The sequence below is a fragment of the Bos grunniens genome, chromosome 24 (assembly GCF_055505025.1).
Source record: "Bos grunniens cultivar Pamir isolate PY7600 chromosome 24, Bosgru_T2T1.0, whole genome shotgun sequence".
NCBI classification, from domain to species: Eukaryota; Metazoa; Chordata; class Mammalia; order Artiodactyla; family Bovidae; genus Bos; species Bos grunniens.
In genome coordinates, this window is record NC_141188.1 from 61815093 (window position 1) to 62103450 (window position 288358).

At 46.9% G+C, this 288358-nt stretch overlaps 1 protein-coding gene and 3 long non-coding RNA genes across 17 annotated transcripts; 1 reads left to right on the forward strand and 3 right to left on the reverse strand.

The window, feature by feature from the left end:
* Positions 1-33814: 33814 nt before the first annotated feature.
* Positions 33815-42454, reverse strand: LOC147346401 (uncharacterized). 5 transcript variants are annotated; one of them, XR_015154156.1, is made up of 5 exons: positions 42320-42454; positions 41340-41452; positions 40204-40251; positions 36800-36853; positions 33815-34001 (listed from the first exon to the last, which is right to left on the reverse strand). It is a non-coding gene; the product is annotated as an uncharacterized LOC147346401 (long non-coding RNA). The 5 variants fall into 5 exon arrangements; XR_015154157.1 differs by having other exon boundaries at positions 42252-42390; XR_015154154.1 differs by lacking the exon at positions 42320-42454 and adding an exon at positions 39614-39727 and having other exon boundaries at positions 41340-41652.
* Positions 42455-42885: 431 nt separating this feature from the next.
* On the reverse strand, positions 42886-46325 carry LOC147346402 (uncharacterized). The gene is made up of 3 exons (XR_015154163.1): positions 46187-46325; positions 44046-44127; positions 42886-43081 (listed from the first exon to the last, which is right to left on the reverse strand). It is a non-coding gene; the product is annotated as an uncharacterized LOC147346402 (long non-coding RNA).
* Positions 46326-64135: 17810 nt separating this feature from the next.
* On the forward strand, positions 64136-69216 carry LOC147346403 (uncharacterized). Its single transcript, XR_015154164.1, has 2 exons — positions 64136-64622; positions 69012-69216. It is a non-coding gene; the product is annotated as an uncharacterized LOC147346403 (long non-coding RNA).
* A 48902-nt stretch (positions 69217-118118) lies between these two features.
* On the reverse strand, positions 118119-240687 carry RNF152 (ring finger protein 152). Of its 10 annotated transcripts, none has more exons than XM_086373685.1 (3): positions 196964-197094; positions 195714-195837; positions 118119-126431 (listed from the first exon to the last, which is right to left on the reverse strand). In XM_086373685.1, exon 3 carries the CDS (start codon positions 126284-126286, stop codon positions 125672-125674), a length of 615 nt encoding a protein of 204 aa, XP_086229811.1. In that variant the 5' UTR covers positions 126287-126431; positions 195714-195837; positions 196964-197094; the 3' UTR covers positions 118119-125671. The 10 variants fall into 10 exon arrangements, 7 of the variants coding, with proteins under 7 accessions (XP_086229811.1, XP_086229813.1, XP_086229809.1 ...); XR_015154167.1 differs by lacking the exons at positions 118119-126431; positions 195714-195837; positions 196964-197094 and adding exons at positions 219632-219935; positions 220500-220564; positions 240187-240687; XR_015154166.1 differs by lacking the exons at positions 118119-126431; positions 195714-195837; positions 196964-197094 and adding exons at positions 219632-220134; positions 220500-220564; positions 240187-240687.
* Positions 240688-288358: the final 47671 nt, after the last annotated feature.

The following is a 288358-nucleotide window of genomic DNA, read 5'->3' on the forward strand; positions in this document are numbered from 1 at the left end:
AAGATTGGGGAACAGGAAAAGAAGGGGACGACAGAGGATGAGCTGGTTGGATGGCATCACCGACTCAGTGGACAAGAGTTTGAGCTAGCTCTGGGAGATGGTGATGGACGGGGAGGCCCGGCGTGCTGCGGTCCATGGGGTTGCAGAGGTAGACACGACCTGCTGCGATTCATGGGACTGCAGAGGTGGACACAACCGAGTGGCTGAACAACAACCACAGAGAGTGTGGACCGTGGCGGCACAGGCTTTCCAGGGATTTTAAAAGGGTTCAGTGAAATAGCCCAAGTAAATCACTGATTGCAATGCTCGGCACAGAAAACCACACTAAAAATATATCATTCTCTTAAAACTTTATTGAGTGCTTAATATTACCTTCTAGACTTTTGCTACGGAGTTTTAACTTCAGAATTGCAGCTTTGCAATGGACCATCACAAGCTTTCTTAAATAGAAAAAAATTATCTCCTCATTTTTATATAAAACTTACAATTTAGTATCTAGCTATTAGCTGTTATTTTAGAATAAATGATCTAGTGAGTTGAATAGTGTTGCTCCAAAATTCAAGTCCACCCAAAACCTCAGATAGCAACCTCATTCAGAAACAGAGTTTTTGTTCATAGAGAACAGACTTATGGACACAGCAGGCGTAGGAGAGGGTGATGAGAACTGAGAGTGTATACTGAAATATATATAATACCATATGTAAAATATTCTAGACAGCTAATGGGAGGTTGCTGGGTAACACAGGGAGCTCAGCCTGGTGCCCCGTGACAGCCTAGAGGGGCGGGAGGGGGAGGGAGGCGGGAAGGAGGGAACATGCCTGCAGCTGTGGTGACTCGTGTTTGATGCGTGGCAGTGGCCAACACAACAGTGTGAAGCGATGGTCCTGCAATTAGAAAGAAATACATTTCTAAGAAAAGAAGCAGGGGCTTTGCAGATGTATTCAAGGTAGGGATTGACTTAAAGTCATCCTGGATTTGAGTGGGCCCTACGTTCAATGATGGCATTGTTATAAGAGACAGAAGAGTCCCCACAGAGACAGCGAGGAAGCAGAGCCTGGAGTGATGCAGCCACAACCCAGCGGATCCAAGGGTCGTGGGCAACCACCAGAACCTGGGCAGAGGCAGGGAAGATTCTCCCCTAGAACTTCCACAGGCTTTGATTTCAGACTTCTGGCTTCCTGAACGGTGAGACTAGATCTCCTGCCATTTTAGGCCACCAGCTTTGTGGTAACTTGCTAGGGCAGCCCTAGGAATCTCACAACCGTGGTAATTCGGGGACCCCTCCAGTCACCCCCCGGGGGGAGGAGCCCCTTCATCTACTGCTCCAGGCTCTCTCCCTCTCCCCAAAAGGAAGAAATAGTTCACGCAAGAGAAGGGTTCTTCTCTGGCTCCACTTTGCAGCTTGTGGACTGCGGCAGGAAAGCCAAGTTGAGTCAACAAGGGTTACTCTTGGTATAGAGCGCGCCACTGGGCATAAGAGCGGAGGCGGGGACTTCCCTGGTGGCCCAGTGGTTGAGAATCCGCCTTCCAGTGCAGGAGACGAGAATTCGGTCTCTGGTCAGGGAACTGAGACCAAACGCACCTCGGACCAACTAAGCCCGCGTGCCCCAGCCGCTGAGCCCGTGTGCTACAACCAAAGATGCCGTGTGACATAGCACGGATCCCTCGGGCTGCAGCTAGCCCCCGGTGCAGCCAAATATTAACAAAATAAAGAAGCAAAAAAAAATTGTAAAGAATGGCAGGAGTATTTCTGTGCTGCTAGTTAACGGCATGATCTTGAGGGGCAGATGGGGCCCTCTGAGACATCCATCTCCTCCAAGTGAACTGGGGGCACAAAATACCCTCAAGGCCTCAGGCGTAGAATTCTCTAGCAAATGCTGGTCTTTAGATCAAAGGAAGAGAAAAGAGGGGAATGTGAAGAACCCTTGGCACTTGGGTACCTCGTCGCCAAGACCAAATGGCTCACATAAATGCCTAGACCCATGTGTTACCTAGGGCTTCAGTCATACTGTGATTTTGCCCCTACAGTGCCCTACTATGAAATACATGGGTTGACAACAGATTGTCCTTTTAACTGTAGATGTACCTGGGGCTTCCCAGATGGTGCCAGCGGTAAAGACCCTGCCTGCCAACGCTGGAGGTGTAAGAGACGCGGCTTTGATCTGGGGTTGGAAAGATCCCCTGGAGGAGGAAACAGCAACCCACTCCAGTATTCTTGTCAGGAGATTCCCATGGACAGAAGAGCCTGGTGGGCTACAGCCCACAGGGCTGCAAAGAGTTGGACAAGACTGAAGCAACTAAACACACACGAATGCTCCTGTTCACCTAGTAGATTGAAATTGCTCTTAGGGCTACTTAATCAACATCGACATCTCGGGGAAAAAAATGCTCTTGATGTGTTTCACTCTCTGCCTCTGCTAACCTATATATTTATTTATTTATAGCTTCTTATTTTGTATTGAGGTATAGCTGATTTCTATGTGATCGTTTCAGATAATCAGCAGAGAGACTCAGCCACCCACATACATGGATCCATTCTCGCCCACGCTCCCCTCCCCCACAGGCGCTGCTCATTTACACAAACAAGTAGCCGCTGTTTCAGTAACTCCTGGTGCTAACCATGACCACAGAGGTCTTCCCTCGGCAGGACGTGGCCTCTCCCAGTCTCTCTGGGAAGCTACCTCACCCAGCAGGTTGGATCTTGCCTACTCACCTTGCAAGCTCGCGATACAAGGTTAGAGGAAATTTAATTAGAGAGAAAAGATCATCTTTCAGTCTTTAGATTGCATATCGAGGACCAAAGTCTCCAAAACCTCTCACTGGCCTCTGGCACTTTTGCCTAAACTCACTGATAACAGGGGGGAAACCAAGGTTAGGAAGAGTTAATTTAGGTTCTAGGCCACATTAAAGTTTCTCTCCTGCCTCGTCCATGACCTTCAGCCCCTGTTTACTTCCTGTATTGCCACAACATTACCCTCCCCTTTACCCTAAATCCTTCCATCCACAGCAACCATGAGCCGTGAATTTTTTGTGTTCTTTTAGGGCTTAACTATTTCATGTCCATTCACATGTCCTACTTAAAGTATCAAAGTCACCAGCATATTACTTTCTTGTAGATTTTTTAAAGTTTTCCACCATAATTTTCTTTTTAAGGAAAATAACCAATAATGTGCCTGCTTACATGGAAGAAAAAGTGAGGGTATTGATACTGATAAATCGCTCCAGGTGAACTTGTATGAAAACCTGAAGACTCCGGAAAATCAGAAAGAGGAAGCCTTTGGAAAAGGGTACTGTGTGCTGTGCTTAGTCACTTAGTCATATCCGACTCTTTTCGACTCCATGGACTGTAGCCCGCCAGGCCCTCTATCCATGGGATTCTCCAGGCAAGAATACTGGAGTGGGTTGCCATTCCTTTGTCCAGGGGATCTTCCCAACCCAGGGATCGAACCCAGGTCTCTCACATTGCAGGCGGATTCTTTACCATCTGAGCCACCAGGGAAGCCTTAGAAAAGGGATTCAATTGTTATTACTAATTCCTTGAATCTTTAAAATTTTAGTCATTTATTTTTGGTTGCGCTGGGGCTTTGTTGCTGCGGGCAGGCTTTCTCAGTTCTGTGAGCGGGGGGCTCCTCCTGGCTGCAGAGCGCGGGCTTCTCACTGAGGCGGCTTCTCTTGCTGCAGCGCACAGGCTCTCGGGGCATGAGCTTCAGCAGTGGCCTCTGGCAGGCTCAGCAGCTGTGGCTTGGGGCTCAGCTGCTCCACAGCACGTGGGGTCTTCCCGGACCGGGAATCGAACACATGTGCCCTGCATCCGCAGGCAGATCCACTGCACTGTGAGGGAAGCCCGAATTCCTGGAAGATTTGAACCCACAAGGTAGCACTGAAAACAGTTTCATGTAAAAGAAAAATAGAAAAATAAATGGTCTAACAAAACCACTTCAGAAGAAAAGTATAGATGGGACAACTCCTTCTAAGGGATGATGGGGATGGGGAGGTGGGAAGCTTGGGGTCGAAGCTGTCAACTCTAGAAAGGGCGGAGGATGTCTTTGAAGTCAGGATTGCTTGCCCGTCCCCCTTCAAGTGTGAGTGACTAAACAGGGGTAACTGTGCAAAAGAGCATCTCTGGGAAAAGCAAGAGCTTCACTGATGGCGAGGTCCCACCCAGCTCTCTCTTGCCTCTCGAGATGTCCCTCTCAGCAAGATTTCAGAACCAGCGTGTTCTCCGTGCAGCCCAGGACCCACTGAAGCTCAGAAGGAAGCCCAGGTCACACTAAGACCTCCGTGGTTCTCAGGTCTAGGTGCCAAAGCAGATCATCCAGAAGCCAGCCGTGCCCAGGGACTCGTCTATCAGCACTCAGAGGATTATTCTTGAAGGTATAAATGAATGTCACTCTTTGAGCCTCAGGAACACAGCTCCCCAAATATGAATCATTGTGCTAATCCAGCTCGGTACCCTGTATGGTATGGGCTGTATTGTTTGCTCCGGGCCCGAGGGAGAAAGCCATGATGTATTTAAGGCAGGGTGTTTTCAGAGAGAGCATTATTAGCACAGTGAATAACAGGGAGAATGCAAATGCAGGAGCAGTGAAAGTGACCTTGAGTTTTGCAGTTCAAACTAGTTCCCTGTTAGCTAATAGCCAAGCTGATTGAGAACCTCCGGAGCAGAGGTTACAGATGTTCTGTTTATTAAACAGAAAACATTAACAACTTGGTTGTACCTTGAAACACACCAAGACATGAAAATAAGCAGAGGGCAAAGGGGAAAAGTTCAGTGAATTTTTCCTGACCGTTTCTTTTCTTTTTTTTAGTGCCATCTCAGCCCTGGCATTTTTTTTTCCAAATATAAGTCAGGAAGGAAATAATAAAATAAATTTTTAAAAAATATATATGTTTTGTCAAAGCTGTTTTTGGTTCTACAAAGTTGCCAATTTCAGCTCAGTCCACTCAAGAAACCGCCTGTTGAAATACAGAGCTGTAGGTCACATATGAAGTAAGATTGTAGTGCATTTCCTTTGGGGCTTCCCAGATGGTCCTATTGGTAAGGAACCCACCTGCCAATGCAGGAGACATAAGAGATGCAGGTTCAATCCCTGGGTCAGGAAGATCCCCTGGAGAAGAGCGTGACTACCTGCTCCAGTGTTCTTGCCTGGAGAGTCCCCTGGACAGAGGAGCCCGGAGGACTATTGTCCATGGGCTCGCAAAGAGTCGGACAGGACAGAAGGGGCTTAGCATGCACACACGTCCTCTGGGGGTGGCAGTGCTGCAGTGGAGAGTATTAGCTCTCCAAGGGATGTTTCCATCTTACAGGACAGGAAGTGGAGAACCGAGAAATACAAACGACTTTCTGAGACAGTGGGGGAGATGAATCTTGAACTTAGACTCCTGTCCGCACACAGGTCACATGCCTTAAAGCCACACGCCGTCACTCATCACCCTTATAAGTCTGGGGCTAGAGGCAGAGCCAGCGGAGGAACACCCCTGCAGAGTCACCTCTGAGGGCCTGAAAGTACGTGCCGCTAACAAAATCCTGACAGACGTGGTCTGCAAAATCCGCACTTCCTGCCGGACTGACAAAGCTCCCCGTACCCCCTGAGACGCCCATCGCTGCAGGCTGAACTTGCTCCTCCTGCTCCTTCACCCCAACCATACAGTCCATCTATGAAGTTTGCTTCAGAAGGGCTCAGTGAGGTGCCCTCAGTGAGGTGCCCTCAGTGAGGAGCCAGGTCCACGCTGGCTCCCCCGCTCCTTGTCCTCTGGAGTGAATCCTCTCCCTTCTCTCTGATGACTGAGTGCCCATGGGCAGCTCAAGCCGGGTGGGCAGCCCAAGCCAGGCAGACTCACAGGACTAAAGCACAATCGGCACAGGAGTTGACACTCAGCTCCTTCGCTTTTCAGTGACAGATACAAATCATGCCCCTGGCCAGCCTGGAGGTACCCGTCGCCGGCCGGAGAAGCAATGAGCTTTTGTCCTTGATGGTCACACGGCCACTGAAGGGACCGAAGAGACTGAGAGTATGGACCACACTGTGGAAGTCGCCGCTTGACTTAGAAGAGGACAGCAGAGCAATCCAAGTTTGAGGTCGCTTTTCCCTCTCTATAAAACCCTTGCTAGAGCTGAGTCAAGAACAAAATTTCAAAAAATAGCCAGCATCTCCCTGGAGAAGGCGAACCACAGAAATGGGTGCTAATATCTAGAAAAGGGGTTATCTTCAGAGCAACGAGCATTACCGGTCTTGAGGGTTCTCAGAGGGTTGTATGCCTTATACCTAAGCCCGCCGGCACTTTGAGGATGCAAACGTGTTGGACACGTGGGTGCCCTCAGATGGCTCCTCGGAAAGCTAGATAATTAAGTGCAGGCCGACAAGCTTGCTTCACATGAGATTCAAATCATTATGCCCTTTTGGTCACAGACAAAAGGGATTATATTCCTGGCGCCTTAGGGAAGGAAATTTTATAGCATCTCATATTGGTACCACTGGTTAATAACCCTCTGTAGCCAAAAGAGAGAGAGAGAAATTAGGAAGAGATACCCTAGCAGACCTAGACAACTTGCCAGGCCTCCAGTACGTAGAAACCAGGAACCAAGAGACTGGATTAGACTCCCAGTTTCACTTCCAAGCAGCAACACGAACTCAGACACGTCTTTGAGCCTCAGTTTCCTCATCTGTGAAACAGGACTATTACTTTCCCTACGTGGAGAAGGAAATGGCAACCCACTCCAGCAGTCTTGCCTGAGGAATCCCATGGACGGAGGAACCTGGTGGGCTGCAGTCCATGGGGCCGCAGGGGGTCGGACACGCCTGAAGTGATTTAGCGCACACGCACTTTCCCTATATATACCTCATGGGACTAGTGTGAAGCTCGTAAGACACCTTGATACATACGGATTTTGACACGTTCCCTGTAAACAAGAGAAAGACATTCTAATTAAGGAGAAACCATCTCCCCCTTCCTCTCACTGGTGCGTCTAGGGATCCAGCGGGGTCGTGTAGTCAGCATGGCTATTACTCATCTCTCCAGGACATAGCAGCTCCCAGAAGCCGAGGGATCCAGCAAATCAAGCAGCTGCTGAAGCAAGAAAAACTAGCCGCAGAAAAGGCATTTCTTTAGGACGTTAACACTCAGAAAGCCCTGGGTCGGAAGTCCTCTCTCTAGGCTGGTGATGAATTGAGGAGCAAGCATACATTTCCTTTGGTTAAAAAGGTAAAAATCTTAACACTGATCTGAAAATATTAATAGAGCTCAAAAGAGGACCCTGCTGTTTTCCTTGTGTAATTGCTGATTCAGACTCCAGGTTTACACATCGATCAGATGTGTCTGATTTTGGAAACAGAATGTGCTTCAGGCAAAAATTAGGTCAACAGTTAGCAATTATAGCTGTGCATTAAGGGGTTCACCAGGCCTGCATTCAGCTGTGTAATGAGAATGAGTAAGACCTGATTCCTACCTGGACTTAATCAGACCTGCTCTACCCTCTTGGGCTTCGCAGGTGGCAGTGGTAAAGAGCCCACCTGCTAGTGCAGGAGACGCAAGAGAAGAGAGCTTGATCCCTGGGTTGGGAAGTTCTCCTGGAGGAGGAAGTGGCACCCCCTCCAGTCTTCCTGCCTGGAGAATCCCACAGACAAAGGAGCCTGGCGGGCTACAGTCCACGGGGTCACACAGAGTCGGACGCAACTGAGCATGCGTGCACGCTACTCTCTTCCAAGAAGCTAGCTCCCAGCTCCGAGTACCTTTCTCCTGTTTATTTCTTCTCCTGTTGAGCTGTAGTGAGAACCTGAGCTGTAGACCGGGGAGTGAGTTCTGGAAAGCTCCTCTTCCCACAGAGCTTATTTGAACTGCTTGGCTGTTGAGAGACTACAAGAAGCTTGGAGAGGATGAGTTCCTTTGAACAGGACGTGGAATGCACATCTGGGTTGGTTACCGCTGCCTGGTGGAACACAGAAGACGGTCAGGTCTTCGAATCTTACCCACTGCAGTGCAAGTTCCTGAAGGGCACGTGTGGAAGGGACAGGCCAGCGGTCGGCACGCCACTTGCTGGCCGGGGTTTTGGCCTTACACCCGCTGCTGCCTCCCAATCTGATAGGCTGGTTGGGACCGCGAGTGAGCAGGAAGTCCGCTCCTGCTTAGGTCATGTGAAGACTTAAGCTCCACTCATCCTGTATGTTTCTTTCTCTTTAATACCTTGAAGACTTTTAGAGCATGGGTGTCCTCCCAAGTACAGAGAGTCCCAGGTCCAGCATAGAATTAAGAAAAAGAAGTGGTAGGAATAGAGATACAGCAGATTGTGTTGAGTTGTGTATGTGGAAGTGTGTGTGCATGCTCAGTCTTGTCCGACTCCTTGTGACTCCATGGACTATAGCCCACCAGGCCTCTCTGTCCATGGGATTCTCCAGGCATGAATACAGGAGTGGGTTGCCATTTCCTCCTCCAGGGGATCTTCCCAACCTGGGGATCAAACCCATGACCCCTGTGTCTCCTGCCTTGCAGGCCAATTCTTTACCACCGACCCATCGAGGAAACCAATATGTATAGAGAAGGGATATAGAATTAAGAAAAACAGCCAACATATATATGTATACATACACTCCAAAGATATATATATATATATTTATATAGATACTCCTAAGAGTCCAACATGCAAGAGATGACATGCTGCAACCAAGCCAGAGCCTGCATTTCTGCTCTCGTCTTCGCTGCCTCACACCTCCACGCCATGGTCTAACTGTGTCCTGAATCCACATCAGAGCTTCTCAGTAGAGAATTTCAGGGAGGAGGAGGGTGGTAGGGATCTCACTGTTTGAGAGACCCCAAGAATTTGGCCTGATTTCTAAGAACAGAGGAGCCCTGAGCAGGGGAAGGAAGATGAGCGTGTTGAGTACCCAGAGGAGGAAGACAAAAGCGCCGTCCCGGGCAGCTCCCATCGGAAGAGACCTGGTGAAAGAGGCAGATGGGAATGCCAACAGAGCAGGAACTAGAGTCCTCAAGGAGACCTAAGTTGGCGAGAAAAAGACTCATGAAAATGAAAGTATATAATATGAATTTTCATTTAAAAACTAAACGTTTTCTTTTAATTTTACACTCAGTCGCTTAATAACTTGTAGCAGTGAATGATCCCAGTCAAGAGTAACTTCAGGGGAGCTGCGTCGTGGCACAGATAAAACTCAGAAAGACAGAAATGACAGGGCAAAGTGCAGAAACTTGTAGGCAGGTCCAGAGGGCCCTGCACGTGGAGAAGAGGAGGTCTAGATGGAGAAGGAACGGAGAGAAGGGCGTCAATAATCAAGTAAGTAGTAGAGAAAGCAGCTCCTTGTCTGAGGAAGGACTTGAGTCGGCAGATTGCAAGGACGCACTGAGTTGCAGAGAGAGGAGAGGAGAGTGCTCCCGGCGAAACCCCTGCATCCCAGGGACAAAGCCGGGGGCGCTCAGTAACTCCCATCAAGGTCCATGCACTTGCTACCTCAGAACCAGGGAGCTTGTTAAAAATCGGATTCCAGAACTTCTGAATCGTGTCCTCTGGTAGGTTTGGGGAAACGCAAGCAGCTCACCGTGTGGAGCCCCAGCAGGAGGGCGGAGAGGTGGTGGAAGGGTGCTCTTGGGAAATTTACTGAGTATTGAACGATAGGTGACCCCGCCCACCGGAGTCTAAATGCTCCTCCTCGGTGAACTGTTGCAAATTCTCAGACACGTTAACACACACACACACACACACACACACAATTGCACTCCATAGTACTGTTCTATTTAGGGAAACTCGCGGGAACTGATATAAATAGCTTCATAGCTCTTTTCTCTTTATTTAAAAAATGTTCCAACCTTGGCCTGAGTTTTGAAAAGTGAAAGAAAAACAAAACTGAATTATCTAACAACCCTCTTCTCTTTCTTTAACGTTTCTTTCTGTGGGCGCACAGCACGCAGCATGTAGTACCGTAGTTCCCCACCAGGGGTCGAGCTCGTGCCCCCTGCTGTGGCAGCACAGTCTTAACCACCGGACCCCCCAGGGAAGACCCCCAGACCACCTTCCTCACTGTCACCGACGCAACGTCCTTACAGGGTACAAAGCCGAGGCAGCTGCCACACAACTACACTTTGACTCTCAAACTGCACTGACACCATTATGTTTCTCTGGAAAGAGTTGATCAAGGAAAACTTGAACCCACAGGTGGTCTCATAGCCATTTTCTCTACTTACAAAGATCATCTGGATTTAGGCAATAGCCATTTAAATCTCAAATGAGATATAATTTATGTGCAAGAAAATACACCTATTTAAAATGTACAATTTGATGAATGCATTCACCTGTGAAACCATCGCAGTCGTCCAACTCTTTGCAACCCTATGGACTATAGCCCACCAGGCTCCTCTGCCCATGGGATTCTCCAGGTAAGAACACTGGAGTGAGTTGCTGTGCCCTCCTCCAGGGCTGAAGTCATTACCACATGTATGCACGGAACAGCTTCATCATCCTAAAGGTTTCCTTGGCTCCTTTGCAGACCACCCCTCTCTCCATCCTTCAGTTCAGTTCAGTTCAGTCACTCAGTCGTGTCCGACTCTTTGTGACCCCATGAATTGCAGCACGCCAGGCCTCCCTGTCCATCACCAACTCCCAGAGTTCACTCAGACTCATGTCCATCGAGTCCGTGATGCCATCCAGCCATCTCATCGTCTGTCATCCCCTTCTCCTCCTGCCCCCAATTCCTCCAGCATCAGACTCTTTTCCAATGAGTCAACTCTTTGAATGAGGTGGCCAAAGTACTGGACTTTCAGCTTTAGCATCATTCCTTCCAAAGAAATCTTAGGGCTGACCTCCTTCAGAAGGGACTGGTTGTATCTCCTTGCAGTCCAAGGGACTCTCAAGAGTCTTCTCCAACACTACAGTTCAAAAGCATCAATTCTTTGGCGCTCAGCTTTCTTCACAGTCCAACTCTCACATCCATACATGACCACTGGAAAAACCATAGCCTTGACTAGACGAACCTTTGTTGGCAAAGTAATGTCTCTGCTTTTGAATATGCAGTCTAGGTTGGTCATAACTTTCCTTCCAAGCTTAGGCAAACGCTGATCTGCTTTCTGTTACTACAGATTAGTCTGCATATTCTTTACATAAATAGAATCATATGGCATATTGGTTTTCTAGATCTGCAGCAACAAATTCCCACAGACAGGATGGCTTGAAACAACAGAAATTCCATCTCTCACAGCTCTGGAGGCCAGAAGTCCTAGGTCAAGGTGTCCCTGGGGCCTGGATCCCTCTGGAGTTTCAAGGGCCAGTCTTTCCCTGCTTGCCCGCTGTCTGGGGCTCCCAGGGCTCCCTGGCTTGGCAGCATCACTCCATTCTCTGGCTCCATCTTCACACGGTCCTCCCTGCGCATCTGTGTCCCGGTGTCTTTACTGCTATGACACTCTAAATCCAGGATGACGTCATCTTGAGAGCCTTAATTACGTCTGCAAAGACACTGTATCCAGATAAGGTCACCAAAGAGAAAATCCCAGTTCTCCTCCTGTTTCTCCTTTCTGACACGACCCCACCCTTACTACACCTCTGACAGCAGGTGTGTGGAGGGTTTTCCTCTCTAAAAGCAGTTCTCCACAACACCAGCTGGGTGTTCTAGAGTTCAGTTCAGTTCAGTTCAGTTGCTCAGTCGTGTCTGAGTCTTTGCGACCCCATGAAATGCAGCACGCCAGGCCTCCCTGTCCATCACCAACTCCCGGAGTCCACCCACACTCACGTCCGTCGAGTCGGTGATGCCTTCCAGCATCTCATCCTCTGTCGCCAGGCCTCCCTGTCCATCACCAACTCCCGGAGTCCACCCACACTCACGTCCGTTGAGTTGGTGATGCCATCCAGCATCTCATCCTCTGTCGTCCCCAGTGTCATGCAATTCTGACACTCTCTGCCCGGATCCCACAGGTTAGGTCAGTCCTACAAGACCACCCGCTCCACATGCCAGTCACAGGTTCACACCACCACCTCTGCTCTGACCAACGGGCTAAGAGTCAACGGCTCCAGCGAGGGACTTCTCTGGTGGTTCAGTGCCGGTGCAGGGGACACAGGTTCACTCCCTGGTCCGGGGGGATTCTGCACGCCTCGGGCAACTAAGCTGGCGTGCCCCAACTACTGAGCCCGTGCTCCGCCACCAGAGAAACCACAGCTAGAGAGCAGGCCCTGCTCCCCGCAGCTAGAGAAAGCCCCAGTGAACGAATGAAGACTTGGACAGCCGTTGGAAAAAAAGGCTCCTATGACCTCTCCTTTGGTTTGATGAGCTGCTCGAGCAGCTCACAGAACTCAGTGATCCCATTTACTCACTCTCTACCAGGTTATTATAAAAGATGCAGCAAAGGATACTAATGAACAGCCAAGTGAAGAGACGCAGCGGGCAAAGTGTACGGAAAGCGGGTGGAGCGTCCACGTGCTCTCCAGGCGTCTCCAGCCCCAGCCCTCCAGGTGCTCAGCAGCCTGGGGCCCCTGAAGCCCGTGCCCTGGGGACTGCTATGGGGGCGTCATCACATAGGAACCGTTGATTATCCGCTCCACTGTGAGCTCCTCTCTCTGGAGACTGAGAGATGGGGCTGAAAATTCTAGGCTTCTGAGGACAGCTTGGGGTTTCTGTAACCAGCCCCTATCCAGAAGCCCACCCAGGTCACCTCATTAGAGCAAAAGACAGTTTGATCATCCAGGAAATTCCAAGGGATTTCGGAACTCTGTGTCAGGAACAGGGTCAGAGACCAAGCAGAACAAAAGATGCTCCGTTTTTAAATACATTATACATATATATATATATATATATATATATATACGAAAGATTTTCTACCACGCTTCATAAAGAACACAACAACAAAAAGAGACAGAGAAACTGGAAAACATAAACTAAATGAAATGAGACCGCTGATTATGAAATAGAGAAAGTAAATAAACTAGATAAAAGTGGGAGATCATCATGTAGTCTAGTTGTTCTTAAACACGGCTGTTCACTAGAAATGCAAGATGTTCCAGTTTTCTTTTCCTTGTTTGCGCATAGCAACATGACTCAGGTAATATATGTATATATTAACTGAATTATGATATACATATATTATTTTTCAGATTGTTTTACATTATTTGTTATTGCAAGATATTGAATATCGTTCCCTGTGTAATACAGTAGGTCCCTGTTATTTATTTTATACATAGTAGCATGTATCTGTTAATCCCAAACTCCTAATTTACCTCTCCCCGCAACCCAGGGCTCTTATCACTTAGGAAATTACAAAGCTTTTAGGAGCTTTGTGCCAGAAGCCAGAGCAGAGACCGATATACATGTCCTATTATCTCAGTCACATCTCCAGGCCCCAGGGGTGAGGCCTGGGGCATGGCCTTGCTGGATATGTCAGTCTCATTACCTCCTCCCCTGCAGATGGGCGCCTGGATTCTTTTCAGTTTCTGACTATTTCTAATAAAACAGCTATGATCACGTGTGTACAAGCCTTTACATACATATGTGTCCATTCCTTTTGGTTAAACATGCTTTGCCTAAGTGTGGATCTAACTTTAAACAAAACTGCCAAGAGCTTCCCAAACTGATTGCACTATTTTCCCTCCCATCAGCAGGGCATGAAATTCTACTTGCTTCACACCCTAACCCAAACTTGGTGCTTGTAATGTCAGTCTTTTTAAATTTAAACCATTTGAGTGGGTGTGTAGTGATGTTTTCATTGTGGCTTTTATTTACATGTCCCCGATGACTAAGGATGGTGAATATCTTTTCATGAGCTTATTAACTATTCATACATTTTATGAAAGCTCTGTCTAAACCCTTGGCCTATTTTTAATCAAAGTTTGTCTTCTTAGTATTGTAAACATTACTTTTTGAATTTTTTTTTTCCTAACAAGTATGAACAAAACTATTTTTTAAATTTGGGAGCTTAGAAAGCTCTGCCAAACGATTAATAGCTCAGCAGAGACACTATCTGAACCAGGAGAGAAATTCTGTCTTGAGCACCACTGGTGATACCGTGAACAGAAGAACTGCCCGTCTGTGATCAGAGAGCTGGAATACAGGGCCTGTGCTGTACTCCTGACTCCCTCAGCTCTAAACAGGTCACACACATCCTTGCACCTCCATCTCTTCATCTATAAAATAAGGAAAGGAAAGTCACTTAGTCGTGTCCGACTCTTTGTGACCCCATGGACTGTAGCCTACAGGCTCTTCCCTCCATGGGATTCTCCAGGCTGACTCCCTCAGCTCTAAACAGGTCACACACATCCTTGCACCTCCATCTCTTCATCTATGAAAAAGGAGCCTGCACTAAAGTAATCAAGCTTTCTTCAAGGCCCAGCATGCATTGCTGTTGTTCAGTTGCTCAGTCGTGTCCGACTCTTTGCAACCTCATGGACTGCAGCATGCCAGGCTTCCCTGTCCTTCACTATCTCCCGAAGCTTTCTCAAACTCATGTCCATCGAGTCGGGGATGCCATCCAACCATCTTGTCCTCGGTCATCCCCTTCTCCTCCTGCTTTCAATCTTTCCCAGCATCAGGGTCTTTTACAACCCAACATGTATTGGATTGGCCCAAAATTTCACTCAGGTTTTTCTGTAAGATGTTATAGAAAAACCCGAATGAAGCTTTGGGCCAACCCAAAACTTCAACAAGTGGTTCCTTCTGATAAATGTCTAAAATAGCCACAAAGGTCCTTCAAAATATGTTATATTTCAAAGCTAAAACATTTTTAAAAATTCATTGGGCCTCCCTGAAGTCTGGAAAAAAATCGAATTCAAGAAAGATGAAAGAGTGTGGAGTGGCAGATATCACCACATTTAGATGATCCTTATGAAGTTAGTCTCTGATGAGTAGGGTCCCTATCAGTGAAAACATCAAGCCAGCAGTTGGGGTGTCTCTTGCAGCCTTTAATTACAGCACTGAATGATAGATTGGAACACGTCACACACAGTATCCCAAACGGTAGCAGCAGCATCTTCAAGCATGAGAACAGACGAATACATACAAGGCACAAACACACTTAGCATTTCTAATCGTATAAAGTCTTTCCTCTGGAAATACTTCTGATGTCTTTCAAATATACTGTCTCAAGTGAACTTACAAAACAGAAAGAGACTCCCAGACTTGGAAAACAAGTTTATGGTTGCTGGGGGGATGGATCGGGAGAAGAGCTAGTTAGGGAGTTTGGGATGGACAGGTACACACTGCTGTATTTAAAATGGATAACCAAAAAGGGCCTTCTGTGTCCCCTACTGTACAGGGAATTCTGCTCAACGTTAGGTGGCAGCCTGGATGGGAGGGGAGACTAGGGGAAGGAGATGCATATATGGGTTTCCTTGGTGGCTCAGATGGTAAAGAATCTGCCTGGAACGCAGGAGGCCTGGTTTCAGTCCCTGGGTAGAGAAAATCCCCTGGAGAAGGGAATGGCTACCCGGGAATACCCCAGTATTCTTGCCTGGAGAATTCCGTGGACTGTACGTATACATGTATGGCTGTGCTCCTTCTCTGTTCACCCAAAACTGTCACAGCATTGTTTGTTAATCGGCTATACCCCAATACAAAATAAAAAGTTTAGAGAGGAAAAAAATACTGCCAACTTTTGCAACATTTTATTAAAATATTCTCCTTTAAAAAAGAATGTTTACCACTCAGATGAGCTCATATAAACCTGGGAGGTTAATGCTATTGAATATCTCCTATGGCCGTAAGTGAACTGCTTTTTCCTAAAGTGGTGATAAGCATGTTTTATGTAGACGTGCTCTCAGCTCTCCTTTGTCACAAAGGACACGGCTGCAAATGACAGCTCCAGGGTCAGGGCTGTATTTTTGGCCACTGGATAATGGTTCATATGAAGCAACTGATCTGGGTGATGACTGGACCCGTAATTCTGATATCAAGTCAGAATTATACCACTTAGGTTAAAGGCCGTTTGGCCGACACTCCCTGGATCTCATTAGCACCATGCTCTACTCATCAGAACTTGCCAAGTGAAACTACGAAGTTAGATATTATATGATGATAAAGTGGACAATTCAAAACACATCTCTGATCAGCCTATCAGGAATCTGACCTTCTGCTACGGCAATAAGAATCCACAGCATTTCCTCCTTGTTAAGCGCCCAGGCCATGGTTTGGGAACATTTAGTTTTGAGCTGAATCTTGTCTTAATTTTAGGTTTGAAGGGCAAGTGTCACAAAAAGGCAACCAAGTGTACCCATAGCCATAAGGATGTAGCAACAACTTCAGAGTCTTTAGGTGAAATCTTAAAGTCCACACAAAGATGTTTCTCCAAGAAAATTTGAGTGACAATGTCTTTCCTGGGCTTGTCTTGCTAATCAATTTACGTCTAGAAACATTATTTTCTTTATTTCTGTCTTTATCACCACAATCCTCATTTTTTCCAACATTGTACTATGAAGAATTTCAAACACACAGTAAAATTGAAGGAATTTTAGTAAATACTCATCACCTAGCTTGTACTATTAATGTTTTACTCTGCCTGCCTTATCACATATCTATCCACCTAACCATTCCTCTATGCATTCTTCAATTTTTTTATATATTTCAAAGTAAACTACAGACATGAGCCCATAACCTCTTTTTGGGGGGCCTGTAGAATCTTAGTTCCCTGTCCAGGGATCAAACCCACTCACCTGGCAGTGAAGCATGGATTCGTAACCCCGGGACAGCCAGGAAGTCCAATACCCTCATTTTTAGGTCTTCTTTTTCTCTTCCCTGTCAAGTTTTGGTCAGTTTTCATTGAAGGGTTTTTTTTTTTTTTTTTCCCCTCTCTAAGAATTTTTAAAATGGATTTACACAGAATTCTAGAAGTAGAAAGTTCTGTCTACACCAATCCTGGTGCCCCAATTCTGAGTTTGAGTTGCTTACTACACGTTTTCTCCTCTTTGCCTGTCATCCAAGTGAATAAGAAGCCGCCACCACTGACACTTGGTTACTTTTATCTTCCAAAAATGAGAAAACTGAACAACCTTCCAAAAGAAAACAGAAGTCCGTCATCTGCCCTTGCTATTAAAGATCTATTTATACATCTAAGAACATTCCTTGTCAAACAATAGCATTGTGTCTCTCCTTATTGTTTTCCCCAGTTTCGGATACTCTCCACACCACTTCATCGCCAGGAGCAATGTTGACATCAAGTGTTAGAAAGACTTCCAGACACTAGTTAAGAATTCTATTTAAATGTGGCAGACAGAAAAAAAATGTATCTCTGTCTCCTCCTGAAACACCATCAATATATAAGCAAAGGTATTAAAAGAAGAATGAAGTCAGAAGGACACGAAGAGCAGGAGAAAGGAGGAAAGCCGACGATAGATGCCACCAAGCTTGGGAGGATTAAAAACGAACCGAGGGAGGAAATCCATTTAGCCAAATGGAGGAAGCATAAATCCACCTGCCCTGAGAGAAGGCAGTGATGAGAAACGAGACCGTTTGCTTTGCAAACTCAGGAAAGATCTGGGCTTGGGTGCACAGGCGCCTCAGAAAGCTGTGTGAAGCTTAAGCTACTGGAGGTTTATTCCAGGTTTACACACGTGTTCATCACAAGTCAGCCAAGGGCTCACGTCTCCTCACTCAGGATGCAGGCTGGTGGAAGAGCCAGACCTTCACCTCTGCTAGATAGAAAGGAAGAGACTCCGATGTGTCTCACAGTAGCAGCCCATAAGACACTCTTCCCCAGGACCAGGAGAGGCTGAAGTCCCCCTCCATGGAACCACGTGGCTAGGGAAATCAAGTTTCTCCCTTAACATGTATGTGGGAGATACTTCAGAGCAATGTTTTAAAAATTGTGTGTGTAAACAATGGCAGTTGGAAGTGACGTTTTTTGTTTGTAACTAGTGAAATCAGACATTTATTTAACATTCACTGTTCTAAGGAACATACCCACCACCATAGAGGAAAAGGATAAATAAATACCACCAAGATGAGCACGTGTTGCTCTATAAAAGATCAACTGGAACTTTCAAAAACCCGCTGTAAGAGAACAAAGTGATTAAAAGATCAGGAGGTAGTTTTATACATTTGAATTCAAAAGCATGTTTTCCTGTTCCTGTCCCAGGGTGACGTTTTTGCCCAGTAACTCCCTGGAATCTAGTCCTAATTTACATCTGTGCCCAAAACCACCAAGCACAGCAAGCTTAATAAAGCTGGAAAAAGACAGCATGGCCTGTCTTAAATGGACTCAACTTTTGTATTGAGTCATGTCTCTGATGAACTTTTTAAAAGTAAAGCGCACAGCCCGCCTCGCGGAAGTCCACCTCAAGGGGCCCGCTGCTCCCCTCCTCTCCCTCCTAATGCACTGGGTGTGAGTCCACCTGGTGAAACTTACAGCAAAGGTGTGAAAACAGGAATGTTGATCTACTGGGAGAAACAAAGGCAAGAAATAAAAGTAACACTGAAGGGATATAGAAGAAAATGACTTTCTGCTTCAAATTAGAAAAAAAAAAGTGCGTTCAGACATGAAATAGTGTTTCCATTTCCAGCCCTGGTGGCTTAACTTGGGTAGATTAATGTACTGGGAGTGATATCTTTGGTTTATCATCCATGGAGAGGTAATTTTAAAAATCTTTGACCTTGTCGGTTTGGGGGTCGCTTCAAGTTGGAAGTGTTGCTTTTGCTATGTCACCTCCAATTTTCAGGAATCCTTCTTGCCCCGGGATGTTGCCCTTGCAGATTTTCAGTATTTATTGCAGGTCGTTTTCTTCCAACTATGATTCTGCATCCATGTGAATCTTTCATCCATTTTCCCACTTGTAAAATACATCCTCTTTTTCACTAAAGGGACTCTGCCTTTTAGATACCAGTGTAAAGCGAATGGGAAGAGAACCAACATCAATTACATTTAGCGTGCTCTCAACAATGCCCTAGGCGCTTCAGGCAGGAGCTCGCTTAACACTTATCACAGCGAACACGGAGTACAAAACCAGCGAGGTTAACAGAAGATACACAGGACATCACGCACTAATGCATATATACGGGAGCTAGAAAAGTGAAACTGACGCACCGACTTGTAGGGAAGGAATGGAGACGGAGATGGAGAGAACTGACTTGTGAGCATAGCAGGGAAGGGAGAGGGTGGGACGAATTGAGAAAGTAGCATCGCCGCATACGCACTCCCGAGTGTAAAACAGACAACCACGGGGGAGCTGCGGAACCGCCGCGGAGCCGCGCCCTGTGCTCCCTGACATTCTAGAGGGCCGCGGGGCTCAAGGCGGAGGGGTATGCATACATGTATGTAGCTATGGCTGACTTCCGTTGCTACATGCCAGAAACCAACACACCGTAAAGCAATTATCTTCCAATTAAAAAAAAAAAAATAGAGCAGTGACTTAAGCCCAGGTTCAATTTCAAAGACTTTCATTAGAAAAAACTTAAAAAAAAAACACCTATATACCACACTTGTCCTATGAATATTTCTAAATTTAACATCCTTGAGAAAATACACAGCTGTACTAAAAATATTTTGCATTCACAACACGGTGTTTTCCCTTCATAGATTATTCTTCCAGCAGTACTTGTTGAAAAGCTACCCTTCTCCCATTGATTCGCCTTTTCACCTTTGTCAAAAATCCGTTGATTGCACGTGTGTGTATTCCTGGGTTATCTATTTTGTTCCATTGATCTAAATGCTTATTCCTTTACCAATACCACACTTTTGATGTCTGTAGCTATATAATAAGTCTTGAAACTGGCAAAGTGATTCCTCCAAATTTATTCTTCTCTTTCAAAATTGTCTTAGATATTCTAGTTCATTTGCTTTTCCACACATATTTAAAAATAATCTTGTCTGCATATCTACAAAAAATCTTGCTGGATTTTTGACAAGAAAAGTATTAAAACTGTATGTCAATTTGGGAAGAACTGACACTTTTCTTATATTATACCTTCCAATCCATAAACACAAAAATATCTCTTTCTTTGGTGTTTTGTAGTTTTTAGCATACAAGTCCACAAGTCCTTTACATATTTTGTTAGATCTAAACCTAAATATTTCACTTATTCTTGCTTCTTTAATAATAAATTATTGTTAGTATAACTTTATCATCATTAATTTAGCTGTGATTTACTTAGTTACTCCTTAAGCAAAAATCATAAATTGGACTCCCTCTGGGAAAAATTCAGCCCATAGAAAATTTTAATGAGGAGAGATTTTCCATTTTAAAAGTCCACATTTCTATCTTCTCTTGAGAAATGTGGAAATTTGGTAACACTGGGCCTCATTTTCCTACTCAGCAGCAATTAGCTGGAGCTGTATCACGTCCCAAGTGGTGCTAGTGGTAAAGAAGCTGCCTGCCAATGCAGGAGGCGTTAAAGATGAGGGTTCGATCCCTGGGTCAGGAAGATCCCCTGGAGGAGGGCATGGCAACCCTCTCCAGTATTCTTGCCTGGAGCATCCCATGGACAGAAGAGCCTGTGGGGACAGAAGAGCCTGTAGTCCATGGGGTCACGAAGAGTCAGAGGCTACTGAAGTGACGTAGCAGGCATATCGGGTCCATCCCTTACGAGAGGCAAGCTTTCTAGTTAACCACAGTCTCCACCAAGGCCAGTGAATGTGCATGCACTTATGCTTGGCCTGATTTCCTTGTTTGTTACTGTACTGGCTCTGGTAGCCTACTGAGATTCCACTTCTGCATTAGATTGAGTGGTGATACATGTTGGCATCAACAATACCTTTGGTTTATTAGTTGGCTTTCATAGGGTACTTACAGGGCACAGAATGTGTTAATCGTCCATGCTCGTATGTATTTACTAAGCTACTGTGTTTATATTTATTCTCCTCACCCCCAAATCTCCTTATTTCATGACACTTCATCATCGCCAACTATTTCTCCCAACAGGGAAAGCAGAGTAAGTGTGGTCTCAGAACAGATGAAAGACTAGAGTGGAGGGACTTTTCTGGTGGCCCAGTGGTTGAGAATCTGCTTTGCAACACAAAGGATGCAGGTTCAACCCCTGGTCGGTGGATTAGAGCCCACATGTCAAGGGGCCCCTGAGCCTGAGAGCGGTGACTACTGAGCCTGCGCACTCCAGAACCCGAGTGTGTAGGGAAAGCCAGCACGAGGAAAAAGACGAGCGGAGACGGGGGAGCCCGCCCTAGGAGTCTTCCCTGTGGGAGCTCTTCTCCAGCGGCTGATGTTTTGTGAGAGAGACTTGCTGGGCAGAGGTGAGCCCCTGGTAAACTAAGGCCTTTTTTCTCAGAGTGCTTTTTCAGCTCTGAACTCATACTTGTGAATGTACTTGTGAATTTCCCAAGAATTTATCTTGAGATAATGGGGTTACCCTTCAAAGTTGCATTAACAAGATTCTCAATTGTTCTCCCAGAAGTGAGAAAAGTATGTTCCCTCCCCTTACCTAGACTGTTCATTCGAGCAAGTGACAGGGTTAGCCTAGTCCCCATTCAACCTCTCAGCACCATCCACGCACAGCCAGGGAGGAGAGTTCAGTTTTAATATCCCACTTTTCCTAATCCATTATCCATGATAATCCACTGCGTCCCCTGGGTACTTAATCATCAAAGCACCATAAACCTCTTTTTGAAGATCAAATGGTTCTTTAATCCATTTACTTACAGTACCCTCAGTTATAGAAAAGTAATCCAAAGGGTAAGTGGGCCACTATTCCAAGTTTCTTATGGTTCCTGTTAACAAGGTAACAAATCGGTAATGGCTTTTGTGCCAGGTGAGTCAGAATGAGGCGCAAATCACCTTGGTTGGTTGCTTTTCCCTGCACTCTGCAGTCAGACTTAGCTCTTACTGCCTCCTTGGCCTTGCCTGCCTTCCCAGAATCCCATCGATGAATTAACGAAACTCAGCCAGCCTGAGAGCTAATTGGACTTTCAACCTTCCAGTGAGGGTGCCATTAATTCTCATCTTCCCTTCTGCATCAGGTTAACGGAAACCGTTTAGAGACATCACCCTAGGTCTTTGAACTCTTAAAGAAGTAAGAAAGCAGTAATTTTCATTAAGCCAAAGCACCATGTTCCAGGCTAATTTTCCTCATGTCCTCTTCCCTCAGTACTGAGGAACTGTATCAGATGACCCCCAAGTGGCCACAGACACCCACTACTGGGAAGCCTCTTACCTTCAAGAATACTTCAAGGTCATTACTATAACTCCCTCTACATTCTTTTAGTCACTCAGTTTAAGAGAAAAAAATAATCATTTTTGAGCCACTCAATAGTAGAAATTGAGATTTCATATTAACTAGAAATTCAGTGTTCGTATTATCCTTTATAAGGCTTTTCCTTTGCCAGAGGAGCTGGTTTAACTTGAACATTAAAAAATAATAATAACACCTGACTCTGATCACGGGAAGAGGCCTTTTAATTATTCATTATGCAGTAACTAAGTGTTCTTTAGTTGTGAAAAGATGCCTTCTAAATAAAAACCTATTCACGGGATGGATAAAACCACTACATTTTCCCTGCCCTTTCCGAGTGTGTATTCAACACAAGGTTTCTTCATGTGAATTACACATATATAAGCACATTTATGGGCTCCTCTCTGGTACTAGTGGTAAAGAACCTGCCTGCCAATGCAGAGATGAAAAGACGTGGGCTCGATCCCTGGGTCAGGAAGATCCTCTGGAGAAGGAAATGGCAACCCACTCCAGTATTCTTGTCTGGAAAATCCCACGGACAGAGGAACTGGCAGGCTACAGTCCATGGGGTCGCAAAGAGTTGGACATGACTGAAGCAACTGAGCATACAAGCACATTTATACATCAGATCAGATCAGATCAGTCGCTCAGTCGTGTCCAACTCTTTGTGACCCCATGAATCGCAGCACGCCAGGCCTCCCTGTCCATCACCAACTCCCAGAGTTCACTCAGACTCACGTCCATCGAGTCAGTGATGCCATCCAGCCATCTCATCCTCTGTCGCCCCCTTCTCCTCCTGCCCCCAATCCCTCCCAGCATCAGACTCTTTTCCAATGAATCAACTCTTTGCATGAGGTGGCCAAAGTACTGGACTTTCAGCTTTAGCATCATTCCCTCCAAAGAAATCCCAGGGCTGATCTCCTTCAGAATGGACTGGTTGGATCTCCTTGCAGTCCAAGGGACTCTCAAGAGTCTTCTCCAACACCACAGTTCAAAAACATCAATTCTTTGGCGCTCAGCCTTCTTCACAGTCCAACTCTCACATCCATACATGACCACTGGAAAAACCATAGCCTTGACTAGACGGACCTTTGTTGGCAAAGTAATGTCTCTGCTTTTGAATATGCTATCTAGGTTGGTCATAACTTTCCTTCCAAGGAGTAAGCGTCTTTTAATTTCATGGCTGCACTGCAGTGATTTTGGAGCCCAGAAAAATAAAGTCTGACACTGTTTCCAGTTTCCCCATCTATTTCCCATGAAGTGATGGGACCGGATGCCATGATCTTTGTTTTCTGAATGTTGAGCTTGTATAAATTCATATTTTTATATATATATGTATAAGCACATTTATACTTACGTAATACATATGTATAAGTGCGTGTGTATAAATGAGAGAAAGACAAAGAATGATAAACTCAGGGACCTAAGAAGAAAGAATACGTGTGCGAGTAAAGCAGCCCGTGGGAAAAATGCTGTAGACCGAGGAATGAGTTTGGTGGGTGATGGGAGCGGGCAGGGGGCGGGGTGCTTATCAAGATGAACTGACTTCTGTGGACTGAAACCCAGGCAGTTAATCATTCAGCAATTGTGTTTCCTGCCAGAGATGGGCTCAGTCTAGCTCAAGATGCAAGCAGGACACAGAGAAAGGAGAAATGATGCTTTTTCAGCAAGAAAGACAGTTGTAAACTCTCCTCGGAGCTGAGGGGAGAATCAGGAGAAGCCAGATGCAAACACAAGGACATACGAACTGAACTGAATGTTTGTGTCCCTTGGACATCCACGTGTTGAAATCCTTTCCCCCAACGTGATAGTATTTGGAGACGGGGTCTTTGGAAGGCCACTGGGATTCGATGGGGTCACGAGGATGAAGGCTCCAAGATGGAATTAGTGCCCTTATAATAAGAGACATCAGAGAGCTTGCTCCTTCTCTGCCACGAGAGGAGAAAGTGAGAAATCCACCATCTTCAAGCCAGAAAGAGACCTCACCAGGAACTGAACCCTGCCAGAACCTTGATCGTGAACTCTCTGACCTCCAGAACTACAAGAAAATTAATTCCCGCTGTTTAGGTTCCTTGTCCATGGCATTTTGTTATGGCCACCAGAGGGGACAAAGACAGTGGCTTATTTCTGAGAAGGGGTCATGATATAGGAGGCACGTGTGGGCAGAGACAAGGAAGCCACCCGGGAAAGCAGGGCTGATGAAGGCACATTCTGGCTAAGATGCAAACCTCTGTCTAGGACTTGCTCTTCTCAAGTTTAAACTCCAGTCCAGGGAGCCAGACTCAGTGAGAACTTCCTCAAGGGAAATGTCAAAGAGATGATGGAGGAGGAGCACAAGCCTACGTATATTTCCTGGTGGGCCCACTGCCCTCTGTCTCTACATGACCTTTGTTTCTGTGCTGCTGATGCCAGTGTGAAATCAGCAGTCACATCTGTAGCCTTCACACAAGTCCCTCTTCACTCTTGCAGGGAGATTCTAACCACTTCTTGCCTTTTTTAATTTTTTTTGACAGAGTGTTTCTCTGTTACTCTGTGACTTACAAGGATCTGGTTCAGATCCTACTTTCCACAATTTACTAGCAGTATAATGTTGGATGATGCTTAATGACATCAGTTTAGGAAATGAGTCATAGCACCTTCCTCTTTTGATCTGTGCTTTCGAACTGCGGTGCTGGAGAAGGCTCCTGAGAATCCCTTGGACTGCAAGGAGATCCAACCAGTCCATCCTAAAGGAAATCAGTCCTGAATATTCATTAGAAGCACTGATGCTGAAGCTGAAATTCTAATACTTTGGCCACCTGATGTGAAGAACTGACTCACTGGAAAAGACCCTGATGCTGGGAAAGATTGAGGGCAGGAGGGGGAGGGGATGACAGAAGATGAGATGGTTTGATGGCATCACTGACTCAATGGACTTTGAGCAAGCTCCGGGAGTTGGTGATGGACAAGGAGGCCTGGCGTGCTGCAGTCCATGGGGTCACAAAGAATCAGGCATGACTTTGTGACTGAACAACAGCAACAATCTTCCACTTAGGCATGTAGTGAGAATTCAATGAAATGATGTGCAGAAAATATCTGGGCAAAATGCTCATGTGATGTCCCCCAAAAGGAAAGGGAATGGGAGTTCTAGGTGTGCCTGGGGGCTTCCGCCTTCCTAGGGTGGAGCAGAAGCTCTGGAGGTCAGTTTAGGAGAGCGGCATGGTACCTCGCTCTCTGATGAGTGAGATTCTGGCTCAGTCATCATGGCTGTTTCTCGTGGACTCCAGTAGCATCTCCAGCTGCTTAGAGCACGTCGGCTTCTACTCTTGATTAAACAGTCAAGAGAGGATATTCACAACAAGCATCTTCCGGTTTTTACCTAAAAGCAACAATTTTTTATTATTGCTTCTTCCCTTCCGATCGCTAGTGCTTTTAATGGAATTGCAACCGTGATGTTGTCCCCGGGTGATGAGCCACTATGACTGAATAATATTCTATTCCTTTTATTCAAAAACAAGTGGGACACAGACTCATCTCATGAATGTTAATGTGATCAAGATCGTTGCCCACTGGAAAACTGTGTTCTAATTGAGTCGTGTGGAAGCGTGCCTTGCTACATCAACCAAAAGGAAATCAATAGTCTTCAAAGGATTAGAGTTCTCGGAGGCTAAGGGGACAAGAGAAGTCATACAATTTCAAAAACAGTGTTTTTGAAAAAAGGTGTTTGTTTTTCTTTTTTTTTCCCCAAAAATCTCTCCTTCCATTTACAGGATGGATTCAGTTAAGCATTTTATTTTTCTTATCAGTGAAGGGTCAAAGCGATTCGACCAAACGTTGAGTAAACAGCTCGGTTTCAGTCTCATTACACACACTCTGCAAGCTTGCTTTTTTTCCTTTTTCAATATTTATTTATTTGGCTTCACCAGGGCTTAGTTGTGGCAAGTGGGATTTACCTTCCTGACCAGGAATAGGACCTGCGCCTCCCTCACTGGGGGCATGGAGTCTTAGTCACTGAAACACCGGGGAAGGTCTTCTGGAAGCTGCTTAATGGTCAAGCTAGGTATTTTGCTCAAAGACTTGGCATCTTCTCAGGTGGAGACTCAGGGCATTTCTTTCATCTTTGCAGGCCGAGCTCTCACCACCCGCCCTGTGCACGCCCTCTTTCTCCCTCCATCACCACCACTTTGGCATGCTTGGGTGCCCTTGCCCTGTGTCACGGGCCCTCCCAAAGGGAAAATCACATCCCTGCTTCTGTTCTCCGCCCTTCCACCTCAGCCTCAAGAGGAAATCCCTACAATCTACGTGGATTGTGCAAAATGAGAACAGCTCTGGTCAAAGCAAGTCAGCCAGCGCCCTCCATGTGTAGATAGACACTTCAGTGGCACACACAAGGCAAGTGCTTTACCAGGATCCGAAGTGAGGTATTCACACTGGATGTACCGACAACACAGTCCTTCCAGTGGAAGCCGAACAATAGCACCGCAGCCTGCAGGATCCTCCTGTCATATGCAAGTGATCGCTTTTTAGCCTTGGCCTGTGACCCGGGCGGTGGGGGGGCGGGGCAAGTCAGAGAGGAGAGGACTGTGCCCTCGCTCAGCAACGTGCTCACTGAGCACCGCCCTGTGCCAGCTGGTCGCTGCTGGTCGTTCCATTAATATTTGCGTTTCAGTATGAGAATAAAACCAAGTCAGGCTTCCATCCTACGAGGACAGGCTCTTGTGGGCAAGACAGTGTTTATGTTCATTCCTCTTGACCTCTAGGCAGTAAGGCAAGAATTACAAAAAGTTGCATCGTTCAATTGACTACACCTGGGTTTAGAGGTAGGACGTTTTCTGTGGCCGCTGAGATGGATGTGACCAGATACGAGGTCTTTTTTTTTATTTCACAAGTTTCCGTTGATTATTAGCATCAAATTACCCAGTTCCCTGATACTCTGTAAAAACACTTCCAACTGGCTTCCTGCACATAGACAAAGGAAATAGTTTAAAAATTCAGCCAGAGCTTTGCAAACAAGAGCGACAAGGGGCACACGGAATTCCAGAAATTACCAGGGCAGGCTCTGGGGATTGGAAATTCAAAAACCTTTCACAGCTCTTTGTCCATTGCTTCTACTCTAGAGGCTGGAAAGAGGAAATGTTTCTTTCTAGGCTTACGTGTGGCTAGGTAACAGAGTTCAAGCCAGTGAATAAAGAAAAGCTGTTGGACAGCTTTCAGGAAAGTTTCTGTTTGTTTGTGTTGTTCTGGGCTGCACCGCCTAGCTTGCAGGATCTTAGTTTCCTGGCCAGAGACTGGGCCCACGGCAGGGAAGCACTGAGGCCTGGCCGCGGCCCCAGCAGGGAGCTCCCTCGGGAGGGTTTCTGGAGAGGCCAAACTCTGCTAGGCCACTCCTCAGCTCCCTGTCCTTCAGCCTGGCTTCTTCCCTCCTTTCCCCCTAAAACAAGTGTGAGAGCCGAGGGTGTAGCAGCACTCTGGAGACTGTGAAAATGAGCACTACTTGCTGAGAAGGATGGAGAGGAGGAAGATAAACAGAATGGGTCCCTGATGACATCTGAACTGCTTTCCTTGTCCAGGGTCATCTACCCCCGGACCTTCTGTAGCATGTGACAAATGTGGTAAACAAACCCCTTGCTTGATTAAGTCTTGTCACTTTGACGTTCTGTTACCTGCAGCTCAATGCAGTCCTAATGGATTTGCTTAGAGCATTCAAGGTGTGCTAGCTCAGCTCTGTCCTTTGCCGTTCATCCTGGTGACGGGTGTTTGCCTCTGTCTTGGCTGACACCTCCTAAACCAGCACTACTACTGTCGTAATAGGAAAAAGAATCTGTGTTGTGCCAAACTTCTTGAAAATAGTGGATTGCAATGGTTATTCCAATTGATTTAAAGTCTTAGTTCAGTTCTCTAAATTCTGAAATCTCCATCTCTGTTATTCCTTAGTTTAGTGAGATTTGGGGGGGTGGTATTTGAAACCCCCTTTCTTCCTAATACTCCGCGTTACTTTTGGAAAACGAAGTTCTTACAGTTTCCACCTGAAGACCACCACAGGGGCCAATTCCATCTGCTCTTTCAATCACAAAGCTGAAATATCTTTAAAGACCATCTTCTGCACAGAACCTTTTCAAAGGCGGTAGTTTTCATCCAGAACTCTTACAATGGACTCCACAAGACAGCTGAAAGACAGCAGCCCCTGTTAAAGGCCCATAAATATTTGATGGCCCCATCTTCATGGTTTCCAAAGATGAACTACTTTATACAGTATCAAATTGTCCCTAAAGACTCTTTGGTCTGAATAGTTGGCTCCAGACACTTTACTTGTCATTTGTGGCATCGCACTTTCCCCTTGGGAACCCAACACAAATCAATAGGAAGCAATTTGTCAAATGTATAACATGCTGCTTATTTGTAATTATCTTACAACCGCATGTGTACGTGCTCTGTGTGTGGGAATGACTGAGAAGCACCGCTGTCGTCTCGGAGACAAGGATAAACCTCGTGCAGCCCAACCTCTAGAAAGAGCATCACCGAAGAGGAAGAGTAGAGAGCTAACGGTTCCATGGCCCCATTACAAGCCAGGCAGTTCTGAAGCCCTGGTCCACATACCATGTGAGAGTTCCTGAAGCAGAGGACCCAGCTAACCCAGGTCTGGTTAAATATGGTAACCCATTTGACTCTCACAACAAATCTGTAAGATAGGTACTATTATTATCCTGGCTATACAAATGTAGAAACTGAGGCACTGAGAAGCTCAGATGCCAAATGGTGGCTTCTTAGTCACTCATTCGTGTCTGACTCTCTGCAGCTTCATGGACTGTAGCCCGCCAGGCTCCTCTGTCCTTGGGATTTCCCAGGCAAGAATCCTGGAGAGGGTTGCCATTTCCTCCTCCAGGGGATCTTCCGGACCCAGGGATCGAACCCATATTCTCTTGCATATCCTGCATTGGCAGGCGGATTGTTTACCAGTAGGGCCACCTGGGAAGCCCACTAAGTGGTGGAGCATTTAGTAATTAGAAAGTTAGAAATCTGAAAGCAGGCAGGCAGCTCTAAAATTCTGTCCTGACCACTCTCTTTTACTGCCTGTGATGACAGATTCTGAGCTGGCCCCCATGATCCATGAATGCTCGCATATGCAGGTCCTTGTATAAGCCCGTCCTCTTGAACATCAGCTGGACCTAGGACTTGCTTCTTTAAGGACTGCTCGATTGATCTGGCTGTGCCTGGTTCTTCGTTGTGGCACAAGGGGTCTTTCAGTTGCAGCGTGCGAACTCTTTAATTGTGGCATGTGGGATCTAGTTCCCTGACCAGGGATCAAATAAGGGACCGAGGCGCTGGCAGCATGCAGTTTTAGCCACTGGCCCACCAGGGCAGCCCCTCACTTTAACCTACAGAATACGGCAAAGGTGAAAGGATGCTGCTTCCGTGACTGCGCCATGCAAGGAACCGAGGAGAGTCTCTGGCCAATGACCAGCAAGGAACTAAGGCCTTCAGTCCAAGAACCCTTTAGGAACTGAATCCTGCCAACATCATAGGAGCTTGGAGGTGGATCCTTCCCCAGGCAAGTTTCCAGAGGAGACTGAAGCCCTGGTCCACATACCATGTGAGAGTTCCTGAAGCAGAGGACCCAGCTAACCCAGGTCTGGACTCCTGACCCACATAAACTGTGACACAATAAATATGTGCTGTATGTTGCTAAAATAAGTTTGTGATAATTCATTACACAGAAATGCATGTGCATGCTTAGTCATGTCTGACTCTGTGTGACCCCATGGACTGTAGCCCTCCAGGCTCCTCTGTCCATGGGATTCTTCAGGTTGCCATGCCCTCCTCCAACGGCTCTTTCTGAGCCAGAGATTAAACTCATGTCTTTTGTATCTCCTGCACTACAGGCGGATTCTTTAGCACTGAACCATCTAGAAGCCCTACACAGCAATAGATAAGTCATAGACTACTCTCCTAATAGGTAACTCATAGTTTGGAAAATCGATCTGACCCATTAGGAGTTGTTGCTAAATGAGAAATGATTACCACTGTTCGGTTAAAAGCCTGGGGACAGGGCTTCCCTGGTGGTCCAGTGGTTCAGAATCTGCCTTTCAGTGCAGGGGACATAGGCTGGATCCCCGGTTGGGGGAGTAAGATGCCACACGCCATGTGGCAACCATGCCTGCCCCTCAGTCACTGAGCCTGTGCACTCTGGAGCCTACATGCCTCGGTGGAAAAGATCCCATGTGAGTGGGAAAAAAACAGACTCTGCGTGATTTCAATACCTTAAGACCATGAAATTTTTGCACACTGTTTTATGTCCCTGGATATGTTCCAGGGACTCCTAGTTTATAGTCTATGGAACTTGAATAGAATTTGTATCCTACTGCTGTGTGAAAATTGTATAAACCCTAATTGTGCTGAATTGGTTCATGGTGCTTTTCAGGTCTACTATATCCTTCTACTTTTCTGTATATTCATTCTATTAATTTTTGAGACTTTGATATTGACACTCCAACTAAAAATCTTAATTTACCCACTTACAAAAATAATTGTGACATCAGTTCAGTTCAGTTGCTCAGTTGTGTCTGACTCTGCGACCCCATGAATCACAGCACGCCAGGCCTCCCTGTCTATCACCAACTCCCGGAGTTCACACAAAATCATGTGCATCAAGTCAGTGATGCCATCCAGCCAGCCATCTCATCCTCTGCCGTCCCCTTCTCCTCCTAACCCCAGTCCCTCCCAGCATCAGGGTCTTTTCCAATGAGTCAACTCTTCTCATGAGGTGGCCAAAGTTTTGGAGTTTCAGCCTCAGCATCAGTCCTTCCAATGAACATCCAGGACTAATCTCCTTTAGAATGGACTGGTTGGATCTCCTTGAAGTCCAAGGGACTCGCAAGAGTCTTCTCCAACACCACAGTTCAAAAGCATCAATTCTTCAGTGTTCAGCTTTCTTCACAGTCCAACTCTCACATCCATACATGACCACTGGAAAAACCATAGCCTTGACTAGACGGACCTTTGTTGGCAAAGTAATACCTCTGCTTTTTAATATGCTATCTAGGTTGGTCATGACTTTCTTTCCAAGGAGTAAGCATCTTTTAATTTCATGGCTGCAACCACCATCTGCAGAGATTTTGGAGCCCCCCAAAATAAAGTCTGACATATAGTGGAACTGAAGCTGAAGTTGAATGGTTCTATGAAGACCTACAAGACCTTCTAGAACTAACACCAAAAAAAGATGTTCTTTTCATTATAGGGGACTATAATGAAATGCAAAAGTAGGAAGTCAAGAGATACCAGGAGTAACAGGCAAATTTTGCCTTGGAGTACAGAATTAAGCAGGGCAAAGGCTAACAGAGTTTTGCCAAGAGAACGCACTGGTCAGAGAAAACACCCTTTTCCAACAACTCAAGAGAAGACTCTACACATGGACATCACCAGATGGTCAATACTGAAATCAGATTGATTACATTCTTTTCAGCCAAAGATGGAGAAGCTCGATACAGTCAGCAAAAACAAGACTGGGAGCTGACTGTGGCTCAGATCATGAACTCCTTATTGCCAAATTCAGACTTAAATTGAAGAAAGTAGGGGAAACCACTAGACCATTCAGGTATTACCTAAATCAAATCCCTTAAAATTATACAATGGAAGTGAGAAATAGATTCAAGGGATTAGATATGAAAGACAGAGTGCCTGAAAAACTATGGACAGAGATTTGTGACATTGTACAGGAGGCAGTGATCAAGACCATCCCCAAGAAAAGGAATTGCAAGAAGGCAAAACGGTTGTCTGAAGAGGACTTACAAGTTGTTGAGAAAAGAAAAGATGCAAAAGGCAAAGGAGAAAAGGAAAGATATACCCATTTGAATGCAGAGTTCCAAAGAATAGCAAGGAGAGATAAGAAAGCCTTCCTCAGTGAGCAATGCAAAGAAATAGAGGAAAACAATAGAGTGGGAAAGACTAGACATCTCTTCAAGAAAATTAGAGATACCAAGGGAAAATTCCATGCAAAGATGGGCTCAATAAAGGACAGAAGTGGTATGGACCTAACAGAAGCAGAAGATATTAAGAAGAAGTGGCAAGAATACACAGAAAAATGATACAAAAAAGATCTTCACGACCACGATAATCATTATGGTGTGATCACTCACCTAGAGCCAGACATCCTGGAATGTGAAGTCGAGTGGGCCTTAGGAAGCATCACTACGAACAAAGCTAGTGGATGGAATTTCAGTTGCACTCTTTCAAATCCTAAAAGATGATGCTGTGAAAGTGTTGCACTCAATATGCCAGCAACTTTGAAAAACTCAGCAGTGGCCACAGGACTGGAAAAGGTTAGTTTTCATTCCAATCCCAAAGAAAGGCAATGCCAAAGAATGCTCAAACTACAACACAATTGCACTCATCTCACTAGCTAGCAAAGTAAGGCTCAAAATTCTCCAAGCCAGGCTTCAATAGTAGGTGAACCAAGAATTTCAAGATGTTCAAGCTGGATTTAGAAAAGGCAGAGGAATCAGAGATCACATTGCCAACATCCACTGGATCATTGAAAAAGCATTTGAGCTCCAGAAAAACATCTACTGCTTTATTGACTAAGCCAAAGCCTTTAACTGTGTGGATCACAACAGACTGTGGAAAATTCTTCAAAAGATGGGAACACCAGACCGCCTGACCTGCCTCCTGAGAAATCTGTATGCAGGTCAGGAAGCAACAGTTAGAACTGGACATGGAACAACAGACTGGTTACAAACTGGGAAAGGAGTACATCAAGACTGTATACTATTACCCTGCTTATTTAACTTCTATGCAGAGTGCATCGTGCAAAATGCTAGGCTGGACAAAGCACAAGCTGGAATCAAGATTGCTGGAGAAATATCAATAACCCCAGATATGCAGATGACACCACCCTTATGGCAGAAAGTGAAGGAGAACTAAAGAGCCTCTTGATGAAAATGAAAGAGGAGAGTGAAAAAGTTGGCTTAAAACTCAACATTCAGAAAACTAAGATCATGGCATCCAGTCCCATCGCTTCATGGCAAATAGATGGGGAAACAATGGAAACAGTGAGAGACTTTATTTTTTTGCTCTCCAAAATCACTGAAGCCATGAAATTAAAAGACACTTGGTCCTTGGAAGAAAAGCTATGACCAACCTAGACAGCATATTAAAAAGCAGAGATATTACTTTGCCAACAGATGTCTGTCTAGTCAAAGCTATGGTTTTTCCAGTAGTCATGTATGGATGTGAGAGTTAGACTGTGAAGAAGGCTGAGCACTGAAGAATTGATGCTTTTGAAATGTGGTATTGGAAGACTCTTAAGAGTCCCTTAGATCGCAAGGAGATCAAACCAGTCAATGCTAAAGAAAATCAGTCCCGAATATTCATTGGAAGGACTGATGCTAAGCTGAAACTCTAATGCTTTGGCCACCTGATTCAAAGAAATGAGTCATTAGAAAAGACCCTGATGCTGGGCAAGATGGAAGGCGGGAGGAGAAGGGGGTGACAGAGGATGAGATGGTTGAATGGCATCACCTACTCGATGGACATGAGTTTGAGCAGGCTCTGGGAGTTGGGGATGGACAGGGAGGCCTAGCGTGCTGCAGTCCGTGGTTCAGAAAGAGTCAGACACGACTGAGCAACTGAACTGAACCAAATAGCGGAACTATACGTAACTTAGTTCTGGACTTTCCAAGCCTTCCGTAAATGTGTTATCATACTCTCATAATTTAAAAAAAGAGAGAAAAAACAGATCCCGTGTGCCACAATTGAGACAATGCAGCCAAATTATTTAATTGACTGAGGGGAAAAAAAGCACAGGGGGAAAATGCAGCACAGAGGGAGCCGAGGAGGAGGTGTGGAACCAACGTAGTGCTGCGACGTTTGTGAGAAGAGAGTTGACTGCTCTGGACCGCAGCACGTGCCCTCCGACCTTGTTAATGCCTGACCTTGATTCTGCAGAGAAAACGCAGGAACAGAGCAGGCCAATGAAGAGCAGAGCCTTATATACTTCCCAGACAATCTGCAACATCTTAGTTTCTGAAGTCATTACTTTTAGGAATCCCACGATTTTTGTTGTTAGGCTATTATGTACAATGAGTGAGCATTTGGGATCTAAGAACTAAGGAAAGGCTGACAACCCAGGCTGAGGGAGAAACACAGGAGTAAGTCACCCAGACCCCGGGGCTGTCACGCGGGCAGAGGTGAGCGGCTGAAAGCAGCACCCCAGGGCAGAAACGGGGGTCCGGGCTGGCTCGGCGGGTCGGGAGGGAGCAAAGGCCGAATTAAGTCCTCGGTTCAGAGTCCAGGAGGAGTCTATGAGTGAGCACCGGAAGACAAAGGAAACAATAAAGCAATGCGCTAGTTGGAGCGCTGAATAGGAAGTCCAGAGCCCCCGCAAGGAAAGCCCTTAGTCTTGGAGACTGAACGAACTCCTTGTCCTCAGGCCTGGCCAGGGTATGCAGTTCAGGCCACATCTGGAAAGAGTGTTCTAGAAGGCTGGCTGAAAGGACTCCCTGGCGGTTCAGTGGTGAAGACGCTATGCTTCCATCCACTCAGGGGGCACAGGTTCGATCCCTGGTCGGAGAACTAAGATCCCTCAAGCCACAAGGCACGGACAAAAATAAGAAGAATAATAAAAGCTGGCTGAGAGTCCAAAGAGGAAGGAGCGATTCTAGCTGGGGAAGAGGCGAGGGGACCGTGATATTTTGCCCACTGGCAGTGCCCTGGCATTGATTCTCGTGGCCAGTGTTCTGGACAGTTCTTCTCCAGGTCACAGAGGAAAGGCATGGGAGGACCAGTCGTAACTCGCTGGGCTGGAACGGATCATCTCGGCCCGTCAGCCCGTTTGACAAACTAAGAGGAAACTGCCCCTGGAGAGCTTAGGAGCGGGTCTGCTCACGAAGCCGGCGAGCGGCGGCCAGTACAGGGCTCCAGCGGGTGCTTTCCCCGTCCTCCCTGCTCGTGCCGGGGATCTGAGCGCCCGCCGCTGACTCTGAAGCTGAGGCTCGGTGCGAGGCCAGGGGACTCGGAGCGTGCCGGGCACTCGGAAGGCGCCCTGCTCTCGGAGCCTCGCAGCCAGGCAGGGCGCATGTCAGACCGAGTGCGGAGTGAGACGTGATGACGCAGGGTCGGATTTAAAAACGCCTCAGAAGCCTCATAAGAGGCTTGATTTGACTTCCTAAAAACACCGAGCAGCAGGATTTGGAGGCATATGGATTACATACTGGAAGCCATGTTTAAGAACGAGAGTTTGGGACTTCCCGGGTGGTCCAGTGGTTAAGACTCCAAGTTCCCAATGCAAGGGGCCCAGGTTCAATTCCTGGTCAGGGAACTAGATCCCACATACCGTCCGAACTAAGACTCTGTGCAGCCAAATAATACATATAAATAAATATTTTTTTTAAAGAAAGGAATTTGATAATGGAAACCTAGAGGTAAGGCATCAGCTAGGAGCCAGTGACATAATTCTTGATGTGCCTTGGAAAGTACAGATTCTCGTGTCTTGTCCCCGTATCATTATTTGTAGTATCGCTTTTCACTTTCAGTGTCCTGTCTGGGTGATCGATGACCGGCTTACCTAGCTAGAAGGCTGAGGACGTGAGCTTGTTGCAGGTAGGGCCTATGGTCTCTTTGTCTTTGGACGTCAAACACCGAGTGCCTGACACATAGCATACATCTCACTGTGCCCAAAAAGTGAATGATTCTAACGCTGGGGTCAGAAAGAGCAGTTACACAAGTAGCGAGAGCCTGAAGCTAATGAAATATTTATGAAACCAGAACTTCAGGGAGGAGGCTGTGTCCAACGAAATCCAGCATTCCAGGGAAAGCTAGGAGATGACAAGGAAGGAAACGAACATGGGCTTCTTGTCCACGTGACTAATCCCAGGTAGCGAAAAGTGCAAGAGCAGCCTGAAGCACCTCAGGCCAGAAAGCAGGAGCGTGCTGAGAGACTAAGTGGGCCAGTGTCAAAGGACACGCACGGGCGCTGGCTTAGAGGGGCTCCCACTGGCCACATTTGTGTTGATTTGAGCGTCAACAAGAATAATGACAGCCAGGGGTTATGAAACAGAAGAAAAGGAAAGAAATCTTCAGTCTATACTGGTACTGAACAAAAAAGGAGCGGGGGAGGCTCCTTTACCTAAGAAACCGGCCGGGGACAGAAGGAGCCAGCAGAGGGCCGCTCTGCAGCCACCGGCGCAGTGTGCGTCGAGGCAAGGGTAGGCCCTGAACACGAAAACTGCTGATGAAAGGCTGCTGGGAACACGACAGTCACCCGGTCTCAGAATACTTGCTAATTACAAACGGGAAAAAGTACTATCACAATGGAGAAATTTTGGCAGACAACACGGTCACCAAACAAATAATGGGACAAAAAGACACGTACCTCCTGATATGATGCAACTGAAAGTACACAATGCCGTTTGGGGGGTATTCTTGCAAAACACAAAACAAAACAATGCTCAATCTGGATCTGAACATGAGGAAACAATCAGACAAGCCCAGAATGAGGCACAGTCTGCAAGACAATTGGCCTGAACTCTTCAAAAATGTCAACTATTGTCAAATTTCACAAAAGAGGGTGGGACTTTCTAAAATCTAGATTAAGGGAGTTTGAAGAAACAAAACAAAGAATGATGCAGGAAATGTATTTGGGTCCTAGATTTAAAGACATTAAAACTTCAAAAGACATTAACAATGTTAAATCCCTTGCAAATAATAGCGGATTATTAGAGAAGGAAATGGCAACTCACTCTGGTATTCTTGACTGGGAAATCCCATGACAAAGGAGCCTGGTGGTCTGCAGTCTATGGGGTCACAAAAGAATCAGACATGACTTAGCCTGGCAGCAACAACAATAGTGTATTGTAATGAGTGACTTAAAAAAAAAATTAGGCAGTATATGTTTAAGTATTCAGGCTGAAATATTTGGATGAAATGTCCTGATAAACACAACAGAAGAGCCAGCATGGCAAAATGTTAGCAATTTGGTGAAGCAAAATGAAGTATATGTGGGTATTCATAGTATTATTCTTTAAACTTCTCTATGGGTTGGAAATTTCAAAACAAAAAGGTAAATAGGAGAGTTAAAAAAAAAAAAAAAAGGGAAAAAGAAAGCCTGGAGGAAAAGTCGTGGGAGACTTTTCAATGAAGAGGGCATCTACCAAGCTCCACTGGGGCAGTGAGTTGGAGTGGGCGAGAGAAATCGATTGCCACTGGTCACGAAGGTAACAGAGAGCAAAGACCCAAAATAAAGACTGTCAGTAAGAATGAGGGTGGAGAGACCAGACAGTGGCAGAAGGAGAAAACAGGATCAAATGCAAGTCTTTTCAGTTTTTTTTTTTTTTCCCGGTTTTTGGCTATTTTCTTTTTAAACAGGAGAGTTAAGTAACAGCTTGAAAGTAGAGGCACCAAGTGGCAGTGAAGTGGCCGATGCCAGCGGCAGGGGCTGAGCCGCTGTGGGGAGACCTTACCTCGGCGCCTCCACCGGGACTGACGGCGGAGAGCTGTCCACCTCCCCAGCCCCTGCTCTTCAAAACCCACACTGGTGTTTCATCCATGGATGTGGAGAGGCCATTTCTTACTCCCCTGAAGCCACCCGACCCTCCATCTTCTGAAGACTTCTACAGGAATGGATTAGAGAGACCTCTATAGACTTTCACCTGATGTTCAGTTCAGTTCAGTTCAGTCACTCAGTCGTATCCAACTGTTTGAGACCCCATGGACCGCAGCACGCCAGGCCTCCCTGTCCATCACCAACGCCCAGAGTTTACTCAGACTCATGTCCATTGAGTCGGTGATGCCATCCAGCCATCTCATCCTCTGTCGTCCCCTTCTCCTCCTGCCCCCAGTCCCTCCCAGCATCAGGGTCTTTTCCAATGAGTCAGCTCTTCACATCAGGTGGCCAAAGTATTGGAGTTTCAGCTTCAACATCAGTCCTTCCAGTGAACACCCAGGATTGATCTCCTTTAGGATGGACTGGTTGGATCTCCTTGCAGTCCAAGGGACTCTCAAGAGTCTTCTCCAACACCACAGTTCAAAAGCATCAATTCTTCGGTGCTCAGCTTTCTTTATAGTCCAACTCTCACATCCATACATGACTACTGGAAAAACCATAGCCTTGACTAGATGGACCTTTGTTGGCAAAGTAATGTCTCTGCTTTTTAATATGCTATCTAGGTTGGTCATAACTTTCCTTCCAAGGAGTAAACACCATCAATCCTTGCTTTTAATTTCATGGCTGCAGTCACTATCTGCAGTGATTTTGGAGCCCCCAATATAAAGTCTGCCACTGTTTCCACTATTTCCCCATCTATTTGCCATGAAGTGATGGGGCTGGATGCCATGATCTTAGTTTTCTGAATGTTGAGCTTTAAGCCAACATTTTCACTCTCCTCTTTCACTTTCATCAAGAGGCTTACCTGATGTTCATTTAATAATAATTCCCTAAAGAGTCACTTACACCAGAGATTCACAGAGGGATCCTAGACACTGTTCCCCTGGACCCTATTTCTGCTCACATGTTCTTTATCTTTCCAAGGTAGCTGTCACCCTCAGCAGAGTGGCCCCAGCGCTAAACCCTAAAATCCATTCTTTTGGTTCTGCAGCCGTGAGGCATGATGGAAAGCCAGAAGCACTGTGCATGAGGGCAGGTTGCAAAGGAGGCAGCATATCTCTGAAAATGAGCGGCCCGTTGTCATCTCCAGCAAGACTGTCAGAGGCTTCTGATGCTTCTTCGTGACTGATCAAATGAGATTTAACTTGAGTAAAGGTTTAAGGTAGCAGTAGCAGCATATGTTTATGCTTTTCTTTAAATTTTTTATTCATGGATTATCTTTGGTTGCACCAGGTCCTCGTTCTTTGCATGGGCTTTCGCTAGCAGCAGGGGCTATGCCCGTGTGCAGAGCGCCAGCTCTAGGCGCAGGCTCAGTAGCTGTGGCCCAAGGGCTTAGCTGCTCCTCAGTATGGGGAATCTTCCCAGACCAGGGACTGAACCTGTGTCCCCCTCATGGGCAGGCAGATCCTTAACCACTCCTATTCAGGAGAAGGATATTTTTAAATTAAATGTTTACCCCTTACCCAACGTAATGTATGTAATGATACATGTACATTGCGAAGGTCACATTATCACCCACATTACTGGTCAGCACACCTTGAGTGACACCAGAAACCTGGGTAGATGGCAATATTAGACAGTAAACTTCAACAGTGTGGAATTACCAGCCATATTCTTGGCAACAATGGACGATGTTCAATGTTTCTGATTGCTATAGAAACAAAACCAGAATACCAGTAATCATTGATAATTTCTCACCCCGAAACTCAAACCCAGCTCTGATTTCCATAATAACCGAAAAATGTTTTCAACAAATACTCAGCATTCAAGGATTTTGTTACACCAAAAGCAAAGTCAAATCTGAATGCCTCTGGGTACCTGCCTGCCTGTGGTGCCTTGGCTTGGTCTTGGGACTCCCACCCAGGAGAGGAAAAAGCACTCATTGTGCTGCAAACAGTGCTGGGAAAAGAGGAAACGTTGCATCACATGTCAGAGCCGAGGGGCACCTTACCCTCCCAGGCAGACCTGGTGTTGAGCAAGGCTGGTTCTTAAATGAAGCAGGTGGAAAGCCATCTTTCAGAATAAGGGTCCTGTGTCGCTTAGCCCTGTGCTCCTTCACTTAAAGCTAAAGACAGAAGGAAAACATGCCCTCAAGACTCCGTTCCTCCAGATCCACCAGGTTTGCCTCTGGAGTTAAGCATCCCCCTGGATTCCTGTAACAGAGAATTCCGTATTGCTCTCTGTCAGACACTAACTGCACATCCAGGCTCGAAACATTGCCATGGTCAGCGCACGCCCTCTTTCTCTCACTGATTTGTTGAGGCTTCCATATGGCTCTCTGCCCTTTACGGTCATGCGTCCTTGGATTTTTGCCCCCAGTAGTGACAGCCCCCATGGCGTCCAGCCCCCCTCCTGTGGCCCCCACGGCGTCCTTTCTCAGTTCTCATCCTTTCACTCTCTTGTCTTCATGGTCAAGCATCTGGAAGCGGTGATCAGTGCTTCCCATCCACCTCCTCACCCCCACCCACTCCTAGACCACAGGATTGCCATTCCTCATCACCGCACTAAAATCCCTGTGATAACACTATCACAAAGACTCACCAGTCCCGGGACTCCGCAAGAGCTACTTCCGGTCCTGCGCGGAACTTCCTGGTGTTAAAAAAAAAAAAAAAAAAAAAAACACTATCACAACTTAGTCATCAGAAACAGGACAGCTGGTTTTCTCCAAGTCTTGCTGTTTTTCACCTTTGTATAATCGCCCGGATGCCTTGCTTTGAAAACGTTTTCCCGGTTAGCTTGCACACTACCGTGCTGCCTTCTGCCTCTGGCCCTCCATCCTGCTTTTCTGCTGACTCCTCTCTTCCACTTGTCCCCCACACGGTCTCGCCTCTTCTGGTTTGTATTGCCACAAGAATTTTAATTGCAAAGTGCACATTGATTTATGTCACTACAGGCTTTAAATCACTCAGGGACTCGCCTCTGCATTCAGTACAGAGTTCAAAGACAATCAAGTCCTTCATGACTTGACCCTTACTATAGATCTGATCTCGTATCTCAACCCAGTGCACACCTGCGTTCTAACCAAAGAGCTACTGTCCACATCTTCATGTTTTCCACTGTCTTCTGCCTAGAACACCCATGACCAGTTTGTCCTGGCTAATGACTACCATCTTTCAAGACAGCTTAAGTGTTACCTCCTCCTAGAAGCCTTTCCTTTGACCTACTCCCAGGATGAGGTAGTAGCCTTTTTTTCTTTTTTCTTTTCCAGCTTTATTGAGATATAATTGACATATAACATTATGTGCTTTTAAGATTTACAACATGTTGATTTGATTCACCTAGCCATTGCAAAATGATTACCACCATAAAGTTAGCTAACACCCAGTCACATCACCCAATTACCATTTCTTTTCTTTTCTTTTTTGTGGTGAGAGAACATTTAAGATCTACTCTCTTAGCAACTTTCAGGAATATACTATTGCATTATTAACTGCAGTCACCATGCCATGCACTAGATCCCCAGAGTCTACTCATAACTTGAAGTTGTACTCTTTGACCAACATCTCCCCATTTCCTCCACCTCCCAGGCCCCTGTTTCTAAGAACTTGACTTTCTTATATTTCACATATAACTGAGATCATATGGCAGTTGTCTTTCTGCGTCTGACTTGTTTTATCAGCAGCAGCCTTGGGAGCCTTCGGGCGTCCTATGGAACACTCACCCTGAGCTGCACTCACCGTTTGTCCTGACGTTCTTCTCCCACCAGATGGTGAGCAGCTTGAGCGCAGGTTTGTCCATCTGTCCACTACTGCCTAGCCCCGTACTCGACACAGAGAGGTGCTGAATGGATCTTTATTGAATACATGAGCAGAATAAAAAAGTAAATATGGAGGAGTGTCAAAAGGCCATGGTTCTAAAGACTATAAGAAAAACAAGAAGTTCCCACAGAAGGCTGTGTTTAGGCAGGAGTTTAAAGTTCAAGCTACTAGACCCAGTGATTACGTAAAGTTCATTACGTAAATAGACTTATAAGATTGCGGTAACTAGGTTCATTGGCTTTCATTCTGTACGTATTTAAAGCTTAGCATAAAAATTATGCAGTCACTGTGCTGACAGAGTAAACAAAAGAGAGAATCCTGCCCCTCCCCAACCCTCACACCTTGTACACGAAACTTACGGTTGATTATTTCAGTGCCGCCTCCCCATATTCCAGGGACTAGCCTTAGTGCTTTATAGGCATTTGCATTTAATCCCCATAAAAGCCTTGTAAAGCTGATGTTATTCCCATTGTACAGAGAAAACCAAGTCTCAAGGAGGTTAGGTAAATTGCTAAAGGTCACACAGGAACTGGTAGAGCAAAGATTTAATCCCAAGGATATCTGATTAATTTTCCTGCACGTAATCACACTGACAACACCACAAATTTAACTTGAAAACCATTCATCCTCTATTCAGATATTTGGTTATTGGAGTTTCCACATAATTCTTAAAGTAGTGTAGGAAGTTGATTTCGACGTTCTTAGTACAGATATACTGTTAGTGTGGGGAGAAAGATTTGTTATAGAAGTTGATCCAAGCAGATACAGTTTTGCGAGTGAGCTTTTATGTTCCAAAGCCATGAAACTATGCCTGTTAGTGTGATTTCCCACCCACTGCCAGTCTTCGGAGCCTGGAGACTGGGGCAGAGGAGGAGAGGATGACTGTAAGGTGTACGAACGTGGGATTTCCCTGGCAGTCCGGTGGTTACAACTTCACCTTCCAGGGCAGGGTTGCTGGTTTGATCCCTGGTTGAGGAGCTAAGATCCTACACGACTTGTGGCCAAAAAACCAAAACATAAAACAGAAGCAGACTCAACACAGATTTTAAAAACAGCCCACATCAAAAATATCTGAGACAACTCCACTCCCCAAATGCAACTATTCCTATGAATTAACAGAAAAAAAATACTTAAAAGCTGTTTCCCTTAACTCTCTATTTTCAAAATAGGTTGCGTACTTTTACACTTCTGGAAAGGCCGCACACTTCAAATAAAGATTTCAGCTTGCCCTCCAGACATGCACGCAGTGGCCCTGACTACACCGTACGCCACACACAGGCTGGTCTCACACACACCAACGAGGCCCGAGGGACGCACCCAACAGTGAACTGCCTGTGATTACGCATGCCTTTTGCTTCTTGTGTTCTTCGCTTTCCTATCATGCACATGTTAACTTTCAAGAAATGTATATTATTTTTAAAACCTTTAAAAAATCTTTAAAAAAATTAAAAGGTGGGAACTTGACCTTGATCACGTGCTGTGCATTGAGCGGGCTCTTCCCTCTTCATTCTCACAAAGGTGACACCATTCGGCAGCGGCAGCATGAAGACGATTATATGATTGGGACCCAGAGGCCGCCTGATCCTCAGGGCAGCAAAGTTATCCAAGGCATTCAGAAAAATAAATCTCTATTCCATTGAAGTGTTCTTTAGCAGTGAGTTCTGCAGGGGAAAAGGCATCTGACTGCAGCAGAGACAGAGCCTGAGAAATAGAAAGGCAGCAACAAAAATCCACAACCAAAAGGCAGCTACCTTTCCCTGTGGTTCCAGGAAGCCTTTCCAGAAACCCCGGGAAGGAAAAATGTGTGTTTCAACAGAAAACTAGATACTGTCTATAGCATACCCTTCCTCCGAGATCTGAAAGCTGAACCTATGGGAAATATTCGGCAGCTATGACATGTGTGGGTAACCAAAGCGGCTCTCACATACAGAGGAATCCTGCCTGGTGAGCGAGTGACCCTCCTCCTTGTGGAAAAGCCAATTGCCTCTCTTTGCACCTTTATTTCAACATTCCTTTACTTTGAAAATTTTTTCTTTATCTTATTCCTTACCACTTATAGCCAGTGAGCTGCCTGGTTTTCCTATTATAAGAAAAAGAAAATCTTTAATTTAGTTCAGGCTTATACCCTTTTGAGGATATATCCTTTACACATCCTTTGGAATTTATCTTTATGACCAAGAATTCACCAGGGAGGCCCTGCCTCCGGTGCCCTTTTCTCCTTGACCCAGGTCCGTGCTCACTTCCAAGGTGTGGAAGTTTCCGAGTGCCAAGCCTCAGCTTATGATTCTTGTGCTTGGGAGCAGACAGTGTCCACCCTCTGCCAGGTTGAGGGTCCCCAGAGGATGACAAGTGTCTCTCCTTTGATGTCCTATCCAAAAGTTGTCAAGTATCTTTGTTCAGAAAGCTACAACATTTTAATCAGCTTTATTAAAGCATAATTTATACACAATAAAATTCATCATTTAATTGTGCTGTTTGTTGAGTGTTCACACCTGATCACAGTCGCCCACCATTACCACAATCAGCACATGGAACATTTCCACCCCCCAGAGTCCCCTCGTGTCCCTGACAGTCAATCCCCTTTGCCTCCTGAAGCCCCTGGCATTCACCAATCTGTTCTCTTACCATCGGGTTTGTCTTTTCTAGAATCTCACATAAATAGGATCATGCAAGGTCTTCCCTGGTGGCTCAGCTGTACAGGATCTGCCTGCAGAGCAAGAAACATGGGTTGGATCCCTGGGTTGGGAAGATTCCCCGGAGAAGGAAATGGCAACCCACTCCAGTATTCTTGCCTGGCATATCCCATGGACAGAAGAGCCTGGCGGGCTACAGTCCATGGGATCACACAGAGTCGGACACAACAGAGCAACCGAACAATAACAACAACAACAGGATCTCACAACACTTGGACTTTTGTGTCTGGCTTCTGTCACTTGGCGTCACTCATGAGACGCACCCACGTTATCCTGTGTGTGAATCGATGCCTGTCACTGCTGAGTGATGGCCCAGTACATTTGCCACAAAGCAGTTAGCCATTCACCAGTTGATGGACGTTTGGCTTGTTTCCCATTTGGGGTTGTTACAAATAACAATAAAAAGTGGGCTTACTGGGTCATATAGTGAGTATATGTTTAACTTTAGAAGACACTTTCAAACTTTCCCAAAGCGGCCACCATTTTCCATTCCCACGGATGGCATGTGAGGGTTCCGCTAGCTCCACATCGACACATTGCCAACTTTTCCAGTTTTAGCTCTTCTAGTGGGCGTGCAGTGTTAGCCCAATGTAGTTTTAATTTGCATTTCCTTAATAATTAATGGTATTGAACATCTTTGTGTGTATCTATTTGCCACCTGTACTTCTTCTATGGTGAAGTTTTTATTTAGATGTTCTGCCCATTTTTTAATCAAGTTGTTTATCTTCTTATAAGGGAGTTTTTAAAATGCTTTATAATAATATTCTGAATACAAGTCCTCTGTGAGACATGCATTTTGCAGTTATTCTCTCTCAGTCTGTGTCATGAGAAAGCCATTACATTTTGACAAATAAGGATTTTCTCATTCAGAATCCCTGGAAATGCAAACCAGCACACCATGTCTATTGATGTCTGCAGGGTAGTGGCCTGCCTGTGGCCGGGAGGGGGAAAAAGCATATAGCTCCAGAATTCGCCCTTAAAAGGAGCTGCTCTCTGCTTTGAGCCCCATCTCTTGATTTTCTTACATTTTACTGATTTCAATTATTTTGTCTCCTATGTTACTTGCTTTCTGTAGCTGCTGCAATTTTAGGCAAAAATGTACTTGGAGGATTCATCTGTTTCTTTCCTGCTGCAAATGAACACCGCAGCTTCCACATTTCATGGTGAGCCCCAAGTAGCAAGAAATGCGACGAAGCTGCTCAATGAAGTTTTTCAATTAGGAAAGTGTTCCTAATTGCCTCCAGTTCCATTTCTGGATGCTATACCGCTCTCCCTAACTTCTAGGGACCAGCTTCTCCGACTTGCTCAGTCTTTGGGAAGGAGATGAGGAGGAGGAGATTCCCACTGAAGGGAATCTTTGCGTGTCCATAACCCTGACCCAATAGAAAAGAATTCCTGCTGGATAGAAAGCCAAGGCCCAATGTTCAGCAGTACAAGAAGGACACGCTGACCTCCCCTGTGTCCCCTGAAGAAGCTCATGAGACTCTCATGGGAGAGACGCCCTCCATATACGCAGAGGAAGAGAGCACCCTCATTTCTGAGGCTGAAGGAGGAAGAGCAGAGCTGCACCAGGGCTCCCACTGCTCCCACTGCCCTGAGCGCACAGCCTCTCACCCTGCTTTCCCACAATGCTCTGCTCTTCAGCAGGATTCCTCCTGGCCTCCCCGTCCCACTGCTCCCACTGCCCTGAGCCCACAGCCTCTCACCCTGCTTTCCCACAATGCTCTGCTCTTCAGCAGGATTCCTCCTGGCCTCCCCGTCCCACTGCTCCCACTGCCCTGAGCACAAGCCTCTCACCCTGCTTTCCCACAACGCTCTGCTCTTCAGCAGGATTCCTCCTGGCCTCCCCGTCCCACTGCTCCCACTGCCCTGAGCCCACAGCCTCTCACCCTGCTTTCCCACAACGCTCTGCTCTTCAGCAGGATTCCTCCTGGCCTCCCCGTCCCACTGCTCCCACTGCCCTGAGCCCACAGCCTCTCACCCTGCTTTCCCACAACGCTCTGCTCTTCAGCAGGATTCCTCCTGGCCTCCCCATCCCACTGCTCCCACTGCCCTGAGCCCACAGCCTCTCACCCTGCTTTCCCACAACGCTCTGCTCTTCAGCAGGGTTCCTCCTGGCCTCCCCGTGCTCCAGTCATCACGATGGGGATCAGGTCCACTCCACTCGGCCCAGCTCCCCATGGACACGGCTCAGGGAAGCCTCATCCACAGCCTTCTCCCCTAAGCTCCTGTTTCCAGCTCTGGGGCTCCCCGATGGGGCTACTCGACGCTCACCAGGCACCCAGAGTGGGCTGGGGGCAGTGCGGCCCCCTGGGCAGTGGCAGCTGGACTCTGGGAGAAGTCCATCCTTCCTGGCTGCTTGGGCAGCCAGTTCTAAGAGGGTCACAGGGGGCTTCTCAGAAGGTTCCAGCAGGAAGGAGCACCAGATGCTTGAAGCATGGCTGGCTGGGTCACGCATCTTTGTTCTGACGTTCCTCACTCTGTCCCCTTGCTCTGTCTCACATTTGCTCCACAGTACTGGGGACGCTCCCAAGTAATGACTAGCAGGCAAGCAAGCCCCTTTTAGGCTCCTCTTTCAAGAAATTCAGGCTAAGACAGAAGATGTTAAATAGCTAAGCAAGCAAACAGACACGTGTGTGCATGTGTTTATGTAGGATTTTTCCCTACCCTCCCAGTTCTGGGTTCAGTCACCGATACATGGATGCATTCAATCCCAGTCAACCACCCAGAAGCTGAACTGTAACATCCTAGCTTATGCAACTGCCCCACCCAGACAGGTTTGCACAACTCAGATTTTGCAAAAGTCAAAACAACTGCTAAACGAGCATCCTGGATGTTAAAGGCACGGAACCTGGACCACAAACACGTGTGGGTATAGTATACTCCCAGGTAGTTTTTACAGCGGAAGTCACCAAAATGTTTCCACGTGGGATGGAAGAAGGATGCTCGCCCCTTCCTGCAGGCTCAGCGTTTTATTTTTTACTCTAAATTGGTCATCTTAGGTTTACAGCCCTCCACTCTCGTTCTCGCCTGGCGGCTTTGGGGGCAGAATTGGAAGGAGACGAGAGTAAAGACAGACACCCTGGAAATAACCCCACAGGAGCCCCATAAGCCTGAAAACAAAAAGCCTTTCTCCTGGGAGCTGTCGGCTCCCCCGCGGCCTTGCTGCGTGGCATTAGCTTAGCTGTGTTTTCATGCATAATATGACCTCTAACACAACCTCGGCCAGGTCTCTAATGCTGCTATCAGCAGCCCGCGGGACAATCTGTACAGGTCAGATCCGCGTTAGTTAGGCTTGGGGCACCTGGGGAGCAGCTGGGCCTGATCAGGAAGGGAGCCTGGAGCCTTGCTCTGCGTCTCTGCTCAGCCTCTCTCCATGATACCAGAAACGACTGGAATGTTTCATTCCTCGGACTTTTTCCGAGACTTATCAGCGGCCTTATGAAAAAGTACCTGTTCGCCTGTTTATTTTTAGCTATCATATTAAACATTCCAGCCGAAAATTACAAGATCAAAACTCCCAAAGGTCGGCTGCCTGCTTCCTAGCTTGCTTTTGAGAACTGCTTAGAAGCTGCGAGCCGCCAAGTCCCACGCGTGACTATCCTGGGAAGGCGCGGAGGCCGCCGTCCCTGGGGGCGCCTCCCCTGGGTTTGGAGGCGCTGTGCGCTCTGTCAGGCGAGAGGAAACGCGCATTAGCCAAATCCAGGCAAGCCGCTCAGATGCTGTAAAAGATTCCCAGTAGACCTGCTTAACGCTTTTCTGACTGATCTTCGGCTTCAAGGTTATTATACCCAAGCCGACTGCACATTACTAAAGTACATTACTAAATTACTTAGTAAAGCTGGCATATTCCAACAACGCTGGCCGCACACCAGAATCAAACCAGTCTGGACCTTGGACAGATCTGACCCCCTGGCCAAGAGATGAAGCCTGGGGCTGGAGCTCAAAGTGTCTAAACCCAGCCCAGGTACTCCTGGGACTCCTGGCTGGGTCAGAGGCTCGGGATGGGAGGGGAGACTACGTGGGACTCATTTCTCCTGTGCTGACTGCCATACTGCCATTCCTGCTATTTTCTGAAGTCTCCAAGCTGCAGCGTAAGTAAAAATCAGCATTAAACCAGAAGGATGAGATTCTGTTTACATGCCTGGCAAGGTCATTGCCGAAGGAGATGCAACGGCCTGACACTGACTCATTTCTGCGTCCATGGCTCCTGATACCTCATCCATATTCCCGCCTCTTAAATCCCTGAAAATTCAGCGGGGTCTGCGCTCACAGATTTGCTGGATTTACTGAGAAAGAGGACCTGGGAACAGGCTTTCAGATGGCCTAAGGAAAGTCCCCCCATCCCTTCCATGCCAGAGCAAGATGGAGTTGTTGTTGTTGTTATCATTATTTAGTAGCTAAATCATGTCCGACTCTTTGTGACCTGGTGAACTGCAGCCCGCCAGGCTCCTCTGTCCATGGGATTCTCCAGGCAAGAATACTGCAGTGGGTTGCCATTTCCTTCTCCTGGGGATCTTCCAGGGATCAAACCCAGGTCTCCTGCATTGCAGGGATTCTTGACCACTGAGCAACCAGGGAAGCCCTTAAGACAGACAGGTGTCAGCAATTCCTAAAAACCCGTACCCTGAAGGACTTCAGCTGGGAACAGAAAAATTAAGAGGACTTTGGACAATTGCTACCAGGAGAAGTCTGGGAAATGACCAGGTCAGGTATTTGCTGAGCTATTTAATGAGGCTGCATAAGCAATAAGAAGAGGTTGATAGGGTTTTAGTGTCACCGAGGTTTCCAGGCGAATTAAAGAAAGCAGTGAAGTAAGAGGAGAGTGGATTTAAAAATTAACCCATGTGTGAATGTACTATGTTCGGAACAGGAATTAAAAAGCAAACAAGGATTAATTGATCCCCCTCCTTCCCCCAGAGCAGGGCGCTGGCATTTCAGGAGCAAAATTGATTGGTTGAGAATATGCTCGGCTAGGTCATTAAACCAGGAAGCCGGTCAATTACGCAGTAGCTAGGATTTAGATACCCATTGACAAGCTATAGAAGAATCCAGAAGGGAAGCTGAGAATGGGTGTTTGAGTTAGACACGATTGGATCTCAAAGGTTTCTGAGTTGAAAAAAAAAAAAAAAGTAGTGCTTTGCTCTCCCCTCTTGCTTTAAAAACTCCTTTGATTCAGTATTAACCCCAAATAAGGATCCTCAGTCAGAGCAGTCCTCCTGGTGGAAGACGACAGATGGAAAGGGCCCAACTTGTGATTACATGGTTTACTTATGCAAGTACAGTTAAGCTGCCTGTGAAATTCACATAGCTAAACAAAAATTACAACCAAGTTACTTATTAGCTACCTTGAACCTGCCTCCCTGAGAGATGGCAGGCTGGTCAGAGAGCCAGTTTCCGAGCCAGCTGGGGTGGTCTGCCTTGCTTTGTGTTGTGGTTTTTAGAGCAAGTGGGTCCTGAGCATGCGGTGCGTGGCTGAACACCTGGCGTCACCCAACGATGTCTCCAGACTGGTCAGATCAGCAGACCCACCAGTCCCCTGCCAACACTGTTACTGTCGAGTCGCTAAGTCATGTTCGACTCTTTCGGAACCCCATAGACTGTGGCCCATCAGGCTCCCCTGTCCATGGGATTCTCCAGGCAAGAACACTGCAGTGCATTGCCATGCCCTCCCCCAGGGGATCTTCCAGACCCAGGGATCTAACCTGGGTCTCCTGTGGCTCCTGCATTGCAGGCCGATTCTTCACCTCTGTGACACCGGGGAAGCGCAAGAGGAAGGTGACCCTGTAGTAAAGGAGTCTTGGAGACACAAATGGTCAAAACACAGGAAAACCCACCAGACAGAGCAAGCAGCTCATTTTATCCAAGGAGAGAGAGACACTCTTAGGGTATAAGCATGTGAGCTGTATCTTCAGTTCAGTTCAGTTCAGTCGCTTAGTCGTGTCCAACTTTTTGCGACCCCATAAATCACAGCACGCCAGGCCTCCCTGTCCATCACCAACTCCCGGAGTTCACTCAGACTCACGTCCATCGAGTCAGTGATGCCATCCAGCCATCTCATCCTCTGTCATCCCCTTCTCCTCCTGCCCCCAATCCCTCCCAGCATCAGAGTCTTTTCCAGTGAGTCAACTCTTTGCATGAGGCGGCCAAAGTACTGGAGTTTCAGCTTTATCTTAGAGGATCCATATTATAAAATCTTGGCATAAGTCATAGGCACAGAAAGAACAGTGGTTCCCAGGGGTGGGAGGGAGGGGTGATGGGCAGTTAGTGTTTCATGGACACAAAGTCTCAGCTCGGGAAGATGAAACAGTTCTGGAGATGGATGGTGGTGATGGTTACACAACAGTGTGAACCTACTTAGTGCCCCTGAGCTGCGCACTTAAAAATGGTTCAAGTGGTGAATGTCGTGTTAGGTCTGTCCTACCATAACAACAATACATTTGAATTTCCTATTTAATTCTATTCATAAACATAGAGTCTGCGGCTAAGTCTTCTCCATGATTTTTGCTTTTTTAAAAAAATCACTGCTAAATCAGGGGGACGGATAAATCAGGAGTTTCGTATTAGCAGAGGCAAACTACTGTTTTTATAAGATAGCCACAAGGTCCTACTGTACAGCAGAGGAAGCTATATTCAAACGTTGTCATCAGTTATAATGGAAAATAAACACAAACACAGGCGTCGCTGACGGGGACTTCTCTGACAGTCCAGTGGTAAGATTTCACCTTCCAGTTCACGGGATACGGTTCGATCCCTGGTCGGGGAACTGAGATCCCACGTGCCTCACGGCCAAGGAACCAAGACCCAGAATAGAAACAATATTGAAACAAATTCAATAAAGACTTTAAAAATGGTGCTCATTAAAAAAAATTCTTTGAAGAAAAACATTACTGGGGGACACGAGAAAGATAAAGACCTCAAGGTGTTGAAGATGCTCCTGTATCCACTCAAGTTCACGGCTTTTGTGTGAAATGTTTCCAAAGAACATGTCAGCCCAGGTCCCGGTGCCCTTAGCCTGCTGGGAGCGCGTCTGCCTCTACACCCCATGCCCTCCCCGTATCAGGCACGGTTGCCAATGAGCCAGAGTTTGTCTTCGGGGCCCCTCATCCCCCTCGCCCTTCCTGCTTTTCATGTCCAACCATTGTTCTCTTTTCTTTCCCGATTCCAGGAAAGGACCCAGTGTTAATACATTCATTCACACTGAGGTATAAGGGCCTAAGAAGATGTATGCAGACCCACCCACGAACGGCCACATTTCACCTAAGCCAAGCTTTGAGCAGGCAGAGTTAAAATACAGAAACGGGAACAGAGTTGGCAACCTCTCCAACTCTTCCCCCAGGCTGCATTTTTATACCTCAAAATCAGATTCTGCCTGCGTGTCTCAGAAAACCTTAGAAATGTCTTCTCCGAAGCCTCCTCCCGCGGTCAGTCTCTGTCATGTGCTGCGTTCGGAAGCCTAGACCACGCTCTCCCCATCAGCCCTCTTAGCCAGAGCCCTGTGCCACGTCAGGTTGCTCAGTGGGCACAGAAATGTCTCCAAGGCACCTTCTAAACCTGCCAAGGCCGATTCAGAAACAGAAGGCTGAAGCCAAATGGAGACGTTGGGGGAGCCCTCATGGAGAACAGAGCTGGCCTGGGCCTGAAGGCAATTTATTACTAATGCAGTGAGAGGCTGCAACCAAACAAGACCACATGGACATTGGCACAGAACACATGGAAAGTTCTGTCTTCACTCAAGCCTGTGGCCTATCCTAGAACAAAGGAGCAGAGGTTCCTTAAACATAAACGCAGCTGACTCTCCAGTGGGAGAGACAGTCTCTCTTTCATAGTTGCAAAACCAGAACCGGCGGGTGGGGGGCTGGGCCCAGGAATCTGTATTTTTACAAGGCTCCCTGGGAGAGCAGATGGTCTCAACTAAAGTGATGGCAAATAAAAAGCCAAAATAAGGTGGTTTGTGTTCTCTTTTGTTTGATGATGTTGTGGATATCAACAATGAGGAGTGTGATATTCATCTTTATTTGTTGACTTATTTCTTAAAACAGCAGGAAGATGCTGAGACAGGAGATTCTGCTCAACCAGGGAGCTCCAAAAGACCACAAAGGGCCTGTTGTTTCACAGTCGAGGAGCCCCAGTGTCAACGGAGACGTGTCCAACAACAATACCTTCTATGGCTGTGGTGTCCCTTTACTTTGCCCTGATGCGTAGAAAACCCTTTTACCAAAGCCATGTTATAGGGCAGAAGATATATTTGTTTCTAAATCTGGATGTTGGGGATGCGTTTCTGGGTAAAACAGGAGGCTGCAAATGGAAGGCAAGCTCCCAGGAAATGCATGACCTGGAGAGTAAGCTATGGGGACAGCTTGGACCTCTACACAAACTTGCCCTCAGATTTAGGGGAGAGTCTGCTTCTAGGATAGAGAAGCCATGCCTCTTCTCGTGCAGGGTCAGCATCAGCACCTGTCTCCGTCTCCTGGTGCTGCTCATATAACAATATCACAAACCAGGCGACTTTCTGTAAAAAGCAGAAATGCATTTCGCATGGCTCTGGAGGCTGGCAATCCGAGATCAGGGTGCCAGCATGGTTGGGTGACAGCCCTCTTGTAGGTCACAAACTTCATGTACCCCACAGGGTAGAAAGGGAGAAAAAGCTCTCCAGGGTCTCTTGTATAAGGGCGCTGGGACTTCCCTGACGTTCCAGGGGCTAAGACTCCACACTCCCAATGCAGGGGACCCAGGTTCGATCCCCAGTCAGGGAACTGGAGCTCACATACCGCAACTAAGAGTTCAAACGCCGAAACCAAAGATCCTGCATGCCTCGACAAAGACCGACGATGCCGCATGCAGCAACAGCCCCGCCGCAGCTAAACAAATAATAAATGTGTCAGAAAAGATTCACCCTATATAGGGGCATGGATCCTGTTCTTGGGGGCTCGTGCCTCGACAAAGATCGACGATGCCGTGTGCAGCAACAGCCCCGCTGCAGCCAAACAAATAATAAATGTGTCAGAAAAGATTCACCCTATATAAGGGCATGGATCCTGTTCTTGGGGGCTCGTGCCTCGACAAAGATCGACGATGCCGTGTGCAGCGACAGCCCTGCCGCAGCCAGTAGATACACGTTTCAGAAAAGATTCACCCTATACAAGGGCACGGATCCCGCTCTTGGGGGCGCCACCATGCAATCAGCTCCCAAAGGCCTCGGCTCCTAAGGCCATCACCTTCTCGGGTTGGGACTGCAATGTGAATTCGGGGGGTAGATAAACATCCAGACTGTAGTGCCCATCGCACCATAGCCACCAGGTCCTGCCGATTCTGCTGTCTTCGGGGTCCCGCCCCTTGTTTTATTTTCCATTTTCATTGCTCTTACTGCTTCCTAACCTGCTTGTCCACGATGACCTGAGCCGGTGGCTGCTCACCGTCACAGTATCGTGCTTATCCCTCTGCAGGTGTCAGTGGTGGGGGGAAGTGAGGGCCATGAGCGTCCTCTCCCTCTGCCTCTCAGCCTGTCACAGAAAACGCAAGTCTCGAGCCGAATTCTGACACCCAGAGATGCTCATCAGCCAGCAGGAGCAAGCATCAGACCGCCTGGTTAGTGAGCTCTCCAAGCGCCGGCTCTCTGTCCTTTCACTTGAGAAAGCAGATGTGACAAGACGCTAGCGGCAAGATTCAGCTAATTGGTCAGATGACAGCCTTCTCTTTAAGCGATAGACACAGGGCCTAGTGGAATTCTAAGACCTGGAGGCCGTTCCAAAGAACACAAGTTGCTTATGCTCTCCTCATGGGAAGGCAAGGATTTTGAACAACTTGTCTACCAATCCAACAAGTACGACTCACTCCACCAACAAAACAATAAAATCTGACACCCAGTGTGCTAATTAATACACCTTCTGATGTTCGCTGGAAATAAACATAACCAACGTATTAATGTCAACCTCTGGAATATAATAGTGTGTGTGCTAAGTCGATTCACTTGTGTTCAAGTCTTTGCAACCCTGTGGACTGTAGCCCAGCAGGCTCCTCTGTCCATGGGACTCTCCAGGCAAGAATACTGGAGTGGGTTGCCATGCCGCCCTCCAGGGGATCTTTCCCACCCAGGGATTGAACCTGTGTCTCTTTTTGTAACCTGCATTGGCAGGCAGATTCTCTACCACTAGAGCCCACTTAGGAAGCCCTGGAATATAATAGAACTACCCTTAAATAATCTAAGAATGCTAGAAAACTTCAAATGTTAAATAACTATGCTGAGGGTAGCAATTAAGCTCAAAAACACATGATCATCACCCTGTTTAAACAGAGTTCTTTAAAAAAAAAAAAAAATATATATATATATAGATAGATAATATATCAAAACCTTCACTTCTTATCTTTCCTCACTTCTTTTTATCAAATTGTCCTTCCTTCTTTGAACATAGTCCACAAGTGTTAGTCCCTTTTGCCTCTTCCTCAGACCTGAGATAAGCCCTGACTATCTGTAACAATCATTTATCCCTTAAACTATGCAATATTGCCTTTCTGTTCATTTACCCAGCAACTGCTTAAACCCCTAACATGACCAAAAGCCATGCAAGCTAGGAGGGGAAGCGTTAAGTAACACAGCACCCTGACTTCAGGGAGCTCTCGGTCTGGCCAAGAGACAGGTACTGGAGTTGACCATAAAAATAAAGGTAGTGAATCCAAGGACAAAGCTTTCACAGGTTACAATGAAAGCACAAAGGAGACATTTATGAGTGGGGAAATGTCTGTGGAAGCTTCCTTTCAGAGGAGTGTCATATTGACTGAGCCTTAGAGAAAGAGTGGAGGGTTATGTTGTGGGTTCTAGGCAGAGAAGACAAAAAAAAAAAAAGCCCAATAATAATAGTTAAACTCTATTAAACTTCTGCTGTGTTCCTGGTACCCTTCTAGATATACAACCTCCACTGTTTCATTTACTCCTCATACTAACACTCAGAGATGGATACTATATTATCTCCATTGCACAGATGAAAAACTCAGGCTTAGACTAAATCGCTTACCTGACTCAGGTCATACAACAGGGTGTGGCAGGGCTGGGATTGGAACCTGGGGCTTTCTGACTCCTAAGACCTGAGCTTATTCTCCATTCAGGAAACGCATGCGTGCTCAATCATGTCTGACTCTTTGTGACCCGTCATGGACTGTAGCCAGCCAGGCTCCTCTGTGGAATTTTCCAAGCAAGTATAGTGGAGTGGGCTGCCATTTCCTCCTTCAAAGGATCTTCTCAACCCAGGAATCGAACCTGCATCTCCTGAATTGGCAGGCAGATTCTTTACCACTGAGCCACCTGGCCTTCCCTCCACTCAGGAAATACGTGAAAGTGATTGACTGGGCTTGAAACGGAAGCTCCAGACTGCGTGGCAGGGTCGGGTTGGCCAGGTAAGTCAGCCGCAAGTTGGTTCCTTTTCTCATCTCGAGTTAAGAACCTGTGAGTCCCTCCCATTTTCCTGTTTCTACCAGGGTTACACACACATTAGGAGCTCAAAGAAGTGACTGGGTTTGGAGGGAAAGAATTTCTGGAATAGCTTGCTGCACCAAACCCTGCCTGGGTACCGATCTGCCCCTTCTTTATAAAATGAGCTGGTTTCCCTTTAAAAATAGAGCTTTCAACATGCCCGGCATCAACGGATATTTGTGTGTCTTCCAGGCGTGCTCTGCTACGAGCAGGAGCGTTCTGCAGGGAATACAGCAAACAAGATCCCTTCTGTCTGGGAGCTTGAAACAACCGTCCCCTAATTTGACCTCTCTGGTTCCTGAAAAATGCCCAAGAATACCAACCAGCAGTCAGACGTGGGCACGCCTGGCGGGGGCGGGGAGGTTCCAGCACCAGGAGCTGCTGGTCAGGCCACCTGAGCTCCCAGGCCCGCAGCCTCCGTCATCGCAGCCGGGCCCCCACCCCATGGGGCCCAGACAGTCACCTGCGTGGCCACCAGGGCTTGTCCGGGGCACATCCTCTTACTCTCTAAGGTGGCCCCTGTGATTCCACACCATCATCCAGATGCTTTGGCCTAAGAGCCCGGCCTTGGGTGATGTGGTGGGATTTGTTCTCTGAGAAGAATGCCCCTTTCTTCAAACTCCACTCTGCAGGAATGCCTGCAGCGCCAAAACCCAAACAAACAAAAAGATTCAAACAGAATACATGATGTGAAGTCCAGTTGTCAGATAATATTGTATTTCTTTAAAAAATAATTATTTATTTGGCTGCATCGGGTCCTAGTTGCTGCGTGTGAGACCTTCACTGCCTCCTGGGAGGTCTTTCCTGCGAACGTGCGGCATGCGGGATCTTAGTTCCCTGACCAGGAATCGAACTCGCGTCCCCGGATTTACAAGGGGGATTCTTAACCAGTGGCCCACCAGGGAAGTCCCTCTACTGTCTTTCTTACTCTAAACCCAGATGTGCCGCCTGTGGAGATGGGAAACCTCCCGCAGGCTGTGTGTGGATGAGGGTGGGCTTGGGGAAGCCTGCAGCCTGGGCGTCCTCTCTTTTCTCAGCAGAGTGGTGGGGAAATGAGCAGAGACTGAACACGAAGAGCTCAGACGCAGGAGGGGCAGAGGCAGGCCACTTACACACGATTGAGGTAGGATCTCAGCTTCCCCAGTGGCTCAGAGGTAGAGAATCCGCCTGCAGTAAAGGAGAATCCTCCTGCAGGAGACGGTTCGATCCCTGGGTCAGGAAGATCCCCTGGAGGAGGGCATGGCAACCCACTCCAGTATCCTTGCCTGGAGGATCCCATGGATGGAGGGGCCTGGCGGGCAGCAGTCCATAGTTTTGCAGAATCGAACACGACTGAAGTGACTGAGCACACAAGCATGCACACACGCGGTAGGATCATACCGACCCAGAGTGCTGGTTTTGGAGGAGGTGGCCCAACTCCCCAGTCACCCGGGGCTCAGCCCCCAGGTTGGGCTACCCTCTGAGCCTCCTCCCCTCCCCAGGCCTACATCCCACCTCCCGCCTCCCTGACAGACTCGACCATCCCCAAGGGGCCCACTCCAGCGCCTCCCGTGGTGGAGCCAGCTGCTCCTGCCAGGGTCTCCCTCCCGGCTTCCTGGGACAGCGGGTGGTGTACCTGCCATGCCAGCATCTGCCCGGGCCCTCAGTCAGCCCTGGCCTCTCCATGGGGCCCCGGGAGGGGGACTCGATCCCGAGCCCTCCGTCTGGACCAGACTGAGTGCAAGGCGCATCCCTGGACTTGGAGCTACTCAGAGCGTCTGCAACACCCTCTCTCGGGGACCCCCTCCTCCTCTGGGACTTGGAGCTACTCAGAGCGCCTGCAACACCCTCTCTCGGGGACCCCCTCCTCCTCTGGGACTTGGAGCTACTCAGAGCGCCTGCAACACCCTCTCTCGGGGACCCCCTCCTCCTCTGGGACTTGGAGCTACTCAGAGCGCCTGCAACACCCTCTCTCGGGGACCCCCTCCTCCTCTGGGACTTGGAGCTACTCAGAGCGTCTGCAACACCCTCTCTCGGGGACCCCCTCCTCCTCTGGGACTTGGAGCTACTCAGAGCGTCTGCAACACCCTCTCTTGGGGACCCCCTCCTCCTCTGGGCTGGGGGATCTGCGGCCAGCATGGCCTTTACCCTCAGGGCTGCAAACTTCCTGTGAAAGGTCAAGTGGTCAACATTTGGGGGCTTTGTTGGTCTCAAATGATCTCTGTCTCACATTCCTTGTTTGTTTTTTTGGAGGGGGCTTCTGCTTTTTTAATCCTTTAAATATTTTGTGTGTGTGTGTGTGTATTAGTCTCTCAGTCATGTCTAACACTTTGCGACCCCGTGGACCATAGCTTGCCATGGAGTTCTCCAGGCAAGAATACTGGAGTGGGTAGCCATTCCCTTCTCCAGGGGATCTTCCCAACCCAGGGATCGAACTCGGGTCTCCTGCATTACAGGCAGATTCCTTACGGTCTGTGCCTCTGGGGAAGCCCCATTTAAATCTTACCAGGCCCACGAACCAGATTTGGCCAGTGGTTGGTCAACGCCTTCGCGAGATTCCCTTGGCCTTTGTCAAGTCCAGGGCAAGGAGGAGGCTACCTCTTTGGGGGCTGTCCTGACATCCAGACAAGCTCCTCCCAGGTGGGGGCCCTACCTGGGTCATGATGGTGTCATAATCCAACAAGCAAACACCTGTGATCATAATTAACCAAGAGGGAGCAGGATTTTTTATTTTATAAAAACTGGAATTCCTTATCATAGTAGACAAGCTTGGCAATTTAAAAAATCAGAGTCTTCACTGATAACCACCACTTTAATCTTGGTTTCCAGTCACTGAGGGCCTACTAAGTGTGGAGTCCTGTGCGCTGTGACTCACAGGTGTTTTCTGCTTCGATTGCTGCAGCTGCTGGGGTCCCTGTGTCGATGGGATTGAAATTAAATCGGCGTAATGCCTCGATCTTAAGTTCTGTGGAAAGGTCAAGATTCTGGCAAGTTCTCAGGCAAGTTCCAGGAACTCCTCAAGGCTCTTCGGGCTGTGTCTCCACCGTCTCCCTCTGTCCCCTTGTAGAGCAATCCTCTTGCCCTAAGACCTGGGACTTGGCTCTTTTCCATGATTTTCTTCCAAATACATTCATGCAGTCATTTTTTATTGAAGCTGACTTCACTAAAGGTTTGAGACAGTGAAAAGACCCGTCTTGAAGCAGCACAGTCTCAAAATTACTCATATCCATAAAACCAAGCGTGAGCTTCCCTCGTGGCTCAGACTGTAAAGAATCTGCCTGCAGTGCCGGACGCCTGAGTCCAAGCCTTGGGTCAGGAAGGTCCCTGGAGGAGGCACGGCACCCACTCCAGTGTTCCTGCCTGGAGAGTCCCAGGGACAGACGAGCCTGGAGGTCCACAGTCCATGGGGTCACAAAGAATCGGACACAGATGCATGACTAACACTTTTGTTTTCATAACACTGAGCTTGAGACTCCTTGTTTTCCAAGCCTTTTGGCCATTCCATCAAATATCAGGGGTTTCCACTGGTCACATTTCTCCCAGCCTCCCTCCCTCACAAAGTGCTCCATGCTTTGCTGTGATTCCCCTGGTAAAGTGAAAAGTGAAAGTTTCTCAGTCATGACTGACTCTTTGCTACCCCATGGACTGCAACATGCCAGGCTTCCCTGTCTTTCACCAACTCCCAGAGCTTACTCAGACTCATTTCCATTGAGTCGGTGATGCCATCCAACCATCTCATCCTCTGTCATCTCCTTCTCCTCCTGCCTTCAATTTTCCTCAGCATCAGGGTCTTTTCCAATGAGTCAACTCTTCGCATGAGGTGGCCAAAGTACTGGAGTTTCAGCTTTAGCATCATTCCTTCCAAAGAAATCCCAGGGCTGATCTCCTTCAGAATGGACTGGTTGGATCTCCTTGCAGTCCAAGGGACTCTCAAGAGTCTTCTCCAACACCACAGTTCAAAAGCATCAATTCTTCAGTGCTCAGCTTTCTTTATAGTTCAACTCTCATGTCCATACATGACTGCTGGAAAAACCACAGCCTTGACTAGACGGACCTTTGTTGGCAAAGTAATGTCTGCTTTTTAATGTCCCTGGTAGGGGAAACCTAATTCTCCAGGTTTTCATACAGTCACATGACTCTGGATTTTTCTACTTCACTTCCACCCTTTAGAGCAGCTGCTTGGCTGTCCTCTGGCCATGGTGGGACATGGCTATTTATTGATGCTGAAATGTCTCCAGCAGGGGCTAAGGTGCACTCACCACCTTTTCCTCAGTCAGAAGGTGCCCTCAGTACATACAACCTTGGGAAGCAGACCTGTCAATCCCCCGAGGAAGTTCACGTATGAGCTAAAACTGAATACAACCATCCTGTCGGCAGCTAGGAACTGTCAACACAGAGACTACTGCTGGAAACAGTCTCCCCAAAGTACCTGTATCTCTTCCTGTACAAAGCATTTTAACCTTCACACTCAAACACACACACACAGACGAATAGTCCAGTGTCTCCTAACAGACGTTGAGGGTGCCTTTCAGACAGCTCATACCTCTCCATCTGCAGCAGAGCTTAGCACAATTTCCAAGCAGCAGAGCAAAACTTTCCAGGAAGCTTAGACCAGCTGCAGCCAACATGCAGACTCCCTGCTCTTCCAGCCTCTACCATGAGAGCAGGTCCATCTGCCTGGGGCTCACTCCAGAACATGCTGGGCTCCCCCCCAGAAAGCGGGAAGCTCCTTTGGCCTTCTGGGCAGGCTGTCCCATGCTCTTTATTAGTGCTCTCTTTAACAACCAGTGCCAGACCTTGCCTGGTGGTCCCGTGGTTGAGAATCCGTCTTCCAATGCAGGGAACGTGGGTTTGATCCCTGGTCAGGGAGCTAAGATCCCACTCAGTGAGGGGAAACTAAGGCCTCCAGCCACAACGAGGAAGATCCCGCAGCTGCAACAAAGATCCCACGAGCCGCAACCAAGACCCAAGACAGACGAATAAATATTAAACAGCAGCAGCCAGTGCAGAGGCACAGACCTCAACAATAACCAGTCACTTTGCTTCTGAATAGAGGACAGATTTCTTGGCCTGGGTAGTCATTTTCTAGCTCCCATGTGAGAGTCTGAGGTTCAGAGAGTCGCCACAGTTTTGGCACCAGAGAAGGAAAGCCATCTGGCCCATCTTGTGAGCCTTGGCTTGAATTTCTGGGGCCATCATGAGTGTCCTTCGGGAGGCCTAACGCAAAGGCATGCCCTAGAGACTGAGAACAAGAGGAGGCAGAGAATAAGTCGGAGCTTGTAAAGAGAGGGCACAGGTCAGCATTCAGAATGCTGATCCCAGGGCCCGGATGTGTGAGGGGCTGGGCCGTAAGAACTCTGGTCATTGTCTAGCGAAGGGGAGCCTCAGTGTTTACGTAGATTTTTCTGATTGCCTTGCTCTCTTAGCAGGTGATTCGAGGCCCATGCCAAAGTCCTTAAAGGGGCAACTGTTTTCCCAGTAGGGAGAGAAGAGAACACATTTCTGTGACAAAGGGGCAGAAAGGGCTTTGGAGAAGTTAGGTCCTCAGGGGCAGGGGTCTGCACACAATTGGTTTAGTATGTTGGCAACTAGCCAGTGCAGAAAAGCTGCTACAAAGGATGGCATTGCCTGGCACACATAAGTGGTATTGTTTTAGGTGACGGTTCCCTGAAAATCCACTGTATTTCTTGATCGCGAGGGTCCCTGCAGCGGAGAAAGGAAGTATCCCCCTTCAGCAGCACCGTCCCCAGGGGTTCTTAGAAACCAGCATGGATTTGTTTCTCATTTTCTTTGATGAGCTTTCTTTATGTGCTTCCCAGACGTAGCCAGGGTTGGTTCTGGAGTGGACTCCTGGTTATGGGCAAGTAAAAATAAGCTGATTCCATCTGCTGTGACCCTGAGCTACAAGAGGGCCCTCCTGATTCAAACACCAGGTGGGTACCAGGCACCATGATGAAGAGCCACCCCGCTCACCCAGAGCTGCGACTTTCTCAGTCAGAGAGAAACGCAGAGAAAATGCCTTGTTCAAGGATATGGTTCTACCAAGTGCATCTCTGCTCGGTGATCTAGGGGCTACCGTTGCTTGTGAAGTGCTATCGTGCGTGCGTCCTTTCTCCTCGCTCATCAGATCGCACATGCAGAACCATGGTCCACACGTGGGCATCATCACCACGGGCTGGGGCCAGGGGAGTCTGGCCACAGCTGTAGTAATAGTTCAGACTGGTAAACAGGTCGGAAGAGCAGAGAATGGGAGCGAGTCTTTACAGGGTGTCCACGCATGCCGGGCTGGCGTTTGATGAGCAGTACGTCTTTGGGGCTTCAGCACAGAGAAAGTAGTAGTGAAGTGTCAGGCGCTCAGTCATGCCCAACTCTTTGCAACTCCATGGACTGCAGCCCTCCAGGCTCCTCTGTCCATGGGATTCTCCGGGCAGGAACACTGAAGTGGGTAGCCATTCCCTTCTCCAGGGGATCTTCCTGACCCCGGGATCCAATCCAGGTCTCTTGCATTGCAGGCAGATTCTTTACCATCTGAGCCACCAGGGAAGCCCGTCCTTAGCATAACCACTCCCCCTAAACCCAGGCACCAGTTCAAGGACACCCAGGAATAAGGAAGGACTGCACATACAGAATTCCAGCTGCTTTTTAGAAAAAGTAAAAAGATGCACCTCTACCAAACTGACTGTAAAAACGATTATCAGTCTCTCCACCCTCAGAAAGGTTATGGTGGAGTTGGAGGTACTTTGGAGGAAGAACAGATATTTTACAGACTTTCACAAAAGGAGTTTCCTAAGTGGTGTCTTGTGAGAGAGAAAGTGAGGGCCGCACAAGTTTTGTACCCAGTCAATGATGGCTTCTCCTGCCACCTGCCAATACTGGCTTCAAAGCAGGAAGCGATGGCAAATACTCAAAAAGCATGAACTGAAATAAACCCAGCTCACCTGAAGGCTCATGATGTACTCTGCATTAAGTGCTTCGTGTTATTAACTCATATGTGCCAGGCTGTCACTTCAGTCCTGTCTAATTCTTTGCAACCCTATGGACTGTATCTCTCCAGGCTCCTCTGTCTGTGGAATTTTCCAGGTGAGAAGACTGGAGTGGGTTGCCATGCCCTTCTCCAGGGGATCTTCCCAACCCAGGGATCGAACCCAGGTCCCTTGCATCTCCTGCATTGCAGGCAGATTCTTTATCACTGAGCCATCAGGGAAGACACTGACTCATATAACCTTCAAAACCCCTGTGAGACAAGCACCATTAGCAGCCCTAAGTTATAGACGAGGAAACTGAGGCACAGGCAGGGTTCGCCAGCTGCCAAAATCATAAGCAGAGCAGCAGAGCCCGGACTGACACGCCAGCCAGCTGCAGGGTCCACGCTGTGTAACTGCTCTGCTTTGCCCCCTGCCTAACTGACTGAGCAGTTTCACCACAAAGAAATGCAAAGCTCACTTGACAGGCCAGACTGAACGAGAAAAGGCAGCTTCTGCCTCATTCACCTTCTCTTGTCAAGACCAAGAAAACCTAGAGTGACTGCTGTCAGCGCCAGGCGACATGGGAGACATATGTCTAATTAAAACAGCTGATCTTTTCAACCCAGCGCAACATTCTCTTTGCAGGGCTCTGCGACGGTAATTACGCAAGGAAGGCCACCGGACGAAGTGGCCTCAGAGGGGGCTGTGCTGCGGGTCCCGTGGGTGGGGTGCTGGCGACTCTTTGCAGACGGGTCCACGGGGCTAGGTGGGGTGCGGGGGCGCGGGGCGGGGTGTGGGGGCAGGGGTCAGGGTGCGGGTGAGGGTGGCAGGGGTGCGGGGTGCGGGGGAGGGGGGGTAAGAGGTGTGCGGGGCCAGGGTGCAGGCGGGGTGCAGGGTGGGGTACGGGGTGGGGGGCAGGGTGCAGGGTGGGGTGCAGGGCGGGGTGGGGGGCAGGGTGCGGGGTGCCGGGTCGGGGGGAGGGGCGGGGCGCGGGTTTGGGGGCAGGGTGCAGGGTGGGGTGCAGGGCGGGGTGCAGGGGCAGGGTGCGGGGTGCTGGGTGGGGGGGAGGGGGTGGGGCGCGGGTTTGGGGTCAGGGTGCAGGGTGGGGTGCAGGGCGGGGTGCGGGGCAGGGTGCGGGGTGCCGGGTTGGGGGGGAGGAGGGCGGGGCGGGCTGAGGGTTTGGGGGCAGGGTGCAGGGCGGGGTGCAGAGCGGGGTGCAGGGGCAGGGTGCGGGGTGCCGGGTGGGGGGGAGGGGGTGGGGCGCGGGTTTGGGGTCAGGGTGCAGGGTGGGGTGCAGGGCGGGGTGCGGGGTGGGGGCAGGGTGCAGGGTGGGGTGCAGGGCGGGGTGCAGGGGCAGGGTGCGGGGTGCCGGGTGGGGGGGAGGGGGTGGGGCGCGGGTTTGGGGTCAGGGTGCAGGGTGGGGTGCAGGGCGGGGTGCAGGGGCAGGGTGCGGGGTGCCGGGTTGGGGGGGAGGAGGGCGGGGCGGGCCGAGGGTTGGGGGGCATGGTGCAGGGCAGGGTGCAGGGCGGGGTGCGGGGTGGGGGGCAGGGTGCAGGGTGGGGTGCAGGGCGGGGTGCAGGGGCTGGGTGGGACCTGAGTGTGGCGGGGCTGCCTCGGCGATGCAGGGAGGAAGAGGAGGGCTCTGTGGACGTGGACTTGATCCCCTGCAGTTTATCAGGCAAGGACACCAGGTGGCGTCCCCAGGCTTAAGCCCCTTTAATACGGAACACAGCACCCCAGGCGGCTCAGTTTCTCTTTCTGACCTCTGGCCTCCAGGATCGTGAGACAGTGAATTCCTCTTGCTTTGAGCCAGCTAGCTTGTGACCCTTTCTTACGGGCACCCTAGGAATCACTGTTGGCTCATCCCCCAACATCCAGGAGCAGCACAGGTCAAGACGGCCCTCAGCACAGCTGTGCCTTGCTGAGTCGATTCAGTCGTGTCCAGCTCTGTGTGAGCCTATGGACTGGAGCCCGCCAGGCTCCTCTGCACACAGGATTCTCCAGGAAACGGTACTGCAGAGGGTTGCCAGGCCCTCCTCCAGGGAATCTTCCTGATCCAGGGATCGAACTGAGTCTCCTAAGTCCCCTGCGTTGACAGGTGGGTTTTTTACCACTTGCGCCACCTGGGAAGCCTTGACACAGCTGCAGAATCTAAAAACCAGACGGTTACAACCGCTGTCTTGGTCCTGGCTCTCTCTGCCCATCCTCTGCTCCCTGCGTTCCCTCTCACCTGTCTCTGCTTGCTAAGGCTTTATAGTCAACCTAGAACGTGCAGAAGGTGTATCCAGACCCTGTGGAAAGCCATCACATGCTGCCATGTACTGGGCTATATGCCTGAGGAAACTCCATGCTTCACACGTGTGCGGTTTCCCTAGCCTGGAGGAGTGGTTCCTAGGGTGGCCACAGGAAAGGGTCACAAACTGAGTGGCTCAAAGCAAGAGGAATTGATTGTCTCACAGTCCTGGAGGCCAGAGGTCAGGAAAACAAACTGGTTTCTTCTGGAGGGCCCTGAGGGAGGATCCGTTTTATGCACCTCTTCCAGCTTCCGGTGGTTGCTGACAATTCACTGCATTTCGTGGCTTGTGCAGCACTTCAATCTCTGCCTCATCTTTACATGGCCTTCCCTGTGTGAGAAGGAGGCATGGGCTTTTTGTGCAAAAGAAACATCTAAGTCTTAACCTTTGGTACCTGCAAAAGTGACCTTGTTTGGAGAGAGGATATAATATTTATCCAGGATAACCAATACCTGGATAATGAAGACCCGGATCCAGAGTGATTTCTACACACTGAGCCAGCGACCTGCTCTGAGGCTGTTTAACCTTCCTGTCCTGCAGTTTTCTCACTTGTAAAGGAAGGAATAAAATTAGATCATTTCTTCTGAGCCTAAAGGTCTTACAATCTCTTTTCTTTTTAATTGAGGTATAATTAACATCCAATATTATATAAGTTTTAGCTCAACAACAGCGATTCAATATTTTTATATACTATGAAATGATCCATGACACCCTCCTCTGATACTTCCTCTGCTTCCTTCCTGGACTTGGAGGTTCAGGGAGGGAGGGGGGAGGAACTCATGGCCTCATGCCTGCCCTCCCTCTCTATCGATGTGGTTGGAGTCTTACAGCCGGCAAAGGCTTTTTGTCCAATATTTCCGGTCTGACCCTAAATTTCTGGTGTAAGAGCACCATAAGCGGCCCCCACGTGCACCCAAACCTCCTCAGCTCTCTTCCGCCCGCGGGCACTCCGCAGGGCGCCCACGACCCTGAGCAATCGGTGTCCCTGCTCCCCTGATTCGTCTCTCACCCTCTCTCTTGTCTCACCTACACCAGGTTTCCGGGCTCTCTTTCCATCCACGGTCTGGCTGCCAGTTGGCCTAACCAGTCTAGTTTCCGCTTTTCTCCCCACAAACACCCTTGTTTACATAGGACACATGGGTTTGGCATCTTGTCTGCAGACACAGTCCACGGCTGCAGATGGGGTGGAGCAAGCTCTAGGCGAGCGCAGAGACCCGTGTGCAACGTCCCAGGACCCGCTGGCTCCATGGATGCTGAAAGGGCGGGACTCGAGGGGGTCACAGGCTCCAGGCAAGCCACCAAGGGTGAGCAGAGGATGTTAGATGCGCTTTCTGCCCAGGTGGCTCAGACGGTAAAGAGTCCGCCTGCCGCGCGAGAGACCCCAGTTTGCTCCCTGGGTTGAGAAGATCCCCTGGAGGAGGGCATGGCAACCCACCCGAGTACTCTTGCCTGGAGAATCCCACAGACAGAGGAGCCTGGTGGGCTACAGTCCATGGGGTCCCAAAGAGCTGGACGTGACTGAGCGACTAACACTTTCATTCCTTCATCTCTTTTCTGCCCACCTCACGTGCCCCACTCACTCCAGAATATCCAGAGGGACCAGAACAAATCTGGGGCTCCTCCAGGCTGTGAGGATGCGGCCAGGGCTCACTGCCATTAATACAGCGCGTTCCCTGAGCGTTCACGGAAATAAAAGCAACTCAGTCTGCCCCACGCCCTACCCCCAGGGGTCTTCAGAGCTCTGCGGACCCTGAGTCAGAGTAGCTGGATTTTCTGGGTAAAATTGGCCAGGACCCAGCAAGAAAAGCCAGAGAGGAACCTCATGGCTTGACACCTGTTAGAGAAGAGGCCAGTCTGAGGCTGTGGAAAGATCCCCGTGCGAGGCTTGTTTGCAAACCATTCTAAGTGGGAAGAGGTCTCTGATCCTGGTCTGCCCTCCTCTCCCCTCCCCTGCAACTCCTGCTCTTGGTCTTGAAGGCGCTCGTCCCCTTGCGGCAGACCCCTTCCTCTCGACGACAAACGCCCCAAGGCCCCAAGGCTGCGGCCGCTGAGGTAGCACAGGCAGATCCCGCGCTGGAAGCAAAGCAGCCGCCCTGTTGTGACTCAACTGGAGGAGGCATTCTCGGCGCTGCTGTGTAAACAGCCAGAGATTCTGCTGCGTCATGGAAACCGGCGCCGGCAGGATTCCGAGGCGGGGGCAGTGTTTATCCTTGTCACACGGCAGAAGGTCAACAGACACCGGTCCCTCCGGGGCCCGCGGCCGGGCCGGCGTGAGGCCGGGGCTCGGCGGCCCGGCCGCGTCTCGGCGTCTCGGCTGTGACAGGAGGCGGCCTCGGGCTCCTCCGAGTGCCTGCTCCTGGCTGGGCACTTGCATGCCCGCCCTCTCTCAGCCTCCCTAATTCTGGCGGGCGTTGCGACCACCGCTTTGCGTTGCTGTTTTCTCTGAGGGGACAGAGGGGAGACGATGTCCCCGGTAGAGAGAGAGGCGAGGTGTGAGCCTGAGCGCCAGCCCCCGCTTTTCCGGACAGTCTTCCTCCTCCACCGAGTGAGGGGATGGACGCAGCACGCTTGTGCCTGAAGGGGTGCCGGGGTTCCGTTGCGTGATTGCGCTTTTCTGTTGGGAAAAGAGCCCTGCGCGAGGGGAAGGGGTCTGCAGCAAGGGGACGAGCGCCTTCAAGACCAAGAGGAGGAGTTGCGGGGGAGGGGAGAGGAGGGCAGACCAGGATCAGAGCCCTCTTCCCACTTAGAATGGTTTGCAAACAAGCCTCGCACGGGGATCTTTCCACAGCCTCAGACTGGCCTCTTCTCTAACAGGTGTCAAGCCATGAGGTTCCTCTCTGGCTTTTCTTGCTGGGTCCTGGCCAAGTTTACCCAGAAAATCCAGCTACTCTGACTCAGGGTTTTTTCTTTTCGCCCCATTACGACCCACCTCTGATACCCCAGGTGAAGGGCCCGTAAGAACAGAGGGTGATCCGGGGCATGGAAGCCAACAGAGGGCATAACCTGGACCAGTTCTGGTACGAAACACTTGGGAAAATGTCACATTTGTGTGTCTGATTTCTCTGCCATCAGAGTGTTGGTCGTCCTTACAAAGCCCTAGAGCCCCTGAGATGGCGCCTCTTATTCCTGAATCTCCTGCACACCCATGCTACCACCTGATGGATATTGCTAGCTTCACTTCAGGGATGGGGAGACTGAGTCAGGGAGAGAGAGAGCGTCAGCCCTGTCTGAGCTCCCTAGGGATAAGTAGGCAGAAGAAGGCTGAAGTTCAGCCTTGCAGTAACCAGCTAAGGTGTATTCTTTTGTCTAGAGTAATAAAAATCAGAATTTTAAAGTCTATTGCCTTACTTATCCCAGAGGGCTCAGGAAGTCTTTCTTCTTGCTTTTTATGACTCCGGTTTTGCCTCGAGAAGTAAGTGGCACTATAAATCCCAAATAGCTCCCTACCTGCTGTTCTTCCCCAGTGAGACTTGAAGTGATTACTAGACACGGTTTCAGGCTCTGCCAAATGATAGGAAACTTAGAGAGTTTGCTTTCTGCTCAGATTTACCAGGGGGAGAGGGTAATTTAAATGACATTTCATTATCTCAAAAGAGGTGGCAGTAAACACGTTCTGTTACCGAGAACAGACACTTAACTAATTTCTATTACTGGAAATCTTTCTATTGGAATTAGAGAAAAACTTCTGGGTTCAAACGCTCTGCCTTTCCTGATTAGACAGTCTTCTACTGAACTGTCCCTCTGGAAGACCAGGTGCAGTGGGAAATTGTCATCCCTTTGAACAATGAGTGGCGGTAGAGAAGAAATGCGGCCCCACTCGGGCTTGGACCAAGGAGGGCCGCTGCCTCCTTTCCAAATGGGGAGAAACTGGTTGACAGTCTGAGAGCTGTCTTTTCAAGAGGACAACACCTGCTCCGGGGCCCACGTTACTGAGAAGTACACGTTAAGCCAGAATCTTACTACAGCTGTCAGAATCACAGTGATTGACATCTGGGAAATCTCATTATGCATTTCCACAGGATCACGGCAAAGCTTTGATTAGTATTTAGACATTCACATTTGCAGGGGCAGCATCTTTGCTCTTAAAGAATATTTGATAATGCTCGGGCCCAGCATCGAATCTCTGTAATGTGCTCAGGATGAGGCCGGTACCATACAAAACTAAAGATGTGTTTGGGTTTGTTTCTCCTCAGTTTCTTCTTGGCTCCACCAACTCCACTCTTCCTTCCCTTGGACAAAGAAGAAACAGAACAGAAGTTCTTCTGCCTGCAATTTGTTTCCAGGATATGACACATATTTGCCGTTGACCTCTGAAGAACATTTTCAAATTCTTATATGTAGTAGGAATGAAGGGTACAACTGGTAGTTTTAAGGTATATAAATCTAAAAAGTGTGAAAGTGTTAGTCGCTCAGTCATGTCTGACGCTGCAGCATCATGAACCATAGCCCACCAGGCTTCTGGGTCCATGGAATTCTCCAGGAAACAATACTGGAGTGGGTTGCCATTCCCTTCTTCAGGAGATCTTTCCAACCCAGGGATCGAACCCAGTTCTCCTGCACTGCAGGCAGATTCTTTACCGTCTGAGCCACCAGGGAAGCACAAATAAATCTAAGTGCTACCTTTATTTGCAACCAAGCCAAAGTCACATGTACATATTTGGTTAAATAAAACTCAATGGTGATAAGAAAATTTGCATGTGGTCAGGAGGGATATTTCCAGAGAATCTTAATGGTTAAAGTCATAGGTGACAAATGGTAAAAAGTGAAATTTTTAAATTTTTTTCCAAAACAACTCCTTGCAGTATAGCACATGGTGTCTTTGTATCACAAAGACCGTGGATTCCACTCATTGGAATCGTTTTTTGAAAATAGTGGTTGGGTTGGTTTTTAAACTGTTGCTTCTCTGCTCTGCATCCACTATCCTGTACACTGCTTTGTGATTCTGGGGTTGGGTTGCTATAATCCCCATTTTCCTTTTTTTTTTTTCCCTACTCTTCTAAAATAGCCTTGAACTGCCACAGAGTTTCATTTTACTAATACCTATTCCAAATTTAAAAAGCACTTTTAAATCTATTATTTGGAGCATTTCATTCCCATCAAAATTCTTCCAAATGGGGTACTTTATGGAAATGAAAGGTTTAATGAAGCCTCTGGGGTCAGAGACTGTAACCTCGTTAGACTCCTGCCAGCAGTCAGGAGTATGCAGTAGACGCAGATGTCGTGGGTCTATCTGAGAAAGACCTGCTTCATTCCACTAATTTCACGGCAGATGGAAAGTACAAAAATTCTGCAAGGCTGCATAGAACTGTCTATTCCCTGCAGTACCACCTGCTATGGTCTGAATATTTGTGTCCTCCAAAATTCGTATGTTGACACTTAACCCCCAAAGATGAGGGAGTTAGGGAGCAGGCCTTCGGGAATGCTGAAGAGAGGGTAGATCTCTCCTGAATGGAATGAGTGCCCTTTCATGAAAGTGGTTCCAGACAGATCTCCAGCCCCTGGACGCAGGGAGAAGTTGCCGGCTATGAACCAGGAAGAAGGTTGTCACCAGTAAACTGTCGCACCGTGATCTCAGAGGTTCCGGAGCTGAGAAATAAACTTCTGTTTTCCATATCTATCCTATCTGTGGTATTTTGTTATAGTAGCCTCAATGGCCACTGCTTCAGCTAACCATGCAGAAAAGTAAGGAAGAAGTGACCACCGGGAGCTGTGGAAGCCTGCAGGGTCCAAGAGGAATCTCTCTGAAGGTTTAGCAAAACAGCATGACTGCTCAAGTTCCAATAAAAAGCGACCCAAGCCAGAGCCATGTGCCCCTTTCCTGAAGTGAGTGAGTGAGAGCCGCTCAGTCGACTCTTTGCGTCCCCATGGACTGTGGCCCGCCAGACCCCTCTGTCCATAGAATTCTCCAAGCAAGAATACTGGAGTGGGTTGCCATTTCAGAGGCCAGTAGAAGAGGCTCTGGTGAGTCAAATGGCTGAGAAGATGTGAACCTCGAGGAGATCAAATTCCAACTCCAAATTCCCAAACAGAAGCTGTTCATTTCCAAGTCAGTAAATTGCATTATACTGACATTCATGATGGACAATGCCTGAGATATTTCATGAGTTCCAATATTCCTAAATACTATTAATAATGGGTAGGCTACTGGATCATTTTCCCTACAAAATATGTAAATGAAAACATAGAGCCACACTGAGATGCGGCTACTTGGTAAGACACTCTGAACATAAGGGACTAGCCCCATACCCTGGCCTCATATGGGAGCGAGTCAGTAGATTCTGTATCAACAATGTAAATCCCTAAGTCATGGCTTTTCCGTGGCATTTGCTAATGGTGCCCAAGAATAGTCTAGCAAATATTCAAAGCCATGAAAGTTAAGTCCTGCAATGCCAAGGGTCTATATTGACTTTGGTTGGTCTCGTTTGATTAAAATCTAGTAACTAAAGTTCACACAAAGTGCAAATACAACTTCCCTGGTGGCCCAGTGGCTGAGGCTCCTCTGTCCATGGGATTCTCCAGGCCAGAATACTGGAGTGGGTTGCCATTCCCTTCTCCAGGGGATCTTCCCAACCTAGGGATGGGACCCAGGTCTCCTGCTTTGCAGGCGGATTCGTTACCATCTGAGCCACTACCACAGTTAGCCAGAGCAACTAACACCCAACTGAAGTTCATGTAAAGTGTGAATACAACTTCCCTGGCAGTACAGTGGCTGAGACTATGCACTCCCAATGAGGAGGTCTGGGTTCAATCTCTGATCATGAAACTAGATCTCACATGTCACAACTAAGATTCCCACATTGCAACTAAAGATCCCTCATGCCACGGCTGAGACCCAGGCACAACGAAATAAATAAATACTAAAACTTAAAAAGCAAGTCATGGGTCCAGTTGCCATTCAGGAGAAAGGGATACAACAGCATGAATATCAGACAGCAAGGGTCTTGGGGGCAGGTTTTACATATAGGTCCTTGGGCAGAGCATTTGAGCTCCTTGAGCCTCGGTTTCCTCATCAGTAAAATAGAGCCAATAATTATATTTACTTCCCCACATCGTTGTGAAGACAAATGCAGCATTTCATACCAAAACATTCTATCACAGGAGCAGCATCTGATCTCACGAACCACTTTCAGTTCAGTTCAGTTGCTCAGTCGTGTCCGACCCTTTGCGACCCCATGAATCACAGCATGCCAGGCCTCCCTGTCCATCACCAACTCCCGGAGTTCACCCAGACTCACGTCCATCGAGTCAGTGATGCCATCCAGCCATCTCATCCTCTGTTGTCCCCTTCTCCTCTTGCCCCCAATCCTTCCCAGCATCAGAGTCTTTTCCAATGAGTCAACTCTTCGCATGAGGTGGCCAAAGTACTGGAGTTTTAGCTTTAGCATCATTCCCTCCAAAGAAATCTCAGGGCTGATCTCCTTCAGAATGGACTGGCTGGATCTCCTTGTAGTCCAAGGGACTCTCAAGAGTCTTCTCCAACACCACAGTTCAAAAGCATCAATTCTTCGGCACTCAGCCTTCTTCATAGTCCAACTCTCACATCCATACATGACCACAGGAAAAACCATAGCCTTGACTAGACGAACCTTTGTTGGCAAAGTAATGTCTCTGCTTTTGAATATGCTATCTAGGAACCACTTTAGAGCTCTTAATAACCCCTGTGGCTAATGCAGTGCCTGGCATGTAATGGTGTTCAAGAAATGTTCACTGACAACTGAATGAATGAACGCACTCTGTAACTTATTGAAAAATCCTGATATCACCTTCATGCAATGCACAAATTTACATGGTCTTAAAAGAGTCTGTGTCATGGAGAAGTGACCCAGACATTGGAAGGATCTGTACCATTTGTTGTAATTCATTTAAATGTGATCCTTCTCCTGCAGAGCTTTAAGAACTTTCAAGGAAGTACATCATTACTCATGAATCCTTCTGAGAAGAAACAGTGCAAGGAAAAAAAAAAAAGCATGCCGTCTATAGCAGCTGTATGACAGCCCTAGAAACTGAAGCACAAGCTGTTTCCGTGGTCAGATCCCCTGGGCCCTGGGCCTTCTGGTACTCAGAGATTGGCTGTTCCCAGAAATCAGGGAGAAAGAATGGCAAAAATCTGTTGTCTATATGTAACCTAATCACATCTCCGCTGGCAGGCCATATTCTTGTTTCTTCTTCCCTCTTCTGAAAAGGAGAAACATTAAGTGATGTTCTCTTCTGATTCCTCCCATGCATAGCCTGGCTGTGAAATTTACTTGCTAAATATAGTTGCAGGTTCTGGATTTTCTAAAACACAGCCTCGATATTCAGATAAAGTAGGGCATAGAGATCATTTGAGCAATAGCCACTAAATTCTCTTATTAACATCTGTTCATTAGAAGCAATGAGGATTTTTTTTAAATATTTATTTGGCTACACCAGGTCTTACTTGATCTTTAGTTGCAGCTGTGAAGTCTTGGTTTTGGCATGTGGGATCTAGTTCCCTGACCAGGGACCCAGCCTGGGCCCCCTGCATTCGGAGTGTGGGGTCCTGGCCACTGGGCCACCAGGGAAGTCCCGGAAGTGCTGTGCCTCCAATAAAAGCAAGACCCCACAGCTTAGAGCACTGCAGAAGATGTGCTCGTGGCTGACTTCCCACCACCTCAGCCCGTGTTCTGACTATCTGACACTGATACATTACAAGCATTTCCCAAATTCTATCAGTGAAAATGTCCAGGAATCCAAAGATGCTTGTTTTATTGCTTAATGCACTGGGGATTACATTGAAATGTTAGGCACAGGCTATAAACAAAGCTCAAGCATTATTTATATGCAGCAGTATTCTAAAACACCAAAAGAGACAGCCCTGCAAGGCCTTCGCAGCACCAGGAAAGGATAATTCAGTCTCATGCCACCAGAGGCTCTTCCGGAACATGAGATGCCATACCAAGAAGTTTCTGTTGGAAACAGAAAGTAGTAAGTAAACTGTGATGGCAAAAGTTCAGAAAAAGAGTTTTTTTCTGACTAACCAGAACGCGACCAAGGATGTTGAAGATAAGAGTCTGAGGGTCATCTCCCATAATCACTAGAGATTCCCCCAATGTCCGGGGTTTCTTTTCTCTCTATGTGATTCATTCATTTACTCTGTGCTGAGTCTCCTGGCCGTGCAGGCTCTCCTCTAGCTGCGGTGTGAGGGTCCTCCCTGCGGTGGCTTCTCTGGTTGCTGAGCGTGGGCTCTGGGGCACACAGGCTCCAGAGCACAGGTTTAATAGCCTTGGCACACGGGCGCAGTTGTTCTGGGGCATGCGGGGTCTTCCTAGATCAGGGACTGAACCCATGTCTCCAACAGCAGGCAGATTCTTTACCACTGAGCCCCCAAGGAAGCCCCAGTGGTTCTTAATAACGTACCAAATCTGTGGCTGCATCTACCTTCATAAGGCACGACGTTACAATGAGTTGTCTGTGTATCTGTCACTCCCCTTGGCCATGAGTTTCTTGAGGACCTAACATGTAGTAGATGCAGGGAGAACGAAGGGAACGGTTAAGAAATTTCCAGAAGGAGCTCTCCATGGGAGCGCCTCTTCTGAAGCTGCAGAGGGCCATCGGACAGGTGGGAAGAGCGGCTGGGAGGGGCCGCCAGGGCAGCAGGGACACTTCATCAGGTCCAGGCCCTCAGAAGAGGGGCTCGGCAGCCAGCTCAGGCCTGGGCAATAAACGACAGGGAGATACACTTACGTTAAACCAGCATCTATCACTAAACCCAACAGAGTGTCAGTCCTCTCAGGCTGGTGTCTTAAATACCAGCCTGTGTTTGTCACAGTTCTGGAGCCTGAGAAACCCCAAAGAGCCAGCACAGTGGCCGTCCAGTAAGGCCCGCCCCCGACTCACAGACAGTCAGCTCTCGCTGTGTCCTCGGTGACAGAGGGGAAGTCATCCGGGGCCTCCTTTACTACAGCACTAACCCCACTCACAAGGATTTCACCCTCCTGATCTGACCGCCTTCCAAAGGTCCCACCCACTACAAACCATCACATTAGGGTTAGGGTTCCAACATATAAATTTGGGGTCCACAACAACCATCCTTTTCAGGTCTTGCCCATGGATAACCAGCTCCCCCAGGACTTCAAGACCTGGATGTTTCTTTTGGCTACGCTCAGGCAGAGCCCAGTGGATCCCCACAGGGTGCCCTGGAGTCCCAGCTCTGCCGTTTGTTAGCCGTGAGAAGGTGGAGAAGTGTATTCATCTCTTGAACTTCATTTCCTCAACTGGAATGAGGAAACTAGCAGCTACCTGGGGGTGGGCAAAGGCTAAGTGCCCAAGGGGTCACTGCCATGTTTGTGGCGTTCACTCAGTCAAAAAAGCACTGATGGATATATGCTGTGTTCTAGCAACTTCACACTGCTCCAGGGCTGACAGCTGTCAGATTCTGTAACACACTTGGGATGAGTGGGAAGAAGGGTGGCCACAAGTGTTAAAAAATAGGGATCATCGCAGTGCAGTATATATCATCCAAATACCCAGAGCCACAGTTCTCACTCAGCGAGTATCCGTTTTTTCCTTCCTCAATGACAATAAGTGATTATTGTCAACTGTGACTTTTTAGGGTCACAGAGTGGTGATTCATCAGAGCAGAAGACTCATGGGCACACAACAGCCCCATCTCTCCTGCAATAATTCAGATCAAAATCTGGCCAGTCTCATCTAGTATAGACAAATAAAAGAATTATGCATGAGAAGCTTCTCTAATATATAGGCTCATCACTTCTTTAAATAATCTCAGTGGTCTGTTGGAAGCACTGGAAGTACAGCAAGACTCTGAGGGGTTCACGGGAAAATCCTTCATTCGGAAGCAGGAGGAGCAGCGTGGTACAGGGGGAAATGCCGGGACCCTGGAGACAAGGTTCCTCAGCCAGCCCGCTCCTTGCCAGTTGCGTGAGTGTAGGCAAGTTCCTTAATTCTGCCTCAGTTTCTGTCTCTGTAAAGTGGGGCCATTAACGTGTACTTTCAAAGTCGCAGGGAGAACTCAATGAAATGAGGCTCATCAGGCCGCTGGCCCATAAACATTTGTTTTTCTTCCTCTTGAATTCCTATTAAAATAGTATATCAGCTTTATGCCGTATCATCACAACCAGCTTATTCCATCCATTATGATATAGGCTGACAACATGTATCTCTACTCATAGGCACTATGGACGGTAAGCAATTTGTCCAAAAGAATTAATGAGACCTACAGTGATCTCAAATGCCTTCTATGAGATAAGTTTCTGACACTGAAAGTGTTAGTCGCTCAGTCACATCCGACTCTTTGCGACCCCATGGACTGCAGCCCATGAGGCTCCTCTGTCTGTGGGATTCTCCAGGCAAGAATACTGGAGACCGCTGCCTTTCCCTTTTCCAGGGGATCTTCCCAATCCAGGGATTGAACCCTGGTCTTGGGCATTGCAAGCTGATTCCTTACCATCTGAGCCACCGAGGAAGCCAAGCTTCTGAGGGGCACAGTCAAGGTCATGCTCATCCTCAGATCTCCCAGGGTGTCAAACCCAGGGCTGGTCACGAGGCAGCGCTCAGAGTATTTGTGGAAACTGGCCAGTTTGTCTTAAAACGTGGAGATGCTTCACTTTATTAGTTCTCCACGGCATCCCCCCAACAATCAATATTCATCAGACACACATTCTTCAGTGGTTTCCACCACGAAGTTTTCAACTCTTGTGTTTCCAAAGGGAAGCCTTGTGGAAGCAAGACATCCGGCAATCACGATGTCATTTGTCGGTTCCTTTTATGTGTTCTTTCCCCCGCACCAGGCAAGTCAGGGAGTAGAATCAGCGGAGGGTCTCATGGGACCCCACATCTGCCATTTTCTTTCTACAGAACTGAGTGCATGCATCTCCTCAAACCTAGATTACTAGTCTGCTGCTATCCAAACTTCTTATTAATTTTAAAAAATGGCTGGATGTGTTACTTCAGGGATAATTACAGTTTCTGCTCTGGTTGTACTTAGCCCAGCAGAACCATTTTAAGTGTAGGTTAAAAAGCCTGGTGTGCTACAGTTCTTGGTGTCGCAAAGAGTCAGACAGGACTGAGCGACTGAACTGAACTGGAAAAGGCAGTGACTACACAGGCCTTTGAAGTATTCTCTCCAACCCAACACACAAAGGAGTTATTCCTTATTCTCACTAACCTGCCTGGGTGTCTAAATTCCCTGCACAAAAGGGAGATTCATTCTCTGAGGTTAAGGCATTTCCCATCTACCATCCTCAGTCAGGGTCCACACTCAGTCTCTGGACTATGCGTTTCCATAACGAAGCAACAGGGTTCTTCCTTCGGGTCTTTGAAGGCACCAGGCACTTTGCGGTCTACAATATTCACCCTCATTCAGCTTCCATTTTCAAAGACAAAACAAAAATATTAAATGAAAACTTATTTTGTGTTCTGTATGTATTAATCACTGACATGTAGCCCGCCAGGCTCCTCTGTCCACTGGGATTCTCCAGGCAAGAATACTGGAGTGGGTTGCCATGCCCTCCTCCAGGGGATCTTCCCGACCCGGGTATCCGCATAAATAAATATTTATCAACCTCCAGTAAGTGGGCTTTCCTGGTGGCTCAGATGGTAAAGAATCCTCCTGCAGTGCAGGAGACCCAGGTTCAACTCCTGGATCAGAAGATCCCCTGGAGAAGGAAATGGCAATCCATTCCAGTATTCTTGCCTGGAGAATCCCCATGGACAGAGGAGCCTGGCGGGCTACAGTCCATGGGGTTGTAAAGAGTCAAACATGACTAACCTCCAGTAAGTACAAATTAGATTCTTTTGGTTCTAAGTTATAGAATCTATGATTATGGCAGTCTACTGGCAGGATATGTGGTGGCTCAGATACGAGAGAACTAAGTCTAGAAACCTGGATCTGGGCAAGAGGACGGGTCAGAGAACTTAGATCATTATTTACAATCTTCTCAGAGTGCCACTTCTATTGTGTGTGTGTCTTCAGTCACTTCAATTGTGTCCAACTCTTTGCAACCCTGTGGACCATAGCCCGCCAGGCTCCTCTGTCCATGGGATTTTCCTGGCAAGAATACTGGAGTGGGTTGCCATGTCCTCCTCCAGGGGATCCTTCCCACCCAGGGATCAAACCAGCCTCTCCTGCTTGTCTCCTACAGTGCAGGCAGATTCTTTATGGCTGCGCCACTGGGGAAGGCCTGCTACCCCTATTAATTGTTTTTTTTTTTTTTCATTCTGCTTGAAATTTAAATTCTAGAGATGGCTGAGCCACTGGGGAAGGCCTGCTACCCCTATTAATTGTTTTTTTTTTTTTTCATTCTGCTTGAAATTTAAATTCTAGAGATGACTGAGCCACTGGGGAAGGCCTGCTACCCCTATTAATTGTTTTTTTTTTTCATTCTGCTTGAAATTTAAATTCTAGAGTAGGGACTTCCCTGGTGGTCCAGTGGTTAAGACTCCACTGATTCAGTCTCTGGTCAGGGAACTAAGATCCCGCGTGCCATAGGACCAAAAAGTTCTAAATGTATATAAACAGTCCAGGGCAGCTCACACCACTGTTCCGTCCTTTGGCTAGGGGAAGACTAGACTTCTCGAGTAACAGTCTTACCAAACTTTCTTAAATGAAAGAGAAATAATTTCCCACAAGGCATGTGAAATACTAGTACTAAAATAGATACTGAATGTTAGAATGAAAAGTATTCTTACTGCAATAAAATATGCAGTGTTACCACATCCCGTCAATTAAGTTATAATCAGAAACAAATACATTTAACATTTTTGTTAGCCTGGATAAGCCTATGATGGATGATTTTCTCAAAACAAAACTCTATTTTAACTCACTTTAAATTTAGCCTTGAGAAAGAGAAACTCAACAGTAGGGACTCAGGAAACACGTGTATTTTCCCTGCTCACCTTCTGAGTGCTTGCTGCCCACGCCTTCTGGATGAGCCCTTGGCAGATCTTGTCTTTGTCAGGCACTCTGATAAGAAAAAGTTCCCCAGTCACTTTCAGAACCAAGGGCAGTCTCCATTCAGTAACCAAATTCCCTCTTCAGTTTAACAAATAAAACGACAAACTTCACAGGAAGTTTCCACCGACGCAGATGCGCTTTGCTTCTGGCTGGGTGTCTGCGTGGGGCGGGGTGGCGAGGTGAATCACATTCTCATTTCTCTCTTTCTGTTCGTCTCTCTAGCTGGGCAGCCTAGATTTCGGAATCCTTCAGGACTGCATTTGAAAACGGGATTTGGGAGCCAGCTCTTGGGGAGATAAAGGAGCACTGAATTACTTGGCTGCGACTGTCAGGACCTGCCAACATGTTCTGTGATTGTGGGGATTCCTTTGTTGACCGTCTCTTGGGGCACCTGCCGGAAATGTCCATTTGTAGCTCTCTTGACTGAAAGGGTAAGGTCTCTCCTTTGGCAGTCTGCTTAAGACATCCCTATCAGCTTTTTCATCCCTGCGTTCTCGGCAGGATCTCGTCTCTGAGTGACCTATATTCATATTTGGTCTACACGGTACCCCTGCCTTGCCATCAGCGGAAGTCCAGTCTTCTCGCAACAGCGCCCTTGGTGAAGGGAAAATGCGGTAGCCTGTTAACCACCACATTCAGGGAAATTCTCTTGACTTCTTCAACCTCAATCTTTTTCAGGGCTTAAGGTCACAAGACAGACTTATTTTCAAACCTCATTTTCAAGTCCTCTATAAGCGGTCTAACACCGCACTCAAGAACGTGAGGGTACTCGCCATCTCATTTGGCTCTGAGTCTGTGAAAGAGCCCCATTTCAAAATGTTGATGTGTAAAAACCTAATATATTTTCTGCAAGTTAATCATGTGCCAGACACTGCTAAACACTGGAAATTCAAACAAATTAAGCTTCCTGCCCTCGAGAAGTTCATAAGAAACATTTCAAGGTAGGAAGAAGCATGTTTTTAAAAATGTATTCTTAGTAAGAGTGCTCTTGAAAAATAATTGATCCTTTTTGATCCTTAGTTCCCTTACCTTAAAAAATAAGAGCGTTGATGTATGGCAGACACCAACACAATATTGTAATTATCCTTCAGTTAAAAATAAATTAGGAAGAAAACTAAGAGGCTGATTCCTCAAAAGGTTAAACACAGAATCACCGTAGGACCCAGCAGTTCTAACCCCAAGTACATACCTCAGAGAATTGAAAGCAGGCTCTGGTACCAGTGCAGCAGCATTCATAACATACAAGAGTCAAAGAAAAAGGGGGGGTCCTTGGCTTTTGTAAATAATGTGTCCATCAACAGATGAATAAACACATGTACAGTGGAATATTATTTATCTGTAAAAAGGACTGAAGTTCTGATGCCTGTTACAATGTGAATGAACCTTGAAAACATGCTAAGTGAAATAAGTCAGGCACAGAAGGACTACATTTCCTATGATTACACTTATATGACATGCCTGGAATAGTCAAGTTCATAGCAACAGAAGACAGAATGGTGATCACTAGGGACTGAGATGGGCCAGGAAATGGAGAGTTATTGCTTACTGAATGCAGAGTCTCTGTATGGAATGATAAAACATTTCTAGAACTAGTTATTGGTGATAGTTGAAAATGTTGTAAATATAGTTAATGCCACATTATTTACTCTTCAAGTGGCTGAGAAACAGTAAATTTTATTATGTGTATTTTATCATAATTTAAACAAAAATGAGCTGGGCATGAGAAATCCTCATAAGTTCATTGGATTCTAACTCTCTAATTTCTCTAAGTATGGAAATGCCTGCTAGAAAAACTTATTTTGGGTTGACTAACTGTAAATATTAATTTTCAAATTCTAATGGAAACAAAAGGAAACTGTATTCACCTACAAAGTTCATCTCCGCCTAAAAGGGAAGAATGGGAAATAGAGTCAGATGACTGAGGAAAACTGTTTCTTCTTCTCAGAAACCACAGCTGGCAGGGAGCTCTTTAATTTATTCATTTATTGACTGTGAAAACCATGGCTAAATGTCTGAGGTGCAACTTCTTATCCAGAAAGTACAATTATGTAGTGTGAAGTAAAGTGAAGAAATGCTGTTTTTTGGTGGGTGGGGGGATGGTGGTGGGAGAGCCAAGTTTTAAACAGATTTGGGGAAGTCAGCAGATCTCAGAGAGTGAGACCTAGAGACTGAAAAACTAAGAATGCCACCAAACTGCCACCTCGGATCTAGGGAATGAAGTGGCTGTTTTATTTTGAAGGAAATTTCAGGAGACAGTAGCAATGAGAGCCCAGGAATTCAGCTCACCATGGAACCTGGAATTTTTACCACCCTGATAATGCAGGCGACCAGCTCCTTGGAAGATTTGACGCTGAATATTTAGCAAGTCTCATTTCAAAACCTAAGTGTGTCAAGGCCACGATTTGGGGAAATGTCACACCTCCCCTCCTCCGCGCAAAGCAAGTTCAGAAGAGGCGGCTATTGAAAGTAAAATAAGCCACAGAGCGAAAAGAAAGTGGAAAGACTTCTGACAACATTCTGTTCAGAGTAAGGCCTGCCCAACAGGAAAAGCATTTGCAATGTTTGCAGTAAACACACCACAGCAGAAATCTCTGCTTCTTGCCCAATTCTTAGGCCCTAAGTCACCTCTGCTAAATTATTTTGATCCCAGCTCACCACTGAAAGATTAAGTTCTGAGAAGAGCTTTTCTCCTAAATGAGTCACGTTAACTGGCCGGGTCTGAAAGGAAGGGGTGGGCTGGGGGCGCCTGCACTAGCGGCCTTCTCTGCGCAGAGCAGCCTCTCAGGACAGCAGGCAGCTCTGTCTCCCGTCTGCCTGCAGCATCGGCTGGGTCTGGCCCAGGACTGGCTCTGGGAGCAGCATTGCTCACCTTGGGAGTCCCACACGACCCGTTTGTTTGCTTGCTTGTTTGCTTGTTTGTATCTCCACTTCCTCCCTTGCAGACTGAGCTCTGCTCTGTTTGTTTTGCCCATAGGTTATCTCCTTTGGGGTCTGCACACATCTTTTTGTTTTTAGTTTATTTTTAATTAATTTATTTTTACTAAAAAAAATTTTAGCCACACCCCTCAGCATATGGGACCTTGGGTCCCTGATCAGGGATCGAGTGTGCAGCCCTGCTTTGGAAGGTGGAGTCTTAACCACTGGACCACCAGGGGAGTCCCTGCAGGCATCTTCTGGGACTGGAAATGGCCTCTGTTTTCCTTAAGGCTGCTTTCTCCTCTTGGGGTTCTGCCCTTTGCAGCAGCTGCGGGGCCTTGCTCTATCTGTGTCTGGCTTCTCTGCTGATTGGAAAGGGGTCCAGGGTCCTCGACGGCATAGGGGAAATGCTGGTCTCAGCTTTCTTCACCTGATTTGTTTTTAACTTGACTGATTTGAAATTTTAAATCAAAGAACAAGGTTTCAGAACACAGGTTCTTGCCAGTTTTGGAACATGGGATAGCTGGAATTGAATTCCCATTCTATCGTTTACTGCTTTTTACCATCAAGCCACTTAAACTTTCTAAGCTTCAGTGTTCCTTTTCTATAAAACAGGGTAATCAGACATATCCTCAGAAGATACCGGAAAGAATGTAATAAATGATCTGTGTCAAATGCCAACAACAAGGCAGCATATAAATGGTGGGTGAGTCTTAGTCAAGGCCTGTCACTAGGTCGCCTGCTTTGGCAATCATTTGAAACTTTTATTTTTGTTGTTTGGTGTCTGGTTTTCTTTTTTGTTGTTCTTTTTTAATTGCTAGATTAAATGCCTGTATACACACCAAACTATTTCTGTGCCTAAGGTATAAATAATAACAACATAATAATTCACAGATCAGTTTAAGAAAAAGAAAACCACCATTACAGGGAAGCACATTAAATCCCCACCCATCTCATCCTCTCCTCCAGATAAAGGATTATTTTTAATTTGGAGATCACTCTCTTCTTGCTTTTGGGTTTATGCTTTTAAATTCTTATTTGTATTCCTATGCAATAGGCCTAAGTTAGTATTTTAAAATTGTATATAAATCTCACTGTACTGAGGGTATTCTGAGATTTGCTTTCTTCGTTCAGTATTACATGTCATCCATATTATTGTGTGGGTTTACCAGGTGGCGCTAGAGGTAAAGAACCCACCGGCCAATGCAGGAGACATAAAGGCGTGGGTTCAGTCCCTGGGTTGGAAAGATCCCCTGAAGAAGAGCATGGCAACTCACTCCAGTGTTCTTGCCTGAAGAATCTCATGGACAGAGGAATCTGGCGGGCTACAGTCCAGAGGGTCGCAAAGAGTCAGGCCCAGCTGAAGGGACTGAGCACGCACGCACGCATATTACTGTGCGCAGCTGTAATTCAAACGTGCTCAGGGCTTTACGGCCCTTCTATTATGCGAACATATCACAATGTACTTAACCATTCCACTGTCGTTGGACACGCCGATTGCTTCTGGCTGTTACAGGGCTACTGTAAACAATGCCATGAGTTCCTGTTCCCCTATGAGTAGAATGACTAGGTTATTGGATATACACATTTTAAGAAAGAAAGTGAAGTCACTCAGTCGTGTTCGACTTTTTGCTAGCCCGTGGACTGTAGCCTACCAGGATTCTCCATCCATGGGATTTTCCAGGCAAGAATACTGGAGTGGGTTGCCATTTCCTTCTCCAGGGAATCTTCCCAACCCAGGGATCGAACTCAGGTCTCCTCCATTGTAGGCAGACACTTTACTGTCTGAGCTACCAGGGAAGGCCTTTTTACCAAATGTGCGTTACCCTCTAGTGTAGTTACAAGAATTTACATACCCATAAGCAATTTAACTTCCCTGATGGCTCAGCAGGGTAAAGAATCCACCTGCAATGCAGGGGACACAGGAGACGTACATTTGATCCCTGGGTTGGGAAGATCCCCAGGAGGAGGGCACAACAACCCCTCCAGTCTTCTTGCCTGGAGAATCCCATGGACAGAGGAGCCTGGCGGGCTGTGGTCCATGGGCTTGCAAGGACTGCACGACTAAGCCACCACCAAGCGTATGTAAGTGCCCGGCTGCTTCATGCCCTCATCAGCATGTGATCTTTATCTTGTTGAAGAAATTCTTCCTTATATCAAGGTCATTAAAATATTCTCCTACTTTGTCTTTGAAAGTTTTATGGTTTGGTCTTTCCTATGTAAAACTTCAAGCCACCTGGAATGAACTGTCAATGAGGTAGGGATTCAGTTTCATTATTTTTCAAGTGAATTACCAACTGCCTTAGCACCTTTTAAGATAGTCAGTCCTTTACCCGCTAACCAGCAGTGCCTAAAGTTTCTGCATGTACCTGGGTCTGTCTCTGGGCACTTGATTCAGTTCTATTGATCAGTTTGTCTTTCCAAAGCGTGCCCATCCCTGCAATAATCTGTGATATGCTTCCGGTAAAGCAAGACACCCAGCTGTTTCCTCAGGAGTGTCTTGGGTGTTTCTGGTCTATTGCTCTTTGATATAAATTTTCAAATCATCTCATCAATTAAAAAAAAAACCAATCCATTGGTGTTTTATGTGGAATTCCACTGGGCTTCCCTGGTGGCTCAATGGTAAAGAATACACCTGCCACAGGAGACTCAAGAGATGCGGTTTCTGTCCCTGGGCCAGGAAGGTCCCCTGGAGGAGGAAATGGCAACCCACTCCAGTATTCTTGCCTGGGAAATCCCATGGACAGAGGAGCCTGGTGGCTACAGTCCATGGTGTCACAAAGAGCTGGACATGACTGAGTACACATACACACACACACATATATATTTGGAAAGAACTGCCTTCTTTGCTAATTTACCCCCATCCATCAATACAACATGTCCCTCATTTACTGGCATCTCGGTAGACATGTTTCAATAAAGTTAAAAAATTTTGTTCATTAAGATCTTGCTCTTCAACAGTTTCCTTCCTGGGTACTTGATAATACATTTTCAGTGTTATAATATTGATATCTCTTATTAAATTACATTCTTTGAATATTTACAGCTGACGTATACAAATTCAATTTTTGTACACTCATTCTGTATTAGGCAATCTTTCTAAATTCTGATTAACTCTAATGATTATTATGGATTGGGGGGTTCTATGTACGTAGTCATATCATCTGCATATCCTTTCCAAATCTCACAAGAATCACATCATCTTCATAAAAAGAAAATCGTGTCTCCTCCAAATCTGACTAGGATCCTCGACATCATCTTATTTCTACTGTTAAAGGGAACAAAATCAAACCTCATTATTCGTCACATCGTATTTGCAAATTCACTTGCTTACTAAAATTTATCTGTAAGGCCAAAATCAATACCGTGCTTTTGCAGTCCTTTGCAGACATGCGCAGGTACAGAGTGGAGGAAACTGAGTCACCCTACCTGCAGGTCCAGAGCAAGGGCGAACCAGTGACCGCTGGCCTTCTTGTTGCAGCTCTCATACCGTAAACAAGCACCCTTTCTGTGGTGGTCTATTCAGTATTACGCTTTTCACATTTCTGTGATCTTTGTTAATGACTCCACTGCTTAAAACGGCCCCCAAAGCATGATGCTGACGTGCTATCCAGTGTCCCCTAAGTGAAAGCGGGCTGGCATGCGCTACAGGGAGAAAGTACACGTTACATGATCTTTCAGACTTGCATTGTATTTCGAGTAAATTACATTTTCCTAGGAACACGTCTATCTTAGGTTTTCAAATATAGTAGAATTAAATTTTTTACTGTATTTCCTTACATTTTTAGTCTTCAAAGGACCTACAGTTATGTTCCCTTTCATACTTTTAGTACTGTGCTTGTGCCTTCTCTCTTTCTTATCCTCCATCAATGTGATGAGTGCCAGGTAATTCAGTAAAGAATCCTCCTGCAATGCAGGAGATCCACGTTCATTCCTGGGTTGGGAAGATCCCCTGGAGTAGGAAATGGCAACCCACTCCAGTATTCTTGCCTGGAGAGTTCCATGGACAGAGGAGCCTGGAGGGTTACAGTCCATGGGGTCACAAAGAGTCAGACATGACTGAGTGACTTCAACTTCACTTCCCTTCAAGGACCCAGGCACACAGGATGTACCAGAGAAAGAGCCCTTTCTGCTTCCGTGGTGTCTGGGTGTGCCCACATCAGCGTCTCTGAGGACCCAGAGGCCCCTTTCCCGGTGGGGAATCCAGCTTCTCAGAAGGTCACAGATGCTAACGCTGTTGATCTCTGACTCCTCCCCAGCCTTGGCCCCTGCCATGAAGACTGCAGGTCCCTAAGGAATGATGCTAAAGCTGAAACTCCAGTACTCTGGCCACCTCATTCGAAGAGTTGACTCATTGGAAAAGACTCTGATGCTGGGAGGGATTGGGGGCAGGAGGAGAAGGGGACGACAGACGATGAGATGGCTGGATGACATCACCGACTCGATGGACCTGAGTTTGAGTGAACTCTGGGAGTTGGTGATGGACAGGGAGGCCTGGTGTGCTGCGATTCATGGGGTCGCACAGAGTTGGACACGACTGAGTGACTGAACTGAACTGAACTGAAGTCCTCCGTTGACTGCTTACTCAACACTTTGCTCACACTTGCTGTTACAAGATGGAAGACTTGCATGTGTAGCATGTCCCCACATGGTGACGCTGCCTCCATTCACCCAGCCCTTCACTACGGAATTACGGGAGACCAGGAACAGGGCACGGAGAAGGCAATGGCACCCCACTCCAGTACTCTTGCCTGGAGAATCCCATGGACGGAGGAGCCTGGTAGGCTGCAGTCCATGGGGTCGCTAAGAGTCGGAACCGACTGAGCAACTTCACTTTCACTTTTCACTTTCATGCATTGGAGGAGGCAATGGCAACCCACTCCAGTGTTCTTGCCTGGAGAATCCCAAGGATGGGGGAGCCTGGTGGGCTGCCATCTATGGGGTTGCACAGAGTCAGACACGACTGAAGCAACTTAGCAGCAGCAGCAGCAGCAGGAACAGGGCGATGACCCGAGGACCGCGGGAAAAGCCTCTAGCAGCAGCAGCAGGAGCCTCCACAAGGAACCCAGCCCCGCCCGTGGCGTGCCGCTACGCATGCTCAGTCGCTCAGTTGTGCCCAACTCTTTGCAACCCCATGGACGGTAGCCCATCAGGCTCCTCTGTCCCTGGGATTTCCCAGGCAAGAATACTGGAGTGGATTGCCATTTCCTCCTCCAGGGGATTTTCCTGACCCAGGGATCAAACTCACATTTCCTGCATCTCCTGCAGGTGGATTCTTTACTGCTGAGCCACCGGGAATGCCTGCCGATGGCTTGATTTTAGACCATTTTGGACTGGGAGCTCCAGATAATAAATGCGTGCTCTTTTAAGTCACTAAGTTTGTGGTACTGTCTCTTTAGAAAACTAATACAACATCTTACTGCTGCTATTTTGTCCACTTTTGTAATGTTTCTTCTCTTTTACTTCCTTATGATTTTGTTTTAATTATTCCATCTTTCTCTTTATTGGTTTGGAAGTTCTATATTTATATTCTTTTAGGGGCTTAAATTTATCTAAAGATTAGATTATTCACTCACCTTACACTCTTAATGAATAATGTAAGGAGCTTGAAATGACCATGTACCTACCACCTCTCTCCTGAATTGTGTGCCACTGTCTATTCCCCAAAATAAATAATATGATTCTTTTCTTTATTCAATTAATGATTGCTTAATTTATCCAATATTAACCACCAGCTTATTGTTTGTTAATGCACCTCATGCTGCTGCTGCTGCTAAGTCACTTCAGTCATGTCCGACTCTGTGTGACCCCAGAGACGGCAGCCCACCAGGCTGCCCCGTCCCTGGGATTCTCCAGGCAAGAACACCGGGGTGGGTTGCCATTTCCTTCTCCAATGCATGAAAGTGAAAAGTGAAAGTGAAGTCGCTCAGTCGTGTCCAACTCTTCGAGACCCCATGGACTGCAGCCCACCAGGCTCCTCTGTCCGTGGGATTCACTCTCCTAACCAAAATAAATTTTTTAGAACTTTCTTTAGTTAAGTTTAGCTTTTTTTTGTCTTAAAATAATTTTTTGGCTTTGTTATTTTTTTTTTTTTTACTTACTACTTGGGTATAATTTAAGTATAGTAAATTACACATATTTAAAATGTACAATTCAGTGAGTCCAACAAAAGTAAAAACCTGTGAAACCCCCGCCCACAATCAAGATGCAGAACATTTTCATCACTCCATGCCCCTTCGCACTCCACATCTGTCTCCTTCCGTCACTGTCTCCAAGTAACCACCCATCCGTTTATTGTAACTGTAGATTAGCTTCCTTTTTCTGGAATTTTATATAAGTGGAATAGTATAGTAAAGAGTTGTTTGGAACCAGCTTCTTTCACTCAGCATAATTATTTTGAGATTGATTCATATTATTGCATTTATAACAATTGATTCTATTATTGGTTGGTATTCAACAGTATGAATATGATACAATTTGTTTATCTCATCAATTGTTGCTGGACCTTGGATTGTGTCTAGTTTTTGGCTGTTATAAACATGCTGTGGACAATCAGTACAAGTCTTGGTGTAAACACAGGCTTTCATTTCTCTTGGGTGCACATTTAGAAGTGGAATGACGTATACTAGGTATATCTTTAACTACTTAAGAACTGCCAAACTGTTTTCCAAAATGTTTGTACCATTTTACATTCCCACCAGCAATTCCAGTTGTCTCACATGCTTTCCAACTTCAATATAGTCCTTTAAAAAAAAAAAAACAAACTTATCTGGTTGCACAGGTCTTAGTTGAGGCATGTGGGATCTAGTTCCCTGACCAGGGACTGAACCCAGGAGCCCTGCCTTGGGAGCTCGGAGTCTTAGCCACTGGACCACCAGGGAAGCCCCGAGCCCTTTTTTAAGCTTTAGCCACTCTAATAGATGTGCAGTGATGTTTCATTTTGGTTTTCATTTATCAAGTCCAGCATCCCATCAGAAATGGAAAGGCTACTTTAATATGTGCAGGTTTCTAATGAAGTAGAATTAACTTGACAATGTTCAACCATGTATCTAGCAAAATAATTCACAGGAATTTGCCTTAGTGACTTCAGACTGCTAAGCAGAAGACTGTAGGCTTGATAGCTTAAAAACAGAAATTTATTTCTCATGGTTCAGGAAGCTGGGAAGGTCAAGATCAAGGCTTCAGCAGATACCATGTCTGGTGAGGGTTTCTTTCTGGTTTGCAGGTGGCTGCTTCTTGCTGCATCTTCCCTCCTATTGCAGAAAGCAGAGAAAGATCACCTCTCCCAGGCCTCTTCAGTAAATAACCCCATTCCTGGGAGCTCCACACTCATGACCTGATCACCTCCCAAAGGCCCCACCTCCTAATACCATTGCACTGGGAATTAGAGCTTCAGCAGATAAACTTGGGAGGACATAAACATTTAGTGTGTAGCAAGTTTATTATTTTCTAGTGACCTTTAGATGGTTTTATCTCAAACAGCTGCATGTGAAGCTTTAAGTTAAGAAAATGCAAAAGGTGAAAGTTCAAGTGTGCTCTCTTGTCATCTTGTCATTTTGAGTAAACTTTTGATAAGATGTCACATCCTATCCCTCAGCTTCACCCCATATCTATCCCTAGACAGAGGGACTGTTAAAATAGCTTCAGACATCTGAAGATGGATGGAATGACTGTAAATCTCTTTGCTTCTCAAGAGAGGAACCTACCCAGGAAAATATAAAAGATACTAGTCTAAACATCTTTTTCCACTCCCTGTTTCCCAACCCCACTAGTATAAGCATCTTTAGACGGCTTTTCAAGAAATCTGGCTAACTATATCGTCCTCATAAAGCCCCTTCAGGTTATGGAGTCATGGAGGTTTAGAGTTGGTGGTTGTCACTCCAACATCCCGTTCAATAGCTAAAGATGCTGAGGTCCCAATGCCTCAGCTGGCACTAAATCTGCCCCTTGTACATCGCCTTGCTCATAGGAAGCAATTTGGTGTGATTCAAGTGGACTGAACCCCAGTCCATTCTCTTTCCTCCAAGCCCCATTGCAGATAGCACTATTTATACAACCCAAGACTTGCTCTCTGAAGCTATCATGAGGGCTTTGTAATACGAACATCCCCCAGAGAAACTTCTTTCCATTACCTAACAAAACACATAGAAATGTTGTTAATTTATGATTTAGAGTGAATTTCAGCTTCTATTTTAGCTCACATCTCTGATGTGGCCACTCATAATTTTTATGTGCTATTAGTGCACTTTATAGCCCATCGAGAGCCTGTTGTATAATGTGCACTGTGCATTTATGACCAATTTATAGGCACTGCTATTTTAATTAATTGTAGAGGTTAATAGTTTTGTATATTTGAGTTTATAGCACATATTTTGCCTAGCCATTATTTATTTGATATTACATTCTGGACCAAAGATGGAACCCCTAATTATAACATGGTTCCTGTGGGAAAATATAACTTGCTTTATGACAGTCACTTTATGACAACAATTTCTAAAAATGAATTATGGTCTATATATAATGTGTAGCATCAAGTTTATGAGTAATGGGATTGGAACATGTGGCCTCTGTGCTATAATTTGAGAGGCAGTGTCAATAGCAGCAGGATCTTGGCTGTTTTCACTGAAATAACTAAGATTTTGTGAGAGAGCTGCTCAGCTGATGCCTGGATATAGGCGACACCTGCTGAAAAAGAAGTGATCTTTTTTTTTTTTTTAATTTTATTTTATTTTTAAACTTAACAAATTGTATTAGTTTTGCCAAATATCAAAATGAATCTGTCACAGGTATACATGTGTTCCCCATCCTGATCTTGTTGTTCAGTTGCTAAGTCATGTCTGACTCTTTGCAACCCCATGGACTGCAGCACACCAGGCTTCCCTGTCCTTCACTATCTCCTGGAGTTTGCTCAAATTCATGTCCATTGAGTTGTTGATGCTGTCTTACATCTTATATACCTTCTTATATACTCAAAATAACCAAAAGCAGGGACTCGAAGAGATATTTGTACATATGTGTTCATAGCAGCATTATTCACAATAGCCAAAAGCTAGAAACAACTCAAGTGTCCATTGAGAGATAGATGGATAAATATAATGTGGTATACACACACAGTTAGACATGGAAAAACAGACTGGTTCCAAATAGGAAAAGGAGTACGTCAAGGCTATATACTGTCACCCTGCTTATTTAACTTATATGCAGAGTACATCATGGGAAACGCTGGGCTGGATGAAGCACAAGCTGAAATCAAGATTGCTGGGAGAAATATCAATAAGCCCAGATATGCAGATGACACCACCCTTATGGCAGAAAGTGAAGAGGAACTAAAAAGCCTCTTGATGGAAGTGAAAGAGGAGAGTGAAAAAGTGGGCTTAAAGCTCAACATTCAGAAAACGAAGATCATGGCATCTGGTCCCATCACTTCATGGCAAATAGATGGAGAAACAGTGGAAACAGTGGTAGACTTTATTTTTGGGGGGCTCCAAAATCATTGCAGATGGTGACTGCAGCCATGAAATAAAAAGACGCTTACTCCTTGGAAGAAAAGTTATGACCAACCTGCTGCTGCTGCTGCTAAACCTCTTCAGTCATGTCCGACTCCGTGCGACCCCATAGACGGCAGCCCGCCAGGCTCCCCTGTCCCTGGGATTCTCCAGGCAAAAACACAAGAGTGAGTTGCCATTTTCTTCTCCAATGCATGAAAGTGAAAAGTGAAAGTGAAGTCGCTCAGTCGTGTCCGACTCTTATCAATCCTATGGACTGCAGTCTACCAGGCTCCTCCGTCCATGGGATTTTCCAGGCAAGAGTACTGGAGTGGGGTGCCATCACCTTCTCCGGACCAACCTAGACAGCATATTAAAAAGCAGAGACATTACTTTGCCAACAAAGGTCCATCTAGTCAAGGCTATGGTTTTTCCAGTGGTCATGTATGGATGTGAGAGTTGGACTATAAAGAAAGCTGAGCGCTAAAGAATTGATGCTTTTGAACTGTGGTATTGGAGAAGATTCTTGAGAGTCCTTTGGACTGCAAGGAGATCCAACCAGTCCATTCTAAAGGAGATCAGTCCTGGGTGTTCATTGGAGACTGATGTTGAAGCTGAAACTCCAATACTTTGTCCACCTGATGTGAAGAGCTGACTGACTCACTTGAAAAGACCCTGATGCTGGAAAAGATTGGGGGCAGGAGGAGAAGGGGACGACAGAGGAAGAGATGGTTGGATGGCATCACCAACTCAATGGGCATGAGTTTGAGTAAACTCTGGGAGTTGGTGATGGACAAGGAGGCCTGGTGTGCTACGGTTCATGCAATCACAGAGTCGGACATGACTGAGCGACTGAACTGAACTGAACTGATACACACAATGGAATTTCATTCAGCCTTAGAAAGGAAGGGAATTCTGACATACACTACAAATAGATGTACCTTGAGGACATTATGCAAAGTGAAGTAACCCAGTCTTAGAAGGATAAATATTGTATGATTTTATTTACATGAGGTACCTGGAATAGTCTAACTCATAGAGACAGAAAATAGAGTGGTGGTTTCTAGGGGCTGGGGAGAGGGATAAGGAGGGAGTTATTGTTTAATAAGAAGAGTTTCAGTTTTGCAAGATGAAGAGAGTTCTGGGCATGGGTGGTGGTGATGGTTGCCCAACAATGTGAATGTACTTACTGTCGCTGAGCTGTATACTTTCAAATGGTTAAAATGGTAACTTTTATATTAAGCGTATTTCACCACTATTTTTTTTAAAAGCAAAACAAAAGAAAGAAAGAAAAAGACATGACCTTAGTCCAAGCCTCTGAATCCCAGTCTCTCATCTTCTCAGGCTTTAACTGCATTCATCATTCTGTCTCTTTCTTTCCTGGACGTTCAAGCCTGTTTTTTCTGTTTTTTTTTTTTGTTTGTTTGTTTTTCTTTTCTTCCCCCAACTCTCTCTCTCCATTTCCAGTCAATATTCTTCAAATAGCTTTGTGCACTTTATAGAAGCTGTTTTTTCACTCCCCAAACACTGTCTTCAGACTCACATCTTCTCCACTCAATCAGCAACCGTCCCTTTCCTAAAATGCTTTTGAGTTCTCACTGGCTGGCCCACCGAGCAGCCGTCTCTCCCACCTCACCCCTCCTCCTCCTTTAGATTGTTTCTGCCCCTCTTCCGGTCACACCAGACCCCCGTTCATCTGCTACTGGAGGGCTCACCCCACTACTCCTGTTCAAGGTCTTTGCGGCCGCTACCCCTGTGTTCACGAGTGCTGGGTCCCCCACCCCAGTGCCACCCTGAGTTCTCTTTTATTCCCACTCTGCACGCTTTCTGAGTGATTGCAACCATTCTGGCCTTTTCCATCACACACAGCAGAGATCTCACGCCAGATCTTGGCACCCAGAGCTCCTGGTCTTCTGGACTGCTCCCCTTAGATGTCCCAGATGAATTTCAAATTGAACATGCCTACATGGGAACTCATTTTGGCCCCTCCTCATCACGCATATACAAACTCCTCCTACGTACCGTTGGTTGAAATGTCAGAAAGGCCATTAAATATTCCAGCCAGAAAGTCCACGTTATCTTCTACTTCTCCCTCTCTCTCATGCCCATTTCTCACCGGTTATAATCAGGTCCATGTTACTGATCTGGGGAAAGAGGAAATCCTTAGGTAGGCCAGTGCCCCTGAGAAGAAACTTTATAGTGTTTTGCCCAGCTGGGAGGTCACTGATAAGTTTAATCGTGTGTCAAAAAGAAATATTTTAATGGTGCTCTTTTCTGTGTGTTTGGAAAAAAGTTCAAGTCAATTGCTAGTCGTTGGTAATATGTGTTTCGGGAGGACATAGTAATCCTGGTGCTGAGGATGCTCTCTAAAGGCTGCTTTTGAAGCATTCGAACTGTATTTGTTGTAAAAGTGTGTATTTAATATCAGCAAGAGTGATAAGTTATTTCTAGAAGCCCCAGGAAAAACATCTGTGGTTAGATGATAAGGCATCAGTTCTAATGGCCAGAAGCCCTGTTAAGTAAGCAAGGAGGCAGTCAGCTGAAGTTTTCCAGGAAGGGCTGGTTGAGGAGTCCTTATCTCTTCCTCTGAAGCCTGTTGGAAGTTGACCCAAGTTTTCAGAGCCCTCTGAAGTTCAGGGCTTCCCTGGTGGCTCAGATGGTAAAGAGTCTCCCTGCAATGCGAGAGACCCGGGTTCGGTCCCTGGGTCGGTAAGATCCCCTGGAGAAGGGAATGGCTACCCACTCCAGTACTCTTGCCTGGAGAATTCCATGGACAGAGGAGCCTGGCGGGTTACAGTCTATGGGGTTGCAAAGAGTCGGACACGACTGAGTGACTGACACTATTTTTGAAGTTCAAACACTTGGCTCACTCGATTCCTGAGGAAATTACATCATCATGTGAGCTAAGATCCCCATCCCTTCCCACACTGCTTGGAGGGAAGAAGGCAATTAGGGGGTGGCCGCAGTAAGATTCATGAAGGTGAAAGGCTGCTGACCACTGAATTATCAGCACAGTGATCAGACCTCTTGGAGAGTGTTGGCATAGGCTCTTGTTTCCAGGCTCCATGCCTGTGAACGTAAGCCGACTTGGAAATAGGTCTTCGAAGATGTCATCAAATTAAGATGACGCCATTGGATTAGATCCTAATCCAAGGACTGGTGTCCGAATAAGAGGAGAAATCTGGACACTGAGAGACACACAAGGAGGGTCATGCAAGACGGAGGCAGAGACTGGAGTGATGTGTGTACAGACCAGGGAACGCCAGGGGTTGCCGGCAGCAACCGGAAGCCGGGAGGGAAGCAGGAAACAGATTCTTCTAGCCTCCAGAACTGTGAGAGAAATGCATTTCTGGTGTGTGAAGCCCCCAGTTTGAGGTACTTTTCAGCAGCGGACTTAGGAAATGAAAATACTGGGAAACCCGTGGATGGGACAGAACAGGAGCCGAAAGGCAGGCGGCCGAGACCCACACAGGTGCAAACGGGCGCCGGAGCAGCGCGCCGCCGCCCAAACAGCACTCAGGTTCACCCGCTTCTCAGGTCTAGGCCTTCAGGCCCCTTTGACTGGACTCCAGTGGGCTCCTAACCCATCTCCCTACTCTATTCTCACACTGCCACCTCAGGGAAACCCTACCAGGCAGAGCAGTCCCATGTACGGAGAGCTACGCTCTCGCCACTGTCTGCAGAGGGCACAAGTCCGCGCGGCGCACACGCACAGCATCCTGGCGAGCATCCCCTGCTCCACGTCTCCGCCCTCATCCCGGTCCTCTGCGTGGTGCTTACTGTAAACCCCATTTGGGGGCTTGGGCAGACTCCAGCCCAGGGAAGTTGAGTCATTACCCTGAGGTCGCACAGCTAGAAATTGAACTCTGATCTAGCTGACCCTTTACTCTATCCTCCATACTGGATTTGCTTGGGTGGGATGGGGAGGGGTGGGAACCACACTTCAAGGTTGGAAGGAGCAAGCAGAGCCCCTGAAAAAGACAGGTCGTCCATCTCAGTCATTTGAAACCAGGAAGAAGACGCCTCATCTTCATTTGGCAGTGGAGACACTGAAAGCTGAGATTCGCTTTGAGCTTGAACCGGAAGCACCCAGTTTCTACACTTTGTTTCCTGCCCCAATCCGCAGGCCTCCCGCCATCCTCCTCCACCCTCACCCACCCTGGACTGTGAGGAGAACCCGGAGGGTCCCCCCAGACCCCACCCTGCTGCTGCCAGCCAGATCTCCTGGAGAAAGCGAAGGCTAAGCTTAGCGGCTCGATCGCCGGCTTGTCATCAGTAACTTTCCCAAGAGTGCAGTGAGAGTTAATGTTTATAAAGTGCTCTGAAGGCCTCCGATAAAAGATGTTCTATGGCGTTAATAGGTTCTGCAGGCTCCGCGTTTCACTCGGCTTGATGGATACCCGTCCCTCTTACGCCGCAGTAGGTGGATTCTGCTTCCGATGAATCGAGCTCATTAATTAGGATCCTGTCCGCAGTTTATTGTGAAGGATGCTTGGTTATTAACGCAGTTAGGACCCTCAGCCAACCCCCGGACTAGCTCACTGTACACGAGTTGGGGGGAGGAGGTAGCCTCCTTGAACTCACTGTGCTTATAGTTGCTATATTCAAGCCCATTATCTTGTGCTGACAGGCAGCTGCAGCTCTAATGAAATAAGGAGATGGCTGATCGAAGCCAGGCTTTCTCTAGGCAATCGGCGGATACGCACAGCAGTGATCAGCGCATCGCTTAGCAGTCCTTCACTGTTTCCGGACGTGAACTCCATTCTGGACCTGCAGCGCCTCCATATCTCATTTCCACTCAAGATCTCATAGACGTTTTAAAGCAAAATCAAGTTTCTTTACCCATTTGCAATCAAGGGGCTATTTACATTAGTCAGAAAAGCTGCCATCCTTTTAAGGCAATTCTTCACAATGCTGGTGGCACATTAGAAGCCTCTTCAGTTCAGTTCAGTCGCTCAGTCGTGTCCGACTCTTTGTGACCCCATGAGTCACAGCACACCAGTCCTCCCTGTCCATCACCAACTCCCGGAGTTCACTCAGACTCACGTCCATCGAGTCGGTGATGCCATCCAGCCATCTCATCCTCTGTCGTCCCCTCCTCCTCCTGCCCCCAATCCCTCCCAGCATCAGGGACTTTTCCAATGAGTCAGCTCTTCGCATCAGGTGGCCAAAGTATTGGAGTTTCAGCTTCAGCATCATTCCTTCCAATGAACACCCAGGACTGATCTCCTTTAGGATGGACTGATTGGATCTCCTTGCAGTCCAAGGGACTCTCAAGAGTCTTCTCCAACACCACAGTTCAAAAGCATCAATTCTTCTGCACTCAGCGTTCTTAGGGAACTTTTAAAAATCAGGTACCCAGGCCCCAACCTCAGAAATGCTGATTCACCTGCCCTGCGGATCAGCCGTCGGTACCCCAGTGTTTGTGAGTGTGTGTCTCTGTGTGTTTTCCTTCTTTTAATCAACAGACTGTTTGTTGAAGCAGTGTTAGGTTTACAGAAAAACTGAGCAGCGTCTCCATATATGTTTGTTAGTCACTCAGTCGTGTCTGACTCTTTGGGACCCCACGGACTGTAGCCCACCAGGCTCCTCTGTCCATGGAATTTTCCAGGCAAGAATACTGGAGTGGGTAACTATTCCCTTCTCCAGGGGATCTTCCCAACCCAGTGATGGAACCTAGGTCTCTTGCACTACGGGCAGATTCTTTACCATCTGCGCCACCAGGAAAGCTCCTAATATACACCTATTAGCATGGTCGTGCGCCACCAGGGAAGCTGCTAATATACACCTATTAGCACGGTCGAAATCCAGAACACTGACAATATCAAACCATACCCATAAATCATATAGAATATTTGTCAATGCCCAGAGTGATTCAGATATGCAAGCAGGACCAAGGATTTAGTTGTGTTATCATTGCCCTCACCACTGGGACTCAACAGCCTTTTAAAAAATATTTTCTGATTAAACCACAGCCCAAACTCCTTCAGGTTTTCCCAATACCTTTCCTTAGTAAGAGCCCATGCTTGAGAACGCGACTGGCATTCACTCAGGTGAAGATGGCGCTGCTCACCACCGTGCTTTGTGCTTCCAGATCGCAAACCAGTGGCCTTATCAGTTGTTACAGGTCTTGGAGGACTCTTCCTTGTTAGATTAGAAAGCATATAAAGAGATAATATAATAGGGATGATACAGTGGGTTTTCTAGAACTCTTTGAAAATGATTGATGATTTTCAGAACTGAAGAAAAATTAACATATTACTTCTAAAAACAAGTTACTTTAATATTTTAGCATAAGTAGTCTTGCTGGAAAGATAATTAAGTAGAGTGAAGGCAGAAATCCATTTGTTAGAGAATAGAAAATATGAAAAAATGTTTTACACCATCCAAAAGATAGCTACACACTTAACCAAGTCTTTTGGGTCCCTAATCATTCCCTCATTTGTTTATTAAACAAATATTTATTGAGCACCTGCTATATTCCAGGTTTTAGGTGCTATGGAGAATTAATGAACCGAATAGGCAATAGAACTGCTTTTATAGAGTTTATATTCTGGTGGCATATTAGAATACATGTCCACTTTCAAAAAGATTATTGAAATTGTCTAACAACAGTTGGATATTTTTGGAAACGTGAAATACTATGTAAGTTCTAAACATTATTGATATTTATATCACTGTGGCCTTTCATCACACTGACATCAAGATACAAAGGAAACTCTAAACTTCACTATGAAATATGCTTAATTGTTGAAATTTTACTTTAGAGAAAGCTACTATGCTTTGATATCAGTGTGTTGTAACAGTTGGCTTGTTGAAGTATAAATCATACATCAGATAAAGTGTGAAAGTGTTAGTTGCTCAGTTGTGTCTGACTCTTTGTGACCCCATGGACTGTAACCCACTAGGCTCCTCTGTCCTTTGAATTCTCCAGGCAAGAATACTGGAATGGGTAGCCATTCCCTTCTCCAGGGGATGTTTCTGACTCAGGAATCGAACCTGCATTACAGGCAGATTCTTTACCATTTCTGAGCCACCAGGAAAGCCCATATAATAAAGTATAGAAAAGAAATGAATTCAGTTTCCTTTCATAAGGTTAACAGCTCATGCATATCTTGGGTCTATTGAAGCTAACAGACATGTTTATAAACTTGTGAAGAGGAAATGCTGTCTTTATTTATTGAAGGGCACTAGTATCTAGCAGTTAGCTTATGCTGCATAACAAATTTCCCTGAAAAGAAGGAGCTTAAGGCACCCCCATTTAGCTCACGATTCTGTGCATCAGCTGGGAGCGTCTTCTCAATCGGCTCAGCTGATCTTTGTTGGTTTCATCGTGATTCTCACATGCTGCAGTCAGCTGGCAAGAGGGCCTCACTCACAAGACTGGTGGTTGGAAGGCTGGTTCGCCTAGGGCCCCCACAGCCGGAATGGCTCATCCCTTCTCCATGTGGCTCCTCATCCTCCAGTAGGCTAACCTGGGCATCTTCACATGGTGGTCTCAGGGTTCCACAAAACAGAGAACAAGTCCCGATGTTCAGTTACTTTTTGAGTCTGTGATTGTGTCCCATTGACCAAAGCAACTCACACAGCCAAGCCCAGAGTCAGTGTGAGACGGCAGAAAAGGAAACTATTATGGCCCTTTGTGCAAACTACCCCAGTATCCCATTACAGGATATGGGTTTTTAGGTGAGAATCTCCCAGAAAATGCTGTAAGAGAAGTTCCCTTCTTTGGTCCTGGGCCCCAAATCCATAAACACTCAGATACACTCAATCTATTCACTGTCCCCAGTGAACAGAGTCCGGGGAAGATTGTACCTTCTTGCATCACTACCCTTCATGCAGTCTGGCACTTGGAGATCTTAAGCCACTTTAAAGTGGCCTCATAAATTTCATATACACCCCTAATCTCCATGGGAACCAAACCCCTGCACTTTTAAGAGAAGAGAATGATGTCTGTGATTCTGTTGTGAATCTCTCTCTCCCAGCACTCAAACCTACACTATCGTCCTCTCCCTTAAGTCAAAAGTATGAGGGAATCACTGTTAGAACCTCTTGTAGGGAGAGGGCTGCAGACCTGGCACGCGGAGACCAGGATCAAGAAGGAGGTTCAGGAGAAAGGACAGTACGCCTCCTGGGCCGACTCAGACTAACACGCGGAGACCAGGATCAAGAAGGAGGTTCAGGAGAAAGGACAGTACGCCTCCTGGGCCGACTCAGACCAGAACTGAGAGCAGGTTTCTGTGTTAGTTGCTAAGTTGTGTCCGACTCTTTGTGACCTCATGGTCTGTAGCCCGCCAGGCTCTTCCATCCATGGGATTCTCCAGGCAAGAATACTGGAGTGGGTTGTCATTTTCTTCTCCATGGGATCTTCCCGACCCAGGGATGAAACCCAGGTCTCCTGCATTGCAGGCTGATTCTTTACCATCTGAGACACAAGGGAAGCCCAAGAGCAAGTATAACGAGGTAAGTAAAAACCCAAAGAATCTCCTCTAGCACCTGCATCTCTTTATTTGAAAAATACATTTAAGATTTTGTTTCATCTGGGCTTTGTTACTGAGTTTGAATATTTTTTTTTTACAAGTAGCTCTCTATCCTTGGACAGGAGGAGTATAGTCCACTCATTAGGAGGGCAGACCTCACTTCCTTTCCCTCCCTGCTTCTACCACTTAATACTTATCATCTGTGTAACCTTGAACAAGTTAGGCCATGTGAGCCTTAGTTTCTCCACCTGTACTAGGGTTCTCCAGAGAAACAGAACCAATATGTATAGATATGCGGATATGGATATAGACACAGATATTTTAGAGAGAGAGATTGCAAGGGACTGGCTCACACCATTGTGGGAGCTTGCAAGTCTGAAATCTGTAGGACAGGTTGCAGGCTGGGTTCCGATGAGTCGATGCTGAAGTTAAGTCAGGCCTGTCCAGGGCAGCAGGCTGGAAACTCAAGCAAACTTTCTGCGTTGCATTCTTGAGGGTGATTTCTTCTTGGAGGGTGACCTCAGTTTTTGCTCGTCAGGCTTTCAACTGATTGGATGAGGCTCAATCAAATTATGGAAAATAATCCACTTTACTCAAAGTCTGCTGTTTTAAATGTTCAGTTCAGTTCAGTCGCTCAGTCGTGTCCGACTCTTTGCAACCCCATGAATCGCAGCACTCCACGCCTCCCTGTCCATCACCAACTCCCAGAGTTCACTCAGACTCACGTCCATCGAGTCAGTGATGCCATCCAGCCTTCTCATCCTCTGTCTTCCCCTTCTCCTCCTGCCCCCAATCCCTCCCAGCATCAGAGTCTTTTCCAATGAGTCAACTCTTCGCATGAGGTGGCCAAAGTACTGGAGTTTCAGCTTTAGCATCATTCCTTCCAAAGAAATCCCAGGGCTGATCTCCTTCAGAATGGACTGTTTGGATCTCCTTGCAGTCCAAGGGACTTTCAAGAGTCTTCTCCAACACCACAGTTCAAAAGCATCAATTCTTCCACGCTAAGCCTTCTTCACAGTCCTACTCTCACATCCATACCTGACCACAGGAAAAACCATAGCCTTGACTAGACAGACCTTCGTTGGCAAAGTAATGTCTCTGCTTTTGAATATGCTATCTAGGTTGGTCATAACTTTCCTTCCAAGGAGTAAGCGTCTTTTAATTTCATGGCTGCAGTCACCATCTGCAGTGATTTTGGAGCCCCCTAAAATAAAGTCAGCCACTGTTTCCACTGTTTCTCCATCTATTTCCTGTGAAGTGATGGGACCAGATGCCATGATCTTTGTTTTCTGAATGTTGAGCTTTAAGCCAACTTTTTCACTCTCCACTTTCACTTTCATCAAGAAGCTTTTTAGTTCCTCTTCACTTTCTGCCATAAAGGTGGTGTCATCTGCATATCTGAGGTTATTGATATTTCTCCCCACAATCTTGATTCCAGCTTGTGCTTCTTCCAGTCCAGCGTTTCTCATGATGTACTCTGCATAGAAGTTAAATAAGCAGGGTGACAATATACAGCCTTGACGAACTCCTTTTCCTACTTGGAACCAGTCTGTTGTTCCATGTCCAGTTCTAACTGTTGCTTCCTGACCTGCATACAGATTTCTCAAGAGGCAGGTCAGGTGGTCTGGTATTCCCATCTCTTTCAGAGTTTTCCTCAGTTCATTGTGATCCACACAGTCAAAGGCTTTGGCATAGTCAATAAAGCAGAAATAGATGTTTTTCTGGAACTCTCTTGCTTTTTCCATGATCCAGTGGATGTTGGCAATTTGATCTCTGGTTCCTCTGCCTTTTCTAAAACCAGCTTGAACATCAGGAAGTTCACGGTTCACGTATTGCTGAAGCCTGGCTTGGAGAATTTTGAGCATGACTTTACTAGCGTGTGAGATGAGTGCAATTGTGTGGTAGTTTGAGCATTCTTTGGCATTGCCTTTCTTTGGGATTAGAATGAAAACTGACCTTTTCCAGTCCTGTGGCCACTGCTGAGTTTTCCAAATTTGCTGGCATATTGAGTGCAGCACTTTCACAGCATCATCTTTCAGGATTTGAAATAGCTCAACAGCACATCTAAGAAGGGATTCCCAGATGGTGCAGTGGTAAAGAATCCGCTTGCCAGTGCAGGAGACACTGGAGACCAGGGTTTGATCCCTGAGTTGGGAAGATCCCTTGGAGGAGGGCACGGCAACCACTTCAGTATTCTTGCCTGGAAAACCCCAGACAGAGCAGCCTAGTGGGCTACAGTCCATGGGGTCGCAGAGTTGGACATGACTGAGCACACACACGCACATCTAAAACATACCTTCAGAGCAGTATCTGGATTCGTGTTTGACCAAATTAATTATCACACCACCCATCAGAAGGGAGAAAAGTAGTACATACATCAGAGAATTGTGATGCAGTGAAGCATACAAAGCAGGGAGGATGACTCCTAGCATTGATCTTGGTCATCATTATTCCTGTCCATATCCTGTGTTTACAGGAAAGCTGGCCATTCATGTAAATCGGGGATGTCTAGTTTGAGGAAGGGGTGAGCAGAAGGCTTGATGGATTTATGACAGGTTGTTTTATTCCTTACAGAACAAGAGCAGGGCCTTTGGGGTTGGTTTGAAATTGATGTTTGTTTTCAAAAGAAAAGGAATTTTAAAAGAGCTCTGATCCTCTAAGACTGAACGATTGCTTTAGAGACCCATCACCTAGCAACAGAAAGATAATACCTTCTCTCCTCCAACAGGTAAACCTCTGGCTTATCTAATTGAAATTTCAGGCTTCCTGCTACACTCCTAAAAAAACGATCACTTTAAAGGGTTCAAACCATACAAACCAAACAAAGTCAGATTTGAATGTACCACTTTTCAAATGGCAGGCTAATGAGATTTTCATTGGGAGAAGAGATTTGAAGCTTTACAGCTCATAATTTGAGCAGCTTTGTTCCACTGGCATTCATTGAATTTCACCAAAAGACTCTGCAGTAAAATTCCTTTTTTGACTCCTGTCTGGGGATCAAAGATAAGTGTTAGAAAAAGAAACAAAGTATAAATTGGAAGAAAATAAAGAATTATCTAGACTTTTCGCCAGGTTGAGTTATCTGTTATTCTTTCCTCCCAATCCCCTCCTGTCCCCTCCCATATTCATTACAAATATCATCCATTCTACCCCTAAAATGACTGCTCCTTCATGCTTTCCCATTCCTCCGACACTGCCATTGTCAGGGCTCCTGATCCATCTTCCTGACCAGATGGTCCCCAGTCTCATCTGGTCTTCACACACTAGGCTGGTTTATTCTAAGACATGGACTTTCCTCTTTCTACTCTGCTTAAAAGTTTTATTGCTTTTTTCCCCAACAAGTTCAAACTCCTTTACCTAGCATTTAAGACCTCCTGTGATCTGACCTCAGATTTTCTTTCCAAGTTTATTTCTCTTCTTTCTATCCAGCAATTCTATCCAAACACAAATTTCTTGTCCTCCGCAAACAAATCCTATGCCTTTTGACTCCACACCTGCTTGTACTTGAACATTCTCAAATGCCCTCTCCTTGAGTCCTAGTACAGTTGACCCTTAAAAAACACAGGTTTGAACTGCATGGGTCCCCCTGTATGTGGATATTTTTCAAGAGTCGTTGCTACTGGCAACACTACACAGTCTGGCCCTGGTTGAATCCACGGGTGTGGAGGAACCTTCAATGGGGAGACCGACTATAAGCTACACAGATCAACCCCCGCACTTCTCGAAGGTCAACTGTAATTCATCTGGCCCAGGTCAGATGCCACACCCTCCTTGACGTTCCTTCTCCTAAGTAGTAGACTCACCTCTTGGTTACAACTCTGTTGTGATATTATTACATTTAGAGAAGTCAATGGGGCACCATGGTTAAAAGCACAGCCTTGGAGGTAGAGAACTGGGTTTGAGCCCAGCTCCGCTGCCTCCTAGCTGTGTTAGCTTGGGCACACTGCTTACCTTCTCTGAGTCACACCTCCATGTTTGTCTATTTTGAGACCCAAGGAAGCCCACGATTGTGAATGTTGAATAAATTAAATTATGAAAAGTGCTTAGCACAAAGCCTGGCGTGTGGTTGATAGGCTGTAACATTAACTCCTATTGTATAAAAACACATTTAACCCTGATTATAGTCTGTATCTTCTCCATCTCCTTCATCCGCTGTAAAATCTCTGTACAAACTATGCAGTAATCACACCGAGTTCTACTGCCCACAGCGCCTACCCTGGACTGATACTCACAAACAATTTTATTCCAAATCATGCTCCCATCAGCCTTCCCTAGGTGAGAGAAAGGAAGGCTAAGACTTGCACGTGAGAGAGGAATTCACATTCCACGGGGCAGAGCAGAGAACGTGAGTTGAGTGACGCCAGTACGGGAGAGAAATATTAATGCCACATGCCCATCTGCTGTGTAGGTGTGCAGAGACCAGGTTAATGGACCTTCAGATTATTCAAGAAAAGTTAGAAACCCAGATGTTTGGAAGAAATAACCAGATTTTAAAATGATGACAAGATAAACAGCGGTGCTGGTCAGACAGAACAGTTTCTGGGGGCTTCCCTGGTGGTTCAGTTGTTAAGACGCCATGTTTCCAACCAGGGGCCATGGGTTCGATAAAACAAACCCACGCGGCCGAAAAACAAACAAACAACAATAGCAATTTCTGGCCGAGCGGGACGACTGACTGCACTCTGACCAGTCAGTGAGGCTGGCGACTGGAGGCAAGTCCATGCTTCTCCTGTCACCTGAGCCTCTGCGTTTCAAGTGGCTCTGGTTTGACTCCATGCAGAATGTATTTAACCCTGGTTAAACTGAGCCTAGATGTCACGCATTTACTTTGCATAATTCCTTACTGTTGAGAGGATTTTAAGATATGCATCCCCCCATTAATTTTGCTCTGTCAACAGTAATCGTCCAGAGCAGCCGCCAGGCTGGTCAGAGCTGTGGAAGGGGGTGGGCTGTGATTAATGAAACTCTGTTTGCTGAGAGCAAATGGCAGAGCCCTCAATCACGCCTGAGGCCTCTCCGGCTGCCTCTGGAGAAAGCTCTTGTCCAGGATTATGATTGGAACGGCATTCCTCCCCATTTACATTTTATTTCCTTTTTCAATTATGGTAAAATATACACCATATTTACCACTGGAACCAGTGTAAGGTGTACCGTCCAGGGGCATTAAGTACATTCACAGTGCTGTGCACCCACCAGCCTCCATTTCCAGAACTTTCTCGTCATCCTAAAGAGAAACCAGTACCCATGAAACAGTGGCTCCCGATTCCTGCCCGCCATCCCTGTGAATCTCTGTTCAACCCCCGTCTCTATGAACTTGCTGCTCTGGATCCCTCGGGGGAGTGGCATCAGGCACCCCGGCCTCTGGTCTGCCCTGTAACCCTCGGCATAGCGGTCTATCCCTCGGGGGAGAGGCATCAGGCACCCCGGCCTCTGGTCCGCCCTGTAACACTCGGCATAACGGTCTCAAAGTCCACCTACGCTGCAGCAAGTGTCCCGTCTACTTTTAACTTTGCTGCTTTCCCCATGTTTCCTTCATCCCTTTCCCTATTTCAGTGGTAAATATATCCCTCACGGCTCAGATGGTAAAGAGTCCGCCTGCAGTGTGAGAGACCTGGCTTCAGTCCCTCTGTTGGGACGATCTCCTGGAGAAGGGCACAGCTACCCACTCCAGCATTCTGGTCTGGAGAATTCCATGGACTATGTAGTCTTTGGGGTCGCAAAGAGTTGGACATGACTGAGTGACTTTCACTTTCATATACAAAAAAGGATATTGCTTTAGCATAAAAACCACTAAGGATATAACATTCAAAGCTTTAATTCTCTTAAAGATAAAGAATCTTGATTTGAACCCTGGCACCACCATTAACTGGGGTAGCACTACTGATAAAGAGCCCACCTCCCAATGCAAGAGCAGTGAGAGATGCGGGTTCCATCTCTGGGTAGGGAAGATCCCCTGGAGGAGGGCATGGCAACCCACTGCAGCATTCTTACGTGGAGAATCCCATGCACAGAGGGGCCTGGCGGGCTACAGTGCACAGGGTCGCAAGAGTCAGACATGACTGAAGTGACTTAGCGTGCACGCACCACCATCAACTACTTGTATGGCTCCGGGAATGTTATCTGACCTTTCTATTCTTTAGAATCCTCATCTGAAAAACCACAGTAATAATTTGTGTGTGTGGTAATATCCGGTGTTATACACAAGCATACATGAACGTTGCATACCCATTTGTTCTGAAGACTTTTAGTAACTTCATTTTCTTGAAAATTGACTAGGGCTGGTCATATACACTATGCACGTTTTATATATATATATATATATATTCCAAATAATTTTTAAATAATCTAAATAATTTCCTTGAATAAGTCCTTGTTAGTCGGACAGGACTGAGCGACTTCACTTTCACTTTTCACTTTCATGCATTGGAGAAGGAAATGGCAGCCCACTCCAGTGTTCTTGCCTGGAGAATCCCAGGGACAGAGGAGCCTGGTGGGCTGCCGTCTACGGCGTCGCACAGAGTCGGACACGACTGGAGCGACTTAGCAGCAGCAGCAGTAGACACTGACTCTTTACTAAGCAGGGACAGAGCGATCCAGGGCTACGAGAGGCAGAGAAAGAGCCCAGGCGACCCCTGTGAGGCAGACGGTGGTCCCGTCCATCTTCACACTGAAGGTTGGAAGCCGAGAACACACCACTTGGCAGGATGGATCGCAGTGACAACCATCAGTAAGGAAGTTGAAAGGAAAACCTGGAAGGAACGAAGCAAGGGAGGGAGAGATGAGTAGAGGCAGTGGGGGGGAAAGGCGGGACGGCACCCCAGAGCGGGGCAGAAATCCTGACTCCCTGTCCATGAAGCCCCAGGGGCACCAGCGGCCTCCAGAGCCAACCCTGAACAGGAGGCCGGCGGGACGCAGGGCAGCGGCGAGCCGCTCTCCCCAGACCCCCACAGGCCGCCCGCCGTCCGCGGAGAGCGGCGTGGGGGCCGGGGGTCCTCCATGAGTGACGGCACCAGGGCCCTGGAGGAGGCTGACGGACCGCTGCCCTCAGCTAAGGGCCCTTCCTGCCATGCGCGCCGTCCACACCGCAAAACCGCGTGGGAGCCCCCGGGCAGAGCAGCGTGACGGGGAGGAGGAGGTGGCGTGTGCCGGCGTGTGCCAGCGTGTGCCAGCTGCACTCGGGAGCGCAGAGCACCCCTTACCACCGCTGGGGCCTGAGAACCGACTGGAATGTCCTGAAAAGCTTCTAAACTGTGGCTTTAGTGGCAAGGATGCAGAAGAAATCTAAGCAAATGGAGTGCTGCTTTTATTTTATTATTCTTTCTGGCCTTCACAGTCTTTCCCTCAACAGGTGCTCGATGAGCATCCACTAGTAACCAAAGTATTTCATTCACATATGACCCGTGTTTAAGCTTTCTGAGTCATTTTCACAAACTTCAGTATCATGTTCGCTCCCCAGGGTACCTATGTGAAGTAGTAAATAAGTGTTATTAGCCCATCTGACAGATGAAGAAACTGAAGATCACGAGAGTGAACTTAATTCCCCCCAGGGCCTCACAGATACCAAGCTGCGAAGGCTCAGCTTAGACGCAAATCTTCTTACTCTGGCCCAGCTGTGCCTTCCAACCCACCCCAGGACATCATGTTGTCGTTCAGTTGCTCAGCCGTGTCTGACTCACTGTGACCCCCTGGACTGCAGCGTGCCAGGCTTCCCTATCCATGACATCTTAGTCCAAAACAATTTCCCTATTTGTGCATCCCCAGGAAGTGAAAGTCTGCCTGGCAGTGGGCTCTCTGTCAGGGGAATGGAAAATCTTAAGGAAAAATGTAGGTTTTAGCAGTTTGTGGAATTCTCTAAGTCATTGATCTAGACACAGATGGGAAGGAATGCAGAGCTGTTTCTGGTCTGTTTTTTCAACAAGCAGTGAATCCACTTATTTGCACACGGCTCTGGCACAGTTGAAGCTGTTTAGCTGCTCAGTCATGTCTGACCCTTTGCGACCCCATGGACGGTAGACCACCAGGCTCCTCTGTCCATGGGATCCTCCAGGCAAGAATACTGGAGTGGGTTGCCATTCCCTCCTCCAGGGGATCTTCCTGATCCAAGGATCAAATCCACATCTTCTGAGTCTCCTGCACTGGAAGGTGGATTCTTTACCACTGAGCCACCGGAGATGCCCCTGGCACAGTTAATAACGAGGATTTATGGGGCCTTCCGTGGTGGCCTGCAATGTGGGAGACCCAGGTTTGATCCCTGGGCTGGGAAGATCCCCTGGAGAAGGGAATAGCTACCCGCTCCAGCATTCGTGCTTGGAGAATCCCATGGACAGAGGAGCCTGGCGGGCTACAGTCCTTGAGGGTCACAAAGAGTAGGACACATGACTGAGCAACCGACATTTTGACTTTTTTTTCAAGGGGTGACTTCTTTCCCTGCTGCAGGAGTAAATATCTATAAAATCTCCGCCTTAGATGGAAAGGCTGATTGGGCTATGAAGATCTGTCTTGATCACTAAGGGAAACCAAAAAGCACTTGGTGACCCCTTTAGGCTTCATTCTCTTTCAATCTCCTCTGCCGTCTGCAGCACTGGGAGGTGAGCTGGTGTTCAGCCCATTTACACTCTCGCTGTGTTTGGGGTCTCCACTCACCTGCATCCCCGACACGAATCCCTTCAAAAAGGCAAAGTCACCTCTTCCCCTCTTGCTGTGTTCATTATTTATTTGTGGCTCCCAGACCTACTGTGAATGTCAAAAGATATTTTCCATTCAGAATCAAATCTGGCTGGTTCCACCCCTGTATTTATATGAGCAGGTCTGTGTTTTCTTGCTGTAGAAAAGGGTATTTTCCGTTTAGAGAGCTCTTTGGGCTGAGCGCCCCACTCAAAGCCACACTGTTCTGATGATGCTTTTCTAAAATCAGTTCCTTTATCCCAACAGACTTTGTGAAAGTCTGTTGGGATAAATGACCTCGAGACACAATGAACCCCCCCAACCCCCTCCCATCCCCATAAGCTGGCAGAGCAAACAGCCTTAAGGAAGGTTGTTGTTCAACTGCTAAGTCGTATCCAACTCTTTGTGACCCCAGGGACGGCAGCACGCCAGGCTTCCCTGTTCTTCACTATCTCCCAGAGTTTTTTCAAACTCATGTCCCTTGAGTCACTGATGCCATCCAACCATCTCATCCTTTGTCGTTCCCTCCTCCTCCCGCCTTCAATCTTTCCCAGCATCAGGGTCTTTTCGAATGAGTCAGCTCTTCACATCAGGTGGCCAGAGTACTGGAGCTTCAGCTTCAGCATCAGTCCTTCCAATGAATATTCAGGGTTGATTTCCTTTAGGATGGCTTGGTTGGATCTCCTTATGTTGGCAATTTGTTTCCTGAACCTTCATGGGAGAGACTGCTGAAATCTGGAACCTAGACCCAACTGCATCAGTGGGGAAAGCCTGGCTGGAGAAAAAGCAGCGCAAGACTGGAAAGCACCTTAGAAATCACCCAGGAGAGTAAACCCCGAGCTCGCTTCCTCTAGCAGAACTCCTTTCAGCTGACAAAACTCTCACTTGCTGACTGGCTTGGCCATTCTTACCCCGGTCCTCCCCTGCGGCCTCCCAGGGCTTCACCCCGGGAAGAGTCTTCACTGCAGGGCAACTTCCTCACTTTACAGATAGGAAAACAGAGGTGCGGAGAGAGGGCGAGGCCTGCTCCAGGGCCGACAGCCAGTGAGTGACGAGGACGGCGAGCTGCCTCCCGAGTCGAGGAGGGACTTCAAAGGAGGACCAGGGCCGGCATCCTCGTTCCTCTTCGCTGGCTCTGATGTCAGCGCCTTTCTCCTGAGTGGGAACCCCTGGTGGATCTTCAAGCTGGGTTCCTCTCTGGTTTGTTCGTTTCTGATCCCCTCTTCGTGGAGACCACCGTCTATCTTTTTTTCCTCCTTGAAGCAGGTTGACATACTAGAGACCTTCCAAGGCAAACCGATTCATCCACCTCCCAGAGCCTTTCCCTTTGTGAATCATAACATACGTAGACAGCGGCCAGGGTTTTGTCGAGTGGTCAGGGGCACACATCACCTCTGGGTCACCGCCTTGGCCCTTCGAGGGCCTGTTTCTGATGCCCTCCTCACCCAGGGATTCTTCCTGGTGTATGTCAAATAAAAAGCAAGCGGCGCAAACCTAAAATGTCAGGATCCAAGCAAACTGCAAGACTAACCTGCTTAACCAAGCATTTCTGGGACGGAAGAGCCCTTTTGACGGATGCTTTTAGACTGTCTGCTCGCTCTCCATCCATCACCAGCTCTTGTTTGCCAACCCCGAGCAGATCATTTATATGTGCTCAGAATCCCGGGGTAATGGGCATGCTGTCGAAGTAAATGGAATAAACAAATTAATGCTTGAGCTTCTCAAATAAATCCAGTCGCATTAGACACACCTAAAGTCACTCAGTCTTGAAGACAGCAAAGTGGAGACTGTCAGGAAACGAGAGGCAGGTTTTTGTTTCAGAAAAAGCAAGAAGAGCAGGAAAAAAAAATCTCACTCAAAAGGCATGAAAATGTTCAAGAAATAAAGCGGGTCATGTTTTCACAGGGAGATAGTCACGATTATTTTTGAGGCCTTGTCTCCCAACTGCCTTTTTCCGTAGCCTCAACTCAGCTTATATTTCTAGAGCCTTCCACTGAGATTTGCATTTCAGGTCTTTTAAAAAGCGGCAGTGACAGTTACTTGACAATGACTGCACGTGCCCAAAGAGAAGATAAGGCTGTTACGCCTCCGAAAGTCACCCTTCGGAGAGGAGGAAGTAGAGCAAATTTTCACATCCTTATTGTCTTTCCTAATACACTTCGACGGCGAGTTTCTACTTGGCTTAGACACACGAGCTAGGGACACGCACGCCCAGGCACGTAATCGCGCTCGGCTGAGACCCCGAAGCACACCAGGCGCTGTCCTAAGGCCGCTGTTCGTACTCACCGTTTTGGTTCTCACAACAGCACTATACATCGTCGTCATCACCCTCATTTTCATATAAAGAAACTGCCAGTGTTAGACTCTTACGAGGTCACCCTAGAGTACTGTTCTTTAAAGAGGCAAAAGAGGAAAATCAACAAAGACTTGAAACGCATTGTACAGTTAAGGTCAATTACATTCAAAGCAAACATTTAGGGGATTCTCTGGTGGCCCAGTGGTTAGCACTCCATGCTTCACTGCCGGGAGCCCAGGTTCAGTCCATGGTCAGGGAACTAAGATCCTGTAAGCTGTGCAATGTGGCCTAAGAAAATAAATAAAGTAAATATTTGACATCTAGGCCTTTAAAAGTTTATGTATTTAAGTTGGCCTAAACTGCATTTTTATTTTTTAGATCTTTCAACCGGGAGGATAAAATGTGACCTTGTAATTGGGATTATTTTCTACTTCAGCATATGCAGTCTTGACTGAGCATAAACCATGTTTGGAAGACCCCGCTGGCAACAGTGGGAAAGCTAGTGACGTCATATTTGGATGTTACCGCCAATCCAGTCACAGGCAGGACTCACACACACACACACACACCCTCTCTTCCTCCTCCCAGAGCTGCGACTACAGTGAGGAAAGGGAGGCCTCTCAGAGAGTGAGCATCTCCTTAAACAGTCCACCCTAGATGACTTACTCGTCTCATCCTTACCCAGACCAGGCCCCCTTCTCTTCAATACAGACCGCATGCCGCAGTTTAATGCAGCAGAATGCAGTGCGGTCGTATATTCCGGTAAATGGACTATGAGGAACACACACATCTGTAGGTGGTCAAAGGGAGAGGGCTGGTGTAGACTTGACATCAGTGAATTCTGATTAGCAAGCGAAGCTGCCAAGCCAGTCAGCCTTGAGCAGGAACATTTCGAGGAAGAGGAAATGACTTTATTGCAGGAAGACAGCTGAACAGGAACAACTCATTAAAATGGGTTTGATGGGCAGGAAGGAGAAAGCAAACGATTCTCCAGAGCAACAGCAAGACTCGAAGTGCAGAAAGTAATGAGCTCTGCAAAGAAGAGCACCCCACCCACCCCGGGTGTCCCAAAGGTGAGGGTGCACGGAGCCTAGGTTTACTGAGTCATCTCAGCAGACAGGGGACACACCCCCTCCTCCATTCAGCACCTCCTCGTGGAGCACCAATCGCTCCCCCAGGCGCTGGAAGCATGGCGAGTGCAGAGCATGGGCAGACCCCAGGCAGGGTCAGCGGGGTCTCCCGGGTCAGCGGCACCGGGGCCTGAATCCCTTTGTCTGGGGTACCACGCCTGCTAGCCGCTTAGGAGGCTTCTTGGTTATTGGATCGACTCTCACAGTATCAAATTGCTTGTGATCAGGTAACTCTTATTTTACTTAACAATGACCCCAAAGGCCAAGAGTCGCGATGCTGGCAATTCAGATATGCCAAAGACAAGCCATAAAGTGCCCTAAGTGAAAAGGTGAAAACCTTCAACTTCACAGGCAAAGGTATGCTGAGGTCTCTAGACCTACAGTAAGAATAAATCTCTGTCCATGAGATCGTGAAGAAGGAAGAAAATTTGTGAGTCTTCCTGTTGTATCTCCAACTGCAAAAGTTATGGCCACAGCGCTTGATGAATGTTTCGTGAAGTTGGAAAAGGCACTGACTTTGTGCAACAAGGTATTTTGAGACAGAGAGAGAGGAGAGACCACACTCACATAACATTTCTTACAGTATGTAGTTGTAATTGTTCTGTATTATTGTATAATAATAATAGGATTGTTCTATTATTATTAGTTGCTGTTGTTAATCTCTTACTGTGCCGAATTTATAAATTAAATGTTACCACAGATGTGTATGTGCCAGAAAGTACACAGTCTCTGTACGGCCCAGTACCACCCGTGGTTTCAGGCTTTCACTGGGGGTCTGGAACGTACTGCTTCGCTGATAATCAGAGACTACTGTATTACAACTATTGATTTCATTCTGCGAAATTTGTATTTCTAATTAAAATAATATTCTATGAAATGGGAAAAAAATTTTTAATTTTTATTTTTAAAAAAATTTAAAATTATTTTAAATTTTATTTAAAATTTAAAATTAAAAAAAAAATTAAGTGTTTTGTATATGTTTGTAAATTCCTTTGTTTGCCTACTTCTCTACCCAGTGGTTCTCAAAGTGTGGCTCTCTGCCCACTGTGGGGCCAAGAGGTCTTCCTCATGGCTGGCCTCCTCCAACCCCAAAACTTTTCCTTAAATGTCTGAATGAGAGCAACTCGTTAATAACTGCCTATATATGTTTCGATAAGTTCAGTATTTTTAAACTGAAATTAGCGCTTTTGCGAGTTGAGAGAGTTTATGCATGGCTCCAATTCAGTGTTTTACTAATTCTGTGTTTTATTAACATCGCAAGGCTTCTACTGCACACGTGCATATGCAAATAGCTGAATTCCTGCAATTTGGGGGAAGGATGGGTGTTCATTATCAGCACTGCCTTGAATGATCATGTTTTTTAATTGCTGCTGTTCTTGCTTCTTAATAGCAAATTGTTGTTCGTTTTGCTCATCATTATCAATTTAGTTTGTTGTGTGTTGTTTTTAACCCCACAGTACGTAGTAATGAATATGTATGAATTTTTAGGCTATAATTTTCCAAACTCTCTCTGCTCTCTAAGCACTGGTTGGAGTATGAATCATCCATACCCTTATCATTACAGCAGATGCATACATACTCCTCCCTGAGATTTGCTCATGTGAGAATATCTCATTGGTAATGTGGGCAGTACATGGAATCTTAGCATGCAGATTACTCACAATATACTATCAAGGTAAATCTAATACAAGTACTGGCTTATTTTACATTTGTATGTAAAGTAATTGTTTTAAAATTAAAGAAGCAAACATGAGTTACTGTTTTAATTTTACTACATAATGTGTGCTCAGTCGTGTCCAACGAACTCTTGCAACCCCATGGACTGTAGCCTGCCAGGCTCCTCTGTCCATGGAATTTTTTCAGGCAAGAATACTGGAGTGGGTTCCCATTTTCTCCTTTGGGGATTTTCACAACCTAGGGATTGAACCTGTATCTCCTGCTTGTCAGGTGATTTCTTTATCACTGAGCCACCTGGAAAGCCTTATTACATAATAATAAACACTTAATGCATTTTTAAAACCAGATTTTGATGATGTGGGGTAAATCAAAATTGTGAATCATTTTCAAGGTCAGAATTCCCCAAAATGTGTTCTAACAGATGTTAATAGGTTTTCTGCAAATAATGAGTTTTTTACTCAGCTAAGTTGGGGCTAAGTGATGTGCACTGTGTTCCCCATTTACAGATTTGCAAGGCCCTTGAGCATCTTGTGATGGTTAATTTTACGAGTTAGCTGGGGTAGGTCACAGGATCCAGATATTTGATCCAACATCAGTTTTGATGTTACTGTGAAAGTATTTTTTGTAGGAGATTAACATTTAAATCAGTAAATTGATGAGAGTAAAGCAGACTGCTCTCTGTAGTGTGGGTGGAGTTGAGGGGTATTCAGTCAGTTGATGACTTTAAGAGAAAAAAGACTGGCTACCCTTCAGGAAGAGGGGATTCTGCCAGCAGGCCGCCTCTGGACTCAGTCTGCAGCATCAGCTCTTCTCTGGGTCTGCAGCCTGTTCCGAGCATTAGGGACCTGCCGCAGCCGCTGCAGTTCCTTAAAGTAAACCTCTCTCTGGATGATGCCTACAGACTTACAGATCTGTGTATACACATGTAGGTCTGGATGTATAATTGATACGCGTATCAGTTCAGTTCTGTCACTCAGTCGTGTCCAATTCTTTGTGACCCCGCGGACTGCAGCAGTCATGTATGTGTGTACAATACGCTGTGTGTGTGTGTGTGTGTGTGTGTGTGTGTGTGTGTAAATAGAGAGAGACCTCATATAGATACACATACACTTACATGTTTGAACAGCAAGGGTTTTGACTTATACCCAGATTTTTCAATACATGTTTACTAGGGGACTATGTTGGAGAAGGAAGTGGCAACCCCACTCCAGTGTTCTTGCCTGGAGAATCCCATGGACAGAGGAGCCTGGTGGGCTGCCATCTAAGGGGTCGCACAGAGTCAGACACGACTGAAGCGACTTAGCGGCAGCAAAAGCAACAGCAGGGTACTATATGATCTGGTGATCCAGGGTTGGTTAAACCCACAGATGGGGAAACTGCAGATACGGAGGGCTGACTCTAAAGTTACAGACAGATTTTCAACCAAGTGGAGGGTCAGCCCCTAACCCCTGTGTCATTCAAGGGTCTATATCAAGAGAGACAGAATACACACACTCACACACACATACACACACACACACACACACTCACACATATTCTATTGGTTCTATTTCTCTAGAGAACTAATACATATGTTAAGTCTCTGAAAAGTTCTACAATTTTTTTTTAAAAACCTATTTAACCTAGTATTTTCCCCATCTATTCAAATCATAGAACATTTTTCATATAACACCTGCTAATCTCGCAAGATACAACTTGGGGAATGCTTTTATCAGTCTTTACCGTAGGTTGGCAGCAGTACCTGACTCTGAATCCATTTGGTTCTGGAACAAATAACAGTGTCGGGACACAAGACCCCACGTCTTCTTCTGCACGTGGTGAAGGCAGCAGAAAATAACCGTGTGTCATGTGAGCACAAGGAGGTGAGATGTCCACGCGGTGAGGACAGGTGAAAATGCCTGCCCGTGGGATGGACCGCACGCCTGCGCTTTTGTCCAGGGCTCCTTTGAGGATGTTCTCGGGGACCGCGGAGTCATCCTGAAATACCATCAATCACGGTCCAGCAGGCACAGGGCGGTGCTCCCGCGGCGGGGGCCTAACAAGAAGAGCCAACTCTGTCTCCATCCGAGCCTCCTGCCTCCTCTGTCTCCTATTGTCCCTTCCTGAAAGTGTTTCCACATACGGTCCTCACTGACCCCCATTTATCCTTCAGATCTGCCTTTTCGGGACTACATCTCCTCCCCGAACCCACCAGGTCAGCCCACCCACCTTCCGGCTTCAGCGCATACCTTTGCTTTGGAGGTAAACATTGTTTGTTAATACCTGTCTTCGCTACTAGGCTGTGAGGTTCAGGAGGACTGGGGCCCGTTCCCATCCCGTTTGTTTTCAGCAGCCCCAGTGCTCGGGGACTGTCAGTGGGAGCTCTTGGCGAAGGAAGGGCGGTTGCAGGGGCGGTTCCCTCTCCTCACTTCTCTCCTGACTCTACCCACGCTAGCCTTTCTTTGCAGCCAAACCTGAGTGCTTTTCTCTCCTCTTTCTCTAAACATCTTCACCTTTTCAACCTTAAGAAAAAATCTATACCAAGAGTCTATGAACTGTTCATACATGTGCGTGTGTGCACACACATTCAGAGGCATGCTTGCACAACATGCATCTGTACACCCAGTTACTCCAGCGAATAATAATAAAATAACAAAGCTTCCCCAGTGGCTCCAGGGTTAAGAACCCGCCTGCAGATGCAGGGGACACGGGCTCGACCCCGGATCCAGGAGGATCCCCGGTGCTGCGGAGCAACTGAGCCCACGCGCCACAGCTGCCGAGCCTCTGCCCGAGAGCCCAAGAGCCGCAGCGCTTGGAACCCCTGTGCCCCTCGGGGGGACCACCGCCAGGAGGACCCGCGCCCCGCGCCTGCAGAGGAGCCCTGCCCAGTGCAACCGGAGAAGAACCCCCACAGCAGCAAAGCCCAGCACAGGCAGAAATAAAACAAAAAGTAAAATTTTAAAATAATAATACCAACTATCATTTGGCAAGTATAACTGTGAAGAGAGATGGGGAGTGCAGGGAGCAGTACGTCTGGGGAATGAGAGAGGCCAAATCCGATTACAGCTGCGTCACTTTCTGGGTCAAGTAAAATTGTGCAGAAGTTTTCAAACCTACAGAAAGAAAAGCAGCGGCTCGTCTGGTTCCCGGTCAGTCCCTTCCCCACCCCCACCACTGTGGCCGTGAGCTCCACCGCGGACGCTGGACACGGTATCCTCCTGCAAGGATCATCCCTGGAAACAAAAGTATTGAGAAAACCAATGCAGTGGCAAATGGACAGGCCCTCATTTCAGGAAATGTGGCTGATAGCTGGAGGGGTGACGTACGTGAGGACTGAAGGTGAGGCTGGCTGTGGTGGACACCGGCCCGGCCCCGCTCCCGCCGTGCCCCTGGGACCTCGGGCTTCTCACACTCAGTCCCCTCGAGTCACAACGGGAGGGTGAGGACGGCAAGGGTCTTGGAGCCGACGCAGGCCCACCCTGTCCTTCCAGTCCTGCCCCTGCAGGCAGGCCACTCGGGCCACCCAAACCGTGTCATCAGAAGAGGTTGCCGGCGTGGGCTATCCCCAGATGAGGCGCACATGTAGGGCTCTCCCGTGATCCCCTCTGCCTTGCCCTGGACCCCATCAAGTCTGCGGAGAAGTCTAGATCAGACTCCAGATGGGACCCAGTCCTGGCCAAACTCCTGGAGGAGCTAAGAGCATTTATATGCCTTCAATGCCCTCTTCGAGTCAACTCTTTCTCTAGCTGATACAAAAGCTCAAGCAAGAGCAAGCGGCTCTAACAACAATAAGCAATCTCTCGCTGGCCCCAGCACGCACGCTCACGCACGCGCGCGTGTGCGCGCACGCTCACACCCTCTGTTTGAGATCAGGGAGCTCCACACCAGAAATTCTAAAATATGTTAATTCAACTTTTATACTTTCAAACATCTGGACTCTCTAAAAATCTTGCTTTTTTGGTACAAGAAATGGACATTGAAGCACAGTAATCTCTCAAGTTTAAACTTAATAAGGATCACTTTTTAAATTTCCCAGAGAGCCAGGGCATAGCAACACTAGCATTCATGCATACCTGATCATTGATAATCCCTTAATTAGGTCACCTGTTCAACTGAACTGCAGTTCACTGATAGGATACTGAGTTATTCAGTCAGAATGCTTTTTATCAAAAAAAAAAAAAAAAAAGGCTCTTCAAACACCGTCTGTCCCGCTGAAGAAAACATTTGTTTTGTTTTGTTTTGTTTTTTGGTGGCTTGTGGGATCCTATTTCCCCAAGCAAAGATTTAACCTGAACCTTCGACAGTGAAGGTGCAGGGTCCTGATCACTGGGAAAATGTGTTAAAAGGTGCTTTTCCAGACACAGAGCCAAGAGACCAGGTCGTGGCACTTTTCACTACACAGGGACCTGCATGAAATTGTTCTGCACAAGGTACATAAAGATGGTCCAAACAGCATCATTTCTAAATGGTACAGGATGAAGGTGGGGCCACCAGAAGTCACAAAAACCCCAACTGCACAAAAACACACTTGGACTTACTCATTAAAATGCATTCTTTAGCTTCTCAGAGGAGCCACTTAAAGGTCACCTCCACTTAAAATCCTTGGCTCAGGAGCTCCTTGTTGCTTTATGACCCAAGTCTATTAAAATTCTTAGAGTCTCTGATGATGAAAATTCCAGCCAGCTTTTTTTTCTCTCTTCGTGAGGTTGAGGGGAAGAAAACCAACACATGAGTCTATTTGAAATCATTTCATGAATTTTAATCATAGCAAATGTGTTTTAACAGTAGTCATAAAATCAACATTACCGCATATACAAAGGACAAGACACCAGATCGGCGTACAAAAATACCACATATTAAAATCGGGTTCATTGGAAAACTCAGGACTTGCTAAGACACCACCTACCACAGAGAGAGCAAGCAAGAATGCTTTTAAGACATTCAGATTGATAAACAGCAGCTTGATATCCCCCTTATGAAGTCAGTATTTGGCAACATTTGGACAATATTCTCTACACAGCCCAGCAGCTCATTTATCTGTAGGGCTGTTTGGCCCCTGAAAAAAGATTCTAAAATAAATAATCCATGGAACTGTAAATGAAACAGGTAAAGGACTTGCGTTAACAGCCTCTGAGCAGCATTCATCTAGCCATTTTACTGGAGTACTAGTTATCAAGAAGGCCAGGAACCCCACCAGCGGAGCCGTCCAAGGGGCTGTGTGGCTTATGCTGGGAGCGTGTAACCATCCCAGGCTGAAACCAGCCTCCTGCAACTGCCAATGGAGCGAAATGGGAACTAGTGGTAGAATAAAATATGATAAATGACCACAACCAGGAGAGAAACCGAAATGTTCTTGAATGAGCCTTCCCAATAGTATCAACCTACTCAAGTCAGGTTACATCCACAGGCGTGGGCACCGCACTCCTCAGGTAAGAGGACATCACTGGAGTTTGTCCGTCATGACTGAACCGCCATCCCGAGAGCAGGTCCTGAAACTGTATGGTCTGCCGCCTGACACCCAGTAGGGCCTCCTCCGACGCTCCCATCAGCTGAGCACCTTCCCATGTCTTCAGTTGACACATCCTGAATTGAGTTCGCTGGGCTGTACTGGAACGACGCATTGTGCTTGGCTAAGTTAATTCCCACTCTTCTGTATTCTTCCTTCAGCTGGTTTCTGCCACGACTGACCTTCAGCTTCTGTTTGGCTTAGGAGCTATAGTCTCACTAGGGCTTCCTCCCTTTGTGCCACTGTCTTCTCACTTCCTGGGCGTGCCTGCCTCTCTTTTGCTACAGACTCAAGGTCACATCCCCACCGCCACCACACAGGGCCTGCCTAAAAGTCTGCTTGTCTCTCAGCCAGGAAAATGCAACCGGGAGTTTTCTGCAGCACAGTGAAAGACACCAGCTCTTGTGTCCTCCCACTCTCGAAAGAGAGGTGACATAGTTGCCTCAACTTGTTCCCCTTAAGGGGCACCTGCCTCATCTATTTCCTCCTTTTTCAGCCCATGCTCCTTCACTGCCATCATATCCAAATGTCTACTTCTGGATTCTCAAAATGCAAATGTCAAATTAAAAACTGAGCTTCCCTTTGGAACACTCTCATTAGAATAATCCAGTAACACAGCCCACGGAGATCACAGAAGACCTTCACAGGGGCTACCAGCCCTGCACCCCATGATGAGCTTACAGCAGTGTTCTAGAAGAACCAGGCCAGCTATAAGAGAACATACCTCAGAAAAACAAACAGAAATACATGCTGTTGCAGACTTCAAGAGACCCCTCAGTACTTTTGCCCCAAATATTACTGATTGTCTCTAAAAAAGATCATAATATGAATAGTATCAAAAACCTTAGACTAGAATAATAAAGTCCAGCTAATGAGATGAGTGTTTTCAAGCACCACTACATCATAAGTGAGATATAGACAGTGGGATACCCCAGGCAGTGAATCCTGAAAAAAAAATCATTGGCCCAACTGTGCAAGGAAACTTGTGCAGAAAAATGGAGCCATATTGCAAGAGTTCAAGAATAATGGTGCTCTACTCACGACCAACTGAGCAGAGCCAAAAAATAAGTCATTCGGAAGACAGAAATTAAATGTCCCACCCACTAATGTTCTTCATATGGTAGAACTCACCTCTTCATATATATGAAGTCTCGAGAGCTTAGTTATATAGACACTCCAAAGATAGCTGGTTTGACAAAATGGATGTGGCCTATAGCGTTTGTTGGAAAATTAATACCTAAATTCAACATTATATAACCCACATTGGAAAACATGACAAACATTTTACTTGACTTTTTAAGCTTCAGTTACAGCTAAATCGTGTGCCTATATATATGCATATATTTATCCTGTATGTATAGACATATATCTTTATACAGTGAATCAGTTGTGTCAGCAAAGTCAATGGCTTGAATTTCCACTTATTTTTTTAGAAATGTTTCATGTTTAACAAAATTCCGCAACTGGTCATCATCTCTTGAAATAGACTATCACTTTCAAACAGTTACTGAATTATCTTGACTGCCTCATTCTTCTCTGCAGTTCCCGTTCTGGTAAGGATTGCTTTGTGGGTAACGTTTTCCTGAGAATGATGAAAACGGTAAGGGACAGCTTCTCCTTCTGGGTCCAGGATGACAGACTAACTGACTGATGACACGCCTCGTGTGGAAACAAAATGCTGACTAGCTGGCAGCATCACTTTTCTAAGAGAAGACAGAAATTCAAACCACTGGCATCTCACTCCTCCCATACCAATAATCTTTGGACCTCTAATTTCCTCATGAGTCTAAAGAAAATCTATTATTGGGCAAAAAATGTAATCATTTTTCAGGACAAACTAAAGAGTCTCGCTCATTGACAAGTTCTATATTTAAAAAATCTGCTAAATTGAAACAAATGCATTTGATTAACATTATTTTGGACAATAAAAAGCAGACTAACCACTTTAGACATAGTGCAAGTTTTCAAATAAAACTATGAGAGCTCTTTAAATCAAAATCTAGACTGGAATAAATACTCTACTATCAGGAAGAGTCTGATCAATGAAAATATATCTCAAATTGAATTTTCTGCTTCCCTTTACTCACTTAAAAAGCAATTTTAGTAACTTTAATAACCTTCAGGTTTTTACATTCCATGGACGATGTTTTCCTAATGTCAAACAAAGTGTCATTGTGCAAGGATTCAAATCTTCAATTATTTCAGTGATGACGAAAAAAAAAGACTAAAACAATGTCAAATCTCACTCTAAAAATAGTACCTACATTTTAGTCTGGCATCTGAAAAACGATGCCCACCTATGCCCCCCTCAAATACAAGGACGAGCTGGCAGACTTCAAGGGCAAACAAAAACACTGCCTGTGAACATTGCAAAACAGGCTTGCTCTTATATTTCACACCTTACTAATGCAGTGATGAAGTTTGAGTAAGATGTTGAAAGTGAAGAGGGATTTCATTAGGCTTTCTTCTTTTTTTCTGTAACATTTACTTTTTGGCCACAAGACCCTAAACACAGTTTCCCAGTACAGGTCATGCAGGTCAAACATTTCACAGCTACTGTCTAACTACTTACTATTTTTGGACAATAGATTCCCATGCAGCTAATGATCCCAGAAAAGGGGCTTTATCAAGCACTCTTTTAAGCTTCACTGAGTTTTCCTTGGCCCAGAGTATCTAAGTAATGACCCCAAAGGGCAATCAATGCAGTTTTACTGTCATACTTGAGACCATTTATTTTTAAGCCCAGAAAGGAAAAAAAAAATTTAAGCCAACTGCATGTCACTAAACCACAAATTGTCTTCTCCACCTGCTGTTTACTCCACTAACACCCTGACGCTAGATCCCATGGCACAGCCCTCCAGAACTCTGCTGTCCGATAATGGTGCCCACTTGCCACACATGAGTGGCAGCAATTTAATTAACTTAAAATACAAAATCCAGTTCCTCATTCAGACTAATTTCATTTCAGTTGCCCAGTAACCAGTGTGGCTACTGTATTGGACAGCATACCTTCTAGAACATTTCCAGCATCACAGAACATTCTATTGAGCAGCGCCAATCATGAAGATCCCAAGGGCTGCACCAGTACAAGGTTTAACCATCAAGGGAACCACTCTTAAGTCACGTGCAAGATTAAACTTAACTATATTTTTAAAGGAAATATCTTATAGGTTTCTGATCATAAAGTATGACTGGAACAGAGAACCTATTGCCTTTTCATCACAACCTATGCCCCAGGTCATTGTACAAAATTTTCCAAAAACAATGCTTTTTGATAGCATACTTCACTCTACTTAGCATATTCAGCATTCTCTTGGTTATGTCAAGATCATTAATAAAGAAAAATCCATGCTTCTTATAGTTTACTATTTATACAACACTTACTGTCCTTTACAGGTAAAGTGGGAGGCAGGGGGGAAATCAATGTTTTGCAACTCAAAAAATTCAGATCGCATGTTCTCTTTGTCTATACTCATCCCTAAATCAACCCTCCTTTCATTTCCCAGAGAGGTAGATGCTAACTAAAACAAATATATAAATCTACAAAAACAAAGACCTTAAACAGTAGTTGAGTTAGTAAAGGGTATTCATCCACCCTGAAAGGAGATCGTAGCCCAGCAGAGATGGCGACAGGTCTAGGAAGGAGCAGGAGGAAACCGTCGTGCAAAGTCCTGGTCCCCCTTTTGCTGCAGAACAAACCGTCTTGCAGCTCTGTGGGTCTGAGGGGAGTCATCTAAAAAATCAAGCCACCAGAGGTTGCTTTCAGATCCGACTTGCTGTGCTTTCCATTGTGAGTTTTTTCACTGATGTGAACTGTGAGTTCTGGCTGATGGTGTCACTGGGCTTGCGTCACATGGGGTAGACGTGTTCTCAGGGTCACGAGTAAGTGCCAGAGGCCAGAGCAGTGGATGCCAAATAACATTAAACAACACTAAGCCTATAAGATTCTATCCGGCAGGCTGAGACGTCGCATACATGCGCGCACTCACACACAGGATTGCACGCTGATACGCAGGTACACAAATAAATAACTAGCAGGCAGAATCCACAATGGCTTTACATCAGTAAGACTCACACAAAAATTCTGATTTGGGTTGCAGGCAGAATCCACAATGGCTTTACATCAGTAAGACTCACACAAAAATTCTGATTTGGGTTGCTATTGTACCTTAAATTGTAATGTCAAGAATCTATCATAGAGCCGATTAATTTTGCACTGCTAAACTGCAATTGGGATTTTAAGTAAAAAGTATGTGGACATTTGTACTATATGGGTTTGTGCTAAGAAACACAGGGCACTGCATCATCACATATGTCAGTGTCTATATATAACCTACAGACCATGTAGAATTCTATCACACTACACTCCAGGGCTAGTCATTTCATATAGGACATAAACATATGTAGATATCATTCACAAAAATAATTTGAATATGGCATGACTTAACATTACAAGGGTAAAGTCCATTTGAAATGCAGAATCCTTAGTGTAACATTTCTGTGGGTTTTTTTCCCCAAGAGGAATAGAAATTAGGTCAGACATGCATCACAGCAGCCTGGGAGAGTTTGAGAAATTGAAACTAACCCAACAGTATATTAGGTTACGTAATAGAGGATAGTATTCAGCTAATATGATACCTAAATTATTAATACCAAACAAATCCTAGATTATTTGTTGTATAATGCCCAATAGCTTACACAATAAAATGGCATTTTAACCTAATTTCTAGTTTGAGATTTCAAATACATTTCCTAAAGGGCTAATGACGAATTTGAAAGATCTGAAAAACCCGAGTTCATATTTTTATATCAAATTCTCATGTCAATGAATATTAGCTTGGGATTCATTCATTATACTGTCATTTTATCTCAGTTAATGCCATAACTTTAATGTGCATATTTTGTGCTGCTTGAAGGTAAAAGTTGCTAAGTCACTTCAGTCGTGTCCGACTCTGTGCAACCCCACAGACGGCAGCCACCAGGCTCCCCCGTCCCTGGGATTCTCCAGGCAAGAACACTGGAGTGGGTTGCCATTTCCTTCTCCAGCGCATGACAGTGAAAAGTGAAAGTGAAGTCGCTCAGTCGAGACCGACCCTCAGCGACCCCATGGGCTGCAGCCCACCAGGCTCCTCCGTCCATGGGATTTTCCAGGCAAGAGTATTGGATTGGGGTGCCATTGCCTTCTCCGAGGTGAAAGTTAGCATGTAGGTAATTAAATTACCTCAGTCTTAAGGATTATTTCTAGCCTTACTTTTTGGAGGCAGTCACTGCTTATCTTTGTGTCCCATTTTCAGGAATTCAGTGGAACATGGACATATCTGTGAATGGGGGCGGGGGGGCTTGGCACGCACCACTTGCTTCATGAATTCCATAAAAGAAACTAGAACTGTAAAGCGCACAGCTATGTCTGAATGCACACATATTCAGGCATAGAATGTATCATTTAAAACCAGCAGATCTTTCTTCATGAGCAACTGTAGGCCATTAAACATTTAAGAACGTTTGAGAATTTATGATGAACTGGTCCACTTAAACTGGGAATGTGAATTGAATTGCTAGTTCACCTTGCCATTTTTCTCAATAAAAACATATCTTGAAATACAAGAGAAGATCTCACTTCTGCCCACAAGAAGAAACTGGAGTGTGGAGTGGTTGAACTCTCGTGGAGCCATCTCTTTCAGGAAATAACCACGGACTGTCTTAAAATGCCAGTGCAGGTTTGTTAGCAGTTACCTACACTCACGGCTGTGAGAACACATCAAAACTGGGAGAAAAGACAGAATCTTCTGTATTCTCCGTTTGTGCCTTACAGAATACAGGACTTGAACACGCAGAAGAGGAGCAAGTATGGAAGTGACACGTCTGTGACACCTCGTGGGGGGCCCAGGCGGCCACCGCTTCAGACTCTGGACACGCTCACGCCTACAAGTCTCAGTCCTGGGATTCTTCTGAAAAGACTCAAGACCTGAGGTAAATCAAATGACACACACACACAAATACACAATATTTACATTTAAAATTCTTATTTGTGAGATGGCTTGAGAAAAATTGGCATGTGGGTTTCCTGTGGGATTAGGCATTTCTCATTATTACTCAGTTTATTGCTCCCCTGTCGGGCCTTCGGTTTAATAAACACAATCGAGCTCTAATTGCAAGGGAAGAAAAGAGAAGGTACGTGACAAACACAGCACATTGGAAACGCTCGCTCAGACGTGTTCCTGAAAAGATAACTGTCCGCTTAACTTATTTTACTTTGGGTGTCATTCAAAACGGTATAAAAAGTCATACAACTAAATGGAGACAGGGTCTCATTTTCTCAAAAAAAGGAAAGAAACCAGCACTTCATGTTGCAGTTGAATTTTTACATGGATTTTCAGGTTTAATTCTACTTGTATGCAGAGCATCTTTGTTTTAATCTACCACATTTAGAGAAGATCACATGGTATGCACTTCCAACAGTTTAACGTCTAAGTAGAATAGGTCTATCTTGTAACATGATTTGGAGAAATGATAAATTACAGTCCGTTTAATAGGTGATTATGAGGATGCATGCAACCGTCTTCGAAGCTGTCGCCACCAGGGATCCGAGGGCTCCGCCTGCTTTCGGGCTGGGACCGCGGGTCTGCCCTTCGTGTCTGACTTCGGGTAATCAAATGGCGGCCCAGGGCCCGGGGGCCAGCACCCGGCCCCCCGGGGTCAGCGGCCCCCGCCTTCTCACCGCGATCCCCCCACCAACAGCTGCTCAGCCCCGAGCGGGCCCCCACGGAGCCCTGCCTGCGGCCCTTCAGCCGCAGGATATCACGGTGAAGCGCTTAGAAATGCAGGACATGTTGTGCAGCACGATGCCCAGGAGGAAGACCAGGACGCAGGCCACCAGAATGACGGTGCACACGCCGGACCAGGTGGAGCTCTTGGCCGCGCCCCGCCGCTCCGGCTCCTCGGCCGCCGCCTCGCCCGGGGCCGCGGGCTGCAGGGGCTGCTGCTCGGCCGCGGGGACGCTCACCATGGCCACCGCCTTCGGCTGGCCCCCGGGCAGCAGGCGGCAGCCCGCGTCGCCGGGCAGCAGCGCGCGCTCCTTGGAGACGGGCAGGGGCAGCATGTAGCACCCGTTGCTCGGGAGTCTGATGAAGACCGGCGTGTGCTCGGAGGCGTGTGGGATGGCAATGACCCCCAGCACCTCGGGGTCGTCCGGCAGCTGCGACACCGAGAAGCCCGGGGGCAGCCTGGTGGTGCCCCGGCACCAGGGGCACCGCACGTCCTTCTGGCTCGTCCGCATCTGCTGCAGGCACACGGAGCAGCAGGTGTGCCTGCAGTCCAGCAGCTTGGGCCTCCGCCGGGGGCTGTAGTAATTGAAACAGATCTGGCACTCCAGCAGCGAGTCCTGCGAGAGCGTCTCCATGGCGAGCGCCGGGCGCCGAGGGCAGGGCCGGGCCGATCCCGAGTCAGAGTCCGCCGCTCAGCGCGCTTCCTCCGGAGGGCCTCGCCGCAGTCGCCGGGGGGTCGGGGCGCTCACGGGCTTCCAGCATACTCAGGCTCGCGCATTTCTGAAGGAAACAAAAACGCACACAAAGTGAATTACTTCCAGCAAGCCGAGATGGATGTATTTCACTGCTCGAAAGTCTGGATGTCGGGTTAAACGAGTACAAGTTTCCCGCTCCTGAGACTGGAAGAGTCCTGGGATGTCCAGTGGACAATGAGTGAGCAAGTCCTCTCCTCGAATACTTTTCTTATTTCTAAAGAAACAAGCATCTCTACAGGGTATGCAATGCCCCCCAAATGTTCTACAGAGGGAGCCTGCTGTTTCTGTTTTATTGTTCTTCTGAACTGTTCTTCTAAACATACTGCAGAAATTCTCTCATTTCCAATAAGCTTCTAGCATTTCCTAAATTTCTTTCCTGTGCGCCTCTGACCTTTTCCTGACTCTGCTCACCATCCTGTAAGTGCTCATTGCCAGATACAGGCACCTCTACAAATCTAGGTACGTCACATAACCAGCTCACTGGATGGATGTGGGTTAGGACTATTCCTCTCTCACCGGTTATTAAAATGGTACCACCAAATAAGCACACACAGGTATTGGTTATCTTTCCCACCAAATCTCCTGAACCAAGGCAATTTCTGTCAAATGGCTTTCAAAAGAGTCAAAACAACCGCCAAATAACAACAATGAATCTTTAGGTCACAAAAATACACAGGATCACTAGTATGTTTCAGTCAGTTCTTTTAATTTCATGATTATTTGGGACTGCATCAACAGGACCAAAAGCAATTATCATTAATTCACTGATTATAATCAAGTATTATTGTCAAAGAAAACTGGCAAACAGCCTTCACCAAAAAAAAAAAAAAAGAGTAGAAGAAGAATGTTAGCCTTCTGGTATTGACAGGAGGCAGGATAACTTAGTTCAACTTAACTGGAGTTTAAGGAATCCATCAAATGTTTTAATAAATGCTGCCCAACACCATTTCCTATTGAAAGCATCCGAATTATGTGTTCTGAATGGAACCATGATGACTCTGGAAAAAACTGTTCAACCATTGTTGTAGAAATAATTGCTAGTCCTAGAATGCCACCTACACCCAGAAGCAGGAGCTAATAATATAGATAACCTCCTTCACATTTTTCTTAAAAAGAGAACCTTCTTTTTCATTCTGATTTCCTTTGTGAAATTATGAATACACCCCTCCACGGTGATTACGATTTAAGATCAAAATCAAAATGTAGAAAAAGGTTAAAGTCAGAAATAATCACTGATAAAAATTAATGCTGACAATCAAAAGAGAAACATTTTAAAATATTTGCTGTAGTTCAGATCAGATCAGTCACTCAGCTGTGTCCGACTTTTTGCGACCCCATGGACTACAGCATGCCAGGCCTCCCTGTCCATCACCAACTCCCAGAATCCACCCAAACTCATGTCCATTGAATCGGTGATGCCATCCGGCCATCTCATCCTCTGTTGTCCCCTTCTCCTCCTGCCCACAATCTTTCCCAGCGTCAGGGTCTTTTCAAATGAGTCAGCTCTCTGCATCAGGTGGCCAAAGTATTGGAGTTTCAGTTTCAACATCAGTTCCTCCAGTGAATACCCAGAACTGATCTCCTTTAGGATGGACTGGTTTTGCTGTAGTAAGAGGACTTAAATTATTGAAAATAAAATATAGTAACATAGCATTCAGAAGGTGCATATTATAATCAACTGCTCGTCTATCCGGAGAAGGCAGTGGCACCCCATTCCAGTACTCTTGCCTGGAAAATCCCATGGACAGAGGAACCTGGTGGGCCGCAGTCCATGGGTTCACTAAGAGTCCGACACGACTGAGCGACTTCACTTTCACTTTTCACTTTCATGCACTGGAGAAGGAAATGGCAACCCGCTCCAGTGTTCTTGCCTGGAGAATCCCAGGGATGGGGGAGCCTGGTGGGCTGCCCTCTATGGGGTCGCACAGAGTCAGACACGACTGAAGCGACTTAGCAGCAGCTCATCTATCCACTACTTCAAGAAATAGTTGCGGAAAAACTGAAATCTGCTAAGTGTAGAACTTAAAATATTCTCACCAAAAGAAAAAAAAGATTAAGATGTGAGATGATGGATGTGTTAATCAATGAGATGTGGGGAGTCCTTTCACAACGCATACTTATTTCCGTACTTTAAAGTGTCCATTTTAAATGTCTTACAATCTATTTTGTCAATTATACCTCAATAAAACTGAAACAAGAAATTAAAAAAATAAATATCTACTGAGTATCTATCATGCAAAAAACACAATACTAGCCATGATAGATTAATAAGATGAATCAGACCCAAAAAGCACTCCTAAGCTATTTAAAGTTAGGCAAGAATGAACTCATGAACGTATTTTCTCTTCCGTTCATTTATTCATTCAAATTCTCATTGAATATTTACCATGTGTCAAGCATTATGGTAGTTATTTTTGTCCTTTGTAACAAAAGACATTGTCACCACCCATAAGAAACTCCCAGACTAGAGGTACTTAAACAGCTATGCAATTAAATAGTTATAAATATAGTGACGCTTGCCTCACTGGAGCTGGATGGAGCAATCAAAGAGGCTCAGTGAAAAGTCTGGATTATGGAGAGGATTTAGACAGGTAAAATCAGGGGCAGGCTACTTTCAAGTTCAGAAACCAGCATGAGCAAAGGAAAAGGGGTGAACAATTAATTACAGAGTTACTTTTGTACTCTAGCTGTGACACTGGCTAGGTTTTCTCTAACACAAGAGTAACTTACAGATGCCATCTCTAAGATAGAGCTTCACAGTTTTAGGCTAGAAGCGTAGGTCTTTGATACAGACACCTTTGACTTTTTATTTTTTTAAAGCCTTTATTGCTTCTGTTTTTGGATTCTTGGCTGCGAGGCATGTGGATCTGAGCTCCCTGACCAGGCATCGAGCCCACACCCTCTGCATTGCAAGGCGAGGTCTTTATCACTGATCCACCAGGAAGTCCCTGGATGCCTTTTAAAGAAACAAAATTCACACAGAACCTGCACACACCCTCCCGCAGGTCTAGCTGGGGAGAGCAGAGCCCACAGGGAGGGGAGAGGTGAGTGGACCCAGGCCCAAGCCACAGGCCCCAGACCACAAACTGTGGACAGCCCCAAGTGCCAAAGACGCGGGATTCATCAGGGAGCCACGGTCAATAGACTGGAAAGAACTGCTGGGAAGCTACTGTAATATTAGACAAGAGATAAGGAGTGTGTGCATGTGTGTGTGTGTCTGAAGTCAACAGTGGTGATGAGGATGAAGAGATCAAAAGTGCTGACAGCTCGTACAGGAGTCAGGTGGGATCTGGCCACGTTGACAAAGAGGTTGTAAGGGGAAGAGGCAAAGGCCGAGAGAGAGGAGGGTGAAACAGACACGAGAGAAACAGGAAAGGTGGAGAGAAACACGATGAGTCCTGTTTGGGATGGACTCCATTTGAGGTGTGGGGACAGTGTAAGAAATCAGACACTCAGGAAGATGCTAAAGAATCAAAAGGAAGCTGAAAACATGGGTCTGATGTTGCAGAGCAAAGTCAGGACCGGGCCTGAGAGAGCTAGATGGCACCTCCAGAGAAGGGATCTCAACCAGAGACAGACACAGCAGACTGCAGCCAGGCACTTAGGGAGCACTTATTGTTAAGCCTGGCTGAACGGAAGAACAGGGGTGGCGAGGGAGGAAACCCAGGGACCCCTCCCAGCATGTCCCTCAGACGACAACGTTCCAGGCAGCCTGAGACTGTGAGGAGTGTGTGAGTGCTCGGTTGCTCAGTCGATTCCGACTCTGCGACCCCATGGACTGTAGCCCACCAGGCTCATCTGTTCATGGGATCCTCCAGGCAAGAATCCTGGAGTTAGTTGCTATTCCCTTCTCCAGGGGATCTTCCTGACCTAGGGATTGAAACTGGGTGTCCTGCATTGCAGGCAGATTCTTTACAGTCTGAGCCACCAGGATACATACACACACACACACACACACACACACACACGGCTGAAGGTTTGTGACTGAAGGGCGAGTTCAGGCATGGCCAGGCAGTGAAGGGCTAAGGGAGCCCTGGTGCCAATGCCTCCTTCCTTCCAACTTGGACACTGCCAGGTGTGGGCACAATCTGCCCAGGGCACTCCTGGCCCCTGAAGGGCAGCCGTGAGCCACAGCCCAGGGAGGAGGAAGGCTCGGAGTCCCCTGGCTCTGCCCCAAGACCTGCCACACGACCGTTTTTCAACAAAACCAACATGCACTTTATTCATGAATTTATGTTCCAAGTAACATTCACTTAATTGGTGTCGAGCTCCCTTAAGATTAGATTATACGACTCAATTTCCAACATATCCAAGTTAAAATTTCCAACTTTATCCAACAGTAGGCCTTAAAACAGAGGCCAAACACAAAAGCAGAGGGGAAACAGTTCCTCCCCTCTCTGCTCAGCTCTTCAAGTCTTTCTGATGACAGGACAGCCTCTTGATTTATACGCTGATTTGCTCTATGTGAAGCCAGCCCGAACTGAATTCCAGTTTATTTCCTGTCTCATAATTAGTAATGATGATGATTAGTTAGGTAAAGAGAAGAAGATTTATGAGGTTCTGGACCAAAGCTAAAGATGAATCATTCTTTCTCTCTTTCATCTCCCTTTCTTCCTTTCATAAACCCAAAAGATGTGAGTCAACTATAAAAAAAATAAGGTCCACATCAGCTACACAAGAGACTCAAAATTCCCAGTCGAGCACAGGAGACACAAGCACCACAGGCAGCCTGTCTTGGCCATTACTGTCCTTACAGGAGCGAGACGCGACGCTCAAAGCAAACACTCAGAGTCCAGAGGAAAGAGTGTTTGGGCAGAATGCACGAGCACAGGTACAAGCTGAAATACGCTGGGATGAGTTTTAAATGTCACTACAGTTTATTTTGAAAGAATGCAAAGGTTAAAAATAAAATAGAAACCAACCAGACAGACCACAAAAAGAGGAATAACAGCTAAGGGAGGGCCTTCTCAAACTAATATGTTTTACAAGATACAACTCATAGTCAACATATCTTCATAAAACAGTAGTTTTGACACTTCCCTGGCAGCCCGTGGTTGGGGCTCTGAGCTTCCACTACAAGGGACATAGGTTCAATCCCCGGTCAGGGAACTTAGATCCCTGTGTGTTGCACACAGCAGCTAACAAAAAAAAGTATACGCCTTAATTTTAAAATACTTAAAAACAGTCTCATAAATAATGTCAATTGCACAATATACAAATGAAAGGCCCTGAATCATCATTGAACTCAAAGCTAATTCATGCCCTGGTTTTAAAACCGCTTAAAAAACTGGGATGCGTATAAACAGAGGAAGGTGTGACTTGGAGGGAAAATGCCAGAACCAGACGGCGTGTACACCGTCCTTGTTGCTCAGGGTCCACCGACATGCGGTGCTTTACGATACCAGTGTATCTTCACAAAAGAAAATTTCTTCTTGTTAAAAAACTACATAATTTTAAGCATCTTTATTAAAGTGTGGGTGTGATCAAGTGCTCCCATGAATTTAGTGGGTGGTCTTCTACGCTGAGTTTTTGTAGTTTAGTGGCTTTCAGAAGTCCAGGCACATAAGGATAAAACAAGCTGATAAAATATATCCGTCCCTCGGTGTCTGTGGGGGACTGGCTCCAGAATCCCCTCTGCTGCTGCTTCTGCTGCTAAGTCGCTTCAGCCGCAAAATCCAAGAATGGAGGAGGAAACAAATCCACGAGCGCTCAAGCTCCTCGTTTAAAATGGCCTAGGACGCTGGCCCGGAGAAGGCAGTGGCACCCCACTCCAGTGCTCTTGCCTGGAGAATCCCAGGGACGGGGAGCCTGGTGGGCGCACAGAGTCAGACACGACTGAAGCGACTTAGCAGCAGCAGCAGGATGCTGGCCCTCTGTATCCTCAGATACGAAACCCTCAAACATGAAACTCTGGGATACAGAAGCTGCCAGCTACAATCCAGGCAGTTTTTCCCTGCTTACACTTTCACGATTCTTCGTACACTGTGACTTAGGTTTGCGACCGTGACATCAAGTATGAAGCCTCTCCCCAGCACTGTGACATGAGCTGATACGGATTACATCTGACTGGCCTTGATGGTTCCATCTGCGGTCCACATGAGGATCTTAAATTCAGTGGTCCCACTGAAAAAAACCTCAAGGTCAGAGATTAAACTAGTCACTGTATGCTGCCGGGAGCCAGCGTGAGGAACTCCGCCCGTGGCAAAGGTCATGAGGAAGGAGGCTCGGCATTCGCAAAGGCGGGATCGAGCCTCAGGAGTCCCCCTGGAAATTCTCAAGCATCTACCCCCAAAACCAGTCTGCCTACTTTACTGCTTTGTGCTCTCACCTACACCTCTGACTTTATGGGGGGCTGTCCCCTACCACCATCTCTCTCCTGAATAGGTTCTTCCGGCCACATGTGATTGTTCAGAGCCTCCCAACTGTGAGAGGCATAAGATGTTCTAAACTGTCTAAATACAGATTCCTTTGAGCAGTTAAAAGATTGATTAGAAATTGTATTGGTGAAGGGATTTTCACTTGTTGGGCCAATGTTTGCTGCTAAGTTTCCATATCCCTTACCTACTGTGTCCCTGGCAGTGTACTGATTACATTCAGGAATGTAAGTAGTAGCTTTAATATTTGTAACCTTGGACCCTTGAGTTAATTCTTTTTCTTGTTGTAGCCCACCACACCTTTGCCCTGTAGGAATGCAACTTTATCTAATGCTTTTGGAGGGTGGCGCCTGACTAATCACCTTTAGAGAAAAATAAGTTTTCTGAAGAAAGGGTCTTAAAATGTTAACAGGCCTCCGGGCCAGAAAATGATGCAAATCACCTAAACTTTATCATATGATAAGTTTGCAGGAAGGAAGCCTGGCTTGCTGCATGACTCTACCCCTTCCCCCATTATCCTCTATGCATAACTTAAGGTATAAAAAACTACTTTGGAAAATAAAGTGCGGGCCTTGTTCACCGAAACTTGGTCTCACCATGTCGTTCTTTCTCTCACCTTCTGGCTGAATTATTCAGCCTCTTTTCTCCACTGAACTTCCTCACTGAGCTATCCTCATTTAACCACTCTTTATACCTTTAATTAACATTTAAATAAGCTGTTGCTTCCTGATCCCGATGCCATCTCCCCTTCGAATTCCCTGGATCCACCGGGGCTGGACCCCGCAGTATGCTTTTCTTACTGTCTTAAAGTAGCATGTCTTTTTGATACAGGTCGTTTACTTATTCAAGAAAATGTAAATATTTGAAATGAGATTAGAGAAAATAATTACAATTCCATTTAATCTGGCATTTTGACTGGCAAGACCATTTAGTTATACTGGATCTTGGCAAACACTCTGATTAATGGCAAGAATGGGAATGGCTTGGCGGTGGCAGGTGTGTGGCTAACGTTTGCTCCTCTGGTAGCAGAGAGCAACCCTTCCAGGACACAGCTGCCTAACGCGTGTAAAGTCCAATTTGTGTAACAACTGTCTGTCTTCATGGAGAAGGCAGTAGATCCCAGGGCTCTAACAAATCTCAAATGAGAATTCTATCAGCCCAAACTTTAAAAAAAAGTTGTCCTGTTTTCTCCCATGAGCATCATGGTTTGCAGTATTTGATGATACAGAAAACCTGGAGAGTAAGAATGGTTACTTCAAAGTCTTGAGCAGGGACGTCCCTGGCAGTTCAGTGGTTAAGACTCTGAACTTCCACTTCAGGGGGCACAGGTTCAATCCCTGGTCAGGGAACTCTGATCTCACAAACAATGTGGTGTGGCAAAAAAACAAGTCTTGAGTGACCAGGGGGTATGGGGCAAAGGATGGTGCCAGTGCTGGAGGCAGATTGGCCGCAGTAGCAGAGGCAGGCGGGGTAGGACAGAGGTCACTGGCTAAACGGGCAGAGCAGCAGACCCAGCAGAAGGCAGTGGTCACCTGGGGACTCGCCACACAGCCATGGGACTAGCCTGGCTGGCACTGCCTAACGGGGTAACCACGAGCGAGCCCGAGGGGCACGGCCACAGCCTAGGTGCCGCGCCCTCCATGTGCCAAAGCTTCTGCTGCAAAAGTGCAACTAACCAAGCAGCTGAAACGGAACCACAGCCTCCAGAGATGTATTTACTCAGGAGCATTTCATTTAGGCCAAGGTAGGGAAAAGAGGGATGAATCGGACCCATCCACAACTTGGTGATGAACATTTAAAATCAAAGCATATTGGAATCAAGACATTTTTAGGAATTAAAGCCAGATTTCAGGATAATAAGCACTGGGCTTTGTTGGTTTGTTTGCTTTAGTATCTATCAGACAATCACTACTATTAGGAATCGGGAGAGAAAGCGTTTAGCTCCAGTTCTGCCCTTAAGTAGATGGGTTACCTGAAGCAAGTCACCTCTCGGTGAGTGCAAGGTCCTCTCCTCCAAGGACACTGGACTCGATGGACCCTCGAGTCCCTTCTAGTGAAGAGAGTTCCTTGACCTGAGTAACTGCTAACCACACGTGGGTTTTCAGCAAATGACAGAGCTGTCAGGCTGCGTGTTCTACAGTCACTCTCCTTATACCTGACAGATCACTATGCATATTAACTGTCAGGGATCTCATGCACGTTTACACGAGACATCTAAAATGCCATCTGCAGTGGGCGTCTAAAATAAACAGGAACCGCTGGAAGCTTCTTCCCTACTGTACGGTATAGGGAACTCTGCTCACTTTTACGCGGCAGCCTGGATAGGAGGGGTCTTGGGGAGAATGGATCCAGGTAGATGTATGGCTGAGTCACTCTGTTGTCCACCTGAAACTGTCACGACATTGTTAATCGCCTATATTCCCAATATAAAATAAAACGTTTTTTAAAAAAGAAGCTTCTTCCTTTATGCCTTGAATTTAATGAATGAGTATAAACAGAGCTAACACCCTAACAGAAAACAGCCACAACTTTGATTTGTAGCAATAATCAAAGGAATAACTATTTTATATCTGATCAATAACCATCTCAGCTCAAGCAAGATATCCCTGTTATCCAAGCTTGCTACCAGGTGAGGGTGAGGTTCCAACTGTCCCCTGAGGAGACGCCTGCATACCTGTCTGGCTCATACAGAAGCCAAGGTTAACACTGGCTTCAGACATACAGTTGCACCTTCACTTGCTCTGATCACCCAAGGATGGTGAAGAAAGAAAGGTGCAGATGGTCACAAAGATAGAGAAGAGATATAAAGGACTGTCCGTGGATCCCCAGGCTCCCTGGAGAGATGCAATGATAAAAGATGCCATGAGACAGACAGGTAGAGCAGAGGGGAAAAGGTCAGTTACTTCAACTCCTAGAATCTGAGGAGAGCTGAAGGAGCTGGGAACCAAAGCCAAGGGGAAGGGTCGACACAGCACTAGAGGGAGACTCTTCTCCAAGTGATCATACAAATTCAGTTGATCGTGCACAGGGCTTAGACAGAACGGCTAAGCAAAGAGCTATCATTGCCTGTTAGGGGCAGAGAGGATATCGGAGCCCAAGGAATCTAAGCTGGCCCACTATTCTTTTGACTCCAGACACTGGGGAGTAAGAGTCAGAGAGAAGGACACAGAAATATTCTTTATTTGATTAAGCACCCCATCCGACCCGTGCCAGCATTATCTCAGATAGCAAAGGCGGCTCTGAGCTCACAAGGCTCAAGAGATGCCGGAGTTTAAGGTGGTATCGCAAGGCGAAATCTAAAGATAGCCCAGTGCCAAGGAAGCACATTAAGTCACCTTCGGGGCAAATGGCTTGAGGGCCAAGACTGTGTGTTAAGGATTGAGGGGCTGTCAGAGCGGCAAGCATCTTGGAGAGTGGAGGCCTCTCTCTGCCAAGGGCCCCCACGGCCCCTGCTCTTCACGTGCAGGGGACAGAGAACCTCTGAAGGCCCCGACAACAGCCGATGTAAATATCTGCATTTTCTTAAAACGAGTCACACACGCACATCCCCAAGCCTATTTCTTACCAAACCACAAATTCCAGCACAAATTGAAACCTTGAGGCAATTTGTTTTTTTAATGTTTTCCCATGATATGTCATCTACCTCAGGGCCCACAACCTTCCTCTGTAGGGCAAACGAGGCGTCTTTTAGGCTTTGGGGTTCATGCAGGCTTTTTTGCAAATATTCAGCTCTGCCATCAAAGTGTCAAAACAGTCAGATCGAACGTCAAAGAGCAGCTGAGGCTGCGTTCCAATAAGACTCCCTTTACAGAAACAGGCCACAGATGGGATCCGGCCAACAGGACGTCATCTGCTGACCTCAGGCCTACATCGTTTCTCATCAGCTCTGCCCTTAATCCCTGAATTCAGTATATTACTCCGGAGACACCCATCCTCAAATCAGCTTATTGCTCTAACATGAGCTATCTCACCTGAGTTTTCTGTGAAGCCACAGAATGCAAAATATTTTCATAATTATTTGAGGAAGACATTAAGGGAGTATCAGCTTTACAACTGCATTGTCCTTTTAAATGACTATTCCCAGACAATAGGAGGAAAGAGCTGAGCAAAGAACATTGGCAATGGCCAACACCTGTAGGGCCCACCAACAGCAAATATCCACTAAGACCATTAGTGAGAACTTACAGTTAGGGCTCCAAACATTCTTCACACTGAAATACATGGTTCTACTGCTTCATCAAATAAGTGATGGTTCTAGAATTCCTTATGACAGCTCCAGACTAAAGACAACCCTCCATCTGATGGAACTTCACAAAGACCACGATAATGCCTCCTGATGGTCTGAACTTTGGATACAATGCTTGTTTTTCATCGGCATCGTCCTGCAGTAGCTCAACAAATTTAAACTTGGCAAGGTGAATCCTAGCCCTATACAGAAGCATCTTCTGATGGTTCAACTTTTGGATACATTTCCCAAATACATGGGCATCCCTTCAAAGTGAGATAGAACATGTGTGATTTACAATGAGAGAGCCATTCATCTGAGGCCTCTGAAGGCTGGAAGGAGATACAGGGCAAGAAAGTCTTGGCTCAATTTTTTAAAAACCATGTAATTGTTAAGACTCTCCCATTTTCACACATGAAAAAAATTTAATAGGTATAGTTCTTTTTTAATTATTTTTATTGGAGTATAACTGCTTTCCAGGCAGCTTAGTGGTAAAGAACGTGCCTGCAATGCGGGCGATGCAGGAGACAAAGGTTCAGTCGCTGGGTGGGGAAGGTCCCCTGCAGAAAGGAAAGGCAGCCCACTCCAGTGTTCTGGCCCAGAAAATCCCATGAACAGAGGAGCCTGGTGGGCTACAGTCGATGAGGTCGCTAAGAGTTGGACGCGACTTAGTGACTGACACACGCACACACACAGCTGCTTTGTGATGTTGTGTTAGCTTCCGTTGCACAGAAACGTGAACAGCTGTATGTATACATGCGTGCTGTGTCGTCTCAGTCGTGTCCAACTCTTTGTGACCCCATGGACTGTAGCCCGCCAGGCTCCTCCGTCCATGGGATTCTCCAGGCCAGAATGCTGGAGTGGGTTGCCATGCCCTCCTCCAGGGGATCTTCACCCAGGGATGGAATCTGCAGCCCTGTGTATTGCAGGCAGACTCTTGACCACTGAGCCACCAGGGAAGCCCCATAATGTATACATATATCCCCTCTATTTTGAATTCCTTTATTTCTTCAGAGTTGCTTCAAGTTACCTGGAGAACATTCTATATTAAACATTTGAAAAAAGGATGGCATATTAAAAACCTGGTGGGCTTTATGGCCGTCACTTTAAATAAGTCTATTCAAAAACCATTCACGAGATGATTTTCTTTGAGCAGAGAGTGTTTATTGCTTCAGTCTCCCTACCTACCCTCAATATCGATGATTCATCGCATGAATTAAGCCTCAAACTGAAGTTTCAAAGAATTCCTAAAGGCATCAGTACTAAAATTAAGCGCCACAGGGAGTCAGCTGTCAGTCTGTTCATTACTTCTGCTTTTTCTTACTTCCAGCTGCAGTAACTCAATGAGCGTTGATTTTCCATTTAGGCAAGGTAAGAAAAAAAAGAAAAACGTACAAACCCCTAAACTAGATATTGAACGCTGCTGCAACCAAAGGCTATCAATCACTAATTCATCTTTCCAAACCAAACGATAAATCCAAAAGATTTTTCCTCTTGCTTTCTGATATTTTTAAGTCACTTTGAGGTAAAATTTATCAGTGATAAAATGCACATGTTTTAAGAGTACAGTTCAATGAGTTCTGAGCAGTGAGAAGCTGTGAAACCACTGTGCCAATCAAGCTATTCCACCACCCAAAGCGGCCCTTGCCCTCACCCAGCCTGTCCCTCCTACCCCCACCCGGACCTCCAGCCCCTAAAGTCACTGCTCTGCTTTCTATCTTTGAATCTGTTTGTGTATTTAAAGCACTACCTGTGGGTTTTGACTTAGGGGAAAGTAGCGATATTTTGAGGGTACTTTCAGATTGTCCCAGGACCATGATTTCTGAAAACAAGGTGTTTATTCAACTTCACAGAGAAAACCCTAGTGACAAGCACTGCTATAAACGCATGCATTCAAACATGTACGGAGTAAGAGGCACTGCTCTCCGTTTGCGGGGTGGAAAAGGAAAAACACGGGGCTCATCCTTGCAAAGAAGCCATGCTCCTAGCTACAGGACCGTGTGACCTGGGCTTAAGGCGGGCGGGGTAGGGGATCGGGTAGACACGGAGAAGGAGCCCCTGTCCGTCTGGGATGCAGGAAAAGACAGCATCTCGACTCCAAGCTGAGGACACAGCGTAGGCAAGAGGCAGAGTTCCACGCGGGGCAGATGGGGGTGGATAGGAACGGGGCCAGCGCCTGGGTGCCAGCACGCAGCTCCAGGACTCCTGTAAGAGGGGACGGGGACAGCCCACCGGCCGTCCAGAATGAGCTCTGCCAGCACCCGACAAGCCCTCGGTGCCCGCAGCTGGTGTGACCGCGTCCCGGGAGGCGCTCAAGAGAAGGCGGGGCCTGCGCAGGGCGGCGGGCTGGGGGCAGCGCTGGCTAACCACCCACCCCGGGCTCCCAGCTCAGCGGAGAAGCGGATGACGAAGCGGGGGTAAGACACGACCGTGGCCACACGGTTCTGAAGCACGACAGGAGGAAACAGCTGGGCCCCGAGCCGAGGCCACTTCCTCTCCCGGTCCTAACGACTGAGCGCCTGCCCCCTCGGGGAGACGCGAGGTCACCGGGCGGCGAGACGCAGGCAGCAACGCAGACCCCACGGAGGCAGGGCCGAGACGGGGGAGCGGGGTCGGGGGGCAGGGGCCCCTCCTTCCTCCTACACAGAGCCTGGATTTTATCTGGGAGGTGAGGGGGCTTGTGAAGACTTCATAGGAGAGTTGTTATCCAGTCGCTCAGTTGTGTCCGACTCTATGACCCCATGGACTGCAGCACGCCAGGCCTCCCTGTCCATCATCAACTCCCGGAGCTTACGCAAACTCATGTCCATTGAGTCGGTGATGCCATCCAACCATCTCATCCTCTGTCATCCTCTTCTCCTCCTGCCTTTAGTCTTTCCCCAACAGAGTCTTTTCAAATGAGTCAGCTCTTCCCATAAGGTGGCCAAAGTATTGGAGCTTCAGCTTCAGGGAGAGAGGTTTCCCAACCATAACTACATTATTATTATGTTGAGCTAGTCTAAAGAATATAGCATGAAGTACATTCATAAGATTGAGTACATTCATAGAAGTGATTCATCTCCATGATCTATTTCCAGAACTTGTTCATTATCCCAAATAGAAACCCTATAGCCATTAAACAGGAACTCCCTACCTTCCTATTCCCCAAGTGCCTGGGAGCCTCTCTTCTGCATTTTGTTCCAAGGAACTACCTATCTAGGTAGGACCTCATGTAAGGGGAATCAGGTAATGCTTGTCTTTGGGGTCTGGTCTGTTTCACTAAGTATGTGTTCAAGGTCCATCCAAGTTAAATTAAAGCAAGTTTCAGAATTTGTCCTTTTTATGGCTGAGTACTATTCCACTGTGTGTGTGTGTGTGTGTGTGTGTGTGTGTGTGTGTGTGTGTGTGTGTGTTTTAAAGCTTCCCAGCAGTGGGGATGAATTGGCAGGAGTTCAGCTGAAAGAAAAGGATGGGGAAGGCTGGAATGAAAGCTGTGGGGATGGAAGAAAAGGGAAGAGCGAATGAAGAGGACTTGGAGACAGGATAGCAGTACAGTGCGAGAGGAGAGCAAGGGAGAGAGCGAAGGAGGGACGAGCGAAAGATGCCCAGTTTCTGGTTCAGACCACTGAATGGAGGTAGCAACTTTGAGGAGCATGGCTCTGCTGGAATGCAGCGAGTGGGGAGCATGGTGCTGCTGAAATGCAATGGGTGAGGAGCGTGGCGCTGCTGAAATGCAATGGGTGGGGGGCATGGTGCTGCTGAAATGCAATGGGTGAGGAGCGTGGCGCTGCTGAAATGCAATGGGTGGGGGGCATGGTGCTGCTGAAATGCAATGGGTGAGGGGTGTGGCTCTGCTGAAACGCAATGGGTGGGGGGCATGGTGCTGCCGGAATGCAATGGGTGGGGGGCGTGGCTCTGCTGGAATGCAATGGGTGGGGGGCGTGGCTCTGCTGAAACGCAATGGGTGGGGTGGGGCTGGCGGTGAGGGGTGTGGCTGGAGGCCACAGAGACGGCCAGTATACTCTACATTTTGAAACTGTCTAAGCACTAGAGTCCTGACTTCCACGGGGCGCTTAGACAACGATTGAGAAACTAGCTTTACCACATACTTTTATTTATATGAAGTTATATTTCACCAAGTCAATTATTAGACAACAAAGAAATAGGTATTTTCATTAATAGGCCCTCTAGAAAAAATGGAGGCAAGGGAGGAGAACAGTGAATCACAGATGTTTAAGTTTATAGAGATTAAACCTTAACAGTATTCCCATTCTTTTCACCTTTGAAAAGCTACAGTCAAATACCCGTAAGGGGGTGTGTGGGGCCAAAATGATCACTAGGGCATCACATTGTCAAATAAGGACTGTCTCTGGGCCCACAGCCATTCCTTGCCTTGTAAATTCCTTTCTCACTCAACACCAGGCTGTGATTATAAAATCAACGCAGGGGAACGCTGGATTCAGCTTCTCTCCCTTTCTTATTTACTCATCAGAGCTCCTTGCTCCTCTGTGAACAGACACGTCTCTAAATGGTACAACCTTAGATGGTGGGCACTTCTTTATAAATGACACAGCATTAAAGGCCACACCTACTCTCACTCATTCTAGTTTTATCTCAACTAAAACAATTCAACTTTCCAAGGAGGGGCAAACTGAAATGTGAAGTTATGAATGATCCAAACCTTTATACCCAAGACCGTGCACAAAGCATTTAAGCTGGCTGGGAGGAAAAAAATTTAGCAATTTAGGACACAGTGTTCACCACCTACTCTCACCAAGTACCTTCAAAGCAAAAAACACTGTAAAAATACAATCTCTGTGTCAAATAAAAGTAATAACTCATTTTATTGTAAAACTTGACATGTAAATGACTTCTGTAATTAACAAAAATTCTTGTTAAATATTAAAGCTTAGAGGTCTCGTCATCAAATAAAGAACAATTTACTTCCAAAACTTTGAAAATTATGTAACCTTTTTAGAATATAAATACATATTCTAAATATAGCATGTATGTGTGGCAATATATATGTGTCATGATCTGTTAGGATATTTATATATATATATAGGTCACATAAGATCCAATCCATTTTGTGGAAACTAACAGAGACAGACAATTCTTAAGTCAAACTGGTTTTGTTACAGAATTACTGCAATTTTTCTCCATCACATCAAATACATTCGATTCTAGAGGAAGTAAAATATTTAAGCCAGGTTTTTAAACAACTGATAGTCACAACATCTGAGTTAATCAGTAATGGCCAAAACTTAAAAACAATTTCTACCAATGCCTTTTGCAATATCCTTTTCATACTTTTTTGGTTTGAATAAAGTCATCCTAGAGTATTTTGGACTTGAGTAAGTAGGGAAGTTGGTATTGTTAGTCACAATATTTGGATTTTTTTGTGTTAAGTACATCTGTATAGACATAATACTTAACTAAAACTACTTAAAACATAAAACTGTGTATCTTTATAGGACAGAATACTTATTTTCCAAAGCTAGCTTCCCTATTGGCTCAGATGGTAAAAAATCTGCCTACAATGCAAGAGAGACCTGGGTTTGATCCTTGGGTCAGGAAGATCCCTAGAAAAGAGCACGGCAACCCACTCTAGTGTTCTTGCCTGGAGAATCCCATGGACAGAGGAGCCTGGTGGGCTACATCCATGGGGTCACAAAGAGTCAGACCTGATTAAGCAACTAACACATTCATTTTTCACACATGTATAGACATATTACCTAATCAAAACTACTTAAAACATAAAACTATGAACCTTTATAGTACAGAACACTTATTTTCCAAAGCTAGCAGCTCAGTTAAATAAAGTAATTGATAAGTCTTATTTGGTGAAAACGACTAGCCCAGTTCACTAAGGCAAATATTACGTTTACCAAATAGTCATGGACTGATACTACCCTGTTTCCTCAAATCTATTTAACCTACCAATAACTTACTATAAGAGTTCCAGTTTCATTTAAGAAAAAAATCTCTATAACTTATCTTTCTTAGAATATTCATAAAATGTATCTAAAACCAGGAAGCTAATATTTTGTAAATTACCCAAACTCTGAGTTTCAAACAGTCTGATTTAATAAGCATTCATTTAGTAAGTAGAAAGCAAATTAAAATAGAGTCTTTCAGGCCAGAAAATAAAACCGATAGGATTTTAGAAGCCAGCTCTCGATGGAGTCCACCTATGCTAGGTCCTGCCTGCTTTTCAAGCATTCATTTTCAACTACGAAGTGGTACTTTTCTATGCTTCACATTGCTGAGCTTTTGTCATTCTGCTCTTATTTTACGAGTACCTTTAATAACACAGTAAATCTATATCTGCTTAATTCAAGATACTCTTTCAAAGCAGAAGAAATGGTTAAGCATATTTCAAATCTTTATGCCAGTTACACAGTGGCAGCCAGCTTCCTCTGTTCCTGGTTCTATGCTTCTTCTAGTAAACTCAATGACTTTTACCAACAGAGAAAATAGCTGTTTCCTTGCTTTATGCATATTATGACATTTTTCATAGAGACATAATAATAGGAATAAAACAACAAATACAGATTTAAATGAAAATGGACGTCTCACTGGCCATTAGCTGATGTAGGTCATGGGAATCAGATTACATTGGTTTATTGAGACAGCCAGTCTATTTCAGAAAATAATTCTCTAATGCTCTCAAAACACCGAGTAAGTTAAAAGAAGGTCAAATTTAACCTACATCAAAAGGAGGGAAGAGGGAGCAAAGCCTTAAGGAAATTCAACTGTAAGGTGATTCACAGGGACCCACTGCTATAGCTGCAAACTCAATCCAACTTCCACCAGAACTCCTGTCCTTCAGATGCTCGCTTGAACTGTTGCAACTGCTCGTTTCCAATCTAGTGGAATGTCAATGAGACTGCAGATCCAGACTCGCACACAACACGGTTTCCTGAGGAAGCCATCCCACAGCTGACACCACTCAACCCGAGCACTGTCTATGAGTCTAGCCCGTTTGTTTTTCTTTAGCTGATGGGCTCTCGGGGCCAAAAGGACTATGCATGTTTAAAATGCCATCTATCCCCGAAGCTGGATTATAATAAGCAGATAAAGAGACAGGAACATTGTGAAAACAATTTGAAGAGATTTTTCTTTCTGTCCATCAATCCAGAATAGGGCAATACATCATCCAGGTGACCCTTTCCAATCATGGCTACTTTCAAAATCTGATTGCCATCTGCATTAAAAAAAACAACTTTATTCATAAGATAAAGTATCAAATACACTGGGAACACCAACTCTGTTCATCTTGAATGTGGTTAGCAAAACACTCATGCAAAACTGCTCCGTTCCACAAATCAGCAAGTCTTCATTCGTGCGATCAGCCATCCAGTGACTTATTTAACACCCACTATGCGCCAGGCACGGGAGCAGATGATACGGCCTGTGGGTACGTATACAATCTTCTTTCTGTCGTGCCTGGCTTGAAGCCCACGCTCCAGCCACTCGGAGGCACTTGCGTTTCTCTAAAAGCTAATTCCTCTCTCACTGCTGAGCTTTTGCACACACATCATTCTCCTAGCTTGGGGTGCTGTCCCTCCCTCTTTCAGTAGGGCAACACTCAGCCCAAATGCCCACCACCAACTCCAAGAAGCCTCCCCCCATCTTTCCACCTGGGTTAGATGCTCCTGCCATGTGCTCTAAGAAGCCCTTTTTATAATGATCATATTTCATTTACTTGTGTCTGCCCCACTGGAAAGGGAGCTCGTCAAGGGCAAGAACCTACACGCAGCCCGTATTTGGCCAAGTGAGGGGCTCAGTGGCCTCTCCTCCACTGGAATGAATGCCCTAAGACACGACCTGTCTTGTATTCGTTCCTTAGTATCTCGGCAACGGCTGGCATTCAGTGAGTGCTCAATAAATGCTTGGAGAATGAATGAAACCTAATTGAAATCAGGTCATTTTTGAAAAATTGAGGATACATGGTCACCAGTGTGTGTAGGCAGTTCCGAAACCATGAACATGACTGGATTCACCCATTAACAGTATGTTTGATTTTCTCTTCCCAGAATAGTGAGAATGGTGAGTTCACTGAAGAAGACAGTTACTATGTTGGTAACTAAACTTAGACGTTAAACTTGTACTTCGACAAAATAATTTAAATCTACGCCTCATAATGTCCACCGGAGGCTGAACAAATGAATTTCTGGGGTATGTGGTTCTGAGGCAAATATCTGCAAAAGCTCCCTGGGTGATTGTGTTGCCAAATAAGGGCCGAGAGCCACTGAAAACTCCTCACTCTACCTGAAAAAGGGCTCTAATCATCTACCCCCAACAGGCACTCCTTAACACTGCTCTTGAGAGAACAAATCAGGAGGGAAGTGTGTCATTCTCTATAAAGCTACTTATGACTTTACCTTCAACCCAGTATTTCTACTTTTAAATATTCAGTCTGAAAATATACCTCCAAAATACAAAATAACATGTTCACATGGTAGTTCCTTCCTTTCATCATTATCTGCAGCACCAGTATGCTGGGGAAAGTCATCCAAATCCCCATTCATGGAAACTAATTGTGTCTGTTCCCCAGTGAGTACCACGTGGCCATGCAGAAGGGGAAAAATGCTATGAGCTGCTCTGGATGAGGCGAGAAGACAGCAAGGTGAAAGATCAAGAAGGAGAGTAAAAATATTTTTTATTGCTTATTTATTTGCTTATTTCTATGCAAATAAACAAAAGAATAAATTCATTAACGTAAATGGTCATCAGTAAGTGGACAGATGGCAATGGAGAGAAAGGATACGGGGCTGCGGCCTCTCAGTGTATCTTTTGTACAGCTGTGACTCTTAGGTCATGTAAACATTTTACACATCCCTCAAAATAATTAAAGAAGACGGGGGGTAAAAGTCAACCCTAAAATCAAGTATAAACAGAAACAAGGGAAGTGATCTCAGATGGACAGCACAGCTACATTCAGTAGCTACTGAACATAAACGCCTGGCAACTCTTAGTCGGGTGCATTCTTTACTAGTAATAATGATGATGATGATGATGATACCTGTCAAGCAATTTTGAACCTTACTTAATTGGTTTGTTGTTGGTATTGGTGCCAGTGTAGTAGTAATTCTGAAACTATTTTGTACATACTACCTGCTAAAATAAGCAATTATATTGCTGTTGTTAGGAAAGAAGGTTTTCACACGGTAGGAAAAGGGGATATAAAAAAAATACTGAAACCAGGGAAGGTAAAAAGGAATCAGTTGTGCTGAATACAAACTGGAACCACAGGCATACAATCACAATTTAAAATAGTATATATGTATTTCTAAGTTTTGTCCACTGTAAAAGTCTAGAAACAATGACAGTCCAGTAACAATAAGCATGCTTCAACACTAGATCCTGGTTTCTCAATACTATTTCTCACTAAAAAGAACCTGAAATCCTTGGGAAATGGCTGATTTCAGGTCCGGAGCAGAGAAAATACAAAGTGAGAGCCGGGATCATTCCACAGTGCCATCAAGTAAGAGTGATGGGGGTGTGTCAGAAGCCACAAGGGTTAGCCTGAAGGTGCTCAAACTGCCGCAAACCTGGCAACCTCTGAACATGGGGAAGAACGACCGTCTGAATGTTGGTGTCTCCCTGAAACTGAAGCTCTAAGCCCAAGGTGATGGTGCTTGAAGGTGGGGCTGCTGGGGGCAATTGGGTTGAGATGAGGCAGTAGGGTGGAGCCCTCATGATGGGATCAGTCCTTTCTAAGAAGAGGAAGATGGTAGAGCGTTCTCTCCACAAAGCGCGGACGGTGAGAGAGCAGACGTCGGAGAACCAGGAAGCGAGCACTCACCGGGAACTGAACCTGCCCAGCCCTTGACCTTGAACTTCCCTGCGTCCAGACTGACCTTGAACTTCCCTGCGTCCAGACTGGGGGAAATAATTATTTGCTGTTCACGCCACCCAGTCATCCAAGATGACTAAGACAAAGCAACAGTTTACAAGACACTGGATTATAAAACGATCCGTGACTCCACAGTGATACTCAAACGGAAAAAAAACAGAAAGAGGAGTTAGGGAGGAAGAGTGTTGTTTTATAACTAACAAGTGCTAGTTTATAGATGAAAAAACCACCGATTAAACCTAAAGAACAACATTTTCCCATCTCCAGCACAGTGACTGATTTAGCCAAAGTCCATCAACAGATACTAAAATCACTGGGGGGAAGGTTTTTCAAAGACAGGGTATTTACTTGCCTCAAAGAATCAGTGCTCGGATTGCTTATTAAATGGTAAAAAGTCATCCTTACGATGCACAGATTGGGCAGACAGCACCTTTAACCAAAGATCTAATTCACCACACGTGTCACCGTCCTTCAGTGGTGACGCAACGGAATATCGTTAATATCAAAATGTCACCAACTCCCAGAGTTCACTCAAACTCATGTCCATTGAGTCGGTGATGCCATCCAACCATCTCATCCTCTGTCGTACCCTTCTCCTCCCGCCTTCAATCCCGCGTCAGGGTCTTGATGGACAGGGAGGCCTGGCGTGTTACAGTCCATGGGGTCACAAAGAGTTGGACACAACTGAACGACTGAACTGAACTGAATCAAAATGTCATCTTGATTTCACCACAAGGGTGCAAGATATGTAGGGCTGGTATGGGCTCCTCAGAACGGTCAATGCCGTGGAAAGGCAGAAAAAGGGGGGGAGGGGGCAAGGAGACCATTCTGTAACAGATTACAAGAGACTAAGAAGATGCGTAATTAAATACGATGCCTGAACTCAGGTGTGACCCAGGATTGAGGTGGGTGTGGGGGGGAATGCTATGGTGATAAAGGATATTGTTGAATATGGACTGTATATTTAATGACATTACCAAATTAATGGAGAATTCCTTGAGTGTGGTGAGTGTGATTTTGCGGGAGCATGTCCTGACACATGCTGGGTTGAAGTGTCACGATGCTGCAAAGGTGGTGAAGCCTTAAACTCGTCCCATTCCACCTGTTTAGTTGGTCCTTTTATGTCTAAGATTATAGGTGAGAGGAAGCCTCGATACAGCTACAGCAAGTCTCTCACACTTCTAGAAAAACTGCCAATCACCCTTTAGAAATTAGCATGGTGATCCACAAAAATAAAACTCCCTGACTGAACTCTACTAAGATTCAAACATTCAAGTCTTGACCCTCAGCACCTCAGAGTGTGGCTGTATTCAGAGAGTCTTCAAAGAGGTGATTCAGGTAAAATGAGCCCACTAGGGTGGCCCTAATCCAGGGTGACGATGCCCTTATAAGACGGGGGAATTGGGGACGGGCAGGTATTTTGGAGACCACGTGAAAACACAGGGGAAAGACGGTCATCTACAAGCCAAGGAGAGAATCCTCCGAAGCAACCCACCCTGTGGACACCTTGACTTGGCCTCCCGAACTGTGAGAAAATAAATTTCAATCTGTGCTTCTCACTGCGGCATCCAGAGCAAACTCACCCACTGAACGTGGTGCCTGTCTCGATTAAGCTTCTATTTTGCCAGGCAAAGGGTCTAGAGCAGCTCCTAGCTCACAGCGCCCAAATGCACTCTTTCCCTCCAGACTCCTCAGGGCTGGCCCGCAGGGTCCTTCCATGCAGGCGCGTTAATCACATCTCCCCCCATCCCCAGGCTCCGGGACGCCCTCCAACTCCTGGTTCCCACCTCTGTGCCTCTCTGAGGAAACATACAGGATGGTCCTCCTGCCTTGAAGGTGTCCCTTCACAACCTCTGCAAAATTGGAGGCTCTCTCCTCCTCAGCCCCTCAGCTCTTTGTCAGCACCTAGTAAGATCCTTCCCGTGAAGCATTAAAACTACATGTTCACTCACAACTCTTCCCCAAACTCTGGGGCCTCTAGAGCAGGAGGTGCATGTTCTTCATGCATAGACCACAGCATTTAAGCACACGCCAGGCATCTATATCTTCAGCAAATTAAGTTAACATGAAATACAAACAATCCTATACCGTCCATTTCAGCCTCGTCTGGCTTTTCACTTACTCAGCATGTTCAAGGGTCCGGAGCAGCAATCACCAAAAGGACTCTAAAGATCAGCCCCCTAACCAAAGGCAGAGGAGTAACACTTAAATCCCCCCATTTCAGCCTGTACTTGGAGCCAGCCAGATTTTCATTAGCATTAACAGAAATGAACCTCAGAGAACTGAGATTAAATGAAACATATCTCAGAGTGAGCTTAAACCAACCTCTCTTTCCAGAATAAACTGCTGTAATCCTTCTGAAGTGCCCGGCCAACCACTTCTCCTGTCCAACCTGGCTGCAGAGCATCTACGCACAGCCAGAGAGCGTCCCCGACGGCTGTACCACCGCGGAAAGCACGAGCTGGAAGAGCCACCACCGACGAGGCCGGCCCTGGAGGGTGCAGGGAGGGCAACATGCAGACTGGCGCCCAGACTCTGTTCAAAGCCCCCCGAGGCCCCTGCTCTCACTCCACATCCAGATCCATCAGCGTCTTAACCCACCCTTTCCTCGTGTCTCAACTCTTCGCCTCCCAACGACTCCCTCCTGGAGGACACTTGCCGTGTTAGAGCCTTTTATAGGTTGATGCTCCTTGATCCTCCACTGACAATTTTTCCCATTTACTCTTTCGTTCTTGTCCCCACTGGAATATGCCTTTGTGATAAAGACAACTGCTGCTGCTGCTGCTGCTGCTGCTAAGTCACTTCAGTCGTGTCTGACTCTGTGCGACCCCATAGACGGCACCCTAACCCTGGGATTCTCCAGGCAAGAGCACTGGAGTAGGTTGCCATTTCCTTCTCCAATGCATGAAAGTGAAAAGGGAAAGTGAAGTTGCTCGGTCGTGTCTGACTCTTAGCGACCCCATGGACTGCAGCCTACCAGGCTCCTCAGTCCATGGAGTTTTCCAGGCAAGAGTACTGGAGTGGGTTGCCATCACCTTCTCTGGATAAAGACAATACAAGCTGCCAGTTCACCTTCAACCTCTTCACCCATCTGCAATCCAAGCTGACCTTTGCCATCTTACACAACTTCAATAAACATAATGATTATCCACCTTGTTGCAGAATACCAAATAACTTCCCCCTCCCCTAAATCACTTGCAAGTTTCATGCCAGAGGTCCCATGACCCTCGTGTACTCAACGTGTTTCCTAATTCACTGCAGTAGGACCACTGACATGAGGAAATTTACACTGATACGCTACCACAGACCACACGCACATTTAATCAAATGTCCTAATACACAAGGGTAGGACCCAGAGTCACAGGCTGTATTTACTTGCCATGTTTCTTTATTTTTCTCCCATCTGGAAGAGGTCTTCAGTCTTCCCTTTCCTTTATAACCTTGACAATCTGAAGATCACCATCAATTATATTTTGGAGCACAACACAAAAGTTGTGTCCGATTCTTTGAGACCCATGGACTGTAGCCCACCAGGCTCCTCTGTCCATGGGATTTTCCAGGCCAGAATACTGGAGTGGTTGCCATGTCCTTCTCCAGGGAATCTTCCTGACCTAAGGCTCGAACCCGTGTCTCCTATGTCTCCTGCACTGGCCAGCGGGTTCTGTATCACTGGGGCCCACCTGGGAGTTTGTCTGATGTTTTCTCAGGAAGAGATTCAGGTTATACATTTTTGGTGGGGAGAGGGGAGATATTACAGAAGCAATGCTATCATCTTCCCCTTCTATCTTAGCACGTGATTGTATTATAGCTACTTGATCACTCAGGTCTCCAAGATTTCTCCAAAGTAAAGTTCCTCTTTAATCCCTCCTTTTGTATTTAACAAGTATTTTGTGGAGAGATAGCCTGAAGCTATGTAAATCCTATTCCTTATCAAGCTTTAACTCTCTGATTTTGTTTTTTAACATTTCTTTCCTGAATTAACCATTACATGATGATTACCAATGATTGTTAATTCTACCTTTTATTCTACATTTATTAGTATTATCTATCTTTGATAGAATGTCTTATTTTCCTTATTTATTTTATTCATACTAGTATGGATTCACCGACTTTATATTACTCAATGAATTGTGATTCATTACTGCTATATTTATTTTGATGCTGAAAACGACCCAGGTTGGGCTACTGGGAGCTTCTTCAACCTGACTGCTATGTCCTTCTGAAATGACCCCACCATTCTTTGAGCACTTCTTACTTTCTGGCACAAAAAGGTGTTTTAGGCTCATCTTATATTTCCCCTCCCCCAGGCCCAGAATGGCGTTTAGAAACCAAGACTTGGCTAATAGGTGTGCTCATGCCACTGGATATCTCTGCTCTGGGGCCTGTAAGTAGACACACCTAGAAAATACATGTAACCTCGGCGCTCTCCTGGAATGTTCAGAGTTTTGCTCCTATGAAGCAGAAAATCCTCAGCATCAGTCAAGCCTCCTGGAACCCTGCAGCCTGAACTGGTCTGTCTTTTCTCTGTAGCCCACAACCCTGAGGACCTGAGCCTGCAAAATGGGGTCCATCCCTCACAGCTCCCCCTCTTCCACAGCCTCACACTCTGGGGTCTGGAGCCGCCTAGTTCCACCTGATGAGTCGGCCTTGGTCTTGCTCCTAGGCATAGGAGCTCCTGCTTCTAACTCCTTGACTTCACAGGCGAACTTTCAGAGTCCCTGGGTCCCAGGCAGCCCAAGAGCCAGGCTTGCACTGAACACAACTCCATTTCAGCTCCCAGAATCCAGCATCTCAGCTACCTGTTTGCTTCAACCCTCGTTGAAAATCAGCACCAAAAAGTATTTAAATTCTTAATTGTAATCCACCTTAAACCTACATTAGGGGCTTCCCTGGTGGCTCAGAAGGTAAAGAATCTGCCTGCAATGCAGGAGACCCAGGCTCGATCCCTGGGTCAGGAGGATTCCCCTGAAGAAGGGAATGGCTACCCAGTCTAGTATTCTTGCCTGGAGAACTTCACGGACAGAGGAGCCTGGCGGGCTACAGTCCCTGTGGTAGCAAAGAGTCAGACACGACTGAGTGCCTAACACTTAACCTACATTAATCTCTAATGGATAAAAAAAAAAAATTCAATTGTGAAGCAAAGTATCTTTCTGGTTTGTGAGGGTGATATTTTGGATCCAAGGTCAGTGCTCCTCGACAGTTCTGAGCTTCTTTTCTTCTTCTACCTCTGACACCCCATTTTCTAAATCACTGTTATTCCTCCCTCTACTGATCTGCACAGCTTGTATCCCCGGAAGCATGTGTCTGTCCAGGTAACCTTGAGATGACCTGTAAGTCTTCTGGCCCTAATACCTACTGCAGGAGTCTGATTACGGGTGAGGAAGACAGGAGAAGCAGCCATTCACAGGAAAGGCGATCAGCAGTCAGCCTCAGTCCATTTTAGATTCCATCTTCTGCCTTTTAGAAATTCCTACAGGGTTCTCTACATGATGGATGTTTAATAACATTGTCAGGCTAACTAGCAGTGATTTCTAGTGGGTATCCATAAAAAGTCACTACTAAGGCCTATAATTTTGGCCCTTAGAGTTTTCATTTTTCCAAGGTGGGAGAGTCAGGTAATAAATATCTTCAGAACCACAATGTGATACGACAATAGCTATTAGGGCTCAAGGAACCAATATCCATGAAATAATCCCTTACCCATTAATAACAGTTACACAGTGTCATAGCCCAGAACTAGGCTGGGCTGCAAACCTTCCATCTTTACTGAAGAATAAATAAACAAAGAAGCACCAGCTGCGCCTGAATTTTCTTAGTGTGAAGTAGTAAGATCTTTGTTTCCATCACTGCAAACATGAATCCATGAATTCTGAGTCAAGGCCTCCCTTTTCTAGCCTAATGATTCTCAATTTTGGAGGGTTACAGATGGTTTTGAAAAAGTGAGGAAGGGTACATATCCCTCCATGTCTGAGAAGGTAGAGGTGCAGAAAAATACACATAAGCACACAAACAGAACTGTGTCTATAACTTCACGGAGTCTGATCACTGAAGCCCCGATAAAGAATGCCCTAGGCCATTGCTTCTCAGACTTCAATGTGCCAATGAATCACCAAGGCTGTTTTGAGTGGCTATATTCTAGAATAGAAATGAACATACTTTTTTCTGTACAGGGAGAGATGGTAAATTCTTTAGGTCCTGTGGATCTTACTGTGTCTGTTGCAACTATTCAGCTCTGCCGCTGTAGCAGGAAGCAGCCATATACAATAAGCAGCCATATACAACACGGTGCCTGTGTTCTAATAAAACTTTATTTATAGAAACAGGAGTCAGGCAGGATTTGGCCCAAGGGCTACACTGGAAGGTATTATTTTAAAGTCAGAACAAGGACAATAACAGCAAATCATAAAACTCAACTCAGTTATTTTTTTTAAGGATTCGCATTTATTTTTACCACAAATCTTGTCATAGTCACCCTGCTATTTACTTACCCAGCAATTCCCATCACTACATTTCTTCCTATTGAACAATGTGTTATGAACAAGCCATTGTTCCTTCTTCAGCCGACACAATAAGGATCAGAATAATTCCACATTATGAACATTTCCTGAAAGACCTCTTGCGGCCCAGCTCTCTGACTCGCAGCGAAGTTCTGTTAACTGACGGCTGACCGCGCGCACGATGTGGAAGCAGAGCGCAGCCTCTCATGTTCCCAGCCGCCCGCTGCTTCTCTGCTGTCATTTTGTTAATAAGCCTGGCAGCTGTCAGACTCAGGCCAAGTCACAGGGCTGTTTCCCCGGAGACTTGTTTCCATAAAAATTAGGGCCCACAGGCAGCTCCTCTCTGGCAGACCCTTCCTTCGTGGCCAAAGGTTAAACGCGCGACTACGGAGTGCCTTCCAGGGCGACCGCCACCCAGTCACTTGGTTTCCTCATAGGCTCTGGACAGACCCGAACGGGCGTCCTGAACATCCATCAGGCACAGCCACCCGACTCCTCAGAACGGGAGAGGGTTAGGTGGGGTTTCCTCCCAAGTGTCCTGCATCGTAAAGCTCAGACCTGGCTAGGTGCCGGCCGACCAGCTCCGGAGAGGCTGATAGAATGGCTCACGCGGGCTTGTACCAGGGGAATGTGGATAACCACTTCTGAGCGATTGGTAAGACTATTTTCTTTAGGACTCACGCACACTCCCACAGAAAAACCAGCTCCGGCTAGAAATGACTTAGGTTCCCAGTGTTTTTTCTAGCCATTTCTATTGGTTTCTCAAGTCAAGCCTCCCCAAATTAGATATCAACTTCCCTTAGGAATGGCGCTCTGGTATAAAAAGCCCTGATGGTATTCCAGTAAGACTCTACAGAGCACAGATCAGGTTATCATTTTGTATGAGAGCCAAAGTCAAATTCATGAGCAAATGTCTTCTATAAAATCCCAAATAATTCAAAGAGTTATCAGGAACAGAACGCTGGAAATAATAAAAATGACCCCGTAATGCCCCCCTTCACATGGCAAAGGCCGGTGGTCGGCACAGCCTGGCGTGATGAGCCACACCTGCGCTGGTGGGCTCTGTGCACTCGTTCTGCTATTCAGTGTCAGAAGCCTGTTTGGGTCTGCTGTGTTCACAGCAGAACGTTTTACCTGGAAGGGAAGCTCCCTTTCCTACACTCCCAGCACACACAGTCTACCAAAGTACTCATCTCGCATCTACCCAGTGACTCTGGAGGGTGATGAGGAGTTAGAGGAATAAAGCAGCTCCAATAATATATATACATATTTTTAAGGCGTATTGAAAGCATGGGTCTGTGGGTCGTTTGTGCTTAAAACTTTTACCTCCAAGGAGAGCAGTAAGATGCAGTGGAACTTGTTCTCTCAAAGGAATCTGCAAAATGCATGTTATCCTAGTTTTTAAAGCACTGATGACCACTTTAGATATTCACAATGGCCTTGCAAAAAGGTATTTTATTCACCTACTCACCCTAGTGATGAACAATTTATGCAGGGCAAGTAACAAAGGGCCTATTTCATTCATTTTCTCTATTCCTCCCAGGGGCCAGAAGTGGATCTGAGGGCAGAACGATGCTGGTGACACTGTAGGATTTTTATGCCAGGAGAGAGGCTGGGTTAAGAAGATTTTCTTGTTCATTTACAGGGGTGACAGCTCTGGCCGTGCTGTGGAGGAAGGGAAATGCTAGGGATGTGAGATAAAACTCGGTGAACAATGAAGTCAGCTCAGGGTGCCAGCTATCTTGCCAAGCCCACACGCCAGCCCCATGCCAGCGGGGCATACAGAGCGTGCCCTTCAAGCCGCCACTCAAACCAGCCACCTGGGAGCGTCTGTGCTAGAAAACATCAACCTTTCATCTAATTAGGTGCTGAAATTTAACATTTATCGTCAAAAAGTTTTCTTCCCTTACAACAGGTTCCGACAGCTTTTCTATCAGCTCACCTTACGTGGGTAGATACATTTATCTGTACTTGCCGCACTGCCCCGTTTGGGTGACTACCCTCCAAGCACTCACACACCCTACTCTTCGAGACACTGGCTTCCTACTGCAGAGGCAGAGGCAGCTGGGCTGACAGTCTTCCCAATTAAAACCATCTCCTAATAATCTCTGCATATGGTGAACCTGACCATGGTTGTCTAGTCCCATGAAAAGTGCAAAGTGTTAGTCACTGAGTCATGTCCAAGTGTTTGCAACCCCACGGAAATGGGTAGCCATTCCCTTCTCCAGGGAATCTTCCCAACCCAGGAATCAAACTGGGGTCTCCTGAATTAAAGGCTGATTCTTTACCATCTGAGCCACCAGGGTAGCCCGTTTAGCCTTGAAAGCCTGCTCAAAAAATTTAGCCAATGCGCACTTTATAATTCTCAGTCCAGCAACGTTGGCTCAACGTGGGCTTTTTCCTAAGCCTTTTTTTTTAAAATCCCCGAAGACTATCTTGAAAAGTGGCGACACTTTCCACTTCGCACGGAAAACCGAAACAACCAAGGCACAAGGGTCAGTCTTCTCCGCCTCTCCCACCGCTATGCCCACACGATCTCATCGAATCCAGTCTCAGCCCAACCTCAGGCCTCGCTTGGTGCTGTTCCTACTGCAAAGAGCCTTTTCACCATCTCCTTGGCTGGACAACTCTTCGGCCGAGAGGTTGAGGTGGGGTGAAAGGTGGTCCCAGAACACATGCACCCTCTCGGAGCACAGCCTTCCCCTGCCCGCCACGTTCTCCCACGTCTTTCCTTACACGACGTTTGCTGGAATGGAAGCCCCAAGGACTCATAACATCACCTCATCAGTAGGAAGGCAGACAAAGCGGTGCACTGACATCCAGGAGCACTGAACTGTCCAAAGAAAGGACTCAGCTTGGCCCGAGCCGGGGCCCCTGCACCTTGGAAATTCACTGTTCAGAATCGGAAACTCAACTTTGGCGGCTAATCAGTTTCAGGCCTCCTGCAAGTCATTCGCCCTCACTGATTTCAGACGTCTGATAAGCAAAAACACCTACACCTATCTCAGAATGTTGCTCTGAGGATTGAACGGGTTAGGAAGGTACCCGCTGGGCAGCCTGTAACAGCTGCTCGAGAAACACTGGCGCTTCTCCCTGACGCATCGTCTAACTTCACTTTAGGAGTAACGGTGACATTGCCAACAAGAAAACAGAACTTTCAGAAATAAATAGAAAGAAGTGAGTGGGAGGGCACAAGGAAGACGTAACAGAATAGCACAAAAGAGAAAAAACACACCTCACAGGGCAGCAAAACCTCTAACACACCAGCAAACCGGCTTCGCTAAAAGAATGCTTTCCATTTGCAGAAGGTCTGCTTTTGTGGCTGGCCTGAAACCCTCTGCTTGATGGCATAACATGCAGCGTTGCTCTAAAAAGGTTTGGTGTCGTTATAGTCAAGCTGCTAAAAGTGCCCAAAGTCTCTTGGCTCAGAACAAATTCCTACAAGTGTCCTGAATCTGTTAACGACGCAAAGATGGTTTTGCATCAACGGAAAATACCGGCATTGCATATTCTGCCTTGAGGCTTACTCTCGAAATCACAACAGCCACGGTGTAAACATTTCTTTTTCTAAAACATACCTCAGAGGAAGCCAGCCAGCAGGGTGATATAATTTGAAACGAAAAACTGCCATTCAAACATGGACAACAGTCACATCTGACTTCACCACTGGGGTTTCTCATAGACTTCTCATGGAATGGAATTCTTGCCCCCGCCCCCAGCCACCCACAGACCTGCTCTCCCCACAATCCTCCCCATTTCAGTTACTGACTCTGCGTCCCCAGAACAGCTCCATCCTTCCAGCAGCTCAAGCCAAACCCCTCAGCATCCTCTGGGTCACCTCTCTCAGACACACCTCATATTCCATCTACCCCCCTCAGCTTCATCTTTTTAAGAAGGTCCTAAATCTACTCTCTGCTCCACTGACCCCACCTTGGTCCAAGCTCCCACCCCTCTCACCTGGCACATTGGTCCTGTCTCTCTGGCCCTGTCCCCTTCTTCACTCCTGCTGCCTGCTCCCAGTATCGCATCCAGAGGAATGTTAGCCGCTCGGTTGTGTTAGCTGCTTAGTCGTGTTCCACTCTTTGCAGCCCCACCGGCTGTAGCCCGCTAGGCTCCTCTGTCCATAGGATTCTCCAGGCAAGAAGACTGGAGTGGGTTTCCATGCCCTTCTTCAGGGGATCTTCCCCACTCAGGGATCAAACCTGGGTCTCCTGAGTTGCAGGTGGATTCTTTACCATCTGACCCACCAGCAAAGCCCACAGGGCATGACAACAAAAGTCAGAGCAAGGGCTTCCCCGGTGGCTCAGTGTCTGCCTGCCGATGCAGGAGACACAGGTTCAATCCCTAGTCAGGGAAGATCCCACATGCCTTGGAGCAACTAAGCCCAGGCGCCACAACTATTAAGCCTGTGCTCCAGAGTCTGGGAACTGCAATCACCGAGCCCATGCACCGCAACCACAGAAGCCTGAACGCTCTGGAGCCCGAGCTCCTCGACAAGAGCATAGATCCACCCTCTGCAGCAGAGAAAAGAAGATCCAGCCAAAAATAAATAAATAAAAATTTAAAAAGTCAGAGGAAGCTGCAATAATCACCTTCCAGAAGCCCCACAAGGGCCACTCGTGTGAAAAGTAAAACCCAAGCCCTTGCAGGGCCCGCAGGACGCCTGCTGTCCGACCCCATCGTACGCCAGGGACCACCCCCGCCCCACCCACCCTGCTCCCTCCGTCCCGGCCCTGCCTCTGACCCCATCGTGCACCAGGGACCCCACCCACCCTGCTCCTTCCGTCCCGGTGACCCTGCCCTCTGCGTAGACTTCCCTAGATGCACGTGTGTCTTCCCGCCTGGGCTCCGGCAGGTCTGTGCTCAGCCCCCTTCTTAGACAGCCTCTCTGCCGGCCTGTGCACAGATTCCAACGCTCCCAGCATCCCCTCTCCCCCTCTTTGGTTATTTTTCCCCAGACAGGTACCACTTTCTAACACTTTATGTAAGCGATTTATTCGGTTTTGCATGGAGTCTAAGCCCCCAGAACACGAGTTCCCTGTACATCTCACTTGGTACCCCAGCATCCAGCACACCCTAGACACTTGACTGAAAAACTGCTTCGGGGCTTCTGTTACATCAGCCAACTAAAGTCCGAGGAGACGGCAGGAAAAACAGGTTCCCGTTGACTTTGTCCCAAGTCTCTCTCTGTCCCATGACACTAGTTAGTTTTGAAATTTTTCAACACTTGGCAAGAAATATCATTGCTTCCACAATTTTTCTGGCCACTAATAACGACACCGTGTTTGAAGGACCTATACCTTCTATGTCACATATGGGCAAAGAAAAAAGTTAATACCACTCCTTGACCATCATCTTCCCACAAAGGAAGCTGGAAGTCAGTGACCGAACAGTGAGTCACACCCATGTTCACTGAACACACAGGGACCTACCTGTCTGTGTGTGGCTGAAGCTGGGCACGGCTGCGTTTTCCTAAGGAGGAGAGAGTTAAGGAAGGGGCTGTGTAGGGTGGAGGGTTCTATCAAAACCCCCAGGGATCAGCCTCCGTGGGAGACCCCACCACCTCCGGGGCTGAAGGGTGAAAGAAGCGTGTTGTCAGCAGTCTCAGCAAACGCTTGTCCTGTAGCCCCCAGCAGCAGGCAAGAGAGAGGCAGGGACACTGGGCTCGGGCAGGGTTAGTCCCCATCGAACGAGGTGGAGGAGCACCGGGCTTTGATTCACTTTGAGGCCTCAGGCAATCCACAGTTTCTCAGCAGCTCCGTGTCCCTAACTCCAGGATAAATATGATGCTTCCTCATTTAAACCTGCCAGGGACAAACTGAGGTGAGTTAGCTAATATATCCTTCCTGTCTCCTTCAGAGGATCTTCGTTCCCAACCTCCTAACTGTGGATTTTGTCCCCAGGCAATAATACAGCAGGATGGAAAGCAAGTCTGAGTCAGACTCCTCTGGAAATAAAATGCTAGACCCTTCCCTGATGAGCCATTTGAACTTGAACATCACTTGGGCTTAAACAGTACATCCAGCCTGCTGTGCCTCAGTGCCCCTTCTCCGTAAAAAGTGAAAACCAAGAAAGCACGACCTCACACGACTGCTGGGTGACCGCGTGAGAGCATGCGTGCAGAGCCCTCGGGACACTGTCTGGCATGGAGTAACCACTCGAACGCAAACGTAATCATCGCAATCATTACCATCATTATCATTCTCTGAATCATTTTTCATAAGCAGCCTAAGTGGGTCTGGTGAAAGGACAAACTTTCCTTGCGCATTCTCTAGAATTCTTCTGTCTTTAAAATGATTCTCTTCTGGAAAAGTAGAGTTGAAAATAACACACACGGTTGCCGTGATCCCACCAAACTTGTAGCTCTAATCGCTAATGAAACGCAAGTTGCTGAAAAGCAGGACCAAGCTCCGTAGGCTTGATTACAGCACAATAAATGCATACCAAGGAAAATGTTGGGAAAAGAAGACTTCGTTTCAGACCACTTTCTATGAAAAAAAGATAGAACTCATGTCAGTAAGGGAAATCTGTTTGTGAATGGCACCTAAAAAGATAAGTTATAAAATAAACAATTCCATGAATCATAAAATAACCAAGTGCTTCTCTGAGCTCAGGGGTCTGGTGCAAGCTTCCTGAAGCTCCCACGTGGCTTCCGCACCCCATCCCTCACCCGTGAGGTCTCCTGGCACTCAGGAATCTCCATCTGGGCAAGGACCAGGGACCCCAACAGCTGGCGAGGCACCTCGCAAATGAGATGCCCAATCACCCGTCTGCTTTGACGCATGATTGACCATACAGCCAATCAGATCAGAGAACCACTTCCACTCCAGGGGGCCACTTGGCCCCCAGCAATGGGCCAACAATCTTCCTCTGCCCTGTTCCCTAAGTCTCTCGATGGCTACCCATGATTATAAGAAACAGCCCTTCCTCAGATCCTCAGCTGCCTCCCTCTCTCCCTCCTATAAGGAAGCTGGTTAGTAGCTAACTCGTGTACAACTCTTTTTCGACCCCATGGACTGTAGCCCGCCAGGCTCCTCTGTCCATGGGATTTCCCAGGCGAGAATACTGGAGTGCGTTACCAGGGGATCTTCCCGACACAGGAACCAAACCCACATCTCCAGGACTGGCGGGGAGGCTCTTTACCCCTGAGCCACCAGGGAAGCCTTGTGAGGACCCTGTGGTTGTGCCCAACAGTTACTCAGATAACGCAGGGTAACCTTTCCATTTCCATACCCTTAATTGCCTCCACAGAGTCCCTCTTACAATGTAAGGCAACACTCGTGGATTTCAGGGATTAGAACAAGGACGTCTCTGGGGCCCACGTTCAGTCTGTCAGAGTCAGGCCCGTGTCACTGCCATCACCACGATGCTCGCCCCTCTGCCCACCATCGTCACCTTTCAGTGGAAACTGAGGCTCAAGGCTGCATGCCTCACCCGGGTTCCCCGTCTGGAATGGGGCTGAATTCAAACCTGATCTCGTAATTCCAAGCCCCACTTCTTTCAGCCAGCCCTGCTGCCTCCCCAGATAAGGCAATGTTTGCGATATTATTTTCTTTTCCAGGCTCTCACCGCCCTGTTAACAAGAAGCGTTTCAACTCTGCCCCAGTCATTATCACTGCTCCTCAGCCATAAATGCCAAGTGGAAATTTCCAGTTCTGTGCACCCTCGCTGGTGAGCCTGCCTCGAGCCTGGCACTTCCCTTTGGCCCAGCACAACCAACAGGGCGCGGAGGCAGCGATTCATTGCACAGACTCCACATAACCACCCTGGGAGAGATCGCCTCACAAGAGAGTGTGCGGGAGGAGGACTTCGCTGGTGGCCCAATGGTTAAGACTTCGCCTTCCAGCGCAGAGGGTGTGGGTTCGATCCCTGGTTGGGGAACGGACTACCAAAACCTAAAACGGAAGCAAGAGCATAATAAATTCAGTAAAACTCAAAGGAAGCAAAGAACGTGTATGGGCAAGGGAGCCGCCTCTCAGTTTTAAAGGAGGCGAGCAATCCAAGCTTGCTGAAGCTGAAGCCCCAGCACTTTGGCCCCCTGACGCGAAGAGCCGACTCACTGGAAAAGACCCTGATGCCGGGAAAGACTGAGGGCAGAGGGGCGAAAGCGGATGAGGTGGTTGGATAGCGTCAGACTCAATGGACATGAGCTTGAGCAAACTCCAGGAAATACTGAAGGACAGGGAAGCCTGGCATGCTGCAGCCCATGGGGTCGCAAAGAGTCGGACACGACTGAGCGACTGAACAACAGCAAGGAGACCTACACATACCAGGAACAGTCTCAAGTAAAATTTATAGCGAAGGACTTCCATTTCTATCCTCCAGGTTTGAAACAATCTATTTAGAAAATGCAGAAAACTGTCCCCTTGGTGACCATCCATGGTTCCTTCTCTCTTTCTCTTAAGTGAGAGAACTAGAGAGGGCTGAAAGTGAAAGTTGCTCAGTTGTGTCCGACTCTCGTGACCCCATGGACTATACAGTCCATGGATTCTCCAGGCCAGAATACTGGAGTGGGTAGCCTTTCTTTTCTCCAGGGGATCTTCCTGACCCGGGAATCAAACCCGGGTCTCCTGCATTGCAGGCGGATTCTTTACCAGCTGAGCTCTCAGGGAAGCCATCAGAGAGGGCTGAGGGGGTGGTATTTAAAGCCTCATGGCTGGTCCCCTGGTGCGCAGTGTGACTGCAGCTGGGTCATCAGGATATTCTAACACCGTGAAGCCTGGGATCTCCCATCCCCTCCTCTCACCCACACATCATGGAGGAGAGAACCTGATGCTGAATCACAGGCACTTTAACAATGGGAGAAAGTAAGAAGCCAAGCAAATCTCACCGCCAAGCTTATACCTTGCCTGTGTCTGTGTTCAATCTAATGTGAAAACGGCGGTGAAGAAAAAAAAAAATCAATGTTGCATTGCATCAGAATGCAACTGGTATAGTATCAGCAACCTACACGATTTTCCTGACTAAGAACTCATTGTCTCTGTCCCCAAAACTATAACACAGCAGCAAAACAGGGCTTGTGAAGGTCATGTGGAAGAATTCAAACCGCAGAGGTAAAGAATCCTCCTGCCAAAGCAGGAGACGCGAGAAGCTCGGGTTCGATCCCTGGGTCAGGAAGATGCCCTAGAGGAGGAAATGGCAACCCTCTCCAGTATTCTTGCCTGGAAAATTCCATGGACAGAGGAAGCTGGCGGGCTACAGTCCATGGGGTCACAAAGAGTTGGACACAACTGAGTGACTGAGCACACACACCCCTCCCAGGGATCCCTACTCCGTACTTTATATGACCACACAGTGTTTCCAGGCCGTTAAAGAGCCCTGGGCCCTCGTCCTGACTCTGATCGCTGACTCACTGTAGAACCTGGACCCATCATCTCTCAATTTCTCTGAATCTCAGAGTTTTCATCTGTACGGTGAAGAGGGCTGGTTAAGATGACCTCCAAGGGCTCCTCTAATTCCAACTCTAAAAGCTTCCAAAGATCCATTAACAAAATTCACCACTGGCTGACTTCTATCTGAAATTAGATTCTGATTGAGCTGGTGAGTAAAAAGAAGACAATGAAGCTGACGTCCGAGACTCTTTAACAACTAAAAGCTGGAGAACACAAGCAAGCTGGTGAGCAAACACAGTGAAATCCACATCAGGTCCCTCTGCTGGGAAAGCTACGAAGCCTGGAGGTCCTGAGAGTTTATCCGCAGGAGGGTCTTCATTCCTGCTGCCTCTTGCACTCAGAGCCCCCCAAGTACCAACTCGGAAGGGATGGGTGGAAGGGGCGGTTATTCTCGGGACTCAGATCCCACACGGACATCGTCACCAGGGCCCTTCTGGCCACTGAACACAACTTTCAGGGTCACCCTGATCCAAGGGTTCACTGGCCCCGGAGAAAGGGCATCACTTTGCTACTTTCCACCGAGAGGGGAGGCGACCTCTGTCCTCTCGAGAGCCCGGAAAGCAGCCACAGAAAAAAGAAAGCTGATTCAAAGAGCTGTTGAGCTCTCTCAGGACTTAGCTCCCTGAGCTGCTAGCTCCATGGAACAAATACACCAGCTTAAGTGGGAAAGCTCAGGGGGGAAAAAAAAGTGACAGGAAAATTGAGGACTTGCTATAAAACTCATCTTCAAAAAGCCATAATTATCACAATAGTGTGTCACCTAAGCATTATTTACAAACATCCTTCTGCACAATCCCCGTCTTTGAACCGCCCTCATCTAGAGACACCACTATTACTCAGGATAGCGTTTTAAATTAAGTAGTAAAACGAGGAGAAACCAGGATTTTTCAATCAAAACTCTGCCATGAATATAATTAAAACTGACACAGGGAAACAGGTATCAAAGAGAAGGAATCTGGCTTTTTACCTTCATGCTGGTAATTCCTACTCATCAGTTGTACAATTCAGCTTTCAAAGACTGTTTTGTGCATGACTCGTTGGATAACCCTCAAAACTGGAAGGGGAAGGCGGTGTATTAGAAATGGAAATTCTTGTATTTTGCTGAAGAGAAAAAGGAGACTTAAGGATATTGAAAGGTGAGCGCAGTTGAGTCACAATGAACCCAGATCGCCGAACTCCTTATTTCAAACACTCCTCCGGGACGCCACCCAGTAAGCCTCGTTGATTTCATTTCTGTGGTGAAACCTAAATAACTTTTATATCAAACGCTGTTATATATTTTGCCCGGGCTTCGCCTTTCAACTTCAGGGCCTCAGAACACTCTGATTTGAATCTGGGCAAAATGAAGTAAACAGCAAAAGACTTCCCTCATGGCTCAGCCAGTAAGGAGTCTGCCTGCAGGAGACCCGGGTTCGATCCCTGGGTTGGGAAGATCCCCTGGACAAGGAAATGGCACCCCACTCCAGGACTCTTGCCTGGAAAATCCCATAGACAGAGGAGCCTGACAGGCTACAATTCATGGGGTCTCAAAGAGTCAGACACGACTGAGTGACTTGACTTCAATTCAAAATGTATTTCCAACTGCCACGTAAATGGGATTTTTCTCTCCAAGTAGCCGCAGGTCCCTCGCAGTCCGTTGTCGTTCCTGCAGTCAGTCCGCCTCCTAACCCACTGTTACTTTGTATAAAGGACCACGCCTACCCTTCCAGTCAAGTTCTAATCACACCGAGGCACAAAAGCAGCAATCACCCCACTCTCCACTTCCAGGCCCTGGCCAGCAATCAAAAATCTGACTGTGGGTCTCTGTTCATTCTATTTCTGGGTGATACCATATCGCAAAACACCTCTCAGCCTCAGCCCTGTTGATCAATAGTCGTTTAAAAGTAAATTTGTCATGGAAGTGTATAAACATCTACATTCAATAGTGTTTGCCAAAGTAATGCATTTGCCCCGTGATTATAAATGATCAAATAAGTGAAACAACACAGCAGCAGCAAAAACTGCGCCAGTCTGATAGAGAACAGGCTTCTGGACACGGGGCGGGACTGGGGAGGAGGGGGGGTGGGGTGGACAGGGAGAGGAGCGTGGACACGTACACCCTGCCTAATGTGAGACCACCACCGCTGGGAGCTCACCATCTGACAGGGGAACTCAAACAGGGCCCTGTAACAGCCTAGAGGGGCGGGATGGGGAGGAGGGTGGGAGGGAGGTTCCAGCGGGAGGCGCCATGGGTGCACCTGCGGCTGATTCATGCTGATGTTTGGCAGAAACCACAGTATTGTAAAGCAGTTATCCTTCAGTTAAAAACATACATATTTTTCAAACTGTTCTAGTATGTGCTGAGGTGGTGGGTATGAGCCTGGCTTTATTTCTGCGATCTTCACTGTTACTAAATCTACTGAAATAAATGAAGCAGGGCTAGAACCCAGAGTGGAGCCGGGTAGGCAAATGCTCTGTCCCAGACATGGTCTGTCCCAACCCTCCTTTCTCACAGCCAGAATCCCCTCCCCCGAGCCAGCCACCCCAGTTTCCAGGACCAGCCCCACCCTCCGTGGAGACACCGGGGTGGTGTTGGTACAGCCCCCCGGGACCACCCCCTCCCAGCCCCTCCGAGTGCTGGCTCCGCTGTGACCTCCTGCCCCGGCTCCACTGCCTATACCTGAACCCTCTCTTGGTTCCTTAGCCCTCGGCTCTGAAGCTCACTGGACTCCTGGCTGCCTCTCTGTCTCTCAAGCCACCTGGACCTGCTGTCCCTACAACCATGTGACTCTGAAACGAAATCAACTCCAAATACTCATTGGAAGGACGGATGCTGAGACTGAAGCTCCACTACTGTGGCCACCTGATGCAAAGACCCGACTCACTGGAAAAGACCCTGATGCTGGAAAGATTGAAGCAGGAGGAGAAGGGGACGACAGAGGATGAGGTGGTTGGATGGCATCACTGACTCAATGGACATGAGTTTGAGCGAGCTCCGGGAGTTGGTGATGGATGGGGAGGCCTGGCTTGCTGCAGTCCATGGGGTCGCAAAGAGTCAGACATGACTGAGCGACTGAACAACAACCATGTACCCCAGTTCAGGGAGCCTGTCCTGAGATGCTGGAGACTCTAGAAATAGTCTCCAATTCTGTCTCCCTCAGCCTCCTATCGCAACCCCTGCCACGCCCTCCCCCTTACCTCCCACCCCCACCCCTGGTCCCAACCTCCTGCAGCTCCTCCAGTTTATCTGGAAGTGGACTTCCGCCCATGGCCCTCACCAGGCACTCCTTCCAGGCCGGGCCTGACTCTTAAGAAAAGATCAGCGGCTTCTTCTCAACCAACGCTCTGCACTTCAGACCTTGTTCCTGCTTAAGTGCCTCTGTCTGAGCCTAACTATCGACTCGTGGAGACAGAGCTCTTGAAGAATGTCCTCCTCCTCATCCTCGCTGTTTACCTGGGATCGGCCAGGGGCCTGCACACGGCCGTCTATTAATTGCCTGTAGACACCATGATGCAGCAGATTGCACTATTTTCACACAGAGACGAGGAACCTGGGATCCCATTTTAATAAGAAATGTGCTCAGGTTTGGCTGGCAAGACTGGGGCAAAAGCAGGACCAGATGAGGCTGACCTGGCCTCCTTCTTAACGTATGAATCCTATCTGGGGAAACCCTATGCTGGGTCAGTTACCGAGTGCAAGAGGACGGGGAGGCACTTTCTAAGCCACACGGGCTGCTCTGATGCCCCTTGGACACGAGCCCATTACTGAGGGGGGCTGGGGCTCCCCGGCGTCCGAGTCACCTGCGTGCCCCGTTCAGAAGCCGTCTCGAGCTCACTCCACCTCGCAGAGCAGGACAGGGTAGGCATTTGCTCAAATTCCCACTTGAGTACTTCTGATAAAACCAACTGTTTCAAATAAAACTGGAAGGGCTTTTGTACTTCGCACTGGTACCATCTAAGTTCTGGGTTTCAGGCTTAGTTGACTTAAGTGAAATCAGCAACAGAGCAGGAGAGGGCTGTCTGGGTGCTGATCCAAGCCCTAAGCTGCTTCCAAAGCGCTGCATGACTCTCAGAGACCGCGTTCCCAGGGGCTCCATGATGCAATCATCAGAGACGCTCCATCACAGCTCCCAGCTCTGGAAAGCTGAGCTGCATCCCTGTCCAGGGGGAGTATATGCCACCCTCTGAAACACACTTGAAGCTGTGGCCTCAATGAGCATCAAGTTGTCTGCTGGGGAAGAAGGCAATGTTATGGGTTGAACTGTGTCTCCAAAAAAGATGTCCAACGCCCGGGAGCTCAGAATGCAGCTGGACTGGGGAACAGGGCTGCTGCCTGTGTCATCAGCTAAGATGAGGTCACACTGCATTAGGGGGACCCCCTAATCTAATAGCACCAACGTGTTTAAGAGAAGAAACACGAGGAAAGAAGGCGATGTAACGACAGAGGAAGAAGAGATCAGTGATGTATCTATGAGCCAAGGTTGCTGGCAATAGCAGACGCTGGAAGAGGCAAGGAAAGATCCTTCTTTACAGGTTTCAGATGAAGCGTGGCCCTGCCCACACCTTCAACCTGGACTCCCAGCCCCCAGAAATTCGAGACAAGATTCTCTTGTGTGAAGCCACCCAGCGTGTATGACTTCGTTACAACAGCCCTAGGAAAGGAGAGCCCAGGGGAAACAAACAACTGGGGGATCACAAAGACCTCTTGACTGAGAAGCAGTACCAAGGAGGAAGGAGGAAATACAGACGGTCTCCAGCTGAGGGTGGTTCGATTTAGGATTTTTTGACTTTACAATGGAGTGAAAGCAATGCGCACTTGGGAGAAACCAAACTTTGGATTTTGGATTTGCTCTTTCCCCAAGCGAGCAATTCCCGGTCCGCTCTCATGGTGCCAGGCAGTGACGCTGAGCACGGCTGCACGTCAGCCACGCGACCAAGGGCAAGCAGTCACTCTGTACCCAGACAGCCATTCTGCTTTTCACTCTCAGTACAGCATTCAATAAATCACATGAGACAGTCAAAACTTTATTACAAAATAGGTTTTGTGTGGGGCTCCCCTGGTAGCTCAGATGGTAAAGAGTCTGCCGGCCATGCAGGAGACCCAGGTTCCATCCCTGGGTCAGGGAGATGCTCTGGAGAAGGGAGAGGCTCTGTGTGAAACGGTTTTGCCCAACGGTGGGCTCGTGGAAGTGTTCTGAGCATGTCTAAGGTGGGCGAGGCTGAGCTACGGTGTTCAGCAGGTTGGGTGTATTCAAACCACTTTTTACTATGATATTTCTGACGTACGATGGGTTGATTGGGATATAACCTGGCTGTACGTGTTTGTGACCAGGAACGCCTTTCATAGTGTGGCCGCCTACCTGGCTGAACTGGAGGGAGACAGACAAGGCCCTGCATCCCTGGAAGGAGCCTTCCTTCCCCTAAGAACCTAGACCATCTAACTCAGGCCCCGAGGAGGGGAAGGAGCAGGGAGGGGGGGAGCGACAGAAATGAAAGGTTTCATTCCTCCCCATTTGAGCCAAAGCCCTGCCTCCTGCATCCCGGCCCTCAGTCCCTTCCCTGCTCACATGCTTACAGAAGGACCCTAATGGGTGTTTTCACAGCCATGATCTGGTGCAATCTTCATACCACAGGGAAGGAGGGAAAGTATTATCACTCCCATTTTATATGCAAGGAAACTGAGGCTCACACAAGATCACAAATGCAATGACCACCCTGCAAAGAAGGTCAGTTAACAAAGCAAAAGGCATGGGAGTGGGCATGGGGAGTGGGGGTAGGAAAAAAGCTCTAAATTTCATCTTAAAAAAAAAAAAAAAGATGGGGTCAAACGAAAGTTCCAAAGGGAATCAGATCTGTTGACCTTGGAAAGTGGACCTTCATCTGTTTCAGTCGTTCAGACAGCGCTGCTGCGGACACGATCCGCTGATTCTTTGACCAGATTGGTCGAGGGTCTCTGAGGAGAAAGCCCAAGCACGTAAGAACCCTGGCCTTCTGTCTCATTCGGGGCTTCGCTGTCTTCAGAAGCGTCTGCGCAAGCAGAGGGCCCTTCCCCAACCATCACCCTGAGCAAGCCAGGCCTCAGGGAGTGAGAGGCTGGGGGACCACAGACCCGCGTCCAACAGCCCGTGATGACTGGACGGACCAGCCCCTTCCCCGAAGTATCACCCTGCACAAGCCAGGCCTCAGGGAGTGAGAGGCCGGGGGACCACAGACACGCGTCCAACAGCCCGTGATGACTGGACGGACCAGCCCCTTCCCCAAAGCATCACGGAACAAGAGCAGAGATGGCAGGGATGCAGCGGGCTGGCAGGCACCCCAGGAAACGAGAGGGTTATGCCACAAAGCACTGGGCAGAAGAACTGGGTGGAGAGCTCTGACTCCAATCAGCGGACTCTTCCATGTAGTATAATCCTCCCCCTCTGGAAAACACCCGTCACTGGTCACCGAGAAAACGTGCCTTTCCCACCCCCAAACCCGTGGCCAAGATGTCAGGCACAGAGACCTCAGGAGTCACCACTCACCACCCCGAGAAATTTCCTCTGCGAAGTGCCCTCGCTCCCCATCTTGTCAGCTTGAAAATATTAAACACCACTGAAGGAAATTTAAGGTTTCTTTTTCAGATTTAAATGTCTACTTATTTCAAAATGAATTAGTAGTTCTCTGGGTTTCATAATGTTTAATTCATTAATGATAACTACAGCTCGAGAATTTGAAAGGGAAATTGCTTTCAGGATAAAATTAAATGTGAAACGCTGAGCGATGATTCACGGCTGTTCCTATCTAAATTACTAATCCATGTGACAGACCTGGTTGGCAGCACAAAAAAGCAATACTCTTTTCCCCCACTGCCTCAGAGACTTTGCCCAATTGTTTTGCAAACCGTCTAAACCCAAGTCCTAAATAATCCCCTGCCAGCAGCCTCCATTTCATTGCAGAATCTAGTTCTTAACATCTCTATTGCCTCAGAGAGGTTCAGGAGGGACTAATACTTCGGTGCCTCAGAAAAAAGAGTTTTCTCCACATTCGAGTCTAGATGTACAGTCCGATGAATTTCCAAGGCAACTCATTTTAAATTTAAGGCAAATATCCAGGTGGTATCTGTCCTCCTGAAAGAAACCTCCATAAAATTCTAAAAATGAGAGCTTTCTTTTAGTTTGCAAGGAAGGCTGGCCAGCTGAGAGTCAGTTACATATACCCCTGCTGGAACAACTGGGAGCTGGAACAAACCCTGTGGTCCAAAAGACAAGATAATATGAAGTTTCCAAAGCTTCCTGCAGCCCAGGTTACGCTGCCTCCTAGAACGTCACCTAGGTCTGCTCCTGCGCCAGCACCAGGGTTCACACCCTGACCAGGGTGGAGAAGCAGGGATGCTTCTGACCATGTGCCCCCAAAGGAACTCAGAGACCAAGGTCCCACAGGGCACATCTCCCTGGGAACTGCGGTCCAGACCACCCTGAAAGCCCAAAAACTGGATTCCCCCATCTCCAATCTCCCCCTCACTCCCCCCCACCCTGCATGCTGGTCCTCAGTGGCAAGTCAGACCCCAGGCAGCCCTCGGGAGTGCTCCTCCACGCCAAAGCTTTAATATGATGCTGCCTTAACCCTGGGGACAATCCACGGAAGGCGCCCTCAGGGTCCCCATACTGCAGGACAAGGCGAGTCAGCAGACATGCAATGCACTTGCCCAAGTTACAGGCCAAGAACATAGCAGAGCCAGGACACACACCACACTTTCTGCCCCGTTGCCCATGCTGTGGACTCTCTGATCACGCCACCCTCAGCTTTGAATATCCGACTTACTCCTTACGACCGGGCAGTAGGCCCACATGCCTGCCGAGGTCTGCAGGCCCTCGGGCGGCTTGGTTCACTTCCAGCTTCTCCATCTTCCCCACACTCTGGCTTCTCCAGACTACGAACCTGTTGTTCTCCACCTCTCCTCCCAGGAGGGCTCCCGAGACCCCCTTGGGTATCCCTCCCCTCCCCCACTTTCTGCTCCTGCAGTGCTACGTTCATTCCCGTCGTCAACCACTCACGGCTTACTGTTGACACTGGGGCTTCCCTGGTGGCTCAGCTGGGAAAGAATCCGCCTGCAATGCGGGAGACCTGGGTTCGATCCCTTGTTGGGAAGATGCCCTGGAGAAGCGAAAGGCTCCCCACTCCAGTATTCTGGCCTGGAGAATCCCATGGACTGTACAGTCAATGGGGTCACAGAGTCGGACACGACTGAGCAACTCCACTCTCACTGACACTGAGGGCACGTGTGGGTCTCCCCGTCAAATCCACGAACTGCTTCTCCAGGGCAGCGGCTCTGGCTCTTCCATGACCGGCCCCCGCACCCACAGCAGGGCCGCAGAGAGGCAGTCCCTAACCTTTACAACTGACGAATGTGCCATGACAAACGTGTTCAAAGCCAAAGCAGACCACAGACCCAGGGGCTTGTGCCACATTGACTCAGGACCCTTACAAGTGGAGAGGAAGAGACGGGCAAGGGGTTTTGTGCACTTTTTCAAAGCTCTGACTGTCAGGGAGCTTTTTTTCTCCATCAAGCATTCAAACATGGCAACCACGTGCTGGAGAGAACACCTAGCTGTCTGCTCACTAGCTAATGGGTTTATGAAGCAAGCCTGTTTCCGATTTTAAATCAGCAAGGGATAATCTTTAGAGGGGGAACTCAAGAGTCACCCATGTGTTACAAAAGCAAAGAGATGACAAACAATCCCAGCTCCAACTGGCTTTTATTGTTGCTTCCTGGCAGCAGAAGCGAGGGCAAAGAGATACTTGGAAGCAAGAGGTTTTGTAGCTGTCGGCGTTTTTCATTTTAAGGAGAGAGTGTGTCCACTCCCCACAGCTCTTCTGTCGACCCTTCTGCAGGGATGAGTTCATGCAAAGCAGCCGGGACTCCCCACAGCACCAGTCCCGACCATTCAGGTCGGGACTTGGCTCAAATAAACCCTGATGCCACTGACATACAAAAATAACAAAAAAAATAACAATAAAAAAACAAAAAAAATTAAAAAAAAACAAAAATAACAATTGCAACTCATGGTAATCGCTTAAATTATAAGATAATGTTCCTAAATGTTCCTCAACCCCTTAGAATAGTTGCGAATGTCCAGTGAATGCGATTTCTCTGCTGCTGCTGCTGCTGCTGCTGCTAAGTCGCTTCAGTCATGTCTGACTGTGTGTGACCCCATAGACGGCAGCCCACCAGGCTCCCCCATCCCTGGGATTCTCCAGGCAAGAACACTGGAGTGGGTTGCCATTTCCTTCTCCAATGCATGAAAGTGAAAAGGGAAAGTGAAGTCGCTCAGTCGTGCCCGACTCTTAGTGACCCCCTGGACTGGAGCCCACCAGGCTCCTCCATCCATGGGAATTTCCAGGCAAGAGGACTGGAGTGGGGTGCCATTGCCTTCTCCGGTGATTTCTCCTAGGTACTGTGAAAACACACAAAAATACACTCTATTGTTATGTAAATTTAACCTTCAGGTCATACCCTAGCTAAAACAAACACTACATTAAATCATTTTCCCTCACCTACTCAGAACTTAACGAGCCCCTGGGGGGCATTCTGGATGCCCCGGGCTCTCTTTCATAAACTCTTCCAAGGAGACTCCTGGTAACAGGATCACGCGCCATGCTGGGTGTCCTTTCCCTCCACCTCACCTGCAGCCGGCACAGGCCCTCAGAGTAAGCTCCTGACCCTAGAGGTTGGCCTTCACCCAAGTGTTGCCTTCGGTTCACAGCAACTATCTTTGCTATGTTCAGGGGTGTTGCTCCCAGGGAGAAGCATTTGCCAAATATTTTCTAACTTGTCTCTTTTCTTCCCCGTTTATTCAATGTCTCGAGAGCAGCCATGCCTGCTCGTGTCAGCTTGGAGACCTCAGGACAGAGGGCAGTCCAGCCCAGACACCCTTAGCTGACCCTGCAGGGCACCCACTGCCCTGGGCATCCAGAGAGGCCACCTCAGGTGACCAGGATAAGCATGGGCTTTAGAAGCATCTTCCAAGTTGTCTGCTAAATGGATGAGATGCATGCAGCGTATTTTGCCTTGCGGTTACGCAGAGGAACGGTGCGGGGCAGGACAGTCAGGACCAGGCGCTCCGGGCGGCTCCACAGAAAGGGCACGCAGCCCTCTTCCCAAGGGACTGAAAAGCAGGCAGAGTTGCCCATTCTTGAGTTTCTTAGGGTTCCCACTTTAATGATTAAACAGAAAAACTGAAAAGCATCCATTGTTCATAAAAACAACCTTTCATAAGCATGTCAGGTTCTCAGAAAAGGTTTTTAGAACATTCTAACATCTTGGTTTTCTTTGGAAGGAATGATGCTAAAGCTGAAACTCCAGTACTTTGGCCACCTCATGTGAAGAGTTGATTCAATGGAAAAGACTCTGATGCTGGGAGGGATTGGGGGCAGGAGGAGAAGGGGACGACAGAGGATGAGATGGCTGGATGGCATCACTGACTCAATGGACGTGAGACTAAGTGTTCGAACTCCGGGAGTTGGTGATGGACAGGGAGGCCTGGCGTGCTGCAATTCATGGGGTCACAAAGAGTTGGACACGACTGAGCGACTGAACTGAACATCTTGGTTAAGCTTGTGTGTTCTAGGAATATTCTAAGTTCTCCATTTCTTTGTAGGAAGGACTAGTTCAAGGAACTCCAGTCTTAACCATTTCCATCACCACAAAATTCTAATGAGGGAAATCCACAGAAACGCGAAATTTCTCTCAAATTTTCAACTGCTAACAATACAAGGAACCATGAAATAAAGACAAAACGGGAATGTGTATAAGCAGAAGCACCTTTGGACAGGAAGCCACGACAGCAGTCGTGTAACTGGGCTTCATGGAAAGCATCTGTGTTCCGTGATACAGACTTACACGCTGAGCTTGTGCCTTCTCAGTTCAACTCAGGAGGGAAAAGGTGGGCACGTTCGCCAGCTCGAGTCCAGCATCGCCATCTGTCCTTCCTACCACATCCTTCCACCCCTCTCAAGCCTGTCCTGGAAAGAAAGAACTGAAAATACGGAAATAGCACCTTACTGGACCCGCAGCTAACACGAGTCCCCTGCTTTCAGGATTATACAGCTGGGGTGGGGTGGGGTGTAGACAGCACAGCAGGAAGCCTTCAGTGGCCAGACTTCACTGCAGCTGCAGCGTGGCCTGTGCACTCCAAACAAGCTTTACCGATCACAGCCTCTGAGGATGGGATTTATTCTTGCAAACACACACAAGCAACGGCAGTTTAAAAAGTCTTCCTGTCCACGTCTGCTCACCTCCCACAGAGCCCGTCTCCACCAAGTGCTCTCACCTGCTCTGGTCTCTTCTACCCAAGGATGAGAACAAACCCCCTCCTCAACCCAGCTGTTCCTTACCCCCGCTTCTTCACCACTGGCGCGGCCCCTTCACACCCCTGCCGTCCCCCCAAAGTCGCGCCCGTGTGTCTCCTCAGAGCCACTGCCTGGAGATCCTGCTTCAGGACATCACTCATCTCTCCTTTCTTTCAAGGATGTGGAGAGAAGAAGACTTCTTTTAAGTTTAACCAAGAAATGGAAAGGATCAAAGTCCTATCTTCCCATCAGAAAGTTTGCAGGCCTCACTTACTCAGTTCCAAGAGAGAAACAAGTCAGGCCAAAGTAAGGGACCAGCTCCACCCCAGGAAAAGGCTCAGCTGGAACTGAGCACCCCCCACCTTTCTGGATCCTTTCTGGATCTGCCTTGCTTTGAAGCTCCCCTTACTCCTCCACCACCCATCCTCAAGTCTCAGCAGAGCCTGTACCAGCCCGACCACATTACTCCCTGCATCCTCTTTCTCACCTTCCCTCCGTCTGACCCCTCCACTCTCCTCCCACAAGCCCTGCACCTGCTTCTCAGAGGGGTTGGTAGAAGCCTGAATCACAGGGTTAGCTACTACACCCTTATGGAGGTGAATGTGTAACCCTACCCAAGGGCACTCACGTTTTAGCAAAGGATTTTGTGGCTCAGCTGGTAAAGAATCTGCCTGCAATGCAGGAGACCTGGGTTTGATCCCTGAGTTGGGAAGATTCCCTGGAGAAGGGAAAGGCTACCCACTCCAGTTTTCTGGCCTGGAGAATTCCATGGACTGTATAGTCTGTGGGGTCACAAAGAGAGACGACTGAGCAAATTTCACTTTCATGGGCATAAAACCCACAAGGAACAAACAACTAATTTATACTGATTGTCAGTCTCAAACACATCATTAAATTTCTCTGCCCGCTTCTGATTCCTCCCTCGGCCTTGTTGGGAGAATGGGTGAGCTAACACGTCCATAACACTGAGAGCAGCACCCAGCACCTTACGTGGGTCATGCACTGGGTTATCAGTATGAACCTGCACAGAAGCGCCCCCGAGAGATGAGAACGCGGAGTGACCTGCTGGGATCACAAGGCTGATCACAAGGAGCGGAGCAGGGATACAGCTCCGAGTCCACAGGAACCAGCTCATGCCGTCTTCTCCACACCACAAGGAATGAATCTCTAATGGTAAACCAAGGCCAGCAGGCGGCGGGGCGAGAGTGCGCCCGTTGGGGGTCTGTGGTACTCCGACAGCAGAAGGTCAGAAGGAAGGGCTGGACGGCCGGAGCAGGCATCAGGTGATTCCTGCAGCGCGGCCTGAGCCGCACAGGCTGAATGTCCCATCGGGGCTCATTCACGCCGTCTCTGAATCACAGTGACCTCAGGCTATTAACTCACCCCATGTAGACCCAGATTCTCCTGAGTATAAAATGGAAACCGTTTACTCGGGAGGGCGTAAGCCCCTTTCACCGTGAAGTGTTCGTGGCAAAAGGCAAAAGTTTTCATGAGGGAGCTTCCAGAAAAGGTCTTGAGGTCAGGAGGGCAGCAAATCAGTTGGTGTCCCCCGACATTCAGAAGGGGGATTCATAGAACAGCATGCTAGATATGAACATTTATTTAAAAAAAAAACTTAATACCAGAGCCAAGAAATATTGCTAATGACCTTGATACATATGGTTAACATTTCTGAATGAATTCTGAGCAGTCTGACTTTTAATCGCCAAAACACTGCTGAAAACCTACTCATTTCCATCATATGTTACAAATCCATAATCAGGCCTCCTTTCTCTCTAGCTTGTCCTACGTCGGGAAAGCATTGACTATTCCACCAGAGGAGACTTCCCTCGAAATAACCTCAGTATCCTCAACTGTCACATAATTCAGCAGCTACTCACTGCACTATAAGCCTGGGATGAATTTCTGGTATAGAAACAAAATGGCAATAATAAGATAAATTCTATCATAATAAGATAAATTATAATTCTATCCTGACCAGAGCACAGGGTAACTGAAATGAAAACTAGATTTTTAGCATTTCATATTTAATATTATGTCCATTGAAGATGCTTGTTTTCAGTATATTTTGCTTCTAATAGCAGTTATTTTTTCTTTTTTTAGATTTTTTTTTTATGTGGACCATTTTTAAGGTTTCTATTGAATTTGTTACAATATTGCTTCTGTTTCATGTTTCGGGTTTTTTGGCATGTGGGATTTTTACTTCCCTGACCAGGGATTGAGCTGCCTGCATTGGAAGGCAAAGTCTTAACCTGGGAGACTTAAATACACTGGACCAGCAGGAAGTCCCGGCAGCAATTGCTTTTTATTTGTACTTTTCAATACTGTGAAGTTTTGCAAGATCAGTGTATTATCATGCACTGGCACACTGATGCTACTGGCTGAGTTTCCATTCTGTTACTTGATACACAGCTTTGAGCAAGATGCTAAATCTCTCTGTGCCTCAGTTTGGTCATCCAAAAAATGGGGACAAAACCTGCTCCTATATTACTGTGAGGATCACACTGGGTGACTTGAGTTTGACAAGACACTAGATTTAGTGACTGCCAAGTACACAGTCAGAGCACCTGACCTGCCTCCTGAGAAACCTGTGTGCAGGTCAAGAAGCAAGAGTTAGACCTGGACATGGAACAACAGACTGCTTCCAAACAGGGAAAGGAGTAGTCAAGGCTGTATATTGTCACCCTGATTATTTAACTTCTATGCAGAGTACATCATGAGAAACGCTGGGCTGGAAGAAGCACAAGCTGGAATCAAGATTGCGGGGAGAAATATCAATCACCTCAGATATGCAGATGACACCACGCTTATGGCAGAAAGTGAAGAGGAACTAAAGAGCCTCTTGGTGAAAGTGAAAGAGGAGAGTGAAAAAGTTGGCTTAAAACTCAACATTCAGAAAACTAAGATCATGGCATCCGGTCCCATCATTTCATGGCAAATAGATGGGGAAACAGTGGAAACAGTGGCTGACTTTGTTTTTCTGGGCTCCAAAAGCACTGCAGATGGTGACTGCAGCCATGAAATTAAAAGACGCTTACTCCTTGGAAGAAAAACTATGACCAACCTAGACAGTATATTAAAAAGCAGAGAGATTACTTTGCCAACAAAGGTCCGTCTAGTCAAAGCTATGGTTTTTCCAGTAGTCATGTATGGATGTGAGAGTTGGACTATAAAAAAAGCTGAGCACCAAAGAACTGATGCTTTTGAACCGTGGTATTGGAGAAGATTCTTGAGAGTCCCTTGGATTGCAAGGAGATCCAACCAGTCCATCCTAAAGGAAATCAGTCCAAATTCATTGGAAGGACTGATTCTGAAGCTGAAACTCCAATACTTTGGCCACCTGATGCAAAGAACTGACTCATCTGAAAAGACCCTGATGCTGGGAAAGACTGAAGTCGAGAGGAGAAGGGGACGAAAGAGGATGAGATGGTTGGATGGCATCACTGACTCAATGGACATGAGTTTGAGTGAACTCCGGGAGTTGGTGATGGACAGGGAGGCCTGGTGTGCTGCAGTCCATGGAGCTGCAAAGAGTCGGACAGGACTGAGCGACTGAATTTAACTGAAGTACATAGTAGCAATTTTTTCACTTATAAAAGCACAAATCCAATTCAAAGATATTTATTTACCCAAAATTTTGCAATCTCCATACTTAAAGACTGGCAGGCCTTAGCTCTCACAGCACTGGGGCCAGCACCCCCACTCGCTCCTCCTCTTCCAACATACTAAACTCTCACTATTCAGAAGTGAGTTATGCGCATCAGCCCACTGAACATTCTCTGAAGGAGTAAAAATGCTTTCTCCATAACCCAGAGAAAGTGGGCTTGTTTTCTGAGAAAATGAAATAGGCCAGAGCCTGAACCAGCAGATTCCAGTTAATCAGTACTACCTGCTAGGAGTTTTTTGAGACTGATGGAGCCAAGATTCTATTAGTAAACAAACCTCAGGAAAGGAAAATTAAAGCTGCTTTACTCCTCAAAGTATTTTCCTAATCTATCTTAATAAGCATAGTTTCATTCTGTTTATTCACAACCATTTTTCATACCATACTAAATGAATTTTGTCTGATTAAGTTAATTTTAGAAATATAAATATGAATTTCATGCTTCTACTACTATTTGCACGCACTTGGGCTCTAAGTCTATTTTGTTCCCTGAAAACCTAACTCAACATCTTACCTTAAACCCAAAGGGAAAACCCCTGGGTTGAACAAAAAGTTCGTGGCAATGTGCCCTGAGACTGTCCTTGCAGCCACAACATAACAGCACATCAGGAGAAGACTCTATCAAGACAGTCACCACGTCTTTCCAACAGTAGACAAGTATAAACGAAGTCAAAGGTAGTAACCGACACGTTACACTTCTGAGTGCAGACACAAGATGGGCTGCCAAGATGCAGTGTCCCCAAAGAGGGCACTGCCCTTAATCAACCAGCGTCCATGAAGACATCCAAAAGGGCACGGGAAATACAGAAAAAGTTAGATCTCTGCAATCCCTAAGGAGACTGAGAACTAGTTAAAGGCGTAACAGTTCACACTCATATTTACTGGTCAAAAAAAGAGTAAGTTAGGTCATCAGAATGCAAAGAAGAATAAGGTGGACCCAGCCCTCAGAGAGCCCGCAGCTGGCCATGCCCAGGACCTGCACTAGGTCTGACAGACACAGAAGGCAGTAAAGGTCATTTTTAGGGGCCATGACCAAGGCTTCCAGGGGTGCAGTCAGTAAAGAACCCACCTGCCAATGCAAGAGAGGCAAGAGACACGAGTTCGATCTCTGGATTGGGAAGATGCCCTGGAGAAGGAAATGGCAACTCACTCCAGTGCTCTTGCCTGGAGAATCCCATGGACCAAAGAGCCTGGAGACCTACCGTCCATGGGGCCACAAAGAGTCAGACACGACTGAGCACACAGACTTAAATAATAACTGGGGATTCAGTGAAGGGATCTGAGCAGGGAACTAAAGGTAGAGTTATAGTTTGAATGACAGGGTGGAGTAGAATAGAGGAACAGAAAGTGTGTGCGCGCAGCTGTGTCCGACTCCTCGTGGCCCCAGGGACGGCAGCCCACCAGGCTCCTCTGTCCCTGGGATTCTCCAGGCAAGAATACTGGAGTGGGCTGCCATTTCCTTCTCCAGAGGATCATCCCGCGTCTCTGGCATCTCCTGCGTTGGCAAGTGGGTTCTTTACCACTAGTGCCACCTGGGAAGCCCAGAAGAATAGAACAGAAGGACAGGATTGAACACAAGAGCAAGCAGGTTGGCTGGCCACAAGCCAGGGGTTGGTGAGGTTCCCAACCGGGGCAGTGGTAAAGAATCCACCTGCCAACGCAGGATCCCTGTGTTGGAAAGATCCCCTGGAGGAGGAAATGGCAACCCACTCCAGGATTCTTGCCCAGAAAATCCCATGGACAGAAGCCTGGTGGGCTACAGTCCATGGGGTCCCAGAGGGTCAGACGCGACTGAGCACACACGCATGCTGGCCAGAGTGACCCGGCTCAGATGAGGAAAGGGTCTTCCAACCAGGTTCCCCGTATTCCAGGCAGGGTCCCATAGATAGCAACCCTCATGCACAGTCTGTAAAACATTTTAAATCTAGAGGAGATCGTAACCAGTCTGGGAGTAACACACAGAAACCAAGCTGTGTGACGACCTGAAGTCCTGCACTGCAGGCGGATGCTTTACCACCGAGCCACCAGGGAAGCGCCAACATGGAGTCACAAACCACTTCCGTTTTCAACACATTCAAGCGCCCTCTGCTCAGGAAACGTTTCCCTTGTTCCCACCACTCTTTTGACCTCTGTCCTCTCGCAGCCAGCCCTCGAGAGGGTCTCTCTCCCACTGGCGACACGGTTCAGCCTCAGACTCGTGATGACCACGCGGATGTGGGTTACCCTCCAAGTGGCGGGTCTGACCTCGCTGCTAAATTTCCAAAGTGGACTCCTGATGTGTCCCACGTCGGTGCTTCCCCTGCAGTTTGACATTTGTTACCACCCTTCTTCACCCAGGACCTCAGACTTGAGAACCTGTTTCCCTCTCACCCCTCATTCAATCGGTCTTTGAAATCCCACTGGTTCTGGCTCTGGAACGCCTCCCGTGCTCATGCGCAGCCCCCACTCCCGCGGCCCCTCTCCTGGAGTCCATCTCCCCGCCTGTGCTCTGGCCCCCACTGGCCTCCCCACCTTCGTCCTCCCACCAATCCACACTCATTGCAGCCAGATTAAGCTTCTGAGAGCACAACTCCACACCTCGTCCTCCCCGGCCCCCACGTCATCAGTGGCTTCCTGCCAAATAAATTCCAAAGCCGCTCTCCACCAACCACTCTCATCCTCCCCCCTACAAGTCCTGCTTACTCCATACTTCAGTCAGAAAGCATCTTTTGTTGTCCAGAAGAGAAGATCCACCCTCCCTCACACCTTGTTCCTGCAGAAACAGCACTGCACCTGCCCGCCTGTCCAGACGACTACCCACCTTTCCAGGGACGGTTAAATGCCACTTCTTCCAGGAAGCCATTCTCTAGCAGGAAGCCATCTGCCCCCTCTGAATTCCAAGGCCACTTCATCCAGTTATCACCTGGCATTTGAGCCCCGTGCGTACACACTGCTCTTCCTCCTACAGAGGCAACCTCCTATACGTGTGTGTTAGTCACTCAGTCGCGTCCGACTCTTTGCGACCTTAGGGAAACCTCCTATACGTGTGTGTTAGTCACTCAGTCGCGTCCGACTCTTTGTGACCTTAGGGAAACCTCCTATACGTGTGTGTTAGTCACTCAGTCGCGTCCGACTCTTTGTGACCTTAGGGACTGCAGCCCATCAGGCTCCTCTGTCCATGGGATTCTCCAGGCAGGAATACTGAAGTGGGCTGCCATGTCCTTCTCTGGGATCTTCCCAACCCAGGAATCGAACCTGTGTCTCTTATGTCTCCTGCATTGGCAGGTGGGTTCTTCACTGTCGGAGCCATCAGGGAAGCCCCATCTCCTATATGAAAATAATCAACAATGCACTAAATTAGCACTTTCTTACCAGGAAGTATTTGTGCCAAGAGCTATGGAGACACAAGACCATCAGCTGACAGCTTAGCAAAGAGATGATGCTCAACCCATGCAAAAAATAATGCAATAACATCAATAACTCTTTTTAATTATCATATACAGATGTTAGTTGAAGTCATAAAAATACAGGACATCTCAGAGAAAGTGAGTCATCTTAACAGAATGGAAAGTCTGCAGCAGCACGCCGCAGTGGCTTACAGCATAAACCCTGGAGCCACTGATGGCGGGGTTCTAATCCCAGCTCTGGCGCTGACTCCTCTCGTGACCCTGGGTAAATCACTTAGCCTTTCTGCGCCCCAATTTCTTGAAAATGGAGAAATTAAATTAGAGATATTAATAGTAGCTTCCCCTTAAGACTACTGTAATAATGATGCCCATACTGTATGCAAAACACTTAGGAGCCCAGCACAGAATTAGTGCCAGCTGTATCAGCTTGTGGTTCAGTCGCCCAGTCGTGTCCAACTCTTTGCAACCACATGGACTGCAGCACGCCAGGCCTCCCTGTCCTTCAGCATCTCCGGGAGTTTGCCCAAGTTCATGTTCACTGCCTCTCATCCTCTGGGCCCTCTTCTCCTGCCCTCAATCTTTCCCAGCATCAGCGACTTTTCCAATGAGTCGTCTATTGGCGTCAGATGACCAAAACACTGTATTAGCTACTCTTAGTCTTATTATTGTGAAAATGTTTTATATATAAGGGATGAAAAACAGAAGAATCAAAAATATTTGGTTCTTAAGATTTTTTCTAGAAAAAAGAGAGACTTTACCATCTTAAAGTCATCAAGCCAAATCTGCTCTGTCTGCTGAGTGGGAGTGTTTGCTTGACAGGACAGGTGACCTTCACCGGGGTGGCTCTTTGTACAGTGGACCGAACACTGCGAACAGGGCAGGCTCGGAGACCACTGACTCCAAACAAAGGCTTCAGCCAACGAAGGGCTCACCCACAATCTGCCGTTGTGTCCTGCAAACAAGCCCGCTGTTGTCATCCAGACGGGTGCCAAAGGAAACCGTCTGACTTACGCATTCCGGACAGCAGCTCCACGTAGACACACCACAAATACAATCAGCGGCTTCAGAGGAAATCTAGTACGAGGCGCTGACTCTGGTCTGATAAGCGAGCCAATCAGCAGCTTCAGAGGAAATCTAGTACGAGGCGCTGACTCTGGTCTGATAAGCGAGCCAATCAGCGGCTTCAGAGGAAATCTGGTACGGGGCGCCGACTCTGGTCTGATAAGCGAGCCTTTGGGTTCAGCTTTTTAAAGAACACTACTCCACCAGATTCAGCAGCGCAGAAGCATATGTGAGTCCATTTTCAAAGTCCATCACACCATATAGAGATTTACTTACTAACGGTGGGGAACAGCTGTGACTACGGGGTATCAACATCTGTCATTTCCCCCCCAAATAGGAAGATGTAGTAAACATAAATTGCCACAAATATTTGAACTTGAACTTGTGTTGCAGACACATATTCCTACCTGGGGAAATGAGAACTGCTGGGACATCTGATGTTTTATTACTTTTTACTGAAAATATTTATAGCTCAGGGCTGCTTGTTATTCACAGGTCAGAATTATTAGACTGGTAGAGTAATAAATCCACGTTTATCACCCTCTTGTTTTCTGATAAATTTTAGAAAGCAAAAGAATTTTAGCAGTAAGACTGATGTTACCTTCACAAGAACAAATAAACAAACAAACTCTCATTGTCCACGGTTAGAGTGTCTGCTTTTACTCACTACCTGGAATACTGGCACGGCTGCCCCACACAATCCCAAGCGTCAGGGAAGGTTAGGGAGGCAGTGGGTACGGCTGTTTAGTGGCTAAGCCTGTCCGACTCTTTCCACCCCACACACTGCAGCCCACCAGGCTCCTCTAGCCATGGGCTTTCCCAGTGAGGATACTGGAGTGGTTGGCCATTTCCTTCTCCGGGGGATCTTCCCGACCCAGGGACTGAACCCACGGCTCCCGCATCGCAGGCCGACTGTTCTACCCTTGAGCCGCCGGGGAAGTTCCCCTGGGAAGGTAGACTGACTGCCGAAACACATGCCCCAGGCCTCCCTGGCTAATGCCGTGTGGTTCAACGTCTTCACACTGCAGCCCAGCGCAGCCTGGCACACGAGGCTCTGCTCCACATGGTCATTCAGGACCCAGGCTCCTTCCCCCTGTGACTCCCCCGTACCCCAGGGCTTCCCGGTTCTCCCCGGCCCCCTGCAGCTGGCCAGCAGGCCAGGAAGAGAGTCGAGGGGCAGGAACACCCCGCCTCTCGACACCTCTCATTCCCACATACACCCTCTTGGTGAGAACCAGTCACGGGGCCCCGCCTCCATGCAGAAAGTAACCCAGGACCTCGGGTGTCAACTGGGGCGATTCTGACTCTCAAGGGGCACGCAAAAACGTCTGGAGACATCCGTGGTTGCTATAACTGGGCAACAGGCACCTAGTGGGCAGAGTCCAGGGATGCGTCCCCCAGGGCACAGGACGGTCTCCCCACAACAGAGTGAACCAGCCCCAAACGGCAATAATGCTGTTTTGGTAAGCATCAAGCCAGTTGTCAGAACTGCATGCACATCAGTGCTTGGATCTCCCACCATTTCCCACTACCACACACTCTCACCAATCCCAGCAAATCCACATATCGATAGTCTGTTCATCTGCTGCTTGTTGGTTCCTCCATTCACTCACCCAAGCTCTTAAACAAGACAAAGTCCTACAGTCAAAGAATTCACAGTGGAGCGGGTGAGTCAAGCATATATAGAATTATCAGATATGGGGATAAGTGGGATTTAGGGGAAAATGGAAGGAAAATTTAATTTTGCTTGAGAGAGTTGGAGGAGAATCCATAGGACAAATGGAACAGGAAAGATGTCTTGAAGGAAGCATATACTCATGGTTTTCCATCAGAAAGCTGTGTTTTTATTGGCAGGGAGGGGTGGACAAAAAAAGTGGTTCCAGGAAAAAGGGAACCGAAAAAACAAAGGGATGCCAATACGAACGGATATGATTTATTCCCTTTTTGTTTGGGGGGGAAAATAAGAACTAGGAGAGGAAGGTGACCAAAAACTGCCTTTTGTTCCATGCTTTTTAGCAATGTATTCATGAAAGTCTCAAGTTCCCAGCCATACACACGGGCTGTCAGTCAAGTGGTCTCTAGAGAAACACTTCCCACCGTCAGACTCCATAGGAACTTGTTAGCACAGGGCAAAGTCAGGTAATAGCCAGAAACCTCACTGCAAATTTCCCAACAAGACCTGTCGGGGAGTCCTCCAAACCACGCTGCCGCCAAGCCAACATGCAACTGACTCAGGCAGATGGCTGACCAAACGCGTCCATCCTTGTTCCCAAGGACAGGACAGGGCAGAAGGCAGATCTCCTCCTAAATTACACTGCACTGAGCCCGTTGGGTTAAAACAGGAAAGTGTTGCTTCTTCCCGTCTTGAATCCCAGCATCGAGAGTCGCTCCCAGCTCCCCAGAAGAGTCCTCCTGGGTTTATACCCCGGCTCTGGCGTAAATTCACTGTGTGACCTTGAAGAAGTTACAGAAGTTTCCAGAATCTTAGGAAACTTCCCTCCCAAATAATATGCTTAAAGCTCTTAGCACTTCACCCGAAACAGATAATAAACATGTGTACCATAGCCATCTCCTCCACCCCCCAAAACTGTCTTTCAATTGTCGTAAAACGCACTGTAGAAGCCACCCAAGCTTGGGAAGAAAAGCACCTGATGGGCTGTCATGTTGTTTTGTAGATTATTAACAGCAACTTCAATTTTCTTGGGCAAGATGCTATTAATCACAAACCAATCCCACCATGTGAACAACCGTGGCTCTTATTTTTAAAGCTAAAATTAAAATTTTAAGACTACCACAGTCCAACACAATTATTTACCTCATTGTTCTTTTCACTCACATTCTTCCTCCCTCAAACTGTTGTCTCTTATTTTTCTCCGTGACCAGCTTTGGGAAAACAAAGTGTATCTAACTGTACCATAGGTTACACTGAACGACACTAGTCACCTAGCACTAAAAAGCCTCATAAAAGGAAGATACCTGCTTCTTTTCAAGTCAGAATCTCTAAAGAGAAGTTAAAATGGGAAGGAAGCAGACTGCAGAACCCGGAGGCAAGTCAGCCCGTGCAGAACCGCGTCCTCCTACGGTGAGGGGAGGCACCTAGGGTCCTGGCGAAGTTGATGCTGACCACGTTCACGAAACGTGGAAACCGACGTGCATGGCGACGCCTTCTGCAGTCAGTCAAGCTGCTAAGTCACTTTAGTCGTGTCCAACTCTGTATGACCCCACGGACTGCAGCCCTCCAGGCTCCCCCGTCCATGGGATTCTCCAGGCAAGAGTACTGGAGTAGGGTGCCACTGCCTTCTCCGAGTCAGTCAAGAACAAGGAATAAAACAAAAGCTGAATCAACCAGAAGACCGAGGCTAAATCACGCCTAGACTTCAAAATTGATTATCACTGCCCTCCTAATTTACAAGGAATTCTAAATTGTCTGGACAGCATCTTCTTCAATTTCCACTGCAGACTGGACTTGACCCCGAGAGGATGCTATTCTAAGGAGTACATTAAAGACAGGGCTTGGCATCTGCACGGACAGATTTCACAAACAAGGTATAATCAGTCTGGAGTCAAATCCAAAGTGTTCTTTTTAACTTCTTAGTAAAGACATTTTTCCTTGTACGTCAATGAACCTCTTGTAGGTAAGTATGACTGGCCTGAGATGCAATTCTCAAAGACTTTACTTATTATTCTGATATAAACTTAAGGTGTATGAACAATTAATTTTTGAGAGCTCTGAATCCACTGTTGGGAAAAAAAATAAACTATAGATTCTGCAAAGAAACACTAACTGTCTGAACTAATATTTAGCATTTTGTGTGTAGAAATAAACACAATTTTAGTAAATGAGTTCTGTTTCCCTAAAGATTCCTCTTCCATAGATAAACTGCTTACCTTCTTCTTAGGTGAAGTAAGAAACCATGAAGAAATCTGTCTTATCAGGCACATGAGGGAATATGAGTTCTCAGTGTACACAATGATGAAACGGGAGTCTGATGGGAAGGTGATGTAAACGTCTGACAACTGCCCTTGGGTGTTCTGTGCTTGAGATTTACAGAACTGGCAACCAGCAGACTAATTACTGTTTCTGGCAGTTTGTTGCAGGTCCTAACATCCCCAGATAAACAGTTAACACTTCTCAAGAAGAAACAGAAAACAAAGGATTACCACTTGAAGCCGCAGCTAAAGACTAGAAAAATCTACGGCTTATCTAAGAGCCTGATCTGGTTGCCACCAACCAACCCTCCAAATTAGTAATGAAGATTCCGAAAGACGAACACTGGCCAACGGAAGCCCAGCCCTGGACACTGCCACCCAGGATCACGGGGCCAGGTCTGGTCCCCTTCCCAACCCCCGCTTGGAATTAACAGACTCAGCAGGAAATCCCTCCCAATCTCTGGGATTTTCCTCTGGGAGGAAAGCACTGTGAACACAAATGCCCCCATCACAGCCCACCCCACCACCACATTTACACACGGGCACGTTCCAGAAGCATCCCGCTGCAACAGAAGACAAGGCAGCTCACCTGCCGGTGTCCGGTGTTTCCACCAAGAAGAAAAAGAGACAAATCGAGAAGCACCTACGCTCCTAGATATAACAAATGCACTCGGGATATCAGCGCGTTAAGGAAGCCAGAGCGGATCTAGGCTTGCACATTTTCAAGTTAGGGCCCAGCCTCAAATCCAGCCTGAACTGGAACCCAGCTCTCAAAGCTGTTTCTGAAGATTACATTGATTGCAGCATTCCTTCAACAAATATTTATTGAACGTCGACTATGTACCAAGCTCTGGGCAACAGCCCTACCGGGCACAGCAAACACCACTGTCCAGGGGGAAATTTTTAAAGATTCCACTAACTTTACACTGTCCAGCTTTCGTGGCTTTATTAAAGCGCTCTCTTCTTTAAAGTAATACTAATGCTAATGAGATTCCATCCAAAGAGCAGATGCCTGGATAAAGAGGCTGGCCAGCCAGGCGGCTTTCTCCATCCTTCCCCCGTCCGGTTCTCTCCTGCCCACTCCCTTCCGACGGCCGTGTCTCTAACGACGTGAAAGACCTACAAAGCCTGCTTCAGGATGCAAACGACAACCACGGAGCAAGGACAGGACCCAGAAGTAGGGTGACCAACTGGTGCCAGGTTCCCTGGGACTATTCTGGTTTTTAAAGTATAAGTCCTTCCACCCAAGTACCCTCTTCGTCCTGGACAACCGAGTCGGTGGGTCTCCCTACCCCTAAGGAAGCACACCCCAGCAAAGGCAGGTGCGGATGTTACAGGAGGCCCTTCCCCTGCCTGAGTGAGGCCAGCGGGGAAAGGCGTTTAGCTGGTGCCCTGTAAGGAAAGCCCGTGGGCTACCTCAGATCCTCGCGGCCTCCTCAGCATCCTCCTGAGAAAGTCATTTTAAACACCACACCATTTAAGAAAGCTTTACAAAGACTATCCAATGACAGACTCCAATAACACGACGTACTCAAGAAATCCTCACCTAAGTGCCGTAGCTATAGGGATGGGGGTGCTTCCCTGGCTAGCTCCAGAGATCCTTGAGTTTATACCATAACTATTCATCCCAAGATTTCTGGAATCCAGCACCAAGACTGGGGGATGGTAAATACTGAATAGAACAGACCTTAACAGTAGCTCGGAGAAGGCAGTGGCACCCCACTCCAGTACTCTTGCCTGGAAAATCCCGAGGACGGAGAAGCCTGGTGGGCTGTAGTCCATGGGGTCGCTAAGAGTTGGACATGACTGAGCGACTTCACTTTCACTTTTCACTTTCCTGCATTGGAGAAGGAAATGGCAACCCACTCCAGTGTTCTTGCCTGGAGAATCCCAGGGACGGGGGAGCCTGGTGGGCTGCCGTCTATGGGGTCGCACAGAGTCGGACACGACTGGAGTGACTTAGCAGCAGCAACAGTAACAATAGCTGCCACACTGCAGTGCTCTGACGTGCAGGACGACATGCTGAGCACTTTACAGGAATGGCCTCGTGTACTCACGGTGACTCAGTGAGGTTGACTGACCTCTGTTTTCCAGGTGAAGAGACCATGGCTCAAGGTCATCAGGCAGAGTTCATATTTGAACCCAAACTATTTTGCTTCAAAAGCTCCATGTTTTCAACACTGCAACTGAATTAAGTTCAAGTAAGGTGGCCATTGAGAAACCCATATGCAGGTCAGGAAGCAGCAGTCAGAGCTGGACAGGGAACAACAGACTGGCTCCAAACAGGGAAAGGAGCACGTCAGGGTTGTATATTGTCACTCTACTTATTTAACTTCCATGCAGAGTACATCATGAGAAACGCTGGGCTGGAAGAAGCACAAGCTGGAATCAAGATTGCTGGGAGAAATATCAATCACCTCAGATATGCAGATGACACCACCATTATGGCAGAAAGTGAAGAGGAACTAAAAAGCCTCTTGATGAAAGTGAAAGTGGAGAGTGAAAAAGTTGGCTTAAAGCTCAACATTCAGAAAACCAAGATCGTGGCATCCGGTCCCATCACTTCATGGGAAATAGATGGGGAAACAGTGGAAACAGTGGCTGACTTTATTTTAGGGGGCTCCAAAAGCACTGCAGATGGTGACTGCAGCCATGAAATTAAAAGACGCTTACTCCTTGGAAGGAAAGTTATAACCAACCCAGATAGCATATTAAAAAGCAGAGAAATTACTTTGCCAACAAAGGTCCGTCTAGTCAAGGCTATGGTTTTGCCAGTGGTCATGTATGGATGTGAGAGTTGGACTGTGAAGAAGGCTGAGCGCCGAAGATTGATACTTTTGAACTGTGGTGTTGGAGAAGACTCCTGAGAGTCCCTTGGACTGCAGGGAGATCTAACCAGTCCATTCTAAAGGAGACCAGTCCTGGATGTTCTTTGGAAGGAATGATGCTAAAGCTGAAACTCCAATACCTTGGCCACCTCATGAGAAGATCTGACTCATTGGAAAAGACTCTCATGCTGGGAGGGATTGGGGGCAGGAGGAGAAGGGGATGACAGAGGATGAGATGGCTGGATGGCGTCACTGACTCAATGGACGTGAGTCTGAGTGAACTCCGGGAGTTGGCGATGGACAGGGAGGCCTGGTGTGCTGCAATTCATGGGGTGGCAAAGAGTCGGACACGACTAAGCAACTGAACTGAACTGAAGGTGGGTGTATATGTATGTATATATATACATATATATATAAAATAACAGGCCAAGAGCTGACAGAGGAGAGTACCAGATACATTTCTTTTATTCTCTCCACTTTCAGTTTTGCCATTGCAAGGGAAAAAAAGGCAGAAAAGCAGATCAGTTATGAGTTAAGCTCACACATGCAGCTAAGGCGAGGCAAGGATCTGAGTTAGAAGAGCAGCACTGTGCCTGGCAAGCAGCAGACACTCAGTATTTGGATAAATTTAAAACACAACCATGCCTAACATAAGGTTTCAGTTACTGATGCTCAGTGTTTCCAAGGCTACTTTACCCACCACCATAGGTGACTAGATGGAGCTTCTAAAGGGGAAGTGTGATGGAGCAGGAGGAGATGGACAGGCACTCATCCCAGTCACCGAGGGCTCCCTAATGCACGGCTGAATCAGCTGCTACTCACTTAAAATGATGGTTATCCTCATGGCTCACACAACAAAGGGGCAAATTCTCTAAACAAAGTACAGAGATCTATCCTCATGATCGCCAACCACTTCCAATCTCATTTCACCTCAAAGGAAGCAATCTGCAAACCTACAGAGCAACACAACTGCAGAATAATATCACACTAAGCACTTTGGTTTTGAGACATTTATCTCCATTCCATTCATTACCCGTCAAACGGAGAACACTATGTTAATGTATTCTTGGCCATTTTCTCCAAGCAGCTGAACACATTTCCTCTTTCAGAATAACATAATCCATAATGATCAAGCATTCCTATCATGTGAATGAGTATTCCAAAATCTAAAGAGGTGAGGGAAGCTAGATGTCTCTCCCAAAGGCACTTACAGCCACAAGTGAGCTAGGAGGCAGGTGAGTAGCCAGCTGTGGGCAAGGGCCACCCACTCATATCAAACTCAAACCCAGTCTCGTTGAGACTGTGGGCCGGCCTGCGAGGGTGTCGAGTTCTAATGCTTATGACTGTACGTCAACAAGAAGAGGGTTTTTTGGTTTGTTTTACTGTTGTTTTGGAAGAAACAGGCCAACTCACGTCAAAAACAGGCCACCAATGACAATTCATTTTGTTAGAATGATGACTCTCTGTGCGCATGTTCGCCTCCCGACCACTGGGATGCACACACTGCAGGCTGGCAGCTCTAATCCAATTCAACACTTACTCATTATTAATGTAAGCTGGGGAAGCTCTTAAAAATTAGTTTCTCTCTTCTTAACTTCCTTTCATTCTACAGGCCAAAAGCATCTATAATTCCTTTATCCCAATAAGTCAAAGTCATTTCTCTGCTATCAATGATTTAATATTTATTGAGCCCTTACTTTCTGCAAACATGGTGGGCAATACAAAATAGGGTCAAACTTCATCTAGTCTTCATCTTCAAGGAAATTATAAGAGAACTGAGATTCTGCTGTCTCAGTCTCTATACCTGCCAGCCCACAGACCCCTTGGGAAGAACTGTACCCCTAACCCTCTCCCCCAGCTGAGCAATGACTTGTGATATGTGGTCGGATGACAAACGACATCCTGGGAAGTCTTTTCAACACTTCTCCCGTTATGTGCACGAGCTTGAGTGGGTCTCTGCTCTCTGCAACTAAACAGAAAGAAAAAGACACTGCAATCTCAGGTGATAATACAGGGCAATTGTGACAAGTGCCCTTGGTAGAATGAATGAGTGAATACTGAGTGAAGTGAGAGGCAATTTTGCCAAAGGACACTGTAGAAGTCAAGGATCACTATGAACCAAAATGATGGAGTTAAACTTTTTAGGAGAGTTAAGAGCTGAGTCACCTTTAATGATGGGGTATCATGTGGGAGAGGACACTGCAGGCCACAGAATATTCCAGAATTAAGAAATAGGCTATGGAAAGCATTTGGGGGGACTAGTAGGCTAACCACTCCAGCTAATGTGGTACTTTCAAGCCAGGCACAGCAAAAGTCAAAGTTGGACAGGAAGTTGGGGGTGGGAAAGCCAGGCGTGAGAGTTCTCAGCTGGGAGGGAGAAATCAAGGAAGATGTGGGAATTGTCACTAAAGATGCCCAGTGCATCTATTAAAAAGCAGAACACCAGTGTCAGTAACCACGGTCCCCATTTGCACGGCATATGTTTCCACAGTATCTCTCAAAGCTTTTACCAAAAGCTCATCAGTTCTTACAGATCCTCAGTGAGGAGTACATGATGTGTGGTTATCTGGATTTACTAATGAAAGTGAGGCAGAAAAGTGACATTTCCTTTGGTAGGTGGGAATAAGATGGGGATGGGGGCACAGAAAGAGACAAGGCAAGCACAGAACACAGTGTCCACAGATTTCATTTCATCACGACTTCGCTCCCATCAGCAGCCCATCTGCATCTGATCATCCCATCCCTTGCCTGAAGCCTGCTCCCCCAGGAAGCCCATGTGATGTTAGAATAACCTTTACCACGCAGGATGTTGCAATGAGCTTAAGCCATGCAGGGATTTATAAGTCAAGTGGAAAATAAGGCATCCTTTCCACCCACCCCTGCACTCCCAGCAGACCACAGACATCCCCCAGCACTGCCCCCCCCAACACACACATACACACACACACACACACACAAAACTCCACAAAGAATGTGCTCCAAGACCACAGCAGACACACCAGGGCTCCACCAGGAAATCCCAGGCCTCAATAACTACCCAAAGGAAATGCAAGTCCCATCTACAGAGGAGGACTCTGTCCTTAAAAATGGCAGTAAGTCAACTGGCAAAAGAAAACCCTAAACCATGTAACAAGTCCTTATTTCATCCTGGAATACACGGTGCAGCTCCCAAAGCCCTGAAGAAGGGTCTGGAACCCCAGCACCTCCTCCCTTCCAGCTTCCACGACACAGAGGCCCGCCGTGCCAGCAGTCACGTGCCCTCCACCAGCGTCTTCGACCTGGATGGCCGACTTCACGGTGAAGGTGAAACAGTAGGAACTCAGAGGCCAAACACGATCGAGACATGTATTTCAGAGCTTCCCAGAGACCCTTCCAGACGGGACCCCAGGGCTTCATTCCCCGCGGCTCACTCTGCGCCTCGCCCTTAGCTGGGTCCTGGGGGTCTCGGGTGAATCTGCACCGATCCCCCACGGGTTTCTCACCTGCCCATCTCCACTTCTGAGCCCCGGTGGGTGCACTCCCTCAAGGGAGCTGGACTGGAGAGCAGCCTCTGGACTTTCAGTCAACACCGAGGTCCGAGGTCACTGTGACTCGGGGCCAGCGACCAGTTTACCATACCACTTGTCTGCAGAGTCGCTTTTGTTCAGTCACGTCCGACTCTTTGCAACTCACAGACAGCAGCACATCTACAGAGAGCCTTCTATAAAGACAACCTCAACCACCTGATTAGTGACCAGAAGCAGCACTATCTCACTCAGTTCCATACTTATGCCAAAGGGACATGTCAAACCCTAAACATTCTAACCGATGATTCATTCAGGCCCACTCTTGCTCTTTTTTGACCCTCAGCTGCTCCAAACAAGCTCAGGAAGGCTTAGACAAGAGGCAGATGGCGATGGAGAGGGAGTCTGGGAGCTACACCTCTCTGTTACATAACGCTCAGCACAGAAACCTCCCAGAACCAGCCTTGGGAACACCTCCTGGCTCATCACTTCAGAATAAACCACGACTCAAAACGGGCAAAAAGAGAAAACAGTTGTCACTTTGGTATTTGATGACCAATGTGCAATCCTAGTAGCAAATAGAACATCAACATATTAGTAAAAACAGGTCTGGGTAGGATCAGATTCTTTAAGAGACATACCATTTGTTCATTCAATCTACACTTATGTAACTCTCAACGCACCAGCCTAGACCTTGTAGGAACACACAAGGCCACTTGTGGAAGGTTGTTGGTGCTGCTCACCTAGACCCCGTTTCCCCCTGTTCAGTGCAAGGAGCAGCAGGTTACCCTTAAATGGGGTCACAGGAGGAGTCCTCGAAGCAGCATCAAGTCACTTCCGGGTCAGACCATGTCCTGGTCAGAGCAAGATCCTCAGGGCCCCCTGCCCCATCGCAGGGACCTTTCATCTAGGCCCCCGTCAGGATCACACCCCACGAAGCTGGGTCCTTGAGGGACTGCCAAGAGCAGGCCCAGCTGCTGACCGTGCTGGACACGGAGCGTGGGACAGAAAGAGCCGTGTTCAGCCACTGAGATCCGGAAGGTACGTGTCACGGCCGCGTGACCCAACCTATCTTGCTGACACCTCACTGCTTAAAAAAGACCGAAACCTGCCAAGGTCCCCCTCCCACTCCACCCCGTTTTCTAAGACAGAAAAGCAGAATTTACTTCAAAATTCAAGTGCAGCCCAAATAACACCTTGAAATGTAAAGGGCGCCAACAATGAAGACTGGCAACTAACAGTCTCTGAGATGCAGCTCTGAGAGAGCAAGGAATGAAAACAGAACGGCCACCAACAAGGGGGGAATTCAACCATCTGCATGGAATTCAGCAGAGGAGCTGGAACACTATGAAGAAAAGGTCCCCTTCCGACCACAGGCCCAGTCACGTGTGAAGCAGTGAGCACCCTCGTGAAGAAACACTCAGGCAGAGGCTGCATGGCCGCACGAGCCGCCTCCTCAGAGGCCCAGGACCCCGCTCTGTCCCCGCCTCGCTAGCATCCCCGAGCCTCGAGTCAGGTCTGCAGCGCTCCGTCACCCGGAAGCTCCCTGGAGGGGGTTCGCTTTTTCGTCTCCACACCCCACCCCAGTCTGGCCCTTGACAGTGCCGAGGCCAGCACCCACCAGGTCCTCGATAAACATCTCCCAAACGAAGTAAATGAGCACTGTAGGAAGAACTCAGCTCTGCAGGCCAAAGCCAGTCTCGTAACCTCTAGGGCTCCTCCAACCTAAGAACTAAAATGCACCACGGCCCACATCTGGGAGTGGGGAGCCCGCCCTGAAAAGGACAAGTTAAGCATCAGTGTGAGGCTTGACCAGGAATATTACCAGACTCGCTTGAAAACCACCGTGAGAGCGAGCCCCGGGCCCTGAGCCGGGCGCTCTGCTCTTGGACGTGCGCTTACACGTACAGGCAGCTGCTTTCCCGTGTGGAATTCTATGTTGTGAGGTATTTATTTTTTCTATTAAAAAAAAGCCACACCCTTTGTTTCTATTGCATTATTACACTCCTTATTATCCCATCACGTGGCTTTTCCTCTTGGGCACACACCCTGCATTATTGCTGACATCAAAATCACTTGTCAAAATACCTCTACCCTAGCCCCACTACACCTCTGATCTTTCCAGAGCACAAGTCTCTGTTTCAGCTGGGACAGGGTGGAAACTCATCTGCTTTTCCCAGAGATACCTGAATACTCTGAGTAGAAGAAAAAAATGCCAGCATCACCGACATCTTTTGAGGTCACCTTTCCAAACAAAATTACCCTAGAGGGCAACGACAGATCTTTGAAGTTTTTAAATTATATTTTTTTAAGGGATTTGGGCGGGGGTGGGGGCAAGGTGAAGGGAGAATGTGCCACAGATGTCGAGCGGGGACTGCAGTGTAAGAGAGCACACGGGCCTCCAGTCCTCGCCACCCCTTCCACCTACAGAAGAAATCTTGATCCACTCCTATCCATTCTTCTTCCCTGCTTCTCCCGGAGGACGCCCAGACTCTGCCCTCCAGGACACAATACCCACACCAAGCTGTCCTGAGCCATCTGAAGGTGAGGCTTTCACAGAGCCTTATCAAGATAACCCCAGGTCTGGTTAGGTTGCCATCAAAACAGAACTATGCTTGGAAAGGAAAGAAGAGGCCACAGTTTTTGGAAAAGAACCAACAACCTAGAGATAAAAGCAGACTGAGGGCCTAGTGGTTCATGGCTACATAAATGGAAACTTCGCTGAAGCTCCATTTTCCCTTCTCTTCTGCTCTCCCAACAGCCCTCCCACCCACCTCCCAGTAACTTAACTGCTGGCACATCCCTCCTGCTGTTGCAAATATTACAATGAAGAGATGGGGGAAGAGACAGCATTTCATAAGAAGGTTACTACATGTGACCAATGCCCTAACAGAGCACTGGTCAAATTTATAATCAGCCTTACAATGATACCTTTTCAACACATGATATTCCATTTACAGACTGAAGCCAAAATGTATTTCTACCGATAGGAAAGTAGACATATTCAAACCCCACATTCCCAGACAACTGCCGATTACATCAAAACTGCCCTAAAGGAAAGCCAGTGGAATTCACACAACTCCAAAGGCAGCCTGCCCTCAATGACTTCTTCAAAAGGAAGGTTTAAAGTCATTTGCAATTTCTTTCTCTAGACCAGGAGTTTCGGCGGTGCCCTCTCCTCCACACAGACAGGAATGGATGGTGTGACGCGGAAACCATCAGAGCCGCCCCTTGCAGACACCGCTGACCCAAACGACCCGGGGACACCCAGGCGCCTACGCGGATTATCGGGGTTTACCTGCATCTGTCCCCGAGGCCCTTTCGCCCCCTTCTGCGTGATGACATCAAGTGGAAATGGCACGCGTTTGGGAGGCAAAAGGCTGACAAGCAGGAAGCACAGCTGAGCCCGAGCTTTGTTCAGCCTGCAGTGAAATACACGCAGTAAGGGTTAGACCCGCGCAGCAAAGAAACGCAAGCGTCCTCCCGGGCAGAGCGGCGGAGCGCGGCACCCGGCCGGTGCAGGCGGCGGGGGTGTGGCGGGCTGGGCCGCCCAGGCGCCGAAGCGCGTCCTAATTGTCTTTATAGGCTCAGTGACCACCGCCCCCAGTCCTCTGCAGTCTCCCCCGCCCCTAAGTTATCCTCCGGGGGTACAGCCTCAACTAGCAACGATAACCCCTCGGAAAGAAAAACAAGAGAAGGCGCAGGACGGCATCGCGGAGTATGAGCAAAACGCCCTAGGTAAACCCGGCTACGCCGGGGCGCGGGGCGCGCCGCCCCCGCCCAGGCCGACACTCCAGCGCCGCGGCCGCGAGCATCCTTCCCCGCGCCGGGTCCGCCGCCTCCCCAGCTCGCTGTCCCACTGCTCTGGGTCTCTCCTCTCTCCACCCTGGGCGGCGCTCCCCGCCCCACGCCCACCCTCGGCGGGAGGGGCGCCGGCCGCCTCCCGGGCAGCGCCCAGCGGGTCCGGCCGCCTTTGTCCTGCCGCTGCCCTTCCCGCAGCGAGTGCTCCGGGCGCGGGGTCGGCACAAAAGACCCCTAACATCTGGCCCTCTCCCGTCGCCTCTCCTCCCGGGAGGGGCCGGATCCGCAGGGACAACTTCAGGTGCCGGGCAAGGCGCTCGACAAAGGCGCCCCAGGGGCGCATCCCCGGGGGGCGCGGGGTCGGGGAGCAGCCGGGGCGCGCGCACACGCATGTGCACCCCAGGGGCGCGCGGCGCGGGCCCGAGACCAGCTCCCAGGACCAGGGCTCCAGAGGGCATCCGAGGACTCGGCGGAGCCGCCGGGCGCGCCGCTCCCCGCCCCGGCCGCCGGCCCGACTCCGCCCGCGCTCGGAGAAGCGCACTCCGGGGGCACCTCCCCCGCGCCCCGTGGCTCTGCCCCCCGCTCCAGGGTCCAGAAGACGCCCCCCGCCGCGTCCCCGTAGGCGCCTCCCGGCTCCCGCTGGCCCAGCTCGGGGACGGCCGCTGCGAGGGCGCAGACATCCCCTGGCGCTCCCCTCGCCGCCCGCGACCCCGGGGGGTTAGAACGGAGCAACAAACCGAAACTCACCGACCTCTCCCCGCGGCGGGCTCGGGCGCTCCCTCAGAGGCGGCGGCGGCGGCAGCATCGCCGGGTCCCCACGCGCCCGACCCCCGCTCGGCCGGACGCGCGCCCCGCGTGCGGGGCGGGCGCGGGGGGCGCGGCGGCGGTGCCCGCAGCCCCCGCTCCCGGCGCGGCCCCTCGGGAGGCGCCCCACCTGCCCGGCCGCCCTCCGCGCTCCGGGCCGGACGCCGCCGCCAGCGCTCGGCTCCGAGCCTGAGCGTGTGGCGTCCCCGCCCGGGCTCCGGCTCCAGGAGGCCGGCTCGCTCCCCGTGGCGCCGCCCCTCCCCGGCAGCCCCACCCCCCGCGGGTCCGCACTGTCCGTCTGTCTGTCCGGAATCGCCGACCACCCCCGGGCTGAAGAGCTGCCCGCCCTCCCCCGCCGCACCCCAGGGGCCCAACCTCGGCGGGGACGCGTCGTGGTCCCTTCTCTGCGCGCGCGGGACCCGGGCTGGCCCGAGTCAGGTGTGAAGGAGGCCGGGCTCCGCCGGCGGGGGCGGGCCGGGGCGGGGCGAGGCGGCGGGGGCCGGTCCGCGGCGCGGGCCCGGACCGCGCGGGGCGGGAGACCGTCACGTTTCCAGAAACTGCGCGTCCGGATCCGCGTCGGTGCTGGTCCTTTCTGGCCGCCCCTGCGGGTTCCTGTGGCCCAGGCAGGGCGGGCTCTTGCTTTGGTAGAGGAGAAGACGCGGCCACAGAAGCCGGAATGACACCCGCCACCTGGCTCCCCAGGATTCGGGGCGGGGATGGGGGGACGGGGCAGGGGGTAGCAGGGAGGGGCACGTCCTAGGGCCGTGGGAACCAGCGGGACCTTGGACCTGGGGGTCCACCCTATTTCTCCACCTCGAAACATAACTCCTACCTTAGGGACAAGCTTTGCACGTCTAGTTCCTCTAAGAAAATCGAGGCGTGCCTCCGGTGTTGATTTCAGAACAGGAGAACCGAAGAGGAAGGTCGCTGGGAGAGATGTCTACACAGACTAAGACTATTCCGTGACTCTGGTAAAGTGAAGCCTGCCAGCTTTCCTAGATCTTCCTCACCAGGCTTCAGCTGAGTGTCCCTAGTCGCCCAGCGAAGCAGGCTCGCTGGGATTTGCTGGCTGCTGCAATGGAGATGTCTTTATGTCCTACTGTCTCGTCCAGGGGGCAAGGACCTCTTCCACATCTCATTGAAGTGCTTCTGCCAAGATGATGAAATGGACAGCATGCGTAGCACCCTGTGTGACCTACTAAAATTCACAATGTGCTCGACAGACCCTTCTTGTCTTGTCCCTTAAATAAAACCTGTTAATAGTGTTTCCAAATGTGCGGTCACTCAGCACATGCAGAAATCGGTCACCGAGAAGCATAAAGCTTCATGGATGTCAGGCCGCTCTAGGGTCCCAATTAAAACGTTCTCCTGGCTGACCCACGTCCTTCTGTTCCCTGAAGTTATATCCTCTGTTGTACGCCTGGCAGGAGTGAAAGTGGTGGTCTGTTTTAAGAGCAGACGTATATCCTCGCAGTAGAGAGCTTCAGGAGTCTTTATTTCCAGGCTCAACTTTAGGAGCCTGAAAACAAATTTTTTGTCCTTGTTTTTGTCGCTTTAATGAGAAGCTAATGAGCATATTGAAAGCTCTGATGTTAACCAGGAGCTTCGAATAGGATGGTGAGTGACAATACAGCAAGATTTTACTAGAAAAATTTAGCCTAGAAATATTGTTATTCAAAAGCGACATTAAAAGCTACGTTGAAGAAGCTACTTTCAGGGGTGGGTAATTCTTCCAAAATGTTTAAAATCTTTCTTTTCAGCTGCTTTCCAAACAATCCTGGGGAGGATTCAAGCACTCAGCCCGCTGTACAGTGAACTCTTCCACACTCACTCATTCATTCCCACTGGCTGGTCTTTGGATTCACGCCACATCATGGGTGTTCTGCTTCTGTCCAACCTTGTAGAGCCGCCACACAGGGAGGGTTAACTAACCGTGGGCAGACTGGGTTAGGCCATTCTTAAGATTAGTTGGGGGCCAGCACCAGGGCAGGGGAGACACAGGCAACGACATGTCGGAGAGGATTCTTCATTGAGACCCTTGCGGGAGCAAACCAGCTTGGAGCAGGCAGGGTTCAGAGCCAGAGCCAGCAGGCAGTGTGGTCGGAGCTTCAGGAAGGCATGCACCCCAGACAGAGGCATTGCCCACGTGTGGGAGTGAGATGCGATCAGGGTCTTCAAGATCCCAGGCCTTGAAGATCCATGGTTATCAGGATGAGGCCCTGGCTCTGGGGAGTCAGGTAAGGATCAGATGTTCCCGAGTTCACTCAACAAATGTTCCTGGTGGCTGGCCTTTGTCCCCAGAGCCCAGCCCTCGCATCAGGACAGAGAAGGAAACACACCCAAACCCCCACCCTCACAGAACTGTCATGCTGATGGAGGAAGCCGAGAACACACTAGATAATAAACGAGTACGAGAAATTATGTGTTGGGGAGTGAAAAGCAGAAGGGGGCAAATCAAGCCAGAAGAGGGGCATGGAGATTTTGCATTGGGTGAAAGCTGAAATTTTAGTTTGGTGGCCGCGAGGGCCCCTTGAGAAGATGCTTTTGAGGAGGGATCTGAGCAAAGATTTCCTGTTATCAGACAGGGTGCAGAAAGAGGGCTGTAACCTGCCCCCGAGCCTGCCACCCCACTCCCTGGGTGGAGGTTGAAATACTGGGACTGGGTTACAAGGTCAGTCAGACCAATAACATTGATGCTTAGTCACCTGAGGCTGAATTACCACTGCTAAAATCCAGGCAGGGATGAGTTATTCATCTTTGTACCCACAGCATCAAGCACAGATATCCAATAAATGTTTATTGAGCTGAACCCTTAAATCTCCGAGAACATGGGGTGGGGCTGAGATAACTATGGCCCCGTGATTCCCAGGACAGCCTTTCTATCAGGAAGATACTTCCACAGACAATGCGATAATCTTTTTTATCCCTTTTCATGACTGTCTTCCTGATCTTCGAGGGCAGAGATTCTATTTCAGCTTGGTCCCTGAGTGCCTGACGCTCTAAGAAGGAGGCAGAGATGAAATAGCACAGGGAAACGAACAGACCCTCCCGGGTGCTGACGGCCCTAAAGATCCGAGTCCAGCCCATTAGTGAGGGTGAGGTTTTTGTCTAACATGTCTGAGTTTTACATTTTAAAATCGCATCTTGAAACTGAACTATGGTGATAGCTGTACACTTGAAACAAGCGGATTTTATGGTGCATAATTTATACCTAACGTTGTTTTAAAACGTTGAAGTAGGAGCCAGGTTCAGACAGCTTTCGCGTGCTGTAAATAACCCCAAGAGGCATGTTGCACCAAACACATCATCATCCTTCCTAATCACTGTTTAAACCAAGTTGACTTGGATGAAATACTAGGGAAAAGTATATATTGGTCTCCACCCCTAGTTCCTGGCACAGAGCTCCCAAGTGATACGAACACCGGGAGCATCTTGTGGTCTAACATTTGGTCTCTGGCACTGGTTCCTGACATCACGGTGATAGAAGTGTCTTTTGTTCTGGTGAGGTGACCCTGGGTGGGCTCCTGGATGAGGACTGGTCACCAGAAAGACCAAGACACGGTCAGAAGCTTGGAATTTTCAGCCCTACTCCTTGTACCCCAAAGAACTTTGGGAGAGAGGCTGGAAATGCCGTTACTGATGGATCATGCCTGTGTGATGAATCCTCTGTACAATTGCCAAAGCGCAGGGTTCGGAGAGCTTTCCAGCGGTGAGCACGTAGAGAGGGGCGGGCCTGGAGGGGACGTGGACGCTCCGCCCCCTTCCCACATGCCTTGTCCCCTTGCACGTCTTCCATTTCAATGTCCAACTGTCTCCTTTTCCATATTCTTTTATAATAAACTGGTAAACAGTGAGTAAACGGTGTCCCTGAGTTCTGTGAGTTGCTCTAGCAAACGAATCAAACCCGAGGAGGAATCTCTGATTTGTAGCCGTGGGGTCCGGTCGAAGCACAGGCAACAATCTATCTGGCCGAGAGATTGGCGTCTGAAGTTGGAAGGGGGTACAGTCCCCTAGGACTGAATCCCCTCAATTCTGGGATCTGACATCATCTCCAGGTAGATATGTCAGAACTGAGCTAAACTACAGGATGCTCAGCTGATGTCACAGAGAATTACTTGTCTTGGCAGAAAAAGCCCACACATTTGGCAACCAGAAGTGTCAGAAGTGAGGCGTTCTACGTGACAGGGAAGGAGAAACACCCAGGAAAGTGAGTGTTTCCTCTGAATTTGCAAATTTACTTTTCCCTTGTGTGATTCTCGCCACCTTCGAGTATACATAGTCTTTTTAAAAGTGTAGAAAACAGTCTTCAAGTACATATAGTCTAAGATAGTTTACCGTTAATGATTGTTAAAGATAGTGCACATTTCAGGACTGATTTTTATTTAGGGGCTCTACATAAACCAATCTCAACAGACTAATTACACCAGTAAGGTATTCTCTGAGAGAGCTGCTGTATCTGAAACTGTCTAATCTCTTACTTATGTAGAACCAGGTATAATCTGTGTACTATGAGGCCTCATCTGGAATGAAATAACTGAAGTATTCTGAAAACTCCAAAGGATTTCATAGGAACCATATCCAGACTGCTTTTCTAACAGTGGCAATGGGTTAAACAATGCCATCCTTTTCCTTAACCTCATCTTTAATATGTACAATACACATTCCAAAACTGCTGGCTAGAATTACAGGGCCATTAGCAGGGGTGATATTCAACAGCTACAGGCAGCCGCCAATGTATCTGGATGATGATTGAAGACAATACGGCCATTTCAGTGTGTCCTGGCTGAGTGGCAGCTGCCAGTAACAACACCAGCCTCTGCACCCCCTCCTCACCCGCAGTATCTGCTGCTTTTTCATCATATTTACAGGTTGTGTGTTAGTTGCTCAGTCGTGTCCGACTCTTTGCAAACCCATGGACTGTAGCCCACCAGGCTCCTCTGTCCATGGGATTCTCCAGGCAAGAATACTGGAGTGGGTTGCCGTTTCCTCCTCCAGGGGATCTTCCTGACCCAGGGACTGAACCCGGGTCTACTGCATTGCAGGCAGATTATTTACCGTTTGAGCTACGGGAAAGTCCTATTTACAGGCTGAGGTTGAGTAGGATCCTCACTCCCTCCAGGAAGTCAGCAATGTCTCTGCTGTAAGCAGGGCAGAGGGAAGTCATTATATACTGGACCCCGTCCCTCGTGCCATCGACGTGAGACACCCCTCACTGACTGGCGGGTGGAAGCGGCTACAGTGGATCAGCCAGCAAAGGCACGGCGAGGGCAGCCCCTCTCTTCCGCATGCCCCCCACCCCCCCACCCCCTCAGCCCCGGTCCTGTGCTCGCTCCCTCCAGGCGCGCCCTCCTCTCCACCATCCGGGCCGGTCCCATCTCCTTCCCTGTTTTTTCTTCCTTTGGCTGTAAGGTTCCTGGCCCTCATCTGGCTCCTCCTCTCATGTGGCCGCTAAACCTGCTGCCGCAGCTACACTTAGTGCGAAAGTGCCGCTGTGAGATGGAAGGAAGAAGAGGGCAGAGAAGGCCCCCGCCCCTTCTCAAGGCCCAGGTCTGGATCCAGGACCTTGCCCGTGGGCCCCGAGCGGGCCCAGACCCCCAGGACCCACTCCTCTGTCCTCGCCTGCGTCCCCCCAGGGCTGGCCTGGCGCCCCCACCCCCGCCGCAGGCCCAGACCCGGCCCCCGACCCTCTTCTTCCCGCAGGCTCTGGTCTCAGCTCCCTCCTGCCCCAACCATTTAAACTCAAAGAACCCAAGCTGTTTCTCTGCTCCTGGAGCCGGAGGACCAAGTCGGAGCACCCTCTAGTGGTCAGGAGGAGCGATGGCACCTCTGACGTCTCCCAAGGTCAGCCCTTTAGAGGTCAGTGCAGGATGATGTCAAACAGGACGCTCTTCAGTACTTCCCACCTCTTCTTGCTTTCGTGTACTTCATCTGCTGTTACCTCCCTCTCTTCCCACGGGTGGAGTGTGCTGGAACGGTTGCTGGAGTAAAGCATCCCTTTGTGGTTGTTCAGTCGCCAAGTCGTGTCTGACTCTTTGCGACGCTAGGGACTAGCCCTCCAGGCTCCTCTGTCCATGGGATTCTCCAGGCAAAGATTCTGGAGTGGGTTGCCGTGCCCTCCACCAATGGGATCTTTCCGACCCAAGGGTCAAATCCGCGTCCCTTTTGTCTCCTGCATTGCCAGGCAGGTTCTTTACCACTAGCGCCACCTGGGAAGCTTGTGAGCAACCGCACCCTTTTGAAACTTTACAGAAGAAATGGAGACTGTTACTGTCTTGATCCTTATCACATATCCCTGCCTGACTATATACCTGACTATATAAAGTCTTTCTACTCACCAGGAATAGGGCAAAGTTCTTGAGGTGCTAGCTAACTGTGTTTCCCCTTTGCCTGGCAAAGTAATAAAGCCACTCTTTCTCTGTATTTCTGCTTGGCATTGGTGCACAGAGAGCCAAGATCTGGGCAACATTCTGACACCCCCCCACCCTCCGCCTCACAGTGTCCACAGCAGTGTGACAAGGTCACATAATCACCTGTTTTAAAGTATGTCAAGGCTATATATTGTCACCCTGATTACTTAACTTCTAGGCAGAGTACATCATGTGAGATGCCCGGGCTGGGTGAAGCACAAGCTGGAATCAAGATTGCTGGGAGAAATATCAATAAGCCCAGATATGCAGATGACACCACTCTTATGGCAGAAAGGGAAGAGGAACTAAAAAGCCTCTTGATGAAAGTGAAAGAGGTGAGTGAAAAAGTTGCCTTAAAACTCAACATTCAGAAAACTAAGATCATGGCATCCGGTCTCATCCCTTCATGGGAAATTGATGGGGAAACAATGGAAAGAGTGTCAGACTTTGTTTTTGGGGGCTCCAAAATCACTGCAGATGGTGACTGCAGCCATGACATTAAAAGACGCTTGCTCCTTGGAAGGAAAGTTATGACCAACCTAGAAAGCATATTAAAAAGCAGAGACATTACTTTGCCAACAAAGGTCCATCTAGTCAAGGCTATGGTTTTTCCATTAGTCATGTATGGATGTGAGAGTTGGCCTATAAAGAAAGCTGAGCACAGAAGAATTGATGGTTTTGACCTGTGGTGTTGGAGAAGACTCTTGAGAGTCCCTTGGACTGCAAGGAGATCCAACCAGTCCATCCTAAAGGAGATCAGTCCTGGGTGTTCATTGGAAGGACTGATGCTGAAGCTGAAACTCCAATACTTTGGCCCCCTGGTGGAAAGAACTGACTCATTGGAAAAGACCCTGATGCTGGGAAAGATTGAAGGCCGGAGGAGAAGGGGATGACAGGATGAGATGGTTGGATGACATCACTGACTTGATGGACATGAGTTTGAGCAAGCTCCAGGAGTTGGTAATGGACAGGGAAGCCTGGCCTGCTGCAGTCCATGGGGTCGCGAAGAGTCGGACATAACTGAGCGACTGAACTAAATTGAAGGGTGTTTACATTGCTGCTTCTCACCGTGACCCCCTGTCCCTTTAAAGCTCACTCAGATTTCTCCAATGAGACCCTTTTTTACCTACTGCGCAGGAAACCCTGTGAAGCCCTCCAGGTACAAATCCTTTCCACATTCCCCTGCTTCCTGTTTATAAAAAATAGGCTTGCTTCCTTCAGCCTCCTACACCTTCCAGAATTCCAAAAGGCTGATTCAGGAAGCAAGGGAATGCAGAAACAAAGGAGGAACATCAAGAAACAATAGAGCAGCAGGGGGCAGGTCCTGGTTCCTCCAGAGGGCATATACACAACAACAGCCTTGAGCCGCCTGCAGGGACTCAGGCCCCCACCTAGTGGAGGCTGGTGACCTCACGCCGAGCACCAGATGCCTGACAATCAGAAGAAAGTCAGACACCCCGCAGCCCTCACCCCAGGTTTTGCCTATAAGAACCTCCCCCCCAGCCCATCAGGGAGTTGGGATTTTGAGCATGAGCCATCGGTTCTCCTTGCTTGACCCTGCAGTAAACCTTTTCTGCTCCAGACTCTGAGGTTTTGGTTTGTTTGGCCTCTGGGTCAGGCACGTGAACTTGGATTTGACAGCATGCACTCTGACGATAGTTCATGAGATTTTCACAGCAAGTATACCTGGGGTGGTTTCCATTCCCTCCTCCAGTGAGGGACAGGGAGGCCTGGCACACTGCAGATGTGGGCTCGCCAAGAGTCGGACCCGACTCTGCGGCTGAACAGCAACAACTCTTAAGACCCAGGCTTCCCAGGTGGCACTAGAGGTCAAGAACTTGCCAGCCAGTGCAGGAGATGTAAGAAAGGCAGGTTCGATCCCGGGGTTGGGAAGATCCCCTGGAGGGGCGCACGCAGCCCACTCCAGTAAGAGGAGCGTGGCAGGCTTCGGTCCGCGGGGTCGCAGACACAACCGAGGCTACTTAACACGCTCAACGTCGGTAGGTCCTCAATCCTGGAACTGCTGTTTGTTCACCTCGTCCGCCCCGTCATACATACATCCCACAGCATCATGAGGAACACAGAGCCCGAGCCGTGCACACAGGCAGCGCCTAATAAGTGTTCAAAAATGACCCAACAGGAGTTTATTTTGTTCCTTGCAGAGTCTCATGCTCCCTACATCCCCTGTCAGGGGATTTTCTCTATGTTGTTTCTTTACAAATCTGTTACAACCTAGTTATTCCAGTTCAGTCAGACTGCGATTTAGGGTCATTTCCAAATCGATTAAAAAAAAAAAAAAAAGACGTGTTTGGCTGCCCAGGGTCTTAGCTGCAGGACTTGGATCTTCATGGCAGCGTTCAGGACCCTCAGCTGCAGCAGCAGGCCATTTAGCTGTGGCTGGCGACGTCTCAGCGGCGGCACGTGGGATGGAGCTCCCCAGGTCCTCCACAGTCTCCTGTGAGTGTGAGAGTCGCTCAGGCGTGTCCGACTCTGTGACCCCGTGGACTATAGCCCACCAGGCCCCTCTGTCCATGGGGTTCTCCAGGCAAGAATACTGGAGTGGAGAGCCTTTCCCTTCTCCAGGGGATCTTCCCAACCCAGGGATCGGACCCAGGTCTCCCACACTGCAGGCGGGTTCTTTACCAGCTGAGCCCCAGGGCACGCCCTCTGGTCTCCTCTCGGGGTGTCTGAGCTTCTTCCTGAGCCACTGACCCTGAACACCATGCTCCTCACAACCTGTCACTCCTCCCTGCCCACAGTGGCTGCTAGAAAGTCTTAAAACCATATTCGTGAGCAACTTCTAGCAGCTGAATATTTATCTTGGTTTTAATGCAGTAAACTAAGTCCAGCTCCATTTTAACTTCCTAACTTTATTTTTCCTTTGCTTCATTAAAAAGACACTTATCTTCCTCCATTTGAGTCATCCTTTATGCTGCCTTAAATTCTTTTTTCAACAATAGAACGAAAATAACATAAACGAACAATCACACATTGTCACTCGCTATCGGTACTTCCTATGCAATTTGTAGGGCTCAGTAGTAAATGAAACATGGGCCCCCTGCCCCAGAATGATTAAGAGTTTTGAAATGGTGACAACAGAGCATTACACCAAGCATTGCACTCTGCAGAGTGTGGGGCACAGGTCAGGCGTCCCTGAAGCCAGCCGGGAAATAGACACCTTTTATTTTACCACTTAGTAATGACATTTATGTTCACTTATCTCTCAAAGTTTGTTCAAGAACCATTTAAGGCCCAATTTGCATCGTGTACACAGGTGCATCGGAGGAGGCAGAAGCAGAGAGTTGAGAAAATTAAAGGTGTCCTTGGAGATTACATTTAACTAAAACTAATTATCCTATGAAATTATTCTCAGCCAGCTTCTTGGTTCACCTATCTCTGATTCATCTTCGCATTTCCCCACAGGCTGATGCCACCGTGCTATAGGAACACCAACATTTGCTGGCTGGCAGTTGGATACATATAGAAGGTTAGGAAAGCACTTTGGGGTTTGATCTGAGGATGTCTGGAGTTGTAGATTCAGTTTGGTAGGCAGTCAGTTAAGGAGGGTGGCGAGAGAGGAAGATAGATTTAAGAGTCAAAGATATTTGAGATGCTGGAAACATTTTATTTGGGTGGAAAAAATCAGCAAGCAATTGGAGATGTGAGATTGATTCACTAAGGGTTGGCCTGGTTAGATTTTAAAGCAACCTAGGTAGAAACTGGTGGAGAAGGCAATGGCACCCCACTCCAGTACTCTTGCCGGGAAAATCCCACGGACAGAGGAGCCTGGTAGGCTGCAGTCCATGGGGTCCCCAAGAGTCAGACACGACTGAAGTGACTTAGCAGCAGCGGCAGCAGGTAGACACTGGTGGGAATGAGATCACCAAGGAACTCCATAAAGAAAGAGAAGAGGTTCAAGGAGCAAACCACGCAAAATGTCCTTCAGGGTTCGGGTGAGAAAGAGGAACCACACAGGTGCTTTCTTTGTGGCCAGCACCCCTCCTGACTCATCTGCCACCAGGTTCTGGCTTTCATCAGAGATGCAGATCACTGACCCCATCCCTATTTCCGGAATACAACCTTGACTTTTCCAGCTCCTTGTTCTGTCTCCTGAAATATTATTTCTCTTCTCCTCCATGCCCAGTTATCTGCAAGGCCCGTCTCAGATGCCCCGCCCCTTCATCGGAGGCTCTGACCGTCCTCCCATGGGGACATGATCACTCCTTTCTTTAACCCTCATTGTGCCTCTTTGCAAAACCCTATTGCACTGTAATAGTTGTGAATTGCTGTAACAAATTAGTCCCAGATTTAGCAGCTTAAAAAAATACATTATCCCCAGTAGTTCCTGGGGGTCAGGAGTCCAGGAGTGGTCCAGTCAAGCAGTTCTGGTCCAGGACCTCTCATGTGGCTGCAAGGTATTAGTGGGGGCGGAGAGGGGCCAAGATGGGGCCCCCAATATTATATCTGACACACAGGAGGCTGGGGGTCCAGAGTGTATCAAAAAGAATGGCGTCCCTCACGCTGGGTGGAAGACCCGACAAATCATCAGCCAGACTTCTGACTCTCCTTCCCTGGGTGCCAACTACACCCCACTGCAGACAGATGTTTTCGGCACCTTCATGGATGGGCCCCCTTCCAGCTTCGTGGAGATGAGTCCTGCCCCACACGCTTCTGCCTTCGAGGCCAGAGTTGCTCAAAGCTGTCAGGCTTCCCCACCCCAACTCTCCTGGCAAAGATGAAAGAAGGGAAGGGTACAGTAACGCCTCTGCTCAGAGAAGCCAGTGCTCTGTCTTTGTGGTACAGCCTTCCTGACTGGCCTTGGTATGAAGCTGGCTTCTACCAAAGCACGTCAAAGGACCTTGATGTGAACTTGATGGGACTCAAACTCACTGCAAGCTCTTAGAGGACGTGGGCCTCACAGGTCACACCTCTACACCTGCCTCAGAGCCGGTCCTCCCCGAATGTCTAAAGGTCTGGCTTTTTTTACTTTCTTTCTTTTTAAATATATATATATATATATATATATATATTTTTTTTTTTTTTGGTCACACCAGGTAGCATGTGGGATCTTGGTTCTTTGACCAGGGATCGAAGCCATGACACTTGCTTTGGAAGCTCGATGTCTTAACCACTGGACCACCAGGGAAGCACTTTCTTTTTCTTAATTACAGCACAGCTGATTTACAGTATTGTGCTAGTTGCAAGTGTATATCCAAGTGATTCGCTTACACACATGTATGTGTATATCTGTACTCTGTTTTTCCATTCTTTTGTATTACAGTTTATCACAACATATCAAATATAGTTCCCTGCACTATACAGTAAACACGTGTAGTTTATAAAGGTTTGAATTTTAAGAAAGTGAAGCAGGGCTCAGCAGTGAGATACTGGAGTCAGTAAGTGCAGCTGCCACTTCCGGACATCTATCAGTGCAGGTAAGGGTAAGCCAGGGCCACCGGGAAGGAGTGGCATTTTTGAGAGAAGTTTCGAAGGCTGGTGGAAACTTCAGTGTGTTTGTCCACTGAGAAGGAAGAGGACACTGTAGAGCTAAGGAAGATGTCTAGGAATTATTTATTTGACTGACGAATTTGCTTAAGGTTGACTTAAAAACTGAATCTGTTTAAAAATGTAAGTTCACGAGCATTTGTAGGACACACACATACATATGTGCGTATATATACACCTGTACATGTATGTATGTACACACGCACATACAAATAGCTAAATATGTAGTAAGAAAAAAGATAATTTCAATCAATTCCAGGTGCCACAAATTGTATAGGTCATATTCTCTTACAACAATTAATGCAAATAAGAAAAAAGTTTCAATGAAAAATACTCGACTGTCTGACAACAAATATACTTCTTGTTCTGTTAGCATAAAAATACAACTGTTGAGACAGAAATTTGAACCACACAAATTAAAACTTAAAATATTTCACCACAATTTTGCCCAAAAACAAACTCCAAAGTTTTAAAAACTCTTACTGTTAGTCAAGAAATGTTGAAAGAGAAAATATAACCATTTGAATTTGGAAGCTAGAAAAAGATTATATAATATCTATAATGAAGAAAAGGAAGAAAATAAGAGAGGCAGAAATCTCTAAAAAGATTAGCGATGGGTCAATAAATTCAAAAGCTTTATATTTGAGGAAAAAACGAGCAAAATGGGTTACTTACAAATTAAATGAAGAAAAAATAGAAATAGCACAAGTTTAGAAATGATAAAGTAGGCAACAATTAATGTGGAAGGAAATTTAAATAGATTAGCGTATACATGCATACACAATTCTCTTACCGTGTTCAACTCTATGCTGATAAATTTCAAAATCTCGCAATTTGCTGAAAAAACGTATATTTCCAAAACTGATACCAGAGATAATATAATGGACTAGAGTAATAAAAATAAAATAAACTGAAAAAAACTATTAACTACTTCTGCCCTAAAGTTCCAGGACCAGATCATCTTACTAATAGATTCTTTCTCAAGGAATGGAAATGCATGTCCCCCGTGATTTGTTTCAGAGCGTGTAAAAATGGAAATTACTCCATTTGTTTTGTAATCCTTCCCTTCGCTTTCTTTTACCCCATCTTTCAGCATTTATTTATTTTATTGGTGTTTTACACTCAGTTAACCTCATATTCTATCAAACTTGCTGCCTCACAAAAACTGTTTAAAAAGTCTTTCTGCTTCTGAGAAGCTTTTAATAGGCCATGAAACATGTTTATAGATAAGAAGTAAACAGGAAGATGTTTTCTCCTTCTTTCCAGAATCCAAACTTTCAATAATAAATATCTATAATGTGGGTGGCACCTACCCTGCTTTTTAAGAAAAGCAAATGGTTTGTGAATATTATCCTGTCTTTTTGTATTTTAACTTTAATATGTAATTTGTTTGGGTTTGTTTAGCTTAGTTAATGTCTTTCCTTTTTAAAATCTCTGCAGATACTCAAAGGGCTATGCCAAAGTCTCCACTTTCCAATTCTTCCACTTGCACTGAGATTTTCCCATGAATGTTGTGTCTTACCAGTATTTTCCTGAATACCAACTGTTTAATAGTCTAGATCAGCTCTTAATAAACAAGTCAGAGTTATGCGCAAGGGAAGAAAACTTTTGACTCCAAGAAGATTGCCATCACGCTTGGCACACTCGTTGGAAATCTAAACAACCTGGAAACTTCAGAAATGTTTCCGATTTGCAGAGCTGTGTTCATCAAGTTCAAGGGCAAAACTCGTGGGAGGAAAAGTGTGCGCCCGCCCTTCTCTGCTGTGCCTCTTCTGTGGGGGCTGCAATAAGAGTATTTTCTCCACCCAGCCACAAAGATCTGAATCTCTCCAAAAGGAGAGGCTCTCGTGGCTAACTGAGTGCATCTGAAGTCATTCATCGTCCAACTTCACAGCGCCTGGACCACAGACGGGTATTCCCTTCCGTCTGCCTCCTTCGACTCCTGCTCTTCTTTCTCATGGACCTAACTGCATTCACGTTAACAGCCACGCACACGCACACACACACTTGAACATACTTACATGTACTCTAGATGTTTGCTGGAAGGCGCGGCTCAGCCTTTTGTTCCTGGGGCCTCGCACAGTAAGTAGCACACAGTTTACACTTAGCAAATGTTCTTTCCAACTAAATCAAGTCAAACTGAACTGAGTGTAGCTACAATAGAAGAGTGGAGCAAAAGCAGAGGCAGCGGCAGAGGAAAGCGTTTCTACTTCCGCCTGGGGGAGTTAGGAAACGCCCAAACAGAAATAACACAGAAACGTGTTCTGAGGAGCTATACCAACCGTTTCAACGCTGCAATTTAATTGCATGGAGCAAACATTTAATTTCAATAATAAATGCTCATACATTTTTTTTAACACAGCGTTTTAATCTTTGAAACCCTTCCAGGCACTAAATAATTGAATTTTCTAGATTACATTCTTCAAAATTCATGCACATTGATTTACTGTTCCCAGCAGAGCAGTGAAATGAAAATAGAAGCAAATTAAAGACAGCACAAAGCTCAGGACTCCCTTCCGCTTCATTCAGACCACCCACTTCTGAAGCAGTAGCTCCAAAGAGCAACAGATGGCCCTGCTTCTGTCTCAGAGAAGTGGGGAGCACTCGTGCCCACGTGGACACCAGCCTCACCTTCTGTGCCCGGGGAGATGGTCCAAGAAGACCTCAGCTCCCCTAGGCCGTAAGTGCAAAGGGGCGGCCTCAGAGCTTAGTGGGGGCTGTTCTTCTTAGCACTTACTTCTACAGTCGTTTCTTTCTTTCCCAGTAAACTGAAGAACTTCCAAGAATGATGCGGGCCTTTGAAGAACTCTCTGATCCCAGACAGTGAAGTTTCTGCCCTGGTCTATCCCGGTGCTGCAGCGTATGTACTTGTGAACAGATGTTTAACGGGACTTTCCTTGTTGACATATATTGTGGGCAGCCCCGGGCTGAGAACAACCAGAGAGCAATCCCTTCATCCATCTGCAACTTAGGTGAGCAAGACTGGGAACAGGAAAGGGTAAATCAGAGAAAGTTTACCAAGTGGCAGAGGGAGGTCTTCCTTCCACTCCAGGCCGGAAGTGGGGGCCACTGAGAGACCCCGCACAGAGGCTGGGGGTCTTGAAGAAGATGGGACTTCCCTCGTGGTCCAGTGATTTAGCCCAGAGCTCCCAGTGAGGGGGCCCAGAATCAATCCCTAGTCGGGGAGCTAGACGCCGCGTGCCGCACAGAGATCAAACTCTCCAGTGCCCCAGCTGAGACCTGGCAGGCAAAAAAAAAAAAATCAATTAACTAAGAAAGAAAACAAGAAGAAGAAGATGGTGGGAGGGCCAGGAAAGGGCAAAGAAGGGAAGGACCCAGCCCTTCATGACTGTCCCTGAGCAGAGGGTGAGGCCAGAGGTGTGGAAGGAAGAAGCTTGTGGTTGAACAGGAGGCTGAAGCTTTGAGTTAGACGAGAGAAGACATTTTAACTTTTGAAAAATGAGTCACCGCTTCCCAAGTGAGATGACTCTTGTAACTGAAAGCCACGAGACTTGCCCGTGGAGCTGAGAGAGCCGTAAAGGGAGACATGGATATTCCCACATCCTGGTTAATCCACTGAGATCATCCCCGTCAGCAAACTGGCTACGTTGCCTTAAAGCATCACCTCACGTGTCCTGATGTGGCCGAAATGAAGATGCTGCTACACAGCCAATTCTGTCCACTGTTGTGATGACCCCGTTGGCTTAACTACCGGGTATTCCAATAATTGCACGCACAGAAGGGTGACTGACTGACCACAGGGAGCTGCAGCTTTAGGCCTGTTTCCCCTTTTTCTTGTAATGTGGCTCTCGATAACACTGAATATTGAAATTTAGATCAAGCTGTCATTAACTTGACATTACGACTTGTCTGGATAATCAAAACCTGGCACACGCTCAGCGTAACTGTTGTTTCAAAACAGTTTCGGTTTTCCACTCGGAAACAGGCCAAGGGACTAACCTCCATGCTTAATAAGGACAAAGCTTAGCTGGAGAAACAAATTTCAGCCAAGCCTTCAAATGTCCTGAGCTTAAACTACTTTTTTTGCAAGCAGGTTTTTTTTTTGCAAGGACAGGATGCTTGAGTGACATATTCCAAACCCCTAAGTGATGGTGGAAATGGACTTGATTTTGAATCACTGAGACATAAAATGCTCAGGTCTCATTCAACACCTGTGAGGAACCGGGAAGGAGTTTCTTTCACTGTGAACTGCTTTCATTTTCACCTCTTGGAAGAGTCAGCAATCTGACCAAAAGAAAAAACAAAACCCTAAACTGTCAGGGGACGGCTACATAAATTAACTAATAAAATCGGAAATGCTTTGTAATCGTATGATAATGACAGTGTACAATAATAAAATGGCTCACAATTCGAATTTACAATCCCTACTTACTCCTTAAAGCCCCAGCATTTTAGAGATGAGATTATCTATTCACAAGGCTTCTGCCCAACTACTGTAAGAGGATTCTATTATGGGTAAACTGGAGATAAAATGAGAGTTTTAATATGATAACAGGTCAGTGGTTTTTGAATTGTTAATGTATAAAAGACCCTAGAGGCATATGCTGAATATATAGTCCGTGAAAGACAAAATTAAATAAACAAAAAGCAATTTACAAGCTGGAAAACATTTTTTAGTTCTCATGGAGCGTTATAACACATGTCCTCTAGCATCCAACTTAACAGGGCTGAGCTGACAACCACAGCAAAGAGGCAAGTGAATTAATTTCTCTTCACAGGCCCAGAACCTGGAAGAAAATGGTCTGTGGGAAAACATTTCAGAATTGAAAATGTGAACCACAGGGCAGACACAGGATTCCTGGGGGCACATAAGCTCCTGGGAATGAGATTCATCCTGGTGATATTACAAAACCATGAAGATGGGATGTACTTACTTATGCGTTCGTGTTTGCTGTACCCTACCCACTTCCAGAAGGGGGGTTTGTAGTGAATGCGAAAATTCTGGGGAGGAGAGGGCATCTTTTCAGTCTGGATCAGGCAGTATTTTGAACATACGCATGGCTGCAAGACTGTCATAATGAGTATGGTACCCACAAGATGTTACAGGCAGCTTCCCCTTTACCTGTGCAAGGATGACCGTGGCCGTGTAACTAACTTGCTTGTTTTCTGACTCTTGGGCCACAGATGCACAATTAGGCCGTTGACCTCTCACCCTGAAACGTCTGTGTGAAAACGGCATCCAGAGCAGGGAGATGCCCCCTTATCAGTGTTGCTGCATAGACGCCTCTCCAGGTCACTGCCTGGAAGCCTGAGAAAATCTGTCCCCACTCCTAGTGGGTGGTTTAGAAACAAGAGCTGCAGTGGTGGCTAGGGACAGAAGGATGGGGTTGAAAACGTACGAGAAATGGTCCTTATAGACTCTCCAATTCTCTGGTTTTCCAGCACCAACTGGGCATCCAACAATTCAATTCCATTCTGACACCAACTACCCAGAGTCAGTTCAGACCCCACAGGTGAAAGGGGTCAGTCCCACAAGGCCCCTTTCCCTTCTAATGCAGGCGGGATGCCAGGCTGTTTGCACTTCTGATTTGGCTGCAAATTCTAGGTTCCCACACTCTGCTCTCAGCTTTAGCCGTTTGCGAGAACAATTCACAGAACTCAGGGAAAATGCTGCACTTATCATCACACTTCATTATAGAGGGTGCAAGTGAACAGCCTGCTTATCACGAGGGACATGGGGCGAGATCCAGAAGACTCCTGAGCACACAGTTGGAGTCACTACCCTCCTGGCACACGGGTGTGTTCACCAACTCGGAAGATCCCAGAACTCTATCATCTGGAGGTTTTTATGGAGGTCTCCTTACACAGACATGATTGATTAAATCACTGGCCATCGGTGATGAACTCTAGCCCCTCTCCCCTTCTCAGAGGTTTAGGAGTGGGCCCCAAAGTGCCAACCTTCGAACAAGGACTTGATCTTTCTCGCCACCACCCCTCATCCTGAAGCTCACCGCCCCTAGGAGCTCACCAAAAGTCATCTCGTCTGCAAAAATTCAGGCTGAATGGTTGAAAGAAGCTTCTCATGGATGAACTCTTCTCATGGATGAACAGAAGCTTCTCTGTCTGACTCTCAAAGATGCTCCTAGGACTTCCCTGGTGGCCCAGTGGCTAAGACTCCGCGTTCCCAGTGCAGGGGCCAGGCTGGGTCCCTGGTCAGGGGACTAGATCCCACCTGTGAAACCAAAGATTCTGCACGCTGCAACCGAGACCGGTGCAGCCAAACCAAAACGAAAAGGGTGATCCCATCACTTCTACACTCAGGAAATTCCAAGAGTTTTAGGAGCTTTGTCCAGGAATCATGGACAAAAAAAAGAGATATTTATTTCTTTTTGTACCACCCAGGCGCTATAGCATTAAGCTTAGAAGGCTCTGCGAGACCCCCCTCCAAACCAGCCTCCCACAGTAAAATAAAGGGAGGCTCACTCCCTTCTTCCCTCCAGGAGCCCTGTGGCACACTTAGTGGGCATTTCAGCTTTGTTCCATAAGCATTTCCCGTAAGCTGGCTGTGAATGTCGGTCACTGCAGGGGTGGTGGACATGACCTCAAGCTAGTCTGTGCCACGGGCTGACATCTGTATGGTACACTGAAGGGCTCTGGCCCTGCTCTACCCCATTCAATCCTGTTAACTGTCCTACAAAGGAGGGCCTGTTCTACAGATGAGGAAACTGAGGCTTGGACAAGTTAAGGAAGGCCAAGGCCACATGCTAGAGTGCTGTGGAGATGTGATTTGCACTCAGCTCTGTCTGACTCCGGAGTTCAAGTTCTTCACTCTTCACCACTCGGTCTCCAAATCATCAAAAGAAAGCAGACTGCTGTGGAAGGGACCACAGGCTTGGGATTAACACAGTCAGCAGCGATCCCAAATAATGTAAGAGAACACTACAATAGATACCCTGTAATGTAACGATGGCCCTGATAGTGAGACCCTCACCGTGAGCGTCTTGGGTCCTCTGACGAGGCGTTTTCAGTTACTGGTAACATTATGGATGCAACTACAGAAAATTTCATATAATCAAAACAAAATTTAAAGAATGTTTTTTAAATTTCTGGCCGTGCCATGCAGCATGTTGGATCCTCCTCAGCCAGGGCTGAACCTGCGCCCCTACTCTAGGAGCTCAGACTCTTAACCCCTGGGTCACCAGGGCTGAACCTGCGCCCCTACTCTAGGAGCTCAGACTCTTAACCCCTGGGTCACCAGGGCTGAACCTGCGCCCCTACTCTAGGAGCTCAGACTCTTAACCCCTGGGTCACCAGGGCTGAACCTGCGCCCCTACTCTAGGAGCTCAGACTCTCAACCCCTGCGCCACCAGGGCTGAACCTGCGCCCCTACTCTAGGAGCTCAGACTCTTAACCCCTGCGCCACCAGGGCTGAACGTGCGCCCCTACTCTAGGAGCTCAGACTCTTAACCCCTGGGCCACCAGGAAGTCCAAAACAATTTTTTTTTCCCTTTCCATTATACTTTAATATTGTGTCCTTATACTTCTTACACTTCTTCTTGCTTTTCAAAAATTTTTTAAAAGGTAAAGTTTCGTTCACAATAAAACTTCACTAGTTCAGATGCCACTAATTCATAATCAGTGTTACCTTAATAGGAACTGAGCTGAATTTTACTTTTGCAGACACTTTCCTAATAAATCAAGAGATTAAATAGTTGTATGAGATTTATATTCATTATTGGGCTCTGGAGTACTTTATTATTCTCAATTAAAATTCTGCATTGCTATTTTGACTATTTTTATTATTTTTAAGTCCTACTTGCAAAACTTAATAAAAAGCAAAATATAGTTCCTAGCATATATAATATAGAGTGTAGAAATTAGAAATATTTATGCAGTAAACATTTGTTTTCCAAAATTTGCATAATCAATTTAGCAAGTTTCTGTTTTTTAATGCATGCATTCAGAAAAATCTATTATTTCGTGGTGTAGTTAACATAATCCTTACAAAGAATGTAGTTAGGGTGGTTATTTCCTAGGTAATGCTATCTTTCATAGTAAAAATCACAACCTCTGAGACTGCAGTAGTATTGGGATTTAAAAGTTATTTAACCATAAATTTCTAGGGACACCCCAAGTGTTCTTTCAGGCTATAAAGTGTTCGGTTGCTTCATAAGAACAAAGCAAATAGTCTTCTTTATGGAATATTTGCTAGATTAAAGGACTCCTTTTTCCTTACTTCAGTTTCATGTCAGATGTGAATCTCTATTTTTAGCCAGGGAACCACGTGGACATCAGTGGTCCCTGCAGAAGAGCTGGGTGTCTAAAGAAGAGATAAATACAAATACCTTGGTAATCCCCTGAGTGGCTTCCCTCTCCATCCCACCACCACCCCCAAATCTGTGAGTCTTACACTTGCTCTCAGTAGTGTTCAGAAATTTCAATAGAAACAGAAATAAAGTTGGACCCTATAGCAGACCCTACTAAAATGAAGTTGGGTTTTATAGAAATAAAAATTAATATCAGTGGTTTAGCAGTGAAAGCAGGAGACAGTAGCAAATTTTCGCTGGGAAGGCTGCCCCCAGGGCACTGAGGAGGTGAGCTCAGCAAGTGAGCTCGCCCGGCCGCTGCCGTGGAGGCTGCCTGTGAGGGCTGACGCCATCCTTCCTTCAGCTATCGCAGGCCCTGATTACAGAAAAATCTCCTGATTGAGGGTCGGCAAATCTGAAGTTTGAGATGCTACATGACACGGTCACATGTAAAGGCTGAGGGGTCTGAGCAAGTCCATTATCCAATCTCCTCATCTCACAGATGGTGTCAATGAGAAACTGGCTTTCCAGGTGGGGCCAGTGGTAGAGAACCCGTCTGCCAATGCAGGAGACACAAGAGACGCACATTGGATCCCTGGGTCGGGAAGATCCCCTGGAGGAGGAATGGCAACCCGCTCCAATGTTTTTGCCAGGAGAATCCCAGGGACAGAGGAGCCTGGCGGGCTATGGTCCATGGGGTTGCAAGAGAGTCAGACATGACTTAGAGACTAAACAAGAACCAACAAAGAAGAAGAAACGGAGGTTTGGAGAACTTTCAGGAATTTGAATATGGTCAAAAAACTGGTAAATGCTGAAAGGTGGGGATCAGATCTGGACCCGGAAACGTGTACCTCCAAATCCCCGTTCATAAGACCACCTCGGGCCAGCTGCATGCAGCAGGCCAGCCCATACCCTGAACACCCCAGAGGTGCGCAGCACGGCGGTCGTGCCCTGGACCGTGGGAATGCAGCCACGGCGCACAATGTCTAAGAGGAGCTGCCAGACACGGTGGGGGCTCCACGCCGCCAGAACACCGGAGAACAATCTGACGACACTGGTTCGCCCTCCGCCGAGCGTTCCTCCATGGCTACACGGCCTGGTTCACTTGTTCTCTGTCACAGAAAACGCACTACGTGCCTCCATAAACCTCAGTGGCCACTCGAACAATCAGTGACTTTGCTCTAACAGAGCTTTTAGGGAAGTGGTGGTTGAAGTTGAAAACACTATAGTTCTTGCCTGAAAAAGTCAAGAAACTTCCTTGTGGTTTGTAGACACTAGCTCTGCATGAATTTAGGATTTTTCCTCTAAAGTATTAGAATTGTAGCTCAGAAGACCCAAGACAGTGACCACTAACTGAACCTTGTGAATTTTTTCTCATTTACCCGAAGGCTTGGGAACGAAAGCTCAGAAATGGGAGGCAGAGACAGAAGAGGACGTTTCTGAAGCACGCTCCACAGAGGAGAAAGAGAGTTTGGGTCCACGTTCTTCACAGTTGCATTTTAGGGGCAAACGAGTGGTTTCAACGGGTAGAGAGGCATGGGGATCACAAGAGCAGACACGGAGGCAGGGAAGCTCATGGAGCATGCGAGAGCCGTGAGGTCAGTGCAGCCAAAGCAGTGTGTGTGCGTGTGCGCACGTGCACGTGTGTGCGTGTGTGCGCGTGCACGTGTGTGAGGGTGTGCGCGTGCGCGTGTGTGCGTGTGTGCGCACGCATGTTCGTGTGTGTGTACACGTAGGTGTTCACCCACATCCAGATGTGTACACACGCGGGGTCATCAGTCAGTGCTGGCTGATGGCACAAGAACGGTAATGGGAGCAGCTGAGCTCAGGCCTTCACTGAAAGGGCTCCCACGACGTGCTGTTTGGAAGAAGCTGCTTAGAAGGCTGGTGGGGAAGAAGCCCTCAGATACAGACTAGTCCTGCATTTTAAACAGCCCCAGCCCTGGGGGCTAAGGGTAAGCTTTTCTATCTTAACTGAGGTTTAAATGAACAGGCTAGTAGAGGCTTTTCCAGTTATGCTAATATCTGATGCCAATTATCATTACAGCCTTAGTTTTAAACCTGATCTTTCTGCCCTTCTGCAGTCATCATTCATAACCTGACTCACATATAGAGAAGCTTCACAACTTTCATTGCCAAATACATATATATATGTTTCAATTTTTAAAGTTCTTCTATTACAAAATTAAGATGACTTTTATTGTGAATTTTTAATAGAAAAAGAATTTTCCCCTAAACATATTCATGTTATTAACTTCCACAGAGAGTAATTTTGTGCTATTCAGTGGTTATCTCTAGACTACAGGTTGGTAGACAGTTTCTATTAGATGGCAAATATTTTAAGCTTTGCAGGCCCTACAGTCTCCATCATACCAACTCAAAGGTTGTAGCAAGAAAACAGCCATAGACAACATGCAAATAAGTGAGTGTGGTTGTGTTTCGATAAAATTTTATTTAGAAAACAAGTCAGAAGCAGATTTGGTCCCTGGGCCATAGATTGCTAACTCCTGCTCTAGACCGACAAAATTTTCTTTACAATCAAGAAACGCTTAACCCATTTTTGTAACCGGTCAATTTTAATTGTCTTACGGTTCCATTTTCTCTGTGCTGACCATCTGGATCAATCTTATACGTATTTATGCAATCGTCACTTCCTCCGCTCCTGGATGAGTACTGTGTAGCTTAGAAAGCACTCAGAAGAGGGGTTCCTTCTTGGTCCAGCGGTTAAGAATCCACCTGCCAATACCGGGGACATGGATTCAAAGCTTGGTCCAGGAAGATCCCACATGCTGCAAAGCAGCTAAGCCAGTGAGCCGCAACCACGGAGCCCACGGGCCACAGCTTCTGAAGCCCGCGCGCCCTAGAGCCCCGCTCTGCAAGGAGAAGCCGCGGCGGTGAGAAGCCCTCGGACCGCAAGAAGAGTAGCCCCCGCTCCCTGCAACGAGAGAAAGTCCGCACAGCAACGAACTCCGTGCAGAGTTCAAAAAATGATTAATCTTAAAAAAGAGCATTCAAAAGAATAGTTTTTACCATTTTACTTTCATTTTTAACAAGACATTTACAGAGTTCCTTTAGCTCATGAGAGTCTTGTAGAAAGTGTGGGTAGGCACCCACGCGCATGGCCCCTATGGGGACAAATCCAGAGAGGCGGTCTGGCCAGCCTTGGCTTTGTATTTTAAGATTTTGTTAAAAGCTTGACTGGGAATTTTCTCTGCACTTTTCAGTTAAAGGGCCAAATCCCATTATTCTACTATAAAAATAATCTTAATCAGGTAAGCCAAGAATATGGTGGCCATTTACCTTATAGAAGCAAGAGAATTCATGTCTCAGAATCAAAAGTATCTCGCCCATTATCTTGTAATAACCTGTAACAGAGTATAATTTGCAAAAAATATTGAGTCACTGTGGTGCACACTTGAGATGAACAGAACACTGTAAATCAACTAAACTTCAACTTTTCTAACAAGCGCCTCGGATATTGGCAGGTCCCGATTATCTGCAGACCCCTTGAAGTAAAAGAAAATGAGACGGGCACTCTATGGATGCAAAATTGGGCACAAGAGTGAGTTTTACTCTAGTTGAGAAAAGAAATCTCAACAAATAATAGCTTTTAAACGTCTAAAAACTGAGAAATACTATACTCATTTTATTTCAGATTACCTTTAGGATTTCCACTTAAGATACTTCCTTCCTGTCATATTTAAAATTTTTGGCTGGTTAATAATTATGGAAAAATATTTTAATCAAGAATTTTAAAATGCCCCAAAGCAATTCAAATTGCTCTTGTGTCGTATGTTGTGTATTTGACACGTGTTATCGAATTATTCTCAGTGTAAGAGTTTTTTTTTAACCTTTTACTCTTAAATAATTTTAGATTCACAGGAAGTCACCAGAGTTTTGTTGCTGGAGTTTTTTTTTTCATTGTCACTTGTTTCTTTAAACCACTCTGCTGTGTTGGTGGTGATTTTGCTACTTCATCTGGAACCACCGAACTTCAGCAAGATAAGACGCATCAGATATTTTAAAATTATCCCAACTCAAATGCATTGGGATACATAAAAAAGGTGCAATTTTACACATAATTGTATGTGTCTCTAGCCCTGCTGTCACTGTGCTACCTACAACCACTGGGATTCACATAAACTTGGTTTCAAGAAATTCCCAGAAAATAATGAAGTTGCAGCAGAAGCAGTGGTCTTCATTCATTGCAACACAAAGCTCCGCACACTTAGAGAAATGTGTGGTCACGCAAGCACAGTGCTTGGGCTTGAAAGGGGCCTCGAAGCTTTCAGCTTCCTCCACTTCGCGGTAAGCCCACCTCTGACCTTCGAAGTCACTTAGTTTAGGCCTGGCATCAATCACGCGTCCCCAGTGGTTAGCCAGCCTCTACACAAATGTCCCCTGTGACACTGAGCTTATTACCTCCCAAGGCAACCCAGTCCACTTTCAGACAGTGTATTAGTCAGGGTTCTCCAGGGAACAGAGCCAGTGTATACGAAGAGATTTATCATAGATACTCGGCTCGCACAGAATGGAGGCCAAGAAGTCCTGTGATCTGCTCTCTGTACACTGGGGACCCAGGAGAGTGGTGGAGTGACTCCCTCTGAGTCTGAAGGCTGGGGACCCAGGAGGGTGGCGGTGTGACTCCCTCTGAGTCTGAAGGCTGGGGACCCAGGAGGGTGGCGGTGTGACTCCCTCTGAGTCTGAAGGCTGGGGACCCAGAAAAGTGGTGGTGAGACTCCCTCTGAGTCTGAAGGCTGGGGACCCAGGAGGGTGGCGGTGTGACTCCCTCTGAGTCTGAAGGCTGGGGACCCAGGAGGGCGGTGGTGTGACTCCCTCTGAGTCTGAAGGCTGGGGACCAGGAGGGCGGTGGTGAGACTCCCTCTGAGTCTGAAGGCTGGGGACCCAGGAGGGTGGCGGTGTGACTCCCTCTGAGTCTGAAGGCTGGGGACCCAGGAGCAGGGTAGGAAGGATGATTCCACTCAGTTGGAGAGTGTGAACCCGCCCTCCGTCTGCCTTTTTGTTCGTTCCGGATTCGCGATGGATCGGCTAATGCCCACTCACCTTGGTTTGGGCGTCTCCTGTACTTGGTCTACTGATTCAGATGTGAATCTCTTCTGCAGACACCCTCACAGACACACCCAGAAATAATGTTTAACCAAATATCTGGTACCCTGTGACCCAAACAAGCTGACACATAAAATTATCATCACAGTCTTGAATTATTATAGAATTCTTCCTTATGCCAAACTAAAACCCACCTCCTAATATCCATTAGCTAGTGGTCCTAAGTCTTCCCTTTGAACAATAAATCTAAATCATTCTTCCGCACAACGGTCATCCAAATATCTGACAACTGTGTTTGTGTCATCCACTGTCTTAATTTGAGATTCCTACTGACTCAAAGAACATGAGTTTGAACAAACTCTGGGATTTCATGAAGGACAGGGAAGCCTGGCATGCTGAAATCCATGGGGTTACAAAGAGTCAGGCACAACTTAGCGACTGAATAACAGAGAAGCTGACCCTGTTATAAAAATTTGTTTCGGTGCAAATAGTTTATTTGGGACCTTTTCCTAGGAAACACCAGCAAGGGAGCAGGGAGTTAAGCCAATGGAGTGTCTGTTATCAAGCTACTTACCCTCTGAGCAACCTGGGCTCGTTCCTTCCAGGAGACTCTGGAAGTCAGGGTAGAACCTGGGCCTCAGAGTTATCCCATCTAAAGGGTGAGGGAGCCAGGGATTTATACACTAACCCTGGTCAGTTATCACCTGAGGGCTGTTCTTGAAAGAGATTAGACTCCGCTTCCAGAGAAAGCCCTTAAACAGGGCGATGCCTAGGCTGCCAGGCGGACCCCAGCAAGCCTGCCCTTCCCTACTGGAGGGGACGTGGAGGCATGCTCTCCAGGCCATTCTGCCCTGCGGTCTCTGAGGGTTCTGCACACAGCACAGCTAGGGTATCTTCAGTCCTGTTCCATCAGGTGGTCTTGGTTTTGCCATTTTTTTCTTCTTAGAACTGAACACAACACTCCCTGTATGGTCCCTCCCTCATTCACCCAACTCCTAGTCCTAGAAAGAAACACGCCCAACACAGAATAGGCATCATCATTAATTGAAGATAGGAGAAAACATAGTCAGGTTCAGTCATGGAAGCAGCTTAAGTAGTATTTAAGCAAATTCGATGCCAATGGAGTAGGCCTGGTGTGGTCCTGATCCAGAGTGTCCACCGAGGTTCCTGAATGGCTTTTACTAGAACCATCTCCAAGTAAGCCAACTGGGAAATTCTATTTCCTTTAAAAATTCCAGACAGATTCACTCTCTCCTGGTCCCGTATTGCTGGAAAGGGTGTTCTTTAGTGCTCTGCTATATATGCAAAGAGAGCTCAGCCTAAGATTAAATTATGGAGAAGGCATGAAAATTGTTTATGCTGAATAATCAAACATAGTAAGCTTTTCGCCACAAAGTGACAGCTTTCTTCCCGATGACTCATTGCCGCAGCAGCTTCAAAATATATTCACACTTCTTCGCTGCTCCTGTCTTCAGAAAGTGGGGCCTAATTTCCCTCCCCTTGAGTGTGGGTTCTACTTTGATTCTAACAAAGAGAACAGAAGCAACCACAGGAGATTCCTGACGGTAGGTCCTAAAGCGATTAATAGCTTCCTCGAGGTCAATCTCTTTTACGAAGATGAGGGAGCCACGTGGTAAAGACGAGAGAGAGCAGTCCTCTGGAGATTCTGCCTGCCAAGAACCTGAAGCCTCCAGCCAAGAAGAGCAGTGGGAATGAGTCATCTTGAAAGCAGGTCAAACCTGCAGATGACTGCAGCTCTGGTTGACTTCTTGATGGCAGCCTCATGAGAGGTACTGACCAGATCCACGAGCTCATCCACACCTGGGCTCCTGACTCTCAGAAACTGTGAGACCACATACATTTGAATTTTCTTTTTTAAGCTGCTATGTTTTGGGGTGATTTGGCTCACAGTAATCGATAAGCAATACTTGCAGAATGCATACATGGCCAACTGGTCTTGTTAGATAATGAAAAATTATCAGCTTTTTAGCTAAAAGTGACAGGATTCTTGAACCATGAACTTGAATACATGAACCGTGAACTTCCAGATGTTCAAGCTGGATTTAGAAAAGGCAGAGGAACCAGAAATTAAATTGCCAACATCCGCTGGATCATCAAAAAACAAGAGAATTCCAGAAAAACATCTATTTCTGCTTTATTAACTATGTCAAAGCCTTTGACTGTGTGGATCACAACAAACTGTGGAAAATTCTGAAAGAGATGGGAATACCAGACCACCTGACCTGCCTCTTGAGAAACCTATATGCAGGTCAGGAAGCAACAGTCAGAACTGGACATGGAACAACAGACTGGTTCCAAATAGGAAAAGGGGTACGTCAAGGCTGTATACTGTCACTGTGCTTATTTAACTTACATGCAGAGTACATCATGAGAAACGCTGGGCTGGAGGAAGCACAATCTGGAATCAAGATTGCCAGGAGAAATATCAATAACCTCATATACGCAGATGACACCACCCTTATGGCAGAAAGGGAAAAAGAACTAAAGAGACTCTTGATGGAAGTGAAAGAGGAGAGTGAAAAAGCTGGCTTAAAACTCAACATTCAGAACACTAAGATCATGGCATATGGTCCCATCACTTCATGGCAAATAGATGGGGAAACAGTGGAAACCGTGTCAGACTTTATTTTTGGGGGGGCTCCAAAATCACTGCAGATGGTGACTGCAGCCATGAAATTAAAAGACACTTACTCCTTGGAAGGAAAGTTATGACCAAACTAGACAACGTATTAAAAAGCAAAGACATTACCTTGCCAACAAAGGTCCGTCTAATCAAGGCTATGGTTTTTCCCATAGTCATGTATGTATGTGAGAGTTGGACTATAAAGAAAGCTTAGTGCCAAAGAACTGATGCTTTTGAACTGTGGTGTTGGAGAAGACTCTTGAGAGTCCCTTGGACTGCAAGGAGATCCAACCAGTCCATCCTAAAGGAGATGAGTCCTGGGTGTTCATTGGAAGGACTATGCTGAGGCTGAACTCCAATACTTTGGCCATCTGATGCAAAGGGCTGACTCATTTGAAAAGACCCTGATGCTGGGAAAGATTGAAGGCAGGAGGAGAAGGGGACGACAGAGGATGAGCTGGTTGGATGGCATCACCAACTCAACGGACATGAGTTTGGGTGGACTCTGGGAGGTAGTGATGCACACGGAGGCCTGGTGTGGTACGGTCCACGGGGTTGCAAAGGGTCGGACACGACTGGGTGACTGAACTGAACTGAACTGACAGGATTCTTTCTTGTGATCATTGTTATGAAATCTCCATTTCCCTCCAGTTCTTAATGAAATTTTAAGTCATTTATCAATAACTTTCATTACCCATTCTTGAATTGCACATGTCTTTACCTATCTCACCTCCCTCCCCTCAAGTCTCAGTCATCTCAGTAAGGTTTCCCAAGCTGTGCTGTGCGTGCTCAGTCACTAAGTCGTGTCCAGTGCTTTTGTAACCCCATGGACTGTAGCCCACCAGGCTCCTCTGTCCATGGGATTCTCCAGGCAATACTGGAGAAGGTGCCATTTCCTTCTCCAGGAGATCTTCCCAACCCAGGGATCAAACCCGAGTCTCCTGCGTCTCTTGCATTGCAGGCAGATTCTTTACCACTGAGCCACCTAGGAAGCCCCAGAGCTGCACTACCAGGACACAAATCCCATCGACGGCTGACCTCTGCCCCCTTGCCCTAAGGCGCACAGAATAAATTTCTTACTTGGAGTGGAGCAGGATCAGTGGGCATCAAAAAGGCTTTATTTCGGTATGTTTCATTATCTTTTTATCTTTCTTTTCCTCATCTCTTTCCACATTTTATAATCTTAACATCTGAAACTCTCAATCTGATTTTGACCTAGCCCATAAAAATGCCTTCCTGACTTTGGTGGCTTGTGAGCAAAACAAACAACCCAGCCAGCCCATGGACTCTGGCCAATTAGTGTTTCAGCAGAGTATTTCTACCTAAGGCAAGGGCTCCCTGTCCTTCCCTCACCACTGGGAGTGACAAGACAGTAGATGGGGGCTGGGAGAAGAACCCGACTGTCCTCTGTGATCCTGCTTCTCTGACCAGAACCAACAGGCTTCCCTATGTGGTGGGTTGAACTCACCTTGTTTCTTTTTTCCCCAAACAGCTGCAATTGCAAGTTATTGCTTGCCAGAACTTATTTTTCTTATACCTGTTCAAACATCTATGAGTGAGAAAAAGCTGATGAAAGCGAAAGGATACTCCACTGTCCTCAAGTTATAGGTGACGAAAGAAATGAATGCATACTGATATCAGAATAGGATCAGGAATACTTTTTTTTCCCTACAGTTATGTCAGAACTAGAGAGTGAAATAGAATACTGGTTGTGGGTATATTGCTCCATATTCTTTAAAAAAAAAATGTGTGCATTATTTGGAACTTCCAAGTCTATTAGAGCATGGCTCATCACAGTCACTGCACTGTAATTATCCTTCAAAAGAAATGCATGTTCTACCTGGTAATCAAAATCCTCGGGGTGAGTCAGTGAATTAATGAGTATCTCAGCTGGTGGGTTTGCACCTCTGATCTTAGCCACTCAGTTCAGTCAGTTCAGTCACTCGGTCGTGTCTGACTCTGTGACCCCATGAATCGCAGCATGCCAGGCCTCCCTGTCCATCACCATCTCCTGAAGTCTACTCAAACTCATGTTCATAGAGTCCATGATGCCATCCAGCCAATGTCATCCTCTGTCGTCCCCTTCTCCTCCTGCCCCCAATCCCTCCCAGTACAGGGTCTTTTCCAATGAGTCAACTCTTCGCATCAGGTGGCCAAAGCATTGGAGTTTCAGCTTCAGCATCAGTCCTTCCAACGAACACCCACACTCAGGTGCCCAAAAGCCCCGATGCCGCTGTCCCAGAGCCTACTTGGAGTCTCTTCCATCTGTGTGCTTTTATTTTGGGGTCTTTCTTACCTCCTCAATTCATACTTTAAATTGAGATTTCGTAAGCCAAGCCAAATCGGTGCATTTCAAAGGTTTATTCTAATCTCTTGCATTGTTCTGTAATTATGAGTTGGGTCCAAGCAATTCAGAATTGTGTGCCAATCCTGAAGTTATTCCAAATTGCTGATTTTGGAAATCAGTATTAGAAAGTCTGGCACACAGTAGGCATACAATAAATGGTTATGGAATCCTGGTGTATATATACATGTATTTTTTTTTAATCTGAGATAAAATCTACTTTCAATAGACGGTAGAAGCAAGATGTTCCTGACACATGACAGACTGACTCAAGGCATCTGTGATAAGAGGGAACACTGAACAGAATTCCTGGAAGAGGTGTGTTCGCTCAGCGTCCTTATTATCATGTCATCTCCCACTCGTCATTGATTTTCTCAAACATCCAAAGACATTAGAATAAATTATAGAGTCTTACAGTTATTTAGTCCATGAAAATATAGAATTCAGGAATCTATCCAAGACTTGTCACTACCTGAGCTAGAAGGGCCTTTAAAATATACTCTGATGGACTCGAGTGCTAGTATGATAGATTGGCCCTAGGGGTTTTCTTTTGATAAAATGAAAGAGAAGGAAGAGAGAAAAAAGGGGGAGAAGTGAGAGAGAAGGGGGTCATCCAAACCCCAAACTCAGCATATTCATATGAGCACATAAGACCGAAAAGATGCAATGTCAAAATTAAATTTGAAAATTCCATCCTAATTTTATGGATGAGGAATCCTGCCCCCTGTCCCCATAAGATGAAGGCTTCCTATCTCCTTATTCTGGTGAGGAAAAGAAATGAGAAAGATTGATGAAAGCACCTTTCTTTCAAAAGTCTTCTCTTTCAGTTCAGAGCAAGGAAAATTAAAATACCAAGCAAGTTCATCCTTCATGGTACGCCTCTTGTCTCCTTTTCATCTTTCTTCTACTTTCCAGATTACTAATTTCTCAGTCACCTTGTTTTCACTCCCTGTCTGATGGTAAGCATGTTTATAATACTTAATATTTGTTATATCCATAGATGCTGGGACTTTAGCACTTAATATTTGCCATATACATAAGAACTCAAAGAATTCATGAATATTAATTTGGTGTCCCAAGCTATTTCAGAAATGAGAGTAAGGAAAACGAGGCTTAGAAAATCGAAAGGATAATTGCTATCTTGAGTGAAAACTTGAGGGCTTCATCTGGATGTGGGGCCTCCGACACAGTTCATCGCCAGCTAAATGACTGTAGGCGAGGGTATCCGTCAGTGTAAGTCAGGTTATGCTGTGGTAACAAAGAGCCCCCCAAACTCAATGGATTACAACAATTCAGGTTTACTTCCCTGAATTCCCACATCCATCACAGGGTGGTCACGGCTTGGTGACAGAGGGGAAAGAGCGTGCACACAGTAGATAACACGCTGGCTCCAGAATCTCTCTCCCGAAAGTGGCTCCTGTCACCTCGACTCACAGTCTGAAGGCCAGAGCAGGTCCAGTGACTCGCCAGTGGGGCAGGGACAGTCTTCTCACCAGGAGAGGCAGCAAGTCTTGTGAACGTAATACTATCGACCACAGTGAGAGACCTCACTTGCTCAGCTGTGAAAAGTTGGGTCTAAGGTACCCCCCAGATAAAACTTATAAAGTAGTAAGTCAGAATACTATTTGGCAATAAGGTAGGGCAGTATTGTCATTATTATTCATATCTGCCCACTACACCAACACTCTAAACTCAATGATTCCTCATAAAAGCAACAGAAAAACTTAGGAAAGGCTTCTTGCTCAGTCATGCTTGGCCCAGCTTTTCTGGAAGATGCTTCCCAGCGACAACCAATACAGGAGCCCCTCCCTATCCACAGTGTTACTTTCCACGGTTTCAGTTACCTACAGGGAACTGTGGTCCAAAAACGTGAAAAGGAAAATTCCAGAAATAAACAAATTGTCATTTTTAACTTGCACGCCCTTCCGAGGAACTGACGAGAGCTCTGGTTGTCCTTTTCTATCCTGCCCAGAACAAGAATCATCCATTTGTCCAGCACGTCCCCCCATTAGATACTTTGTAGCCACCCCAGTTATCAGAGGGACTGTCATGGTATCACACTTGTCGTGTTCCAGTAACTCTTACTTTACTCAGTAACGACCACAAAGCACAGAAGTCGTGATGCTGGCAGTTTGGATGCACCAAAGAAAAGCCATAGAGTGTTTCCTTTAAGTGAAAGGGTGAACCTTCTCCACTTCATAAAGAAAGAAAAAGTCACATGCTGAGGAGGCTAAGATCTACATTAAGAACGAACCTGTATCAATAAAATCGTGAGGAAGGAAAGAGAAACCTGTGCCCATTTTGCTGTCACAGCTCAGTCTGCAAAAGTTACGGCCACAGTGCGTGAGCAGCGCTCTGTTAAGACGGAAAAGGTATTAAACCTGACAATAAGATATTCTGAGAGAGAGAGATCACATGATTTTATTATAATATATACTTATGCTGCCACTGCTGCTGCTAGGTCGCTTCAGTCGTGTCCGACTCTGTGCGACCCCATAGACGGCAGCCCACCAGGCTCCCCCATCCTTGGAATTCTCCAGGCAAGAACACTGGAGTGGGTTGCCATTTCCTTCTCCAATGCATGAAAGTGAAAAGTGAAAGTGAAGTCGCTCAGTCATGTCAGACTCTTAGCGACCCCATGGACTGCAGCCTACCAGGCTCCTCCATCCATGGGATTTTCCAAGCAAGAGTGCTGGAGTGGGGTGCCATTGCCTTCTCCAAATATATACTTATAACTGCTCTATTTTATTATTTGTTATTGTGCTTAACTTCTTACTGTGCCTAATTTATAAATTAAACTTTATCATAGGTAGGTACGCACGTATGTACAGGAAAAACATGGTGTACACAGGGTTTGGCACTATCCATGGTTCCAGGCATCCTCGGGTGGGAGGTCTTGAAATGTATCTGCTGAGGATAAGGCAGGACGGTGGTGTTCTTTCCAACCCCAATTCTATGATACTCTAACACAAAAGGGGTCAGCAAAGTGCAAGAATTCTGTTAAATCACTCTAGCCACGATTTTCTTTAAAATGTATCTGCTTCATAGTTATACCTAAAATCTCAAAACACTAATCTAGGGACTCAGGTGGTCCAGCAGTTAAGAATCGGCCTTCCAGTGCAGGGGCCGTGCTTAGCTTCTCAGTCATGTCCAACTTCGTGACCCCATGGGCCATAGCCCCCCAGGCTCCTCTGTCCATGGGATTCTCCAGGCAAGAACACTGCAGTGGGTTGCTGTTCCCTCCTCCAGGGGATCTTCCCAACCCAGGTCTCCCCGGCAGGCATTATAGGCAGATTCTTTACCATCTGAGCCACCAGGGAAGCCCATGATGGGGACTCAGATCTAATTTCTGGTCTGGAAACTAAGATCCCACATGCTTCAGGGCAGCTAAGCCCACGCACCCCAACTAAAGAGCCCGAGCTCCACCGTGACCCAGCGCAGGCAAAATTTTAAACACACACACACACACACACACACACACACACAAATACTAATCTAAGTCTGCTAAGCTTCTCACTGGAACTCTTTGCCCCTGAAGTTATCTTACCGAGAAGGAAGTCAGAGAGCCCCATCCAGGCTTGGCCTGTGCAAGGAAAACCCATGAGTTTCTGGTTCCCATTCAGTCTATAGCGAGAGAATCATATTCTTTACCTGATTATATAAAAATGGGAGGCTGATCCTAAATACTCACAATCCTTTATTAAATAAAATTCAAAAACAGGTGTTGGGAGAAGGAAAGGGACTAAAAGTTACCAAGTGATTTATATACTACAGGTTCAGAATGTCTTACTGGAAATCCTTGGAGTGTGATATGTTTCAGAATTCAAAATTTTCAGGTCTCAGGAAGGTAATAGAGTGCATATACCAGATATTAACACCATCAAGCTATATGAAACTGAACTCATATTTAAGTATTCTAGCATTGAATATGTATCAAATATAAATGCACATAAGTATAAAAAATAAAGACAAAGAATAACTTTATGTGTGTTCAGAGCTGATTTTTTTCCAATCAGTTTTCTGCAAGCTTATGATAAAATTATGGGTGTTCAGAACTTTCAGAATTTGGAAATTGTAGATAAAAATTTGGGGCTTTAATTTTATTTCACATTTCAGTTCAGTTCAGTCACTCAGTCATCTCTGACTCTTTGGGACCCCATGAACCACACGCAGCATGCCAGGCCTCCCTGTTCATCACCAACTCCCGGAGTTTACTCAAACTCATGTCCATCACGTCAGTGATGCCATCCAACCAGCTCATCCTCTGTCGTCCCCTTCTCCTCCTGCCTTCAATCTTTCCCCAAATCAGGGTCTTTTCAAATGAGTCAGTTCTTCACATCAGGTGGCCAAAGTATTCGAGTTTCAGCTTCAGCATCAGTCCTTCCAATGAACACCCAGGACTGATTTCCTTTAGGATGGACCAGTTGGATCTCCTTGAAGTCCAAGGGACTCTCAAGAGTCTTCTTCAACACCACAGTTCAAAAGCATCAATTCTTCAGCACTCAGCTTTCTTCACAGTCCAACTCTCACATCCATACATGACCACTGGAAAAACCATAGCCTTGACTAGATGGACCTTTGCTGGCAAAGTAATATCTCTGCTTTTCAATACACTATCTAGGTTGGTCACAAGTTTCCTTCCAAGGAGTAAGCGTCTTTTAATTTCATGGCTGCAGTCACCATCTGCAGTGATTTTGGAGCCCCCAAAAATAAACTCTGACACTGTTTCCACTGTTTCTCCATCTATTCGCCATGAAGTGATGGGACCAGATGCCATGATCTTTGTTTTCTGAATGGTGAGTTTTAAGCCAACTTTTTCACTCTCCTCTTTCACCTTCATCAAGAGGCTCTTTAGTTCTTTCCTTTCTGCCATAAGGGTGGTGATATCTGCATATCTGAAGTTATTGATATTTCTCCTGGCAATCTTGATTCCAGCTTGTGATTCATCCAGCCCAGCATTTCTCATTATGTACTCTGCATATAAGTTAAATAAACACGGTGACAATATACAGCTTTGACATACTCCTTTTCCTATTTGGAAGCAGTCTGTTGTTCCATGTTCAGTTCTAATTCTTGCTTTTTGACCTGCATACAGATTTCTCAAGAGGCAGGTCAGGTGGTCTGGTATTCCCATCTCTTTCAGAATTTTTCAGAGTTTATTGTGATCCACACAGTCAAATATATCACATTTAATATATTCCTATTTAGTGATCTGGATGGCACCTCACTCCAGTACTCTTGCCTGGAAAATCCCATGGACAGAGGAGCCTGGTGGGCTGCAGTCTATGGGGTCGCTGAGAGTTGGACACGACTGAGCGACTTCACTTGCACTTTTCACTTTCATGCACTGGAGAAGGAAATGGCAACCCGCTCCAGTGTTCTTACCTGGAGGATCCCAGGGACGGGGGAGCCTGGTGGGCTGCTGTCTATGGGGTCGCACAGAGTCAGACATGACTAAAGCGACTTAGCAGCAGCAGCAGCATATATTAAGTGGAGAAAAGCGTGAATAGTATACTACCTTTACCTTGGGCAGGGTAATGAATATTTGCTTATAATTTTAAAATTTACTCATATAAAAAAAAAAAAAGAAGAAGAAGAAGAAGAAAATGTAAACCTAAAGCTGAACAGCGGAAGCCGGGGGACAGGATGGAGAACACAGGGATAAAAGCCAGGCTGCTCTGAATATACCTTGACTACAAAGAAGTTTTTAATTTAAGAATGTGTAATCCTTAGAAGTCTTAAAATGAAGCAATGAATGGGCTAGAGCAGAATCCAGCCGGCGGCATAACCACACCAAGAAGGATTACTTCAGTGACTCAAAAACACAGAATTTAAATGAAGATCCTTTAGTAGAATGTAACCTCAGTATGGCTTCCCAGGCGGTGCTCGTGGTAAAGAACCCGCCTGCCAATGCAGGAGAGGCAGGTTTGATCCCTGGATCAGGACAATCCTCTGGAAGAGGGAATGGCAGCCCACTGCAGCATTCTTGCCTGGAGAATCCCATGGACAGAGGAGCCTGGTGGGCTACAGTTCCTGGGGTCACAAAGAGTCTAACAGGAGTGAAGCAACTTAGCGCACACCAGACCTAGGGCAGGAAATGAACAATATAAGCTTGAAATACTTCTCATCCCAGAAGACAGGTCAACCACTGTGCCCCGTCAAAATGAGTAAGGGGTCAACTCAAAGAAGCTCAGTGGCCCCAGACGGGACAACTTCAGCATCAGTAAGAACACAGTGGATTGAAGCCCATCAGATATGTCTAAGTCTCTGAAACCAACTCACTGGTCACTTTCACAGGATGCTGACACCAACACATTATTTCTGAAAACAGGTCAATAAGGGGAAAGAGTCAAGCATTTAATCTACCGTTCCTCTACAATCTATCTCTGGGTTATCACAGAGTTGATGAGGAAACATTTCTCTTTACCAAAAAAAAATTCTCTCTCTAGTAAACAGGGAAGGAATGATAGAATTAGAATGCCCTTCTTTTGTAATTACTAATTAAATAATTTAATTCAGCCATTGCTCTTCAACGGCTGCTGGCATAATAAAAAGAGATAATTGTATGTTATATTTTTTCTGATGGAAGTGGTAAAAAATAAAACTTGAATCCAATCAAGCCTCCAAATTTTGTTTCTAATTTATAGCAAATATAGGGGACAGAGAAAGATATAAAGTGACATGAAAGTGAAAGTTGCTCCGTTGTGTCTGACTGTGCGACCCCATGAACTATACAGTCCATGGAATTCTCCAGGCCAGAATACTGGAATGGGTAGCCTATCCCTTCTCCAGCAGATCTTTCTGACCCAGGAATCAAACTGGGATCCCCTGCATTGCAGGTGGATTCTTTACCAACTGAGCTACCAGGGAAGCCCATAAAGTGACACAGCAGGGATGCAATAGACAAAATCTTATGTAATAACACATTGTTTTATTCTAATGTTTTGACAACTGGGGCCTTACTAAGCATGGGAAACTGTCCTCTCACGGGTAACCAGTTACTAGAAATAGTGAAGAATTCACACTTGACAACACCTTTATATACACACTGGCCAATCCAGAGTCAACCCCCCAGCCCCTCAACTGGGGCTCTTACACTCCGTGGCAATATTTTTCTGACCTATTACTCCAGGGCCAGGCACCCGACAACTGGAGCCTTATGGAGCCCACTGAGACGCAAACTAGCCAATCTTTTTTTTTTTTTTTTTAGCTACACTGGGTCTTCGTCGCCGTGCGAGGGCTTTCTCTAGCTGCAGTGAGCAGAGGCTTCTCTCTAGGTGCAGCGTCAGGCTTCTCACTGAGGGGGCTCCTCTTGCAGCAGAGCTCGGGCTCCACGGCTCGTGGCTCAGTGGTTGCAGCTCCTGGCTCTAGAGCAGAGGCTCAGTAGCTGTGGGCCCACAGCCTTAGCTGCCCCACAGCATGTGGGATCTTCCTAGACCAGCGTCTGAACCTTCGCCTCCTGCATGGCAGGCGAATTCTTAACCCTTGGGCCACCAGGGAAGTCCCAAAGTAGCCCGTCTTCAGCTTGCTTGATGCCTTGCTGGCCTTTCCGTGGAAACTGCAATGACAGCTCGTGCCCTCATTTCCTCCCCCTCGCCCCTGACGCTTTCTCACGTGGCCTGCCATGCCGTCTTCCCTCAGGAACTGTGAGTCACAGACTCTCTTTTCAGTGGCAACTGTCTCTTGATCTGTGAGCCTCATCATACCTGAACAGTAATAGAACCCATTCTTTATCTAATTATTTTTGGTCACAAAAGAGAAAGTTGTTCAGTTGTGTCCAACTCTTTGCAACCCTGTGAACTGTATCCCGCCAGGCTCCTCTGTCCGTGGGGATTCTCCAGGCAAGAGTACTGGAGGGGGTTGCCATTCCCTTCTGCAAGGGATCTTCCAGACCCAGGGATGGAACTCAGGTCTCCCACATTGCAGGCAGATTCTTAACCATCTGAGCCACCAAGTGGCTTGCAGGATCTTAATTCTCGGCCCAGGGATTGAACCCAGGCCCACAGCAGTGAAACCTAGGAGTCCTAACCACTGGATAGCTAGGGAATTCCCATAAAACCTACATTTTAAAACATCTTGACTGTGTGAAAACTCGGCAAGACAAATAAGAAACAAATTGCAAGGAAATTTATCTCAGTTTAAAAAAAAACATAGCACAGGGATAAAATAAGAGAGAGAAAGAATCTTTGGTTAAAAAACTCATAAGAAACATCAACTAATTCCTAAGTATGAACCATATTTTATTCTGAATTTGAACCAACTCTTAAAAACATTATGAGACTAATGGAGAAATTTGAATGCAGACTAGGTAGTGATATTTGACATTTTGAAATGAATGATCATACTTTTAGGTATCCTCATAGAATTGTTGTTATAGTTTTAAAGGGACACTTTATCTTTTACAGATTCATACTGAAATATCTGGGCTTCCTAGGTGGTTCGGTGGTAAAGAACCTGCCTGCCAATGCAGGAGTTGCAGGTTCAATTCCTGGGTGCGACAGTGGGGGAGAAGGGAATGGCTACCCACTCCAGTATTCTTGCTTGGAGAATCCCCATGGACAGAGGAGCCTAGCGGGCTACAGTCCATGGGGTTGCAAAGAGTCCGACATGACTGAGCAACTAACACTTCACTTCAAAAATCAAACCTAATACTAATGATTGTCTAAATAAACAACCTTCATGTCTCCCCCTTACTCAGGGCTAGAAATTGCACTAAGAGCGTTAGGAATAGTATCCTTTTAGTCCTCAGAACAGTCCTTCAAAGGATGAAGTTTTGCCAGCTCTAAGGATGTTCACAGGGAGCTCAGGGAAAGGGATTACGGTAGTCCCAAGGTCTGAATTAACCTCGACCACGACAAAGGATTAGAAGCCTGGACACTAGTGTGAGTCTCCAGATACGACTTGGTTCTGTCATCTGTGACTCCTGAGATCATCCTCAAGGAAAAAGACCCTCTGAATGTCAGTAATCTGCTCTCTCCGATCTCCTTCCAGCAACGACTATCAAAAGCAAAGCATCCTGTGATTCTGTTCTTTCTCTGAATCCAACATTCCCCACCAGGGATTGCACAGCCTTTGTGTTAGCTTCTCACAATACACAAACTGTCTGGGAAAGCCAATATATTCAGAACTCTTCCTGAATTTGCCTTTTGGGTTTCCACATGGAAACAATTACAAGGACATAAAAACGCAGCTAGGAACACTGTTGACGCCTCTCTCCTAGTTCTCTTGCCCCTGCCCCATGCCAGGTCCACTGTGTGGTGCTTGCCACTCTTTTTCTTCACACAAACATCAAATGTCCGCCTGAACACAGCAGCTGTAACCAACTCATGCCTCCATGGGGCAGAGTGAGCGCTGCTCTCTCCTAGGAGAATTTCACCTGACTGAATTTAGAAAATTAACCATGTCTTGAAAGGGTTAGGGTGTTCTTGGATTCAATTTCCTCGTTATAAACTTTAAACTGTTTCCTAGTTCTGGTGCATTAAATCCTGGGCCTGAAAAAAAAAAAATTTGTCCCTGATGTAAGTGTTAGAAAGAAATGTAGGTCTGGACTGTACATCAGTGTTTAGGAGTCAGTACTTTCTCCCCTCCTCTTAGCCAGTAGGACAGAACTAGGACAGAAACCATGACCTTAAGTGAGTTTAATCCTTCCAGTGAGACGACTGTCTTGCTCATCAGACACCAAATATGACAGCATCAGAGGTCACACTCAAAAGACCCATCACCTATCACTTACATTCCCACTTCAAAATTAAATGCATGAGCAAATCTTTGAAAGTATCTGAAAAGTAACATGTTTTCCCTGTTTGATGTACAGGTACTATTGTAAATAGTTCACTTAATAAGTCTATTATTTGTTTCTGAGTTTGACCCCTATTCCTCTGAGAGGTTTCTTTCTTTTATCTGTAAACGTCACAATTCTTCCACTCATCCTTTAAAAGCCATCTAGTTCATCTTTCCATCTTTTGTGATTCATTCCCACCCCCCCCACCCGCCCCGCCACACACAATCTTTTGTGATTGATTCCCCCCCCCCCACCCGCCCCGCCACACACACACGTTTCTTTGGTCTACAGACCTTGAGCGCAAATGTATCATTTAGCCTCAATCACTTAGTAGCAAGTTGCCTCTGTACACATTTATTACTTCTATTCATAATTAGTCATGATTAACTAGATTGGAAACTCTCCAAGGGCAGAAATTGTTTTCTCTATTATTTTATCTTCTAGTGCAGGGCCTGGCTCTGAATAAATGATCAATTAACACACAGCAATTAATGATTTGGGCCAGTGTCAAGTGTACGGAGATGATGGTTTAATCATAATCACCTGCGATAATGACAACACTCACATCACCTTTAAGTCCTGTCCCTACTGGCTAACTTCTTCCAGAAAATGCTTATGAATTTTGCATAATATTGCTGGCATCTTGACATTACTATTGCCTGAGATTTATAATCTTATAAACCATTTGTCACTGAAATAATGTGGAAGATAAAAGTAATTTCAGTAATACATTGAAAATATTCTGCTGTTGAAATGTTTGTATGTACATCATATAAAATGAGGAGAGACATGTTTTAGAAATGTCCTAGGCTGGTGACAAGATTGGACAAAGCAGGGCCACCATGCCCTGGGCAAGGATGCCAATAACTTGCAAAGCGCCAATTTTCTCGGGCTCCAATGAAAGGTTAACTGGGGCTCAAAGAGAACAAAGGGACCTGCTTACCTCTTCCTCTCAGCTTCTCGGGGGGGACTGGGCTGAGGACTAGTCATCAGCCGAGAATACTTGCTCCCCACCCAGACCTCTTGCTACGTGATAATCTGTTAGAACAAGTGAGATATGCTGACTTCCAGGAGCCAGGAACCCACGGTGGTGGAGCGGGGTGTGGCACATTTTATCTTGCAGCAGGGCTGCAAGTGTCGCATCGCAGCCGAAACATGACTGTTCACTCATTCAGCAAATGTTCCCGACCCTGTGGCCAGGCACCCCTCACACTCTTGATATCTCACACAGTGGCGGAGACGGAAGGTGCACCGAAACAAGTACCACGCCAAGTGCCAGGGGAGCCCTCCTTCCTGAGCCCAGGCCACAGTCTCCAAATCCAGTTTAGAAACTCCAAAAATGCTTTAGCAAGAAGCATTTATTTTCCCAAAATTCAGGAGCTCATTCCTAATCCCCTCAAAAAACTTGGGGATAAAATCCAATAATAGAACATTGCCTGAAGTGTATTCCCAGGACCACTAGGTCTGCAGGATGATAATGGCTGTTACCCAAAGAGGGAAAAAGAGGAAAGAGAGGGTAATTCCTGATCAGTGAAGTCTAGAAACTGCTGATTTAATTAATGTCGGATATTTTTTTAAAGATCCTTTAAAATGTTAATACTCTTTATGAGTCACTAGGAAAGGATAATATTCCCTGGAGTTAGATAGATGACGATTTCTTTCTTCAATGGACGTTTTTCTCATGTACATACTTCAAGATTGTTGTCGAGCTTCCCCATTCTCTTCATGGGGCTTCTCAGGTGGCTTGATGGTAATAGAATCCACCGGCCAATGCAGGAGACACAGGTTTGATCCCTGAGTCAGGAGGATCCCCTGGAGAAGGAAATGGCAACCCACTCCAGTATTCTTGCCTGGAAAATCCCACGGACAGAGGAGCCTGGCCAGCTACAATCCATGAGGTCACAAAGAGTCAGACACGACTGAGTGACTCAGCACACACATACACATTATTTCCATACCCTCTTCCAGGAGGAAGACAGCAGGCTGAATATCAGCACAGTACAAAGGGGATATCAAAACATGTTTATCTCCGTGGTGAACTGTTAAGGCCCTACAGGGGGGTATAAATGCATTTCAGATAGCCAGGAGGTCCTACTGAACAGCACAGGGAACTCTGCTTAGTGTTATGTGACAGTCTGGATGGGAGGGGAATTTCGGGGAGAATGAATACATGTGTAAGTACGGCTGAGTCCCTTTGCTGTCTGCCTGAAACCATCACATTGTTAATCATCTATACTCCAATACAAAATTTAAAGTTTTTTTTTTTAAAGGATATAAATTCATTTCAAAGATCAAGAAATGATGAATGGTGGATTTTTTCAATGCTTTCTTCCTAGTTCTAATACGTGTAGACAAACTACTTTTCCCATCTCCTAGGACTGTTTGTACTGACCTTAGAGGGCTCTACTTTAAGCTTACAAATTGGAATACAAGCTTGGTTTCCTGTTTCTCCAGCAGAATTTGGAAAATATGTTGATGCAGCTTAAAAAGCATCCACAATAACGCAGACGATTAGGTGGACTAGCTTTCGGTAGATCAAAGCGGCCTCTGCAAAACTCAGTGCTATAGATGTGAGTTCTGAGCCAGGGCTGCGTACTCGAATCCCCTGGGGAGCTTACAACACACCCGGATGCAAGCCTGCCCCAGATGAACTAAATCAGATTCTCTGGTGGTGAAGCCTGAGAATTGTTATTTTTTAAAACTCCCCGCAGACATAGAGAACAGACCCGTAGACACAGTGAGGGAGGAGAGGCTGGGGCAAGTGGAGAGAGCGGAGCTGAAACGTGGACATGACCGTGTGGGAAACAGACAGCCTGTGCGCATGCGCCGTGCGACGCGGAGAGGGGGTGGGGGGCCCCGTGACAGCGGAGAGGGCGGGGTGCGGGGGAGGTTCGGGAGGGAGGGGACACGCGCACCCCTGTGGCTGATTCATGTCGGTGTAGGGCAGAAGCCAACACAAGGCTGTAAAGCAGTTATCCTCCAATTAAAGCAAAACGCAACAACTCCCGGGTGCCTCTCATGCACAGCCATGGTTGAGACGCACCGCCCCGAAAGGTCCAGCTGTTGTCACAACAGCCAGTGACCACCCCGCCTCACTCTCAGGACTTGCTGGTTTGGGGAGCATTTGCCGTGTTACTTGGGTTTCTCTTACCTTGGGCGTGGGGTATCTCTTCACAGCTGCTCCAGCAAAGCCGCAGCCGTTGCTCCTTACCTTGGACGAGGGGTATCTCCTCACAGCCGCCCTTCCTGACCTTCAACGTGGGATAGCTCCTCTAGGCCCTCCTGCGCCTGCGCAGCCACCGCTCCGTGGACTGCAAGGAGATCCAACCAGTCCATTCTGAAGGAGATCAGCCCTGGGATTTCTTGGGAGGGAATGATGCTGAAGCTGAAACTCCAGTACTTTGGCCACCTCATGCGAAGAGTTGACTCATTGGAAAAGGCTCTGATGCTAGGAGGGATTGGGGGCAGGAGGAGAAGGGGACGACAGAGGATGAGATGGCTGGATGGACAGACAGCCACTGACTCGATGGACGTGAGTCTGAGTGAACTCCGGGAGTTGGTGATGGACAGGGAGGCCTGGTGTGCTGCGATTCATGGGGTCGCAAAGAGTTGGACACGGCTGAGCGACTGAACTGAACTGAACTGAACTGCCGTGTTACATTAACTTGCTTGAGCTGCCGTAACAAAGCACAACAGGCTGGGGGACTTAACCCACAAAAACGAAGCGTCTCACGGTTCCGGAGGCTGGAAGTCCAAGCTCAGGTGCTAGCAGGGCTGGTTTCTCCCGAGGCCCCTTGTCTGCTGGGCTTGCAGACGCCGCCTCTCACTGCACCCTCACGTGGTCCTCCTCCGTGCGCTCCTCCTCCGTGCGCTCCTCCCCAGCGCCTCTGCTTCCACCAGCCAGGTGGGATCAGCGCCAAACCCGACTCCTCATTTTAAGCGAACCGCCTCTTCAGAGGTCTTTGAAGTACAGCCACATTCTGAGGTACCAGGGGTTGAAGTTTCAACACGTGAATCTGGGGGGAGATGCAAATCACCTCATAACAGGTGTGACAGGAGACCCCAGAGACTCCAGGAAACACTGCACACCATCACACCCACAAAACTGACACTTTTTCCTGCTTCTGTGATAGTGGAGCATGTGGCATCACACACAGACAAAGTCGCCCTACCTAGTTACGGCCCTCAAGATACTAAAATTTTGAATACATCCCACAAACCTTAAAAAAACAAAAAAAAACGAGGGGGTGAGGAAATGCTTTATTTATGACTTTTGTAATTGTGGTATTTATAGATATAACATCTAAGTGACCAGAAAGATCATATAAAATATTATTGAACAGACAGATAACCACAACTAATATACATGAACAGGCTTCCCAGGCAGCGTGAGTGGTGAGGAACCTGCCTGCCAATGCAGGAGACATAAGAGACATGGGTTCGATCCCTGGGTCAGGAAGATCCCCTGGAGGGCATGATCAGTACAAATATTATACCAACATAAACCAGTTATCTAAATTTGATCATCTTATTAAGCTTGTAGTATCTTCCCACTAAACAGCTGTGGGTTTTGCTGGGCACTTTAGTACTTTTGAAGCCTGACACCTTGCACTTTGAGAGGGAAGGAACAAAGTTTTTATTGTCCATGTGCTTTTGCGTCTGCGTCTTTTTTGCAGCTCCGGAGGTGCCATCAAGAGATTTATCTGAGGAAGGGCTTCACCTGCCAGAGCTTGATTGTTTGCAGATTCACTGCAAAACCCACTTACCTCACGTACTGTGCAAATCAAGTGTCTCTTTTCACTTACAGAATGAACCCCTGAAGCAAGAGAGCTATACCACACCTGCCTTTTTTCCTCCTAACTCTGCTCTTCTGGCTGTTTCTATTTGTGTTTCTGAACCAAGTGTGGTACCAGGTGTGGCTTGAGCTCAGGCAGTGATGTATTCCTTGTTAATGACTGAAAAGTCAGGAATCTAGGTTTACGGTGATCTCCGTCAAGTGGTAAATGATGGAGACTCTGGTTTATGTGTCATCTCTCTCTGTTTGACCTGGGAATGCTGATATCTTTGATTGTTGAATCGCTAATGCAATCATTGTATACAGTGAGGAGAGAGGCGTTCTTAGAAATATCCTAGGCTGGCGACAAGTTTGAACATAGAAAGCAGCGCCATGAGGCCCTAAAGGATGAGCTTTCTTGGGCCCCAGTTGAAGATTAACTGAGGCCCAAAGAGAACCAAAGCCTACCCACCTCCCCCCAGAGCCTCTGAGAGCTGGGGTTATGGCTGGTCATGAGGCAGAAGCACCTCCCATCAATGAGGTCACGCCAGTCAGTTCAGTCGCTCAGGCGTGTCCGACTCTGCGACCCCATGAATTGCAGCATGCCAGGCCTCCCTGTCCATCACCAACTCCCGGAGCTTGCTCAAACTCATGTCCGTCGCGTCGGTGATGCCATCCAGCCATCTCATCCTCTGTCATCCCCTTCTCTTGCCTTCACTCTTTCCGGACATCAGGGTCTTTGCCATGAGTCAGCTCTTCGCATGATTCTGCGCAGAGATCGCGTCACTCAGGAAACTTTTCTGTGCTGTCTGGAGCAGCACACAGCCTTTGAGATCCACAGTGGCTGGAGCCACGAGCTTCTCTGTTCTGTTTATTTTTTAATCTCTGGCTGAGGTTATAAAATTGAAGTTGTTCTTATATGTGAAATTTTTTTTTCCTTTTTATTTCCTTGTAAAAGGAAGATGAAATATTTTATCACATTCTGTATTTGTGGCTACCCCATTCCTCTCTTCTCCTACTTTTAATTTTCTTTTCTTGCCCCCCCCCCACAGAACTTTTTGGAAATTAATTGGCTGTAAATATCTTTCATCTATTGAAATGATTGTGCACATGATAAATAATGAATCAGATAAAGGAGAGAAAAATTAGCAACAGTACAAAGTTACTCGTGTTTATGAAAGCACTTTGCTTCACTGGCATACACAAGCACTCATATAAATTCAAAATAAAAATTTTTAAAGGTTTAACATAAATTTGAAAGGAGGAAAATCTGAAATAAATAAATTCCAGGAAGGAGGAAAATCAAATGTTAATGCTTTCAACTTTGGCTCTATAAGAAAAAAACTTCAAAGGCTTGCTGAATCTATTCCTCAGAGGAATAAAAAAGTTTAACTCTTGGATAAACTAATGGCCTTGATTACTGGTTATAAGATAAAAAGCAAAAGAATGCTAAGTTACTTCAAACACAATTTAAAAAATTTTCAATATTAGGTTTATAACTACAGATGTTCATAAAATATAAATCTTTTGAAAAGTTTATCTTGTTCAATGTGAAAATTTTAATTCAAAGCAATGAATTATGTTTCTCCCTGATTTTAACACAATACAGAAAACAATATTATAAATTATACAAAAACTTGGATTTATCATGGAAAGCTTAATCAATCCGAATGCTTTAAAGTTTCATGACTCAAGGAAATTTGCGTTATTACAAAAATGTAAAACTATTTGTCCAACTAAAGTATAACTAATGTCATATAAAGGGTCTCATTAAGTTTATAATTCTATGTGTCATATACATACAAAATCATGTAAATATATGAAATCAAAAATATGTATTTATTTGGGTGTTCTGGGTCTTAGTTGCGGCATGTGGGGTCTAGTTCCCTGACGAGAGATCGAACCTGGGCCCCTGCATTGGGAGCAGGGGGTTTTAGCCACTGGGCCACCAGGGAAGTCCCCCAAATTCCTAATTTTTAAATTGAGGTGAAATTCACGTGGCGTGAAATTAGCCATTTGAAGTGTCCATGTCTGTGGCATTGAGGACACTCTCGATGTTGCACAATCATTGCCTCTGCCCAGTTCCAGAACCAGACGGGGTGGTCATCACCCCAAAACGAGACCTCAGGCCACTGAGCAGTCACTCCCTGTTCCTCCCTATCCCCTTGGCAGCTTCCAAGCTGCTTTCTGTATCTATGGGCTTACCTGCTCTGGATATTTCATATGAATGGAAGTAGGCAGTATGTGACCTATTGTGCCGGGCCTCTTCCACTGAGCGTAATGCTTTCGTGGTTCATCCACGCTGGAGCATACGCCAGCACTTCATTTTAATAGCTGAGTAATATTTCGTTGTAGTTATAGACAGCACACTTCCTCTATCCTTCATTCACTCATGGTGGACATCTGGTTGCTTCCACAATTTAACTATTGTGAACAGCACTACTATACATTTTCATGTACAAGTATTTATCTGATACCTGTTTGCAATTTTTTAAAGTACATATCCAGAAACGGAATTTCTGGGTCTTATGGTTATTCTACATTTAACTTTGTCAGAAACAATACATTGTTTTCCAAGTGGCCATTCTATCCTACCAATTAACTTTAAGACTTTGAACTATTAGTAAGTCAAGCTATTAGTATATATTAACATGTTGTACACCTGAAAACTCTAGTTTTACTATACTCTTGTCATCAGCTAGCTGGTTAGAATGAATGTAAAAACCTACTACTTTAAGAATTTTTTAAAGACGTCTTTGATTGTAGAGAGGTATATATGTAAGATAATGGATGTATTTTGTTTTGCTTTAAATAAAATTGGTTTTGCCAGAATATGAAAGAAGATAATAGAAGGCAATTTGAGGATATACCACAAATACAGAAAGAAGAAAAAACTAAGCTCAAGAGCCTGGGCTTATAATGCCTGCATATAGTGAATTTGAAATAAGTGAAGAAATAGGTTAAAAACGTTTGCAAAGTTGACTGGGTGGTAATCGATTTACCCATAAGGTGGAAAGAGGCTTGTGCATCATTGACTACAAATGGCTACATAAATGGTAATCAAAAAAGTAAAATAAGAATTTGGGTCTCCTGGTAAGATGGTAAACTGATCCTTGAGTATAGAGAAAGCTTCTAACAAAGACAAAGACAAAGAGAAGAGTGAAAATGTGGTCTGTGCCCGACATCAGTGGTTCCCTTCTCACTAAAATGCCGTGTGACTTGTGTTTGCTGCACTTTTGTATTAATTTTAACAAAATGACTTTGAAAATAGGGTTCCGGACAGTCATTTTTGTGTCTTGCTGTGTTTCCTCTAAGCATTATCTGGAAGCATTTCCTGTCTTGATGCAGCCACGACTGAGGCTCCGATAATGGCTCCTCTGGGAGCGCTCTTCAGTACTGCCTTTCCAAATTCAGGGCCCAGAATCAGAGCTCTACAGCTATAAAGCTACCTACTGTACCTACATCGTCTTTGGAGTTCCCCAGAAGCCCACCGGCCACCACAAAGATTTGATCTCTCACCTTTCAAAATAAGAGATTGTAGAAATAATCTGGCATTCTCTAGTTTTAATGTACTCAGCACTGTTGTGTCCACCATATGAAAAATCAGCAAAAAGGTAAACTTTCTGTTTATTACATATGAATAAAATGTTACTGTTAGAAACATGCCTACATTCACGTACAAAGGTGGGCAATATGACTTTGAAAAACTAGATTAATTTTTAAAAGACCCTTTATTTTCAATATAAATTCTTTTGCCAATCGATGATAATCAGAATCCACTTTATCAGGTAGATCAAACACTCTTGGAGATTTGACAGTGCGCTCATTGTTTACAATGTATTTATATTGTACCCTCACAATAAGCATTAACTAAATCCTTAGAAGTCAGTTGCTTATTGTATTTCAGTAGAGGATTCTCCCTTCATGGATCACAGCCTAGCTGTGGCTAAGGGGCTTGTGTAACTCAGTGACGCTATGAGCCACGCCGTGCAGGGCCATCCGAGATGTTCAGGCCATAGTGAAGAGTTCTGACAGAGCACGGTCCACTGGAGGAGGGAATGGCGTTCCAGTTCAGTCACTCAGTCGTGTCTGACTCTTTGCAACCCCATGGACTGCAGCACGCCAGGCTTCCTGTCCCACTCGAGGATTCATGCTGTGAGAACCCCATGAGCAGTATGAAAAGGCAGAAAGATATGGCACTGGAAGATGAACCCCGGGTCAGACCGTGCCCAGCGTGCTACAGGAGAAGAGCAGGGGGCAGTTACTAGTAGGCCCAGAAGAATGACGTGGCTGGGCCAAAGCAGGTCTGACACTGTTGGTTACCATACTAAATTAACAATGACCTTTGAGTCTTGTTGTCCAGAAGCATTTTCTGCTTTTTTCTTATACTCACCTAAAGGTCCCTGCTACAAAAACAGATCAGAGATTGAGTTTTCTGGGGAAAAAATATCAAAAGAGCTCCAATAGAGGACTGAATCAGATGTTCAGGACAGTTATAAAGTACAAGGCTAGGCTCACGGCCCATTATAAGACAACCTTATAACCTTCACCATCTTCATCACACTCAACAGTGAGACAGTCTTGAGACGGAATCCGGACACCCAGAACCTTCCTCCCCGCAAAGCAAATGACTTCGTGGAGATGAACTGTTCACTCTGAGATCCACAAAACATAAATTAACTCCCCAGGACTAAATGAATGGGATGAACTGACCTGGCCTGTGGCCTGTGTTCTACTTCCAGTGCTCACGTTGGGGAAATTCTTCTCTTCCTTCTAACCCAGCGCTGACCCTCAGTTTAATGGGCTCCGCCTGTTGAAACTAGTTTGAAACCCTCTTTAAATGGTATCTTGTTCCAACTGGATCCTGACAAATGGGGATGAGGGAAATCCTACGGAAGATTTATTTATATAGTAAGTTAATAAATCACGAGAAAAAGCAAGAACAATGATTCTACCTTAAAAAAGGATAAAACTGGCAACAATGGTTACATATTTTACCAGGAACCTTTGCTAAATTCCTTCATTCGCTGTATCTGTGGTCATCACTTTCATGTGGGCCTGCTAAATTGCTTCAGTTGGTCCAGACTCTTCATCTTCTCAGGTGTCCCAGTGGGTAAAGAATCCACCTGGGGTATTGGAGACTCAGGTTCTATCCCTGAGTCAAGAAGATCCCCTGAAGGAGGGCATGGCGACCCACTCCAGTACTCTCACCTGGAGAATCCCAAGGACGGAGGAGCCTCTGGGCTACAGTCCACGGGATCGCAAAGAGTCGGACACGACTGAAACTTCTAGCACACATTACTTGCATAGGTTTAATAAGAATGTGTTCTTTTTCCAACCAGGGTACAATGGATAAATCAATCTGTATGATGACCTAAAATGACATGTATGTAAATGATCATGTGTGATATCTTGGTACATTCTCTTACGTGTTTCACAGAGGGGAAAAACTGGATCACAAAACTGCTCATGATAATGGTTTTCCTTGGCCTGGGGTTTGCTTTGGGTGCTATCTACTGTGTCGATTATGCCAATTTGAGCTGTCGGTATTCTAAATATGTTTATCTGAAAATAAATAAATAAGCAAATAAAAATATATAAGTAAATATCTTCTGGGGAAAAGATTCTATACTGTAATCATAGTATAGAATTCTCATCCAAGGAGCACAAACCCAAGGACTGCGTCCTCAGTATCGTACAAGGCCTTCAGAGTCCTCCCATGAACCTGGTCCACAAGCTGCCCTGTGGCTTATGGAACCCCAGCCTCCATCCAGAAACATCGACCAGCAACGGGATGTCAGTGAAAGGGAGACCCTGACACGCTGCAATAGCTCATTTTATTGTCAGTGTGTCTGGGTCACAGGATGCCCAGATGTTGGTGAACATCATTTCTGGGTGTGTCTGCGAGGAATTTCCAGATGAGATTAGACTGAGTGAAACAGATCTCTGTCCAGTGTGGATGGGCCTCTTCCAGTCCGTGGAGGGCCTGAATGGAGCAGAAAGGTAGAGAAAGGGAAGATTCTCTCTGTCTGCCTATTTGAGCTGGGGTACCAGTCTCCTCCTGTCCTCAGCCTGGACTTACACCATCGGTCTCCTCCTGTCCTCAGCCTGGACTTACACCATCGGTCTCCTCCTGTCCTCAGCCTGGACTTACACCATCGGTCTCCTCCTGTCCTCAGCCTGGACTTACACCATCGGTCTCCTCCTGTCCTCAGCCTGGACTTACACCATCGGTCTCCTCCTGTCCTCAGCCTGGACTTACACCATCGGTCTCCTGATTCTCAGACCTTCAGACTCAGATACCATCAGCTTTCCTGGGTCTTCAAATTGCAGCCAGCAGACTGTGGCTTTCCCTGCCTCCACAATGACATAAGCTGATCCCTTACAATAAATCTATCTGTCTGTCTGTCTATTTACCTATCTACCCACCCACCTGTGTGTTTGTCTATCATCTCTCAATCATCTGACCTATCATCTATCAATCACCTTATCTATCATCAATCTACATATTTATCATCTATATGTCTATCTATCAATCAATCTCCTATTGGTTCAGTTTCTCTGGAGAACCCTGACTAACCCTTACATCCAAAACCTTACATGCAAAGCCCAGTAAGAAGTGAATTTGAGGCTTCTTGGGTCTCAATCTCAGTGGACAAACAATGAACTTGAAATACTTTTGAGACATAAAGTTTATATCCCTAGGAGCTTTACGAGGCCCCCAGATATAAGCAACTCTTAAGCCTTAATTCCATGTTGTTCTCATTCTTTTGAATGCAATGAGAGGGTCATTGTGTATTAAACACTGATTGCTCCTATGAAAATAAAACTTTTCCAATAAAATAAAATCACAGTCATGATATGGAGTCGGAAAATCCCTGATCATCTTACATGGTCTAATCCTCACCTTAGGGGAGGGAAGTTGGACAAAGGATGGAGTTGGGAAGCAAAGCAGCTATTCTGCTCTGCTTCCATTGTGGTTAAGGCTATGACACACCACAGGCAGGAAACGGGGGGGAAAGAGAATCTGCGCCTTCACACAAACCAGAAACGATAGGGTCGCTCTATGTCTGGTCCCCAGGATGATAAAAACTCGGACAATTCCTACAGACATGAGCTTCACAAGCAAAACATGGCTTAATGTCTGGCCTTCTCAACACCAATGTATACGGATGTGACGATCATGTGAGAAAGTTACTGCTTTCCACCGTGAGCAAAAGAATATACATTTGAGCAGCTTATAACCTGTGGTTTTCTCCCTTTTGTTGTTTAATCACTGAATCACGTCCGAATCTTTGTGACCCCATGGACTGTAGCCCACCAGGCTCCTTTGTCCATGGACTTTTCTAGGAAGAACACTGGAGCTGGTTGCCATTCCCTTCTCCAGGGGATCTTCCTGACCCAGGGATCGGACACACATCTCCTACACTGCAGACAGATTATTTACTGCTGAGCCTCCCGGGAAGCCCCCTTTACTGGGGTCTGTATTTGGAGGGCTGGTCCTTTTGATTTCTGATTCCCTTCAATTCTTTGCCAATTAACTTTTTCTCATTTCTTCTTTCTAAATGGTTTTGTCTGTTGGTTTATCAAAACCTGAGGAAAGCCCCCACATTTTTATAACCAGGCACTACCACAGATGGAGCTTCCCTCCTAGCTCAGTGGGTAAAGACTCCACCTGCAATGCAGGAGATTTGAGTTCGATCCCTGGAACGGGAAGATCCCCTCGAAAAGGAAATGGTAACCCACTCCAGTATCCTTGCCTGGAGAATCTGTGGACAGAGGAGCCAGGTGGGCTGCAGTCCGTGGGGTCACAGACTGGGCAAGTAAACCACCACACCACAGATGAGAGTTTCTCTCTCATTTGGGGCATTTGTTCACGAGGATGTGAAATGTGACTCAGAAGAGGGGCTGCCCTGAGCCCTGGATCCTTCTCCCCTCCCAGAGGCACCCAGGCCACAGGCTTGAGTGGTCCTACAAAGCGGGTTCCACATGTATATGCATACCTGTGGTGGATTCATGTCAATGTATGGCAGAACCACTACAATATTGTAATTAGCCTCCAATTAAAATAAATTTATATTAAAAAAAAAAAGCCAGCTCCCCCCAAATGGGGGCCCGTCAGCTCCGTGGGGCTACTGGTCTGCAGGGAAGGACTAAGCCAAAGGGTGTGTTTGTTTCACTGTCCCCAGTGTCAGGGGGCCCTTAGCGAGGTTTTCTGAAGGACCCAGCATGTCTCCGTCTGCAGCATCTGTGAACGTCGCCCTGTGCACCCTCATCTCGTTACATTTCCATAAGCTCTCGTCCCAGTTATGCTCAGAAGACACAGCCCTCGAGTCCCAGAAATAATGTGCTAAAGCAGAAAAGAAAAAAAGTTTAAAAACCGCACAGCTATTCTTGGTCATTTTAATGGTGAGGCGCTTCAGATTCTCTATAAAATGAAAGAAATTCAATTGTGTGAGATCACTAGGTCACAATCTCCCCAAGAACACTGCTATTCAGAGCCAACCATCTTTCTCAGAGGGGCCTGCAAAGTTTAATAACATCAGTCAGCTGCAGTGAGACCCTGTGAGCCCATAATCCCAAAATGAGCCTCTGCGTGCCGTCTATTACGGAGGAGCTCCAGTCCACCTGGGTGCGATTGTAGATCAAAGGTGACACTGAACACTGCCTTTGAAATTTCAATCACAGCCTTAACCACCCTGTGATTCAGCCAATAGCAGTCCTGTGGCTCTTTGGGAACAGAAGGCCACCTTCACGAGGCTGGAGGAGACGCTTCTGCCGCAGTGGGAAGCGGAGAAGCACACACAGTAAGACTAGGTGACGCCAGCAGTGTTTGCTGAGTTACCGGGCCGTGACACAGGGTCGCTGCGTCCCTTGTACCACGCTGGGTACGAGATATTTTTGTACAGAACTTCTTCTTTAAAGAATTTACATGTTAAAACATCTTCCCTCTAGTCACTTAACAGTCAACACAGCAGAAGTGAAATAAGCACAGAAGGAAGGAAAAGCGTGATTTCAAACTGCGGTCTGCCAATGCCTCCAACAAAGATGGATCTCAAGTAACTACCATTGGGTGAAATAGTGAGTCTATATTGATAAGTTTCCATTTACATGAAGCTCAAGAACAGGCAAAATTAATCTATGAAATTAAGATTAACCTATGAAATCAGAAAGTGGCCGCCTCTGAGTGGCCTTATTGGCCAGGGGTCCCAGGATAAAGGAAATGGTGTTTGCTTACACAGGGATAAGCATGTGCAAAAGTCCACCAGGTTTTACGCTATGTAACCTCACTGTTTGCTCTGACTGTGCCCCCTAAAGTTCTTGTTTGAAATCCTAAACCCCAAAGGTGATAGTTTTAGGAGCTGGGGCATTTGGGAGGTGATCAGGTCCTAAGGGAGAAGCCCTCGTGAATGGGATTGGCGCCCTCATAAAAGCAGCCCCTGAGCTGCCTCACTGACTCTGCCCTTTAAGGACATGGGGAGAAAGTGCTGGCTGCGACCCAGGAAGAGGGTCTTCGCCAGAACATGACCATGATGGCAGCTTGATCTTGGAATTCCCAACCTCCAGAACTGTGAGCCAAAAGTGTCTGCTCTTCATAAGCCACCCAGTCTCTGGTATTCATTATGGCAGCCCAACTGGAATCAGACACTATATAAATTATGTCTCGATTTTTTAAAGTTTTTTTAAAAAAATCCACCGCTTGCACACTTGAGCTGTAAAGCTGGGACTCGGACCACTCTACCAGGAGAGCAAGGGTCCAAACCCACTCTCCTCGCACTGAATCGGACCAGTGAGGCCGCGTGCTCCTTGCTGTCCGTCCCCATGGGGCGGTGGTCCCGCTGTTCAAAGAACGCCCGCCTGTATCTTCCTCTGTATAGAAACGCTGCGATGCGGCTGGGGCGCACAGTTCTCTGTGCGCATGCTCAGTTGTCAGGCGCGTCCACCTCTTTGCAACCCCACTGACTGTAGCCCGCCAGGCTCCTCTGTCCACGAGATTCTCCAGGCAAGAATACTGGAGTGGGTTGCCATTTCCTTCTCCAGGGGCTCTTCCCGACCCAGGGATCTAGCCCTGGTCTCCCGCATTGGAGGCGGATTCTTTACTGTCTGAGCCCCCAGGGAAGCCCCACAGCTCTCTGCGTGCTCGCCCAGCCGGGCAGCAGTTTTTCCTCCCAGTGTCCGAAACACCGCCGTGTGGCCGCCATCAAGATGCTGCGCCCGGCCGGGCCTCCCCCACAGCCTCCTTCCCTCTCCACATTCTCACCTGGGAACAAAAGCCCTAGACCGTGCAGTCCGTCCTGCAGACCACCCGAGTCCCTGACTCTGCGTCCCCTGGAGCGTGCCCACCCACCTTGTCATCTGGTTTATTGTCTGTTTTCCTTTTTAATCGTGATTCCCACGTGCTCATGGCTGCCCCATCCGTGAGTCAGGGAGCGTGCTGCGACCTGAAGCTGCACGGGAAGGCGAGACCCGTGAGCCAGACCTCAGCCCCGGGCCGGGCCGGCGCGCGATGCAGACGGCTCCTCCCCTCCTGCCGCCGACCCCGACCAGGGCCGTGACTCAGGTTCTACAGTTTGATTTGCACTTTCAGTTATTGAAGAGCGGTCTGTGCAACACAACAGGGCCGGGACGCCATTAGGCCTTGGGACTGAGAAGCTGAGGCAGAACAGGAGTAAATTTGAAGATGCGCTTTGCCAAGCTTGGGAGCAAAGCTGCACTGACGAATAAGCACCATTCTAGGCTTTCACTTTAGTGCGGCGATGTTTTTAAACGTGAGCAGAGGAACCTTTTCCATCAGTTTCCTTCTACTGGCAAGGTCCCTGGCAATATCTTTGAGATCTGAGAGAAATAATCACCTGTATTTTATTTTTGTCTCATACCCTGGACCAGGAACAAAGGATTTTCACTCTACAGAAACCAGACAGCATTCTCTGAAACCTGACGTATTCCTTCAAAGCGTTGGCACTGGGCTTGAGTTTCAAAATTATATTTTTCTCTCCAAACCATCGTCCTTGTCTGTGCTATCGGGGGTGTCCTTGTCTGTGCTGTCGGGGGTGTGCTCTTATAAAGGCTCAACTTTAAATTAAAACCCCAGCGTAAAGGAAATGCTACACATATTAACCACTTAAGTAAAACAGCTTTCTGCATCCACGTTAATTCTGTTCACAGGCTACGCCCAGGCCCAAGCATATTATTTCTTATTTACATCAAAGTTCTATATTTACAAACATGATTTACACTAGTTTAGTTTGTCAGCCCATATGGTATCTTTGAAAGAGCAGAGCTATATTCCCATTTCACAGGTGAAAAAAAACAAAAGTCAAGGATCAGTTAGAAACTTTGTGCATGAGAAAGCGTTTTCAGGGCTTGAATTTCCAATTCATGTCATTGTTTCTACAGTTCAGTTCAGTTCAGTTGCTCAGTCATGTCCAACTCTTTGTGACCCCATGGACTGCAACACATCAGGCCTCCTTGTCCATCACCAACTCCCAAAGTTTACTCAAACTCATGTCCATTGAGTATCAGTGATGCCATCCAACCATCTCATCCTCTGTCGTCCCCTTCTCCTCCTGCCCTCAATCTTTCCCAGCAGCAGGGTCTTTTCAAATGAGTCAGCTCTTCGCATTAGGTGGCCAAAGTATTGGAGTTTCAGCTTCAGCATCAGTCCTTCCAATGAATATTCAGGACTGATCTCCTTTAGGATGGACTGGTTGGATCTCCTTGCAGTCCAAGGGGCTCTCAACAGTCTTCTCCAACACCACAGTTCAAAAGCATCAGTTCTTTGGCACTCAGCTTTCTTTGTAGTCCAACTCTCACATCCATACATGACTACTGGAAAAAACATAGCCTTGACTAGATAGACCTTTGTTGGCAAAGTAATGTCTCTGCTTTTGAATATGCTGCCTAGGTTGGTCATAACTTTCCTGCCAAGGAGTGTCTTTTAATTTCATGGCTGCAGTCACCATCTGCAGTGATTTTGGAGCCCAGAAAAATAAAGTCTCTCACTGTTTTCACTGTTTCCCCATCTATTTGCTATGAAGTAGCATGGGACCAGATGCCATGATCTTCATTTTCTGAATGTTGAGTTTTAAGCCAACGTTTTCACTCTCCTCTTTCACTTTCATCAAGAGGCTCTTTAGTTCTTCTTCCCTTTCTGCCATAAGGGTGGTGTCATCTGTATATCTGAGGTTATTAATATTTCTCCCGGCAATCTTGACTCCAGCTTGTGCTTCATCCAGCCCAGCGTTTCTCATGATGTACTCTGCCCAGAAGTTAAATAAGCAGGGTGACAATATACAGCCTTGATGTACTCCTTTCCAGATTTGGAACCAGTCTGTTGTTCCATGTCCAGTTCTAACTGTTGCTTCCTGACCTGCATACAGATTTCTCAGGAGACAAGTCAGGTGGTCTGGTATTCCCATCTCTTGAAGAATTTTCCACAGTTTGTTGTGATTCACACAAAGGCTTTGGCATAGTCAATAAAGCAGAAATAAATGTTTTTCTGGAACTCTCTTGCTTTTTTGATGATCCAACGGATGTTGGCAATTTGATCTCTGGTTCTTCTGCCTTTTCTAAATCCAGCTTAAACATCTGGAAGTTCATGGTTCACCTACTGTTGAAGCCTGGCTTGGAGAATTTTGAGCATTACTTTGCTAGCATGTGAGATGAGTGCAATTGTGCAGTAGTTTGAACATTCTTTGGCATTGCCTCTCTTTGGGATTGGAATGAAAACTGACCTTTTCCAGTCCTGTAGCCACTGCTGAGTTTTCCAAATTTGCTGGCATATTGGGTGCAGCACTTTCACAGCATCATCAGTTTTACCAAATTGCGGGGAGCTGCCCGTGAGAACGGGGTCCTTTGTCCGAAGGACACAGCTCTGGGAGCTGCCTCAGTCCTTGAGGGTTTGCTTGCAAACATAGCTCTCTGTCCCGCCACCCCAGAGATTAGGCGCTTATTTACTGCAGGCACCTGGAGTTCTGTGCAAACTTCTCACGCACAGAAAAATGTTATCTGGTGTAAGAAATAATAACAGGGAGCCATTCCCATGCTCTCAAGATTTCTTGTGACTGTTTGTAAGATGTATAGGCTAACCAAAAAAAAAGGTCAACTGTTTTGTCTCTCTCACGCTTTTCTGTATAAATATGAGATGTTGAATAAAGTTGGTGTCAGACTGCGTCCCTTCGTGGTGACGTGTCTGAACCTCTCGACCCCATCTTTGTAGTCTCTTGCTTTAGTTTCTTTCTTAGCCCCGCCGTGCACGTTCTCGGGACCTGATCGACTTTGCCGGCTGGCTCCGGCACCAAATACCATGGTTTCATATTCATGATTTCCCCATCAGCCACCCTCCTGCCCTGGTCCTGCGTGTATGCTCAGCCGTGTCTGATTCTTTTCGACCCCAGGGACTGTAGCCCGCCAGGCTCCTCTGTCCATGGGATTTTCCAGGCAAGAATACTGGAGTAGTTTGCCATTCCCTTCTCCAGGGGATCTTCCCAACCCAGGGATCGAACCTGCGTCTCCTGCATCTCCTACATTGCTTTACCTCTCAGCCACTGGGGAAGCCCCAGCCACCCTAAAGCACCGTTAGGAGTATCAGTCACCGAGGCTCACGGATACCTAAAGGGGCGCTGATCCTACTGAAGCCCGATTCCTCAGTGTGGGCCTTGAGGGGACGGAAGATAAACTCTCTGAAATGGCTCCACTCTGAGCCGTTCCGGATGGGGTATGGTGACCGGCCTTGTCACTGCCAATTCACAGACGCTGGTCTCATGGCATTCACCGAAGTCCTCGATGGTTCTGGGCCTCTGGTTCTCCTTTAATGCCACACATAGTTCTTTCTGCGTTTACCTGTTGCCCAAGGAAATGTGAGGATCACTTCTATTATTGTCTGTACTGCATGTAGTTAAATAAGGTCGACATGGGAGCATTTTTTGGAAACACATGAATATTTATTTTTACTGAAAAATGGCTGCTGAGTCCCCTAAAACATTCTCTCATGACGCAGGTCCAAAAATCTTTGCAGGCGTGTTGATTATAATGTTCTCAATGGCTGTAAAGATGAAAAGGCCTGTCTCCTAAAGGAAGAATGTGTCAGCCCTGCCTGGAGATGGCGATGCCTTGAGAAGCCGGTCACCTTCCTTGATCAGAGAATCGCCTGCACGTGGTTCTGTGAAGAGCGAGACCAAAATGCTGTCAGCTGAAATGAAGGCTGGAGAGCTAGTCTGATTCCCAAATGTTTTTTTAAAACTTGTCAGCTGGTTCCAAGACATTACCTACCACTGTTCCCATTACTAATCGGGGTGCTTTCTGCTATACAACAAATGAACTAAAACTGATTAGTTGGTTTCATTTCCTGTAAAGTCTATTCATCACTAAGAAGTACCAACCCTCATGCTTATTAAAATGCTTATTAAAATCAGAGTGTGGGCTGCTTACAACCTGGGGCTAAGTCAGTTCACTATAAGAGAATTCAGTTTGCATCTCTTCCCAGCCCAGCCTTGTGGGACTTTCCCTCACCTTTCCCTAGGAGCTTGAGCAAGTCTCACTCCTGGGTTCCAAGCCTTGAGGCCATGAGCTCACTGGACAGGGAGAACAGGCAAGGTGTTCCTCCCTGGCCGCGTGAATCGCCGCCATGGCGCCTCCTTGCCAATCTCAGCAAAACCAGGCTCCTTCTACTGCCCCAAGGCTGTGTCTTAAACACAAACAATACTCCACCTTTGAAAACTTCATTTTAAAGCAATTGTGAGCAATGTAGAATGTATCCCGACTGACCTCTTCCAAAACAACACCAGCCCTGGATCCAAAAAATTGTTATTCTTGCAAGTAGACAGCTCTGGGCCACTACGACCGTCATGAGAACTATTAGGGGACAGAAAGATAAGTGTTTGAGTTTTTAGAGACTCAGAGTGCTTAGATGAATGGAAAGAAGACAGAATTTGGTGCAGTTGATAGCAGGGGAGGGTATGGGTTAGAAATAACCTACTCACATACTGAATGGTTTGCCTGGCTGTAATTCCAGTTGGCCTCTGACTCCACAGGTTCCTAATCTGCAGATTAAACCAACTGCAGAGCAAACATATATGTATATGTATGTGGGCCTCTGTGGTCTCTCAGCTGGTAAAGAATCCGTCTGCAAGGCAGGAGACACCAATTCAATTCCTGGGTCAGGAAGATCCCCTGGAGGAGGTCATGGCAACCCACTCCAGTATTCTTGCCTGGAGAATCCTCATGGACAGAGAAGCCTGGCGGGCTACAGTCCATAGCGTCACAGAGTCAGACAGGACCAAGCGACTGAGCACAGCACAGCACATACAGGTATATACATATATATGTGTGTGTGTGTATGTATGGATGTGTGTATACACACACACATATATATCTAATTCCAGAAAACTCCAAAAAGCAAGACATTTGAATTTTTCATCTTCTCCTCCAAGGCATCTTCCCAACCCAGGGATCAAATCCGCATCCCTTGCATCTCCTGCATCGGCAGGTAGAGTCTTTACCACTGCCCCCTGGGAAGCTCCTATTACCAGATGACATCATCTCGTACTGAGGGCTTTTTCCTGGGAGAGGTGAGCACTGCCATCTTCATCTTTACTAGTGTGTTGGTGGTGAGCATCAACTTCACACTGATCCTTCCCTCTCGGTTCTGAAATACATCCCTGGATCTTTTCACTTCGTTTGGCTTTTGTGTGTTCATTCCTATCAGGAATGCACTTAATCAGCTTATCTAGGTTTCCCAGGGCGTCCTTTTGGATCTAATTCTGCTGGATTAGAGGAAAGCCACATGGTGTCTATACCTGTTGCTATGAAGGACTCCTTGGATGTGCTCTTGGAACTGGCTGGGGCGGGGGTCTGGGGTGGGGGCATCACGGCCCAGGCCACAGCCTTTGAAAGGCGCCTGCTGGGTCACCTTTCACACTGAGCCAATGGCCTGTGTTCTGGGAAGTGACCTTCTCCAACTTCTTTCTGCAGGAATGCTTGACCACCAAGTAGATTGTCTGGGGCCCCTACTGTCTTTAGTAAGAATGTTTCCTTCCCTTTATCCTTCGACAATATTTCTCAACCTCTCCTGGTAGCTGTGTTCCTAAGAGCTTTTCTGACTTTTCAACCAACCTCCATCTAACTCTGCTCTGACAGTGATGCCGATTGCCTCTACGCTTTCCCTATGCTATGCTATGCTAAGTCACTTCAGTTGTGCCCGACTCTGTGTGACCCCATAGACGGTAGCCCACCAGGCTCCCCAGTCCCTGGGATTCTCCAGGCAAGAACACTGGAGTGGGTTGCCATTTCCTTCTCCAATGCATGAAAGTGAAAAGGGAAAGTGAAGTCGCTCAGTCGTGTCCGACTCTTAGCGACCCCATGGACTGCAGCCTACGAGGCTCCTCCGTCCATGGGATTTTCCAGGCAAGAGTACTGGAGTAGGGTGCCATTGCCTTCTCCGACGCTTTCCCTAAAGGACTGCAATCAGCCCTCTCTGTCTCTCTTGCTGTCTCTCAGTCTCTCTCTCTCACACACGTGCACCCACGACCATCTCAGACCCCACTTTAGGAAGCACTCTTAGAAATGCTGCTATTATAGTATCTGGTGTAATTTAAGCAGAACAAGATCGAAAGTCTGACAGTGTTCCTGGAAACAGATGATCCTATTATTGCCAACAGTTTGAAATCTTCAACTGCTCACATTTTTCAAACCACTTTGCCAAATGGCTAAAAATGCTGCAAGCCTGCATTTTTTCAAGTCGTATTTTTGATGTTCTTTATGAGAGGGGTTACCTCTGGCCCATGTCCAAATGGATGGGAAAACGCTAGCAAAATATAGAAGAAATATCTGTAGTGCTTAGATATTGAAGGGGAGACCAGGTTAATGAATTTCAGGTATAAATCATCCACACTAGCCATTTTATTGCTCTTTCTCTGGAACAACACTGCCTTAAACTTCTCTAAGATGGACTTAGAATATACAGAGCTTCATTATTCAGTAGATTAGGCCTCTGAGAAGAGCTGTGTTTTTGTCTGAGATGAGCCATGTTGGCGTTTGGTGCTGTGTTAATGTGTATAATTACAGAACAGAGCCTGAGGGGAAAGGGCAATTCTAAAATAAATATTTTCCAAAAAAAGAGCCTCAAAGGAACTTTTAGTTCTGATTCTTTGCTCTTGCTCCATCCTCTCAAGAAATATAACTATTTGTCCTTTAGTTCTTCACTCAAAACTGATTCAAGGCTTAAGAAATGACCTCTGATCCCATTCGGTTGACCCTGTCCACAGGGAGAGCCATGGGAGTAAGGAGCAGGACATTCCGTGGTCCCTTTGGAGAGAAGACAGCTGGTTTGGAAACCTCACAACGAGGACTGGAGGAAGGTGGATCCGATCGGGAGAGGTTGGTCCACTCCTCCCTCCAGCACCTGACATGACTTGCGTCCCCACCAGACTAGAGGAAGGAGCCCTGACCAGGCCAAACGGAGAGATTAAGCTCCCCCAGCCTCCCCCTCGGGGGCTTCCCAGCTGGCACTAGAGCAGGAGACGCAGAAGATGGAGGTTCGATCCCTGGGTCAGGAAGATGCCCTGGAGGAGGAAATGACAACCCACTCCAGTGTTCTTACCTGGAGAATCCCATGGACAGAGGAGCCTGGCGGGCTACAGTCCCTGAGGTCACAAAGAGTCGGACACAGCTGAGCAAGTAAGCGTGCGCACACACACACACACAACCTCCCTCCAGTCCCCCTTGGCTCCTCTCCCGGCATCAAAGGCTCTAGGCAGTCTTCCCATCTCCTTATTCAAAACTGAGTCTCTGCTTGTTCACTCACTCACACAACCACAGGGGCCTAGGTACACAGGCAGAGAGCAAAGCCTTAAAATAAGAGGGAAGGTAACCCTGAAACTCAGCCTTCCGTGTCAGTCACTAAGTCACCAGGAGACATTCCAGAGACCCTCACTGTGATCATGGGTTAACACAGGTAACCTGCCTAAGAACTGTTTCAGGTTGAGCTTGTGAAGAACAATAGTTCCTCATTATAAAAGGAGGGAACTGGATCGGGTCACTGTTGACTTTTCCGACTCTGCGTGTCTGATTCTCCAGCCTCAGCAAGCCCTCGGGTAACCGCAGCTCTGGCCGACATCATGACTGCAACCTCGTGACCAAAACTGAGCCCAAAGCACCAGCTAAGCTGCTTCTGATCCAGAAAAAAAGTATTACTTTTAAGCTGCTAAACCTGGGGGACCATTCGATATGCAACGATAGATAATTAATATACCGGGCGTGTGACGAAAGGCAGAATCACTGGTGACCACAGCCCAGAAGTGCGGTGACACCTTTACACACACAGACTCACCTTGGAAAGCTGACTGTGTCATCGTGTGCACGCATGCTTAGCTGCTCAGTCGTGTCCGACTCTGTGCGACCCCGTGGACTGTAGCCCGCCAGTCTCCCCTGACCATGGGATTCTCCAGGCAAGAGTACTGGAGTGGGTTGCACACCCTCCTCAGGGGATCTTTGCCTCCCACCAAGTCCAGGCGTTATCTTGCCTTCTCAGGATTTACCTTGCCAAAGATCTGAGAGTGCGAGGGGAGAGCAACAGTTCCAATCTACGTTACAGTCTGCAGGCCAGTAGAACCAAATAAAGGTAAACAGAGGGTCAGGGTGAGCAGATGAGGGAAGAGTGGTGCGCACATCCTTTTTCCCAATTCTCAAGTGGTTCTCTAAACAAGATGCCAAGACCTGGAAGAGCAGCTGGACTTTCCCCGTAAGTCATTTTGAGCCCCACTCCCACCGCACCCTTGGGCGGCATCAGGTAGTCAGCCTTACAAAAAATTCTCCAAGAGTCATCCATCCAAAACTGTTATCACTCAGTGTGACTCCTAACATCTCCCGCAATAGTGTTGGTAGAGAATTTTTATGTAGTGACTTACGTCACCTCTGTAGCCCACGCTATTTTGAGAATTTGACAAGAGTGTTTATACATCTCCATGCTGGTGTAATCGAAACCGTGTTCGTTTTATTTGTACAGTATTGTGGAGTTAACTTACTCGCTGGGGTCGGTTTAACTCCAAAGCTCCCCGGGCCTGCCGGAGGCACCGCGTGGGACCGGCGCTGGTGCAGACAGCGGCGCTCAGCTGTGTCCGGTTCAGTGTTGTCCGGATTTCAAAGTGACCCAGAGTTTTGGCAACAACCCCAAACGTCATTTTCCCAAACACAGATCAAGGAACTTCTCCCAAAAGACTGAACTCCAAGTGGAAAAACAAATATAGAATATAAGCAGGGGAGGAAATGCAGTCCCCACCCTCAAAAAGGATTTGTAAAAATTAGTGCCAAATATTTTATGAAAGCCCACAAAACCAAAATGTTAGGAAAAGATATCGAAGAGTGTTATATGTCTTGCTGAAAGAATAGAGATTCTTGGAAGGCTCTTTTGCACTACTTTTGCAAAGAACTTTTGCAGATTTTATTAGTCTACATTTAGAATACATGCGATTAGGAGTGAGATGTAGGTCTAAATATTTGTGCTCAAGCTTCCAGTTCTCTGGCACCTGGTTGTTACTTGGCAGACACCAATGGGAGGGCACAAGGCAGGCCGAAGTCCCCAGGAGGGGCCCGACAGATGACAGGTCTCCAGGACAGCTTGGCTGGCCAGCAGCCCACGATCCCACCAACCGGAGCACCTAACGCTGACAGAACCTTGTGCTCCTAAAAGCTGGGGCTCCCCCAGGAACATGGTGATAACAATCAGAAACGGGGTATGCTTTCTCGAAACCAGATAAGAATGAATGTCTTTGAGGTTGCAGAATAGGTCGTCCTAACACAGCGAGGGGCTAACTGAAGTACTTGCAAGCAGAGACGCACTGCTTTTCCAACTCTAGTTTAGTTTCCCATGACCTGGCGCCCATCTCTGCAACTTAGATAAGTGGCAATAATGTGGGTTCTCGCTCTTCTAGGTGGATACCATGTGGTGTGGGAGGGGAATACAGAAATGACTCATAAACTCTCTGAGGGTAAGCTGTTTTTGAGTCAAAATGGATCTAGTCCAAATTGGACCATTGAGTCAACTGTTACCTTTGATCTTTTTAGGTGTAGAAACCCAGAAATTTGCCTCTGGGCAAAGCCAAGGTTAGAATCATGATCCCTTTGATATACTAGCATCTTCTGAAAGTCAATTTACCTGCTAGGCTGCCCCAACCGCACTTCACTACTTCTTCCCTGTGGTAAGTAGACTTCAAACGGACTTGACACAGGTCGATAGCGGTGAATTCCTCCAAGGGTCTTCCTGAAGCGCACCAGGCAGGGAGACCCAACAGCAGACAAACGGTCCTGGGGACACCCAGCAGCAATGCCAGAATGTCCAGCGGACCCGTCCCCAGCAGTATTCGCTGGAGATACTTACGGAAAATTCACTCACAGGGAACAGAGGATGTAAACCCCTTTTCTAAACGCCGATGCAGGTGGAAGGATAAGAACTAGCAGATGAGAGTGGAAAGCTCTCTCCAGGTATCTGGAGGATACACAGGACCCCAAGAGGGCCACAGCATATACAGAGGCGTGAGGTAAGAGCGGCCCAGACACATTTTCTGCAGCTTCACAGTTTTTCCAAGGAAAAACCTGAACCAGAAAGCACAGCCTCCAGAGGACGTGGTGATGGGGAGCCTACGTTGGAGGCTCCTTCGCGCTGTCTCTCCTGGTTGGGGGAATGACATCATTGACAAGTCATCTTCAATTATGTCAGGAGTTTCAGGGACAGGGAGAGAGAGCAACAGAATTTAAAAGGGACTGAAAGGTAATGTTCCTTGGGATCCATTCCCAGTTCTATCACTGACTCACCGGATGACTTTATTATTCCCATTGTTACTAGGGCTATTTTATTGCAGATTGATACAACACTTAGATTTGGAGGTCAATCTAGGACCTCTCCTTGCTTTAGTATCTAAATTAAATGTAGAACTTTCTTTGAAATGCAATTAGGGAGAAAGGCAGATATGAAGGTTATAAAATCTAAGAGAAACAGAGTTTGGAATTTTGATGAATAATCCTCCTTCATAAAAAAGTTTAACTTTTAGAGGTGAAATTCATGTAACAAAATTTACCATTTCAAAGTGAACAATCCGGTGGCGTTTAGAACATTTACAATGCTGGACAGTCATCAGCTCTGTCTAGTCCAGAACATTCCCAGCCCTCCAGAGTGAATCCGCACCCCCAGGGAACTGTCACTCTCCAGTCTCCCCTCCCTCCACTCCCTGGCAACCTCCAAGCTCCGTTCCGTTTCTATGGATTTATCTATTCTAGATGTTTCATGTAAACGGCATCGTAACCTATGCACTGCTGGTGTCTGGCACCTCTCACGTAGCACAGGTGTTTGAGTTCACCGTGTGGTGATCTGTACCAACACTCCGTTCATTTTCACACTGTGTAATATTCCACCGTGAGCTGGTGTGTTGTGCAACTTGTCCCTCCAGCCATCTGTTGACGGACATTTGGGTTATTTCTACCTCTGGATTATTGTGCTTCTCCCTTCACAAGTTCTATCCTCCACTGTCCACCGACCCCCCCCCCCAACATACCCTGAACTTTCTCTTTTCTTTACTGTATATCTCCCAGAAGACACTAGAGACGCAGGTTGGATCCCTGGGTCAGGAAGATCCCCTGGAGGAGGAAACGGCAGCCCACTCCAGAATTCTTGCCAGGAAAAGTTCATGGACAGAGGAGTCTGGCAGGCTACAATCTGTGGGGTCGCAAAAGTCAGACACGACTGTGCACACAGCCACACGCCCCTTTGGGAAGACGCACATTAATGTTAGCTTATCTCCAGTGGCTTTTCTGCAGGGCTGAGAACAGAAGAGAGGGTGTGGGTAAGAAAATGAGAAAGGAGAAGAGTTTGGGGAAGAAGGACAAAGAAAGAAGGGATGGATAGGGGGATACTTGGGGACACCCTGGCGAAGCTGGAAGCACAGGAGACAGCCTGAGGAGGAGGAGTTTGGACAAGTGGTCTAGCTGTGTCTGCAGGGCTCTGCGGAAGTTTCCTCAAAGAGATTGAGAAGGCTGGCTGAAAGGTCACTTATGCTTTTTCTTCTGCTGCCCTCAGGAGAACATTATCCAAAAGTCTGGTGTTTTGAGCCCCTATAGGGATTTTTTTCCTTCCAGATTTCTCTGAGTATTGTTAGTCTAGATATTTTCATAAAAGAACGTCAGGTTGAATGCATTTGAATCCTAAGAGAATCTTTCAGAAGGAGAAAACATCAGAAAAATATTTCAATAACAGCTAACTGAAGAAAATATTGGTATCTCTTTCCTTTGGTGTTTCCCCATTAAAGGAATTGTTCAGTTAGTTTTAAACTAATGACCAGCTATTCCTGCCACTGGCAAGATGACTGTAATTCATGTTTCTGGAAAACGAAAAAACAAACCGACTTTAAAATAAGCCAAACCGAAGCATCAGCCCATAGAGAAAAGTGAGGTACATCTGTGAATATGACCCACATGTTTTCTTAATGTTAAAAGAGAGGAGATTAAAAAAAAAAAAAAGGCAAGGGAGAGGGTACATGTTTTTCTTCACTTTTGCTAACATGTGTATTACCAAAACCAATCCTGTTTCTCCAAACTGTTTTAAAAACTTGTGAAGTCACTGTTTGGGTCTAAGACCCGGAGGCCTGATAAAAGCTTGTGAAGTCACTGTTTGGGTCTAAGACCCGGAGGCCTGACGCAACCAAGCAGCTGAGCCCACCAGCTTGTCTGGGAAAGAAGGTTTAGGTACCACACTTCCTAAAGCCTACGAGTCCTTTCTTGGCAAACTCACTCCTTTTTGTCATCTTTAGGGTCATGGGTGCTTTAAAAGCAAGCAGCGTGCAAAGCTGGGCACCAAGTAGAGGGGCAACAGAGAGGGCAGAGTTTAAACAAGAACATCTGTTTGATGGAGCAAAGTCCAAAACGCATCAGAAATAACGCCAGACAGGAAAATCACTTGTTAATTTCAATTTGATATCCTGGACGCCTATTCCAACGTTGAGCAATATTGTCAATGTGTGTGTGTGTGTATGATAATTTCTATATTTAATTTAAAAGTTACCTTTGGCACTTGTCCAAATGAGAAGCCCAAATGCTCCACTGCAGATCAAAAAACAGATACAGTAGAAATCTCTGGTACTAAAAAAGGTACAGTAGCAATTTTTGCTTTAAAAGGAACCTATCTTTGCTAAAAAATACAGGGGCGATCTCTGATGCTAAAAAGCTACAGTGGCAATCTGCTGCTGTGAATGGTAATTATCTCAACAGCCAGACATCAAAATCCTGTGAGATATCCTCTCAAGGCCCAAGGAGAAGGAGGTAAGTGGTAGCTGGATTCATATAAACAGAATTATGTCTTTTCTTGGGACAGAATGTTTGTTGCAAACAGCAGGATCTACCAGTTCTTAACTCAAAAACCAGCATTTAAATTCCAAGGAGATGAAATAAAAGAGGCTGTATTTTTTAAAGAAAAGACAGCTAAACCACAAACTGGCTGATAGCAAGAAGATCCAAAACAGTAATTTTCAGTGTGGTCCCCAAACCAGCTGCACCAGCAGAAGCATCACCTAGGAATTTATTACAAACGCAAATTCTCTGCCCCCACCCCAGACGGGCTGAATCAGAAACTCCAGGAGTGGGACGCAGGGGAAACTGTTTCAGCAAGCCCTCCAGGTGATGTTGACACCTGCTACATTTAGGAAACTCCTGATGTAAAAATGAATGGATTGCTCTTGATTTGATGCCCCAGTTCTTAAAGTAATAATCTGTGTATTTATTAAACTGGAGGATGGTCTTTTCATCAGGAGTATTTAAATATTAAAAGCAGAATCTGCCAACATGACCACTTGTGTTGACTATTTTTCCTCCAAGGGTAAGAGTGTTTTCATAAGGATTTTCGGAAGTGCAAACATAACCTAGCCATTGTGAGAAGGAAAGGAGCCCGGTGATATAATGGGGCCAGAAGGGGCTCTTCTGCCGAGACAGGCGGCACTGGAGAAGCAGCCTGCAGCTTGGCTGTGGCTTGCATATTGGCTGTGGTCGCACTGGAGAAGCAGCCTGCAGCACTTGCATGTTAGCTGTGGCCGTCGTGTTCTGGCCCAGCAGTTGTGGGAAAAGGGAAGTTCAGAGAGAAATACACAGGACCAGGGGAAGGGGCTTGTTTCCAGCAGGAAAGTTTTTTGTTTTTTTTTTTTTATAGCAGCACTTTGTTTTGTTGTTTTTTTCTTTTAATGTGTTGATTCTCACATATATTTTTACAAGTAACATTTTGGAGAAATTTAGGAGACTCAGTAAAGCAAAGTAAATAATATTTCACAATCTCACTACCTAGATAAAACAACTGCTCAAATTTTTATGAGTTTCTTTACAGTCTTCTTTCTTTGTACTTTTATAAAATTTAAAACACACTTTTTCCAGCCTTACTGAGATATTTTGACATATAACACTGTGAAGGTTAAGGGTGTACAATGTGATCTTTTGGTACAATATATATTACAAAGTTATTATCACAATAAGGTTAGTTAATATAGTCATCATCTCAAATAGCGAACAGTGTGTGTGTGCTGAGGACTTTCAAGACCCACTCTTTCAGTAACTTTCTAATATACAGTGCAATATTGGTAGCTGTAGTCACCACACCACACACTGGATGCCCAGAACTTACGTTGTAACCGGAAGCTTGTACCCTTTGACTGCCTTCATTCACTTCTCCCACCCCCTACCCTTGGCAACCAGAAGTCTACTCTGTTTCTTTGAGGTTTTTTTTTTTAGATTCCACATATAAGTGAGATCACGCAGTGTTTGTCTTTCTCTGTCTGACTTATTAGCATAATGCCCTCAGCTTTCATCTGTGTTGTCTAAAATGGCAGGATTTCCTTCTTTGTTTGTGGCTGAATAATTTTCTCTCTCTGTATTCATTCACTGACAGCCACTTAGGTTATCTCCACATCTTGGCTAATCTTGTAAATAATGTGGCAAGTAATTTGGCTACAAGCAATCACTTTCTAAACAACACAGTCAGAATAAATGGCCCCTTCCAGCTATGGTAAACAGAGGAGTGTGTGTATTCTTGCCCCATGGACAGAGGAGCCTGGCATGTTAGACTCTTGTGACCCCAAGGACTGTGCCCACCAGGTTCCTCTGTCCATGGGGATTCTCCAGGCAAGAATAGTTCAGTGGCTTGCATACCCTCCTCCAGGTTATCTTCCTAACCCAGGGTTCAAACCCAGGTCTCCCGCATTGCAGGCAGATTCTTTACTGTCTGAGCCATCAGGAAAGCCCAAGAATGCTGGAGTGGGCTGCCATGCCCTCCTCCAGGAGGAGGATCTTCGCAACTCAGGGATCGAACCCAAGTCTCCCGCACTGCAGGCGGATTCTTTACCGTCTGAGCCACCAGGGGAGCCCAAACAGAACAGTAGACACAACAAAAGAAAACAAAGTTAGAAAAGAATCGAGAAATATATTCCTAAAGGAGAGCAGAGAGCGGGGGAGGGGAAGAGAGGAACTGTGATAAAGCTTCAGAACTTGGGGTCAAGGGGCCAACATCAAGCCCCTTAGGGAACCGTAAAGGACTTACCCTTAAAGAACATACAGACTAATAAAGGGAAAGTCTTAAGAACAGTACAAAACATAATCTCAGTTTAGCCCAGCCCAGCGGAAAGTGAAATAAAGGAAAACTGAGGTGCAGTGCAAGGTGAATTTTTAAAAAGTTGGTTTCTCCAACTGGACAATGCACAGAGATGCCAGGGCAAAAACGAATGAAAAAGAACAGCGGGAACAACAGCATCAATTAACACGGTGATTCTCAACAGGGGTAGGGAGGAAGTGTGCCCCCCGGACACATTGGCAACATTCTCGGTTGTCTCGGGGGTGGAGGCCGAGGAGGCTGCCCACCAGTCTACAATGCACGGAACAGCCCCTCCTCAAAGGAGTGTCAGACCCCCAAGGGCAACAGTGCCCAGGCTGAGAAACTGTAAGAAGTATTGGGAATAGCTTTGCGTATGCAAAGACGGTAAAAGATAAAACCTGGACCCCCTTTTGCTCATTCTTCAAGAAGTCACTCAGCTATTCCGAACTCTGGGTGACCTCTGGCAGCTTCCGGAGCGCCTGGCTCCCACGGTCCTGCAGTGACCAGCGTCTCGTACTGCGGTGATTCCTGGGCTCTTGTCTACCCCTCCCACAGGACTGTGAGTGCACCAGTTAGGACAGACTTGTTTGCGTCTCTTCGTATTCTTTATCATGCTCTAAGTGTTTGGTGACTGTGAGCTGAGTGGGTGAGTGAGTGAATGGACCGGAACGAGGCACTAGAGACCTGTGTCTTGAAGGTGTGTGTCAACTGTAACATTCATCTGTGACCAGCACCTCAATCCAGATCACGTTTAGCTTATAAGGTAGACCCAGCCAAACCAACAAAGTTAGAATCAGATGGTCCAGATCAGGGTAGGAGTTCCCGTACCGGTCACACCTAAATGAGATTCTAGTTCTTAACCGAAAGCTCTGGAATTAAAGGCATTTACTGAAAATGACCAAAAGAACATTACAGGTAGTGTTCTGTATTTGCAGATAACATTATATGTGCAGATATCATTTATAATTTAAACATGTTTTACCTCCATGGATTCTTATTTCATTACAAATATCTCTTCATGCTGAGCTGGCAGAAATGTCTGACCACCAGGGTCAGCAGTTGTCTTGAACCTCCTGGTGGTTCTGAATGTGTTCGTCTCGGGTCACTTCTCCTGGGTGTGTCGATGAGCACCCAGCTGTCAGTCACTTCCTCCTGGGTGGTCTGTCTTCCCCACTGAGAGCTTTGGACATTCACCCTTATCCTATGCAGTTTCATCAGGATTATCACTGCCTTTCAGGTTCCATGCTTACAGTACACTTTGCGGTGTCCTTATTTTCACTGAGTCCTAATAATTACTTGCTCCCTGTTCCCCTAGATAAAAGGGCTCTGCAAACTTTTTCTGTAAAGAGCTGGATAGTTAATATTTTAGGCTTTCTGTCACATCTTCTGTCACATTTTCTTCTGTTGTTTTTTTTTTTTAATGACTTTTCAAACATGTAAAAATCACTTTTAACTCGGAAGTTACAACAATTTGCCAGCTTCCATCCTAAAACCCCAGTCAGAACAGCCCAAGCCACCAGCACACCCTGTTCCTATTCTTCACCTCCATCCATCCCTAGTCACTCCAGCTTCTTACTCAAGAGCACACACACCCCTGCATATGTGCACACGTGTTTCCACACTGTTATAAATTGCATCCCGATTACCAGGAGTTAGTTTGAATGAGCTGAAAGCCGGGGTTTCTGCAGGACTGGAATCCTGACTTCCAGAATTGTGATTCTGAGCATGCGCTACAGGGAGACATTTACTGGTGGTAACGGTCTTGGCCCAGTGCAGTGTTTCCCGTACAGTCAGCAACGCAGGGACTTCCCTCGTGGTCCAGTGGTGAAGAACCCACCTGCCAAAGCAGGGGACATGGGTTCAACCCCTGGTCTGGGAAGATGCCACATGCGTGCAGAGGCTAAGTCCAGCGCAACCACTGAGCCCAAGCACCCTAGAGAAGCCCGCTTCCCGTGGGAAGAGTAGCCCCCACCGCCCAACTAGAGAAATAGAAAAAGAGCTCTCACAGCAACAAAGGTCCATAGCAGCTAAAAGAATTAAAAAGGAGGGGGAGCATTTGGATTGTTACCCAGGATATGCATATACAAACACATGCACGTTTGAAACAGAAATTCCACGAAGTAGCACCTCCCCTTACCTCAGGCAATGCACTTGGATGTTTTTCTCATCCATTCTATTGTACTTCATTATTTTTAAAAAGGCTGTCACCACTCACTAAATTGCTTTTATGTTCCACTAATTAGTTTTGGCTTTCAATTTGAAAAACAGGGATCTAGAATACTCTTTTTAGAACATGGGGAGTTAAATAGAGTTTTGTGTACTGACCTGGGATTCTAACCATCATTTATATCATTGTTTCACTGCAAAAATGTATCCTTATTTCTTAAAAACTAGATTAGAAACCAATTTGGGGAATTCAATCCGTCTGTAAACTGGGGACTGCCAAGGTCTAAATCAGGAACATTTTTACATTAGGAGTTCATTTAGAGCAGGACAAGAAAAAGCTGACAATCTTCCTAAAGTAATTCCAGTACAATTGTCTGCTTGGGAACAGAGCTTATCAGGAAGTAGTCAACCTTAGCATTGATGCAACTTCTTTTCCCTTTGAAAAAGAACTTAATTTGAATTTCCAACGACAGCACTGACACAGTTCATTTTCCCATAACATGTGGATTGGAAATTAATGTATTTGTTCAGTTCAGTTCACTTCAGTTGCCCAGTCGTGTCCGACTCTTTGAGACCCCATGGACGGCAGCACATCAGGCCTCCCTGTCCATCACCAACTCCCGGAGTTTACTCAAACTCACATCGATCGAGTCGGTGATGCCATCCAGCCATCTCATCCTCTGTCGTCCCCTTCTCCTCCTGCCTTCGGTCTTTCCCAGCATCAGGGTCTTTTCAAATGAATCAGTTCTTCACATCAGGTGGCCAAAATATTGGAATTTCAGCTTCAGCATCAGTCTTTCCAATGAATATTCAGGAGTGATTTCCTTTAGGATGGACTGGTTGGATCTCTTTGCAGTCCAAAGGACTCTCAAGAGTGTTTTCCCACAACACAGTTCAAAAGCATCAATTCTTTGGCACTCAGCTTTCTTTATAGTCCAACTCTCATATCTATACATACTACGGGAAAAACCATAGCCTTGACTAGATGGACCTTTGTTGGCAAAGTAATGTTCCTGCTTTTTAATATGCTGTCTAGGTTGGTCGTAACTTTTCTTCCAAGGAGCAAGTGTCTTTTAATTTCATGACTGCAGTCACCATCTGCAGTGATTTTGGAGCCCAAGAAAACAAAGTCTGTCACTGCTTCCATTCTTTCCCCATCTATTTGCCATGAAGTGATGGGACCGGATGCCATGATCTTCGTTTTCTGAATGTTGAGTTTTAAGCCAAGTTTTTCACTCTCCTCTTTCACTTTCATCAAGAGGCTTTTGAGTTCCTCTTCACTTTCTGCCATAAGGGTGGTGTCATCTGCATATCTGAGGTTATTGATATTTCTCCCAGCAATCTTGATTCCAGCTTGTGCTTCTTCCAGTCCAGCGTTTCTCATGATGTACTCTGCATAGAAGTTAAATAAGCAGGGTGACAATATACAGCCTTGACGTACTCCTTTTCCTATTTGGAACCAGTCTGTTGTTCCATGTCCAGTTCTAACTGTTGCTTCTTGACCTCCATACAGATTTCTCAGGAGACAGGTCAGGTGGTCTAGTATTCCCATTTCTTGAGAATTTTCCGCAGTTTGTTGTGATCCACACAGTCAAAGGCTTTGGCATAGTCAATAAAGCAGCAGCAGATGTTTTTCTGGAACTCTCTTGCTTTTTCCTTGATCCAGCAGATGTTGGCAATTTGACCTCTGGCTCCTCTGCCTTTTCTAAGTCCAGCTTGAACATCTGGAAGTTCATGGTTCACGTACTGTTGAGGCCTGGCTTGGAGAATTTTGAGCCTTACTTACTAGCATGTGAGATGAGTGTAAGTGTGGGGCAGTTTGAGCATTCTTTGGCATTGCCTTTCTTTGGGATTGGAATGAAAACTGACCTCTTCCAAAATGTACTTCTGCAGTTGCCTGTAGGGTTTTCTTAGATCTACTAATTTTTGTTCCTTCAGTTCCAGCTGTGTCTCAGGTAAGATCTTTCCCATCCTAACTGTTCTTGATGGGAAGAAAAGTCAGGCAGTTTGGGAAGTATTTCCCCAAACTTCATCAAAGCTACACTCAGGCTCTTTCAGAGTATCATTAGGAATGACAGAATTTGGCCTTATTTTTAAGGGGTTTACAAACTTTTTTGTTTTATGTAAATTCAAACAACAGTATAATCCAATAAACCATGTATGCATCAGTAGTTATCCTCAGGCTTCTTTTAGAGGTCTATGAATTAATCATTTATGCAATTATTTTAGAAGATACTGGTGTTTGGAAGTATATGGCTGTATCCTGCCAATTTCATCACTTTAAAAATGCATTCTACCATCATGTACTTTTTCTGCCCCTTGAAAATAAAACTAAGTATCCCTTCAAGTTGGTGGCTCAGATGGCAAAAAATCTGCCTGCCATGCAGGAGACCAAGATCCAACCCCTGGGTTGGGAAGATCCCCTGGAGAGGAAATGACTACCCACTCCAGTCTTCTTGCCTGGAGAATCCCATGGACAGAGGAGCCTGGCGGGCTACAGTCCGTGGGGTCGCAAAGAGTCGGACACGACTGAGCGACCAACACTTTTACTTTCCCTTTTCACTTTTATCCCTTCAAGTTGTTCAGCAGAAGGATAAATAGCTTCTATCTGAAGTTTCAACTCAGAGGGACATAAAATATAGTGTCTAGCACATGATAAGCCACTCAGTAAATGGCAGTTTTTCTTCTCTTTTGTTTTGTTGCAGATTCTGATTTTATTTTTTCTTCCCCTTTTATTGAGATATAATTAACACACAGCACTGCTTATGTTTACCGTATACAGCCTCACAGTTTGACTTAAATGCATCTTAAAATGATTCTCACAAGTTTAGTGAACAGCCTTCGTCTCATATAGATACAAAATTAAAGACAGAAATTTTTTTTTTCTTCCTTGAGAACTCAAGATTTACTCTCTTAACCATTTCTGTATAATATAATTTTATCATGTTGGACATCACATCACTAGGTGGCGCTAGTGGTAAAGAACCCACCTATCAACTCAGGAGACTTAGGAGAGATGGGTCGGAAGATCCCCTGGAGGAGGCAATGTCCACCTCTCCAGCTTTCTTGCCTGGAGAATCCCATGGACAGAGGAACCAGCCTGGTGGGCTACAGCCCATGGGGTCGCAGACAGGACTGAAGCAACTTAGCACGCTGCACGTTACAGCCCCACTGCTTCCTTATCTTATTCCTGGGAGTCTGTAATTTTTTACTGCCTTTCCTGGGACTTCCAGTTCCAGCTGGGGCCCTGAGCACTGGTGTTTGCTTTCCATCCCTCACTCTGCCCCTTTGCACCATGCTGCCTCCTTCAGTTGAGATCCAGTCACATGGTGGTAAAGGGATAAATCCATAATGACACAGAGAGTGGGAAAGGGACAGCCACTGGACACTTGGTGGAGAAAAGGCCAGCGCTGACTGACCACAATGCTGCCAGCCTGCAGGATCAGAAAGGGAAATAGAGGAAACTGGGCATAAAGAAAAGAGTTGGCTCGGGACAGTCTTCCTCTGGTTGACAAAACAGCCATGACTTTGGAGCTGCAAAAAGAAACAATAAACCTAGCACACAGTGTAAAAACAGATTCAGTTCAGTTCAGTTCAGTCACTCAGTCGTGTCCGGCTCTTTGCGACCCCATGAACCCCAGCACGCCAGGCCTGCCTGTCCATCACCAACTCCCGGAGTTCACTCAGACTCACATCCATCGAGTCGGTGATGCCATCCAGCCATCTCATCCTCTGTCGTCCCCTTCTCCTCCTGCCCCCAATCCCTCCCAGCATCAGAGTCTTTTCCAATGAGTCAACTCTTTGCATGAGGTGGCCAAAGTACTGGAGTTTCAGCTTTAGCATCATTCCTTCCAAAGAACACCCAGGACCAATCTTCTTGATTACTGGTCCTCAAACTTGGAGCATCCCTTCATGGAAGATCGCAGCATAATTACAGAACAAAATGTAATGTTATCCACTTTGACTTGATATACGGCGGAGCCTGGTGGGCTGCCGTCTGTGGGGTCGCACAGAGTCGGACATGACTGAAGCGACTTAGCAACAGCAGCAGAGTACATCAAGAGCGGGGGTTTTGGAGGCAGGCTGCCTGGATTTAAACCCTAGTTCTGTCTTATCAAGATGGCGATTAAGTAAAGACAAGAGGGTGGAACATGGGCCTGTCCCGGAGGAAAGGCAGGGGGATCCAGAAATGCAAGGAAGTCGAGGCAGGAGGAAACCTGGTGTGTTTGGGGAGCAGGCATGTCCTTCTTTGGGGGAAAGTAATAGGAGGTGAGCCAGACACTGCACTTGAAGCCACTAGAAAAAATAAAGTAATATCAAAAATTAAGAAGGATCAATGAATAAGCAATCTGTGAGTAGTCAAGAGTTAGCACCCTTTTTTAAGATGTCCAGGTCACCACCAGAAGAACCAGAGATGAGGACTGTTCGGAGTGGCTGACAGAGTCCCGTGGACAGAGGAGCCTGGCAGGCTGTGGTCCACAGGGTGCCGAAGAGTCAGACACGACTGAGTGACTGAGCGCACACACTGGGACATCACACTGGGGGTGGGAGGGAAGGCACACGCAAGCACGCACACTCCCTCAGTCGTGTCCGACTCCTTGTGGCTCCATGGACTGTAGCCCCCAAGCTCCTCTATCCATGGGAGTCTCCAGGCAAGAATACTGGAGCGGGTTGCCATTTCCTCGTGCAGGGGATCTTCCCCACCCAGGGACTGAGCCCGAGTCTCTTGCGCCTCCGGCATTGGCAGGTAGATTCTTTCCTCCTGGACCACCTGGGAAGACCCAGGAGGAGGTAATGAGGTATTTTATTATTATTATTATTAAATCTTCTACACAACAACAACCAAAATACCCATGTGCATATAATTTTACTTTGGTTAAACAGAAAAGAAATTTAAAACTCTCCAAGTGGAAAAAAAAATGTATTTATCTGCAATGAAAGAGCATATAAATCATGCAAATCCTGTTAGGATGAAAGAGATCCTAACAGGATTTGCATGATTTATATACCCCTGAAGGAATCCCACAGCAAATATGTCTCAAGTGGATGCTTTACCTGTGAGATTTTGTGTCTGCCTAAAAACGCCTTTCCACACTCTGCTATTTTCTTAGGAAACGTTATGCAAATCACTTTACAGGTTTCTGCTGGTACAGCTCGGTAATTACCACATTTTCTGGCCTGAAACACTCAGAATTGCCACCCTTTCTGAAGCCTCAGATTCAAGGTGGAGTACAGCTGACCCAGACCCCAAGGAGAAGCAGATGAAAAGGTGCAACTTGAGAGCAGAAGAATAGAAAGGAAGGGTTTTGAAAGTTCCTCGAGTTCACAGTTCCTGTGTAAGACCAGAAGAAGGAAACGGCAACATCTGGCTACCCATGCAGCGTGATCACAACGCAGGAGCACTCGGGAAATGGTTATTGCTTCCCGAGGCTGCTCACTGAGCTGGTGTCATCGGTGGTCTTTTATAGAAGACACACAGAGCAGGGAGTTCATACGCTAACCGTTAACCAGAAACTTGCTTTGGAGCTAACCAGGAGCCCAGTCAGATTTCCCCCTTTTAATTCAAATATGAAGAACTAGTTACCTAGGAGGCAAAGGGATGATAAACACAACATTCAGAACTGCGGTCAAAGAGGATCAGACAGAGATCTTCTAGATGGAGAAGGGGCGGAAGATTGAGGCCATGACAGATAGTCTTCCAGCCCCTAAGTTAGGTGGTGAGTCACGGGAGTTTGTATTATCATCATTAGCTTTCATTATTTAAGTTCTTTCGCATGTGTCGGATATTTGTAATATATTTTTAAAGGAAAAAAATGTAAGTTGCCTGAAAGAGAGATATCTAACGCATTACCCGGCAGTATCCCTCCTTCTGAATACCATTCAGTTGTATCTTCCTTTTTTACCCATCTTTCAAGTTCTTCCACAACATTTCAGCGCTTCAAAAAAATACTGTGCAGATTTAAAATCACGGCCACTCAAGCCCAGGACCTGTGCCCTCTGAAACCCTCAGGACCTCAGGGGTTTAGAATCACGGCCACTCAAGCCCAGGACCTGTGCCCTCTGAAACCCTCAGGACCTCAGGGGTTTAGAATCACGGCCACTCAAGCCCAGGACCTGTGCCCTCTGAAACCCTCAGGACCTCAGGGGTTTAGAATCACGGCCACTCAAGCCCAGGACCTGTGCCCTCTGAGTCCCTCACGGCCTTTCAGCTGCTGACTTTTATCATTGCAGGCCTTCTGCCCCACCTCACTGGTTTCTGGGCCGCCTTTTGTCAGCACTCACAGAAAGGTACCCTCATCCTATCAACTCTGGTTGGGAAAGTGGTGTGTCCCACGGTCAGACTGACCTCACAGAGGTCATCATTTCTGCACCAGAACACCACAACCTCTTTCCTGTGAGCAAGCGCCCTTCCTCCCGTGCTGACTGAGGCCCTGGAAGCTCAACGCGGGCTGGCCCAGACCGCTGCTCGATGGGCTGGGAGAGCCCCGCTTTCAGGGGCTGAGCCGGGCTGAGCTTCTAGGACACGGCTTGCAGGCTCAAGTGATCATGCTGAAGGAAGCCTTGTTGAACCTGGGCAGGGACTGGCACTGGGGGCTGGCCTGCACCAAGAACTTGCACAGGGACTGGCTGCCACAGTCCCTGCAGGCTGACTCCAATACGGACCCCAACCACCCCCCGTGTGTCTGCTGGCCGCTCCTGCATCAGCAGATGGAGTCCACTCCCTTCCCCTGAATCTGAGCCTGCCCTGGAATTGCCCTTAATCAATTGAACATGGCAATTGACTATACTCTAATAAAAACTTTTAAATAAATAAGTTCAAAAAATATGTATTGTAATAACCTATAACGGAAAAGAATGTGAAAAAGAATATATATGTATAATCTAAATCACTTTGCTGTATGCTTGAAACCATACATTACAAATCAATTATACTTCAATAAAAATTTAAAGAAATAGAGTATGGCAGAAGCAAACTGGTGACAGCTCCGGGTCTAACCTGCACAGTGCCTGGCACTTTCTCTCATTCTCCTAGAAGGTTGAGCTTCCTCGGAGCCCAGATCTCTGGCAGAGACGCCACACGGGGGGAGACCGGGAGGGAGAGGGGCACGGCAGGCTCTGGCTGTGCAGTCACCTGGCTGGAGCAGTGGACAGGACGGTGACTCTGTCCTGGTTTCCCACAGGCGCCACAGGTAACAGAGTACCACAAATTGGACAGCTTAAAGCAGCAGAAAACTTATTCCCCCACAGTTCTAGGGCTTCCCAGGCTGTGTTAGTGTAAACAATCCGCCTGCCAATGCAGGAGACTCAACAGTCACAGGTTTGATTCCTGGATCGAGAAGATGCCTGGAGAAGGACACGGCAACCCACTCCAGTCTTCTTGCCTGGAGAATCCAAGCAGAGAGGAGCCGGGCGGGGCACTGTCCATGGGGTCACGGGGAGTCGGACATGACTGAACCTGCACACACACAGTTCTAGAGGTTACAAGTCCAAACTCAGCGTGTGTCATCGGGGTTGGCTCCTTCCGGAGATGCTGAAGTGGAATCTGTTCCTTGCCTCTCGCGGCTTCTGCTGGTGGCCCGCGATGCTGGGAGGCCCCTGGCTACAGCTCCATCACCCAGCCTTGGGCCTCACTGCCTTGCGGGCCCCTCCCTGCGTCTGTCTACATGTCCTCTTCCCCTTCTTGTAAGGACACCGGTTATCTTGGACGTGAGCCCACCCTCCCTCAGTATGACCTCATCTTAACTAATTATATCTGCAAAGATCATTTTTCACCAAAAAGTCGCATTCTGAGGCTCTGGGTAAATGTGGATTTGGGGAAGAAACGATTCAACCTAATGCAGAAATCGTCTGGAGCATTCCAGTCCCAGTCAGACCTCCATGGAGAGGAGCAGAACTAGAGTTAGCTTCCGCTGTGCCTGCCCAAATTTGCAGAATCATAAGCGAGGGACTGGTGGTTGTTTTACAAGCCACTACATTCGGCGATGGTTTGTGACACAGAAGAGATAACCAGAAGAACCCTTTTGAAACATCGGAGAGGTGATGTGACCAGTCACTACCTTGAATTACTAAGTATGCGCTGCTAATATATAAACAAAGCTGCCAGTGAAAGGAGGACAGTGAGATTTTTGTAACACGCTATTGCAACCTTCAGGAGATGTCCTACATTTGATTTCATTTAATTGTTTTTCTTCACCCAAGTGTTTCTGAGACGTGATTTCCTGTTTAAAATGAAAAGAAAAAAAAAAGAGAGAGGGGGGTGGTCTATGTCTCAGAATGACTGTAAAATGCTGAGTAACATGGAAGGAATGTGAAACGCTCTGACCTTTAGAAGAGAGGCTTCTTTCTTATACGGACAGGAGATTTTATTATACTTGATAGCCCCTGGCAAGAAAAAGGAAAGGAATTGACTGTGCTACAGCCAAGGTCCTAGTCTGTCAAGATCAGAAGGTGAACAGACTTGAGGTGTGAAAACCATGAGGTCTGACCCTGGCCAGGTGTCCAGTAATTCAACCCTCATCTGGCCCAGGCGAAAGAGACTTTCAAGCCTGCAACTTCTGGGAGCCTTGGGTCGAACCGGATGAGGAAATGATGGGCTGCCAGTTTTCCATAACAACCTCCCAAGGCCATGCAGGGTGAGAGATGGCAAATGTCAGTCTCTCGTGACCCTAGGGGCAGCAAAGCCTGCTGAGAGACTGTTGGGTAATAAAATACAATGGGGCGTGGGGGGAGTTATCCAAAAGGGAATGGGTTGTGACGATCAAGCCTACTGGGAAAATAATCACGAATCTTCATGGAGAGACAAGGACATCGCAGATTCAGATGGAAGTCAAAACATAGGGGTCCTTTCCACTTATTAAGCATGAGCATTAGGAACGCTCCCTGTGCCTTTTGACGTTTCAGATTCCTCATTTGGAAAAGGGGAATAAAAATGCCCTACTTTCCTCAAAAGGTCACTCTGAAAAACGTGAAATTATAAATATGAAACCAGTTTGAACACTCCAAAAATGCATGACCAAGATCAGGTTTAATTATTATTATTCAGCATATTTTTAAGCATGCTCATGAGACAAATATTTTCTGCAGTCCTTATTTCAGATATGGCTGATTAAAAGGAATTACTAACAAAACCTGAATACACCACTATGTATAAAATAGATAATCAATAAGGACCTACTGTATAGCACAGGGAATGCTACTCAATATTCTGTAATACCCTATATGAGAAAATAATCTGAAAAAGGATGGATATATGTGTATGCATAATGGAATTGCTTTGCTGTACACCTGAAATGAACACAATATTGTAAATCAGCTTACAGTATTTTTAAATATTTACAATATTATTGTAAATACTGAAAATTTGTTGTGCTTAGTCACTCAGTCATATCCGACTCTTTGTAACCCCATGGACTGTAGCCCAGCAAGCTCCTCTGTCCATGGGATTTTCCAGGCAAGAATACCGGAGTGGGTTGCCATTTCCTTCACCAAAGGATCTTCCCCACCCAGGGACTGAACGCACATTTCCTGTGTCTCCCGCATTGCAGGCATATTCTTTAGCTATTGAGCCATGCTTCAATGTAAAATAAAAATTTTTTAAAAAGAAAGAAAACCTGGAGAACAGTGCTGTTGATGGCAGCCATAGTCTCATCGACAGAATGTTGAGCTCCTGACTTCTGACTTCCCATTTTCCACCCTGTCCAGGAATTTCAGGACTTTCTTCTGCAAGCTGCTTCCTCTAACTCTACTCTCAAGTATTTGCAGCAATGATACCTATTTTCAAAGCGTGGGCTTCCAGTTAAAGTCCTCCAGGAAAACCACCCTCCTGGAATCCCCACACTAGACGCAGCCGTCACTTCCCATTCCCTGTCAAGTCAAAGGCAGACCACTGCCAAGACAAAGCTGTGTCTGGAGCATATGCTTTCTCCTTGGGGTCTTGATTACCAGCCAGTTTGGCATCTTAGGAGATAATGAAAAGAGAGAAGACTGAATTTATTGTTCTCTGCTACCACAAAGTCTCTTGACATTTGGATTTCCAAGTCAATCTAAAAGAAAATAAGTATTAAATTCTGCTAACTATGCACCAAGCAACTTAAAAAAAATCTGTCATCCTTACAAATATCTTCTAATATTGATAATATTACATCTTTTCCCCATTGTGCTGTGCTTAGTCATCAGTCATGTCCAACTCTTTGCAACCCCATGGACTGTAGCCCTCCAGGCTCCTCTGTCCATGGGATTTTCCAGGCCAGAATACTGGAGTGGGTTGCCATTTCCTTCTTCAGGGGATCTTCCTGACCCAGGGATGGAACCCAGGCCTCCCGCGTTACAGGCAGATTCTTAACGTTTGAGCCTCCAGGGAAGCCCATTTTCCCCGTAGGTAAATAAGAAAACCAAAGGTCAATGCTCTAGTAACTTGAACAAGGTCACAGACACAGATGTATCGATAGCAGAGCCAGAACATGAATCTAGGTGGTCTGACTCAGAAATTCAAGCTCTTGCTGTTACACAACCTTGTCTGGGGCTTTCACATAAGACATAGGGGATGGGCATGAGGCTGACGCATCCCTTCCGCACTTGGCTTGCTGCTGCCCTGCTGCTGTGAAGGAGCGTACAAGCCGTGGCATGTCTGTCTTTCGGTGGAAATTCAGTCACCAGGTTTTGCTTCTTTTGCCTATGGTGTGTGTGTGTGTATATATATGAGTTCTCCTTTTTTCCTTTCTTTTTTGGTAAGCTAGCCCGCTTCATACTCTGAGTCGTTCTTATTAAATCTAACGGTTTCTTCAGTGCTGGTTCAGTGAAAGCCTAAACTTCCCAAGTATGACACTCCAGACTCTCTGTGAGCTGGTCCTTTCGCACTCCTGCCTCATCTCCCTTCATTTCCCCTCATTTGTCCAAAGCACCAGGCAAACCGTATTAAGAACCACTGCCCTCGGGGCCTATGTCTACATATTTTCTTATGATGCACTTTTCAAGTAGAATGATGTTACCGTCCAGGATTAATGCTTGTCAATATTTCAAAATTCTTAATAGAAATTAAAGAGTTAACCTGAAATAATAACTTCTTAGACTAAAATATTTAGTGTTTTGGCTTTTGGCCAAAAAAAAACCCAGTATGGGAATATTGATTATCTTGTCTGATTAGAAATTCTGATTACCAATAATACATGGCTTTTGCTATTAGATTCAGAAGTGCCTCTTGAAAAATGCAAATTTATTTATAATGACAAAATCTTTTTGAAAGCAACATGGCTTGAGGAGGGGATAGGTGATAACAGTGTGGTTTGGTGATAAAAAAAAATCTGAGGAGCCAGTGGACCTACGGTGGTCTTTATTGCAGCACATTTTGTTTTATTAAAATTCTACCTATTTTTGGCATCTTATATAAATGCTTCTTCACCCATGAAATCTTCCCCTAAATCGTCAGAGAGAAGTAATCCCCTTGCCTTTTGATCCTATGACCTGGTAGATATACTGCTCTTACTTCTGCATTTTCTTGGGCCTAAGCTGCTATCAGTTGTAATCTGTATCATTATTCTACCAACCACAAAGAAAGAAAAATACTAACAACTAAACTATGCCTACTACACTGACTTTATCATGTGAAAAAGTACAAAAAACTTCATGTCACAGACTCACGAGATCCAGCATCATGAGTACTTTACTTCCCTTACCGGCTCATTAAGAGGGAGCGACTATGTCTTCTTTATTTCCATTTCCTCAGGACCTCATGTGTGTGTGTGTGAAATTCACGCAGGCATGTCTGACTCTTTGTGACCCTATGGACGGTAGCCCACCAGGCTTCTCTGTCCATGGGATTCTCCAGGTAAGCATCCTGGAGCAGGTAGCCATTTCCTTCTCTAGGGGCTCTTTGCAATCCAGGGATTGAAACCAAGTCTCCCTATTCTATGCCTTATACGTGCTATATATTCAATGTGTGTGCTATATTGAACTCTTAGTTTAGAATTGTCTAAGAGTCTCCCAAAGCCGGGTGACTGTGAGGCTCATAGTGAAATTTCATGGACTGTTTCTGCTTTTTGCATATACTTAGAGATCAATCTAATCTATAAATTAGACAATAAAGTTAGTTAGATAATAAAGAATCCTAACAGACCAATTAAACAATAAAGAATCCTAACAGATTTCTCATCTTCATATCGCTTAGAACTAAACATTTTTACCAAAACACTGTTTGTTAGATTTCTATTTTGAGAGCCTTTTATTTAACTTGGGGTATAGGACAGAAAATTTCGTATTTACTCTTGAATATTGGGCCAAGTCTCCATCAGAAGTCACCTGAAATCTCTTTACTCCCAGCACCCAGTGCTAAGACTACTTCTGATGGAGACTTTTTTGAGGACTCTGGAAAGAAGACAAAGAAGGTTGGCGGAAGCAGAGAGAAGGGGATTGCTGATCGGTGGGCCTTTGACGGACACTGGGAATAGGACGATGAGTTTACCATCAGATATTTCACCGATTGCTTTACTAATAAGTAGCTGAATGATTCGGAGAAGGCAATGGCAACCCACTCCAGTATTCTTGCCTAGAGAAGCCCTTGGACAGAGGAGCCTGGTGGGCTGCTGTTCATGGAGTCGCACAGAGTCAGACATGACTGAAGCGACTCAGCATGCCGGCATGCATTGGAGAAGGCAATGGCAACCCACTCCAGTGTTCTTGCCTAGAGAATCCCAGGGACAGAGGAGTCTGGTGGGCTGCCGTCTACGGGGTTGCACAGAGTTGGACACAACTGAAGCGACTTAGCAGCAGCAGCAGCATTGGGCGAAGAGAGGAAAAGCATAAAGAAGCATAAGGAAAGAAGAAAAAGTTCCCTCAGAACTGAAACCTCTTGTCTTTGTACCTGCAAGATACCATGGTCTTAGTGAACCAACGGATGTTTAATTAGCTGGATAGGGATATTGTTGATGAATGATACATCAGTCATCTATTATTACAATAATTCTGCACAACAGACTACAGCTAAGCCTCTGTGCTGCCAACAATACACTTTTGTTTAGTGCGCATGGGGTGGCTGGGTGCTCTGCTGACCACGGTTGGACTTGCCCACGCCCCTGGGAGTCAGCTGGTCTGGGCAGCTGGTCTGGAGGGGCTCCACTCCACACCCCGCCCATCCTCCGCCCGGAACCGCAGACGTGTCCTCACAGCAGCTGGCAGAGCATGCGAGAGCGAGCAGAAACACACCAGCTTCCTAGACCTCAGCTTCAAACTGCACGCCATTTCCCTTGCCTCGTTCTATTGGCCAACAGGATAACATACCCGCACAAAAGCCAGGAGGCAAGGAGACACCCCTCCCTCTTTAGAACGAGACTTGCTAAGTTGCACGGCGAAGGGCATAGGAACAGGAGCTTGTGAAGAACTGGCATCTATGATGCAACTCCCCCCACATGGAATAAATCACATCTAACACGTAAATATCCATTCAGAGTTTACAAAGCAGGCTGTTGACTAGGTTGTGTCTGACTCTTTTATGACCCTGTAGACTGTAGCCTGCCCGACTCCTCTGTCCATGGGATTTCTCAGAAAAGAATGCTGCAGTGGGTAGCCTTTCCCTTCTCCAGGGGACCTTCCTGGCCCCTGGGGTTAGAAGGGATTGAAACCGAGCCTCTTGCATTGGCAGATGAATTCTTTACCACGGAGTCACCGAGGAAACCCTGAATTGGCAAAACAGATACACTTATTCCTGCCCTACTGAAGCAAAAAGGAAACTCAAGGAACTCAAATAACTTGTGATACATACCAAGTGATTGGGATGGAATTCAATCGGAATAATCAAGTATATTAAACTTACAAAACTTACTAAAAGCATGGGGTTAAGTGATTCAGTAAAGGGCTAGGTCAATTCAGAAGAACAATACTGAGTTTTTTATCTTGAGGAACAACCAACCACACCCAGAGTTTCTGGGGAGTCTGCTCTAGCTGGTTTCTAGGCTACATACATAAATAAGAATTGGGGCTTGTTTTCACACAAACACATTAATTCATGAAGAGATCGGGCTAAGAGTCCAGGGAATGATGAAAATCCAAACTGGTGACAGCAGAGATGCAAACAGCATCACACACTGATAAACTGCATATGGATTTTCTGTCTTGAACTGATTGGAGAAAAAATAGTTTGAGGTGATGAACTGTAACATGTTGGAAGTAATTGGTTTAGTAAGAAAAAGGGTGTTAATTTAAAAATATCAATACTCCTACCCTCCTGGTGAATTATGTAGAGACAGAATGAAATCAGAGCTGCCCAACGATCTGATAGTTTATGGTTTCATTTACTACCACGTATGTCTCACAGGCATGTACTCAGAAGAGAAGGCTTTTACAATTCTGCCAGAAATACTGCTGCCTAAATACCCACTCACTGAAATTTATATTCAGAGGGAGAAAGCCTCTGAAGTTAAGGTCACCTAATCAAAGAGGGATTAGGGGTAGAAAATAAAAGATTAATTGAAATTCCCAGTAACTTTCCAATCATCTTACCACTAAATACAGTTGCCCCTCCATATCCAAGGGTTCCACATTCTCAGATTCAGTCAGTCATAGATCAAAAGTATTCAGGAAAGAAAAAAAAAATCCAGAAAGTTCCCAAAAGGAAACTGCACATGGCCAAGTATTTACATAGCATTTTGATTGTATTGGGTATTGGAAGTCAGTCATACAAATAGAGATGATTTAAGGTTTTGAGAGGGTGTGCATAGTGTATGCATACACTATGCCATTTTATATCAGGGGATTACGCACCCGCATGGATTTTGGTATCTGTGGGGGGTCCTGGAACCAACCCCCAGAGAATACCAAGGGCTCGGCAAAGGTACTTAGAGGAACCGTTCCCTGAGGTTTCCCCACCACTTCCTCCAAAGGACCCTTGCTCTTTGATCTCAGAGCACCCTACTCTGCTCTCTGGTTGCATTATGTCAATTGTAATTTACTATTTCTTCCTGTGAGTCTCTTTGCAACGCATGCTGCATCCTAGCCGGTAAGCCTTATGAGGGGAGAGTCGTAAATTTCTCATGCATCTTGTATCCTAGGACCTAGAACAGTACTTGGTTCTAGGTCATTCATACATTCACAACGTCATTCACAACATTTGTCAAATGAAGAATTGGTCCAGCATAGCCAGTCTTTATCACTTCTACCTCCACAGCCCATTCTCTGCAAGCCAGCACCACAGAGGGCACACAGCGATGTGCCCTTGATTAGCTGTCCCATCCCCCTTTGCAATGGCTTCTCCTTAAGAGTAAGACCAAAGTCCTTAACGCGGTCTGCGCAGCACTGGGTAGTCATGCCCCTTCTCACCTCTTTGTCCTCCCTCTTGACTTCTCACCATCAAGCTCCAGACGCAATGCTTCATTGCATGCAATGCTCCAATATTCTGCGACTCTGCCAGTTCCGGGCCCACTGCATGCGTGGCCCCTGCCCTGGGCACCACTTTGCCCTCTCTTTTAAGTCTTACCTCCCAGCTGCGAGCCCAGCATCACCTCAGGGAAGCCTTTCCTGACCCCCGTCTGGTCAGGCATCCCGTCCCCGGCTCCTCCTTGAGAGTACAAACCACGGTTGTTGTTTTTCACTGATTTGTGTGCAGTTTGATGACTGTCTGTGTTCCTCCCCGACAGGAAGTTCCATGAAGGCAGGAACTGTGATGATTGATTTCTGCTTACCAGCTAATACTCAGGATTTTTGCTCACAATCAAATATCCAGGCCTTGAGCACTGTGCATGATCAGAACCCAGAAAACATATGTTAAGTGAATCAGTCAATAAAAGGGACACACAGATATGCGCGTGCGTGCACGCACACACACACACCCCTTCCATCTCTTCCCTGTCTTCCTTCAGGATGAGTACATAAGACCACAGATCTGATTCTAAAAATATCTTCTGTTGGTACACCACTAGATTTGAATTTATTGGTTTCAGCTAAGAAACAAGTTCCAACCAGTTGTCTTAGCTTCTCTGCTAATCCATGGTAAAAATTTTCTCATCACACACTACCTCTTGGCAATCTATTCATTTTGTAAAAAGACATGAAAGTATCTTGTCTTCATGGAGAGACTTCATTCAAAGTATCCCTTCTTACTATCAAACCAGTCATTAGTGAGCTTTCCCTTTATAACTCAGCTTACCACGGTTTACCACTTCTGTGTTTAAAACTCCTTCTACGCCCACCCCGCCACAGACGGCCACAGCTTGTTTGCAAAGAATGCCGATCGTGCTTTCAAACAAAACTGCTCCCATATGCTTGTGATTCATTTCCCCCTTCCTGCCTTTGCTTCATTTGTTTTAGAATTCACGTTTAATTTTGAAATGGTTGCTGTGAAGGGAAGTGACTGGGGAGGGGAAGAATCAGGAGACAGAGACACACAGCTGGGGGCTGAGGGAGAGGGACGATGCTTGTCTGACACACAGCTGGCATCAAAGGCTGCTGGAAAAGCCCTGGAAAGGCGGTCACGTTCCCACTTGATCCTTCCCTTCCAGCTGAAAGTACGGGGATAGGGAAAACACAGAGATGCAGAGGCAGTCTCCTGTTCCGGAATGCACGACAGTTCCATGGTTTACATCACAAGTGAACCCGAGATGTGCTTCAGTTGCTGACCAGGGTGACATCTGGAAAAGTGCAAAAGCATGCTTTCTCCAGAGAATATTAATGAAACTAAGGAAGGAGTGGGGTGATTGCTTCTTAGAACTCAGTGCTTGACCTTTTAAAGGAGTCAAATGTTTGTAGTATAAAACTAACTTGGCATTCCTGGACAATTTATCCCTTCAACAAATGCTATTCAGCATCCTTTATGTGTCATAGCCTTTGCTAGGTGTCAGGGATACAACAATGAAAAAAAAAAACAACAGATATCCCTGACTTCACAGAGCTTACATTTTAACAAGGGAGAGTAGACAATTAAACAACCAGGCAAGAATATACATGTCAGAATTTACTAGGCGCCATGGAGACGGTAAGCAGGGGAAAAGGTCGTGCCATGCAAGCGAGTGAGGTGGCAGGGCTGGCGTTCCGAAAGGAGAGGAGAGGCAGAAGGACTGCCCTGGTGGCCCAGTGGTTAAGGGAGGGGATGCGGGTTCCATCTCTGGTCGAACTAAGGAACTAAGATCCTGCGTGCTACTAGAGCAACTGAGCCCGCGCACGTCAGCTACGGAAGCCCGCGAGCTCAGGAGCCTGCCTGCCGCAACTAGAGAGGGTCCGTGCACCCCAAGGAAAGACCCGCATGACGCAGCAAAGATCCCACATGCCGCAACCAAGACCCAACAGATCCAAAATAAAGAGTAGTCAGAGAAGGTGTCATCTGGCAGGCAAAGAAGTAAGCCTTGTGGCTACAGAGGAGGTGGGGGAGGTGGAGAGCAAGCCCAGCAGATGGGAGAGCAAGTGCAAAGGCCCTGAGGCAGACAAGTGGGGCTCTCGAGGTACACTGCGGAAGACAATGCAGAGTGCAAGAGCTAATGCCAGACGCCTCAAGGGGCTGAATTCAAGAGAGCTCTGTTGTCTAGTCTGGGACTCAGCAGAGGAGGAGTCGGTGAAGGAGACTAAGCAGGGGAGGTGACTGCAGCCTCTGAGGCTGATACAGCGGGCAGGGTGGAGTTTAAAGCAAAATAATGCAAAATTACAAGTCAAAAGTATAAAATGAGTATACATTTAGAATGTGGAAAGAGATCGCCTCCAAGTTAAACATTTTAAAAGCTGGCAGATACCATCCATAACATGGCATTTAAAATTATTTAACTGCCTGATGCTCTCGCATGATACACTTGCTGACTCTGAGCCCCTCAAGGGCACCTCGCACATGTGTGTGCCTGTGTGCGGAGTCACTGCAGTCATGTCCAGCTGTTTTGTGACCTTGGGGGCTGCAGCCCACCAGGCTCCTCTGTCCACGGCATTCTCCAGGCAAGAGCACTGGAGAGGGTTGCCATATCCTCCTCCAGGGGACCTTCCCAATCCAGGGACGGAACCCGCGTCTCATGTCTCGGGCACCAGGAGGCTGGTCTTCACCCCTGGCACCACCTGGAAAGGTCCTACATCCCTATAACACTTTCTTCCATACATTTTTTGGCTGTGTACTTTTTGATCAACTTTTCATATTACAATTATCTTCTGTTATTATTTTCTAGAGAGAAAATGGAAAAGTAAACAGTCTTCTTTCTAGCATGACTGATCAGTTTTTAAATTATTTTTCATTTCTATGCATAAAATGCATAAAATTGGTATCTTTACACGCAGACTACCATGCTGTTTACCGTCCTGGTAGAAATTTGAGTTCCACAAACACAATCTAATCTGTTAAATTTGATTTCAAACAATTCTTTTTTTTTTTAATTTAAAATATACAGCACATGTTATTATTGCATTCTTCTATATTCCTGATGAGAGAACTGCCATTTTGTTAAGGTATCAAAGAATTGAATTTCACAGAAAGAGCATATTGTTTTATACATTTGATGATAAGAATTTTCCACAGACTGCTTTTGAAGCTTTGTTTCTCTTTCACTCCCACGAACTTCTGGTGCTATATACCAGAGCAAAGGCTCACCGGGACTGTGACTCAGTTTCTAAGCAGAACCTTTTGTCTTGATGCCAGTTACCTCAGCACACCAGGCATTAGAAGTATTTCTCAAAGCCATTCCTACTCCAGAGGAATAGAAATAACTCAACTGTACACACAATAAACTACAACAAAAACACATAAATATATCCCCCAAAACCCGAACTAACGGTATCTCCAGCTCAACCTGATCTTAGCTCCGTCTCTAAAATGTTTAT

Coding starts and splice junctions, on each gene's coding strand:
- RNF152 (XM_086373687.1), bottom strand. CDS start 126,286: ATGGAGACGCTCTCGCAGGACTCGCTGCTGGAGTGCCAGATCTGTTTC.